Genomic DNA, 241,707 nt, shown 5'->3' on the forward strand with positions numbered 1-241,707 from the left:
TGAGACGGGACTGGTGGATTTATATTCTTGTTGGCAAAAAAAAATCCAGAATTTTTTTTCCTAATGTTTTGACAGACGTACATGTTATCTAAGCACAGAATTAGACAAATTATCTGGAGCAAACTAGAGTTTGAAATCACAGTGCCTTAAATCCTGCAGACAGCAGGACCTTAGTAATCTTGTCGTGCTTTAAGATACTAGAAAACATAAGGAAACTTATAAAGAATCAAATAAACTGCTTTTGTAAAATGGCTTATGAAACTAATTCTTAATATAAAACATTAAAAACGGCAAGCTACAAATAGTTGTGTGAACTGTTATTCCTGCAGGGCAAAGGCACCTTTTGTAACATGTTAAATCACAATATACAGAAATACTTTTAAGTGTATCCACTTAGCTTTGAAGTTTTCCCCCAGTTTATAGTTAGAATGCTATAAGGTTTTGGTTCATTTCACTTACATACTGTATTTGCCACTCAACATTATCTGATCAAAGATAGTTTTTGGACTTCTCCAACCAATTTCATTGCTTCACCAGTGAAAAATGTAACAACTCATGAAGAAATAAAAATCAGCAACTGCCCTCTGACAAAATACCAGAATTATTTTAAAAATATGAAATTGAGTTTGGAAAATCACCATGCCTATGGTAAAGTTTTACTAACAATCTGAAAACTCACATTCCATGGAGTGTAAGAAGTTATTCATGAATCTTATTTTTAGTAAAATTTTAATAAAAGTGATGCTTTTCACATTCTGAAGAGCTAAAAATACAGAAACTTATTTACATTTTATAACAACAAAAATGTACAAATTACTATACAAAATGCATTACCATCTCATGAAAAAGAAGTTTTTGAAAGTTCTAGGAGTTAGGACATTACTAAGTCTGTATTTTCTGAAGAGATACCACTTTAAAGACTAAGTATCCATAACTGAACAGTGATTTTCTTCAGATTAATAAAATATGCTTTCATGACAATTATGACTGTCATTACTTTTAATTTTGGCTGATACAAATATAACCTTGTAATAAAAGCTGCTGAATTTATAATAAGTCAAAGCCAATATATACTCTTTCCCTTGAGGTTTTTGCCACAGAAATTTTCAAAATGAGAAAAGTATAGAAACTTCTTTTTAAGGAAACAAGCCAGGCAAGAAGAATGTAAGCTACCCTTTTATAAACCCCTGTATTTGTACACAATCAGACAGTGCAGATGTTTACAGTTATTTCAAAATTACACATATGGCAATCACTGTATATGCTATCTGATACATGTTTTGGAGTGGAAACATTTCAGCACAAGCTGAACACACAGAATGGCAAATTTCAAGTCACATTTCTAGTTGAAACACGCAAGCACATTCTGATACACAAAAGGAAATCTGACACACTTTTATTTTAGAAAAATATGGGACATCATATTGTACAGATGAAAAATGTAACAGATCAGCTCAGTCAGACCCTTAACTACTGCTTAAATCACTGGAAATAGTCACATCTGTGCGTTTGGGTGCTCAAATTGGAAAAAGATGCTGATTCCCAAACTTAGAGTATGGATGAATAGGATTCTATCAGCACTTCAGATTGGGTGATCACTGCATTACCTGGAGTATGACTTAAATCATATATTGGGTGTAATTCTGATAAAATGCATTTTATTTAACGTATTAAGACTAATGCAAGCCCCTACATTATACCATGACCTTCAAAAGCTGAGAGCTATTTACCGATTTGAAAGCCACCCAAAGGAAGACATCAGTTCACAAAGTATTCTGACATCAATGTACCTACAGTGGTTGTACTGGAAAGTGACTGAAAAATGCTTTGATTTGAATGCTGACAGCTTAAGTGAATGCTCCAGGATCATTCAGTTACTCTTAAATGGCAACTGTGTAAAATCCTATTTCTAACTGAAAGGGAAAAAACCCCCACAACAAACAGTTCAAAGTAATATACAGGAAAACTACTGAAGTGCCCAAACTGTTCTAATATTCATTTGAACCCATGACTCTGAAAAGGTGAAGCATCCTGTTCTCAAACATGTATGGTCCACGGATCTCATGTGAAATCCTTTGTTACTTGCACCCATGAGTGTACTGTATGATTAGTAGAAAATCTTTAGCACACACAAAAAAAATGAAAGATGAAACTTGCAGCAAGAGAGCATGGCAAACCTGAGAGATCTATTAGTGCATAAATCTGCTTAAAAACTAAAAAGATAGAAAGAGAGAGCTAACAAACTACAATAAAGGTTATGTCTTCAAAGCAGTAAGTTATAACAGGGTGGGAAATGTTTAATTTGCACATATGCCTGCAAAGGGGTCACTATCTGAATATAAAGAGTTGGTATTTTTCACAGCATCAGATTTATGGTAAAAAGCCATAAATAGTAGTTTTTAATGTTATGCTTTTCCCACCCTGGCAGAGAATAACATGAATTTAGAAGCACAGTAGAAGTGGAAAACAAAGAAGAGAAGAGATAGAAAGCAGCAGAGAAAGACAGAAAAGGTGAATACAGAGCTACAGAAGTGTTTATTGAGCATGCTACAGAGGTAAGCAGAGTACACACAAAATGAAATTAAACAACCATCAAACCTCCCAACTTTGTTAGAAAATTAATTTTTAATTGTGCCACTTCCAAACTATACTGAATTTTACAATTCTAAAGATGTAAAAACTCAACTAATAGAAAATATACATGACCTTTTTTTTCTACATAGATAACAGAATCTATGAATCTTGAAACTAAGTACATCAATTTCAAAAAGTATTGGTCATTTAAACAGAATCAAGGTAACAGTTCAGACTGTCAGTGAACTGCTTTCAAATTAACTGGATCTGCAGATTCTGAGCCATGTTTATAGTAAAGTCAGATCAATTTCTAAATACAAAATATTTTGAAGAGATTTATTAAAACTGAATATTACAATGCAAGGTAAATTAAGACTAAAGGCACATAAACTTTGGTCCCACCTGGTTGTCAGTTTTAGAAAACTGCCACAAAATTTCCTGCAAGTATCTGCAGCAAACTTTCTTCATCATTGAAAAATACATGCACCATTTCCTGAACTAGCTTGACCAGTCTGTACATGCTCAGAAATCCACAACCATATTCCATATCTTAATTACAAACTAAAGATGGCAATATATATTGAAATGCACGTAAGTCATGTCAACTTCAAAAACATCTACGAAAAATATTCAGCCACAAACAAGACATTACTTAGTGCTGACATTTATATGATACATCCCACAAGAGTGTGTACAAAAAGGTTAAGATTCCACAATGCTTTTCACGTAGGGCTCAAAGTCACAGAAGTCACTTTTTGTCCTTTAAGAAATTAATATTCTGTACCTTTTTAATTTTAACTAATGCCTACATTCATAACTGAATCTAGACCAGAACAATGAAATACAAAAGGCTTTCTTTAAAAAAGAACACATAGCAAAAAGTAGCAAAAATCAAATAAAATCATTTTACTCTTTCAGCATAATGCATTTTATCCAATTAAAAAGGAAATAAGTGATAAGCCAGCAGATAAAGAAATCTATCAAGCAGGAGAAAACAAAAACTTAACCTTTTTACACACCCCTGCCTAAACATATTTAAATTATCATGTAACAAAGTGCCCCAGACAACCAAATTTGCTTTTTACTAGTTATGCAATTCCAGCAGTACTAATTTTCCTTTTTAAGGCACGTACGTCAACTAAGTTGAAAAAATGTCGTATTAACTTGAAATCTTTTAAACAAAACAATGGTTTACCTAAACAACAGTTGAACACTTGAAAAGCAGTTAAGATCACTGCCTTTTTTTAATTATTTTTTTAAAACAATCAAGGAATGGTAACAGCATGAAAAAATAAAAAAAACAGAAGACAAACTCTGGTCCCCACTTTCCTGAACAGTCAAAAGGTGACAACACCAAACAATGCAATACACCTTCATTCTCTATCTGCCTTTTTAAATAGTTGACTTAGAGAAAGAGACTCTCAGATGGTGACTTTCTCCCAGATTGTAATTGTGAAGATCAATCAAAGCCTGAATAGCTTCTTCTACTGTTGACATCTGAAGAAGCGCCATCTTGTGATCTCTTCTGAAACAAAATAATGGAATTAGGAACTTGAACACTACAGGGTTGCTCCTAATGTTTGCAATTTGATATATACTTTTTCTTAAGATGTGCTGCAAAATTCTTTTTTTTTTTAGAGCTATGTGCAGAAAAGGTACTTACTGAAAAAATTTAAATGCTTTCACAGTGCCTCCAGTGTTAGCAAACAATGTGCGTAGATCCTCTTCTGCTACTGATGGTCTACAGAGAGGAAGAAAATCAGCGTAAGTGGGAAATCATTAGTCAGTTCAGAGTGCTGTGATTCACAGAAATATTATCAGATTGCTGACAGTGAACACTTACGGAATATTGGACAGATGAAGTGTTGCAGAAGGAGGAAATATATTTTGGAAGTTTTTGGAACCAGGTTTCTTGAAGCGGTGCAAAGGTGAATTACCAAAATCTTTAGTCAGCCCTTGGTCATCCAGTCCCTCTCGAGGTAGTTGTACTGTCTGATGTTTAGAAAGGGTAACCCGAATGATCTTTCCATACATTTTTTGTCCATTAAGATGGCTCATGGCTGAAAAAGACAAGTTTACTCAACTGACTGCTACTTTTCAATAGCTTGTGGTACATCACACATGCAAAGAAGAAAAGCACTCAAGCAAATCAAAGGGTCAGTGTGCTAAAGGACTAGAATCAAGAACTAGGTCTGCAGACTCTTTGTCAATATTTAATTTTATTCAGGGATCATCATATTTGATTCAGCTGTTGAATCCATTTAGGGTATTCATTTAAGTGCAGACCTTCTGGAACACAACTGCACGCAACAAATTTTGGATCTGGTGGATAACCAAGATAAGAGACAGACTAACAAATATAAACACATTTAGTTCACCTGATCTTACACAGCCTAATTTCCAAGTACTTAGACTAATAGGAATATAAACAGAAAACTAATCTTACCCAGCTGGGACTGGTTTCCATCAGCCATCTGTATAAGAGCACTATCTTTCTTATTGTATAAAATCTTCACACGCTGCACATCACCGTAAACACCTTTTTAAAGTCAAAAGTAACCCAAAAGAAAAAGTTCATTTTAAAGCCAACCACCTAAGTAATATATTTTGACATATCAATGGAACATTCAGACAGCAACAAGATCACTCGCTCAAACTCAACACACTCACAAATGAATAAAGGAGATAAAGATTTTGAATAGTGAATTTTGAAAAGAATAATTTCTGATAAACCCTCAAAGCTATGTGAATGATATAAAATTAAAGACCATGCAAAATATATTAGCATGCATTAAAAGAAAATCTGTGTCTATGGAGAGATTTAAACAGCAAAAGAAAAATAGCAAAAGATTTACTATTCAACTTTAAGCCAAAGTGCTAGCTACAAATAAGAATTAAAGTGAAACAAAAAAAAAAAAAAAACAACCAAACAAAAACCATAAAAACAAAACCAAATCAATAATAAAAGTATAGTGCTAACAATAACATACCGAAGAGGGTAAACAGACTTTGGGGCGTAACCATCTTTAGAAGGAGAGAAGAGCAAGCAGCGTAAGACAAGAAGAGAGAAGAGTCGAGGAAGAGCGGAGATGAACAGATCATCCATAACGAAGGGTGGTTCCCGCAGAATGGTGAGGTGGTCATGGATCATGGTTTCAAGGCGGTTAATTGGGGCAAGTTGGTCCGAGGAACATTTTGTTCAAGCACAGAAGCATGAACATAGGGAATGGAGACAGGGAACGCAGACAAAGACGAGGAGAAGGGTAAGACAGGGAAGGGCACGGGAATTTGGGTAAAGACAAGGAAAGGGAAGTTGAACACACAGGGAAAAGGATGAAATGGGGGAGGGAATACAGCAATGCAGAAGAAAAAAAAATAAGGAAGTGGGGAACAAAAAAAAATAAAATATAGGTCAGTACATAGGAAATGTAGGAATTTGGTCAGAAAATGGTTGGTTTATGTACTGTACGAGAAAAACTGAGTAAAATGTAGTCACCCAAGACAAATATGGGTAAAGTACATTCATATCAAGAGTAAACTACAGCATTTCATCTCAACATGAAAATAAATTAAAAAAAGCATGCAATAGAAATTTAAATTTTAAAACTTTAACTGCGTAAGCATGGCTGGTTATGAAATGCAGGCAAAATATCTTTCAAAATGGCACTCTGATCTGAAACATTTTTACATGCAAGACTGTGGATGACAAAATAGTACTAGATGATAAAAAAAGCTCAATGATTTACAGTGACAGAGGCCAGTTAAAAATGGAACAGCTAGACTGATACAAACTTCCCACATTTCATACCAGCGTTCACAGCCATCAAAATAAAAGTAAAGGACAGTAAAAATGCAAAACTAAATTAATCCCTCTAGATTTCAGAGTTAGCAAGAAAGATACAGTTAAGGTGAAAATGCTTTGCCACCACTTTTTTATTTTTAAGACAAATGAGTAACTGCAAAGAAAAAAAAATTACTAAGAGAGACTGGAAGAGTGCCTCGTCAAGATCTTTGGGAGAACCTTCAAAGAAAAATGTGTTAGAGTAGTTCACATAAATTAAGACTCAAAAATGTGAGATACAAGCATGAAATGAAACAGCAAACAATTAAAAACAAAACAGAAATTCTAGTTTACATGATTACAGTTACAAAGGAAAGAATAGTTGGTATTCAAACATAAAGAAGTTACCAAATTTTTCTTAGAAAAAAAAATGGTAGCTGACTGTCAAAGGATACTTTAGGTTGTTAGCTACCTAGGAACAAAAATGTATTTAACAATGGCTTTAAAATAAACTGGGGATTATTAAAAAAACAGCAAAAATACTTTGAGCTTATAATCCAAATATAAGAGGCCAAATGCAAAGAAATTATAAAATATTGACAAATGAAGTGTGACTAAAGAGGGAGGGAAAGCAAAGTAAAATTATTTCACTTACCTCTTCATTTAAATTGCTAACCAGGAGGACTGTATTGCCACCAGCTGAAACTCCAGGCATTCCCACACGGCCAGCAGCAGCAGCTGCAGCTGCAGCAGCAGCATTTGGAATAGCCAAAGGACTCAGAGCTCCTGGAACAGCTGCAACAGGAAGCCCTAATTTTAAAATAAAGCATATTTTACGAAACACACACAAGTCATTTTTTAAAAAGTTCCTATATCACTACTAGGGCTGTATACACACTCTACACAGCAAACAATACCACTGTAAAGTTATCCAAAGGGTTAAAAAATAGGTTGGTAAATTAACATAAGAGAAATGTAGAAAATTCTTTTCAGATCAAGTCTGCAGAGTTATGAGGTATAAAAAGTACTTTCTATTCAAATAACCATTATTGTGCAGCAAAACTGTTTTCACTGCACTCCAAAATGCTTGAAGTGTCTAGTTTATCAAGATGGTCTAAAGTAAATGTTGATTAAATCAGTAAGAATAAACACTAATTGTGCTTTCTGCATCATTACATCCTTATTTCTCATCATTTGAGAGACATTCCTCACTTCAACTTGGTGCTTGACTAAATCCCCAACTGTGCATTTGTCCATGTGAAAAGGTTTACACACCTCACAAGCTTAGTATGAGGTGGGGAGGCAACCCTCTAAATCCAATATTCAACATGCTCTGTGGCTTTAGTAATCCAGTTCTCTGAAGAAACACGACCCTCAGCTATAGCTTCAGTTGTGCTTCTACGTTTTCTTCTTCAAGGAAACTCAGACCCTGTACGGAAACGCTGATTTTGTCTGCTCATGTCAGCGGGGTATGAGCTGAGTGTGCTACTCCGAGGATCCAGGAAAGGTTCTTGTGATACATTTGCACTATACATGGTTTATACAGGAACAGCTTGATTGTATTTGATCAACATTGCTGTTTGCACATCATGCAGGGTTCAGTAAATGCGCACTATTGAATCAAAACACTTTTCCAGGACAGTATGGCATGACAGATCCCCACCTGAAGGAAATTTTATACTAGGTCAATAGCAATCACTTACATTTTAGAAAATGTCAAGCTACCAGGTCTTACTAGAGCATATCCAGTCTTCTAGTATGTATAGACATTTCCACATAACCTAAGAAACTTTAAGCCAGTCCAGCATTTTCAGGAGTAAAGGAATCTAAAGAAGGCCAGTGCAGTGTTTAAGGTTCTTTCCATAGCTGGGCACAGCACAGCCAAGTAACTCATACTTAAAAAGGCAAAAATTCTTCACAGCATCAGACTCTCCTAAGGACATTCTTTGGTCCCACCAAAGAAATTAAAAACAATTATTTATTAAACATCATTCCTATAAAAGCAATTTCAATTATTGTCCTTCAAAACTGTCAGCAACAATCTCAAAAAAGGGGCACTAGTGGAAAGTGCTAACAAAGAATGTCAGCAATGACAGCAAGGGATAAAGCAGTGTGAGCCCTAAACACAACAGTGAATTTTCCAGCACAACAGTGTATTTGCAGCTGTAATATTAAACAAATATCTAAATTGTGAGTAACGTATATCAATATTTGCTATTTTGAGTAGTTCTTATATAAAATATTTTGTATGTTGTAGTTCAGTATAATACAGCTGTTGATTATCCAAAGCTTTTTTATGTGACATCTGTAACATTTTTAGAGGGGTTGAAGAGGAGGGAGACTATATCTATTGTTTCATATATGAGGTAAAAAACAGAAGAAAAAAAATTGCCTCTGATCATTCATCTGAAACCAGCTCATTTAGTCCACTAGTAATTTCCTCCTTCTTTCAAAAAACATTAACACTCATTGAATATTGTCCAGTTTACAGACTCAAGGATTTCTGAAACCTTATTTTATCACAGGTGAGGATGTAGTAGATAGATGAGTGATGATGCATGCAGGCTAGACCATCTATTTGATTGATATGTTTTTAACTGATTACTTAGCATACATAGATCTCATTTTTTGAAAAGGTCAGACAAATTACAAACCCACAGCAAATAGCTGTGGAACAGAATTCTTGGTCTGCAGTCTCCACTGTACTTTGATTTGCCATTCTGATTATAGCAATGAAAAGCTTTTTAATAAATAAAAATAAGAAGAGTTTCTATTGTGAAAAAGTTACCATGTAACACTGTTTAGGACTTGTATGAAACTATTTAGAAATGCTAGCTATGTTGTCAACATGATCAACTAGTATTAGAAATCTTTGTCATTAGCTTTATTTTAGCTTCCTACAACTACAGATAACAGGCTTTTGTTTTTTTCAAAATATTAATGGAAACATACAAATATTACATATCTTCTTTCTAGCCTTTTGAGGCCTTTTCCCCAATGAAGTTAAAATACAACATATCACATTATTTATTTCCTCTCAGCTTATCCCTTCCTGTGACTTCCAAAATGCAAATCGCTAATGCCATTTTCATAGTAGGCAGATTGAAGTATACTAAAAATATATGATCAACTTCCATGAAAAGCACAGACACTGTAACCATCTTAATGCAGGTAAGTAAAACTGACCAAGAACTGGGTTTATAGACCTGTTATGAACCCTTTTTGTGGCTCTATGTCAAGTAATCACCATCTGCTTGTACTGACTAGTTCCTGTCATGCTTCCTATGGCTTTGGGGGAGACAGCAGCTTAACACCTCTGCTTAACAGCTCACAAAGCTGCAAGAGTTACATCATCAAGTTACATTTACTGAAGTGGAGCATTCACTTCACCCAGAAGGAAACCGAGATATGTCTGGCATGGAATTAGTGCAGATTTAAGCACCAAGACTAACAAGATTTACATCCTGCCACTAAAACTAAAGCCACAAAATTGTGTTGAACCTAAATCTCACTTTTGACATATGGAGTACAGTACACTCTTAGAAAGCCAACAACAAAGTTGCACCCATGCTTTGTACAAGTTTGCAGCAAATAAAAGTGTAACATAAGCAAAAGGAAGAAGTGAGTCCTTAATGCATTTTCTGTCGGCAATCTCATGGTATACATATAAAAGATTGCTACAGCAAGAATTTTTACAGCAATGCCACAGGTCTATCTCATGGTATTCTTTCTGAGCATGCAAAAGAACCTGAAGAACAGCACACCAAACTCCAAATGGAGCTCCACTCTTTCATGGGGAAATATGCCCTCTGAGAATCACATGTGAATAAGGCACAGCCTTTGTGTGTACTTTCCAACAGCAGATATGAAATGTATCCTTCAAATGTGTCCTGACAATTTCAGAAAATTGTCAAATACAGTGCAACATTCAGTAGCCCTAACTACAATATTTACCTCTTCTGGGTTCACATCATTCACTAAGTGCCTTCTATCTTTCATAACAAAGCAGAGGCCCCTCTTTTGTAGAGTAACTCAAACTTACTTCAGTTTGGCCCAGACTGTACAAAAACCCATGAAATCTATGTTGTTCTTATGTTTTCTTCAGAACAAAAATGAGAAATTATCCAAGAAAGCAAAAAAAAAGACTAAGTGCAAAGAACAATGATCACAACATAATAAATCAGCTTGTAAAAAATAATGATTCTATATCTGAGTGCTATTACATTTTAAAGAGTGAAAGGTGCTCTTCCAAAAAAACAATTTGACAGGAGTAGGAGCATGCATTGATTATTTTGGTAATAATCAGAAGATAGATATATCTGTACCTTTTTCAGAGCATTTCAACAACTTCTGATGAACTCAAAGGCTGAGACAGGATATACAGAACTCCTATAACATATCACTAGAAGTGCAACTATAGATTTTTTCTTTTATTCACAAAAACTACAGGTAGCACCAAAGGGTTTGGGTATTTTAAGCAAAGAGCATAATCTTTCCCCTTTGAAGGAAACCAGCAAAATGTTAGTTTCATAATCTGATATTACAAATAACCATTTAGCATGAAGAAATCATGCAAATCATGTCAAGTCTCTCTTACAAATTAGGAGGGAAGGTGGGCAAGGTGGCCACAGACAGGAACACATGAAAGAGGGAAGGACAGACTTTGGGATATAAACTGAACTAACAACTTTTTCTAGTACTTTATGCATTTGTCAATTTGTCATGCAAGTTCTCATTCATTTTTTGCAGTACTTCTAAAGGCAATATAATTATGTTACTACAATTCAGATCACAGTCTAGACTGAACCATGCCTGGGCCTTTGGACACTATTGTAATTTAAGCTGTTAGAAGGATTAATGAATATTTCATGAAGTGGCTGTGCAATACAGAAGAAGAATGTAAACATCATACCTAGAAGAGAGGTCTCCTTGGCAAATGCAGCAGCAATAGCTGGGTCCAGAGTTGGCTGTCCATCGCCAGATGGAAGGTCAGGACGAGTGTAGTCCCTGCTCTTATCGTTGTTGTACTTGACATTCAAATTCACCAATTTGGAAAAATCAATTCGTAGGGTACAGCAAGCATTATAAATATTCTGACCGTCTAAGGCCTGAAAAAAAGATCACAGTTTATTTAAAAGACACAGTAACAGTTGGTTGCACAAGGTTGGGGTTTTTGGTTGTTTTATTTTAAACAAGGTCAGTGTATAGATATTTATCTGTCTTACTGTCTAGCTTAAAACCAATTAAAATGCATTAACCTCTCAACATGATGCCAGGAAGCTCCATGTTCCCTTCTTACCTAGAAACTGTTTTTATGCACTAAAGTGGCAAGGGACATTTTAACACTGTCACAGTTAAAAACTTAAATTTTGTCTGTCGAATACAGCTAATTAACCTGCATTCCATAGCACAGCTTAAAATCAGACATAATGCCAAAGAGATTTCTCAAAAAAAAAAAAAAAAGAACAAAAACAAAAAGTCAAGAATTTTACATGGAATATCAACTGAGAAAAAAAATCTAGACTTAACTGCCATGTTAGACAGCCATCTGTTAAAGCATAATATATACATTATTCCTGCATGCTTCCCTTCTCCCCTTAAAGGCAGTTAGTGCCAAAAATGAGACAAAACCAACTTTAACTGCTAACCTGATGTTCCTAATACTCTTTTTTAGAAATCCTATTTTCACAATTAATTGGTACTTCTAAAAGGACGTATATTAACATGACAACTAGTACTCTATGAAAACACTTTTGTAAAAGAATTCAACATATACACACACACACACATATATATGTGTGTCTCCCTTATCCACCAGGCAAGTCAGTACCTGGATTTGAGTCCATTTACATTTTGGGCATATCCTCCTTTCACTCTAAGTGAAAGGAGGATATGCCCAAAATGTAAATGGGTTCATTCACTACGAGTTGAATATGGGAGAGTTAAAAATACACAAACTTTTGTAATAAAGTCAGTTTAATTCTTAGGGAGTGCTAGGAAGTGACGATGCAGCTCATCTTAAAAATTAGCAAATTAGCATTCAATCAATTAATTATTTAAATATGAAGCTACTATATTTATACATATATGCACTGAAAAAAACCAAAACCAAACAAAGCAAATTTTCAAATACACACATTTGTTTGGACTGAAATGTTAGACTGAAATGTACCACTTCTGGACCTGAGCTAGCTCTTGCAGTGAGCAGGGTTACATCTGCAGCATACCTGCCAACTCATCCAGGTTCTAGTAGGGCTTACTATTTCAAGCTTAGCACTGCACAAACCTTGTGTGCCTGCTGTTTTCATACAGTGATGCATCTGGAAACTGAACATCTTGCAGACACCCCTCTGCTAGGCCTGGGCCAGCAAGGCTGTCCCCACAAAACATTATCTCACCTGACATCTCCAGGGCTCACAAAACCACTTAAAAGAACTACCACCATTAGCAGTCAATGTAAAAGAATGTGTAAGTCAATGTAAATTATTTTGCCATAGCTCAGAAGGTCTTAGAACATATAGAAGAAAAATTTAACTGGAAAATCTAAGCATTGTATCAACAAATAGCAATTAAAGAGAAACTCCTATGCTTGAAATTCAGCTTAAAAATGTTTTATACAACAATTCAAAAGCAAAATTTACTGTCATTATTCATAGAACAAGCTTCATTAATTAAATCTGTATTGTTGGGGTGGTGGTGAGCACCACCATTACAGCATACACCATTTGCTAACTCTTTAATACATGGTGACAAAGCACAATCCAAGACTCCTGTTGGTATTTGGGAAAAGAGTATCACTTGAACACTTACACCTAAAAAAGTTTATATTGAGAATCTACCATCACTTTTAGAAGCCTTCCTACCTTCTAAAATCCACTAAAATATGGATTAGAGGAAGGTGCAAATTATCCAGCCAGAGTTTACTTACTGTCAATACAATGTCACTGCCCAGCAAGGGAACACCCAATCCCATGATGAAGCAAACAGGTGTGAACTCTTGAGACTGAAAGGATGTATTCTTTAGCCTAATCTGAATCATAGGACCCAACAAGATTCATACTTTACCTCTGTGTGGAGTCTGAAGAAATACTGACTCGTGGCTTGCAGAAAGCCTCAAAGTTGATGGAAATATTTCACACTTAAGAAGTAGCAAACCAAGATATATCTGTGTCTGGAGTTTCTAGAGTAGTCAGGGTTTAAAGGGAGCTATACAAGTAACTAAACTTCTACTGAAACAGCAAAAGCTCCTCTTTCTTCCAAAATCAAACTGACCAAAAATACATATAAAAGGTACTGCACAAGAGAAATTTATTGTAGCTGGAGGATAGATGGGCTGAAAGAACATCTTGAGCGAGAAAGGAAGGAGATGCACTCTTAATAAGAACTGCAGTCAAACTCTAGGAAAGGATTCAAGCACAAGAACAAAAAAACAAAAACACTCACCCCAACCATCTCTACCAGCAGCACCAAACACCTCATACACCTAACAATGCAAGAAAGATTCTCGCCAACCAGCATTTTTTTCAAGATTAATTGTTCACATCTAAAGTCACAAATGCGAATGTGTGTCCTGAGCTCTTACTTGTATAGCAAAAGAATGTGCAACAAATCTTTAAACACTATTCCTATCAGACATGCTGAAAAACATGACACCAGCCAATCACTGCTAGTGAATGTACATACAACATCATCTCCAAGAACTCCAGTTACTGCTAAGAAACTTTTCTTTCGTGTATTTATTTCACATGTGATACCACACCACATCACAGACGGGCCAAACCAAGAAGATCAAGAATCATGAGACCTTCTACAAATGTGAGCACCATTCTTCATCTTGCCTGTATCAGCAAACCCAAAAAACTAAATCTAAGATTTTCAGAAGGGTGTTAAGAGCTAAAGGCATAAAAACCCCCCAAACCCAAGGAAGGAAACATTCTCCAAAACATACTCCAGCTCAAGTAAGTACCTCAAGGTAACTGAAGGTTGTACGGTAAGTATCTCTTGGGAAAAATATGTGCCAAGTGCATCCCACAGATCTGTGCATCTGAATGGAGCATAAATTGTGCTCCTTAGAACTAAAGATGTCCAAAAAAGCCTAATACAATAATAGCAGAAAATAGCCCTGCAGCTCAGTATCCTATCTGAAGATGTCCTTCCATTCTGCAATAACTACCTGAAGTTCCTACTACATATTTTAGGGCAATGCAGACTGGCAGAGATCTTTTGCAGACTGCTACCAGCACAGAGCTACCCTGAAGCTGAGAGGCAAAACAACTGGAAAGATGACATGTGCAGTCAAACTTCACTGGAATCTTTGAATCACGTGCAGGCCAAGGAAGGATCAACTGGCACACTGTAACAGAACCTCTAGTGTTATTTTTAACACTGGGTCAAGATGACCTGCATGCACTACATATGAGCCTCAGTTGATTGTCTATAGATGAGTCATTAATGACTGTTAATATCCATGATTTGGCAAGAGTACTTCCAGTACATCTGCATGAAGGCAATGCTCTGAATTAGTCAGCTTCTCAGACAGAATCACCAGCACTCTCATCTCATGGTATACCAGAGTACTGGAGTTCAAATATTTAAATCTGCTGCTTATGCTAAGAGTACTCATCGTTTACAATGAAAATGGGCTATTTTTAATGCTTAGGTATCTCCATATGCATACAGACATCTCCAGACAAAACCTTCATTAGCAGAAGCACAGCAGTTCAATGTGCTGTACTCCTGCCCATTCTCAGTTACATTCTCCACCCTGGCTGGACTGCTGCATTATACAGAACCTGAAGCTCCTGGTTTTCACCCCAGGAACCCATAACGATCCAGCCTGAAGGTGGTGATGAAACAAGTATCAGTGAAGCCACTGTCCTTTTACAGGAAATGAGTTTCTTACAAAACAAGCAGAGGAGGAATGAGGTTTTTCACTAGCTGCTCATTCAAATTGCAAAAGAGATCCCACAGGGCTAGAGGCTTCATATTGCACATTCTTGTCAGTGTCACTATTTTCTCCAAACCTTCAAATGCATAGCATCTCTCCTTGGTACTTACATCACTTGAGTTTTTCAAATTGCTCTTTAACTTCCTTAATAAGTCTTCAATTTCTATTAAGGCCATATTCAGATTTCCTGTGAAGAGGGCCACTGGAAAATTAAATTTCCCCATTATCTTCTACAGTAACTTGGATGGAAAACAAATTGAAAACTTTACTCTTTTACCATGTGTTTGATCTTGAACTCCATGCAACTTAATTGCAGCCACCACATTATCTTGCTTCTACATCCAGATGTATTTAAGCTGAAGAGGTTTTTTCCCCTATCCCCTACCTGACTGCTTCTTTCCTTCAGGTATTTTTGTTCTGGTGGCACTACATGTTTTATCACAGTGGCTTAACTGTAAGAACTGTATTCTATTCTATTTAGTTTGTGAGGCAGTGGGGAAATCAAACCTTCCTTCCAAATTAGCATCCTTTAGTAATTGCACTTGGTACTACTCTTAACATTTTGTATGTTTATGCACAGACTGGTTAAAATATGAAACCATAAACCTAAGACCATTTCATTTTGACAATAAGGCTCCAACATTACTCTGACAATCACAGCACATACAGGAATCACTTATTTAATGAAGTTTTGTCATTCACACACACACTACAAGTGAACAGGCACCCTAATGAAAACATGCAAAACTGGAGAAACAAATACATGCTGGGTTTTTTTAAGACCAATAGAGTCCCGCAAGCTCATATCAGTTTGTCTGAAGTCAAAAACAGCAAGAGATTCTTAGATTCCTTTCACACTTTTACCTACCTCATCCTTCCATTTGTAACTTCTTTATAATATATTCCTAGAATTACACTGATAATTTTCATATCACTACAGTCCATTTTGCAGATGTCATTTTTCCATTACATTTTCTGATAATATAAATGACTCGAAAAATGAGGTCAAAAGCTTAAACATTTGATGTCATACTTTGCATCAGAAAAGCACTTTGAAAGCAGCAGTAACATCTACTACTGAAAAATGGCTTTCCAAACACAAGTGAAGCCTGAATTACAACCTTCTGTAATAAATATATTTATTTAGCATCCAACTCGTTATCAAATATTTCAAATATAAATCTAAATGTCTACAATTGATTTCTGCAGAACTTGTAGGTTATGATGTAGTTTCTGTACCACTAATTTAAACCTGCAAGGTCCATTCCAACTGTACCAATTCTTATGTAGTACAGTGATATATCTGCATCTCTCTTGATTCTGAGGCATAAGCTAATATTTGATATTATTTCAACTCTGAAAAGGACATTCCTAATTTAAATTGTGTTCCAGATCTACAAGTATTTCCAGACTATTTTTCTGGAGTAGATTATCTTAAAGCCACCATAAATCAAGCTGCAAATCATCTCTTCTCTCTTGTTTTCCACAATAGCATGACAACTTACACTCTGTTTTTCGAAAACATGTCCAATTCTTTGTGATCCCCTGTCTTGACCATCTCACAGTTCTGGACTCAATGCTGAGTATTTCATTTGGTGATAGGGACAAAAATGACCACCCTCCACCACTTCACAAAATCTTTATTTCAATATAGTCCTCATTCTTTACAACAGAAAATTAAGACAATTTTTGTCTTTCCTCTAACAAGAGGAAAATTTGCCAACTTAGCCTGAGGTGTGAGCTTTTCAATTTTGTGAAGTTCTCAGCTAGTCTGTCATCTACAGGCAATAAGCACTTTCTATGCTGCCAAGCAACACTTAACCAGCACATCAATTTTAATCAGCCTTCCTCAAACTCAGACTGCATGTGAAGGTTTGAAAATACAAATTAATTCCATTTATCTCTTGAAAATTATAATAATAATAATAAAAATCTCACCTTCCCCTTTGGTTCACCTTTTCTACTGCCACAAATGTGAACATATGCCATTCAATTAATTCAAACCATCTGGTCTAGATGACATGCTGTTGATCTTTGCCATAATTTATCCATAGGCTTTCTCCTGCTATAATGAATAAAACCAGCTACCTGTTCTTGCCTCTCCTACCCAGGATAGGAGAGTTTCCTATGAAACAAAAGCAAGATCCTGCTCACCCATCACTGCTGCAGAGCTTCTTCACAGTCTGGTCACATGAGTAAACTGCACTCTTTCTTCTGGGCATTTATGGTTACAAATAAGTTTAGATTTTCTTTTTTTTTTTTTTTAAGGATACTATAACTAAATACTTGCACAAATCTGTAACTAATCCACAAATCACATTTTTGTATGGATGCTTAAAAGCACCTGCCAACAACAATTCAATAGGGTTACTAAATTTGCTGCTTACAGTGAATTAATTATGCATCACCCTGCCATCCTACATTCTTACTTCTGGTAGACATTTTTACTATTGCAGTCTTGCATATTATTTCACCTCTGTGCAGTCTTACTATGATATTTGTTCATACAAATGTCTGAAATATTTTAGACACAGTATCCACAAACATACTATCATTAAACACTGATTTCACACAGTATAACAACTACTATTTTTTTTAATCTCAGAAGATTCACACACATGGTGGAGGAGTATGACACATTGTTATGGCAGTACTCTGTTACATCAACATTTTACAAATACTGAGAGTTAAGGAAGATCTCTAGCCTTAGAAGAGATCTATACTTACTTGTTTTGCTTGCTGTGCGTTTACTGGATCACCAAACTGCAGTAAAGCTTGAAACTGGTTATTCTTTGTGAATGTGATTATCTTCAATACAGCACCAAATTTAGAGAATATCTGCCAAAAAACATGGTACAGTTTTACACATCTGTTTCTCCCAACCATAGCTCAACCTGCAGTGAAATCTGACTTACCTGATGAAGAACATCCAGGGTTACTGGATAGTACATGTTGTCAATAATTATTCTAAGTACTGGACTCTGAGCTGGAGTCACTGCACTCTCACTAACAGTGGTCCCACTAATGGGAGCGTTTGATGCCTGCACAGCCGTCACTGCCTGAAGAACAGCCTGGGCCCGCTTAAAAAAATGACAGAAAAGAGATTTTCTTAATATTTCAAGATAACAGCTTAAAATTAGTCAGAAATATTAATATAGTTAACTCCAGAAACACAAAATAGTCCACTAATTTAAAACTCAGAACTACAGACATAACACAACGTTAAGTGCAATGCAGTCTGACTCTGTGAGAAGGGCCAACAAAAATGAAAACAGCAATTAATCCTTATGTCACATTAAGGAGGAGCTTCAAAAGGCACCAATATCAATCTTTTCAGTAGAAAGCTTATTGTTCTACTAGTAAGGATAAAGAAAGTGAGGATTTCGTAGGTTTCAAGATTCGTTCCTTTACAGGAAATAAAGCTAAACTAACCCACAAACCAACCAAGGAAAAACCCCAACGCTATGGAAAGCAGAAGTACTTATCTTATGTTCAAAAGGTTGTATCTCAGCTAACATTTCACTGCCATTTTAATTATGTAGAAGGTTCTAATAGGAAGGGAAAATTCTAAACTAACATGTCCAAACCTCTCAGTTTTAACACGATGAAATAATACAAAAGACTAAGAGGTAAACAAACTGGTGCCTGTTATCCACCCTCTTTTGTAAAAAGAAAAACAAAATCCTCTCCATATACGGGGTTTTTTGTTTTTAAACACAAGTAGGATTTTAGAAATTCAAAGGTAACCATGATACCACATAAACACACATCTATGTAACTACTTCCACTGCCAAAACTGACAGTATCAGAAAGATTAGATGTCTTTTTCTGAGAAAGAAAAAGTGCAGAAAAAAGAGGTTCAATTTAATACTTTCATTACAGTCGCCTTATGAAGCAAAACAATACAAAACAAGAGAGACAAGTGAGCATGCCAGGTAAAAATAATAACCATCATATTAATCCATACTGTATATTTTAAAGGTATTAGAGATACTACACCATTTCATGTCTCACAACTTACATGATATTCCTCATACTGAATCAAATCAATGAATAAGGAAAGGGGGGGGAAAAAAAAAGACCTGGTGAACGCCAGTTGGGAAAACAAAATTTACCTCTACATTTAACATTAATTACATTGAAATGTCTTTCAATTACACTTCTTTTCCCTAATGCATGAAACACAACTTTCAAGATAGCCAGATACTCGGCTGAGTTGCATAATTATTTCCTACTCTTTCTATAAGCACATATCAATTAAATATCAGTCCTTACAGTGACTGGAAAAGTTCAAACTGTATAACACAATGAACTACAACTTGCAAAGTCAATTTTAACATATGACCCTTGTCAGCACTGTCTATACGTACTTATACATCATATTTCATTCCATTAAAATTAACCTGAGTACATGAAGGAACACAGGACTAAAAAATGGTAAATATTAAAGTTCTTATGAGTATTTTGTCAAACAAGCTCAAAATAACACCTAGCATCATACCTAAGTAGTCATTTGGGAGGGTGGGTAACCTCTATAAAAATTAATCAAAGTATTCTAAGGAAGGAGACTATTTAGAAAGACCAAAAGAAAAATCAACACTATACTTGATCTGAACCAAAATGTCTTTCAATAGATTACCCTGAAATTGCTTCCAAAGGCAACAGCCATAACTTTACTATTTACATGTCCTAACAGAGGACACAATTAATAGAAATTAATTTGGCACTTACACTGTTTTTTGTATCATCAAAAATGCAACATAAGAAATTAATCTTAAAATAACCATCAGACTTCTGGTAGGTTTAAGTCTCTTATCTCTCTATAGTTTGTATTAATTGGTCACCACATTACTTGTGCCAATTCTTCAATTCTACTAAAAATAGACATATGTATCTGTATTTGTTGTGAAATAGGTCCTGGGGAGGCAAGAGCAAAATGGAGATCAAAATAGTGGTTTTTATTGAGTACATTTGTCTCTAGGGTGATCATTATGGTATTATTCTCCAGAAAAAGCAGATCACAAGCTGAGGTTACCAGTGGTAGTGGAGTGATCATCCAAAGCACTGAAATTTAGACACTGACATTAGCCAACACTAGGGGAATTCAAACTGGCATTGGAATCTCAGGTGTCAGAACAAGGAAGTTAATTCTACCATCCTACAGTCTCTAAGACAAAAACTTTGAAGTTATTTAGAACTTTTAAATAACTATTAAAAACACACTTGAGAACCTTTGCCTCTTGACATCAGGGACACATTAAGAAAATTTATTGTAATGGAAAGATGGCACAGAAAGCAAACACCTTTCAGTGCCACAAAATGGAACAATCATAGGTAAGACCTATGGAGTGTTAGAATGTGGACAAAACCAAATTATTCAAATATGGCACATGAGCCAAGAACACGTGCCATGCCTCATCTTCTACAGTGTCTGCATTTGTGATACTACTGAACAGTAAATATACCTGGTTAAGTGTGTTATCAGTCTTTAGTTCTTTATGATTGGAATACTGGATATAAATGGGTTGGTTACGAAGATGAGGTGTCACAGCAGAGTAGTAATTAACCATAGTGATAGCTGCTTCTTCTGTGGCAAGTTCCAAAAATGCCTGCAATTAAAAGAATTAAAATTTTCAGTATTTACAAAGTAGGTAATCTTCATATTAGATGTACATAAAAAACCAAAGGGTTTGATAACACATTTTAACAAACTGGTATCAGTCTTCAGAAAATGTCATTCTACACATACCAACTTTATTTGCTAAGTTACTTCATCTCCAAAAACTCATCAGTGAAGATGCAAGAATAAATATTTCTCTTCCAACTAACTTTTTGCTTTATGTAGCTGCCAACCACCCCGTTTGCCTCCAAAATTTACTAAAAGATAGTGTAAATTAATTTTAAAAAATAAAGGAACAAAAGCACTTTTTTTCTAGAACACTTACTGCTTTACACTTACTTCAACACCATTTTAACAATATATTTTGAAATCAGACAGTAAGCATATGAAAAAACAAAAAGCATCAAATTACCTGGTTTTTCCCTTTCAGCATCAGGATGTTGGTTACTTTACCAAAAGGTAAACCTAAAGCAATAACTTCTGTTTCTGTCACTTCCCCAGGCAATTTCCTGATATGAAGAACACGAGAAGGAGCCCCATCCATTTTATCATCACCTTTGAATTTCTTGTTGTCATTACCATTGGCTGAAAGACATATTCAGACTCTATTTGAAAAGTTTACTGATATTATTAATGCTTTATTAAAAAATGCTTTTAATTATAAACATGAAATTAATTTTAAGTGAGCCATCTAATTTGGTTTAGGTCCAATTCAAGGCTTCAGAACAAATTCTGCAGAGACAAATGCTAGTTTCATGGAAGGTAGATTGTTCAAGACATAGTCATCTGACAGAGACCTCAGAAAACCCTTTACACCTCAGTTTCAGTAAACCATCTCATATAATAATATGGAATAACTTATTAATCTAACAAGGGCTCACATAAGAACTCCAACATACATTAAAGTAAAAACAGTTAGTGGCTACCTAGAGATCTTTTGAAAGAAGTAAAATAGTGGTGGACCATTAATAGATCCCAAAGTTTTTTTAAGAACTGCTTGCACTATGGAACTGGACACAAAAAGTAGAAAAGTAACAAAGCAAGACAGTAAGCATCATTAATGCTGGGAAAGATCAGAGTGGAGAAAGGGGATGACCCAGAGGACTGACATCACAAAAAGCTGATGAAACCAACAATTTAAGGTAGGAAAATGTCCCTTCTGAACCACGAGCTCACTCATAAAAAAGGAAAAATCAGCTAATAACATGATGCAGCCAACACAGACAGGGATGGGGGAAGATCCAGATACATTTCCCTGAAAGAATCAGGAAAGCATTAGCATCAATGTACAAAACACCAGACAGACTATTTAGATTACTCTCCAGAATTCTTACAAAGAATTACAGCAAAATTCCAACTGGAATTCCTTTTGGTGAATTAACCAGCTAACCAGTTGGATGGAAGAAATCTTGCCTTTGAAAGAAGGCCAGAAAAAAAATATTAACTTAGGTTTAAAATATGTCAGTGGAGTAAACATCAGAGTCAAGAGCTAAAGAACAACACTGTCATAAGATATAATATTAATGAATTAATCAGTGCTGGAAATCAGCATGCACTTAAACATTAGTGAAACAAGTGATAAGACTTCCCTTTCTTCTACCGAAAAAAACGTTTAGATTTATCTAAATACAAAATTCAAAATATCCTATCAGTTAAAACCAGTATGTCTTAGAGGTACATCATGCAGTAACTCCATACCCACACCCTGTACCACTACCATCAACCCTCCTCCAAAAAAATTTCCATGACTAAGCTTTTAGAAAGTTCTTGCACTGAAGAACACGAAGTGTTTTCCACCTTACTACAGCAGACAAACCAATAAAAACTTAACAACATTCAAGACTGGTCAAAATTCAGCCAGCAGTATCTCCAACTGACAATGCTAGAATCCATGCAATAGTAGTTTTTTTTATTTTGGTCTGCTGCAGAGAAAGACAAATTTTGGTGGAACACAGAGGAGTAAAATTTGAAAAAATACACACTGACCTAGGATCTGAAGTCTATACAGGACTCTAACCTGAACCATTTTGGCAAACATGGTGAGACTGAGCTTCCAGGTAGCCAGATTCCACTTGTCAAAATCATACATTATAACACTATCTCAAAGAGATAGACAGCCAAAGTTTGTGTAAAAAAAAGTACTTTTACTTTTCACCTGAAGCCCATCACACAACAGTCTTCTCTAGTTCTTAATTTAAATCTCTACAAAAGTGAAAAAAACCTGAACAGAAGAAAGAAGGTGAACTGTGATAGGCTGGACAATGCATTACAAACATGTTAAAAACAAACTTGCGAAGGGTAAAAGAATTAAGGTGATACTGAGACTACATGTCCAATGCCCTTCATACTTCAGTTTTCTGAATAATTTCAATTCATTAAATTTTCAAAAAATATGAAACATTAGCAATCAGAAATGAAAATGAGAAAGTTTTCAAACTAAAGGATTTTCTGAAATTAAGAAACCGTTTTTTTTTACATCACCAGAAAAATATTCAACATGATGGCTCAGATCAGTTCTGGCAGATTTGAGAAAAGACAAAACAGAAAAGACTGTTTTGTCTTTTGCGTGCTTTTCAACAGACAATTTTAACATATTAACCTTTCCACAGCATAATGTCCAGGAATTTACTTTTTGTTACACTAAAGTTCTTATTTAAATTAGGCTTCAGGTAATCTCACCATTTCTAGTAAAGGTAGCACTGGCCAGTATATAATTATTCACATATATGTATATCAAATGTTCCTCTATTTAACACAGTAATTTATTACTTACTGTATTACCCAATTGATTTTGCATCTATTAGCATTGCTACTAACACTGGCATTTTACACAGTTTTTCAACTTTTGCTGCAGTAAGTTTAAAGAAGAAGCTTAAAAGAAGCATTTTGATGTACTAAATATGTGTATCTTTTCCTAAACAGCAACTAAGAGCTTCAACTTAGTTCACATACACAACCCCCCACACAATTTTATTCCTACATGGTCTTAAACCTCAACTACACTATACTTGTAACTTTTTTTTACTTACTGTAAAAAAAGCTATGTAGACAAATGCCTGGGTAAAAACATTTATGTAAAAGAGCAGATAAATATATTACAGTAATATATACAAAAAATACAGAATTAGGCACAAAAGAACATATGGGAATCAGAAAATGGGGGGTGGAGGGACAGCATGGGAGGACTGGTAACAGGCATTCTCAGTGCTATGGAATTGCCCAAAAATGTTTTTAGCAGTAGGGCAGGTAAACAAGACAAAAGCTGTTTATTACTTATGGGCAAAAGCACCTCTTGTACAATGAAAGCCGAACTGGTACCATTCATTAAAAAATGAAGCCCACCTTCTTAAAGTAAAATTTATGCCAAAATATTTAACAATGGATTTTGGAAGACAGATGAACATGTCAGCTGCTGAATGCAAAGAGAATATGTACTTTTACTACTATTGGTTATCCATTCAGCATCACCTAACAGTAATTTCCTGTTCCAGTAATGAAGTGTTGTATCATACACTAAATATGCATGCACGTACAGAAGTGAACTTTTAAAGACATTCATGGAACAAATTAAATTTAGCTTTCAGGAGAGTTATTGAGAGATTCTGGCACTGTATGACACCTCTCTTACTGCAGTCTCTTATTTGTCATTATAAATGGTACTTCTCAGCTGAAGATGCATCATTCAATTGCACTCGGGAATAGAAAACTACGTTTATGACACAGGAGCACAACTCGTTCAGAGTCATTGAAAGGTGAATTTAACTACTGTTAAAACAACAATCTCATCCTCTAACAGATTTTATTAGCAGAATCAGTGTCCATAAAGGTTAAAAGCCAAGTCCAAGGGGAGCAAGGTACTAGAGGAGTAACATGGTCTTTTGGTAGAAATAGAGTCTATGCCTAAGCAGCAGCAAACCTGAAAGATCCTTCCCTATACAGCACTTAAAACAAAATTGCTGAAACTTGGGGAGAGGCCAAGGGATGTTGGAGGAGACCTCACAACCTGACTAATAACTACTGCTGAAACTGCTGTTAAACTGGAGACTTACTGGCAAGTAGCTATTTCATGATGTAGTCTGGCTTTCACTGGACTTGAAAATCTTGATCCAATTCAAACATTTTGCTGCTAAAACTTTAACAAACATAAATATGCACTGAAAACAGCAGGCTACAATATTTGCATTGAGAGGAAAAGTTTTAAGAAGTACTGGGAGAATGACTAAAACACAGTGTTAGCTCATTTACAAATCAAGTTATAGCTGCAAATGCATAGTTTAAAAAAAATATAAACCGAAAAAAATTAGAAACCTAGTCCTGAATCACAGAAACATTTGGGTTGGAGAAGACCTTGAAGATCAAGCCCAACCATTAACCCTGCACTGCCAAGATCCACTGAGCACAGGAATGGTTCTACTCAATTCAGACTATTGTAAAAACCCATGTTCTGTAACAACCACAGCACTGATCTAAGTCCTCTGCATCTCTCCACCAAGGAGATGAAGAATTCAGTTTCCATGTGACATCAGGCAATTATATCCTAAACAAGATGTCATCTTTACTAATGATATTCAAAGCATTATTCTCACATCCAAATAGTATACTACAATTTAAATATAATTGATACATAAGCCACATCCCTGCTGCATAGAGTTCCTTCAATTCAGCATAGATCAACTTGTTGAAATTGAATGTTTACAGGTTGACAAAGCCTTTAAATGGCCATAATGTGAGCAACTTGGGTCCTGGCATTTTCAGTGAGAAACTCCTATTTTATTAAACAAAGAAATAGGAACCTATATAAAAAAGCAACAAAATGAACAGCAGTATACACAAGGCATATTTTAAGTCCAATTCAAGCTATGAATATTCAATGAAACCCAGCAGTTTTTGCAGAAAAACTGTTCTTTAAGTTCAGCCTAAGTTCTAGCAAAGAAAAAATAGCTTGCTATCTGATAATAACTGATTTTGAAAACATATTTTAATAAAATTTCATCCTAGAGGAGCTTTTCTCTGCACTTTTTAAAAAGAAATATATAAATATGACCTAAGAGTTCTGAGACCTTTATTTTAGATGCATAATTTTTCTGTATCATAAACTTTTTTCATAAGCACACAATCTCCTAATACAGAAATGTAACTCTGTGGGTACAGGTAAAAAAAATTGGATACAATATAAAGTTGCTTTCACCCATTAGTCCCTGAAAAGATGGGAAAAAAAAAGTAAAAATTACCACAAGACAGTGGCTATAAATTCCTGCATATCTGCAGTCGTGAAATAATATATAAATACACACACTTCCTGCAGAAATCACTCTGGTTCACAACTGCCAGTACATACCAACAACCAATTAAAAAAAAAGAGTAACTTTCAGCCTGTACATACTAGAGAAAGCTTAATAGCAGTAGTATTCAGTGCTGTTCTATGCAGAAAGCACTTCTTGCTTTACCTTGGCTAAATATATGTGATTTCAGGTTATCAACTGCAGAACATCAGACACATATCCAGACAGGAAATAAGTGACTAAGAGAAAAGCAATGCAACTTAAGATATCTAGTTTATAAGACAAATAGTAAAATGTTGCACTGGCTACTGAACACAACCATCTGCCTCAACCAATCAGCAACAAACTGCAGGCAATCACAAATTGTGTTATAGAGACCACTGTGGTTTTATTTCTGGCAAGTTCTTTGCTTATAGAAAGTTTTCCTATCTGTACCCTACCCTGATGTGATAGAATGTAGGAAGGGAGCTGACCAGTGACCTCTCCCAGGCTCCCAGAAGCAAATATGCAGGACCTTTGCTTTAGCATGCAAATCATCAAAAGTTCAACCTAAAGATAAAATCTGGAATTCAAAATGTTTGAAAGAACAAGAAAAGGAGATATCCACTCAAAATACAATAAAAATACATAGAATATGAAGTTGTCTGAAGTCCACATTCGTTAACCTTGAAGGTTAGGTTACACTGGTCAGGGTTAATTACGCTTTTGTTAATAGGGTTTTTTTGCTGTTTCTCACAGACATGAGCCATGTGCATACAAAAATCTTGATCAGCCAATATTAAAACTATCTTACACTACAAAGACTATTGCTTAAGAGGAATTTGAGCTTAAATAAGTAAACACAGCAAAATAAAGAAAACTTATACACAGTTTTTAATTGGCACATCTGCACATAGACTGTGCCTGTTTCAAAATGCACTGAGTTCTCTAAGCACTATGATAACACATTTACAGTATGGTATAGTGGCTACAGTTCAATGCTGCAGTCTAACATGAATGCACTTAATTTGGACCTTAAAAATATGTAAAAATACCACAGGCTAGAGTGAAATCCAACTGAAGTAGAACAAGGAGTTACCAAAGCATAGCAATGCAGACAGAAGTTACCCAAATTGATAATAATAGCCACAGTTTATTGCTCCCATCCAGAGATTTTTTATTTTTGTACATTTCTAAATCTGCGTATCTGTAGAAATATGTAAAGTATACAGTATTATTAAATTACAACACCTTCCAGTCACATGTAATGTACTTCTTAAAATCTTTCAAATTATTAGTAATTGTAATCAATTTGAAAACTTCAGAAGTAAATTACCTAAGTTTAGGCATCATTAATTTTAACTAATAACTAATTTTAATTAATGTGCTAGCAAAAATGGCACATCTATGACACATCCATGTTTACTGCCCAAGTTAAATACAGCACTTGAAATATTATTAGTTTATATGCCTCGTGCTAATTATTCTGTTAATACAATGAAGTATACCTACCAAAGTCACTCCTAACATTGCCTGCTAATTAAGTAAAAACAAGATCAACAGTATCATTCAAAGCTCCAGGAGTTTGGTGAGCTCAGCTGCAAAATGATTTTGGAACATTTCTACTCATCTACTTTAAACACACAAATGTGAACAATGAAATTGATGGCAGCCGCAACAAGAAAACCTGCCAATTCTTCTTATCTTTGACAAGCCAATTTTCATAAAACCATCAACATCTTTCACTTTTTATCTACATCCCTTAAAAATTATACCCTTTTTGTATGTGGATTTCAGCAAGGAGTTCACGGCATGAGCATCTCCACACAGATAACTCTTCCTACAACTTCCATTAAGCAATCCTCCATCTTGAGCAGCCAAAGCCTCACACCAAGTTCAGTGAAAGAGTAATGCCTTTTACAGAGGTTACCCCTTTACAGAGGAAACAACTTCTCCAGTTTTTAAGGATGAGGGATTTTTTTCCTTGCATTTAAAATCTGCAGAATAAACAACTATGTACTTACTGAACATACAGCACTGAAAGGTAAAAAAATTATTTATGTACAATCATTTGCAATCTGCCTTACTAATGTCTTCAAAACCATTAGCGATGTCAGAATAAGCAATATGTATTTAAAAATCCCGGTTTCAGCTCTGGTTTCTCAAAATCCTGTTACCAAACCATATTTTAGCTTACTTAAAGAGCCTTTCTAGTCATTGTGCACCAACACAAAAAAAATTAACTCATGGATCTTTATCAGAAGATTATGCTCTCTAAAGAAATCAGAGTCAAGCAAGATAGTGGAAGGAAATAAGAATAGACTTTGACAATACTTTCAAAAAAACCTAAAGAAAAACTAGCAGTAGTTTAAGCAGTAGTAAAAGGCCTGTAGTTCTGAGAACACAACTTTAATATACTCCTGTCAGCTGGTGTTAAAAACATCAGAAACTTACACATGTAACATAAAAAACGAACTTCTTAAGCTTAGATATTTGCTGATCTTGTACTTTACTAGCTGCTCTCCCTTGCTACAAATTCTAATCTAGTGGATGGGATCCTTCACTTAATATTTACAGAATAATATTCTGCCATCCTGTCCAACCTGGTTCAGGAACAAGAATAAATCTTGTATATTTAAATATAAACACTTAACTAATATGAAATTCCTTAACAATGACAGTAATCAAATTCGTCCAAAACAGGGTTCAGAATTAAGAGATAAAAGTCATCTTAATCCAAGTGTAGAATTCTGCTCCTTTACACTCTTAGGACTGCTCTTTTACAAAAAACACAGAAAGTACCTAAAACAGTAACTTCACCTGTAGTGACTGCTGATGTAACCTGCTGTCACCTACACAGTCTGGAGATGGATACAGATGACAAAACTGTTTAGAAAAGGCCCAAGGAACAAGCCTTGCATTTTGAACCATGTCAAACATGCTGGCCTTTTTTAGAGAATTACCATTGGTTCAAACTATCAGTAAGAATGCAAATCAAGCATTTGTTCACCAATTTCACAAGTTTCTTTCACAAAGAAATAGGAAAGGATTCATCTGCAAGACTCCCTATAGGGCAGAGAAACCATTCCTCTTTCATGCCTTTCACTAGGAGAGAAGATTAGAGCAAGAATATTCATAAAAGCATTAAAGTACTAAAAACATTAAAGTACTACAGTATTCTCACTGAATGGCAGCTGAATTAAAAAACAAAACTAACAAACAAAAAAACCCCCAAAAAACAAAAGAAAAACCCCCACAACTCACTAAAGGAACTCTTCCTATGATAAAAAGGTAGGATGTTCATTTTTAAAAAATCATCCCAGTCTCACCCATAATGACACTGTCCTCAGTTCCACCAAAACCCCTCCCTTCCAAGAAAAGGTAGGGTTTTTTTTGATAACTTAGGCATTTTGGTTTAGGTTAATATTTTTATAGCAGAGAGAGAAATGAGGCTGTGATTGACAAGACTTTGTTCAAAGTTTAGGCCTGCTAAGGCACTGCTATTGATAACTGCTTTTTTGACTGTGTACACTTGCACCAATAGAAGGCCCAGAGGATTACAAAGACAAACCACCTCTTTCTTCTGTTCTCCTAGCTACCTACTTAGAAAAATATCACAGAATCAGATATTGGAAATATCACAGTCAGAACCAGAATAGGTTTCTATATTCTCGGGGAAACAATGGCTAAGTCTCATAATAACACCATGACACTTCCCAACCCTAAGAATGAAAGGGCAAGAACAAGTATTAGTTTTACATAGGCAAGTATCTACAACATGTCTCATTTACAAGGGACTTAATAAATGATCACAGGGTCCCTGAAGCCCTAGAAAATTTGGGAAAGATTCATCATCTTGTCTACCGAAAAAAATAATTGTTTAATTGACTAAAGTTTTAAATTCTTCTGAAGAGAAAAAGTAATAGCAGAACTGAAGCAAAAGGAGGACATCGATTCAGATAGAAAGAATACTTGAACTCATTTGGCTTCTGGAAATGGCTACAAAAAAAATAACACAGGCTTCAATTTCACATCTAACTACTTCTGAGGTTACAATCTGAACTTGTAAACTGTGCAAGTCTGGAAAAAAATACTTCCTGGTTCACAGTAAAAAAAAGAGCTATGGGAGGATATATTCAGAAGCTGAACAGAAGATTTATCCTTCTCTACAGGGGGTTTTTGTGCTACTTCAAAAAGACAAGCAGAATGAAATTTGAATACCAAGAAAATGTTTAAAAAATAGAACACCCAAACAAACTAATTCCCTTTTTACAGACTGCTGTAGAGAATGACTTGAATTACAGCACTGCATTCAGACTGTGAGTTTTTGTTTGTTTGGAATTATTTTTCCACCAACCTTCTTTACATATTAATGAATTTATATGAAACTTTTAAGGACAGGCATCTGATACTACAGGAGCCAGATCACTACTCTAACCACTGCTGCTAATGAGATTGTTTCTTGAGTTATGGTTATGGATGTCAAAAAAACCCAAAGAGAGAAACCCCACCCACACCAAGAATACTCCCACACACAACAAACAAACTCCCAAAAATAAAACCCAAACCCTTAATCAGCTGGGAAATAAAAACAAAATGGGAAGCAACATATCTGTTAAATACATCAAACTTCTATCTCACAGATCAACCTAATGGGATCAAAACATGCTTTTCCATTCTCACAATTTTTAAGGAAGAATTTGTATGTAGGGGCTGCTTAGACAAGCTTTCGTATTTCTTGCTTCAAAACCTCAAAATTATAATTCTTATTTCAATTTTTTTTCCTTTACCTCCTTTTTCCTTTCATAAATTAATTTGCATTTAATGTCCTGGAACTAAAAGTTTATCTAAAAATATATTTATAATTTGGTAATGTTTAGGACTGAGTCCTGTCTTAATGTCCTCTGCTGATACCCAAACCCTTGGCACACAACTCTTTCCATAGCTGCTTCTCGTTTAAGTAAAGAAAACTGATGGAGCACTAAATATCCAGGACTGAAGAGGACATCAAGAAAATGAACAAAAGAGGGACCTCTTTCAGAACCAGAAGGAAGTAAGAAAAACAGAGAAGAGACACATATGTTCTGGGGTTCCAAAATGGCTGTGAATGCACTACACTGCATTTCTGACTTACTCCAAAGTAATAACCTCGTCACCTTTGGTGACAGAACTGCCAGTGGAAGTGGCTTTGTTGTGCTGCCACACTCCTCCACTCAACAGCACACTGTGTCTACAGCTGTGCAATCACATGACTGATCAGTAAGCTGCTCTAAGGGAAAACTACTTTATTTTGTTAGAATAGTTTAATGCTGCATTAACTTACTCTGCAAGTGCATGAGCACTCCAACAGAAGAGTGTAGCAGAAATGTGGATTTGGAGGTTTTTCTGCTTGTGCTAAAGATGTAGGATGAGAAAGCACAGAGCCACCCATTCTGGCAAGAGTTGTCACCACAGCACCCTAATGGTAACATGAAATTGCACCCTGAATCCCAACCTCTTACTAACAAATTAAAATGGAAATAGTCTGTTATTAATATCAGTGATTATAATGCTGACCCCATGAATACAGAAAATCAGGCACAGTAGAACAGTGAAACAGGCAAGTGACTGGAAAGTGCAGCAACCCTCTATGTCATGAATTAACTCCTCCACATCTCTAAGGCAAGAGGGAAAAAAAAGAGAAAAAACACACAAAAAATTAATAGTACGGTAGAAAAAGAAAAAAGAGAAAAAGCAAGACCTCTGAAATTAGCTTTCCAAGGGAACTCAATGTACATTCAACATACAGAAGCATCAAGTGCAAAAGAAGGCATTTTAGTGTGTGCCAATTAATGAAAAAACCTTTCTATCTAGCATCACCAGAAAACTGATTCAAGAACAGCCACAGTCACTTTGCTCTGATATTCCACCACTGCAATCTCAAACTGAAGGAGCAAAGTGAAGCTTCCTGCTTGATCAGTGACCCAAAACTCTCTCTTCCTGAATCCACACTGCATTATCAAACTGGCACAGTGGTCTTCCCTGTGACACCCACACTTGTGGATGACCATGAGTAAAGAAGTTGATGTCACACAGGAACTGGGCTCTTTACCTTTGCCTGAGATTTTACTGGGCTGTTTACCTTTGCAGCTGAGAGTCCTTACTTTAAAGGTAGCTGTACAAGACAACTGTGATTTTTCATCCCATCACCCACCAACAATTTTGTGTGCAGACATCTCAAAATTGCCTGTTGATTGTGGGATTATTCTTCTCAGACACCCAAGGTTTGTAGGAAATACAAAGTCACTATATTCTAATATAAGCCAACAGTTTATCCCTCTATAGCACAATGGATTCTCGTTTTGGTGTTCTCCCCTTGTAAACAGGAAATGAGTCCAAGTATAAATGATAGATTTCTCCTTTGAAAGGGCATCACTTACCAGTAACTACCATGCTGCTCATGTTAGAGTTCGGGCTACTGAGTACACTGCCTGAAAGAAGTTCGTCAGATCCTCTCTAAAAAGAAAGAGACAGTAAGAGATTTTTTTTCCTCTATTTTGTGATTTTTAAAGATGATACTTCCTCTTTTCAGATAAGTGCAACAATTTGAAATCTAAGTAAAGCGGAATATTTACATGGCAATCTGAAATGAGAGCAGCTTAAGCACAGTTGTTTAACCCACCACTGAAATAAAGCCACCTCTGGACACGATGAGAACTGCTGAACAATAATTTTGTCCAGCATTTCAAATTAAAATATAATTAAATAAATTTATTCTACTTCAATAACATTTAAATTAATTTAAGTTTTAATATTTTAATACACATATATATTAAACTATTATATCTAGCTGAAACTACAAGGGAAATCTATGCAGAAAGAAATATGGAGTTTAGCTCAATTTTAACACCCCTATTTAAAAACAAATATTTAATGATCACAGGAAATGAAATCAGTTTTCATTTTGGGGACATTCATTTTTTCTGCAAAACACAACTTAGGGCACGGAATTACATCTCCATTGTAGTTCTTAAAACATGAAAAATATAAATTAATGAATGACTTAAAAGTGAGCTGCAAAAATCAGGAGGGTTTATATTAAAACCATACAAGATAACCCTTTCCACAAATGGTAAGATGGGCATTTGACACAGCTGAAGAGGCGCTTCTTTTCACACCTTGTTTCTTTTTTTCTTTTATGCCCCAACCCTCTTCATTCTCAAGACTTCATCCCTCAAAAAGCCTACAAATCCAGGTCACTGCTAAAATGACAATGAGGGGAAAAAAAAAGTTTCCACACATCCTTATTAAAATAAATGTGTTTAATTCTATTGTGGACACTACAAGAGAATCAAGAATAGTTCAGGAATATGTTTTACAGGGCACTTCAATACTTCATAATAAATTCATCTGAGACTATTACCTTCATAGACAGCACAGTTAAAAGACTTATAAAAATCAAACCCTTACCTTTTTCTCATACTGCACTATATTTGTGTCCACACAGAGAACAATATGTTAAAGTTTATATATGTGTACACACATATAGAGCCATTAAAGTTTACTTGGTTTTCAACATCAGCTCTGAAGAATCTCTATACAGTTTACTGAATGCTCTAAGCTTGTAAGGGTACATAGCAAGCAACAAAGCTGTGCCTATCAAATGAGCAAGAGTTTCCTTAAGACTGCATCATTCCTAATACCAAGACCAGATAGAACCATGAGAGGGACTATGTGTTGTTCTTTTCAATGCAAGGATGCATTTCTAAACAGATATAACTAAGAAAAATTTAGCTAGATAGAACTGAGAAGCAATTTATAGGCAAGTTATAGAAATTCTCTGTTTTTCTAACTACATTACTTTCTACTACTGACGTAATATGCAGGTGTAAGTTGAAACAAATATTCTTTCCCTTCCATGTTCTACTTTTTCTAACATAATATTGGCAAGGGTAGAATGCTGCAAAGTTGAAGTTTACTAGCAGCATTAGGTTACTCAGTGGTAAGTGCTTGCAATACCCATCTGGCTTTGCTTGGGAGCCCCTGTCTGCAGCCTGGCCAGCCCAGCTGAACAGGCAGAAGCAGCAGCAGACACTGACTCTGTTCATAGACCAGCTGATTAAGATCATTCACCAGCATTTTTTTCTCTCTTAATACTTAACAGGCATAAATTTGCAATGGTACAGCAATTACTATATAAACAGCTGAAGCAACCCCAGTACCAAATGAATGCTCTTCCCAAAACCTGTAGGAACTTCACAAATCTGAAAAATTTCAGATTTCAATTGCCTCCAGCTTCAGAAAGTTACTTACAACAGCAACTGCTGAATGAAAGAGTGCAAGAATGATTATATAAACTTCTGGTTCCTAGTAAATCTGGCTTTCAAAAAAACTGTTAATTACTTAATCCACAGCAGAAAAATCCAAAAGGAGCACAAATTACTCAGAGTAGATATTCAGTTCCTGTATTTGTGTTTCATGAACAGTTCTCTCTTCATTTACAAACATATCATTTTACATTTCATGAACACCTTCACAATCACAAGACTTTGTCATTGCACTTGGAAGTTTTAACATTTTTGCTTCCAAAGAACAATTAAATGTGAATTTCTTGCGCTGGCCTGTATCATAAAATCTACACTTGTCTTATATGCATAAATTAGTGTTCAAAAGTCTGATTCTTATATGCATAAATTAGTGTTCAAAAGTCTGATTCACATAGGTTCATACATGAAATGTTCTTCCAATTCCCCCATGAAATCACAAATGTATAGCAAACCTCTATAACCCCTGTATGTATTTCCCAAGCTTTTGGTCAAAGAGCTCTCTTACCATGAGAGTAATGATCCTATAGATGTACATGTTCATTTTTCCTAATTGGTTCTTAAGCAGCCTAGATGCTTCTGTACTTCAGTATGTAACTTTAGAATCTGCTCTGCAGCAAAAGACACGATGGACTTGGATACAGAGTGGTAAATTACAAAATCAAAAGCAGTACCTGCCTGGTTTTTGTGATTTACTTCAAAAGGGTTGTCTGAAGATCTTGGTTGGCTAGTAAAGCAAATTCATATAAGCATCTAAAGTAAGCCAATGTGTGCCCTTAGACTGCCACTACTGTGTAACACAATCCCTCCCAAATTACATAGACACAGATACTGATTTTACTTACATTTATTCAGCAGAGATAAGGGTGTATTCAATTTGTGGCTTGGGTGCTTGGTTTTGGCTTTATGTGCATACTCTTTTAGAGGGTGCTAAGCCAAAAAGGACTAACACCATGCTCCATGAGCAAAGCTTTTCATCACTCTGCTATGTCACACAAGAATTTCAAAATCATAAGCAATTTTCCAAGCATCTCAAATATTTAATTAGTCTCAATCACAGAAGTTCTGTTAGTTGAATGGCACAAACCTTTAAACTAAATTAGGTAATTGTATTGAATGTTTCAGAGTTAACGAAACCAAACAGATATTTGAAGAGCACACAGAATCAGACTCAAGGAAGGAAGATCCAACAGCAACATTCACTTAACTCTTTTCCCTGTCTGTGCAAACTGCTGTGTTCTAAAGAATCAAAGCAAGTTTGAGATTGTATAACAGTACTGAAGATCACAAATTCAGAGATGGAAAAAACATTCTCATCTAAGTTATAACAAAAAATAAAAAACCACACTATGATTATATTTCAGCATAAACTGCAAAGGAAAGTTACTGTAAAAGCAACACAGTAGAGACTAATTCAATATCCATTTTAGCATGAGGCAAGGAGATTATTAAGAACAAAATAAGAAGTACAAAATGCTATTATACTATTAATACCTCATCTTCTGACATCTAGGCCTCAACAGCACAAGTCTTTAATGCCATATTTCTATTCCTAGCAGTGTCAAGAAGATAAATCTACATAAATCTTCCAGAAAAACTAACAACTAACTGCTCAGATCAGAGCTATCTATACAATTTCTTTATGAAACCAGCATTTACCAAAATATGAGTATACAAAATAAACAAGGGAATTTCCAGGCTAACATCTTGTAGCAAGCAAACCCTGAATTTGTCACAGTCAAATACTGCCTTTCACTTCAGCCCATGTTATCAGCCCCTTATCACCCCCATAACCCCATGAGAGCATCTCCATGCATGGTGGGAAAACATCATGTTTAATGCATGGTGTCAATCAATGGATTTATGTAAAACTAACATGTAGGACTACTTTAAAAAAGACAAAAAATAAACCAAATCAGACTTTTACTGCATATTTAAGTGAAAATTCAAAGTTATATATACAAAAATTATGTTACATACTGTAAATTAAAGACACCACTTTGATATTTTAGCTAATTTCCCTAAGTGTTCTTACACTGTCACTTCTGCAATTTACAAAATCAATTAAACAAAGAAGAAGCCCCTAGCTCAGCAAATCAATGTCCTAGGTCGTTGCTTTAAGTTACAGCTAACTCAAAATCCTTCACAACACAAGCTGGATTTACATTGCAGAATTTCAGATTTTTTCCCTCCATTAAAGACTATTATAAAGCTTTGTGCTATCACAGGTTTTATTACGTATCTATATAATTTCAGGAAGTCATTACAGCCAATATGCTTCCAAGCTAATTAAAAATATACTATTTAGAAGTCTTTGCAAACTATTTGCCTCATATTCCAGATTAGGCTTTAAATACTTAACACATTCCCCAGCTTTTATTATATCCAAGGGTTTAGTCTTTTATGCGCCAGAATACTTTTTGACAACTGTTTACATCAGAGACACATAGGGTTTTTTCCCCCAGTAATTCAGGGCTATAGAGACTGATCAGAAGTTTTGGCTAAACCTAACCTAGCAGTGTATTACAAACAGCATGCGTAGAAGCACTACAATACTCCTAGAAACAGTAAACAAGTGACTCCTAGAAATAGTTAACTTCTGTTAAAAAGTCAACAGTATCATCTAAAAAAATTTCATAAAATCGCACTAGAAAATAAAATGACAACATGCAAAGATATTGAAAAATACATTTTTTTTTACAAATACTCTCATTTGTGGTGTTTATATTTGCTGATATTAGAAACCTCTCTCAAAACCAGGATGATTCTGCCCTTCCCATTTCCCTCTCTCTGCCTTTCCCCTCAAAGAAAAGATAAGTAAGAGAACTTCAGCTGCACTGCACATTCACCACAGTCATTCTCAGCCTACAGGCATGAATTTCTCAAGGGGTATGACGAGCCAGGAGACAGATCTTGTGATTTAAGGAAATCCAACAGCACTGTAAAACACTTTATTTCTAACAACATCTGGGAGCAATTTAAAAGAAAGAGCCAGAAACCTGATGGCATGGGAGAGGAATAAGCACATGACAGTTTCAACCAAGACATTAAAACATTCTCCTCTAACAGTTACACATTGTAAACACACTGCTTCAATATCTGAAGTAACTTTGGGGATTGGATGTTGGAAACAACAGAAAATACACTTTGAACTCCCAAACACAGCATTTATAAACTTTGTTCAGTTTACATGTGATGGATTAGAATTTAAAAGGATGCTTCATTTCTAACATGATAAATTTTTATATGAAACACTGCATAAATATACCCTCACATAATCTTTTGTCAAGAAAAAACACTTGTTCTGCCTTATGTTCTGCTTATACACACAATTGTCAAAACACATAATCCAAACTACCCTGAGGAATTTGTTACACCTCTCATAAGTACAGGATCACAGAATACCCATGCAGGACAGGATACATATTCAGAAGAAACTCCATGCAGGTTCATAATTATTTTACAAAGCATACAGTTTAATTATAAGCTTGCTGTTACTTCACCAGAACCTTACATGCATGGAGCACACCTACTTGAATCATTTTAAAGACTACTCCATTTATCTATACTGGCATGAAATCAGTTGAGGTCATGAACTCCATGGGTGCTTAATAACTCACTTATACCATCACTTGCTTTTCATTCAGTATTGAGTTCCCAAAAAAGGTTTGTGAATTGGCTACAGTTGCACAAGTATTGCAGTGACAGAAAAATGGAATGCAGCTTGATTTGCTTGTGAAAACATGGCCTGAAGCTCTAGGGAAGGGTATTTGCATATGGTATTAGTGCATGTTGTCAGAGGTGGTGCATGCGATTGCATTTCTCTTTGTATAATCCCTCAATGAAGATGCAAACCTAAGTCTTCTGCTAGACATGAAAACTACATGATTTCAAATTAGTGAAAGATATCAAAATTTATCAAACAGGTATACTAAAACTTCCTTACATACAATGAGTGTACTTACTACAGAGAACCAACTAAGTTTCAACATGTTTCCTTTCTTTCCATTTTCAGCTTTCCTTACTTTTCGCATATATTACAGTGACAGAATGGACATCACAAAAAAAGTACAAAGAAAAAAAGAACTGGAGTCAGATGTTCTGAGAATAAATATGAAAGCCATTTCAAACAGGGTCAATTTACAGAAGTTACTGTTAACAGATATCTTTCATTGTAATAAGTTATTTTTTGTCATTATGGACATGTTCCCCATACCACTGCTGGAAAAACAAATCCAGATGCCACTTCTAAGCTATTGAACATGGTCAGACTTCAGCCTTAATTCACTGCTATAATCCTCCACACTTTTTTGCTGTTTACTGCTGCTAGCACAACTTAAGTATCTTAAATATTATTAAAAACAAAAGTTGTCTAAAAATATTATCACACCTAACACAAGATTAAAACACCTCTAAAATTCACAAACAACCCATTTTTATCATATCACATATTGTCTAGTCTACCAGCAATTATATTAGACATATAAGGTTAATCCAAAACTCTAATACTAACATTTTAAAATACAACAGACTATCACATGGCATTTGTCTGTATGAATAAACTGATTTTTTTCTCCTACCACTCCCTTCTTTTTAAGCAGTCAAAATTACAACAGTGAAGGCAAAAAATTTGAGAGAGTACAAAACTGAAAGGAATAGGCTTGTGAAATAAGTTTAGACTAAATCTTAGAAGTGGGAGTTTATCTTCTGACAACTTGCTAGAATCTGACTTTCAATCCTATTTTCATTATACCATGTACAGCTGAAACAAAGTCACAGCACATCTCCAGTATCTACTTGTTTCCACCATGAACAAATTCTCAGTTATTACTAGCAAAAAAGGTTCAGAATATAGTTTAGTAAGAGAAGACAACACCTCAGAACATGAGTTAAAAAACCAAAGCAGACAACTATTCCAGAGCACTTAAGACTGCTACTTGGTGCCCTCTCCCCTTTCTCCCTCAGTTCCTTTCTCTGCCAGTTCTCAGCTACTGTCCTTCCCCCATACTACCACATTCCTCCATGTTAAGTTTCAGTAACCAGGAAAGAGGGGGACTAGGTGATACTTTCCTGTTTGGAAAACTTAGAAAGTACTGGACGTGTTTCTTAGCATGTTCTATCCATCCCAAACATAACACACACCACCAATTCCCTCACCTCTTAAGCAACAGCTGAATCCCTGACCTTGGGGGGAAGAAGGCCATCCCCACATCTTTAACCATTCCAAAACTCTTCACAGGAATGAGCTCTCTCTCCTGGCTACAACTGGGGCTGTCCATGCTTGGCAGCTGAAGCTTGGCTTTTGGCCAGCATCCACAGCACCGTCAAGAAGGTCAAAAATTTCCCAGATGCTGTGTACCAAATAATGCTCCAGGAAGAAATGGCTGCTTCTGTTCTCCTGTCAGATAGGAGAACGCCTCAGCCACTGTGAAACATGCAATGCACACACACAGAATGAGTCACTCAATTGTTCAAAGCCCATTTACTGCACAGCTACCCATCCCATCCAGGAGAAACATCCATCAGACTGAAGTGGCACACATTGAAACACAGTAGGAGAGATCACCCTCAATATGCACCCAAAGTTCACCTAAGTTATTCCCTACACCTGTGTGACATATATTCCTTATGTTTTCATATCTATCCAGAGTATTTTAATTACTCCATAGGAAAGATACACTAATACTTCATACATCAAATGGCTGAAAAAGGCTCTATCACACCAAGTGCCAATCAGATATCAAGATTAAAGCACTGTAATGTAAAGAGAACACAAGAGAACAATTCAAAGTACAGTTATTAGATGTTGATGCTCAAAACTGTATAACCACAGAGTAACTAAGGACCTGATGTAATAGGAACAGAGCAACCCTAATGTAAGTTTTTAAAGAAGAAAAAGCAAACATTTTATAGAATATGATAAATTTTTGAAATCATGCACAAAGAAACCTGTAAAATGTATAAAATTTCTCCAGGGAACTGAATTTTTTTTAAATTTATGAACTATGTAAATATTACCATTCCTGGAATCCTTAACTCTCCTTTATTCAAGTATACTTTGCACAAACTGCTCATACACAATGCAAGTTCACAAATCAGCATCAGACAGAGAGCTAAAGCTCATTCCTTCTTGCATTATTTTGCAAAACGTAATGTAAGGGGTGAACTGTGTGCAGTGACATTTCCCTGCCTCCATGAATTCTAGGTAAGCAAAACAAGACATTACAGACCAAATCAAGTATGAGTTATCTCATTTGTATTTACAAGATGACTGGGTTGTGACATGTTCTAATGCTTTCAGAAATTAAAGCTCGCTGCTCCTCTGACAGATTTGAGCGAGGAAGCGTGTTCCCACTGCATATTTTGAATTGCACAAATCCTCACATTTATTCTTTGTAAACCAACTTCTCAAGTTGTATTCATCATTTTTTCTAGCTCCATTTTAAGTTTTAAGTTTTGCACTGGTTTCTAGTGTTAATTTCTGGTGACTCAACATGAAGACCAAACATCAGATGAACAAGAATGTTTTAAAACAAATTAAGTATACAATACAAATAAATGGTATAGTTTCAAATTTATCCCTCATTTGTAGGTAACTCTGATTAAAAAACTGTTAATAAAGCATTATAAGGAAGCATTCCTTTTACTTTATACTTGCCTTGACCACATGCAGTCCCCTAAACTACAAAGCCCTCCTTTAATGGAAAGACAATACCCAGACTACAATAATTAACTTCTCTTACTCTTTTATGAATTTTAAAAGTATAACATGTGCATTTTGTTGTTTAAGAGAACAACCAGCTAGATAACAATTAAAATAACTTTTAAATTTGCATTGACACGACTGATGATGATAAAATAAATTTTCCAAACAGAAGAGTCACATGTCACCATCCATTTCTCTGAGTATAACTGAATATATCACAAACATGTTTTGCAAGTGATCAGCATATACACTCTAAGTGAAAAATATCAGAAAGCATCAAGTAAAAGAAACATTCTGGATAAGGCAACTTCTCACAGCTAAATCCCTGCCCACATCCAATGACTATCCAGTCTCAACAAAAGCAGTGTTGGAAGAACATTAAAATTGCTAATGCAACTCCTTGGATTCAAAACTTAATTCTTACACATTCCCACAGCACCCCATGAAAAGAAAACTTCCAAGGGAAGGCCAGATGACTGATCTCAGTTGTTTATATACACTTGACAGGCAAAGCATTCCCCAACTTGAAAACATCAGTCCATCAAGAGCAATGAATAGCCACCATAAGGACAAATGTTCCACATGTCCTTCCACAAAGCACGAGTGAAGCTGGCATTACATCACTATGCACACTCCATTAGACAGAAATCCCATTCTCCATGCTCAGCAGTACCTTGAGATAATTAAAGAAGCTCCAGATTACAATCCAGTCTATTCCTCCCATATTTAATAGCTTTCTTCAGGAAATCATCATCCTTATTTATTTGCACTACTTCCATGCACAGACTGCTTTCTTCCAGAAACCAGACAGCAAGTCCATTTTTACAAGCAAAAACCACAACTTCTTGATACTTCTGAGCTTTTCCTTGTAGTTTCTAATCACTGCCTCCAATACACCTGTCTTGCCTTCTTTCTTACACTCATAATATGACTTCTACAACCAACAGAAGAAAGCAGTTACATCATCTGAAGTATCTTTATTTCATTGTCTGGCTACTATCTTAAAATTTGGTTCTAAAATGGTACTACCCACTTAGACACAGTTTGTAACACTCAAGTTCTCACAGACTGAAGTTGCTCACAGTAAAGAGTAAAAGAGATACTGAATCAATTTACTTCTCCTGAAGTGACAAATGTTAGAATTAAAGATCCAAGTAATATATGGTCTACTTGAAACTACTTCTTCACTAGAAAGAAAAAATCTAATGATTTTAGATTTTTTGCCCTGAAGCTGTGTACATGGAGCACAGTTTGCTGCTGAAATACTTGGAACATCCTCAGGTATCTCTCCAAACTACTAAATACATTGCTATGTTTTAATTAGTTAACACTTTGTCCTCCCAGGCATCAGAGAAATAATCATGTCAGCTCTATTGTGCTTAGCTCCCACTTAATAACCACACTTTACTCATGATTCAGAGATGAGTTTAAGCTTGTCTCCAATAGTGCATGAACACATGGAGCTGGATGGGTCCAGAATCCACATAACTGACTTCTCACAGCCCTTCCTACAAACAAGCTTACCCAGAAACATTACAAAGGTAGGTAGCAGCTGCTGTATCTACAGGCTGACTGCATTATATAAGAACTAGTCCAAATCCAGTAGGACCAATACTGAATCTGAGCAACTGGGCCTTTCTAGACAAAGCTGGGCTTAGCAAGCAGCTGGCACTGATCAGCTCCAGGTGAAAAGGCAGGTACACAGCACAAGCTACAAAGTCTCTGAACAAAGAGTTAACTGTATGCACTAGAAAACTCCCGCTTTTCTGTATGCACTAGAAAACTACCACTGAAATAGAACTGCTCTCATGCATTCATTGAAGTTCTCTTGTCACAAATCCCTTTGCGTAAACATTATTTATCTACTACTACGGAGTACTGATCTAATTCCTGTGATAGATTTGAATAAAAAGCAAAATAAACAGTAAATTAACTGCTATTTAGAAGCCCTTTCCTTCTTATGGAAGTATACTAAATTCACAACTGAACTTGAGAAATAAAAGTTACAGAAAAGCAAACACCCACTTCTGTGTCTACATAAATTCTAGCTCCCATTTTTCTGTCCTCTTATAGATAGTCACTTCTTTTTTAACTTCAGTGGGAACTGTTTTGAAAAAAGGAGGGGGAGGGACAGAGAAAGTATGACTTTTACAGGCCCCATGCAACAATGTGGGAGTGGTGTTTTGAAAAAAAGTATGATAAATCAAGTTTCAAAGTAAGAAGCTGACACCACTGCATTAATCCAGAACCACTGTTTACAGCTCAGTGCCTAGAAAAGTCTTTTGTGTAGAGGCTCCAATTTACCTCTAGGGATTTTTGTTTAATAAAGCATACACGGCTGACTAGATATCAGCTCACAATGACCAGTTAAAATCTTCCAACAGGCAATTACTGATGCCCAAAGTAATTCATTTTGCATCAGCACTCTACCCCCTTATTTGTTAAGTGTACATCCTACCTTCACACCAACGGCAACATCAGTGACAATGCTGCAAAAAAAGAAAAAAAACAAGAACATAAGTCACCCAATTTATCCTCATAAACCAAATATTTCAATGTCTTGTGATGACAAAACTATGAGGAAACCAACAGGCAACAAGTTCCCCAAGTAAGAAACTATGCTCAAAAACATGTAGGACTGGAATGCAAAAGAAACTCTGAAAAGCTACTGAGCTCCCACAGCTTATAGGCCTTTCCAAAAGTACAAAGTTTCAAGTAAATGTTATTCCAATGCAGCACTGCCAGGAAATTTATTTAGGAAACTTGGGTTTCTGGACATGGGATTACAGGGTAGAAATAGAGTAATTTAAAAGTAAGTACAAAACTTCTCACATACCTCTATTAACTAAACAGCTAACTCAGCAACATAGCTGAACCTTTGTTTGACCTACTCTTTGAACAGCAGAAAGCAATCTTTTTTTTTTTAATTAGCTTGGAAAAAACCCCCAACGCATTGGCAGCTACACCTGTATGAAATGTAATGAGGAACACCTATGAAAAACATTGCAACAGGTATGTCAAGGTGCATCTCCTCCTTAGAGGTTGTGACATCACCACTCACAGTGTACACCACAATCCTAAAAGAAACCTCAGTCCATAAACACATACACACAAAAAAGAATATGGGAGAGCATTCCACAAGGCAGTACTCATTCCTAGTTCTCAGACAGGATTTGTAACTCCTACCATTATAACCACAACCATAAAAAGCCTTGGGAAGTCTCACAGTTGAAAGGTTATATATGCTTAAAGCATACCAAAGAGATGGCTTTGTTTGAAGCAGAGTAAACAACCTAATGGGAGAACTGGAAGCTGAAAGCTGTTGTATTTACATTGAAGGCTACAGCCAGCAGCCCCGCTTTCCAGGTGCAACAAAAAGCAGGCCTGGCGTGTGGTGCCTGCCCATCCCAGCCCCTACTGTCCCCTAATACCGACTGCTTCCAACCTTCCCTTCTTTGGTTTTTACAGCTACTCCACTGTATATACAAAGGCATCTCTCCACCTGGAGAGGGGGGGAAGCCGAAGGGCTTATTAGGCAGTTTCTGAAAACAAAAGAGCTCGACATCTGGCTCCTGCTGGCATCGCTCCTCCCCTCCAGCCAGCTCCAAAACAAACCCGAGCCCAGCAACGCGCCCCTCCTCGCCCCCTGGCCAGAGGAGAGATGCCAAAGGCGGGGGGCAGGAGGGAGCGAGAGGCTCTGGGGGGCGAGATGAGGGCAGATCGCCCCTTCTTTACATCGGGACGCGCCGTCTCGGGCACTACACTTAATTAGGGGGCAGCCCGAGGCCCTCGGCGATTTGAACGGGGCACCCTACAGAGGGGCCCGCGTTACGGAGAGGCTGAGCCCGTCCGGCCCGGCTCGCAGCCTGCGTGGGGCCTCAGGCTTCAGCTGTCCCGCGGCGGGAAGCTCCTCGCTCCCCACACCCTTGGAGACGCCCGCCGACAGCCAGCGAGCGCCCGGCGTCGGGACAGGTGCCACCAGCGGCCGGCAGCACAAAGCGCGGCAGTGCGCTCGCTCCCAGCGCCCCGGTGCCCACTCACCCGTCCATCGCCGAGCAGGACAGAGCGCGGGCAGCGGGACAGGAGCCGCGCACGGGGAGCTGAGAGAAAATGGCGGCCTGGCCTGCACGGAAACCGCCGAGCGTTGCCGAGTGCCGGGCTCCGCTCCGCGTCCCCGTCCGCTTCCGCGCACGCGCCGGCAGACCACGCATGCGCCGTGCGCGCCGCTGAAGCTTTTGCCCTCAGCTACCCGGCCCGAGCCGGCCCTTGAGGCGGCGCGAGCTGCCCCGCCCGCGGCGGGAGGCGGGAGCGGCGGCGGAGCTTTCCCCGCCCGGCCCAGGCCCGCCCCGCCGCCGCCATCGCTCCTGCCCCAAAGCCGCGTGCGGAGTGCGCGGGGGGCGGCCGGGGCTCCTCCGCCCATCGGCATTCCCTACAGCCTGCCCGGGCTGAGCCGCCGGACCCCACTTGTTGAAGGGAGAGAGTTCCGGGCTTGGTCCCGGCCCTTCTCCTCAGGGAAAGCGATCAGAGGGACCCGCGCCGCGCTCCAGCCCCAACAGGGAGCCTTGTGCCCGTCGCTCCTACCCTCGACCGCGCTGTCACTTCCCAGAAAACAACCTGTTGACTATATAACAGATCACTAACACTAATAAACATAACAAAGAGGAACGTCCAAAGGAACTACTGCAGTCAGTTGGGCTGTTTCTTCACAGAAATAAGTGTCTCTGTGGTTCTCTGTAAACTGTCATGTCAGGGTACAAAATACGTGGCTATTACGAAATACACATTTTCTCCTCATTACCTTTTGCCAAATCTCAGTGTTTCATCACAAAACTTCAAATGTTCGACACGTTTCTAAGTTTCCTAGAAAAGCTGTTCATGACAAGACCCTGGATTGCATTCAAACAAAAAAAATCAAACTAAAGATTTTATACCTATGAAAGAAAATATGAAATTGTGATCCAAATGTTCCTGTAAGATCCCAAACCCAGAAGAATGTTTCAAAGTATTCAAAACATCTTCTGTGATTTCTGTATTTTGATCTAGCAAAATACCTTTAGAGAAGGTGGCCCATTACCTGATTGCACTTTTTGGAGTCTGTCATCAAAACTATTGCAATGAAGCCTGATAAATAATTTAGGAACTAAAAACTACAAAACTATACACATGTCCATAACTGGAAAATTTTCAGTATGCTTTAATACTCCAGTATCGTTCTCTAGCAGACACCACAAATAACTCATAACTGGATTAACAATTAGGAGTGTGTACAAATTCTCATTCTACTCTGCAACTTTTTGTTGTTCTGTTCTGGAAAAGCCACTCTGATTCTCTGCAGCAGTTTACTGATAATGCTTCCCCTAAATGCCATTATCACGTGGATATCTGCAACTACTTCCTCTTTCAGAAATTGTCTTCAGCACCCATCACTGACCACTAGACTAAATTACTTATGATTCACTTTCTTAGAAAATCCCTCTTAAATATTTGATTTGCTGAGATTGTATCTAAAGCTCATCATGCCACATGCTATCTTTAAGGGTTTTGACTTCTACATTATGTTTTGGTTGGGTTTTTTTCAGTCTATGGTTGTAGCATTCTTTCCTGATTACATGTGATAAAGTACTATGATCATGAGAGAAAGTAACATTGAAGACATCAGAGACATAGGAGTGCATGTAACAATCTCCATAAATCCAGGGCGTATTTATATATTTACTCTCTCTATCTAAGTATAATCCCTGTATATTCTGGCATACTTGCTAGGCTTTGCACCATTGGAGGTTGGGTTTATAATTGGTTGCTCTTGTTTTCCATTGCCTTTTGATGCCATATTGTACTGGGAATTTTTTTGTCTTTTTTCCCCCTTATAAATCTAAATACATCTTATGCATTTTTGTATTGGTAGAGGTATTAATCCTTCCACTTCTTAGCAATTAGAGGAAAATCTGATTTCCATCTCATTTTTCCAACGGCCTAATTTGCTTACCTTCTTTGCCTTTATAGTAATGCCATCTTCAAACCTGGTTTTCTCTTCTGTAATATTTCTTTTTTCTCCTTCTTTCATGACACCTACAAAAATCTAAGTGAGCTAATACTCATTCAGTTTATCCTCTGAGTTAGAAGCTCTTCCACATAAAGGAGGCTGGGGAGTACCTGTTGAATATAGCAGAAAGGACACTGGAATTGAGTCTGCAAATCTGGTTGAAATAATGGATGTGACTTTATACAGCAAAACTCTGGTCCCCCACAAAGCATCAATAAAAGTGATAATCAATCAGGATTTTACCTAGAGCATTTAATTTAAAAAGGGATAAAAAAGATACGAGTATTCAGTGCGTTTCTAATAAAATGCCATGGCACCCTCTTGATCAGTTCATGCAGTGTGGTATTCCACTTTCCTGTTCATGTAGCTTTGCCTTTTTATACTATTAGATCATTTTTAGTACACTTCTGAGTGCCTTGTGAAATGTCTGCCGCATTTGGAACACTGTGATAGCATCATCTGTTTATCTGGTTGTCTGTTTTCTCTGTTGCTAGAGTGTGTTTTTGCTTTGTCTTTCTCATGTTTCAGATAGTCAGAAAGAAATTGTTCCCAAAAAACACCCTCTTGTCCTTAGGAGCTGTCCACTTTCTGCTGAAGTCCTGCATCAGACGTTTGAGAAGGCAGCTGAAATGTCCTGTAAGAGACAGGCATTAAGTAAAATACCTTGAGCAAAGCCCTCCACATTCAGTTGTTACATTACAAAGCACATGGGCTTACATACTCTATCCATTTTATTCTAAGTAAAATTTAAGTGCAGATACTATTATCAGCTGTTCAAAAGTTCCATACCCTTACTGCTGCAACAATATCTTGTTTTCTTAAAGAATTTCCTTTGATCGTTGATACACTTAGATGTTTCACTTTGATCAGTTGTTTCCATTTTATTTCAAGAACAGCTAATAAATAACCATCTGTGTAGTTAAGTAGCAGGGTGAGTAGTTAATGATGTTTGCTTCATGGAAGATTGTAGGAATTAGAAAGCACACAAAGATATTTTCTGCTGTACATTGTCCCAGACTGAGTCTCTGAAGTTGCTGGGGATAAAACAGCATCCGCACTCTCAGAGAACAGCTTGTCCAGAGTTTGCCTGAGCACTTTTTGACATCCCCAGCACTCTAGGGCAACAAGTCTTGCAATTTAGGAAATTAGTGCCTGAAAAATATTTTCTTTTGGTTGTGTCAAGCCCACTGCCTGATAATTTCCTGGGATGTCCACTAGTTCTCATTTTTAAAAAGAAATAGATGGATCATTTTTCCTGTGTACCTATTCTTGCTGTTCTTGAATGCATATACCTCCATCATACTGTCTTCAGTTATCTTTCAGCTGTTCTAGTAAATTTCATGTTTCCTCTATTAAAAGTCATTCCCTGTTTTCAATGATTTGTTTTGGTTTTTAAAATACCTTTCATAATCCTATTCTAGAAGACCATAATGGTTTTCATTATTCAAGTTACACACTCAATGGCTTTATATAGGTGCATAATAAATGCTTTCTGGTTTTATATTATTTTTCTTTCTTATAACACCAATCTCATTTGCATGTTTGAATCCTACTGAGCCATGAGCTGCTGTTTTCACAGAACCCCCCATAACTGAAGCACTCTTTGCTGTGTGAAAGCCATTTATTTAGATTCCAGGATTTTGCACTTATGTTTTGGCTTGTTTTCTCTCTCACATATTACTTCCATTTTTCAGCACAGAATGTAACTTGCCATTTTATCATTCAGTCACACAGCACCATGAGAGCTTTCCACAATTCTTCACGGTCAGCTTTTGTTTTTATTACCATGAATAATTCAGCATCATCAGCAAACTTGGTTGCCTCGATAATCACTCTTTTTTCCAGATCATTTAAGAATATGCTGAACAACACAGGTCCCTGTGGTACACTACCAATGACCTCCCTGTACTGTAACAAAATAGAACATTTTTCTTGTCCTTCATTTAATATCTTTTATTAATCTAGTATTAATAACTAATAATTAACAGTTTAATAATATATCAAAGAATGTACCTGTTAATCTTGTGTCAGCTTAGTTTCTCTCAAGAGCTTTGGGCAGAGAACTTAAGCAAATTCTTTTTTTAAGAAAACATTATCATGTTGTTTCAATCAGACTATGCTAAAACTCATTGACTCCTTCAAAGAATATGATGCTTCTTGCTATTAGAGGCACTTACACAGTAACAACTCTTCATTTGTCCTTATCTCCAAACAGCCCCATCCTTCAGTTTCCCCAAATTGTTAATGGTAGTGTCATTAAATGGTGTTGCTTAGAACAACAGATCCTCAGGATATTATGGGAAAGGTTGATCATTTGGTTTACCAGCCTTTGTTATATTAAACCACATTATTCTATCTTAAGCCAGTCCTTATCATCTTCATAAATTCCCCAGATGCCTTTGAGCGAAGTCCCAACATTTATTAGTAGCTATTCATCTTTTTGTGCTCCTGTAAACAACGTCCTTAATCAACATTTCTTCCCAGCACTCTATGTTGATTTACTTTGTTTTTTAAAATGAAGTTTTGAAGCTATTGTGTAGCTCTTACAAGCACAGTGCCCTAAATAAATGTCTCTTTTTCAAGTTCAAGTCAGAACTTGTCTTGCTGGCCTGAATCCCACAGGCTGGCTCCAGCATTTTATTTCTAGCATCCTTGCTAGAAAGACAGCTTTTCTTGGGCAGGCTGGGAATGTTACTGCTCTCTACCATTTCAAACACTGAAATATGTGGCATAGCTCATCCTGTACTTAAGTGAACATTCATTTGTGTCCAAAGGTCTGCTCATGACAACCAGATTATTATCAGTCTGCCCACTCTTTCTCTGTGGCTTCTAGGATATCCACCTGGAAATTTATTTTCCACACCAAATTCACCTTTTCCTATCACTGTGATTAAAAACATGTACATTTGCTTTCTTCAGGACTGAAGATCACTTTTACTTTTTATTACAAACAATATGTGCCAGCGGTGTTTGCAAACATCTTTCATTCCACAGGGCTTCCTTGGTTTTGAGAGGTGGTGGAGTAAAGATCATGTTGTGGGTCATGTACAGCCATGGCTGCAGCTGTTTTCTGTCAGGGGCAAGAAGTGAAATGAATATTTTCCTTTGGCTTTTTCCTTCTTTTTTTTTTTTCTTTGCCTTTTTTTTTTTTCCCTGAATGCAAAAGTGTCTGTTGATGTTATTAAAAAAAGGGTAGAACTTGTCTGCTTCTTAATCCCAGACCAACATCTGACAGACAACTTTATGTAATACACACAATGCGCCCAGTCTTGTACAAGCTCTGAAGCTGCCTAGTTTTGCAGATATGATAATTATAATTACTAAAATGGTGACCAAAAAAGTAATGGAGAACACATTTTTTTAAAAAAAATAAACACCACCAAGGAAAATATTCCAAATCTCCAACAAAATAGTAGCAAATTAAAGCAATACATTCTCAAACAAAGAAAGAAAACTCATAGCAATTTTAAAGAATATTCTTTGCACAGCTAGACTGAAATGGGACTTTTGCTATTGATTTCAGGAATACCAGAACTTGAACTCTGAACTCAAATAATTTAAAAGGAGTAAAAAGTATCTCACAGTAATTTTTAAAAGGCCATATAAGTGACAGATGAGCTCACCTTTCCACTTTATCCTTTGATGTTAGAAAATGAAATTATTTTTGTACAATTTTTTCCAAAACTGTGCTCTCATAACATCCTATCCTAAGTTCTTCCACATGCTTTTGCACCTTATGTAGGAATGGCATTATGTTCCTGGGTTTTTTGATAGGGATTATTTTATGGACTCCTACAAGACTGTATAAATTATCAAAAAGAATATCACAGAGGAAAAATATTTTCAAGCGGATGCTGTTCATGGTGGTAAAAGGTATTTAAAATGGAAACCTTTTAAGTGATACAGAAAATGTCTTCAAAGAGGACACCCCAGAAATGTGACTATTTTTTTAAAAAATGAAAATCTTCAAAGCAGACACCTCTTTCTGTGAGGAAATCCTCAAAGGGGCATTCCTCCAGAGTGAGAATCTTTGAAAATGAAATCTCTTAAATGATCTGAAAACTTTGAAAGCAATAAACCATTCCTAAAACTGAAAGCAGTATTTCCTTGGGAGAGTATATGGTGTTCCTAAAGAGAGAAATAACTGCACCATTGTTAACTATAGAGCCAAACAATGCTTCTTCTCTTACAAGAGGAATAAGTATTATTTTAAATCCTTATCATCTTCACAAAGTTATTAAAATACATTATGACAATATTTTAAACAATTATTAGTATTGGTGGCAGTATACTCTTTCTCACTGGGCAAGCCATTGCTGACTTAAAAAGAAATCATTAATTTCTGAAGATGTAAGTAAGAAAGTCCATGAAATAGAGCTTATTGGAAGTATTTATGTGAATGATATTCCCATGGAATTCCCTTTCTTCCCCCTTAAAAGACAGGAAATAGCAGCTTTGCAGTATGTTTTTCCACTTAAACACTGTATGATTTTTGGAACCTGGATGATTTCTACAGGATGGAAATGCATATTCAGATGTTTTCCCATCTAGCACATTCCATGGAGTGCTTGCTGGTCAAAAGCTTTTCAGGGAAGTGCTATAGAAGCAAAGCTGTGACAAGCAAAGTAAATAGCCTCTATATAGCTTAGAAAGGAAACAATGAAAAGACAATTTGTTCATTTTGCCACACTGAAACATCATGGCCTTGAAGATGACTGCTGTTAAAGTGTTTCCTTGAGCAATGCAGGGAGGTGGATCTATAGCATCATTTAAGGAGGCTGACTGCTGGGGCACTACACAAGCTGTTGGGCTGTGAGTGAGCTGCAGCTGACCCAAAGCCAACAGCAAGCCAGAATTATTTGCAGGGCAAGGCACTGGACTTTAAAGCATCCTGGGGAGACACAGTATTTTTTAAATTAAGAAATTCAGAAATGAACAGATAAAATACATAATTGCTTTCTTGAGTGGCCACTTTGTCTCTTACCCACGAGACTCATAGAAGCAACATTTTAGTCATCTACTCCTGGTGGAGTGAACCTGCAATAGTACCACCACCTTCATACTGTTCCTACATCAGAAATACTCAACAAGGGACAGTCTCTTCCCCTCTCCTTTATTATCTTTTCATGCTGTCCTCACACACTCTTCACTTCAGGATTTGGGCATCATAAATACCCCTAGGAAAATGTAGCTATGGGGATGCATTGTGACACTCTGGTTTTTAATTGCTTTACTGTACATACTTTTCCCACTGGTCTGTTTGCCTAGCAGCAAATTTAACAGAGATCACTTGAGCATCTTTCTGTATTAAATATTATATATAACATTACTCTTTCAGATCTACTCAGTTGAAATAGTTTTTAGCATATCAATTTCACAGACCTGTGATTTCTGTGAAGTACTGGGAGGTTCAACACAGGAGGCAAATTTGACCCAACTGACACAACCTATACAACAAAGTTATTAAATAGTAGCCTTTAGCGGGGATGGGGGTTTGCATTTTAGAAAAAAAATTAAAATATGACCACAAAAAGTAGAAGTTGTTTTCATGTTAAAAGGTAGATGTGAATAGTGGTTTTGCTTGAAGCAGAAAAGAAATCCAGGTTGCAAGGACCAATTACCATGTTCAGTTGCTGTTAATCTTTTCACTCACTGAATACAGCAGTCACTGCAGCTGGCAATGCTCAGAGAATTTAAGTGAAAGATACAAATACCTTCTGAGACCATTTGAAGATGATCTGCCCAAGTAGCTGCACATAAAAACCTTTCTGCAGCACTGCCTCTCAAAACCAAAACTCCTGACCCAGGCTGCAGGGGTGCCACCAAGCCGGAGCAGCTGCAGGGCCCGGCCCTGTGGCACTGACACAGAGCAGCCCACGCTGGGGACAGCTTAGTGTCCTCCCTGCTGCCACCCTGCAGCCACCACACAGCCCCCAGGGCTGCCACCTGAACTGGGGCACGGGTGAGCTTTTGTGCAGCTAAAACTCTCCCTGCAGTGTAGCCAGAGCCTCACATCAATCCTTGAGAAAACACCAAAGCCCCTTCCCAGCCTCTGCTCAGGCTGGGACCGGTACATGTACTCCCATTCTCCAAATGAGATTCTGGGAGAGGTGCAGCTCTGATCCCTGAATAATTAGAAACTGAGACATCACTATCACAGGTAGAATTAGTGACCTATCAGGCCTTAGGTGGTAAGGTTAAAAACGCACTTTTTTAAAGAAGCAATCCATAAGCTAATTTTTTGCAAGGTTTTTTTTCTATTCCTCATGCACCACAGAAACTTCGTGATATGTTAGCTGTAATTTAAAGTTGACCTGCTACGGCAAACAAAAATCTCACAGATGGTGGAGTATGGACAACAGATCAAGGCACCTCAGTAATTTTCCTTGTCAACCTAACTTTTGTCTTTTCAATTTGGAAATAATAGAAAAATCCCAATGTTTCTGAGGTTACAAATATGCTTCTCTAGACTAAATTATATTTTGCATTAAAAAATTGTAAGTTGCTCTATCAACCATACAAAGCAGATACAGTTTTCTTTCATATGCAGCATGAAGAGTTACAGAAATGTTAAGTGGTAAAAGGCAAAACAACCCACTGGAAATTTGAAAATGGGTGCTGAGTAGAAGAGCTATAGATGAGAGATGGAAGTCAGAAATAATTCTGTTCCTAAATTCATTATGTATCCAGATGGATATTGTTAAAAAAAATCAGTTTGCCATCCCCTAAACTAATTTACTTTATAATTTCAAGAGTAATCTTCTGTGTAGTCTACTGTCCTTTAGGAGTGCTGATGTAGCTGGAGAACAAGAGCAGCTTGTCACACTGCATTACAAACTGTCTGCTTGCAAATTTCAGAGAATTTCTGGCCACTTGTGACATAATATCTCATTAACCTTTTGCAATATCTGAACCCAACAAAGATATCTGCATTTTCAGAATAAACAGCAGCTATCATCTCAACTTCCATCATGAACAGCAGCAACTTTTAACAAATATCATCAGCAGTATGAGATGCCATCCAGTGATAGGCTGATTCCTCGTGGCTTGGACTATAGTAATCATCTTTGTGTCAAAATTACATGTCTGTATTTCTCTACTAATTTCTTAATTCAGCTATCAGTCCAATATTGTGCTTGCTGTCTAATGTGGTGACTTAGCAGATGCAAAATATTATTTTAAAAGGGCAAAATTGATAGCTTACAACCACTGTAGACACAGAGCATGTAAAGTAGAAGCCATCATCCTGTAGTAAGTAATCAAAATACTGCTGCAGCAGTCCTGGTACAGGTTTTCTAGGGGATTGGAGTCAGGGCAGTCATATCCCTCCTGTTTTCTGCACAAGGGCAGGCAGAGCTAAGCCTTGGCCTCAGGGCACAGGAGCTCTCTGACAGGAGCGAGAAGGGATCAAGGCCACTGACACATACAAGTGCTAGACAGGATGAACAGGGTATTTGGAGGCACAAAAGATCTCCCAGCTCCAGCCCAACCTGAGGCAAGGCAGCTCACTCCGATTAAAGGTGTGCATTGCTGAACAAAATATGGCTCTGCCCAAACATGGTTCTGAAAGCTGTAGAGACTCTGCTTACCTATCTTTACAGTCCTTTTTTCAGCTCTGGCTTATTATTTTAGTTCAGGCAGGAATTGCCCTGCACTGATTTTCACTCCTAGTTGCAATCAAAATGTTGCTGTGATAATCCCAAACTTCAAGCTCAGGGACCACTAGACCTAAACTCTAAGAACTCTGGATTCTGATTGTCTAACTTTGCTAAAGGCAAGTTCTTAATAGTAGGGTAACAGCAGTCACTCATGCTGAGTTAAAGGGAAAGATTTAGTACACAACAGCTCTTGTTCAGGCCCCACAGGTTTTTGTTACCAGTAAACAGGGAAGCACCAGGCTGTCATTACAGTGTCCAAGGTGTGCCTACTCCTCAGCTTGCTTCTTACTTGCATCGTGCTTGCTCAGTGCCCTGTTGAAACCACAGTCAGCTGAACAATGCATTAATCGTGCAAAAGGCAAAGCCAACAAAAACTTCAGGACTGATTTTCACAGTCTTCTGTTTTCTTTTTGCTCTATTTCTCTCTTTAAGGACACAAGCAAACCAAGCAGGTTTGACTGAAGTACTATTTTGGAAAGGTTTGCAACAAGTCATGTCAAGTTTTATTAACACATAAGCTTTCATCCAAAGACCACAAATACCTACCAGTATAAATTAAGTCTGACTTGTCCTCTGTAAAACATGTAACAATAATAATAATTATTATTATAATATATTCTTATTGTTGGACAAACTGATTCTTTCAAGTCTCGAGAACAACAGTGCAGTAGCTGAGGAAGAAAAAGAGCTTTAGAGTTGAGTCCAAAATTTCAATGTAACTACAATGTTACCTTCCAAACTGTAATACACACTGTGGAGGTCCTTGGTAACTGGACAGTCATGCCTTTGAATTTCTTATCTGCAACAAGAAAATACCCCATTCAAAAAATTAATTAAAACGCAAATTTTATGGGACTTAAAAAAATTGTATTTTGAATTCCCAAGTATTCAAGAAAATTCTGGTCAGCTACAGGCTCCTTCCCTTGTGGTGATTTTACACTTTATATGACCAGTTTTCAGAAAATAACATAATGATCTCAATGGTCATGGTCAGAAAGATAATTTTTAAATAATTTCAGTCCTGGAAGTACAGTCAGTCTAATGTAATAAGCTGTCTAAGGTGTGTGAGCTGCCTTACTAAACTGATCTGAAACATGAACTTAGCAATACACGAATCAAGATTTTTAACTGAGACTATCAGAGTATCTCTAAAATATAGGACATTAGGTGGAACACCCCAAAATCTATCATCATCCTAAAGTGATCCAAACATCCATCTTTCACACACGGTGCCAATCAAGAGTCAATAAGCCACAAGCATTAATCTCCATTATAGGTTTGTGTAAAGTATGACACATGTGTAGATTCAGTGCAGATTTGGACACTGTCTTACCACAAAAATAAATCACTTCTCAATGGCCAATAGTTTTCAGTTGCCTCATTAAGTACAGGGGATTTTGGTGCCAAGTCTACCAAAGGGAAGTAGGCATCTCAAAAAAAGTAGGGGCCTTTGATCACCCAGAACAACTTTGAAATTGCCTCCTAAATTAGCTGAGAATCAATAACACACGAGGCAAAGAGAGAAGATGTGATGTTGAATGCCCCACTGAGCAATCCACAAGGGAGGGAGGAGGGCAGAAAAGGAAGCTGGGGGTGCCAGCTGGTGGCTCTCTGCAGCCCAGGGTCTCAGGGAAGGCACTGCCTTACAGCGTGGATCCATTAGCCACCCACAGCCTGTCAGCTGCATACAGAGAGGCAGGACAAGCAATTAAATTTGATTTCCAGGCAAGTGTACTTCTCTTTCTGTATTTGCCATCGTAGCTTCTTCTATTTTGGATTTTGTAAAGAAATGCTTCACTTTAACATGGTTTCCGTTAAGGGCAAGATTTCAAGGTTAGTAGATAAATTCACACCATTCCATGTCTGTGGCTGTAATGATCCATAAATCCAGCTTACTGGAACCCTTTTGGAATGTCCACTCTCTGTTTCTCTATGTATTGAAAGCATTCAGCATCTGGTATTGTATTAGCTGCACAATTTAGGCAATGGTGACTCAAGAAATTCCCTTGGATGACCTGTGTGAGCCATGTAGACAGCAGAACACACTGAAAGGAGAGAGAAGAGTGCCAGAAAATAACTACATTCTGGTCTAGTCTCTACATTTGCAATTGTCAATTAATAAAAGCAGGCAGATTTTAATTAAGCTGGAGGTGATGTAGAGGTTTCAGCAAAGCAGCACTGACTCCACAGATCTGGCTGCAGAATTTAAATTGTTTTTAATTCTGGATTTATGGGGCTTTTATTAAATGTCACAAGAGTAAATGTAGTCTGAAGACTGGGAGAGCTGCTCCTACATCCAGGTTTTTACCAAATGCAAAAGTAATTAAACTACGAGGAATTCTAACACAACTTGTAACTGAAAAACATTATACACTGTATTAATTCACCCTTGATTAAATTTCATCAAAAACTAGAAAACTGCACTCCTGAAAAGACCAAGAAGAAAAGCAATTATAGAAGCCTCTCTACGAATCTGTTACATTTATGCAATGGAATTTCTGATCTGATGAGAGGAAAATCTGAGGAACAGAAAGTTTCCCCAGTATTTCTTTCACAACTTAGTAGAGCTGCCAGAAGAAATTCCTGGCGGGTGTAGTGCTGACCACAGCGAGCTGTTAGTCACATACTTGTTCCCTGAGTCACACTCTGAGGCAGCCTGGCTGCCCTGCCTCAGCCTGCATCCATATAAAGAAAGAAGCAGAACTTAAGCACATCATCAATAGCAGCATGACATTAAGAGGGTCAGTCTCTTGCTTGTTGTGCATCACATTCCTCCCAGACAAGCACAGGTTTTTCTTCTCCTCTGGGCAACCTTCATTTATTGTAATATAAATAGAAAAAAAATAGCTTGTATATTCAAATTAATAAGTGTGCATGAATGAGGACTCAGGCAAAAAGCTAAACATTTATTTTGCTTTTTTAATTCCTAGTTTTAAACTCATCAGTGCTGATAGCATAATAGCCAGGATATTAGAAGCCAGTGTCTAGAATATCATTTTTATGTGAGGAAGAAATACATGAAAAATATTTTTTCAAAGTCAAACAAGGCAGTTAGTGACCTGCAAAAAATTAACATATTTACACATAAGTGTAGGTCAAGACTGTATATGACCCATCTTAGCATAGAGACAGCAGCTGAAACGGCAGAGCCAGCACTGTGTGCAGCCCAGGCTCCCCTGCAGAGCCCTCGGCACAGGAAAGGACCAGCCAGGGCTGGAGGGTGAGGTGATTCACCCAGCAAATGGGGACACAGGCGAGCTGGAGCCCTGTGCTCACACTCAGCTCTGAGGAGAGGGTGTCTGGCCAGGAGTAAACAAACTACTTAATTAGTGTTTTCCCCGAACAGAGGAGAACCTCCCACAGCTGCTGTGTGCCCCAGCCCAGGCTGGGAGACGCTGCTTTCCTTCCCTCCTGCTGCTGTTCCTGCTCTGTGACCGGGGCTTTGCACACCGAGCTGTCTTTATTTTAGGTTCATTTACACATTCTGCCAACAGAGATTACCATACCTCTCAACAGGCTGGAACAGGGCATATTACAAGTTTTGTAAATGCAGAAACTGTGATTTACTGGTAGCACGTGCCAGGCTGTGGTACATTTTTTTAAGCATTGTTTATCTCAGCTTTCATAGTACCTGAAAATAAACAATTAATATTTTCCTGTGAACCAAATTAAAGATGTCAAAATTTTAATGACTGTTGGGATGAGCACTTCATTACCAAACCTACAGCCAGTTCACTGAGGACACAGCTTTTTTTGAAGCCTGCTGGAGCTGTGCTGCAGTGCTTGCACTGAGGGATGAAGCTTGCAGACAACTGCTCCTTCCTTTAAGTAGCAGTAACTTTCTCATCTGCCTCAAGCAATTCTTTGGGATGTCACACATCAAAACACAGCTTTTGTTTGTTCATCCTAATAGGTAGCAAAGAGTTCAGAGTTTTTAGGTTCAGAAGCTGATGTAGTCTTGTTTCGACCTTTCTCAACATGCTGAATGCCCTCCAGTGCTCTGCACTGGAGTGTGGCAAGCACAGCAGAATCCCCATCAATCTCATGAAGGGAGGCAGAACAGCTGAGCTGCACCACAGTTTGAGAGCACTGGCCCTATATGTGAAAATCTGATGTTGCAGCCCATTTGCTGCAATGGTGGGTGCCTCAATAGCTGCACTTAACCCTGCTGAATATTCAGCAGCTCTGTGTTCCTCAGCACTACCGATTCACTGACACCATTTAATATCTTTTAATTAAGAGTGAGTGGCAATAACCATATACCTTAACCAAATGTTATCAATAAAAAAATTCTTTTCTTTTCTTTTTTGTTTGGAGTGAGATTGCCATTATCATCCCTATGGCAAAAGTAGCCTGTCTAGCTATTTTATTCTCTGGTTAGGATGTAGATCTTGCCAGAGTGACTGACACATAATGTTACCCTTCCAAGCCTGTCTAGCCAGCAGCCCCTTGGTTCCCCAGGGTAAGAAACTTCAGCTAATGCCAGATGCTAAATCTGTGTCATGAAGCACTACACTGCTTTGTTTTTATTTATAATGCTGCTGTTCTTCCAGCACTTGACAGAGGTACATATCATTAACATCATTTGGTGGCTCAAGGAGTTGAGACAGGGTGAGCTATTGTGACTGGCCCAGCAAAGGGTGTTGGAGAAATGGAGCTTTTCTCATGCCAGCTCAAGCTTCTTGAAGCCAAAATCAAAATCAAGACAAAACATGTTATACTTCCAACTCACCAGGTGATTTTTCAGTACCTGAAACCTCAGGTACTGAGCTACAATAACAAACCTCAGACAGAAGAACAAAATGTAAGGAGGCAAATGCAGAGTATATGAAGTGAAGCAAAATGCAGACAACAAAGAGAATGCTACCACAGACATATAAATTAATTAGGTGATCTCTAGGAAAGGTACTCACATTGTCTGTTTTAGGCAACTTCTGGCAAATTAAGTATGATGAGAATTGTTTCATTCCTCACCTACTGTTGGCCAGTTATCCAAACACTGAAGCATACCCTATACCCTCATCACTAGGTAAAAAGAAATTTTCCCCATTATGGGGAAGACAATTTGGTCATATGACAAGACATACACAAAGTCCCAGTTACATGAACAGGCATGAGATCATCATGCAGTAACACATGGCTTTTTTGCCAGCAGCTCTCAAGAAAGATTAGTTGCTCTGGAAAACCCTGAGGTAGGTTTCCTCTCAGCAGGGAAATCCCTGCTTTTTAAAAGTTATGAGCATAATTTTCCTATCAAACCAGTAGATGGTAATGAAAGGACAATATAATTTGCACATGTAATGCCAGACACTTCAGTATTAACTGCAGAATGCAAAACTCTGGCTTTCTGCTTGCTGTGTAATCCCATAACTCATTCTGATTTACAAACAAGGTAAATCAAAGCTAAGATTTGCAAGGTAAGGTTAAGATATGCTTCATCTGGTGTGCCCTGGCCATTCACACAGCAAACATGGGGGCTCATTTCCACAGCTTTGCTTTCAAGGAAAGAAAATCTCAGCTACAAGCAGAGGAATGAAAATGTGACTCCCCAGGCTCCCACAGGACACAGAGCTGATCTCAGCTGGGCTTCAGCAGGTGAGGCTGTGGTGCCACTGGGCTGCTCTCACTTGTGTCCTGCAGCAAAGAGCACAGGGCCTGAGGACCAGCCCAGAAGAGCCCACCCGGGGCTGACTGAGCGCATGGTGACTCTGGCAGTGGGGCTCAGGCACCCCAGCCACAGAAATCCTGCTGAGCTGTCCACAAAACACAGTTGGCAGTGCAGAGTAGCTGATAGTTACTACTGCAGAGCTGTAGATTGTTGCACGAAGAGAAGCTAAACTTTATGATAAAGCTAACGAAGTACAGTGTGTAAGTTGATTATATCAGCACGGGGAGCACTTCTACACAAATTAATTTAATATTCAAACTCATTAAAAATCTTATTATATAAACCACTTACAGGCTTTATAAACAGATTTTAATATTACTACGAAAAGATCTTGATAAAAAATAATTTGAATGCAAAATGCACCTGTGGACTAAGCTGTTTTTAGTAAAACTAGTTAAATGAAATTTGCTGTCAGCAAACCTCCCTGACAAGTTGTCCTGTCTGAGTTACAAACAGACTTCTTTTGTGTACTTGGACCTTTTTCTAATAGAAGGGGTAGGCCAGAGAATTCAAGCAATGTAGATCATAGTACAAGCACTGGCCATAATTCCCACTCTGAGGACCAAAACATTCCAGAGCAGACTTTACAGTTGATTATAACAAGTGATGGAACTCACGTCTCTATAAATTTCTCTCTCAAGCTATAACAATTCTTTAAGATTGAAAATGAGAAATTATACTGGCTCTTAGGACAAGGGTCTACTCTAATTCTGGTGGAAATGAAGTTTGCATATACACAAAACAGTGTTTGTTATGTTTAGCTACAAATAATTGAGTTGTTTTTATTTTAATTGATTATAATACTGTGATATTGGATGGTGACATACCAGTGAAATTACTCATTAAAAGAATGACCTAAAAGTAGCATGATTCAAATACATAACTGATTTTTAAATGAGGCAATAGACTTACAGTGATTGGTGTATGATTTATTGTGAGATAGAAGGCAGTAAAGGTTTACATTACCTGTATTCTTCACCGACATCATTTGAAGTTGCTATTCAGAGCATGTACATTTTAGAAGCCTATAATATTTGAATCTTATATGACATTTTTATACTTGTGTTTTAAATCATGTGCCCTAACAGGTTCAAGTAGGTAGAATTTTAAATCTATATAAATAACAAAAGTTGTTGTTTTCAATAACACTTAAAACATTAATCTGCAGATCCCTTTTTAAATAAATTTGTAGTGGTTTCTGTGTACAAAATAAATGCAAAAGGTCAGCTTATTATTCCCCAAAACTGCTGTGAAGTCATCAGAGAATTAATTTTGTTATTCTGTTGAAGCTGCATGCAATCACCAAGGTTCATATGGGTGAAGTATTATTAAGTTCTGCTCACTGACACATACTGCAATACACAAAATAAGAGCTAAGGAGTGCAGACCACTGAAATTACTCCTACTTGCAATCAGATTGGTTTTTAAAACAAGCTTTTCAGACACTCTGGCAGCAGCCCTGTAGGTGCAGCTGATGGTCCATTGTGCTCCCAGTTTTTCCTGGTCCCCTCTGCAGAGGCGGCCCTGCAGTGCCGAGGAGCAGCCCAGCCCTGAGCAGTGGGACCCACCTGGGGTTTTACTGGGGGCTGGAGCTCCAGCTGGGCCTGAGACAGGGAAGGAGAACCTGCTCTGACTCCATGGCAGCCAGACTGGCTGGGAAAGGATGGGAAGGGCTGCTGGGGAGCCAGAGCTCCAGGCCCCAGGGAAGGGCAGGCTGGGGATACATCGTTAGTGACACACTTCTCATTATGAAAATGCTGTCCCAGACAGCAAGAGCTGCACAGCTGCCCAGGGCAGTGCACATTCCCCTCAGTAAACCCTGGGCCAAGCCAGACTGGGCTGGACTGGCTGCCCTGATTTTAAACAAACTTTGAAAAGTCAGTATTGTATTCCACACAGCTGTGCTATTTCATCCTCCTCTGGTGCATTGGCTCATGACCCTTTCATTTATCACAGCAATAGGTCTCACATTTACAAGTATGGAGGACTTAAAAAGAAACAGGGTTTTTTTTGTTCTTTTCAATATCTGTTCCATTGATGCTGCCCTTGTGGGCTTTCTGCTGCTGTACCTCACTCCCAATGCAAATGTCATCATCAGGTAAAAATAAACTTTAAGACTACCTAGCAAAGTAGTTTTGTTTGCCTTTGGCAATTTAATATAGCTTCAACATAAAAGTTTGCCCACATGTGGATGAAAAAGCTTCAGTGCATCTGTGTGCACTCTGGAGCTGACTTTTCTCTCCTCTGGGCCCAGGGACTGAACTGATTTAAAGGTGCCAACTCATCTTTTAAGTACATAGCCACAAAGTTCAGCTGAGGCTTTGTGGTTAAATCTTAGCTCAAAAGCCAGAAATCTGAAGTGGCAGCGCTGAGCCTACAGCCAAAGTGCCTTTAGTTCTTTGTATGGACACTGTTGACACAGAGTCCAAGAAAAGATGACAGAGAAAACATAGTTATAATGTAATTATGATCATGCTCCCATGCTTTTTGTAAATGCCTGATATTTAACTAAAATAAATACTCATTTATTGACAGAACTTACTAATATAAGCCAAAGGCAGATTGAAATGTTGAGGGTTTTCAAGCCACAGATGTTAGGTCATCTCAGGAAAACAACAGCAGGTTCTGAGGCACAGTGCTGAACTTTTCCACTGTATCTGCTCTTCCATCAAATAGACTGTCATGACCCCAGTTCTTACTGTGATGTGCCAACAAAACTGGTTTTATATCACCTCTAAGGATTCCATAACAAGATGTTATTCACTGCTAATGTATTTTGGTTCATATAAATTCAGAAAGAGTCTGTGGCAGGTCACAGTGTATCACCCTGTTATTTTTAGTTCATATACATAATTTAACTTATTCATTGATACAAGGGCTCCACAACTGATTCAGGACTGTGACACAGGCTCAAATGAAACCAGTAAAAAAGCTTTAGCATTTCAATCTGTACAAAGTTTGAAGCAAAAAAACTCAGATTCAATTTAGGGGGTGTGAGTTAGAGATGCTTCACCTGCTCCTAATAATGCCACGAGTGCTACATAACAAAATTCATTTGATAAGGATCTCCCAGTTTAATGGTGAGCGTAAATAAAGAATAGTGCTCTGATGATGAAAATTACATGCTTTTTTTAAAATATTGGAGCTACGGTGATCTAACAGAGTGTCTTGAGACAGTTTAAAGATACTGTTTTGATGTAACTTGGCAGGATCACTCAAATCAGTGAGATGAAAAAGGGCTGGCAAATGATCAGAAAACCTTTTGCCTGTTAGAATTCAAAGCTTCCATTTCTCGGTCCTCTGAAAAACAAAGGGTGGGCAGATGGGTTCTGTTTGCTCCTCCTTTAATTCTATCAGTTAAACAGCTAACCAGCAGACTTACAGTTACTGCATCTTGACATGACAGTTAATCTTTACTTCTTTCATGACACTCATATATTAAATATTGGGGATCAGGTTTTATTTACTGCTCTCACTTTCTGTAATCCAATAAAATGAGTCTTCCCAGCTGCCCTCAAAGCAAAGTAAATCTTCTTTGCTAAACCATTTGCAAACAAATCCTCACTGTTCATTGTCACATCTAAGCGAGGAAGTATTTTATATGACCACAGGCAGATTACTGTCAACAGAAAAATCAGATGCTACATCCCAAAATATTTCCAAGCATATTTCCACAGACTAGCATACATAAGCATGATATATTTTGAAGCAGAGTAATCGTAGCATGAAGTCCTACCATCCACTCCATGTAGTGTATTCCATGGATGTGGGTACAATTGTGTGCTAGGGAAGCTACAATATGTAATTAATAATTACCATTTTTGTCTCCTCCTCAAATCACGTTCTTTCCCATGAAATCACAGTTATTTCCTGATCAAGGTACTGCTCTGCTTGAAAAAAGCAAGATGTGAACTATTGTAAACAGAAATGAATAACTGAAAATCTTGCTTTGCATATCTGTAAAGCTCTGAGTTAAAAAGGATCTCAGATCATGCTTCATAAACTTTAATTGAGCTGCCTATATCATGTCTGTGACATAGGAAAAGATTACTTCCTGTGTTTTATAGCTAAATGATAGCAAGACAAATACAGATGCAAATCTTGCCCTCAAGCAAATGGTCACAGAATCTCCTCACTGCCTCACCAAGAGAATACTACTGAGCAAGCAGCACTCTGAATTTATTGTACAGGTAGGAAACAAGAGGAAGGTGCTCTGGCTTCTGCTGCTAAAGAGCAAGGATCTCCTCCAAGGCACGAGAGGAAACAAACAGGAGCCTGGTAAAGCAGGAGGCAGAGTTGGCAGCTGTCCTCCCCTGCACTGTACCTGTTCCCATTGCTGTTCAGGGCATCCTGCAGCCCAGCCTCTGTCACTCTGCGTGGGCAGAGGGCAGGAGACACTCCTGTGAAGCACAGCCACTGCAAACAGAGAGCTCATTTACACAAAACAAGAAGCAGGCAGCACAATTAGCTGCTGGCAGCGGGGAACTTCTCAAATGCACATGAAGTAGAAACCCACTGTCTGTAGTGTAGCAACTGGTCTGAGCTGGGTTCTCTCAGTGGTCACCCTTCTCTCTGCTGCCCAAGACACTGATATCAACCAAGCCCCAATTTCACCTTATCAATACTCCTGCCATTGCCAGGAGGACAGCACCAGACTGGTAACAAACAGGATGCCCAAGTGATCACTTCTTATTCAAATTCCAGTACCACATAAGCCAAGATGAGCAAACAAAGGAATGATTTTGCTCCACAGGATGGCATTAAGTGGTCATAAGAAACAAGTAACAGCCTCACTGAGACAACAGCATTGTTCTATTTAAGTAAAAGAATAAATCTCAAACAGGTATAATCAGGAGTAACAAGACAAGTGCGACAAACAGCAGGGCACAAGGCATTTTACTGGGGAAGGGAAGGGCATGATTTGATTAGTGGTAATTTTTAAGACATATGACTGTTAGTGGGTTTGGCTGCCTCTCATAGAAAGGCATTTAAAATATTTTTACTAAATTAACATTGGTTTTGTTTCCTAGTGAATGCTCTATTTTGTGTTCTGTTTCCAAACATGCAGGGCAACATCCTTGATTCTCCAGCAAATCCTTATTTCTTCTTGGTTAAGCTACCAAAAAACAAAAGGTTCCAATCTCACTAGGAGAAATCATTTGCTTTTGCTGTTCAGCTCACCACAAAGCCATCTCCTGTTCAGGCATTTGTTCCAGACAAGGAAATACCTAATGCAACTGTATTACTTTGAGCCTTTTTGCAGATGTAGATGCTCCTTGAGCTCTGGTGTTCAAACCCTGCCAAGGCACCAATTGGCTTTCTAGGATTCTTGTTCAGCTGTTTATTCTGCCATTTTTGGACAGCAATACTTCTTCAGCAGGAATATTTCTGTGAATAGCCAGAGGAATTTTTTAACTCCAAATAAATAACTTGGAATTTCAGTTTGCCCTGTGTTCTCCAAAGTTCTCCAAGGTCACATCCTGTCAGGTTGGAGCACTATCTTTGACTGAATCCGAAAAAGCAGGAGGCAGGACACTGAATCTGTCTGAAAAAGCAGATCAGGTGTTGTCTCCAAGTCACTCCAATTCATTATGGCAGAAAGATTTCTGACCTGGGGAAACAGGCATTTCTTGTGGCTGCTGAGCTAATTTGCTCAGCATATGCATGATAAGCAGGAAAGCAGATGAACTCTTAAGAAACAAAGATACTTTTTTAATGCAAATGTTTCCAGTAAGTCAGAATAAGGGTAGGGAAATATGGAAAATATAGGCTATATAAGCAGAATTGTTTTTACACAAAGAAACATTTAGTGAGACTTTCCATAAGGCAGCTGCAGCCCTGTCAAGTCAGCAGAATTGTAAAATGACAACATTCAGTGTTTATTGTTTATAATTAGTGACTTATCTCTCCACTTTGACTTCAGTGGCCATATTACTATGTAGGAACCCAGCTTAATTATCCTCATTTATGAATATTTTGAAAACTATCTTCTCCTAGACATTATAATTCAAAATGCCTTTGTGTGTGTGTATGTATATTTAAAGGTGGCGATATTATGGGGAGGATACATAAAATTTAACAATAACAGCCCTTTCCTAAAAGTGTAGCTAAACTTTTTCTGGAATGAAAGTTTCTTGTTCATTATATTTTTAAAGAATAGATTACATTACATTACACAGGTTCTCAGTGATGGGACATGTAGAACTGAGCATGCAACCTTCTGATGGGCTCCAGTAGAAAGCCAAGTTAGCCTGGCAATTAAAGACTACACATGAAGAAACATCTGGACTCTTTGGCTGAGAGAAAGAGCCCAGAAAGTGCTCATGGTTATGGGAAAAGGGCACGTTAGGGTGGGACACCACTTTGAGCTGAGATGGCTCAGCCCCAGAGACAGGGCACGGTGTGTGACACTGCCCAAGGCTGCAGGTCCCATCCCAAGCTGGGAAGCCCAGCTGTGACAAAGGTCTGACACTGCTGCCAGGAGAATACTCAGCAAAACAGCTTTGTTTGATAAAAAGCTCTGCTTTTGAGTCTTTCTTTTTTTTTTTTACTTCAGAATGCTTTAAACCCTAAAATTTAAAAATTCCCTATGAAATGGAACAGCTGGGAGAAATGCTTTGCAACATGAGCAAGCTGTCTTATCTCAACAAAAATGAGCTGTATTCTGGTTTTGACCTTTATAACCTCTGGCCATAGGAAACCATACCATGCTGAGAAAAATGACTTCATAGCTAAAAAGAGAATTAATTTCTCTTCTGAAATATCAAAACAGGTTGAGGATGGGAGGTTTGGTTCTTCTTGTCACTATTTTCTTACCCACCCAGAAGGTCAGGTTCTGACATTAGGAAGTCCTTTCTGGGGTGATGATATTTGGGGCTGGGACTGGAAGGCTTTGCTGGCTGGATGCCTTGTATGGGTGGTGGGACTTGCTGCCATGTACCATGCAGACCTCCCCACCTGACTGAACATCATGGAACAGCTCTGCTCCTTTTCCCTGGGCTTAGTTAGAAAACACCTGAGGTAGTGTGTGATGAAAGGCCATGATCTTGTGACAGATAGATCATTACTGCAGAAACTAATTACCCTTTGCTGATTCCTGAACAATGAGATTAGCATCAATGAGGCTGGGGAAATTTATCTGAATGAAAAGGGACACAAAAGACAAACAATGGAAATTAAATCCCTTGGTTAAACAGAGCAATGAGCCACTCCTGAGGCAGAGTGAAGCCAGGGTGCTTCCCCTGCCTTCCTGTTGCAGGAAGAGCAGGGGAGGAAAGAGTGACAAATACCCTATGGCATGGGTACTGTACAGGCAGGACTCTGAACAGCTGCCCAGACTGGGCAGAGCTGCATCCTGGCCACAGGCATGACTTGGGAACAGCCCAGCAGCTCTGTCTGGGGCACCTTCCCTGGAGCCACACGGGAATAACCAACCTGGCACCTGGGGATCAGCATCTTGCTGTCAGACACCTCACTCGGGCTCCTGCAGCTGCAAGAACTTGAGCATATAACAAATATGCTTATGCTTTATGCTTAAAGATGATTATGTGCCTACAAATTCAGGTCTTAAGACAGAAAAGTGGGGTGACATTTTTAGAAGCGCTCAGCGGTGATAAACTTCGCTTGTATTGAGGTCAATGGGATTTCTTGCTACATGTCTTAAGTGGGAACTGAATTAGGTCAGTGCCAAAGTGCTTTGTAAATCAGACCTGTGTGGTAAGCAAAGAGGTACAATGTTTTCCTTGCCTTTAATGGCAGCTTAGGGACATGTCCTCCAGTGCAGTGCAGTATGAAGTCCCTCTCCATGACAAAGGCACTATTATGTCTGAAACCCCAAGGTAATTGTGGATATGTGTGCAGAAAAACCCTTTTCTATAAAACATGCTTAATAGGTTACAAAATTATGTATTTGAAATTTTAGGATATTATTTGGAAATTTTAGGATATTATTTGGAAATTTTAGGATATTATTTAGAATGTATCTATTTCAGTCTCCCATTTAGAAATTCCCTGCCTAATTAGGAAAAGAGTACACCTGCACTAAGACCAAGAATGAAAAGCCATCTTTCAAGACAGCAGTCCACTTGCACTGGAGAACTATTAACCACTAAAAAGTCAGGAAGGTTTGGAATAGAAAAATTTTCAAATCCTTACCTCGATCAAGAGTGTCCCAGTAATGCTACACCAGAGTAAAGGATGGGAAACAAGAAAAATAATCAGAAAAAAAAAGATTTATGGAAAGATTAGACACACAAGTGTGTGTTGAATATGCATGCACAATTGCATGCTTAATTTGCACACCCAATTATTGCCATTGTGCATAAAATTGAATAATTACCCATGAAAATAAATGATTATGGTTATTTACTTCCATAATTACTTGATTTGCACATACAATCATGGTAATTAGGCACACAAATTAGTCATCACACAATTGCATGCCTAACCTTATTAAGAATGAGAATCAATGCATTTATTTTAAATTGCCTTTGTCCAATTTGTACTATTTCTTTTTTCTAGCTGGATTTGGAAAGGATGTATGTACCAGGGCCAAGCCTCCCAGTGTTCCTCTGTCCTGATGCCACCCTTCAGGCATCAGCAGAGCCCACAGAATGTCCCCATGCCACAACGCTCCCTTCGTGAACAAATCACACAGGAAATGCTATAAAAAGGGGAAAAAAATCAGTCAAAGCATGGCAAGAAATTGAGAATAACACACTTTTCAAGTTGTTACTTTCAATTCAGGAATGCAGTCACTAAAAAAAAGTCTCAGACATTTGAGAGGAAGAAATGGGTCATGGTATAGAGGAAATGAAACTTTAATGATTTTTTTTTTTTTTGGCATTGAATCTTTAAAAAAAATGTAAGTGCTATAATTAGTTAGCAGAATGTGAAAATCTAGAAAAACTATTATGTTCATTTTGTAGGCAAAGCCAGTTAAGATAGAGATGTTAAATGCCCAAGTCTGCATCAGTTCTTTGCTGCACTCACAGAAATAAAATCCAATTTCAGCTTCCAGATTTGTGATTTCACTTATTAGTCTGAATGTCTGCCCCTTGTAGATGTCCTGTCTCCAGGAGCAGTAGGTGAGGATACCTTTATTAACTTTCCTATAAATCACATTTTGCTAGGAAACATAATAAAAGCCTGGGGAATTAGTCAATAAAATAGTGCTGTTTCTCTATCACTTAATAAATGCCTGGGTCCTGTGGTTGGAACTTGGTATGCTCTCTAATTAAAAAGAACAAATATGAGAAAAATACTGGCAACCTGAAATATTGAGCTGTTTCATGTTTGTTATTGGAGCCTTCTTTAGTACAATTTTCTAATAATTGGACCAGATGGACAAGTAAAAAAAAATTAGCATGACAGTTTAAACTGAGTCTATTACTACATAGAAAGGATCATGCCTGACAGATCTGTGAATCTCCCTTCATAAATCAGTAAAAGCCCTACTGCATCTGCATAGAATCTATATTTTTCCCTACCGGTTTTGAGTTAATGCCAAGGTAGTTAATGCTGGAAGAAATATAGGGGTTAAAACATTTTGTCCTTAATGTATCTTCCTTTTTTTTTTTGGTTGTTGTTAATTATGTGCCTTAATTTAGTTCTTGCTTAATGCACTTTAGAATGAATTGTATTTCTTGTAATTGCTTTATTATTACTTGACATTAGACCTTATGTTAAGCAATCAAAATGGTATGGCAGAAAGTGAAGGAGGCAAAATGATCAAGATACAGGGAAGATGAGTTTACATCCTTAAAGCAATCACATGGTCCCCAACTGCCAGAAATGTAACAGGATTTATCTATATTACACCCTGTCAAAGAAAGGAAGGAGGGAAAGGAGGGATCCCTGAGCATGCAGCTGTTTGGTTTGCTGGCTCGGGATGAAGTTTTGCTTTGGGCCATCGGGGTGGGATCTGTTGCCAGGCTGACCCTCTGTGCTGTGCTCTGGAACCCTGGCCTGGGGGAAGGTGTAGCCCTGGCTCAGGAGACTTGGGGAGATGCAAAAGCCCTGTGCTGCTGCATGAGACAATGCGAAGCACCCTCAGAAGGCAGTGGCAAAAGTGCCTTAATAAAACTGGTTAATGCCATTAGACAGGAGCTCTCTTCAAATCCCTTAAAATATTAGGTGTCAAAACATGCCAGAAAAATATAGTACCTTTGCAACACAGGCCCATTAGTATTTTATAGGTAGTAAGAGCTTTAAGACTCCCCCATCTTAAATCCTAGGGAAAGCCATTTAATAGAAATAACTCAGGACTTCCAAAGTAAATGTTAACACCTCTTGCTAGTTTAATTCTTTCACAAGGCTATTTTTATAAATCACAAGTAAATGATGGTTTAGAGTGTCATTGCAACCAGCCTGAAGTTAAGTCATGAAGACAAACCCAACCCCAGGAGATATTTTAACTTTAAACCATTCATTCTGCAGCTCATGGTCCTGCTGTAGGCTGACAGCATACTAATTCCATGTACTGATGAAGTGCTAGTCCCATGCAGAAAAAAGTATTTATTTACATGCATACGGCTATTTAAAAAAAAATAAAATCTGTATATTTCATGATGCTAAGGGGGTATTTGTTTAGTTGATGTAATATTTTCCATAATGATTTCTGATTACCAAAATGCATAGTACAAATGGTAATCAGTGCCCCTTTCAAAGCAAATGCTGCTGCTGAGTACCTCCTATGAGTTTAATCACAGTGTGCAATTCACACCGTAATATGTTATAATTGCTCCCTACAAAGTTGGTCCTGTTTCATTTTAATATCACTGGACTAACTGCTGAAACTCAACATGAGTTCCTCAAATACTGCATTCTTCATTGAGAATTTTACATACATAATTAATCTCAAATAAGGGTACCATAAAAAAGGTGAAGATTTTTAAATAAATGCCCTTTAATAGCTGTAAAATCAGAGGTGGTAGTTTGAAAAGTTCACCCTGTTGGACACTTTACTCTGAGATCCAGTCTGATTGCCATTTCCTTCAGATAATTTTACCTGTTCTTTTGGCAGGGAAAAAGTACATACTGATGCAGAGTTTACCCTTATTTTCATGCACCTACAAATGCCTCTCAGGCCAAGATGAGAACTCTTATGTTACTCTACAAGAACTGTTGAAAGTACCCTGGGCTGTGAGGTGCAGAAGATAGGATGCTGCACAGCATTTGGAGCCAAAGAATCTAAAAGACCAACTGGAGATGGAGCATGCAAGTCACCTGCTGTCAAGTCTGTGCAATCCACCTCTGATTTTTACAGCAATAGTGTTATTTGCATGCTTATGGAGCAAATGGCTACTTTTTCACTACTTTTTACATATTTGTGAGCAAGTCTTTGGACTTTCCTGGATAACTTATGCGCTATTTGGGATATTTGAGCATTCCCCTAATGGTTCCTGTTGGTCAAAGTGCCAGTCAGCTGCCTGCTCTGCCTGACCAGCACCTGGGACACATTTGGGCAGCCAGGGGAGCCCCACTTCATCCCAGCCCAAAGGGAAGCCCTGGCAGGAGCCTTCCATGTCCTCTGGGGCCTGCCCTGGGGAGGCACTGAGGGGTTTAATGAGAGAGCCGGGTGCAGGACGGGTCTAAGCCAGCACAACCTCGCTGTTTGCAACTGGTGGTGTGCTTGCTTTCACTGGGTGAGTGAAAGTTATAACCTGAGGTGGAGGAAATGACAGTGTCCCCATCAAGGTGGGTCACTGGAGCACGACATGTGGGTGGCCTCGTGTGGAACCCAGCGAGCAGAGCCACAGCAGCCTCCAGCAGCCCAGCTCAGGCAGGCAGGGGCAGCACGAGGCTCAGGTCAGCGCTGCTGGAAACACCTCCTGTCCCACTGACACCAGGCCTGCTGCAAGTGACACAACCACTTTGATTACAGCAATTTCATCAAGCAGAGCAGTCGCTGAAATCATGGAGGGAAGCCATGGCCTGGGACTGGAACATCATTTAATAACATTGACAAACTGTTGCCTTGCTTTACGCCTGACCCTGACCTCCCAGAGGGAATTACCAGCCCAGCACCTTCTCTCACAGCAGACACACTGCTGAGGCAGGACTCCCACCTCCTCATTAACTGCAGCTCCTGGTGCTGCTCCTCTAATGAGGGCTCAGGAGCCTGCCAGGCATCCAACGTCGGGCATGAACCCCGAGTGCTTCCAGCCCCTCTTGGCTTCTGGAAGCAGTATTTGGTCCCTTTTTATTGAACACAATGCACAAAGGTGACCTAGCACATGCAGAGAGAACAGGCACAAACCCCCCAAAAATCTTCTAGTAACTAATGTCAACCATGTGTGGCTGATGGTGACTTGTTTGGCCACAGTACTTAGTGGTGGTTAGACAGGATAGCACATCAGAAGAACAGGTGTTATTTTTGTTTGCCTGCTTATTATCTCCATCACTTCCCAAACCCTAAAACCTACACCACCAGGCATTTCTCTGAGCCTGCAGTGTTCAGCTACTAAGAGGCAAAGTGACCAGATGGTGGTGACTGATGGTACCTAAGAGCAGTCCGACCCCAAGGCCAGCCCAGAGTTGTGACACAAGTCCTTGCTACTTGTCCTGTCCCTTGAGATAGTTTCCTTCTGTCAGTTGGTCTCCTCTCTTTTCCTTCTGTCTCTTTTCAGCCACATCTCCTTGTCCTGCAACACTGAGCAACCAAAAAGGACAGTTAAAAGCAACAAACTCAACAGTCCAACACTCATACATTTTTCCTGGGTTTTAGACTAGTGCTAAAAGTATCTGGCTGTTTTTCTTTCTCTCCCTGCACCAGATTTACCCAGGAGACAGCATATTCCTTCTAATATTTTCTGTTTCCTCCCTATCTTCTTTCTGGACTTCTGTTGCATAACACAAAAAAACCCCAACCTCTGCTCCAAACCATTTCATTAGTTAATGCCAACTTAAATAGCACTTGCTAATGTCAAATTCAACTGAGACCACGCCACACCACACAATGAATAGGAAACAAGATAACAATCTATTTTAAAAGTTAAAAATTAATCTTATATGTAAAATATTGTTTACTTTTCCTAACCTTTAACATGAGATGGAAATAATAGCATTTATCAAAAAGGAGATGTGGCACTGCTAAAGGTCACAACTGCCCCTTGACAGTATCATGTTGTAGCATTAATTGCTAGCAGGTTTTTTCCTGGCTGAGCCCCAGCCCTTCCTTGTGCCAGCACACCCCATCCCACCCTGGTGTAAAAGCAGAGTTTAGATTTTCCTTCTTTGGTGGAAGCCACTTTGATGTTTCTGCTGTGCTCAGGGTAGAGGGGCTGTGAGGGACCGAGTAGCACATTAGAAACATGTAAAGAAAGGGCATAAAGACAATGTTTACATAAGCACTGTGACTTTTCATCCTCACTGAATCCTCAAATAACCTGGAACCACACACAAACACATCACTTTTCTGTTTTTAAAAAATTATTAATACATAACTGCACAAATTTAAGACCCAAGGACACTTTCAAATGTGAACTTCATAATGGATCTTCCAAAGCTATTGTAACCATTGTCGGGGAGTATTCACATTTCCAGAAGTAATTAAGAAGTAATTAAGGCAGAAATTCTTGGCTATACCTTGCCAAGGTTTTCTGAAGCTAATTCCCTGAGCTGCATTGTTTGAAAGGGGGCAAAAAACATGAAGAAAACAAAACCAGCAGCGTGAATTGTAATTACTCAAAAGCAGTGCAGAATAAAGCTTCAGTAAATGCCTTCACAGTTGAACTCAACTGTTTAACAAATGAAAACTCTAATTGACAATTCTGTACCAAAGTGTAAATTTGTCAGGGAAGGATATGCAACAAGTTTTTGGGCTTTGTTTCTTTTTCTCCTTGTACATCATAGTGAGTGCTGTTGTGATTTGGATCTATTACTTCTGAATATTGCATGAAGCTGACAAGCACTTGTCATTTAAAGACCACATGGAGGCATTTAGTTTTCCATTTAGACATAATAACACATTATGCAAATTAGCTTGCCAAGGAAAGCTGGAGGCTTACATGAAATAAACTGTCAAACACCAGTTGCTAATAAATGAACATTTCTTTATAGATTGTCTTAATTTGGGCAACTGGAAAATAAGCATGACTGCATGGATAAACTATCTTTCAATATGAAATTCTGTTGATCGTGCAGAGCAGAAATCTTCCCAGAAAATTGATGTTCCTTGCCTCGATTCAGTTAAGCAAACACAAAGAACTTTAAGCAACCCTGTTAAATATTTACACTATATTGTACAAAACAATAAAGGTTTTGAAACTGGCTCCCCACGTTGCAGATGCCGAGGAGAGCTTGGCTGGGGTGAGAGCAGAGTGAGTCCCTTCAGCACTCACCCCACAGCTACTGGGCAATTCCCAGGCTGCTGGCACTGCCTGGCACACCCTGATGGCACAAAATGATGGCACACCCTGCTGCTCACCCCAAAGGGAGCCTTGCAGCCCCACACCACTGCCCAGGGGCAGTTCAAGGGGCACAGCTTCCCCACCTCCTCTGTGCCATATGCAGAGCTCACAAATTCTTGCAAGGAGAACTCAGGCTAACTTGGTCATGGGGCAGCTAAGCAGAGTGTTTAAAATAAACCAAAAGCCAGGCAGGTGGGAGAAGGGAGAGTCCCAGCCTATCACAAGCAGTTAAGTGCATAAGTGGGCATCTCAGAGCCGCTCACATGCGGGGGCATCACAATTAAACACAGGCATCCTAAAACAACTCTCATCAACAAACAGACCCCTATGACAGCAAACCAAAATAATACCAAAAAATAGAGGTTACCAGGATCAAATAAGGGGTTTTGTTCAAGTGAACTGTTTCTTCAAATGGAGCAATAAAAACCAACCCAACCAATCAACACATCACCAAACAAACCAAAATACATCGGTGTTCTACTTGGGCAAATTAAAAGTTTAATGGAGGATGTTGATTCACCAAATCAGTCCATGTAAAAATAGCCTAATTACTCTACATATTTTATATTACTTTGAAGGGAAACTCAAACCAATGTGTAATTCCAATGGTTAATTTACTATGTCATTCCTTGTTTCTAATTTTTATTAACACGAGTCACATACAGTTGTTTCTAAATTGGCATCTTTTCATCCTTAAGGAAACTACACCCTAAAGTAATATTCTGTCAGAAATCTGCTCTTAATTGGACTAATCAAGTAGCATTTCCACATTAGGAAGGATGGATTATAGTTTCATTTACTGAGAAGTTCACATGACAGTTGCAGACATTTATATTTGAGTAGCTGGTTTGGGATCTGTCCAAATCTTTCTCTTTTTGCTTCTTTTTAATTAATATTTCAGGCATACAGGATAGCTTTTTTTTTGGAAACTGAATTGAAGGATTTGATTTGCACCGGGCATTTTGCCATTAGGGGAAAAAATAAAAAATAAATCAAAAACCTAAGAAGGAAGCCATCAAGTTTTGCTTTGTAACTAACCCAAAGTTTTTCTGCATAAGGGAAACTTTACCTGACGAAGTCACACTGTCGCTCCGCCACATAGCTCAGCTGAGGGGACAGTTGACTTGCCAGTTATTTTAAGACAAAATTCAGAAGTTGATGCTTTGTGTGGTCTGAGCAATCCCTCCCTAAAATGACCAAAAGAAGCCATATCCAGAGTCATTTGAAACTGAACACGTACATGTAATTTAAGAGCCTCTGCAAAACCTCTGCCTGTTCAAACCTGACAGCTCAAAACCTGCCAGGAGCCTGTGCAAACCTCACTCTACCTTCTCTCTCCACAGAGCTGTAAGGTTTAAATTTAGTTTTTAATAAAGCCTGTCTCCTGCTTGTGAGTGGAACAAGTGCAGAGCAGCATCCTGGTTTTAGCCAGAATTTACCCCTGTGGTGCGAGAATGAGGAGGTACCTGGTGGAATATGAAGGTTAATTCACAAGAGGTGAGAGCAAGCACTTCCTTGCACAGGGAGCAGCAAGGTGATGGGAGGAGCTGCCACAGGAGCCTGGAGGAGGCCCATGCCAGCAGGTGCAAGAGGGGTTCAAACACATTCATGGACAGCAAGGTCCCTGAACCCGGACAGAAGGTCGTAGCTCACAGAGCACATGGATGTTCAGAAATTAACCAGACTGCCAAATGGAGGGAGGCTCATTCCAGCCTCCTCCTCTGGGCCCCAAGATTTGCTGTACCAGGGTTTCCACACCCACAGGCAGAGCCTGGAGCCCCAGCACACAGCGGGGGCCGCGCTGCCTGTCCAAGCCCAAAGCCAGAAGGGCTGGAATCAAAGCAGCTTGTGAGAGAAGCTCACAGCACTGCTGGGGCTAGGAGTGAAAACAAAACCTGAACCCAGAGTAAACCACTTCCCTAGCACACATTCCCCTGCTCATCTGATCCATGTGACAGCTGATTTCAGACTAGCACCAGTGGCTCCACAACCCTAATCCCCTGCATTGTGTGAATGCTGCAGCATTGCCACAGGCTTAGAGCAGAGCAGCACTAACGCTATCAACACTGATCAGCTGGCAGGAGCACCGTCCCGGCTGTGGGACTGTTTGGGTACAGTCTTAGCACTACTGAACAAAACTGCTTTTGAATTTGGGAATTAGCTGATGCAATGGGGGAAAAAGGCAGAACTACTGACTCTCATCAGTAGATCAGACAAGGGCATCAGGGTGGAATTTTATTAGGTTATTATTGCCTTGCTCTCTTCTTGACACAGTCAATCTTTCTTGCAGGGTTTGCATTAATAAATAATTACCTATGGCAAGAGACTGAGATGCACAAAAGGGCCTTACAAGCGCTCTCATACAGCAGGCAGCCTTTTCAAAAACAAAGATGGAGTTGAAAAGTTTCACTAATCCGAGCCTTGTCATCTACAATGCTGTTGAAATAACCCCCTAAAGCACTGTTAAAAGGCACAAGATCAACACATCAAGCAAGAATTGGCCGACTTGTAGATGATACTGTCTCGACTACAAGGGCATCCCTTTGTAGCAAAGATTAAAGGGAAAGTGCCTTTTCCTGTATGCTGTTGACTTAAACAACTACCATTTAGCAGTTTGACTTTTTTTTTTGTGGTCGAGAATGTATTATTAATGTGCAGTCTTTTAAAGAATGTGCTAAATTCCTCCTGCGTTTAGCACTTACAAAACATACAGAGGGGGAAAAAAACCCGCCGTGGTTTTCACAGTCTAAACAATAACAAAGTGCCTCCAGGATTCATTTTAATGAGAAACGCCAGTGTCCCACCGTGGAAATCTGGAGACGGACAACGCACACCAGCAGATTAATTATCATTTCGGAGGCAGGAACTATGTGAATTTTGTAACAAGGCTTGTAGAAAATAAAAATTCTGTTAATCACTGCGAGATTTGTATTTCCTCAAAGGTACCCTTAACCTATAAATGCATGTGCCACATACATTCAGAAGGAATAGAAAATGAAGGAGCCCTTCCTCTCTCCCCTCCCCAACACTACAAACTAGGAAATTTTCTTCCCTTACAGATAGCCATGGCTTTTTGATTTCTATTTTGGGTTGGTTTTGTTTGTCTGGAGGGTTTTTGTTCTGGGATTTTTAAGTATAAGTTTTTCTGAGCTTAACAGAGGCTTCAGTAAGCAAACAGCACGGCACTCACTAGTCCTCCCCACATCTGCAGGACAGATTCATCACTGCTGGCATGCCATGCAAATGATGGCTTCAGTCCCTGACGGAGCAGTCATTGACTTTCATAAAGGTTTTATGGATTACCGAGTCCAGGGGCGTCTCCCGATACCTTTCCTGGACTTGTGGATAACATTTGCAAGGCAAAGCCCTGGTGCAGAAATTCCCTGCTGGAGAAGGCCCTTCCCTGACTGCAGCAAACCCGGTTGGCAGCTGACACTCAATGGCCTCAGCCTTCAAAACAGGAGGCGATGAGAGATGGGAATTTTAACAATGCAGTGACTTGAGTCATAACCTCACTGAGCGTATTTGATAACTCCAGTCTAATTTCTGGTTGTAATTCAGAGGAGGACTGCATTGTTTTACAAGATAAATGTATTAATCCCTATTCTTCTGTGGTGGGTATCTAGGAGATTAACTGCATTGCTGAGTGTGTGAATTTGTCTGTGACCAAAACCTGACATGAATGCAAACTATATGAATGATTTCTAAGACTCTTTTGTTAAGGAATAATCTCCAGACAGATGTCCATGATAGCTGAGCAGTCAGTTGCCCACTGTATCATTTATTTGGAATTCATATTCCAAATAAAACTGACTTTACTATAATCTGTTTAATTTCTAACTTCTGAATATTTTAGCCAGTCTTATGTTCTAGCCTTCCCTGAATCACAGCAATTGGAGGGCTCAAGCTCACATTCAGGCCTTTAGAAAACTGCACAGATGATGAAATAGGTTTGGTTCAGCCCTTTGAAGAAGACAGTTTGTTTAAAGTAATATTTTGATAGCTTCCTGCAGGAAAACAGCTTTTGTGAAATGGAAACATTTTCCATGTACCAATGACAAGAGTGCAGGAACGTACTTCCTTCTCTTACTGTTTCAAATCCTGACAGTGCTACTGGTCTCACTCTCCCACTGAAATCTTTATCTTGGTCCCCAGCGGTGACACTCTGGCAGGATCCAGGTGCATGCAGGTATGGAGTGCCCAGCAGTTCACTTCTGGCTGCGCAGGATTTGGCAGGGGCACATGTGCAGGAGCTACTGGCACAGAGAAACCTCTCTCCCTTGTTGTCACTGCTTTGTGATCCAGATATTTATGATAATTAACTAATATTAACACCACTAAGAGTAGGGCTTGTTGTGTTGCATACATACCGACTGCAGTATCTACACTGAGCAAGTGCTCTCAACATCCCAATATTACATACAAGGTGACAGTGTCTTTTTTTCCTGGGACTAGAAATACATGATGCTACTGGAGAGTCATTAATTCCTCCCCAAATTATATTTTGCAACTTCTGCATTTTTCATGTATGAGGGCTGATTCTGGTTCTCCTGAACAGATTAGTTACTTATAAGTGTTCAGGTAATCCATGCAAATAGATTGTGGTAAGGTTGTTTATTACATTTTTTTCTGTCCGGCAATGGGTACAGAATGTGATTTCTCATTTCTGAACAAGTTTCACAAGCAAGTGGAAAAAGTGTATAACAATAAGTAATGCATATTTAAATTAAATTTTTGAATCTGTGTTAAAATTTGTGGACCTTTTAGAATAAATGAACAACCCCCGACTACTTTCAGAGAGAACTCTCTCTGCATTTATAATTCAAAGTGCCCTAGCTGTCTCCCAGAGTGGGGTACAGAGAACATTGCATATAGATAACATCTTCTGAGAAGCTGAATATTATTTTCTTTTGAAAAATGAGGGGAACAAAGCCTGCATCCCAAGGTGTCCCTTCCCAGCCTGCCTGGTGTTGCAGAGGCTGAAGCAGAGGAGAAGGCAGAGCAGGGTGCCGTGGGGACCCACCCTGAGTGTCCCTGCACTCCCAGATGCAGCAGCTGCAGCTCCTCTCTCTGTCCTGGGACAGCCTGGCTCCCCATCTCCAGCTGTGCAGGCTGAGGATGCCCCTGTCTCATTGTGTCTCATTGTGTCTCAGGCCCGTGGCTCCCCCTACAATTTCCCCCCCGTGTTTAAGCCTACAGCCAGCTCCGTGGGGAGGAGTGCCCTGCACAGGCAGCAGCACTTTCCCCTCCTTACACCTGGGCATACACGGAGAGCTGCAGCCAGCAGGAGCCCAGGGCACGGCTCACCTGCACAGCACTGCCCTCCTCACACCCAGGAACTGCTCTTGTGTCACAGCACAGAGCCAGCATGGAAAGCTGTCTAACCCAAAGGCTTCTGTGGCACAGGAGCCCTGCTGGGATCCCTGCTCTGGAGCAATGATTTGAACTGCCAGTCCTGTGCCCTGACTGCACTGGGACCAGGCTATTAGCAGAGATCTCCCTCCTCTGCCATCTACTTGACTTTGTAGAACTTCAAATCACTGTAATAAAGCCACAGACATACTTCCCATTCTGGGGAAGTGACCTAAATACTCAACATCCCAGCCTGTCTCCATCTCGGAGTAATTTGCCAAAGGCACAGCTACAGCAGTGGAGAACACAGCAAGCATGTCAGACCTAGCAGCCAGGCTGTCCTCTCCAGACAGGAGTGGCAGGGCTTCAGGGCCCTTCCCCTGAGCACCTGCAATGTCCCATGCATGTGCACAAGGAGCCAAGATGTCTTTTGTAAGAACCAGCAGGACTGAGCTGCTCTCCTTATCCACAGCACACTAACTACCTTCGCAACTGAGCATTTCAGCCAGGAATATTAAAAGCTGCTCTGTTAGAACAAGGAGAACTTAAACAATTGCTATTATTAATTTTGAAATAATTAAGTGAGAAGCCATAAGGCTATCATTTTCTCAGCAGGACCACAAAATCTCTCCGTTCTCTGAAATGTTTTACTGTGCCCATATGTTTGGCTACAGCTGAGTCCGACTATAAAAGTATGACATCTTTTAATTACATTTTAATGAAAGCTGTAACTAATCCAATAGCTCATTTGTTAGTACCTTGTGGGAGAAAGAAAAGCTCAAGAACAATCTCAGAATTCTTGGTTTTGGAGTCTATGGAAAGATGCACGTCAATGGTTATGCCAAGTTCCCAGTAACAGCCCACAGCATTAGAGTCTGCTGGCCAGAGACCACAAACCATGGACACGTAAACAGGGCTGTGCCTTGGTGTGTCTCAGCAGTGCTTGCCTCCATTTGTCAGTTTTCTCAAACACTGAAGGAAGCACAGAGATGCACAAGGGACACAGGGTCCAGGAGCACGTCTGGCTTGAAACTCTGCCCAGTGATTTCCCTGAGCTTTGATTCAGACCTTTACTGAGCCATCTCTGGATGAGTTCTTTCACAATCCCTTCTTCAACCCAGGAGCAGGATCATTTCAGCTATTACACACATTGAAAAAATTGGATTTGAGCCTGCAATAGACATAATTTCCCCCATCTCTGAAAACTGACATCTCTTTTATGTTTTTCATCAATAGACTGACTTTTATATCTTGCCTGCCTGCCCTATAGACAAATACAGTCATAATATTCATAATTGCTGCACATTTCTCTAGAACAAGTGAACTGTATCTTGTGGATTCAGGGTGAGACTTGGAGAGCTCAAGGACAGTCTGGAATTGAATACATCAAGTAGTGGGCTCAGGAAAAAAAAGGGAAAAAAAAGCATGCAATTTCAACTGCTAGTGAAGAAATGTGCTTCAGAAAGGAAATCAAGCCTTTGGTGGGCATAGTTTGGCCCCTAGTGGATAGTAATTCTCATTGTCACATTGACTTGGTAGCCTCTGCTTAAGCAAAAGCCAGGACAGAATAACCCTGGAAACTAAATTACCTCCCAGCTTTGGAGATGAAACTTGCTTCAAGCCAGACCCGGGATGAATTTGCAGTCTAGTGACAGGACTGAAAACTAAACATTTGCCTCCTCAGCAGGATTGCCAATACATTTAAAATTCACATCCAGAAAGTGAATCCTCCTCTTTAGCTTCAAAATATTCATCTGAATGGAAAGGTCAGTGAACATTTTTCTCTTCCCTTGCTAATTGAGAGACATGTCATAGGCTTAATTTGCCAAGTAACCAGGACCTTGTACTTGTCATGTTGAGCAGTAGGCTCCAACAAATACGCCTGATGGACCCACATCCCTGGCATCTCTGGATAGCTGTCATCTTTCACCCCCATGAAAATGATGCAGTTTGCTTGGGATTATAAAAACGTATTGATTTCCAATTTTTACCAGATGTGCTCAAATCCCTTGGGATCAAAGCATTTGTAGATCCCTATCAGTCTTGCAGTGCAGAAACAAAAGTGGCAACATAATTGGCATAGTGGAGCAAAAAGACTCTCCCATTCTGCTTTCAATTTAGGCTCTTACTGCAATTTCTTGACAGTAGATTTCTTCTCAGTGCTAATAGCTTCATATAAGGTTCTCAAAGAAAATATTAAACTTTAAAAAGAAGTACATAAATTTGGGCTTTTTGAACTTAACAACTTCACTCTTAATAGGAATGCTATCTCCAGAGTAGATGGCACTACATAATGTTGGCTTTGTTTGGTTTTGTTTTTCACTAACAATACCAGCTAATGCTTTGTGTGTTCCTGTGCTGCTCAGTCACAATATCTATTGAACATTTGATCAAAGCACTTCGTGGCAGTAAAGCATGCTTGTAACAACTGCATATTTGTAGTATTTAAATATGGCATAGCCTCAAGCTGTTGCAAAAGAGATGTTTGCACAGCCTACTGCAAACCCAAGGTGATGCATGTATAATCTCTCCCTGTAAGGTGAAAAGGGAAAGTGCATCAGCACTATTTCTGTTTAGAACAGCTCTTTCAGCACAGAATTAATTCAGGCCCTCCTCTGTAATACCTGTGCTCCAATCTGAAAATTCTAAGTGCTAACACAGAATAGAAAGCTTAAAATGTGCTGAAATACAGAACAAAGCATTTACAGAGGGAAATGAAAGCAAGTACATTTCTATTTGCAGGCAGAAAGTGGCATGGTGTTTCTTGTTGATGATGTAGGCTCCCCTACATGCAGGGAATGGGTGGGTGGAACAACACTGGGGTTGCTTGCAGGAAGCAAAGCTGTGCTATTTTAACATCTGCAGAGCAACACCATTCCTGATGTGACAGAGCTCCATCAGGAAGCGAGACTCATCGTACCAAGGCACAAGGCAAATAAACACCCATTCAGCTCAGAGGACTTGCAGTTGAGTGTCTCAGAAATGCCTCTGAGGGGCAATCCCTACAGCAGGAATGTCCAAACTGGAGGTGTTGCACCTTGTTTAGCCAGGGAGTATCAAAACCTGACCAACACCTGAAGCAACTGTGTCTGATCAAATCATATTTTGTTAGAAAGCAAACCCATCCAAGCAGACATGCAGGAGATAACTCTTATCTGTTAGAGATGGGGGGAGCACAGGTACCCCTAGAGCTTGCATGGCTCTCCAACAGATATTTCCCTAAGTGGACAGCAAGGCATTTAAAACAAGCATCCAATGTGAATTCCTGGAGACAGATGATTGTAAACTACTCAGAGCTGCATTTAAGTGTTGGAAATACTTATCACCTGTCATGGGCACTGCTAGAACAGCAACAAATTTAAAGTGTATAAATGTATCTGCAACAATGAGAATCATTAAGTAGAATGACCTCAAGATCGAGGCAAAACAAGTTTTCTAAATTGAAATAATTCCTAACACTAGACATGGGAATATAGGAAGAAAAGGAGTTCATACATACAAATCCTTCTACAGACAAGAAATTCTTCAAAGCTTGCTTTCTCTTTGAAACCATATATCTCCTCATGAACCTCGTGCAGCTTAAATGTGACTGAACACTTGGGAAAAAAAGCTGGTCCAAAAATAGTTGCAAGGCTCTTACTGTATTAAAAGAGAAGAGAATAGTAGATAAGCTCATTCAAAATTACCAGGATGCTGAGAAAGAGCTGCAAGCAGAACATGTTCCTTGATTGTTTTATATTTAAAGTTTAACTGAAAAATTACAAGTACAGAAACCTCACTACAGTCACCTTAAAAAGGCATATTTTTAATGACAACTTGATTTACTGCCTTTTTTTTAAGCACTAACATCAGTAATAGAACATAAAGATTGGAGAGGTCTTGATGGCTTCCTAAGCAAGAGCCCTGTGCAACCTACTGAAATGTACAGCACAAATTTTCTCACAGCAAAGCCCATCAGGAACAAAAGACTCAAAGAAAAAGGGTTTACTAAGAATAAAGAAGAAAGGGCTAGTGTTTGAGCGTTTCTCTCTCTCTCTCTTTTTTTTTTTTGTTTTTAAGAATTACTCTGAAATAATTCTAGCCAAAAATCCTGAGAGTAGGAGTGATAACATCCTGAGATAACACCTGGCACCCTGGGTCCTCAAATGGCAGAGAAGTTCAGATTCAGGACTGATAGCAGTAGCTTGGTACGTTTAGCAAAGAGAGTAAGAAGCACAGCATGAAAACCTGAGGAAGATGCCCGTTTTCTAATAAAAAGGAGCAACTCCTTCACTCAAAGCAAGAGGAAAAAAAAGACACAATCACAGAAATAAATGCAGAAATACAAGCTCACAGACTACAGTGTGCAGTCAATTGGGAGACTAAAGGGGACAGTTACAGCATGCTCACCCTGGGCTCAGTTACATTGACATTGTTGGTCAGATGTAAAAGCCACTCTAGCTTCAAACAACTGATGAATTAACAATTCTGTAAAGATCTCATTTAAATGATTGGCTTGAAACCCTCTAAAAACTATTCTCTTGAAAGGCTGTATGTGGAAGATCATCCAAGTCAGAAAAACACTCAAAGGCTCAGCATTCAAAGGTAATTTGATCAAAATATTAAATCATCAGGTGAAGGCACAATGAAACTTGCTTATTACAAAGAGAAGCTACAAATGATTACTTAACAATAGTAAGATTTTAAGAAAATAAATGCTTAGGGCCTACACCAAAAAAAAGCTCTTTGACCTGTCCTGAAAAATAAACCAGTATCACAGCCCCCAGTCTTCACAGGGAAGAGCACCAGAACACATCACCTGCTGAATCCATTGTCGTGCTGTCATCACACAGCACACCGCAGAAGCTCAGTGACATCTCTTACTGATGGATCAAAGATCATCAGGACAACTGAATCATAAAAACAAAACCTCAATAAAAATCAAGCTATCCTGGATTTTTTATTTAAGCAGAGCGAGTCCTTTTAGTTCCTCCCTGCTACAGACAAGAGAGAGGAAGGCACTTCCAGCAGAAGAGTCTAGCAGCAATCCTTGATTCCATCAAGTAACTGCTGCCTTAGAAAATGCAGGTAGTAGACACAAATGTTATTTTAAAACTAACTCTGTGATCACAACACAGCAAAATCAGCAAAGTGCTTGTGTTAAGTGAGGACAATGCCCTACCTAGGAGATGGACTCGGGTTCAAAATTCTTAAAAAGAAAAAACAGAGACTGAATAACCTACCCTGATGCGAGTCATGCCAAATTAGCGACAGCCGTGACACAGCAGTGGAGCCAGCAGCTCACACATCAAATTGAGATGAAAAATCACTGTGATGAATCAGATGGTGGGTAAAGGCTCAGCATGGAGATAGAGCAGGACCTGGGCAATGGCACTGCCTGACATTCAGAGAGGGGAAGCCACAGGAGTTCAGATGAAGCAAAAGGCTAGAGACAGGTAGCAGCAGATTTGCTTTGTCTGCCATTATTCATCTCTCTGAAAAATAAAGAATGAGAGTTTCACCTTAAGAAATCCTATCTACCAGAATAGTCTGTTAGGGCACAACTGTGCCTTAATACTGTAACTTATGTTTTGGGTCAACTTCATTTGAAGCCAAACCTGGAATGAGAACGGAGGATGATGCAGGAATTGTTGCCAGTATCATAAGCTACAGCACAGGCTGGGGTCTCTCAGGACTAGGGGTTTTTACCTTTCTGCATTTCCCTGCACACATTTCTGCATTTTGTTCTCAGACAGGATTCTAATCTGGGAACTTGTGTGTTCAGGTTCCTGCAGCTGGTCATTTTCTCTCAATAGTATAGCTAGGCAGTAAGGAATATTTATTGCAAAAAGCATGACACGATCAGCCCCTTTGGTCAAGAGCTCATCCAACCTCATGCTAAGTGTCCGTAATTGCATAACTGTGTCAATTATGCCACAAGGAGCACTTTGAGCCCTGCTGCAGAAAGGCCAGGGCTGCTCTTGTCTCACCACAACCTCACCTCACCTGCACCTTCATTAGCAGGGGCAAAAAGGGGACAAGAGGAAGGGCTGGTGCTGCCCGGGGAGTCACCAGCGAGGCAGGGGCTCGCAGGCTCTCCCCAGCACACCCTGTGAGCCCCATCTGAACACACCCCAGCCCTTCCTTACAGAGACTGCCTCATCATGTCATTTTCTAGAAACTGAAACCCTTTTTAAAATATACTCAGTTTTCTTCAAGGGTCAGCATACACAGACTGAGCTATCCTTGTTGCATTATTGCTAGTGCAAAGGGAAGGAGATGCAGCACGTGTTTGTGAGTGGAGATAGGCAAAGTGCAACAGAATTACAGGTTATAATTCTAGGCATAACAGTGTAGGACACTGTCAACCTGAAATCTGATTTAAGAAAAAATCCAATTTAAAGCATTTCTAGGTGTTGTGCCTGACTGACTTCAAATGAACTCTTAAAAATCATTTTACAGTCATATTTTCCTCTTCTAAAGATGTTTTCCTGCTCTACTGAGTTAGTACACACACAGGAAAAAAAGAAACTGCTTAGTTAAAAGGATGCTATTGACACTGCACAAAGCACATACATTTTAAGAAGCAGAAGCTCAATACCTTCTACTCTCCTTCAATTACATTTGTATCAGAAATTAAATACAATGTATTTCAGATGGAAGCCAATTTAACGTTGTTTACCCAGCCTATTACATATATTAATGTGCATTTTGACATCTATGTAAGGTATGTATATATGTATAAATACACACATACACTGAACTTGCATGCAAAACCAACACTCTGAAGTGTGTGCTATGTGCTCTTGGTGATATAACCTAAACTTCTGCTCAGCAATAGCAAAGCTCACAGCATTTCATCCTCATTCAAAAAAAAAAAAAAAAAAAATCAGGTAATCTTTCATATCCTTAAATGGTCTTTCTTGAGGTTTAATTTTCAAAACTCAGTGAAATAAATAATGTGCTATAGGAATCAATTCCTACATTTGCTCTCAATTTTGCTCGCCTGTGATAGTCTTCTATTAAAAAGTCTCAGTAGAAGCATTCTAATAAAGCAAAGTTATATGAATTTGGATTGAGATCTTTATGAAGTATAAAAATGATCTCTATGAGAATTTTATCAGTCTAAAGATAGTAGGAGTAAAATTATGGAAATACCTGAAATGCAGTAGATTAGTTATGTCCCATCCCCCTCTACCCTACTAACAAGCATAGGTAGTCAAGACCTTCTCTTTGCAAAAGGTTTTGCCATAAATGTTTCAATTTGATGTTTCAAATCTCTCTTATGCAAAGATGACTCCCATGAAATTAACTCCTTTCTGTTCCCCGCCGCCGTGACAACTCAGGTAATTGCTTTCATGGGGTAAGCAGTACTGAGAGAGCATGACTGCTCCTTTGTGGGAGCTAGCACTTCCCTGTACCTAACTGCAGACCTGAGGTGTGTGCTGACAGCGCTGTGCTCAGGGCAGCAGTGCCAGCAGCACCGTGCCCTGGCACCCTGCACTCAGGGGATGGCAGGGGAGGAGAACATCCTCCCTTGGCCTGGCCCAGCGAGGAGGTGGGCACAGAGCTGCTGCAGGGACCCTGGGCACTCCAGCTCCGCGCCCAGCAGAGCCCCTGGCTGTGGAGGTGCCACTGCTGGCATGGCTGTCCCCAGTCCCGTCCCACCCTGCAAGCCAAACCCCGTGTGTCACACCGAGCAAATGCCCTGACAGCCATGTGAGAGGAGACAATGGACCTGGCAGCACGTGCTACAGGTGACCTGCTATACCCTGGCAACCTGGTACACCCTCCAGATATAAAAAGAAAGAATTTACAACAATGTATTAAAAACACCTTTTGAAAATTAGAACTGCTTTAATACCTCCAAAAAGGAAAAAAAAAAAACAGGTAATGCCAGCTCCAATGTCTCTCCAAATACAGCAATGCTTGGATCATCTTAAAATTAAATACACCTCGATATTTGAACTGCTCAGGCTCCAGAGCCTCAGCCTCTGGCATTTCATAATACTTAGATAATAAACGAACAATCTTCTTTTATAAAAAAAAAGAAAAAGGGATGGGGGTGGGAAGAAGAATGCAGAGGAAATAGTAGCTGTGAAATGGAATCCACAGTTTCAGACACCAGGTCTCATTAATCTTGCTGATGAATAGGACCTTTATAAAAGGAGACCCTGCAGCCGAGAAAATTGAAAGGAAATAGTATGGAAAGTGAAGCAGCAGTTTCTTGTACAAGTTCTTATATGTTTTAAATTAAGTGGCTTTTGTGGAGGCTTGAGTCAGAAAAACAAATCTGAGTAATTCCTTCTTTACAAGAGAAATGCATGTGGATGACACTGATGCTCCTTTTGCTGCAAGCCTTTTCTGGCAAAGAGATTAGATCAAGAATACAGCCAAAAAAGGGATGGAAATGCACTGTTCGGTGATTAGTTTATGACATTCTACCCTATATATAGTGCCTATTTGGCAAACCCTCCTGCAGTTCTGTGTTTTTCATTGCAAGTGGCTTATATCAGTACTGACATCTTGCAGATGTTAGTAGCTTTGATTTTTTTCCCCCATGTTGCAAATGAGTTGGCATGGAAACAACTCTTTTCTGGCAACATGACATATGATTCAAGGCAAAATGCATTTAACACAGATGAATAGTTCAGGAATATGCCTATAACAAAAAGTCATCTTGAAAGCTGCTTTGCATTTGTTGGTGTTTATGACAACTGTTTCAAGACATTCTCAAAAAAAAAAATCAACTGTTTAAGTCTAGGTACCAATGATTAATTTCTCACTGCTTAATGCTACATACTCTACTTCATCCTTGATATATTTGTTTTAATAACAAGAAGAAAACATTAAAAAAAGAAAAACATTTTGAGGGGTTATTTTCCTGTTCTTCTAAATGGCTTTTGCTGTGTTGATTTTTACATTTAGAGACATCTGTGTGAGCCCCAGTTTAACTCTGGGCCTGCCACAGGCATTCAGAGTGTGCTGCTGCTTCCAGGGACTCTTCAGACCCTTTACTGGAGCACCAGTACTGAGGGAGCCCAGCAGTGACTCAGCCCCACTGGCCCTGGGCATTTCCCTGCCTCTGAGCACCAGGACCAGCCCCATGCCCAGAGTGGCACTCGGGTGAGCTCAGCCAGGGGAGAGGGCATCTTCTGGAGGCTGCTCATGGGGGCACGAGCTTGGGCCTCCTACAGGGTTCCTCCCTGGCCACTGCAACTGAAGCAGGTTAGGAAGAAGCAGCAGTTCCCTCCAAGCCTGTCCCTAACAGCTCCAAACTGATCTTGGGCCTTGGCAAAGGTCTGACTATCCTTTTGGTCTTCTAAAAGTATCTTTGGATAAAAGGTGGGGGAAGCTCTCTTTCCAAGAGCAGAACCTGTGCTTCATGTGGCCAGAGCACAGGCAGAAAAGGCCAGGGGAGAAAGCACTGCCAGCCCCTGCTCCCTCCAGCAGACACTGCAGGCATCACTCTGAACAGAGAACCACACTTCCACAAGTTCCAGCACAGCCACAGGCCTGCACAGACACCTGCACAAGTGAGCGAAATGCCATGTGACATGCACAGGGCCACCGTGGGGTGCCATCAAGTGTGCACTGAAATGCAGTGCTCAGGCAAAAGGTTATAGCCAGCAAAGTATAAAAATGGCTGTGAAGGGCAGTACAGGTCCCAATCAACAAAAATCTGGGTGCTTCCTTGTAGTACACGTACATCAGATAGACAGATTTGTTGGGGGAGAAAAAGGGCAATCTTTAAATTGCAAGTAAGAGAGTTTCAAACTCAGAGACAAAGCAGGAGAGCCTACAGCAAGGAAGAAGAGATCTCGCACAGGAAACAAGGCACCAGAAACCTCACGGTTTGCAGTCAATGTTGGACACACAATCAGACCTTCTAGCATTTGTTCAAACCTAATCTGAGGTCCAAACCTTTTGAAATATTATTATTATTACTGGAGAAGTCTGACAAGAACTCACCTCTGTGATTTAGAGGAGTCTGAATTCAATAAAATTAGCATTTAAATGAACCCAATTAAGAAATGCTTCGAACTGAGTCTGCAAGAAGGGAGTATGGGCAACTTGTCTGTTATAAAGCTCTGAAGGGCCACTCCAGCATGAAAAGCAACATCCTTTTGGGTCACTATAACCAGAGCAGAAAACACCAGGTTCTGTGGGTGGAATGCACTACCTGATAGCACAGATAGGCACTTTTTACTTCATTTTCACAAAAACAAACAAAAAGTCTTGCCTTGTCTCAGCATACACCACAGCCTATGTCATAGTTCAGATGGCTACAATATGCAGAATAACATCAAACAATTTCAGAAAGCTTTAAGCATTCAGCCAAACAGAGTAACACCTTACCACAGCAGAAGGTTTCAGGTCTCTGCCCACACACAGTAACATCATGCCACTCCAGAAAGCTTCAAACATCTGCCCTTCTTGCTCTTTTATGCCCTCCTGTTGATGCATTGCACCTGTGTGCCCTCTGTTCCCTTTGGTGGTTGCTCAGTGCCCCTGGGCACTCCCTGGCTCATTGCTGTCAGTGCTGCTCACCTGCTGCTCACAGCTGCACCCACTGGGGATGAGGCTCAGCCACAGCCCCACTCCCAGTTACCACACACTGTGTACCTAATTTTTTTTTTAAATTAAGATTAATTGGCAAAGGTGATATATAAGAAGATGGTGACTGCTGCCTGCACAATATTCATCTGACTTGCCATTTCTGAGCATTCAGGCTAGTTTGCAAAAAGTACACAATAAACATAAATGTCTGCCACGTAACAAAGGTTTCTTGAAGCATTGTTTATGTACTTGGCCTCCATAGTGTGGAACAGCCCAATCATGAGAATAAAAAATCTGAATAGACTCCATTTATTTTACTGGTATTTGAATGCAACTTTTTGACTAATAAATACATCTGTTTTGGATGATAAACTGTCCATTAGAGGAAATTCAGGTGGGTTTATTTTGCGTTCTGTGTTTTGAATAAGCTGCCATTACCTGGTGTTACATTTATTATTTTGTCATTGTTTCTGCCTTCAGCTGAGCAGTACAGAAATAAAATGACAGAGTGAGCTTATAATCACAAGTATTTTAATTTATTAAATAAATGACCTAATTGCTTGCCTGAGATCTATTTTTCTTCTTTCTCTTGACCCTATTGAGAGTTAATCAGTTTCTTGGTGCTAATTAGATGTCAGCATTAGTAGCCTGCTAATACATAAGAGATAATGACACCATCGTGCAAGACACGGTGTCCAACACATGACCCTGTTTCCTTAAATTATGCCCTAAGGATTCATCTGGAAGTCTAAAGGCTGTGTAGTTTTAAAGCAGCAGTTTCTTCTTCTGCTTGTGGATAGTGGTACAAGATTGACAGGCAAGTGGAGAATTAGACAGGAGATATATCTTACCAAGCAGGATGAGGTTTTAACAGGAGTGCTACTGACTCTGTTCTTGTCCCACCTTGTAATTTTAGTCGGCAGTATTTGCTCAGTATGAAAACAATCATACAAAGAAGGCTTAAATAACAATTCTGTATTTCTCTTTTATAGACTAACAAACTGCTGGTAGGTAATTAAGACATACATCTTCCCTTTACAGCTCCATAATCCAACCTGTGTGCTCCAGCACGCTGAGGGAGTAGCAGAGAGCATTTTGCGCAACCAAACCTTCATCTGCAGCTCCAGGAGATGCCAGCACAGCACAGTGAGGTTCCACAGGGGCTGTTGCATCAGCCTGTCTGTGCCAGGCAGATGTGCAAAAGATGCACAGCTGGGGAAGGGAGGCTCTTCACAAGCAGGTGAAAGCTTAAGCTTATGACACAGTTTATCACAGCACTGCTGAGCTGGAAGGGAATTCCTCATTTACAGCCTTATGCAAGCATCCAGCTCTTGGGGCAGGGGCTGGTGTATCTCCAGTGCCACAGGCTGCTCCCCTCAGCTTTCCCAGTGACCCACATCCTCTCCCAGGTGGGCAGAATTAACTCAGAGCTGCAACAAGGCCACATGCATAAGACATGCACTCAGCCTCAGCATGGAAGTGTTTCCCAAGTGCAACAGAAATGTCTTCCAGGAGTGCCCTGGATGAAAAATTCCCAGAGGCCAGCAAGGAAACAGCACCTGTAAAGGCTGAGAGAGGGATCCCAGCCCACAGCACTGCCCCAGCACAGCTGCTCAGGGATGGCAGGAGATCCATGGGCACTGTGAGCAGGGCAGAGGCTCAGCCATGGGGACACAGGGTCAGCTCACAGGCTGGCTGCAGCTCACTTAGCTTTTTGCCAGGGGGGGAAATAAACAGGAAGAAAAGCACTCAATAGCTCTGTTTTATGGAGAACATAATCCAGGTTGCAGTCAGTGCCAAGGCCCAGAACAAGGCCTGCAGCATAACCAGGCTTTGTGTAAAAGTTCCTGTCAGAAGAAGCAACCTCACAGAATTTTGGGGAGTTGTTCTTTTCAGGTCTTCACCTCCACAAAGCCACGTTTGGAGCTTGAATCCTAGTCCAAGGCAGCAAACCCCTGTCAGGAAAAGCCTGCTGCCCTCTGAAACATTCCCCATTGTTCAACAACCACATATGTTATTTAAACAGGCTCCTCTGTCTCTGAAAGTAGACTGAGGGTGAGCAGTAACTTTTGCAGTAAAACATCTACAAATGGTACTCTCTGCTGGAACAGGGTTCCACTGCCCATCCACCCAAGGCATTCAGCATCATGGAGGAAAGCAACTGATCTTAATCCAGTCTCTTGGTGTCAGATGAAAAAATTAACTCATCCTGCAGGATATCCTTTCAAAGAGAGACTAGGATCTCAATCCTTTCTGATATAAATTCAGTGAATAAGCCAGCAATAATACATGCCAGTACAGCACTGTTAATCAGTACTGAAATTTGGAAATCAAGTTTCTGGCTCAACATGAGTTCTTGAAGTGTTAAGCACTTAGACAAAAGTTACCTGCCATCTGTCAGATTCATGATGGCAAAAACCCTCCTGTGAAGAGTTGACCTTAAATGTAAATACATGTAGGGCAGGAAGCAGAGTAGGGGAGAGGCAATGAAATTGCAATCTTTTCATGATGGTTTGCTCTCAAAACACCGTGACCAGCTCTGCACCTGAAAGTCACTAAATGCATTTTCTGTTTGATATTTTTAAGTGCTTTTGTGCCTGGGAAGTGTTAATGGCTCATCCATTAGTTGTGACCCAGACTTTCCAACTTCACCCTGGCTTCATTAGAGCAATTGAGGGGGTTAATGCACTCTACTTTTATCTGGCAGTTAAACCTCCGAGGTTCATTTGTATCAAAGCTGACATACAAAGGAAAGGTCTTCTTTGAAGGCCCATGGACCTACAGAGGAGTCTTTGAACCAGGGACAATTCCCGAGGGGAAGGCTGGAGTAGGAAAGGAAGCCTTGTTTGGTGTGCAGCCAGCAACAGAAACTCCAGAAAGTCACAGCACCTAGCAGGGATCACAGCTGGGAGGAGAGAAATGCTGCCTTACCAGGCTTCTGCAAGAGCCTCCTGAAAAGTTTTGTTTGTCTGGGTTTCACTAACAAATAACTAAAATGTTGTCCCCCTGGCTCAGTGTCAGGTACAGAGTCAGCCTCAGTGCAGGAGGCTGGAAGGAGTGTGGAATTGAGGGGCTGAAATAACTGAGACCCAGGCACTGTGCAGCAGCAGCTCCCAACACTCAGAGCTCATGGCATGGGAACAGGGGACAGGCCAGCACATCAGACTGGAAACTCTGGCAGAGAACCCCTACACCAGCTCCTATTGCCAGGTGAAACTGCTTTACAAATCACAGCATGGTCCTCGGGGAGCAGAATCCTCAGCTTAGCTACGTGGTGAGGCCAAACATGCTCCAGAATGGCCCATTTTCCCTCCAAAATGGGAGGGAAAGAAAAAGAAATAGGTGTCCTGGCTCACTCATGGACATCCCGGGGGTCTGTGCCTACACAAAAAGCCTGCTGCAACAAACCCTCTGCACTACTGGGAGACAGAAATGTGCTGTTGATTACAGGCATTAAGCACGACAAATGCAGCAGTTACCACTTCAAACATCCCCAGGTCCCATCACCCAGCTCCACAGCTGTTTCCATGGGGCACAACAGAAGGGAGTGGGAAGCAGTAATCCGGCCCTTGAGAATGCATCTGGATCCCCAAAACCTTCTGAGTGCAGACAGATATGGGCACAAATCCCAGAACCAAAGGAAGCAAAATGGAAAAAGAGAAAAATAAGGAAGAAGATGGTGGGTTTTTTTTAAACCTTGATCATATGAAAACATGTACCCTCAAACTGGATTTGCTGTAGCTCCTGGAGAAACACATGTGAAATTTATCATGTGAGGGAAAGCACTTTTATGAATAAAAATTGCACTGTTGAACACACTGTCCCCAACAGGCAACACTGAGAACTCTTGCATTTAAAGAAAACAGAATTATGATACCCCAGAGCCCAACAGTAAGTTCAGCAATTAAAGAAGTTGAAGCACAAAGGAACAAAAAGAGAAGGATGAGAGGTGAAGGGCAGCAGTGGACGTGTCTGTGTTCTGCCTTGCGGCATTTCCCTGCGGGCAGCAGAGGCAAGGGCTGGCTCCTGAGCAGCACCCAGGGGTGCCTGGCCTCCAGTCGAGCCCCACTGAGGGTGGGGGGCTCTGTCCTTGTGGGGCAGACAGGAGGGGCACCCTTGGGGTGCCTCGCTGCAGGAGCAAACAGAGCAACACATCCCCATCACAGACCAGGGCCACATCTCCAGCCAGGGACAAGCGCACGGCCACAGCACTGTGGGCTGGCAAGGGTGGTCACATTTCAGCCCTGCATCTCCTCTCACTTCATTCTTACCATGTGCACAACTGTCAAGAGACCTGGACATAACCACAGCGAGCTTTACTACTAATGCATACAAGGGACTGATTTACACATCACAGCAAGCAGTGTAAATATTTGTCAACTTACAGAACAATTTAAAGACTTTAATTCCACTTGTAAAAATAAAGCTAGGAGGATAAGAGTTAGATCATGGCTTGAAGGTGAACATCCCTCCAGAAAGACAGTAAAAAAGTCCACCCACTCTGCCATCTAGGATATTACTTTATAGTTCATTAAGTGAACACTATCCACATTTTTGGGGGTTTAGTGAAAGGCTACTCCCAAAAGGGACCTTCATTCATGGTAACTCAAGGTTCCTTGCTCAGGGGAGATTTCCTTGAAACTGAGAGTCCTGGTCTGACTCCCAACAACTTCCTGGGTGCTTTCATCAGGCACATGCTGCTCCACTAACCTGGCAAGGGACTCTGCAGCAAAATGAGGGAGGGGGTGCGAAACCCAAGCCTGTTCCTCCTACTTAGGGACAAAGTTTATAACTGCAGATGGAAACTTGCTGTTTGATATTGCTAGTGAGATGCCCAAAATGCAGCATTACCCCTGAGTGCATCACAGTATTCAGGACCATGTGCAGCTCTGCTATGAATTATTCTCTGTAAATATCTGCTATATTTAACCAAAAGGAGAACCTGAAATAAAAAGAGAACTGGGCAATATTTGCCAAAAGCCATAGGAAAAAATTGAACCAAAATTATTAAAAAAACCCAACAAACCTAGAGTCAAATAATAATAGATCACTAATTAGCAAACTCTTGTGCTTATTTAGTGACTAGGTGATAAGTTAACCAATATATGCCTGACCTTTTAAAGTCATATTTCCAGCCACGGAAGTCATGGCTATTAACTGCTACCAGGGTGCCATGGGATTTGTGTTCAGAGGCTTCTTTTTCACTTTGTTGTTGTAGCCTCTCATCTTTTACTGACATTACACACCACTCATCACGATCAGTGTCAGAAGCTATAACAGCATCTGTTCCAGTGGCAGCTTCTGCTGGATGAAGAGTCTCCCCCTTTACCTTAAAGAATGTCAATCATTTCTCATTCTCAGCATTCAGACTTGCTCATCAGTGAGTAACAACTTCCAGCTACACCAAACATGATTTTTGAGTAAACACTGGACTAAGATCATTGGAAATGATTGACAGCTTATAAATCACACTTTTCAGAAACCAGTAAGGAAGGGAAAAGACCCTATCCTTTCCTATTTCTAATGTTTCACTGTCATTTGAAACACCTTCTACCCATGGGACAAAAATCTTGATTTGTGGCATGTGAAGGCCTTACAGGAGGCTTTCTGTAGGATACTTTACAGAGGCCCCTGTCTCCTTTCTGCTAGTAGCCCCACTGGAGAAGAAGGGGAGGTAACAGAAGCTAATTAAGGAAAATTAAGATCATTTAACTATCAGACTGGGTGCCTATGTACCCAGTTAAGTTTTCCCCCTGGAATAGCTGAAATTCATTATTCTTAGCATAACTACCCCCTTCCAATCTTTCTGTGGAGTGTTCCCCATAGCCTCAGTCCAAGAGGTGCCCGAGCAACCCCAGGACCCTGTCCTGGCCTGCCCTTCCTTGGCTGCTGAGGAGTGACCAGCAGGGACCCCAGGGTTAGAAGCTGCATGCATTAAAAAGTTACTTCTAAAACCAAACCAAGTGGAACAGATCAATATGGACACAAGAGAACAAGAATCTATAGAAGAGAAAAATGGTGCCAAACTCATTTCCAGGGAGGTGAAACTTGCCTATGAGGGAAGGTGCCTGTTACTCCATGCAAGAAGCAGATGTTGTGCCCTGTCTGGCAGGTTTGCCTGCTGCTCCCATGGCATCGTGTTCCCCTGGAATATGGGCACAGTTTGGGACTGCAGTCCCCCAGCCCTTGGAATGCAAGCACAGCTCAGCTGCACCAGCACTCAGCTGAGGTGCTGGGGCTTTCTCCTAGGAAAGACTATGAACATAAAAATCACAGATCAAAAACCCAAAAATTTCAAGCAATTGCGCAAGGAAAAACAAAGTGTCTAAATTTCTCTGCCTCTTGTGTCTGAACTTTTCACTCAAAAGCTTAGCATTGCTTTTCCAGGTTTTCCTTCAGCTTTATTGGAAGTCAAGAGCTGTTAACTCACAAGCAAGCCTGAAGAAAGACACACTTTCCTAAAGTTGTGTTAAATTTAGAGGCTTCATACACCCTCTTTTGCTCCAGTATGGATTAATCAGGCACTTCCTCAGCAGCTGCCTTTTCCTTCCATTAATTAGCAGCTCATGGTGCCGCCCTGCAGCACATGCTGACACCACCCTGGCAAGGAGGGCCTTGCTCACAGCTCAGTGCCAGCCTGGCGAGGGGAGGAGCAGCTCCAGGAGCCTGCAGGAGCTGGGGCTTCCAGGACAAGGCTTCTAGCTTGGTGTCTCTCATTCCCTCTGATCATCAGGACCCAAGCACCCAGCTCAGGCCAAGAAGCACCCAGCCCAACATCCACAGCCCCAGTGCCAGCAGGCTTCAATGTCACCTCAGGTACAGGAGCTGCACGTTAGAAGCTGCCTCTGCCAGACCTTAGCAGCAAGGTAGCAAAATGGAAAAGAGAACATTTTTGCATGTTCTTCAGAGAAATGTACTTCACGACAATGTTTCCTGTAATAGCCAATTTTTGAAAGCTTCCTGTGCTATGCTCAATGCCTCTTTTCCCTTTTTTAGTATTGAGCTTGTCAAAAACTCTTAGGAGCTATCTTTCTTAAATAATAAAAACTGCTTTTTTTTCTTCATAGCAAAGTATAGGCCTCTTTCAAAACAGAGAGGACTAGAAATCTCCAGAAAGAATTCCTTACATCACCTCCCTCAAGCAAGGCTTCTCTCTGATTCCTTTGCTAACCAGAGGACCATGGCAGAGCTGAACTGTCTTCACTGGAGGTCAGAACCTCTCCAGCTTCTCCTGCATTCCTTATGCTTCAAAACAGAGCAGAGATTTACCCCAGGGTTTTAGACTGGCATAGATGGCAAAGTTTTGGAATGTTTTGAAGGGGAAAGAAATGGATGCTCCCCACAGAGATACTTCTCCATTTCAGCAGAAGCTTTTGAGAATAAAAACCAATGACCCATGTTTGGTTTTTGCTACAATAAAAAGACTGGTTTACCTTTCATTTGCTAAGTACACATAGCTAACTACAGTACTTGCACAGTAAAAAGTATCAATATCAGCCCTTAACACGAGTACTTCCTCACTCCCTGGGCAGGTGCAGCTGCTCCTTCCCAACTCTCTCAGCTCAGAAGGAGCTGCCTGAATTACAAAATCATGTCTTAAAAAAAGTAACCAAACACTTTCCTTGACCTTTTTCACAATCAGAGAGTTTATCACCTCCCCAAATAACAGCATGGGGGGAAGAGGAGGAAGGGGAGGAAGAAGGGATGGGGCAGGAATTCATTATCTCACATGCTCCAGCTATGCATAATCTTTTGCTCTTCCTATACAGATGGCTTCTGGAAACTTTCTCCTCCCCCTTCCACCTTCCTTTTAACAGAGGTCCTAAAATATCTTATTAAGAGTCTGATCACATCTATTGTACCCTTCTCCAGCCAGGGTAAACTTTATTTGTCTTTCCCTGCTTCCAAAAGCCCTTGGGAGGTCTAAGGTCTGGAGAGAGCTGAAGAGAGGGATAGGAAGAAAGGAAGAAAGCCTTATATAAAGTTCTCCTCTTCTGCTTTACAAAAGTCAGAGTTGACACCATAGGAAGAACTTCAATCCATAAAATGGATCAAAAAATCTCCATGTCAAAGCCAACAGATACCATGCAACCTACTGCTACTTCTTGTCATTCCAGAGCAAAATTAAGTGCAGAAAAGGCCCAAGCATCCCCAGACCGAAGCTGAAGACAATGCAAGGCTGGATTTTACTGATAGGTGGATTCAGTGGGTGTTTTCTGTTCTCAAAGCAAAAAGTCTGCATTTTAAAATGCTTCTGCTTTTTAGTGACAACTCAACATTCTGTAAAGGGTTCTGAATGTCAAATGTGGATTGGGCTGAAATCTGAAATTCATTAAAGTGGATGGAAATTCCAAACTACTACTTTTAATTGTGGGTTCAAAGGAGAATGTGGACACTAGGACTTGTCTTCAGGGCTATGACCCAAACTCAGAGAGCTTGGACTTTTGTATTATTTGCCTATTGATCTTTACTGAGCTCTCAAATGCAAATGCTCAATTTATCTTATAGAAGTTGCCAAGGAGCAAACTAACCCTCGGCAGCCTTTCCACAAAATTCACCCAGTCCCACAACTGTAGCTTGTCATGGTTTGTTTGCCTGCATAATGCTCAGTGTTTCCAGCTGAGCCTACGACCAAATGTGCAAAAGTGATGAACATCCCTGTTTCTCGAAGTTTAGCACTGTAATTTTGAAAATCACTGCATACAGAAGTGCTGCTTATAGAGTCTTAGTGGCAAGATTGGGGCTGATACAGACAAGGCTGGCAGAGAGCAACTGTTGTTATCAGTACCTGTGATTTGTTGAATCTCCTAACTAAGCAATTTTGAGAGATGTGAAAAGTGGTATTGCTTGAAACAAGTGGTAGAAAATGATGAAAATGTGAGATAATCTTAAAATAAAAATGGAAAGCAAACTCAAAACCAGAGTAGAATGACAATATATTTTATGAACAAAGACAAGTATCAGCTAGTCAATTCTGGATTGTCTTTTACTTTTTTTTGTTTGTTTGTTTGTTTGTTTGTTTGGATTTTTTTAACTTTCTGCATACCAATACATCACTTTGCACTTCCAAATTCAGAGTTCTGGGGTAGGATCTCCATAAATGGAATTGAAGTTTTACTTCATGAAGGTTTTCCTTTGTCTATTTTCTATTTATGTTTTACCAATATTGTAAAGTATAAAATAAGTCTTTTAGGATAGATTAAACTGCCACCAGAAAAACATATTCAAAGCAAAAAGTAAAATTGGCAAAATTAGTCATTTTCAGTGAAACAGCTTTCCAGGTCAAAGATTACTTGCTGAAGAAACACTAGCTGAAGATGCAGCATTATAAATGGTCTTCTCTCAGCCACTTGTACCAGTGGCCGAATAATTCATTTCTTAGTAAGAAATATGATGGTCTATTAACAGAAAGAAAGATTAGGTGCACATTAATCAAACATTTCAGAGATGTATAAACATGCATACAGCATCTAGGAATATCCCATTACCCTATTTCAGAAGATATATGTAATCAATATTTCAAATATATCTAGTTAGTTTCATATCATTGACTTTTAAATAATCTCCCCCTCCCCGCCTTTGTAAAATAGGCAGAGCTTTCAAAGGCAGCATCAGTAATTTCCTGAAGTGCTGCTTGACCAAAATAAGTATTTAAGCTGGGCTTTCTGTGCTGTTCAAGCAAACCAGGCTGAAGACAAACCCAATGTGATCTCCCACAAACAGGCAGAAACAAACAGATTAACTAACTACTGTTATCAGAGTTCTTTTGGAAGAGCATTGACTTGAAATAGCATTAATTCCTCACCTTTATCTGGCTGAGGGGAGCTTCTAAAACATTGGCTTTCCCTCTGCCCATATGCTAACCATTAAAAAACCATTAAAACACATTGGTGGAAACCAGCCTATTAGAGGCAAAATTTGTTGTTTGTACGGTGGCATTTGCAAACATCAGTGTTTTCACTACTGGTTGCATCAAGTAAATATGTTTTGATTTGGTAACTGCTTGTTTCCAAAAAGAGCTCTAGGTAAAGGGAGAGTCCTTTGGCCCATGGCAACATTTACCTAGTACTCTGTTGACAGTCCCTTTTATTATTCCATGCTTCTTGCAGGAGGAGGACTGATTTAAAATAGAAGACTTCCTCATCTCTGGACATCAATTAATACAAGCACAGTAGTCTCTGAGCTTCAGGATGCATTGCATTCTTTTCATAAAAACTGTAGCCTGAAACTCTATTCTTCCCCCCAAAAAACTCACAAGAAATGGTGCATCTTTCAAGAAGGGCAGTGGAAAGAGTACATAGGGAAAAATACCTGCCTCCAAAATCAATACTCTCAAATCATATCTGATAGCCAGCAGTTGCAATTTTAAAGTAAATCTCCCAGTATGGAACTGTCTCACCAGAGTAAGAGGCTGTTAGTTATTTATTAGTAAATATGGAATCAGAGTTTTCACAGACATGAAAAAAAAAAAGTCTGTGAAGAAATCCAGATGCTATTTCTTGTTGTACTCTAAAAAGTCTGGAGTATGCAGTCTTCCTTTCATTAGCTCTGTACATTTCCTCAGGCTTACACAGCTTGCACTTCAACACCTTTAATATGGTGGCTCTGTGTCGGCGAGCACATTTCTGAGCTCAGTCTGGGAAATGTTCATAGGCATTTGTGTTGGGCTTATTCATAGAGGGATGGCGGGGAGTTGGCTTCATCCAGCCGTGGGAGATTTGACTTCTCTCCATGCAGCTGAAGAAAGGACACAGCCATGAGTCACCTAATTGCCTTAAAGCAAATGTAGATTCCTCCTGACAGCACTTGGATTTTTAAGCTCAGAGTTTACCAATGGGCAGCTTGTGTTTACACAAAAATAGAAAAAGAGAGAAGCAGCTACTTCAGAGGTGGTGAAAATGTTGTAGGTCTCACAGAGAAAGCAGCATGAGCTCTGGAACCTTCCTGTACTTCCTGGGAATAACAGAAATTACAGGACCTTTTGCTGGTGTGGGCTCCCCTAAACAGGCAGGAGAATCTGCCACAGGGCTGGCAGGTTTTGAAAGTTGCTAGAGAAAAGGGGGGAGTGATTTTTTCCTGTGTATTTTCAGGGTCTTAAAGCACTATACAATGTGTGAGGACAGCTGAAAAGGGAGCCCACAACTACAGATGGTCAGAGAAAAGGAGAGTTTCTGGAAAGTCTTCCTGAAGAAACAGACAGGACTTCTATTAGGACTGATGTATGTGTAGATGCCTGTGTGACAGCCTTTGGATCTAGATGAAAGACAGCTTGGAGAATCAGGCAATCCAATTACTTCTCTTAGATGGCCCCAGTAACAAAATGATCCGAATGAGGGACAGAGCGTCACTCTTGAGTGAAAACCATGCAGAAGTTCTAAAAGACTATGAAAAAATAGTCTAGAGCTGCCATAATCCATCACAGCAGAGCTGGAGAGATTTTCATTCTTGGACTTTGAGTCAAGGAACACGCTCATCAGGCAGCAAGGGTTCAGCCAAGAATGTTGTTTTAATAAGCACTGTAAAAGCTAAATCAAAAGAATGAAACATGAACATAATGTTTGCTCTTGAACAGAGACATGCCCATCTACTGAACCAGCTCCTTTTGCAGTGTTTACTCAACACCCAGGGAGCCCCTCTGCCCTTCCCTCCCCAGGCTCTCCCAGGGGAGCAGGGAGCTGTTGGCACAGCTCCCCTGGCAGCACGGCACCACGGCCCCATGCTGCACAGGCTGTGCCACCAGCTCCAGCTGCCACCAGCTCCTGTGGGACCGTGAGGCTGCTGCCAGGGCCCAGCACACCCAGACAGGCACCCACGAGCCCTGCCTACAGTAACACCCTGGACATCACTTCCTCTGCAGACCCACGAGTCTTCCGAGACGAAACAAAAAAGGTGAATTGCACAATCAAGGGTTCCATCTGCACACTGCTTTCCAAAAGCCAGATTCCCCCCTCCTTGCACATGGAGCAGTCACGTGTGTGCCCACAAAGCAAACTGCTGTACGTGGACACTGGTGCCACCATGTAAAATTTAGCTGGGTGACATGTACAGTGTATGTAGTATGGCAGCTGGGCTGGTGCTCCAAAGAATGCCTATCTGACTTTGTGAAACAGGTAACCTTTTGGGATTAAAGGAGTTTTTTGGCCCTTGCAGGTGCAGTCAGTTAATGGTTGCTGTATTTTGCCCATGTATGATCATTACTGCTCACATTAACTCTGAAAGGGCCAATAAACAAGGAAGAATATTCTGAGACTTTCCAGTTGCTAAGGCAATGAATTAATCAGCATGTATGTGTTCAGCAGATTCACATGATCCTGCCAAGGCCTGCAGCTTTAGGTCTCCTGCTATATTTTTGCCAGCATGAGAGAAGGGAGCAGAGGAATTGGCAGGGAATGAAGTGTCAATGGTTAGGGTTGTAATAAAAAATTTGGAAGGAGAAAGCAGCACCTACTGCAACACATTCATGTATTATGTGATGTTATAGCATGCCAACAAAATGAGGCTCTTTGCCACCATTCTGTGCAACAGCTTCATTTAGCCTAATTATTGGGCATAAAATCCCCTTGTCCAGTAAGAGCTGATTTCTCCTCCCAGGGTTGTGAATCCAGGCTGAACAGTATTCCGTGCATTTGATCATATTTACAGACCCTGAACCAACTCTTCAACTGACATGACATTGCTTCACTTAAATCATTAAATTTCTGTCTATCTCAGGAGCTGAGTTCTTTAAAAGCTTGGAGTAAGATGCAAACCAGCCAAGCAGCACCGACACCATTTCCAAACCCAAGAGCATCAGTGCATGCTCTGGAGGGCTGAGGACAGCACAGCATAGCTGATATGCTTAGGTGAACATACACTTTGTAAATGGTTTTGATGCTGATCAGGCAGTCCAATATAGTGGCTATAAAACTATGATCCCTTCTGGCGCATGCAATTAACCAGGAAAACAAAAAACCCCAAAACAAACAAACAAACAAAAAGAAAGGAAAGCCAAACCAAGTTGCCTTTTTTGAGTAAGGAACGTCAAATGAAGTGGTTTGGGTTTTGGGTTCAGGATGAATTCCCTTTTACACACTTAAATACCAGAGATGAGGTCCTACAGTTCTTTAATACAAGTCAGGAGTTAGCCAATAAATCCTATCCCTGTCACTCCCCTCTAGGCCATAGTCATGGGAATATTTAGTGGCCAACATTTGCACTGTTCCCTCCGTGAGCTGCTGTGCTGCTTCCTTTTCTCTTTAACAGACAGAAGCATCACTGTGCACAGGTACCTAGAAGATAATTCCTGAATACTTTTACACATGCAGTTGTTGCATCTGGTGATCCAAGCCCCCTTTTCAGTTTAGAGCCCCTCTGGTTTCCTAAGGAAGCCTATCTGCTCTGTTATCTGAAGTGAAGTGTAGCCTTTAGCTAGGGCCAATGCAACCCCCCACATTCATTGAGGTTTAGCCAAAGCTGAAGAAAAAAGGTGCCTTTAAAAGGTGCCTGACCTTCAGGGTCACTCTGGGGTGAGACAGATCCACTTGAGCCACCACCATAAGCAGGCAGCTGGTAATCACCACATCTGCAGCTCTGGGCCCAGCCCTTACCCCAGACCTTCCAGTCTGGCTTCGTGTGGATGTAAATCTTCTTATCAGTGAAGTGAAGATAATGCCACTTCAGCACACTGTACACTGTAGAAGAATTAAATGGATAAAGTTGATAAAATGTTTTATATATCAGACAAAGTATATATAAGACCTTAACATTCTTACTGAAAGCTCCAGTAGCTGAATATCAGAAAACTAATAGGGAGAAAGGCATTAGAGACCTGGCAGAGAGACTAGGCCTGATCTTAGGCACTAGTGCTCATGGAAAATCAATTTCATCTCAGAGGAAAGCAGCCTTGGGCACCAGGGCTGGGTGTGCAGGGGCACCAGGGCTGGGTGTGCACGGACACCAGGGCTGGGTGTGCAGGGGCACCAGGGCTGGGTGTGCAGGGGCACCATGGCTGGGTGTGCACGGGCACCAGGGCTGGGTGTGCACGGACACCAGGGCTGGGTGTGCAGGGGCACCATGGCTGGGTGTGCACGGACACCAGGGCTGGGTGTGCAGGGGCACCAGGGCTGGGTGTGCACGGACACCAGGGCTGGGTGTGCAGGGGCACCAGGGCTGGGTGTGCACGGGCACCAGGGCTGGGTGTGCAGGGGCACCATGGCTGGGTGTGCACGGACACCATGCCCAGGGCACATGGCCACGCCAGGGGGAGAACACAGACTGTGCTGACCTGTCCTTGCTGTGGCCAGGGTGGCTGCAGCCCCTGTGCCTGGGCACGAGGCCCCAGGGAGCCCGGCCATGGCCAAGGGCGCAGCCCAAGCACTGGGAGCTCCAGGCAGAAGGGCTCGATCCTGTCTCGACATCCCAAGCACAACCACCACATCCAGAGCTGCTCCAGGAGCCTGGGCCACCCCTCCCAGGGCATGGAGCTGCTCAGGAGCCCTGCCTGTGCTAAGGGCAACCCTCAGGGCTGTCACAGCCTCCTTCGAGCCCTGGGGTGATGCAGCCATGCACTGGAGATGTAACTGCTCCAAACATTCCTTTGATTTGAGGGTTATTTTGCTTTTCCTTGTAATTTCTTGATAACAATATAATTGGATGAGTCCTTAAGGCCATTTCATGTACAAGATTTATTGGGAATATTACCTGCATATTTAGAGTTAAGAGGGACAAATATTTTATTTCCTTTTTTTATTGTCCCATTATTTATAGATTCTCTTTGAATCTTGTAAATACATTTTTTCATTTCCCTTCAGAGTTTGTCTTTCTCTTTGGCAAACATTGATTTTTTTTTTCATGTTTTTTCCAGTGAACCTTGAAATTAAAATGTCTTTTTTTGTTTAATTTCTTTTTTTGTAGACTGGACTCATTGTCAGCACAGCAAGAGCAAGGTGCTTTGTTAGATTACTGCTGCTTCAAAGCTGCTGAAAGGAAGAGTTGACCACATTTTATTATTTGTGTGCAGTTCCTTCATCGGTTGCAATTATTCTCTTTCACAGACAAAGCTAATCCCAAGTTCTCAGCATTTGAAGGAAGCATTTTAATTTTTTTAGTGTTTGATAATCAACTTTTACTGACTATACCAGTTTCAAGAATTGTAGAAATATTTGTCCTCTTAGTGGACAAATCACAGCTATATACAAATATAGTAAGGTTTACAGGCAGAGAGAGAGTATATTTTATTGGACCAGCTGAAATAGTTGGGGGGAAAAAAAGGAAAAGCTCTCAGTCACACAAGCCCTCTGAAAGCATTTCTATTTTCTCATCTATATCAACTGTTCTAATAAAAAATACTACTTCTCTCTGCAAACCTTTCCTCTCTCCTATCCTTTTACAGCTACAGCAACAGTATTTCTAGAAAAAAAATAATTGTATTTATATAGCAAAGAAACCGTATCACCCTTTTTCAAGTGTTTTTCATCAAAACTACTGTCTGTTCCCTTTCCTATAATAGAGATTTTATTTTTAAAGTATATTCTTTTTAGAAAATAATAATTTTTATGATAATTACTTGGTCATTGTCATTTTATCTGCTGCAGCAGAAAAATTCTCTATTACAGAGTCTTCACAAAGAATGCTTTTTTCTTTTGCTAAGTAGCCAGGGCACTGTAGGTTGTGAAATTAAAAGCTTAAATTATAGTAGGGTAAAGTGGTTGGACCTAGGAACACAGATACATTTGTATCCTTGGTCAGCCTGGACGCCATCAGAAAGTTCGGAAATTTTTCAAAATATTCAGCTACAATGAAATCCTCCATAAATTAAACAGGTTTTCTTTAGCTTTGTGACCTAGGGTTATACATTATGCTAAGCAAGTAGAACAGTCTCTGTTCAAAGGCTAAAGAGCAGGTAGCAAGTGTTTAAAGCAGCAAGAGTCGTGTTAAAAAAAAAGAGTATTTAAAAGTAGATTGTTCTAGGCGATAATAAACTATGAATTGTAAAAGGTTAATTGACAAAATGATACTCATTTAAGGCCATTTCTGTAATAGCAATCATTGCTGAATTCATAATTCAGGGGTCTTGCTATATTGACAATCACGCTTCCTCAGGAAAACTGCAGTTATTCCCTCGGTCTGTTTAACCTGTGGTAGTTGGTTATGGATTTACAGGCAGACACCGGTACCTGTGCCCACTGTGCTGCTGGCCAGAAAGACAAACAGCATTCTGCACCCGGGGCAGCCCAGGAATGCGAGGGAGATTCCTGCCAGGAGCTGACCTTTGCCTGGCTCCCATCCCAACCCTGCGCTGGCGTGGGCCATGGTAATTACCCTCACTGCACATCTGGCATTCAACGAAGGGCAGCCTTGCCTCAAGGTTGCTTTGCTTAGGTTCAAATCCCATTTTTGCAGAGCCTCTGACCTGCGAATCTGATCTGTTTTCCTCCAAACTGTATTTCTTATTCAATGAGATACTATGTTAGCAGGGAACAAAACAGTAAGATTTTAATAGCAACAAACATTCAGTCAAACTCTTTCCTTGGGCACATTGTCAGAGTGGCAGAGATACCCTCCTCATGACAGAAAAGATTCCTTTATAATTTTTTTCCCCTAAGATATTATGCCAAATGAGAACTATTTTGTTTGTTTACTTTATCAATTTTGTAAAAAGCAGCAGTTCCTCAACAGAAGGACAAATGGAGTCACTGCAATTTTTGTTTTGCAGAAAGGACTTCCCAGGCACTGGCTGCATCAGCAGCTTTTGTGAGCAGAGTGCAGTACCACACACAATCACTTCTATCCACGCCTGCCACAAGCTGTAGCCAAAAAAATGGCACAGGCTTGCTAAGAAGGGGCTATTATAATGTCTCCTTAATTATGATTCATTGCTTCTTTTTTTAACAGTACAAACTTGTCAGCTATAACAAAAGATGTTTAAGAAACAAACCTTGTCAAAATAAATGAATTAAGAGCATTCATCCTTTTCCAGAGTGTGAAGAAGTTTGTAAGGTGATAATGAATTCCGTAATGCATTAGCCACCCTTCTTAAATGTGTGTACCACTTACTCCATAACTTACAAAAGTTTTGTTATTTTCACTGAATCTCCAGTTATGGGCACAAATTAGCAAGATTTGATTGTAATTGGACTTTGAGCAATACAGCTATGATTCTGCCAAGTGCAAGGTGTTTTCTCTGTGCAGAAGCCTGTTAAAGTGGCATGGAATCCACATGAAATCCAAAAGCATGCTCCCATTGCCTTTGCTGTACTTGGCAGAGCCTTGTGCTGCAGAAGGTGTAGAGCATCTTCTGCCTGCCAGGATCCTGCCAGGGCATGATGGGCTGCCCCCCTGCACTGGCAGGGGAATCCACAGTAAGGGGAATCCTGCCTCAGGAGCTGGGGTTAGACCTGATCCCAGGTCAGTGCAGGAGTTCATCTAAACAGGGCCAGGCCATGACTCAGGCTTAGCTTCCAATGACAATTTTGGGTCTTCTTTCCCAAGCCATTGCTTTCTTTACATGTATGGGTGCCCTTCCATAGACCCAAGAAATTCTGTCCAGGCATGACTGAATGTGGGCCCAGCAGTATCACCAATTCCACCCACACACACTGATCTGTGCATGCAGCTCCCTCCTGGCTTTAATCCCTTCCTGAACTGGGCACCAGCACAATCTTCTCATCCCTCTATGAGTCTAACCTTCCAGCTCATTGACTGTTTTCAGAACCAGCTCAGCATCTGCCTAAGACCCATTTCATATCCATGATTTTGTCCCCTCACTGTCACATCCATGACTGTTCACAAGTTTATGGTTCTCTCTATCACTGCACCAATCTCAGTGTTCCTTTCAAATAACAGAGCTGCTGGAGAGAGTCACTGATCTGAGAAATTTTTGTGTGCAGTAAATGAGCACCCAGAACTTCCTCCCTGTAAAAAGAAATCTTTCCAGCAGTGACATGGCATAGCTCATTTAGCATTTCATCAGATTAGCACTCATATTACCTACCACAAAAAATAGATGATGCTGATGATTTCTACTTATCTAAACCAAATGCTCTGAAGAACTGCTCAGATTCCTGAAGTCTCCTATGATTGTGGCATTTGTTTTCCAAAAACCAAAGGCAGCTTCTGCAGACCCCTTGGAGCAGAGACATTACTGTCACATTTGGCTGCCTGGGGTGGCAGGGTTCACTCTCACCATCCTGCTCGGTTCTGGGAAGAGAGGCTGTCTCCCACCTCACCACAACACCACCTCCCTCCTGCTGCATCTTGCACAGAGGCACTAATATCACACTGGATCCAGGCTTCTCCAGCTCCTGGGGACATCAGCTCACAGTCCCAGCCTAAAAGCTCAGGTTGAGGCCTGCCTTGGTGGCTGAGCACACACTTGTTTGAGAGATGCTCTGGAAAACAAGACAAGTTTGCTGTATTCACCATGATAAACCCCACAGAGTTTTTAAGGAGCTGAGCTGTTTTCAATCCAGCTCACACACAGCTACGGACATCTTCAACCCATGTACTTTCTGATTCTGATAGAAATTCTCCCCCCTGCTATTTAGAAACAGACACAGGCACAAGGAGGTCAACACTACTGGGGGTCTGGTTTTAGATTTTTGGCATCAGAAGCATGAATGAACAGGGAAACAAAGACTATAGGAGATGCATGCTGGAGATGTATCAGAGGTACAGAAGAAAAAAGGTTGGACAGATATTCAGGGGAACAGTCTGGGACATTGGCCCTTGCCCTGGCCTCTCAGTGATCCCTGGCAAGATGAAGGAGTACAGCACGCACAAGAAGAGTTTATCCTAGAGCAATACAACTCAGTTATCACTGGAGTGTGTCTGCATCCCAAGGAAATGTACAGAGATTCAGGCTACCCAAAAGGAAGGGAAGTATGTGTATCTGATGGCTCTTTCACAGCCCCACTGGGCTATTCCTGATGCCCTACTGCAATGTGCCATGCAGATGTGTCTCCCTTACCTGCAGTGGGACCAAAGCTTGCAGCAGCAAAGGAGGAGCCTGCAGTCCTCAGTTATGGGGGATGATAGGATGCATAGAGTGTGGAATACTGAAATAGCAAAATGCATTTGGAAGCTGCTAACTTATACAGCAACCATTCCTATCCCCACAGCAGCCAAATGCAAGCAAGTGTAAAAGCAGAATCTCACCAGTCTTATTCATTCACAGGCAGCAGAAACAAAATCTAAGCTTCAAACTCATGATTAAAATAAGGTTCTAGAGTGGCAAGTAGACATGAACACTTGTGCCCAGAAAACAGTAGGCTTCAAACAGTTTCAATACCCATCTCTGTGGGAGATCCAATATGCTGCTGAAAGAACTGTTCATGAAAGTCAAAAATAGTGCCAGCACTGAAACAGTCCAATCTGCAATAATATTTTCTATTAGATATTTCACTGCAACAGCCAGAATTTTAATGAAGCACACGGCAATTTTTACTTAACAATGGAAAAGGGATTTCCTAAAGTTGGGATACGCCATACCTGTTGCCTGGCAAACAGCTCACAGGGTGCAGTTTACCTCATGGGCAGAGGAAGCTGTATCTCCCCAGAGTGGGAGCTCCCCCTTCTGCAGCCTGGCAGGTGCCAGCAGCAAGGACAGGTGGGAAATCAGCCAGGGATGTTCCCTCCATAGTGCTCAGAGCAAGCCCCAGTGCAGGCAGTGACTGCAAACCCCCGTGGGCTCCATCCCTGGGGATTGCTTGTGCCCCAAGGCCAGGACCCACCTCCTGTGTCTGCAGGAGCACAGAGTTTTCCTTCCTGGGCACAGGAAGCATCCCAGCCACAATCTCACTCACTTTTCCAACAAAATACAGTGATCTTCACTAGCAACAGTTGTTTCCAGCTTACCAGAACATTCAATGATAATTGTAGGAGTAAATGTTTGGAGGTTAAGGTGCAGTTTGTAAATGTCCGATATTTATAGTAATGAAAAAAAGTCATGAATTGTCACATTCACCTTAAATGATCCACAGGTAGAAGAGCTTCCACATGAAAAATTAGGCCATACTGACCCATACAAACAAATTCAGTAAGCCACACCAAGCTGCTGAAATCTATTTCAAATACTTCTTTGGAAGCACAGCAAAAAATTAATGACTGTTTAGTTACCTTAGGGTCCATTTCCAATATATCAATCTATCTATCTATCTATCTATCTATCTATCTATCTATCCATCCATCCATCCATCCTGGTGAAATAAGTGCATGTTTTTATTTGCTGGTATAGAGATGGCATGTGTTGCTACTGTGGTTCATCCACAAAAAAACCATTGTTTTTAGTATGAATTAGGTGAGTACTGAAGTGTCTCTGCTGCTCTCAGAGGAAAATTCTCTTCTAGCTACCTTATAAATAAATGTTAGGTCTGGTATTCAACTTAGCAGAAAAACACAGCACAGGAAAAAAAAAAACAGCTCTCAAACATGTTATTTATACACTTTATATACTGACTACAGGAAGAACTGAAATTATTTTCACTAGCAACATATGTGTAATTTAATATCACCAGTGAAAACTAGGAGCTTACTGGCCAGGATAAACTTCAAGCACTTGTAATTTTTCCAGTTTTGAATACAAAAATGGGAGCTAAGCAGAACTGTCCATCTCTGCAGTGATTATAGCAGTATTTTCTAGAGGAAAGAACAGAAAACCAAACCTGTGTGTGAGGAAAAAAAATTAACAGAGAGAAAACAAGCACTCCTCCACTACCCTACCATCAAACTTCTCCTGAATGGATTCATTGCTCAAGCCAGTTGTGAAGCAAACACCATGTGCATAACACATCTGTCAAGGGTTACAGGATACAGTTCATATTTCTTCACCTGCTCTTATTCTGCATAATGCTGTTCCTGGGATCTCACTCCCATCAGCTCCTTCTCTGCTCTGAACAAGGTCGCAATGCTCTGACCCTGCATCCTGCAAAACCAAAAACATCCCCCAGCTTGCTGCTGTATTTTTTCCTTGAAATCGCCAGACTAGGTGAAAGTATTGAGAGTGTGTGACTCCTGATGACCTTTAGAGAAACTTCCCCCACATTGCTGTCTCATGCACTGAAACCAGAGCCATTCCTCCCACCTGACGGATGTTTCCCACTGCAAGCACAGCAGATGCATCCCAGACTGCTGAAGAAAGGACAAGCCTGAAGAGCACAATAAACTTTCACGACATGGCACACATGGGCTCTTCTCTCTGAGCCTGGCAGGCAGGGTACACAGCATGCCAGTGTCCTCATGTGCTTTTGGAAAGCAGTGGAAACAGTAATCCAGCTTTGTTTTCCCTGCATCTCCTGCTCTGAATTTACACCTCATGAGAAAGAAACTGAAGGATTTGTGAAGGGGTCCCCTGTTACCATTTCTCCTATAGGTCATGCAGCACCATGGTTTAGATTGAGGGTCATCAGTGTTGCATGGAATCAGACACAAATGCAGGAGCCAGAGGAGAGAGAGGAAGGATCTGCTGCATAGGCCAAGAGATGCTGGAGAGCAGCAGGAAAGGAACGAGGTTATGGTAATTTAGATCATAAATCAGTGACTAACCCAGAACACAGTTCACCTGCTTCCTGTGCCAGCACAGCCGCTCTCTCCTCCCAGGAACAGGGACAGACACTGCTGTCTGCTTCAGCTGCTCCTCACGGGGCCCTTAAAGGCTGAGTTAATGCTCACTAGTTCATCATACAGCCCTCTACCTTCCTAAAGAGTCATGGGATCCAGTCTGCCAGCAATACATCTGCATAAAACAAAGTTCAGCACTGCTTGTGGTAATAACTACCCTTGCAATCACACAACAACACCAAATGCTGGGTAAGTGAAAGGATAATTCCATAAAAGCCTGTGAGGCAAATACATATTTTCTCATTAGCATTTAGCCATTAGTCTCAGATCTTAACAACTCAAGAAGTCAATGCAGATGGGCCTGAGTGGTATTAGTGCAGTGACCCTGTGCTGGACAGGGTCTGGCTGCTCACGGGTCTCAGCATGTCCTGGAGGCAGCCCATCTGGAAAGGGGAGCTGTGCACCCCTGATCCTGGAACAGGCCACTTCTTAGATGCCACCTTTGCTGTGTTACCTGAGAAATGTGGCAACTCAACCCGACGCTCTGTGTGACATAAGCACACTGGGTCAAGTGATAAGCCAGATATTTCAGTCCCAGCGCATCTCCATTAAAAAAAAAATCCTGTTCATGACTTTACATTCATAAATACTGTCACAATGTCAAGGGATGGGGGGTTTTCATCAATTCATTAGATATGCTCCCATGAATTATTTATATTCAGTGCTAAAAATGGTTCCGAAACATTACAAGAATTCAATATCAGTTTTCACAGTGGGATTTCATCATTTTAGCACTGTAGCATAATAGCCTAATGCAATACTAATACTAATACGATATGGTGCTAATAGGGTACAATGAGAGTTCTCTCTAATATGCAAACATTTCCATGTTGCATTATTATTTCTTTTAAGTTAATATGATATGGTGATAATATGATGAAATGAATTAGTTTCATATCATTGTTTGCATGAGTTGCGCATATTAAAAGAATATTCCCCCCCCCCCCCTTTGAATTCACTTGGAATGAGCTTGAAAATTTACCCTGTAGTTATTCTTATGCTAATGAGGCTGTTTAGTAGGAAACACTCCCGCTGTTGCTTAGCCAGCTGAAGAAAGAATAGGCTCATATCACCTCTTGCTGGAAAAAGAATTTTCCTGGCCTGTTTTGAAAGCCTCTGTCCTAAATATTTGGTTTAACATTTCCCACTGGCTCATAGATTCATTGCATATTTATGCTAAGTTTTCTGGTCAATATTTATCAGGAGCACTTCTACATAAGTGGACATGGCTCCCAGCTCAGCTGCTGTGAGGGGCAAGGCACAGGGAGCCACAGCCAGCTCCTGGGGAGGTGACCACAGAGACAGAGAGAGCCATCGCGGTTTGTGTGGCCCAGGGTGGGTGTATCCTGGGAAGAGAGAGATGGCAAGGCCACACCCAGGCTCCAGGGTCCACCTCAGTACTCTCCTCCAGGTCTTGTGACATTTTGCCAAAGCCTGTGCTGTGTATTCATTGATGCAAGAAACCAAGATGGTGTAAGGGTTTTTCTTCCTACTCCACAAAGCAGAGAATCTACCAGCCTTGGAGAGGAATCCTGTCTGCCCTTCCCAGAAATGAGCTCTGTTCCCTGGCACTTCACACTGATGCAAGGACCCCTTCGTTTCCCAGCTCTGGTAGCAGACCCATGGAAACATCCTACAGATGCTCTGGCATTCTGTGTTGGACACAACCTGCAGGGCTTGGAGCAGCCAAGCAGCCCTGTCCTGACCATTTGCCTTTTGTACTACAACACTTAAATGTGCAAACTGGAATGGCTGTAATGGGACTTCATTTGCCCTTTTCAGAGGGACTCACTGGAGTAATTGTGCTCATTAATAAATGGGCACTGAAATTTTGAGGACTTTTGGGGATGTTCTGGGGCTCCTATACAGGATGATATGGGAGGACATTCTTAAGTAATTCAGCTAACATTAGCCTCTGGTTCTTTTCTTCCTGACTTCCCTATGGAGACAGAGGACAACCCACAAAGTGGTCTGAGAACAACATCCTGATCTGCCCATCCCCAGCTTTAACTTCATGTAGATCCAGTAATTGCCTTCAAATCCCAGCACATCCAGCTTGACTGAATCTGAATTCAGACTCTATGACCATTAATTCACACGAAGTTATGCAAGAAAATCTTACAGGTGAAGTTAACAGTACATGTACGGCACAGAAAACATCCCCAAATGTTACAGAGGTTTAAAATGTCATAAATAACATAGTCCAAAGTTTTTTTTAATTATCAGATTTCCAAAGCTATTTTACATAATTCCCCGTATAATCCAATCTTAAACTCAGAAGACACTAATGCAGATGACATTTCCTCTGTTTTGAATAGGGATTATTTTTTAAGAGGATACAGAACCTGGAAGTATTTCAATAGGTCTGATATTTAAAGCATATTTAATGGCATTTATGTTTTAATCTTCTTACCTACTAAACTTTAAAGAGAGCTGCAAGGAATTCAACAGTGAAAAAAATAATTAGACATTAGTTAGTAACATAAAATGCATAGGCAATGGGTCAGTGGATTCATGAGCAGGATGCAAATAGGAATGGCTCTCAGGGCAACACAGCCCACCATGCTTTCCACGCTCCAGGAGTCACACTGCTCACGTCCTCCCAACATCCTGAAAGTGTCCAACTGCTTATGGACTTTGGCTACACTGGTGGCAACAGGGTGATCTGCAAGTAATGACCCAAATTCACCAGGCTCTTCATAGATGAGCAGATCAGAGGCATCTTTGCCAGGAAGAGAGGACAGAGGCAGATGAATAATTGTCATAACTCTTTCTGTGTTTTCGAGCCTGAACACAACATAGCACCATCCAAGACCTCTTGTGGAAAGACTACTCAGGTTAAGCAAATCTCACAGAAAATTATACAAAGAAAACCCTTGTTGGTCTTCTGAAGTTTGGAGTTTTAGAAAAGAAGTCTTATTCTGATCATACACATTCAGCCCTGCTGCCTTAGGGCTGTTGCAAATCTGGTGGCAATGAGTTACACCTTGTGTTGGTGCTTGTCTCCCTAAACTTTACATGTACTCCTCTGCTGTTTCAGGCCTGAAAGAGCCTGCAGACAACTGCCTGCTTCTTTTTCTTCTCACACTCTGCCTAACCCCAGGAGCAAGGAGCTACTTCGTTAGGAGTAAAGGTATTAATTAGCAGTGAACCTCTTTAACCCACATGCTCTTTCACACAGCTTCATAATGAATTCCAAACAACCCTGAGTTGTAACACGACTACTATTTTCTCATATTAGAGCAGACACTCATTCTCTTGAAATCAGAGGCAGTGGTCTAGCAAACACCTCTTTCCAAGGGGCCCATAGATTGGAGCCACAGACACATTTCAAATATTTGGATGCATACTCATTTCTACATTGAAAGAACTGATTTTGCAAAACCTCCCTGTGTGGCCCAGACAAATTGATGTGATTACTTTTAGCTATCAGTGGGAACAAAAAAGTCTTATGCAACTTAAGCACAATAAGCCAAGCCATTATTCTACCCTGAAAAATCAAAGATTTCTCGGTGTTACCATTACTATTGCTCTGTTACTTGTGGAAAACAATTCCAACTATCAGGAAATAATTATGAACAAAGTCCAGTTAATTATACAAGACATCTAAGCTGCCCTAATTAAGGATTGGGTCAATGCTGTTCACTTGGTAATTTTTTTTTTAATTGTGAATAGATTTAGTAGAAGCCTGGCTGATAAACAAATAATGAGATTGGTGGTCTAGAAGGAATTTGATTAATAAAATTATTCACCAATTATTTATTTCCTCTGGTTTATATCGTTCTTTCTTCTACCTTAGAACAGGAATAGAAGGAGAGGGATTGCACTTATTGGTTTCCATGCCCATGTTCCTTCCTGACAGAAACACCCTACAATCCTGAGGATTAAAGCTTTATTCATGCAACCATGATAAAATGGGGTAACAATTCAAAGCCACCTAAATCTCTGATGCAGTTAAATTCAGGTAAGATTCCTGGATCCATAGAAGCCTTATGGATTTTGCTGCAAGTAGTCACCTTGCATAAATACAATATTTATGGTATTTGTGCTCAACCATGAAAAAATGGTCAGGGCTGGTAAAAACCAAAACAGACAAGCTATAGATCTAGTTCCACAGTTGATATCTCCCCACCATTTCTTCAGGAGAATTCACATAACTCCTGCTGACCTCCAAGGGTTGTGTCCCAAGCCCAGAAACAGGCGAAATGGAGCAGGTGAAATGGACCCCAGCTGCTGTGGCTGCAGAGATCAGCCCCTGAAGGTGCCCAGAGCAAGGAGTGGGCATGGGCAGGGCACTGGGGGAAGGAGAAAGAGCCTCTGGGCTGATTGCCTGGGGCTGAGTCCCAGCAAATCCCTGTGTGCTACCACCACACCAACGATGGATGACTGCAGTTTAAACAGGAAAACAACTTTACATATGTTTTAAACTACAGTCTGCTAGCCTCATATTTTAGTATGAAACTGAAGCAATTTACTTCCTTTTTAATGCATTACAGAAGGAGCTCAAGCATAATGCTTCTACTCTTGTATGATCAATACCTTTAACACATTCATAAATTATTAATATTCTGCTCACAAAATTAACCCCCTCTAAGATGCCTAATTGTTCATTATTCAAAAGAAAAAAACATTTAAGGAAGTAAAATGTTTCTTTGCATTTTTAGACATTTCTACCAGCTTACAATACAGCAGGAAAATTACACTGTTTATTATTCAATGTAGTATATCAATTCCCTTTTTTTCACTAGTTTTCCTTCCTTCTGTGGCACCATAAAGGGACTTGACATATGACTGTTTAATCAGTCAAAAGCCCACACCATGAGGACTGTCTCATTACATTCTTCCTAGAAATTAATCTGTTTTTCAGATGGGAAGGCTTTGGGTAAGAGGAAGGGGCTGAGCTGATGTAGGAGTTGGCATCAGTCAATATTACTCAGGATTGGTCCCTGCAACATTACATAATACCCCAATGCTGTCACCACAGTGCTCCCGCTGACACCTCTGCACCAATGCTGCTGATAAGTATCCTAAAGAGGACATGCATCTTCCTGTTAATTAATAACATGTGCTGTATTCACTTAGCTGCATTTCATCAGCTGAATTATAAAATTAGAAAATAATCTTCCAAAATGTGTCTCATTTTTAAAATTCGCATCTCATTTTCTGAATTAAGAGGAAATACGGAGATCTCAAATCTCTGCCTAGGGATCACAAAACTTCAGTGCAACTCTGAATCTAATTTTCCTTTTCCAAGTGCTACTCTTTGTGTTCTAATACTCTGAATTAGAATATTTAGGCTAAAAATGGAGAGTTACTATCAAACTCTAAGGCCTAAAAATGCTTTTAAAAGTTTCAACTAAGGGAGAGCAAATGTGCTCCCACAGAGGGACCAGTGGCTCAGAGCATTGCTTTGTGTCTTGGAGGCTCAAGGAATACTGCAGGCAGTGGAAGGATTACAGAGCTCTCCATCTTGCACCTCTTGGGGAGCTATACTCATACCCCATTATTCTTGATTAAATGAAAGTGAATTAGTTTGATAAGTGTATTTTAATCTAAAGAAGACGTTAATTATTTGATCAAATATATTCAAGACAAAATTTTTATACCTCTGCTTAACAAACATGAGATAGCATGGCTCATTGTTGGTAAAAACAAAACAAATAAAAGTTCACTTGGTGTTTTACTCAGCTGCTCCAGGACTGAGCAGACCCTGGGCTGATACCAGTGGCTGGGATGTGTTTGTAAGCTGTTTGCACTGCATGAGCAGCAACCTCACTTCCACCCTCATCGAGATGCTAGCTGCAGCTACCCTCATTATAAAGTTTAATGGAACTTCCCATTGAAGTTCCATACCCATGGAACTCAGACTTGGGTATGAAATACAAAATTTCAGCTCTGAAATAATCCCTCCATCAAGTCCATGCCTATGGCCATTGCTGTGAAGAGAGCTTCCAGCCCATGGGTGTTCCAGTCCAACACACTGATCTGGGGGGTTGGGTAGGTTTTGTTTGGGTCCTGCTTGTTTTGTTTTGGTAGTGACTTTTTCAATCAGATGTACCAAAAAGCTTTGAAACCATGAGACCACAAAAGCACTTATGAGACCACAAAAGCACTCCCAGATTTTTCCATTACCAACTATAAGCCAGCCTTAAGGAGATTCTTTGTTTACCTTTCACGGATCCTTTGAGCTTGCCCTTATTTGCTTAGTTTGTGCCAATGCTGGGAAATCTTTGAGCAACATCATTTCAAAGGTTCTCCAGCTCCTTACAATCATTTCCTTAAAAAGCATGAATGTATATCTGAAAACAAACGCTGGATTTCAGCAACCTCTTGTGTAGCCTAGGAAAATAGCAGGAAGAATAACATATAATCAACCAGACTGGCTTCTCCAACTCAAATATGTTACAACCTTCTTCATTAAAAATTTCAATAGATATTGGGATGTTACAGAGTTTAAACATATGCATTTCTTTTCTCAAAGTCTAGAGGCAGAATAAATAGCTGCCAACACAGCCAGAAAGTCCCGGCAGGCTTACAAGCAAGGAACTCTTATCACTAGTGTGAATGCTAAGGAAGTAGCTGCCTTTATACAATTAAAGTTCAAGGTTGCATCTATAATAGGCTTTTCAGCTGTATTTGAAAGTAATTTAAACTGTTACTCACCCATAACCTTGTTATAGATTCATGGTGTTGAGTACGTAAAGCAGAACAGGCTGAAAGGGTTATAATACATTTACTAGAGGAAGAGAGGCTTGTAGCTAGAGAGAATATTGTGCAGGGAGACTACAGAGGTTTGGGAAAGCTACTTTTTGTGAGAGTACATTTCTCTTACAGCATCTGAATTATTCTTAGGAGATAATTTTTTTGAGAGGTAGTCATGGTCATTTACCGGTTCTGTAAAGATATTTCTCTGCCATCCAGCCAAGAAATTAAGTAATTTAGATGTGGTTAGTGCTGAAATGGGTCCTTCTGTTTTGATCCAACTCTAGTAAGGATAGGGGAAAGATTTTCCTTCAGTAATTTCCATAGGTTTAGAGAAAAAAAATTTAAAAAAAAGAAAGAAAGAAAGAAAAACAAACTGTGATTACCAACTGGTGCTCTCCATAACAGCCTCTGGGGCCAGAAATGCAGCAAATTCTTCCAGGCATCTTCAGGAGCTCCTGTGGAACAGTGATATGATTGGAGCTGTTTTCAGTTTGATTACTGGGATGTTGCTCACACTGTTCATCCAATACAAAGCAATGTGGGAGCCCTAAGCATCAAGATCCCACTCAGTTTCAGAAATTACAGAAAAGGAGATAGAAAGCAGCAAAAGCAGAAAGAAAAAAGGAAATGCCAGCAGGCCAGCCTAGTCATTTAGAGTGGCACAAAGAAAACAAGAAAAGAGAAAGAGGGCATTGAATGGGTAATATTAAGTAATGCCATTATGTCCAAATATTTGCAATGTTGGCTTCCATGCACGTGGCCAAGTCATGTTTCCCATTACAGGATAATGGCAGGGCACAACCCCCTGATTCAGCTGCAGTTCATTCTCTTTTCACCACTGAAATACTTCTGTGGCAGTTCTGCAAATTCCACTGTCCAAGTTTTCACACTTCCAGGAGAGGCTGAAATGGCATCCCTTGAAATTCACAAAATGTCATTTTAAAAGTACTCCTCACCCTATGCTGCTCTTTTCATTTAGAGACTCTGAAAACGGATGAAGATATTTAAGATATTTAAATTCCTAAAGGGTTATTCTCATAACATTTTCAAGAAAGTCAAGAATTTCAGAAACTCTGCTACACCTGAGTACACTTTTCACTGTACCCATCACATGGCTTTTAAGCACTTCCAAAGCTCTTGAATACTTTGTTACCACAAGGCTCAGTAAGCCTCCTGTATACTTATCTTTTGAAAATAAGAGGCCAAACCTTTTGAGAGATAATTCTTGCTAAAGAAGCTTCTGTCACACAAATCCTAGACCTGTCAGATGCAGGTTCACCAAGCAGCCCTCGTGGCTGTGTGTACACAAGTGATACACAACATTATCATCAGGATTTGGTATTTGACTGCAGCCCTTGTTGGCCTGTGAATTTCACCACAAAAATCAATTGTTTGGATTGTTGTTTTTTTGTTTTTTTTTTTTTTTAATAGATATGTATGAGGCTACAGGTTCCTGAATTCATAAATTGTAAACTATATTAAATACACTGAAAATTGACTAATGATGACTGCTGCTCTTCTAGGCTAATTTTTCTTCTAAACCATGATATGAAAATTCTGGCTAATGGGCTCATGACAAGACTAAACAGGGGTAATAGCAGACTTAATCAAGAAAACAAATGAGATTCATTAAATGCTGGCACTCAGCAGATAATCTTTGGAGAGTTCTAACCTCAATCTACATGTCCCCATCAAAAATGAAAAAAAAAAAAAAATTTTTCAGCTGACTTTATCTTGGACTGTTAAGCCAATTCAATGGAAATTCATAATGGAAAAACATTAGACATGGTTTTCCTTCCAACTCTTTTTATACTCTATCACAGAAGTCACAGTAAAGCATTAACTAGAATTTTCTTCATGCAGTTGAGAAGACAAATTAGATATAGTTTTCACAACTACCTCTAACAGGTAATTTAAGATAATGTTGCAGTGCTAGAACCATTTCATGGCAAATACTGCTAAGAATACACACACATACATATATATATCTCATACACATACATGTCTTCCATATGTATGTATGATATACAAAGCCTTATCTGTAGATAAGTTGAGCACAAATACACTCACACACCTGCCCTGCATTGTGCACTTTTACAAGCTGAAAGGCTGGAGATGGAAGCCAAATGATACTCCAAATTTCAGAAATACTCTGTCTACAATGAATGAAGCCAATTCCCTAAATATAACCATCTTCAAAATTCAGTTATAATTCTGCAGTTCAGCCACCCATAAAAAGGAAGAAAACTTAAAAGTTGGTTATTCCTCCCCTCTAACAGCTACTATCTTGTTAAAATATGCACAAAATTACCAGATAAATAAGTATCTAAGTATTTCTTTAGCCAATATATTTTCAAAAAAGAAGTAGTAAAGTAACTCCTGAATTGCAAGGAATACATGTCCAGCCATGATCTACTTTGAATTTAAGAGCAAAAAATAATAAATAAGTTTCAGATTTACTTTTTTATTGATTTCTCTTAGAAATGTAAATGCATGTTAAGTACTATCCCTGACAACTATGTAACCTACCTGAGCTCTCTAGGGGCCAAATGAAGACCTCACTAATGCATCAAAGACTTCTTATGGTTGGAGAACATTTGGGATCAGGAACTGGTAAATAAATATATTCAATCTGTTTTGTAATTCCCCTGCTTTGCAATGACACGTTTGTTTTTGCTAGCAGCTCAAGTACCACTGTTAAAATCCAGGATTAGCTATCTTCTCCTTCTGCACTGGCACACAGTTTATTTGCTCTCATTTGGTTCACTATGTTCTGCAAAAGCTTATTTACTCTCACTACCACCTCCTAATTACTTTAGGGAAGTCACATTGTTTTGTCATTATGCTCTTCTAGCTCTGTTCTGAGCAGGACATATTTTCTGTTAAAGTGTCCAAATTCTTTTCAGGTGGCTGCAGCCCTTGCAGCATGTGACCTTACACAGTGTCTAAATTTGCTAAGGCAATTTGAACATTATCAGTCTGCTAATTAATGCCCTATAATAATTCTGACCTTTAAAAATTGTCTTCTAGCACTGCTGTTTCACAGGCCTGCTGTGCATATACTTTTCCTTTTTTGTTTTTTGGTTTTTTTTTTTTTTTTTAATTTTTCCACCCACATCTTCTCAGAGATGTCCCAGCTCACTTAAGTGTTGCTGACAGAGTTGGAAATAGCCCTGCTAAAATTTTGAGGTTTGGTTTGAGGGTTGTTTTTTTTTTTCCCCTCCATTTGCTTTGAAGGCTTGATTATCTCAGCTATTCTTGCAGAAAACATTCAGAAAGAGGAGGTTTTCCATTGTGAGAGTGTGCTGCAAGCTGGCTCCTTGGCAAGCCACATGCACACACAAGCCCTTCCCCTCCAAGTCAGTAGGTCCAAATACATGCAGATCAAGGGCAAAAAGGGGAATGAGCACCTGAAAGCTGTGGGTGAGCAACAGAGAATCTGCGCTTGAGGTCATTTGGTGCACAAGAACTGCTGCTAATACCCCAGCTTTCAGGGATGGCCTCGATGCACAGATTCAGGAGACATTTATGGGACAGAGTGGGTGCTCCAGCTCTGAGAGAACCCTTCTGCTTCTGTGACCATACATGCAATCCTTCTGTGGATTCTGCTCTTGACTATCCCTTCCCTGATGAATATTAACAATATGGGGGTGGCTGCAAAAGATTTATTACTTAAGAATATAATGAGAAACTTTCTTTGCAGTAGAGTTGTTTGGGGGTATACAGATGTGCACCCCACAGCACATGCTCCTGCAATTACAAAGATATCTGATAACACAACCAGCCCTATTAGAAACCTTTGTATGCCTTTGGGATTAATGCAGGAAAGGGAAACAATGTGCCAAGTGAGAAACCACAGTAAGAGCAGTGACTGTGATCCCAGCAGAGGAAAGGCTGTGCTTGCTTATGCCTTACTTCCCTTCCCAACACTCACACTGAAAAAGAGGGTCCAGAATAATAATCTGCCTTTCTTGGCAGGTTTGTAGGCAGCCCAGGGAAACAGAAGCACTAGAAGAGTGAAGGGACTTGCTGAGGGTGGGAAGAGCTCGTGTCTCAGAGCTGAGGGGCGGCAGCAGGCACCAGTGCCACTGTGCCAGAGCTGTGCCCTGTGGCACACCCAGAGAGGAGCCTGGCACGGGGCCTGTCCCAGCAGGGTCAGGACCAGGAACCTGCTAGCAGCCTTCAGGCCCTGTTGTGCCCATCAAACAACATTTCTCCCTATAATCACCAGCTGTGTTGAGGTCTTTCCAGCTGTTCTGGAGCCAAAGCTTTCATATATTGCAGAAAAAGAAGCAGGGGAGACTGGGATAAGGGACAAAGATGCAAGGGAAAATGACTGTTTAAGAAAAAAACCCCAAAATATATATCATCCCACTGATGAAGTTTTGTATGCATTTATGTTGGCAAGGTCACAAACTTGAAAAGAGATGCAAACTTTTTGTTACAAAAGTAATAGCAGAGATTTTTTAAAACCTCCAAAACCACAGTGAGGATTTTCTCAGAGTCCTGCAAAGCCATCCTTTATGAACCCAACATCAGGGGTTTCCTGTTATGCAGTTACAAAAGCAGTGGGGATTTTCAAGGGTTTTGCTTGTCACACCACCAGGATTCAGTGAATTTTCTGAGGCATGCTTTGCAGCTGTCAGATATCTGTATCTCTATGACACAGCACAAAACAGAGAAGAGCTGTCCATAAGAGAGAGCTACAACTGTATTCACCTGAGAACAGAGAGGGCATGTGAACAAAAAGAAAAATATTCCAAAACATTTCACTGGAAAAGACAGCAAAGGATATTGACCTTTCTGTAGTTTCACTAAGGATGTCAACATGTTATCAAAGCTTAAGGAACAGAAACAGTCCCTTCATACTCCCAAGGTATTTCTATGCTTTTGTTACCCATCATGAGCACACTTATCTAAAACCACAATGAATGGGAACATGCATACACATGTCACACATCAAACTTTACCTGGACAGGTTTTCTGGGAGGTTGTAAAGACTTTCTTTCTCCAAAATTCTTTGGTATAGGTGCAAAATGCCTCTATCAGGTAGAGTCAATAAACATCATTATCAAGATATTGTGTAGGCAGAAAAAAATCTTGTCACAGAAACATCAAGATAGGATAGATGGTACTGACAGAGAGACACTGCATTGGCAAAACTGCCTTGGGCTGATTCCAGGAGATACACAAGAGGTATTTTACCCAGTTCCATCAATACACAACACAGCATACTCAGGAGGAAGAACAGAGAGCACTGGCTGTAACACTCAGCCACTGAATGCAATCAGACCTCTGATAATCAGACACTTGTTCTGTTCATTTGCTACAGGAGACAAAGTAAATAAATATGTGAAACTCAAATAACAGAAAAGGTAAAATCAATATGAGAAATACCAGGAACCAAGAAGACAAAAATGCTGAAGTTCTGACCTTGACCAATGTGTCTCCTGCCATGGGCTGCATTTACCAATGAAAAATCTCTGCAGTCACAAATCCCAGACCTTCATCAGACTCTCAGATCCTCTGGTTTCCAGAACATTTCTGTTTTAATCAGTTTGCACTGCAAAGCTGCCTGGCCAGTTGTGAGCCCTTGCTAGCACTCACAACAAGGTGCAACAATGATCAGCCACATGAAGGGGCTCTGCAGTTGCACAAAGCCATTGAGTGGGAACAACAAGAGCACACTCAGCTACCAGGAGTTCCAGCTGTAAGGTGCAAGAGACACACAGGTCAAAAAGAGCCCTGCAAAGTACAGAATGTGCCAAGCTTTGGACTGCTGGCTTCACGGAAGGAAGATGAAGAAGATTTTCTGCACCCCAGGCAAAACCAGCACACAAAGCCCAAGACTGCAGCCAGGCTTGATCATAATTGCTGCTGCTGGCTCTCCATCTACAAACAGGCCACAGATAGTAACACAGATGATTAAGAACAAACACCTAGACTATTCTGGAGAATGAATGTTGATCTCAGAAGCAAAAAGACTTCCTATCTTGCTGCTTTGGAGAAATGTGGGGTATAACATAAAACTGATCCTGCAAAGATTTTTCTGTGAGCAGCTTTGATCTCCTGCATAGGTCTACCACCTACATTAACAGGTGTATTCACAAATACTAACAGTTACCAAACACAACTCCCCCCAAAACATCTAAATGTAGCAAGAAAAAAAAATTCACTATTTGAATCTGAATCTCTCAGTTGGTCTGCAGTGTCTTGGTTTTGGAGGCAGGATTGGAAACCCTACTACATACCACTGAGACACAAGTCAGTGCATGAAATACAGTGGGGTTTGTGGGGGCCACAAAGTGAAGTGTTTAGCCACATTTTTTCCAGACCATGGGAACAGCAGAGTGCTGAAACCATAAGAAAAGGGGACTGCAGCCAAAAAGTTGTCATCTGAAGTCAGGGGTAATCTGCCTGTGCTCCTGTGCCCCTGTGGCAGTGGGGTCCCTGGCTGCTGCTCCCCTCCACACTGGCAGGAGGTGCCCCTTGCCCTCACTGTTCAGCTGTCCTTCAGTGGCAGTGGTAGGTGCTGTGCTCTGCTGCTCTCCAGCAAAGCTTTAGTAAATTATTAATTTTATCTGCCTTCAGTTTTCTACCTTTGGACACCCTGATAGCTTAAATAAGTATATCCCAAGGCTCTCTTCAGAGAGAGAAGGGAGGCTGGAGGGAAGCACAGCTTTGCAAACATTCCCCTGGTTTTCCTGCGTGTTGAAAGGGTGGGGGATGAAGGAGGAGAAAGAGATGAAGTTGTCCTTTGACATTTTACATCCATGCCTTACTGAGATAACCTTTACGGATAATTTTTCCCAGCAGGTGTTAGATATTTCTTGTGAGCATTTAACAGTGAAACATCATTAAGTAATGACTGGCAATAGAAATTTGTTACAAAAATTTTTAGAGGGGTGGAACTAAGACAAATTAACCATAGAATTTTAAATACAAAGACAACAAGTTCTCTTTGTAGTAATCCTATTAGTGTGGGTATCCTTTATAGCATACTTGAAAGCAGATTCACTTGGGCTGAACTTACTGTAATGCATTCAAGATGCCCTTTCTCCAACTTTAAGAGAGAAGCAACTGCAAGCAATTACTATAAAAAATATTTTAAGGATACTGAAACCATTCCTTCCTGTTTCAAAAGATGTTTTTCCAGCAAGATCATTTTTTTTCATCTTTTTTTCATAAATTCAAATAATAGAGCTAATGCTATAATTTCATAAATTCTAGTGTCATGAAGAACAAATACAACTTCTGTATTTTAAAGGTTTACTTGTTGATCTCAGAACATTGCCAGCTCAAAAGTGTTTATGTTTGTGGGAGGGTGTTGTTTGGAGTTTTTTTCAAAAAAATTGTCACCAAAGAGGCAAATTTGCACACACATGGAGCTGCTGAGTTCCTCCCAGAGCAGAGTGGTGGCCCACGCTGCCCTCAGCGTGGCACCCTGAGAGCACAGCAGAGCAGAGCAGCTCTCACAGTCATTACCAGTGAATGGAAACCTGTGCTCTAATAGCTGCAGAGTTTTTCATTTTCTCTGGGGGAAGGCCCAGCCTTGCTCCACACCTGCCCTTCATGGTCACCCCTCACTGCCCAGCTTGTTTTCCTTTCCTTCCTCTTTTGATTGCACTAATGCTTTCTCAGGGTCCTCTTTCCATCCCTCCTGTGCCAGCCTGGCCAGGCCATGTGCTGCCCTGGCATGTCCCCTGTCCTGCTGCCCCTTGAGCAGGAGCTGACTGCCCTGGCAGGGCAGCCTGACCCATCACCAGCTCTCACCGGTGCGAAGTCTGTCAGCACCCTGCAATGCTGTGGAGCTCCTGAGCTGCTGCTGTACAGTGTTTTGTTTTATAATGGCTCCATTTCACACTCCAATGCAGCTGACTTACCCTACTGTATTTCACTCTTCTTAATTAGATTTTGCTCGTTACTCCTGAGCCCCTCCAAAGCCGAAGCAGCACAGAGCCATGGCTGCTCTCTGTGCTAAAGCAGCCCCAGGGGCTGAATCCTGTGCTGCACCCACACAAGCTGGAAGAAAGAAAAGTGTGTTTTATGCCAACCAGAAGGTGTGCAGCCGAGGAGCCTGGTAAAGCAACAGCCAGGGGCACTGGGAAAGGCAAACACTCACTCAGCTGCTGCATCCGTATGTCCCTTGGTCTCCATGCCTGTCCCACATGCCAGGTACCCCACCCTGCCCCTCCACACCCCCTCCCATCTCCTCTTCTGCCTCCTGCTCTCCACTCACTCTGAATATAGGGGAGTATTTTTTAGAGGAGTGAATTATCTGATAGTTATCTCTGACTCCAAGGGCTCTCGGTGCAATATACAGCTCCTGAAGCCCCTGGACTTGCAGGAATTTATAGCAGTAGATTGACAGGAAGTTTTTTCTGCAGGTTGTTTATATTATTGTAAGCTGCTTAGGAGGAAAGCTTTAACAGAACACTAGATAAAAAGAAAATGGGTTTTAAAACCTCCAGTCACTCTTCTTTCTTAACTTGTTCTTGAACAAATAAATGTGAGCCCTGGGAAAATACCTGAAGGCACTTTCACAGGAAACTAGCACAGAACATAGCAGAATGCAATGGGCAAAACATCCTCTGCTCAGCATTTGGCAACAAAAAACCCCACTGAAAACCTGGGGGAAGAGCAGGACCTGGGCAGTGAGGTCAGACTGTGTATGCAGGCACTCGGGTATGTGAATAAATAAATGGGCCTTGCTTTTTCTACCGGTAGGATCCCATATCCTGCAGTATCACGTATCTTAATAGCTATTGATTTCTTTCTATATTCTGCCCACAGGTAGAGCAAAATTTCATTCAAATGAAAAACTCATGAGCATGCTGGCAGTTATCTTGGGTGAAGGAAAGACAAAGGGCTGGGAAACAGAACATTAAACAGAATATTCCTTTTAGCATTACACAGAGGTCCCATTCAGCAAAGAAGGACCCTCAGCAATCCCAACGAAAATTATTTCAGACTAAGGACAGAAATAGAACAGTTGCCTCTCATCTGCAGCAATACTGAACTGACACCTTTTAGGAGACAATTGCACATCTTCCTGTCAGTTAATACGTCCTTATCTGCCCCAAGAGCTTGCCCTGTTGAGAGAAGGGCAGCACAAAAAGAAACAAAATCTCCCAGGTGGTGCCATCTGTCAGCTTGTGCTGATGCCTTCCCCCATCATCCCAGCAGAGGAGGGATTCAGAGCCCAGGGGAGGGGTCTCTCTGACCACCAGTCCAGGAAATCCAATGGAAACCTGGGGGGGGCTGTCAGGACAAAACCAGGATCATTGCTTGGCATTCATGGCAGTCCAAGGAAGCTGAAACCTTCATGTGAAGAGAAATGAGAATCAAGTAGTGACTCAGCCTGTCCCACTGGATGATACCAAAGAATCAAGCAGTCTGAATAAACAATCTCAATCCTGTGGCTCTCAAGTGCTGAACACTGGGGAAAAGCGATTTTCTCTGTCAGCACTGCTGGTTAATAGGGGCAGACCAAACAGGCTTACTTTTAAGTGCCTGTCTTCAGTCTCAAGAACAAAGGTTTTCTCCAGGCAGGGAGAAGATATCAGTTGGTCTAAGTGAAGTCTCAGCAGGAAGTTTCCCTGCAAAATACAGAATTTAAATCATTTATTTGCATTTCTTGTATTTAAACAGGATACTAAGAGTGAGAAAGAAAGAGAAACCTTGCAAGAGCAGTCAGCTTCCTTGGAATTACAAACACAACAGTGAAAGGGCAGCTGAGTTCCTGTGCAAAACATGGTATAAAGCCTGGCAATTCTCAGTGGTAAAAATAACTTAGAGCAAAGTCACAACTCACAAACTGAGCAGCAGCAATTTAGAGTTTACTCAATAAAAGAGTACATTTCTCTAGTATATTCTCTAATATTTTAGCATATTAGTTACTGTGTAAAAGGAGCACAAAATGTACAATGGAGATGGAGATGCAGGGAGCCAAAGAGGGACTTGGGCTGGAAGGGAAAGCTGTTGCAAATGCAAGAGAAGACAAAGCTTTTCATCCTGCTATGCTGCTTGGCCCAGCTGGAGAATTGGAGGTTTGGTATCTGTGGTGTCAAAGCATGTTTTTTAGGTAGAGACAGAAGAGGCTAAGGAGCCACAAGAAAAGGGAAGGGATCCTGTGTTGCTGGAGCTCATTTCTATAGATGTAGCCCACAAATACAGAACTGGAGGTTGGGATTACAGTTCCATGATGATGTAGTTAGCAGGGATAGGTGAACAGATGGGTAAACTACAAAAGTTTTGAATTCTGCAGAAGAGGCAGATAATCCTCAAAGAGCCATTGATCCCTATCATACTGACACCCATCCACTCCAGCTCCATCTCTGAGTCCTGCTGTCAGAGCATGGGAATGAGATCCCTTCCTTCAAAGCAACAGCACAAAAAGGGAATCACTGGTAGGAGGTGAATTGCTGTGTCCTGGGGTGAGTATCTTCTCAGGCACCCTGCAGCCTCCAGGATCAAAGAGGAGGCATCAGGGGAGTCAGTGGCTGTTTTCCCTGGCTTTTCCTTTTGTGCTGTGTGCGAGAACAAACTTCTGACACCTGTACGGGCACAGATGGCTCCATGCTTTCTTCAGCAGGAGCCTGAAGAAGTACCTGAAAATAGACTGACCTTTAGATTATACACAGCCAACCTGCCTGCTCTTTTAGCTGCTGCTGTTGAGTTTTCCCAAGCAATCTCTAAACATAAAATAGGAGTGATTTTAAAAGAAAATGGGTTCATCAGGTCAGTGGTAGTGTAATTCCGGAAAGGGTATGAAAGTGAGGAAGTAATGATAATGCACGAATTGAAGGGCTGATATAATTTGCCACAGCTGCACAGCTGCACTGAGGTAAGAAATTGTAAATAAAACTTCCTGTCTGGCTGGAACATAATGAGTTCTCTACCTTTTAACAGTGCCTGCAAAATAAATTAAAAGAAAACACATACTGCCTTCCTTCACTTGCAGATAGTATCTATTTACTAAGGTAAAAGGAACAGTGACAAAGAATACTGCTTCTGCACAATACTTGCATTGACTCCAAAGTCCTGGCCACTGCCCAGAGATAAAGAAAGTAGGGGGAATGATACTGGCACGGGAATAAAGTGATCTGAAATTTCCACTGACAGTAAAAGAGGGAGAGCAATGGGCAGTGGAGGATTGTCCCTAACCTTCATGTAGGCTTTCTTGTGCTGGAAGGAACAGTGATTCTTCCCTGGGATTTTAGGGAGGGAGAGGACATTTGAAGGCAATGACTGTTTCTGTGAGAGAGGTAGTATTAGTGGTGGTTAACTGCAGCCACTGCTTTTATAACTTCTTAGTGCTTCAGTACAGACACTGCCCTGGCTGCTCTGAAATTTCAGACTGGAGCTGCAAGTGCAGGAAGCCCAAGAACAGGAAGGGAACAGCAGTGCAAAAAGAGTGATGTGAGTAGGACTCCCAGTAAAATGTCCATAGCCAAAAGGGGTGGAGCTGAACAAGCTCACTAAAGGGCACGCAACAGCTCAGTTTCTGAATCCACAATCACTAGACAATACTTCTTGTAAAACTGTGTGAAGATATCCTTTTACCTAGCTGGTGGTTCAGATGTCCCACCAAGTTTCTGTGAACACAGCTATGGCTAAAAGCAAGAAAACAAGGCAAGAAAAAAAGGAAGGAGGAAAGAAAAGACTTTTACCTGCACACAACAGGACTCTGCATAGTCACTTCTCATTCCCTTAAACCTCACCACAGGCAGGGACCCTATGTCAACCGACTGATCAAGGCCTCTGTGAACTATACATTTCCATTTCTTATCTAGAGAACAAAATGGAAACTATGGTAACAGAGAGAGGCCTGATAAAGTCCATCAAAGCCTGAGAAGGAAACTCAGTCTCCCTCTGCCTGGAGCCCGTGACCTCGCTGCTAAGGCTCCCAGGCAGAGGGGCACTCCCTGTGACAGTCTGCTGGGATATAAATAACTCTCACACAGACAAAACCACTGCACAACTGCTGCTGATTCTCACCCGTGCTCTGCTTGGTCTCCTGGCTGGAAGGCATATGCATCCCTCATTCCAGGGTATATCTCTTTAAAGGAAACATCACTTAAGCTCTTATCCAGAAATTGAATAATGAAAAGCATTGGAATTTGGATTGGTAATTTTAGCTCAACCTGCGACATTTATCTTAATCCATATTTATGTAAAACACATCTGGAAATTGTGGCACTGTTGTAATTTATAACTTCATGTAAAATACATTTAAAATACAGAGAACATTTCTGAATATACTGCTTTTATAGACAAACATAATTTCAAATTTTAAAGATTTTCTATCTTCTGAAGAAACAGACAGAAATTTAAAATATAGAATAGGAAACTTTTCTCCTAGAAAGTATAACAGTTTTTTATAATGCACTCAAAGGCAATTTACTTGACATGATTTAAAAAGTGAAGCTCATTTTTACAGTGTATGGGGGTTTTTTGCAGCATGATAGAATACCTGTATGCCTGACAGCACAAAGAATAGCATGTGAAATACCATGTGGATTTAAAGTGACCAAAAGCAGAGGCTAGTTTATAATTATCATTGCTATAGAACACAAATTCTTGTTGGGGAGGCCTGGAGCAAGGTGTCTTGAGCCTCAGAAGAGAAAATAGGTCATTTATGTCAATGAGAAAAGGATGCATCTTGGCTTGCTTTGTTTTCCCACAGCTAGTTACAAACTGCATCCTGAGCCTAAAAGCAGAAAACCTGGTGAGGTCAGCTGTATTTCTGCCATTTGTCTTTCCAGGCTGATTTTAAACTCAGTCTTCAAGTGTTACAAGGAGATTCTTATTACAAAAAAAAGAAAAAAACCAAAACAACAAGAACACAGCATGGCAGAATACTGGAGAAAGAGTGTCCTTCTTCCTAGAGGCAAGGACTGGGCTTGCCTCTAGGATTCATCTGGATCCTGGCTCCTGGGGGAACCATGAGGGAGCAAGCCTGGGACAAAGCCCCTGCCCTCAAGGTTGCAAAAGGTTTGCCCAGCAACAGGGGCTGTAGGACAGAGCCAAGCTGTAAGCACTCACATTTACTCTTTTCAGGTTTCTTCTAAACAAAAGGAGGGTTGGTCATATTGGACAGACTCAACAGCAGGGATTGGCACATCCTGTGGTTATTAATCCATTAAATGGATGTAGAAGCACTAAAAGGAATGGAAACCTAGGTAAAGTAAGACACAGAAACCTGTCTATATTGTACCATTGCCACTAGCTTTGGGAACCTCCAGTGCTCTTACACTCCCATGTGCACTATCAAGGTACCTGGCCTTGCAGCCACTCAGAATGTGTTCAACACTTTGCTTAAGGTGCATCCCATAATACCTCCTGTCTCGTGATGATTTAGGAGCATTTGCAATGGAAAAATGAAAGAAAGTAGTGTTTGAATTGTCTACATAAAAATGCTTAAAAACATACTCCCCCTTTGGTATCAGTTGGGCATATGTGATGAATGTAACAAAGACTGAGAGATACAACTTTCAGTACAAAACTAGCATCGCCTCTTGGAAGATATTCCTAAGTGACAGACTCTGAAATGGAAGAAAAAAAGGAACATTGGAATTATTTAAGAGTAGCAAACAAAATTATAAACAGTGGTTTTGTCATGCATTTGCCATATAGCCACAGCTCTGGAATTTTCAGTGCTAGTGTTGCAGAAAGGAAGTTATTGGCCAGGTGCAATCTGAATTCTATTTTCAAATTATTCCAGAACCTGTCCTCTGGTATGTCAGACAACTAATACACTACTAGATGTCTTTGTCACAGCAGCAGCACAATCAGCCTTTGGCCAGATTTCTTCTCAGAAACTGTCACAGAATTCGCTTCATTCTAGTTACCAGTATCCTAATTCTGGACCTCAGAGGATTTCTAAAACCACAATGCAAAATGAACATATGGATTAATTGCAGAAAGAGTAGATACTATCACTTACCTCTGGAAAATAATCAATATTGCAGAAAAGGCTTGTAAGCAGAATTAAAAGGAGAGGTAATTTTCTTTAATTGGTTTTGAGCTATTACACATTACCAATTTTCGTTAGTACTTTTTGCCTGCCTGGAACATGCATATAAGGGGAGAAAAGGATGTATATAAAACCAGCTCAGAAAGTTCTACCACTTTTAATATGCTGTTCCTTGCCTGCCATTTTAAATTTTTGTGTGTGTAATTTTCAGCTTTCACACATTTTAAAATGATACAGTAGTATATCAGTTATAATTGAGTGGCGATAAAAAATATTATTTCTCTCTTTGCTAGATGTATGGTATGCGTGAGTCAAAGCAAAGATTTGTAGGCTGTGGAGAGATAATTTAAAAGCATAATGGCTGCTAGTGCTTGCTTATGTTACTAACTTTGTTTTCTTTTCCCTTTTTTATATTTGTCATATAATTTTTACTGTGTGTTTTTCTCCTCTGAAAGCATTTCAGAAGACATCATAATCTACCACCTTGTCTTTTAGAAGATCATTAGTCACACAAATTGTCATTTAAGCTGAACTTTACATCTGATAAATTTTCTGTTTCAGCCTGCAAGAAATGAGACTGAAAGTGGAAAGAGTCTTTATCCAAGACCAAGGCCAATTATGAGGGGCACTGCAATGCCTGCCCAGCTGAAAGGATGCTCAAACACACGGGGCCAGGGAGAAGTGTGCATCACAGCCAGGCCATTGTTGCACCCTCCAGTCTAACCTTTGAAAGGCTCCAGTGCCTCATCAAAGCCTATTTTAAAAAAGTAACAGACACATGAACATTTTGAAAAATGAATATTAAGATCTAGAGTGTAAAAGGACAATCTGAGCCTGCAAGAGCAGTGTAGGGACCATCCACCATGCACTGTTGCCTTGATATGCCACTCAACATAGTTAATGATACTTGGATTTTAGAAAACTGAAATGTACACCTGAGGTCTTCAGCTATTATGATATTTTGTAAGAACCTTTCCTACTTTTCTGAAGTGACAGGTTCAGGCACAGACCTGAAATGCAGAGAAGTCAGGCTGCACTATTTCCAGATGTATTATTAACACTCAAGCACAGTCCTCCCAGCCTTACCAACAGAAGTTTCAACTGACAGATTTAGGGGTTGAACAGCCCTTTCACTTTTCCCTTTCTCCTCATCTGACATGACATTGGCCAGCCTACACAGAGCAGCAGAGAGGGAAGGAGCAGCATTAGGCAGAACCTGCTGATGGTTGCCCCTTGCTGCCCACATCCCCCAGGGCACTCCTCATAATCACAGCCACATTCTGCACACAGGTTTGGTGCTGCAACATTATTCTCCATCTACAGAGCTCTGCTTCATGCAGTCTCATCTTCATACTTTGTTACTGAATTTTTCCACATCTGAAGGCTCGCTGTAGGGCAGAGCCATTTTTTGTGGCTGGAAACCTGTTTCACTCAGATTTGTTTCACATCAAGTCTCTTGTGTACAAGTCATAATAAAAAATGTTTGGTGGAAAAGTCATTTATAAACCATAAATAGAACTACTTAGTCCCTGGTTTTATCAGTGCAGACCAACACAGCTCTTAATTGCAAAACTGACCTGGTCCCAAAGCAAAGGCCAGCTGTGTCTAATCATCCAGGGGATGGAGCAGAACACACCGAATAAAGGAAATGGAAAGTAATGCCAAAATGTTTTAAGATGTAAAATGACACAACGTTCAATGAACACTTGCCAACATCATCTCTAATTACTGCAGTGATTAAGTAGTAAAGAATTTGGTCCCAAGGGGATTGCAGTTCTGAAGGAAATACGGTGCCATGTGTTACAGAATTCTTTCTTGCAAATCATTATGGAAATCCTGCTTCCTCTGGTTCTCCTAACAAACTCTTTCTTTGCAAAAACCATGCTTCATTTGTGAAGTGCAGAGGGAGTGTAGCTTGCCTGCTTCTGAAGATTTATGTCTTTATTGCCATGTATTCAACTTGCCTTTTTAAAAAAATCCTTTTATGTCTCTAAAGAAAGAAGCATGGAAAGCATTATGTATTTGCATACTGTAAGGGTTCCTCTCATCCTTGCTGAAGAACAAACAGGGAATAGGGGAGGGCTAGATAAAAGCACCGAGACCTTAACGCAGCATGGCAATGGCCTAACAAACAGCCAGAGAAACTGCAATTAATGCAAGACCAGTTTCAAATCATAGTCCCAGGGGACACCTTAGAAGACCTTATTTAGAAGTACTTTCTTCTTTTTCATAATTCTATTAACCATAAGATCAAAATTTTTTGAGCTTAAAAAAACTGCAAAGCACAACAAAAAAACCCCTCAGGTTGAATAACAAAACCATTTGAATTGATTTTAATTTATGGCTTTAAACTTTCTGTAACTCTGGATCAAAATGTCTATTGTACAAGCAAAATATGTCTCTCACCATAGCATGCTCATGTTTATTGTGTTTTATTCTCTCAGCAGGTGTCCCCAGATGTAGGCTGTGTTGTAGTCTTTTCATTCAGCAAAGGAAGAGGAAAAAATTCCTTATCCTCTTGCAGATCTAGAATAGGAGACAAAGGACAGCAAAGGAATAACCATGGACCTCCTTCTGTTTTGTCCTGATTTTTTTGCATCAGATCCATGTCTCTGCTGTCTACCTACCCTTTGCTATACAGAGTTTCCAAACATGCCATGGCATGTTCCACAAAGAAATATTTAGCTCTCACAAGGCACTTTTATCAGCACATCAAAGCAGCACAATTATCCCCATTTCACTGGTGTGAAAACCAAGACTCAAACATGGTCTGTGCGGAATAGGCATGGCAGGAAATGTGTGCTCACAGGCTATGAGTGCCAAACACACCCTTCTGTCTGCCATGCACAGAGAGAGAGGTCAAGGGAGAGGGGAAGGAGAGAGAGGCACTAGAATATAACAACCTGGGGTTTCAGCTCTCTGTTGTCCTAAGGAGCATATTGAATCAGTTGCAAAATATATAAAAGATCAACTGATCTCACACAGAGGTTTTAGAGAAAAATCTAACACATGGTTAAAGGGCAGTGAGAAATGGAGATCAGCAAGGGCAGCACCCAGCTGTCAGCTGTGCCCCAATAGCCCGGCTGTGCCTGCTGCTGGGATGTGGTCAAATGGATCAGCAGAATGAAAAACAAAACCAGCTACAGTAGTAAATTAAAATGCTTCCTCTTGCTTCTTGGTAGAGATGAGGTTTAGCTGGAAAGACAACAGATGCTCTGAATTTCAGTGTTTAAAATGAGATATTGAGACTCTTCCTTTTTAGCCAAGTTGTTACGAGTATGGGAGAAGATGCTCTTTTTTTTCCTCAGCATTGAATAAGATGTTAAACTTAGTTTTCTAAGCTCGTTTCATGAATCATTCATGATCAAGTACAAATCCTCACAAACTCACAAGCTTCCTGGTCGAGAGCACTGAACCAGCAAGAAGACTGTTTAGGGAGATTTAATGGGGAATGCCAAAACAGTTAAAAATACAACTGGAAGGATCATAAGCAGTAGGTGAATTCATTGGACCAGAACACTTATCTGTTGCTTCAGCCTCATTTGTACTATCAGCAATGCTGATAATAAAAGTGTTGCAGATTTTGCAAAGAACTTCAGATTCTCAAATTCTAATTTTTTTCCTATGCATCTGTAGTTGTTATTTCTGTGAAGGGCATCATGCCATCCTGCAGCACTTGTGACTCACTGAAATTCTTTTTTTGAGACTTAGCAGTATGAAGTTCTAAGTAAGTCATGCAGAGAGAAACACTCATTTTGGATAAAATAGATCAAATTGTGTTTACAGTGACCAAAAAACTTCCAATAAATATTGCCCCCACAAAATCTGACAAGACAACCAAATTTAGAGAGAAATAGATTAGCTGACTGGCAAATGTATTGAAGTGAGACCACATGTTTGGGAAGCACTGAAAGCAGAAGCCTTCATGCAGTTTTTCCTGTCCCCTTTTACACACTCACTCAACTCAGAAGGTGCACATTTCTCTGGCATCTGCTCCCATGACCTTGCTGAAGGAGGACACAAACAGAAGGAGGATGGGTCTAGGACAGGCATGCTAAGGGAAAAGGAAGGTTAAAAGGCCTTTTTTCCTTTTAAAGGAACAAAGAAAGCGTACCCTGCTTGTGATATGTCCAGGTGAGGGTTAGGTTACAACAATGCTGTATCAACAGCACAGCCAACATGGAGAGGACGGTCAGCCTTCAATGCCCCATGGCAAGGAGAGCTGCCTCTCCAGGAAGGGATGCTCTTGCTCTCCTTGCACCAAATTTTCCAGCACTGCCTCCAAACAATAGGTCTGGCTCCTTTTCCTTTTAATCACTACTGCCAGGGGTGGAGGTGGGGACATCACCCATCAGCAAGCATAGTGGTGACGATGATCTGGGAAATGAACACGCACATTCACAGGCTCCTAATTCCGCAGGGCTGGAAACCTCTAGTACCCAAATTCTTCTACATTTATCTAACTTTTGGTTGAACTATCTCCAAACAAGACCAGTGCTTCCTGGCAGCACCATAGCAAGCTCCCAGAGGCACCAGTCTGCAACTACCTGTCAGAATTATGACAAGAGACCAAGAGTGGCAGTCTGCCACCTCTGTCACTCACCAAAAAAGGAGACTGGATAGAGCCTTCAGTCATGATTCTTCAAGTCCTGTAACACCTGCATGATGTTATCAAAACACAGAACTATTGTAATCAGAGACCTCACCTACAGCATTTTCATACAAACTGAGTATACACAAAATGCAATGAGAAACTAATTAGACTCTTCTGCAGCTTGCTAGTTCATATTTTTGTTTGAAACTTAGGTGCAGTGGAAAGACGTGTTAAAAATGCTCATAGGCTAAGCTTGAATTTTTTTAAAGAAAATAACTGTGCTCTTAAAAAAGGCATCAAATTATTCATTTATCTTAAATATCAGCTGTTTCTATTTTCTATTAAAACAGCTCTGGCTTTCTTTTTTACTGCATTAAAGGAAAATCAGGAGGTTTTAATGGGTTAGGCTTACGCTAACACACAAAAAAACCAAAGAATAACATGGTTCCTAAATTGTTCTAAATTGCATTTGAAAAGAAATGTACATAAACTTTCACCTTTTTGAAAGAGTAAAATCTATGTATTGCCTTGAAAAGGGCACTAAATGGCCCCTGCATTTAGAACTGGATGGCAAACTCTTTTACTGCTGTGTCTTGCTGGCCTTTGCTATGGTGTCAAGCATCAGCCTTAGTGGCATTGCAATTTCCCTTCTGGAAAACAAGTTGGTATTTGTGGACCACATTACACTGAATGAAATTTGCAGTCTCTGATGCCTGCTAGTGGGACATTTGTTACATGCTCTGTTTTGAATGTAGTAATACATATTTCAGTGTGGCACTGCTTCTTCTAAAGATTAAAAACCTCTTAGTCCTTTGAGACTTGTGTCAGCATCCGATTTCATGTGCACGGTAATCTTTAAATATTAATGTGGGGCAAGGTCATACTCTCTTTAACCCCCAAAACGGAGTTAGTAAATCATGATCTGGCAGTAAAAATATACAGGGCACATCAGTATTTGTTTAGGGCAAAATCTAAATTTAAATTAAACTAAATTGGCTACTGGTATTTTTATAATCACATATACATAACATCTTATTTGTGGGCGGGGGGGAAGTTTGGATATTCTATGAAGCAGTAGTTGAAATATATTTATCAAGATATTAATAAAATCTCTGCCATTGACAACGGAGAAAGGATGTCTGAAATACCAGTTAGATAAACCTAAAGTGGGAATTCTGAAGCTCTTGAGGCAAATCTGCTGCTGTCAGATCCTCTGTTGACTGCAGCAGAATGAGTCAGTTTACACCAGATGAGCAGAAGCCTTTTGGGCTCTCCTCTAAGCTGAACCACTGATTTATGGCACGACACTGGTAGTCTCTTTGACCCCTTTATATGCCATCCGTCCTGCTAAGGACCAGGGGCGGGTGGAGTGCTGGACCTTCCTGGAAACCAGGTGATAGACCCAAATAGACTTTCCCTAGGCAAAATAAAACATTTCAGAGTTAAATTTCTTGAGAGAGGCTGATGGGTTAGCCCTGTAATTCTCGATACATTACCATTACATGTTTTCCGGAGCTCAGCTCCCACTGCAGCTGAGGTTCATGCCACACATAACTAACCACATTTGTTTTGCTGCCAGGGGACCTCCCTTGCTACAGAGATGGGGAATGGCTTTAGCCTACAAAAGGAGCCAGTTGAACTTTGCAAGGAGTCAGTATTGTGAGCCTGTGACCTTTCATATGAAGTACTTAGAGGGCAATAGAGAGGTAGCAGAGTCTGGGGACAGTGTCTTCACCTAAGCATTGGGAAATAAAGGGAGACAAATAATTTAAATTTTAAAATACCACAAATGCACTTGTTAAATAGACAGTGAATGTGTGATTCTCATTTAGAGCAGAAAACAGAGTAGTTCAGGTTCAGCATTAGTGATTTGAACTACCAAACAGGCAAGATTTTCCTTACAGAAACATCTGAGACAAAAGGTGATCATAAATAATCAGCTGAAGTAGCTCCATTTTGCTCTTTGCTTTGCTTCCTAAAGTTGCCAATTATTTTAAATTATGTATATAAATTTTGTGATGTGGACTGTTATGTCCACTGGGAGATGTGCTCAGGCTTTTAAACCCATTTCCTCTGGCCCTTTTACTTTGGTCTGAGCCCAAAAGTGTTTTATGGGCCTGACTGGTAGAGGTAATGGGAGTCCATGGATGGGGTCATGCAGGCTGCATTACACCAGACACAAGTCAGACACACAGAAGTGTGCAGAACAGACTTGGAGTCTCCAAGGTGCAGCAGAAGCACCAGAGCCTCTAACACTGGGGAGTGATTTAAGCACTGTTTAAATCAGTCTGTGTCACCATTTGGGGCAGGTTCCTCAGCTCAGAAAGGCTGAGCTTCAGCAGGGAAGATTATCCCAGAGCATTACCCTGATTTTATGCTGTAGCTCCAGTCTGGGGTCCATGAATGCTCAGGAATCTGTAGATCCACTCTGAAGGCTCTGCAGAGGTAGGGAGGTATTTTCAGTAGGCTTATGTTTGCAATGCAGATATCCACACTTCCACCAAAATCCACGGATTACAAAGTTTGATTTAAGACTTTGCTCCCATATATAACAATTTGATACTAATACTTTGAAGTCCCCTTTTCACAGATAAATTTTATCAACAGGTTCAGAGCACTTTTCCAGTGCTCACTAAGCAGCCTCTTCTGCTAAAAGCTCACTGGAGCTTTTGTAGTATTTAAAATTGTGTGAAAATTCAATCCTGCCTGATTATCCTGAGGCATTATTCATGTAAATCAGACTCTGAACAGAAAAAGATCTTACTCTAAGGAGGATGCAGAAGCAAAACCACAAGACATTGGGCAATGAGAACACCAAAAAAGAAGCAGATTATTTGACAAAATAAAAGACTGAGGAAGTAGAAGGAGACGGAGGAAAGGCAAGACAGAAAAGAAGCAAATCTAGAAATTAGCCTGTAAGAGTAGACAGTCACATTAATTCTCTCTACACCATCTCGTTTAGCTTGAAACACAGCAAGGACAAGGGCTCCAAACGTTGCCCAGGTGTGGTGGCAGCAGCTGTGAGGTGGCACCTGGCAGCCAACACCCCTTGGTCCCCAGCCAGCCCTGCAGGAACTCTGCACCCGTGTGGCTCCTGAGGCAGGGACCAGACCCTGCAAAATGCCACTCATGTAACTAGCAAAAAAAACAACCAAGAAGTAAGCACAAACAAAAAATGTGACTCAATGAGGTAAGTTCCCTGCTCAGAAAAGGCTCAACTGCCAAACATAAATCCCAAACATATCCTTCAGCACAAACTGTGTAGTCCCTAGAAGGCATGGAGCAGTCAGAGTGGGAGGAAACCTGGAAAAGCCTGGTTTTCAAAGACAGCAGAATAGAGCTTTCAGGGTGCTCATTTCAGCCAAATGAAGGAGCTGCTTCTGCTCTGGCAAATAATTTGATTGTACAGCCCCTTCTAGAGAGTGAACAGAATGTCAGCAGCACAAGGAGTCGCCATTCCCAAGGGCATCAGTCTGATGGCTGCTTCAGTATCCTGGTGTTTTTAGACACACACACACAAAAAATGATCCCTGAGACGTCAGACAGGGCAATGGCCAGGACAGAAAAGAAACTGCAGACAGCCAGTCTGGGGCTGGGATCATCTGCAGAAGTGCTCAGAAGCAAAACCTGCTTTCAGGAGAAGGATTCTGGCTTGTCAAGAGCAGAATTAATGACAAAGAAACAGCAATTAGCATGATTTTAAATATTCCTCTAAAATACGCTATAAATCGTTTTGCCCTTGGGAGAGCCAGAACAAAAGATGAGCATAAAACTGCAGGCAAAATGCAAAAGTCTCCATCTCACTGCGCAGGCAGATGGAGTTATTTAGTAAATCCTCTACAGTCTTCTCTCAGCTATAAGGAAAAGAGGGGGAAAAAAAGCTGCCCAAAGTTTCAGTCAATATTTACCTCTTGGGTTAATAAATTGTGATCCTGACCTCAACAAAAGTCAATATCTTCTGATTATTATACTTAGGCACCTTTTTATTTGTACTCACTCATTGTATAATGAGTCACCCGTTTCCACTGGCAACTTCACTTTCATTTTGAATGTCTGAATTGAACAATCATTTATACTCCAAAGGCATAAGACAAAATTACTATAAACTAGAGCAGTAAAATGTGGACATAGGTTGCTATTTCCAGTGAATGAGCAAGCTTGGGCAGGGGGCGGGCAGAAGGGATCAAGGATTAAGTACAAAAAATAGCTGGTTTAAATCCTCTTTTAAATACCTCTGAGTGACAAGGAGCAGAGAGAGGGAAGCCCTGAACTGTGATATTAAATACAATTAGGCTGCAAGCATGGCAGGAAAGAAAAGGCAACAATCTGGCCTGAATAGTAAACTTATTTTAAGAGAATATTAGTAGGCTTTCTCCCTGAAATAAGCAAAGCAACCCCAGAAAATAAATGCCAAGGGCAACATGTATAAATTCACTCACTTTGCAAGCTAAGGCACAAAGACAGATCTGAACATAAGTCACCACACACTTGCTGCTTCATTAAAGGTGGACTAGGCCAGAACTGGAGGGAGAAAATTCAGGGTGTTATTCTCATAATTATGTAATGTTTTATATAATACCACAGGTGTGCACTGTGCTTTCCTGAAAGAAATCAAAGCACTGCCTCCCCCAGCAAGATCAAGAATCAGCTAGAATCACATTTTGCTCTTCAACTTCTCATTGTTTGAACATCCCCCACTGACTATAATAAAAGCGTTCTTTGGGCTTACAAGGCTTGTGATACTGGAAAGATTTTCACCCACATAACCCACTAATTCCATCTCTTTTTTAAAAAGTAAGTAACTTTACCACTTAAGTTTGTCTGGCTCGACATCATTCTACTATTAATCCCACTCTGGCAAACAGTGGTGAGAGCAGCACATCTCTAGCTTAAACACATTTCTGAAGAGCGAAAAATCAGAAGGAGCAAATTATCATCAGAAGGAGCATATCAGTCATGATCTGGCTATCTCTGTGAACACTAATAAGCTCCATATACATCACCCTAGCATGTTTCTTCTAAAAACCACATTCTAGATAAGCATGGCCCTGTTCTGACACCATATTACCTTGTATTGCAAACAAAAAGTAGTTCAGTATGACCATAGAAGGCAAAGGTGTATTTATGGGAAAATGAGAGCAGAAGCAACATTTTCAAAAAGGAAAAGAAGATGTCATTTTCAGATAGGGCATTCAACCCAATGTTTATTGGCTGAATAGGTATTTTTGTATTATCTCACAATACTGTGCTTAAATAACATATATTCAAAAAGGTGTATCTCATTCAGAAGCAGCAGAGTTTGCCAGCACAAGCTTTAGGAAATGGATGTCATCATAAACAGATTTTCCCTTCAACTTCACAAATCCAGCTTCCAATTCACTTGCTATAAGCACATTTTAAATAGAGACCAGCAAAGATTTTTAGACAGCTCATACACCAAAAAGCAGGTGATTTTCTTAAAAAAATTACATAAAAACTGAATTTAAAAAAATCTCCTCACAAGAAGAAGCCACAAGCCAGAGCCTGACCATGCTGAAGCTCAATATATTACGCATTCATTTTATGCTCACAGATCTACTCCTACTAAATTCAGATGTTTTTCACCATTAACTTACTTGAGATCCTTTATTTCCATCTAATGAGCTTTATCAGCAACTGCCACCATTACCACACTGGTGCCAACAAGCAGACATGCTAATTCATGTGCCATTAAACAGCATGCATATCCATAGGGGAAGGCTGGAAGCTGTCTTGGGAATGGAAATGAATGAAGTTTCAGCAGGTTTGAATAAATCTGTGGGCACTTTGTAGCTATAGAAGATTTTCATCTATAGCCTTTATAATAGCTTAGAAATGGCAACTGATTTAAATGCATCAGCATCTACAGACAGAAACTGCAGTAAGGTGGGCAAGTATAGCCAGATGCTGTGGTTTCTCAAAGCATGCTTCCAGGGACATGCATGCTTTTGAAACAAAAAAAAAATCCTTCATATACTGTAGAGACAGTGTTGAAGTACATTATCTTATAGTGAATGAAAAGCCTCAGAAAAAGCACAAAAATCCATAGATTTGTTTGATGGTGATTGGAGCCCAAGGTACTTTGAGCCAAACTTCTTCATAGCAACCTTCTCTGGCTAAACTCAAACATCAGCTCAAACAGAGAAATTTATTTAATTGTGATGAAATAAGCAAAAATGTCCCAGTCTGCATGTCCATATTGGGTAAGAGTGCAAGCTAAGCTTCTCACTGCTGTTTGGGAGGAAGGCCACTGCGTTGTGTGCCACTACCAGCATCCCCAGCCAGATGCACTCCTGATGCACCATGAGCACAAAGGTCACTCCACATTACAGAGGAATATGTAGCTATGACATATTTAGGGATTACAAAATGGTTTTTCTGTATTTTTACTCTTTGCTACTTAAAGGACAAAAGTCGAAGGCCAAAAGAAATTGTCAGCCTTGTGGAAAGCTAAGGCCTCAGGACACAGTTTTAGTTAGAGAAACAGAGCTTATCTGCCTGCATATTTTAAATGGGGCAAAATTGAGGATGAGACAATTACCTTTCTCTCCTACACATTTCCAGAACAGAAACTGCATAAACAGAGAAAGGAAATAGCATTCAATTCAAAACAAGTCTGTTTTTTTTCTGCAGGTCATTTGGAAATACTGCTCTTGTGGGATGTACACTTCTCAAGGTCTCTTTCACCATACTGAGGTCTGACAGAAGAGCAGATAATTTCCATGATATTTCCATGAAGTTATACAGAGACAGCAGGAGAACTTCTCCAAGAGGGGAAAGGTCCTGGCCATGAGCCGCAGTGCAGTAATTCCCAGCTCGGAATGCCACTGCAAGGGATGCCACCAGGCTGGGAGCACAGAAGGGAACTGAATAGAGGGTCAGCAGCAGGGAGAACCTCCCCAGGCAGCAGAGCAGAGCTGGGACCCAGGGTTTGGCTGGGGTGGTTGCTCCTCTCTGCCCTGTGCAGAAGGAAGAGCAGCATGCTGCCCAGCACGGGCACTGGGCACAGCCAGGGCTCCACTGCCAGCCTGGGGCAGCCCCTGGGCGCTGACACCAGGACACCAAATGGCTCCAGGACAAGGGTGCCAACCTGGGGTTTGTTCTCACATTCACAGCAAGACTGTGCAAAGAGCAGAGAAGATGTTTGATGCATTCATCATAGCCTGTGCTGCTAAAGAGATTCAGTGAGTCTCCTAAATTAGTACAAGTTCCCGAATCCTAGAGAAACATTAGAGGGTCTTGTGAACTAAGGAAGGAGGCAGATGGTTTCTGCAATGGAAAGCAACAAATTATTTTTGTTAGAGGATTTTTGAGTTACTGAAGGATCATTTCTACTGGCAGTCAAGATACTAACAGATATAAATGTTATAAAACTGCAATTCAACATCTATTTCTTCAGTCAGTCACTCACTATACAATGTATGTGATTTTAATTAACAAGTTTAATGTCTTCCCATGGATGGATTTCTCTTTACTTCTATGCTCTGTCTCCTCTTTATTTTTTCAAGCAATAACCTAAAATATAATGTACTGATCAGAGCATAATAGAACGGACTAAAATATAAAAATCATAAAAATCATACTTGTTTACAATACAAGGCATGGATTAATATTAGCAAGTGTTTGAAAGCACTGAAAGAACATTTTCAGCCACCACCTTTATGATCAAGTAAATCCTAGCTTTATGCAGAAAATAATATTCAATAAGGAATACAATCTGAATCTTGAATTATATAAAAATCACAACACGTATTTTCTGTGCTCCTCTAAAATTCAATAAATAGTTCAATAGATCATCTTTATTCCTTTCACCCTTCTGGGGAAAAAATGATTCTTAGCCAAAGAGCTTGCAGGCCAAATTTCAATCTGAAAATAACCTTTATAGCTGAGTTATAAAACAATGAGAATAAGGGTTTATGATGTGAAAGTTGATGCAGGCTTTACTGCTTTGGCATGATTGGTAAAGCTGTATTAAAAATAAATAAATAAAATTTTTAAAAGGCACACACACAAAAAAAAAAAAAAAAAACCAAAAAAAACCCAACCAAAAAAAAAAAAAAAACAAAAAAAACAAAAAATCCCTCACAAACCTCCCTCCAGGCACTTTCCTCCTGTGACTACATAAAAGAACGGTATGCTATCATGGCCGTATAAATCTAAAGCCTTAAACCACTCCACCCTTATTATCTCTTCCAAAAGAAAAATGTTTATAATAATACATATATTGACTTCAGCTTTTTGTTCAATAACAAGATTTACTGCCCCACTCTTCAGTCAATTGTAACCTCTTTGGGTCAACAAATCTCGATACTGATCTCAATAGAAGTCAATACCTGCTTATTACTCACCTCCGCATTTAGACACCTATCACAAATTCACATGGGCATCTTGGAAGCAGGAATTAATACTTTCTGCTTCATTTTAATACAAAATAGACTTATGTGCTTTTCCCACAGTCATTTTTAAAGCCATGAGATGATGCTGTGTTTTTGGAAAACAATATTATACATTAATTTCTGGAACTTAAGAGCTAAAGCTGTTTAGTTTCTCTGATGTTTCTATAAAAATTCACAGACCAACCTTCTTGCAGTTCCTCTTTTTTCCCCACATAAAATGTAAATCATCAATCTGATACTTTGTCCTTACCAAGTGAGAAAGGCAAATAATAGTAAAATTGAAAAGCTAGTTGCAAGTAATAATACACAAAGTAATGTCTCAGAAGTTCAACAGAGAAATGTACTAATCACTTCCTTGGTTGCATTTGTGTAATGCTAACATAAAAAATGAGCCTGAAAATCATTATCATGCCTGCATTTGTATATGAATTCAGCCTGTACTTTCAGAGTCAACCTTTGTATCATCTATTTGGTACCTAAAGTGCCAAACATTTACTATGAAAGGAAAATTGAATCAGATTTTGTGTCTTATACATGAACAGACCAAATGGGTATCTATTTACTCTGCAATCCAAAGGCTTGTATAAGAATCTTATCACAGAGTTGGACAATGAGAAATGCATTTTAATATACTGCCTCATTTGACTTGGTCTTGGAAATTTTGTTTACTTACATCAAGCATGTAAATAGACAGGAATTCATTTTAATTCAGAGTAGAAACTGAGAAAGTAGTGGTACAGAAGTCTTGAACACATGGGGAGGATATGTCAGCAGTTGTGTTCAAAAAAGCCTTCACAAGCGTCTGAAGCACCTGCAAGAAACATCACTGTACTGGTCCTGTCTAGTTGTACATGCAGTACAATACTGCTTGTGTCAAACACAGCAGACAACAGATGGAGCAATGACCCTAACCCTGAATAACAATATTTTGTTCTCTTGTCTTGAAATTTTCATTTCACAACATCACAAATGGCAATGAGAGTATTTATGCTTCAATCGATGGAAGGATGGCAAGGATGGAAGGACAGAAGTAAAATAATAACTAGGAAAACTGTGTGTTGAAGATGTAAATACAAAAAAAATGTTTAAGTTTTCCATTTTAGCTGAGCCAGTGCAATTCACATAACACCATGAAAGGCTGTCTTAATGTTGCATATTCCCATCACTGTCCTATAACATTTGCATTATTTGAGGCTGTGCAATCTGCTATAACTGCTTTCTTGTGTTTGCCCATTAAATCACAGAGTCTGAAAAACTTCCATAAATTGAAAACTAAGATGTGGTTTATGCACAGGAGATCCCATTCTCAATTTATTGACACCAGGTTTGCAAACACCATAGGGATAAAAGTAATGAGAATCATGCTCGGACTTACCCAAGAACTGTATTTGACTAACAAGGTGAGCCAATTCAAACTTAAATAGTTTTTCAGGCTAAACAAAATCAATATTATTTATAGGATATGATAGTAGGTCTAAAACAAACATTTCTAGCTTTTAAAAAAATAGATAAGGCTATATTGATTTACAAAACACAAGGCATTAGGCTGCTCAGATACATGGAACTGTCATGTAAAAGATCTAGGTCAAGAAGCACCAATAAAACTCCCATTCATCTCATTAGCTGAGGAGCACAGTGAAAGGTTAAGCAAGGTTAAAGTGGTCTGTGTAGCATCTGACATTCCTGCAGGATGACAAGCTGCTCTCCACAGCCAGGTTAAATGACCATCTCAGACTGTGCAGGGAAGGCTGTGCACTCACGGCAGGGAGGCACCAGGAGCTACCGTCCCCATCACACCCCATCCCCAACCATGGCCGACCCTCTGCTGAGCCCAGTCCAACAACAGGGCCATCATTTACACCCCCACAGCTGGAGAACTAGATCCATAGCATGTTTTGATCCAAACCACACACGGATATGCACCAGGAGAGAAGGTAAGCCCACCTTCCTCACCCCGTTCTCTCCGCTGTGGATGTCCATGAGGAGGAGGAGCAGTGCAAGTGTGCTGCTGAAGATCAGCCATAGTGGGATGCAGCCAGGAGTTATAGAGAAAAATGGAACCTCTTCCTATGTACCAAGAAGTAGAGCAAAGATCCATCTAATAGGGGGAAAATGCTAAAAGTAAACTGCAGCAGCTTCTACAGAATAGAAGAATCCAGGATTTGAGTTCTCTTCTAGCAAACAGTAAGGATTATATTTATTCAACCTGACTGTAATACATTTCATTCACAAGAACTGATATTAGCAACACCATCTTTAAATTAAAACATTAGTGCATTTTTATGTGGTACTGGGTAGACTGTAATATGAAGAATGAAGGATGTAATACTGTAATATGAAGGATGACAAAAATTAACACAGATGAAGTGCTGGTGGAAACAGAAATTTAACAAACATCAAGTTTCAGAGTAAGAGAATATGAAGGAAAGAGAAAGAAAAATGAAGACTGTGTAAACAAATATATAATAACTATAATATACACTAGTAATATTTGTGTAGCACTAGCTAGATGGGAAAAGGGCAGCAGGAAGATTGGTCTAAAGCCAGAGATATTGTGCCCTGACTGTGGCAAAGACCTTGGAAGATACTCAAAGAGAAGAAATCTCCATGGAGATTCATGAAAGCTGCTCATTATTATTATTTTGCAGACGTATTTATACCCCTGCACAAGCCCTGAAGCCCATTCACATTTCCTGAACATCCTAGAAGGTTAAATCTACTTTAAAGTGGGAAAAGCTGAATACAAGAGGTGGTTTACAATTTTCTGAAGAAGGAGGTGGGCTATGTGCAGAGAAGCCTCACAACACTGCAACTACACCATATTGCTCCCAAATCTGTGAACTCACCTTTTCCAAAAATCTCCTGACAACTTCAAAGTATTGCTTACGTCCTAACCCATCATGTTTCAGGTTTTGATTTCAAATATCTTCCCACTGCATTATTGTCCTAATAAAGGATTCTGGAGGAGTGTCTTTATAGCCCAGAGAGGAAAAGACAGATGAGGGGACAGCAAATACCAAATTGCTTGGGTTTATTCCATGGTAACATATGCACCTAGTTTTCTGAAACAGAGTTCACTTAGTCAGGATATAACCCATGGTCACTATTGGCAAAACCTGAGTTCCCTCATTCACTGACTTCTATAGCTGCCAAATTTACTGGACTGATTACGTCTAGCATTTGAGTTGATGATATTTTAATTGAAAATGTTCAGCTGTATTGAAGATTTTTTACTATTAGCCTTTGAGATGACAAGAGATGATGAGGTTGATAGAGTCACCAATGCAGCCAGTTTTGAAGTGGGGTTTTGACTGTGAGGGTTATCATTATGGGAACCTCTAAAGTTCCTGCAAGTATTACACTAGCAGAAAGTAAAAAGAGTTATTGTGTTATGTATTCTGTTCAAGTTTTTCACTTGGAAATAGTTATGATTGTCATCCTTGGCCAGGTTTAAATTGACATTTTTATCACAACATTCCTGGCATAGTATTGCAAGTTACTTGCTTCTGAGTAGTTATCAGCTGGCAAAAATTTAAAAAGTGGTTGGCTGATTAAAATTATATACCAAGAGCTATACAAGACAACAAATAACAAAAATCAGCCAAAGGCAGCAAGGATTCTTTGAATAAAATTTAGAAAACCTTTAGAGAGAAAGGAAAATTATACATGCAAAAGTCATAAATTGCACCTCTTCATTTAATATTTGATAATCAAAAAGCTAATAATTAAAACTGGGAGGGTTAGGTCGGTCAAGTTTTACAGCTGAGCGCACTCGCTGAGCATGCCCAAATCAACACTTATGAGATTAATTTAAAAGCTCTTCAAATTCTGAATCTCCAAGGTTTATGCTGCCTGTGCATTGTTTGCATAATGCAGTTTTGTACTACTAAAGCACTATAAAGGGATTATTTTCATATCCAGCATATTAAAGGTACAGCACAATTCATAGATACCGTACTGTGCTTATGCCTGAGACAGCAGGTACAGTGTCTCGCCTTCTGATTATCTATGAAGCAAATGCAGAAACATAGATGTTTTTTGGAGAGAGTGTATCCTTAGTAAAATTAATTCCCCAATGGTTTTATTAAAGTCTGCAAATTGCATTATTTTCCCATCATATTTGAAATATTGCACTTCCTTAATGCCTGCTCTAACCCATGGCATGCCATCTTCCCTGGGGTGTCTAGACATGGTGTCTTAGATTTATGTGTATGATCTCAGTGTGTTACAACATCGCTCCTGACTAATGCATTATTACAATACTTACATATATTCCCAAGTGTCACTGTTTTGATTAAAAAATCACCAATCTGCATATGCACACCATCTGTGCTTCAGAGAAGCAAAACATGCAGGATAACATTTGCCTTACTCAAAATGAAATTCAGATACTAATAAAAAACAAATGGGAACCTATTTTTATGTTTTGTTTTGTAAAATAACAAAGAAAATGAATACTGTTTCTGTAAAACAACAGTCCATGCCTCTCACATGTAAAAACATAAGCCTTTTTTCCTCTACACAGCAAGGAGATTTACCTTTAGTAACAACATGCAATTTGCTCTTTTAGAGATAGCAAAAAACATGGGAAGGAAATGTAATGCTGCAATGAATTTTAAAAATCTCAGTTCAGAACAAGGGAGTTTTCAGCAGAAGGGAATGTAGTCAGCAGCAAGTCCTTTCTCAGCTGAAAGCTGCAAGAGTGGTTGTAAAAGATGAATGAGACCCTTGCTTACTGGGGTGAAATGCTTTTAAAGGACAAGAATCTGCTTATCTTTGATTGATTGCTCAGTCTGATACTTTCCTTTATAAAGTTTATTGACTACAAGCCCATAAATCAAAGAAAAACAAATCACAGGTTCAATTTGGGGGGCATTGACGTCCTGCCATCTTGCAGCAATAGCTTAGAAGTCACAGGGCAGGGAGAAGGAATATGGGGAACTCATGGAGACAGAAGTATCTACTGCAGATAAACTATGATTTAAAATTTTGTAAACAATTATTCATTTGTGCCTCATCACATTGTTAAGTCAAAGGAAAAATGCAGACAACCAAGCTACCTAGGTTATTATTTTGAAGTCCTTAAAGGCAGAATTTACAATTAAGAGATGTAATTCTCACTGTGCTCCTGCACGTCTCTCTGGTTCTGTGAGATTACAGTCACATACACACACAGCCCTCACCCACTGTAAGAATGTCACATTTACAATTTAAACTATCAAAGCAAGAATCAGATTTCTTTCAGGGGGGTTTGAAGGCTTGGGAAACTCGAAATCTGTGTATGCAACACCCCATACAGTTGCACGTAAAGAAGGAACCAGCCATAGATCTTGCTCATATGGGGTATACAGTACAATATGACAGCATGATAATACAGATTAATTTGTGACATTGACCTTGACGCACTATTCTATTGTGTATTCTCTTAGAGTCAGCACTCAGGTCACCAGAACATCTGGTGTTTAACACAAAAATCCCATTCTGAAGTGCTAAATGTGTTGAAACAAATGGTACTGTACTATCATTATACAGTGCAACCTCTCTGCTAGGGGTCTAATTTCAAGGCTACCCTGACTGAACTACATTATTATTAGGGGTTTTGTAATTCACATCTTGCCACAGTACACAAAATACCTAATTATCAAAAGTAGCCTTTTAAAACCCGGTTGTGTTCCATGTGACTGGGACTGACTGTCACTTTCTTTCCATTTTATCTTTGGAGACATCTGGAAGGGCTAAGCCTGCGCAGTGCTGAACATCCTGGCCTCGACCCAGCAGAACACTTCAGCATGCTCAGTATGTGTAACATAGCCCCTGTTTTCAGCAAGACACGCTTTTAGGTTACGCATGTGCTAGAGTACCTTGCTGAAGGTATGGACTGGCTTCATCACACTGTTTGGAAGTTACACAGTGCTCAGTATTGCATCCCCACCATCTTACACCCTGTTATGTTCAGCTTGTGCTTGAATCTATCCTAGTGCTCGTCTCTGGGAAAAGCTGATGCAGCCTTTTACAAGGAGGCTGAAGATGTGAGAAATGATTGGTAGCAAGGAGTGGCAGCTTTGTTTTACAGGAGTATTTACATGTTGTTTTACATGAAAAAAAGAGCAAAGGGTGATGACTCTGCCCAGCCTCACCATTCCTCTGACACCACTGCCATCTCTGTGCCTCCTCACCACCGCTGTGCTAGCTCTGCTTCCTGCAGAGATTCTCCATGTAAACAAACATGAAGGCTATTTTTGCAGAATCCTTGGGAATCCCACAAAGCTTCCATGGGAAGGATTAAGCATTTGCAGGGGTCTGATGACCTTTACCTGACCTGAAGCAGATTGCAACGTCAATTAGCATTTCAGCTTTCCCTGTTAGTAAGGATACACACAACCCAAGCTGGGCTCTTCCCACTGTGCTGTGCTTGGGCTGTGAGTCACGGTGCACTGATTCTCCCCCACTTCACAGATCTGCAAATCTACGTCCCAGCAAAACAAGTATAAAATGCTACTACTCTACTTTTTCACCTAATTTTCCCTTGCTCTGCAAGCATGGGCAGAAAGGAAACATACTAGTAGACAAGTACTATGCGTTTGATAATACCAACATTCTTTTAATAAGGTGAAAAAATCCTCGCTGTCAAAAGCATGAAGAATTGCCAGGTATTTAAGAACTAAAACGTGTCAGTCTCAAAGCCTGACAAAGGACCAATACCTTCAGCTGTGGAGGAAAAGGAAGACAGCAAAGGTGAGCATGCAGGCATATTTAAAAGAGCAAGGGATGCACATGCTGAGCCAAGCAAAGACAGGGCAGCAGCAAGAGGCTGAAGGTCATTCAGCACAGGAAAGTATCAGCCCAGAAAACACCTTTGACTCACAGCAGGGCTGGAGAAGGAGGAGAAAGTATCTGTTGTGCTGTGGCTTGAGCCAAGGTGAAGTAATTTCCAGTTGTTTCAAACGAGATTTCTGCCATGAGGTCTCAGCTGATCTCCATGATAAGTTTATATGTGGTTACTGAAAAAAAGAAAAAAGTAAAAAAACCACAAACATGACACCACTCAATGAGAAGGCAGCATTAAGCAATCAGTTGCCAAAGACCTAATCTCATTAACTTCTAAGATTTCAGCATCAGTCTGTAGCTGACAGCTACAGGAGAACTGAGTACAATGAAACATCTTTTAAACATTATTTTTTTCAGGCCATCTTCCTGATCTTTTATACTTGTTTGTTCTGCAGTTTCTTAGAAGTTACAACTGCTGAAGGAAGTAGAGAAAATCCAGAAAAAAAAAAAAATAACCTGCTCTCCTATGCAGCTTCATGCCGCTGGGTCAGTGATCAACAAAGACAAGGTCCTGCTGCAGGGAAGCTAAATGGAGTTCATTATGGACATGAAAGTTAGCAGGGCCAAAAAGGTGAGACCATAGGAAAGAGGATGAAATAAGAGCCTAACAAGTGTGGATTTTACTCCCTCAGTGCAATAAGGATAGCTTTCAACTACCAACTACTCTTAAAAGAAAATCTATCTAGACAATAGTTTAAGATAGCTATTGTCCTATATACCACAATCATTTTGTTTTGCATGTACTCAAGAAAATTGAAATTAAAATGTACTGCTTTAAAAATATTGTGTTGTTCTGCAATGAGAAATCTTTGATTTGAGGATTGAAATTCGGGGTTTGTACTTTTTCCCAGAAAAATTAGGAAAATGGAAGCATTTAAGTGGAGCAGAATGATGCCACTAAACCTGGATGGGGACATCTACCTCAAACCCTCACAAATCTATGAGTTTGTTAGCCATGCTTATTGCTTGAGTTCTTTGGAAATGTCAGTGCTTCCTGGGGGTGCTTCCTGGCAGAAGCAAACTGTCTGGAGAAGGAAACTACAGACAGGTTGCTCCTGTGACACTGAGAGAGCCTGGAACTACAGCCAGCAGACACTGGGGTATGAGCGGATTTTCTTGGCCCTGAAGGCTGTAAGCAATAGCCTGTCTCACTCACAGGTAATTTCTCACCACACACTGCACTGCTGGGCACCTGGGCAACACTAAAAGGATCAGCTCTCACAGGCTGTCATATTTTCTCCCCAGAACTGGCAGTGACTAATCTCTCTTTCAGTACTTCTGCTTTAGGACATTTCTACTTTGATTTTACACTGGTGCTAACCCCATCGTCACTAGAGAACCTGAAGTTTTCTGCTACACCTGCCAACGTCCTGTAGGACCCAAGAGCCCATATGGCTTCACCACAAACCTCCCACAGAGACGTCTGAGTAGGTGGCAGCCAAGTGGAGACATGAGGCACTGGCTACTACAGAAGTTGCTTGGAAATGGGGCTCACCTGCAAAAGGCATGTGATGGGGAGGCCAGAAAATCAAGTACAGCTCCAAATAAGATATCTGATTAACCTCAAGAAATCAGAGTTATGAAAAGTAACAAATGAAAATCTCAATGAACCTTCCGTTCACAACAGATCAAAGGCTCTTGAAGAGGAGTGGGGAGGCAAATACCTTGAACAGAACATGGATTCCAGTAACTTCAGGGTGTAACTGAAAGTTTCAGGGAAACCAGAGGATGAAACGTGCTCCGAGGTTCTTGGTTCCAGCATTGTCTGACACCTAGGAAAGTGTGAAGAAAAAGAAAAGTGGATAAACAGCTGATGCATAGCAATATATTACTTAGTCCCTCTGAGTAACCATGTCAAGGATCTCCGCAGAGATTAGTTCTGCCAATAATTTCACCTGCACACCAATATCTTTTTTATGTCTTTTGTCGTTAGTGTTTTAATGTGGTATAAATTATTAATCATAATTCCACTTTTGCAGGGAGTGGAATTCAGACCTTTTATGAGATATTTAGGGGATGATCTGTTGTCTAAGCAACCCTTAGAATAGGCAGGACAAATCAGATGTAAGAGTAAATTAATGTGGCATTAACTTGTTTCCAACAGCTTGTTAATGGAAACAAATTCAATAAGCATCACATCCAAGAAGGGAGAAACTGCCCCCATTTGTACTGTTGTGCAAAGCAAACCTCAAAATAAAGCAAGAGGATGGACACAAAGAGCTACTTATCATGAGCCCCCCTAAACAACTGCAGTCTCAGCAGAGAAGACAGGGATGAAATAATGCACATCTGAGTAAACTAGGCAAGAATAAAGAGGAGCCAATGGGAAAAAAAATGTAAACTTTTAGTAATCATTAAGAATTTTGATTAAACTTCCTAGGACTTTAGAGCCTCATTGGGGCTGGTACACTAGTGCTCTGTGATTTAAAATTTTTAAGTATTTGGGTGAAAAATCTGTCTTGTAATAGCAAAAAAAAAACCTAAATAAACCCAAATAATACTGAAATAATAGCAAAATAACTACCATGTTGGCATATGGTGATAATCATTTTAAGAATATTGCTAAACCATGTAAGATCTTGAAAATATCATACTTTTAACTTTGCTCCCCACTGTTAGATGCTCTCAGACTTGAAGAGAAAATGAAGAACCTTATTTTGCTCAGATAATAACAGTTATAAAAATAGATTAACTGTCAGTACCATGAATTAGTATCACATAAGTACAGAGGCTCAAATAATATGTTTAGGCCATAGGCAAAGGAGCAAGAACACAAAGCTTATGCTTTGACCTGGGATAGGATACCCACATCACTACTGCAGAAAAATGCGTGCCAAAAATGAGATTTGTATTTAATAATTCTGTATGCTTTTAAAATTTGTATTTTGTTTTGTTCTACATGGAGCCAGTTTTTGACATTAAACCATTACACACTAGCTACAAAAGCTGATGCTCAAGATAAAAATCTACAGCTTTTAGTTCATGCTTTCAAGGTTTTTTTTTCCTTTCCCCTCCTTTTTTTTTTTTCCTTTTTTTTCCCTTTTTTTTTAAAGAACCTCTGAAACTCTAAATGATAACATGTTTCAAGTAGCTGTTCCTTTCCTGGAGTTGAACAAAATTGAAAAGATCAAAGTTAGTGCAATCTTGTTCAAAGGTGAAGAGGTGAAATCTTATGTGTGCTGGAGGATCAGAGCAAAGAAAAATGTACAATGCTTAGTGTGCGACACCTGAAGCCCACTTTCATTAAGGTACCTCATTTTCATCTGAATTCAGAATGTATTTCATTTAATGGTAAAATAAGGAACAGCATAGAATTATCTTGGTTACAAAGAAGAGAAGTCCTTGCTCAACACTAAAAAGTAAACATCACAAATAGGTGAAAATGGTCAAGTTTTTTTAGAATTACTAAGTTCACCACATTAATTTCTGTATTCGTTCTTTAAGCGACATTTATATAATTGAGTAAGATGAAGCCATTACACTCAAAATGTTTCAAGAATCATACCACTGTTGATAGTTTCTGTTGAGTTTCTTGAAAAAAACACTGTGTTTTGAAGAGGGCTGCAGAGAGGGACATCTAAAAAGGGTATGTTTTTTTCCATAAATCTTCATGTGACTGATGTGCCCTGACATAATGCATCACAATGAAATACAGCTGCCAAAAAAGAACTTCAAATTAAGCCCTTTTCTAGAGAAAGAAAAAAAAGTGATAAGAAAATAGGTACCTTTTCAGCAAAAGCTTTTAAAGCTTTAAAAGCATGGCAAGTAAAAAAGTTCTCTCAATTTTGTCTAAGTAACTAGAAGCTAAATGGGGGGAAAAGAGTGTGAAAAATAATGCTCCAGCCTCTGTGAGAATTGGAGACATACTGAACACAAGTCACTGTTACACAGGAGGAAAAGATGATTTTAATGTCCTTGTCCTACCTTGTCATTTTCAAACACATGGAAGATTCACTTTCAAATTATTGGGAAATGTGTCACATTATGCTAATAATGCTAGTCTAAGAATGTTTTTAGCATAAACATGGACTTTGCCATGGCAAAGTGGCCACATTCAGAAGCTGAAGTGAGTCACATTTAAATTGTTTCTTTTTGGCTATGCAGAGTTTCTTTTGCTTTTTGCTATAATTCCTAAATTCCCAAAAGCAATTTGCTGCCCAAAAGCAATAAGCATTATGTAAATATTGTCTGTTACAGGTCAGACCCTGACCTGAAAATCAGGCCTTCTCAGGAGTACTATAAAAGTCTTTCATATGCAGCCCTGATAGGAGCTGACCCACAGAGCCAAAAGCCCCCTTGTCAAGGATTCACTCAGCAAAATCACACCTAAATTCCTGCTTTTGTTCTCTTTCAACATCAACCCTCTTAGAAAATCTTCTAGAAGTCTTGTCTTCCAGAGGTAGGGACAGAAAATGAACTGCTGAAAGCAGAGCATGTTGCAGAGGCTGGGGTGTGCAGACTGGGCATGAACTGAGGTTCAGGGACAGAAGAGACAAAGGTGACCAGACACACTAAGCAAATTTAAGAAAAATCATGCAGGCTACCTCCAGCATCATATTTGTGCACAATTAGAGTGGATGCAGCTGAACCTGACACCAAACTACTGCCTTATACTAGGTGAGAATTTACAGCATCAAGCTTCAAAACCTCCCAGATTAGAAACGTTCTAATTAGAGAGCCATTTCTAATGGTTGTCCTCTTGGCTACATAAACTCCACCACCATCAATCACAAAGAATGATCTAAAACACAGATAAGCAGGTCCCAAAGGGTGGAAACAATATATTAGTTCACACGTGTTAGCACAGGTAGAGTAGAGAAATGAAGCTTTCATCATTTCTTTTCTGCCTTTCAGACCACCATTTCTTATTTCACATTTGGGGTGCAGGAAGAATTAATCTATTGTTGTCCTCTGTTGTCAAACTCCTGCAATTAATCTGAGGAGATAATTGTGAAAGTGCTGCAGGTAGACTAAATCACTTGATGTCAGGGAACCTCTGCACATTTTATAAGCAATGTTACATTGACGTAAAATACACATCACATGCAGCATGCAGTGGCTGACTTGCAAAGAGAGATTGTGCCGACTGTGTGTCTTTATGCTTGAATTTGCTCTTGCATTTTGGTAGCATGTAGACAGCTCTATTCGCTGCTTTGAAAGGGTTGAGCTGGGATTTCAGACTTCTTCTGAAGCACTCCACACAACTGACTTCAGGTATTTCTTTAACCAAGAATTTCTGCAGTGTTCACATGCTTCCAGCAAATGTTCAAAGCTCCCCCACACACCAGTCATGAACATTGTGTTGCCAGCACAAAGATGGGGTTTAGTCCCTGAAGAGCATGCTGCCAGTGCTGTGTTCTGAGGCCCAGCCTCTGCTTCCACAGGACTGTGCCATCCATCCGCACAAGGGAAAACACGCGGCCAGTTGCTGCCTCTGGCGCCCGCGACAGTCTCACAAGGTGGGGTAATAGATCAGGTGTATCAGACTGTTATTGTTCCTGGCTGTATTTGTATTTGTTATGGACTATAAACCCTGATGATCCCATGAAGGGCTGTGACCATGAATCCCAATTGGCTGAGCAGTGCTATTTCATGGAGGGACAAGTCCGGCAGTAATGAATTCAGTCAACATAATGATTTCGGTTTCACTGCACTGCTCTGCTTCCTGGGAATCTGCAGAAGATGAGTGACTGTGTCACAATCATAAATTCAGGCACACACAATGCTGAAACTTCTTATAGAGCTCTAAGTCCCTGTGAAATGTCAGACTAATAAATATGATGATCGTATTTGCTATTTGGAAAAAGTATTAATTAACCTGGAAAAGTTAATAAAAATATATTCCCCAAAATTATGCAGCAGAGAAAATATTTTTTCTTATTCATGGTTATATGAATGCAAAATGCCATGGGTTCTTCATCTTTAATACCTAAGGGATTTTTAAGCATATTGCTTCCATAAAACTTGGTTCATCAGTACAGTACACAGCCCAGATATGCATATTTAATTACTTTGAAAGTAATTTACTTGTACAGATGGTGGCATTAGAAGGTCTTACTTCCATTTAAATTACTTCTATTTGAAAAATAATGTTATTTTGCTATGAATCTTGAGTGAAGAATTCACTCTTATTACAGATAAATAATACTTTTCAATTGTAATTAATCTGTGACTAATCTAATACTGCTCAGATAAACATTTTCTCTCCAGTTTTACAAATCAAAGCATTCTCTTTCCAGAAGGTTGATCTATCAGTATTTTATATCCAAACCTGCAGACTGGGGAGGGGACCCCAATCTGCTCTTGGGGCACATGAATAAAGAGCCACAGAAGAGTTTGTTGAACATCCATGAGACTTCCCAAGGCAGAGATGTTACAAAATTGCTTGCATCTTTCTGTAAGATTAAGCAGGGATTAAAGCAAAAGGGTGCACTTCAGGAAAATACTTACCAGGCATAAGATTTCAGGAAAACAGTGACTCAACGGGCATGTGTGGACTTTGGGGGAAGCTCTAATGGGCAAGGATCCAAAATATTCCGGGCAGCGAGCCCTCACAGCAGTGCAGGTAGCAGGCCCACGCCTTTGCCATTTCTGTACCCCCTGCACCACCCAAACAACAGCAATTCCCAGGAGCAGGCAGGCAGCAGAGGCAGGGAAAGCTAGCAGCATATTGCATTACCTCTTACATGCTTCCTGGGAAATTATGTCTGCTTCTTCAAGTGAGATTGTTTTCTTGAACAGCTCTGTAAAAGGTCTACATGTGTTTGTTAGGCTTTCTTCAGTGAGCCCCCATCTTCATTCAAGCAGTGGCTCTCTCAAAGGGGGCTGATGTGGTTGCCATGGTTAGCATTCATTTTTTATTGAAGACTAAATGACCAGAACCCACATAAAGGGCTCCCAAATGGTCCTAAAATGTGCTCTGCCTTTCCTTTCTGCCATCTCTCTTCAGGACAAAACAATTTTTTGACAGTTGATCTAATTTTGCAGGCTTATCTAGAATAGGCATATTTGTCCCCTCTATCTATGTAACTTTAACATTGTGATCTGGATTTAATGCTGCAAACCCTGTGGACCTACTTCATAGAGCTGGAAAGCACCTAAATTTACCAGAGAGATTTTTGGGGAACTGGAGATGATGGGTGAGCTGAGCCACAGTAAGACTGACATGCTTTTTGTCACTTTAAAATTAGGAAGAAGGGGAAATGTCATAATCTTGACCAGCAATGCTGTACAACCCAAGCTGGACTACACTGCCTGGAGTGCAGAGGTTTTGCCCAGGGAGGGCAACCAGGGTGCCAGAAGAGAGAAAAAGAGCAGGACACATCACTCCATGAATAAATCTGCTCCTGCTTTAGCAAAGGAGCTGTGGTGCTCTGTGTCTGGCATTCAGCTTGCTGACTGCTTTTCTTTTTAATTATCCTAATTAGGAAAAACTTTACCTCCTTTGGTTTTCATATATTTACACTTACACAGAATTTCCAATAGCATCTTTTTCCCAGGAAATCTAAGCACATTTGCTTTCACTGAGTTTAAAATGCATCAAGGTCACATCTTTTCCATTTTGAATTTTTGTTCCTTCAAACTGTCTGTGGCTGCTGCATCTCCAAGCAGATACCCAGCATTCACATTATCCTAGCCACTGCTTCAGACTCCAGCTGCTAGGCTGCACCAAGCTGTGCCCACAGACTTGCACCCTTGCATTCCTGTGCAAGAAATGCTTGGAGCAGGGAAATGCTCCTGGGCTTCTCATTCCCAACCCTTCAGCAATGCTTTGCTCCAGGGGATTTCTCACCAAGTGTTCTTTCTTCAAGGGAACGGATCCCTACTCGTCCTCACCCCTTCCGAGGAAGGATGACCCCACAGACTCCTGCCATCTCACTCCTCCAGCCACACTGGCTATAACCCTTCAAAGACCCCTGCAAGCCATGTGCCAAACCACAGCAGTGGATCCAGGTGTGCCTGGTTAGCAGGTGGTGCTGAACTAGCTGTGGAAGTCAAGGATAGCCTTTGTCCATAGCTAGAGGGAGCAGAGATTGCAAGTGATAGTCCTGTAGAAGTATAGGAATAAAAGAAGGTGAGTCAGGAATTGGGAGAAGATGGGGAGTACATAGATGCAAACTGAAGGATGGCTGTGGCTGAGCTGATCTCAATTACAGTATTTCTCAGTTTAAGTATGCCATTTTAAAGCATGGAAATTCAAGGCTCCAGTTTGTATTTTATGACACAGAGCCAAAAGCCCAAAACAGAAGAAGCATCTTAACAGTTCTGTTCCTTATTTTCATACAAATTCACACACTTGTAGTCATACGCATATAAAGTCAGCCTTAAACACAAGATCCATGGTAGGTTTTTCAACAAAATAATCCTTTAGACACTGATAAATCAAGCAACAATGACACTGGGATATCATAGCATCACTAAAAATGTCACCACAGTTAACAAGCCTGCTTGCTTCAACAAAAAATATTGGTGAATAATCATCCGTCAGTTAGCAACGCTAAAAAAAAACATGCCTGGTGTTCCTTGCCTAAAAATGATGGGAGTGGAAACATTGTTTTCTTGCCAGGTTATTTTCATTTCAGGAAGAGAAATAACCAGGGGAAACATGGAGAGAAGAATAAATAACAAGAAGCAGTATGAGGGGAAGAAATCCTTCATAATTATGCCACTGCCTCTGCCTTTCTCACTATCAGGTTCCTCCCTGTAGCACACTGTGCCAAGGCACTCACACGCTGGGCATCCTCCAGATGAACCAACACAGTGGCACACGGCCTGGAGTGCACATCAGAGGCACAGAGGAGGTGTTTGATACTGTATCCATGAACAAATCGGAGACAAGAGCTTGGTAGGGGGTTTTTTTTGGACGAGGAGGAGTAAAGAAAATAAGATTGTATGCCAGCTTGGGAGGCAAAACATCTCATTATCTTTTTTAAACCTGTATTAACCACAGACTCTGCTCTGCTTCATCCTCTAAGTAGTAAATTTAAACAGCACACATGCAATCTGTAGATTTGCTCCTTTACCCATCACTCAGAAGATATAACATGAAAGACTGTCTGCATTAATCCAGGCTCCTGCATCTGTCCTGATGCTGCACACTGGGGCAGAGGGGCTGAACTGGGGCACTGTGCTGCCTGCAGCACATGGAGGGAGCCCCAGGTGCCGCCAGGCAAGCATGGCCAAGTATCATCATCCCAGCCAAGCACAGAACTCCCTAATATGGGAAAATACTCCATTTTTGGCAATCTCACCATAGTAATTTCTTATTTTACTTTGCAAAGCAAAATCAACTGATTATGTCCACAAGCCACCAGATATGACTACAAGCTATAACCTCCCAGTTGCCTGGCAACTTCCCTGAAACCAACCCACAAAGATCTCACTTTTGTTCGAAAGCATTGGTGATGAAATACAAAACCTTTTTCCAAACTATGCTGATGAAACCTTAACAGCTCTTAAGATAAGTTTTCTCACCAATAAACATCTGCTCAACAGGAGGTGACAGAAAAAGGACTTCTAGGGCCCAGCATCACAAGGTGACACAGAGAGAGAGCTCAAAGGCTCAAGTTCTAGGCCCAGGAACAGAATTAATCTACTGCATGTTCAGCCCCTTCTACCAAACGTTATCAGCACAATTGTGTTCTGCTGGTGAAAAGTGGATGTCAGGCGAAAAACTTGATGGTGTCCCTCACCTTTTAGGAAGCAGAAATAATCCCCATTCATAGGCAGGGCCTTGCCCCCAGCTTCCTTCTAGCTGCAAAGTCTCCCCTGTAAACACTCTTTTTTTCCTCTTCTATTTTTCCTCATCTAAAATAGAAAAACCAGATATGGCAACAATTAATTAAGTAAATAATAAACTTAGTATCAGCCAAGGGAGAAGACAGAAGCTGAGGAGCGGCAGACAAGACACTCCAGTGGAATAAATGAGACTTTTCTGCAATTGAACTGTAGCTCACACAAGATCCTCACAAAGAACCAAAATTACCATGTATCAAATATTCCACTGGTAAAGAGTTTGATCAACAAGACATTTGGCATATAGAATATTATTATTTGCACATATATTGTCACGTGTATCAGAGACAGAAGTTTTTATGCTAAGATGGGTGTGTGGGAGAGCTCCACAGGTGGAATGAATACTTCCAGTTTGCCCTTTGTGGCTCTTGTTTCCCAGTCTACACCCTTGCAGCAACTGAGAGCTTGAAACAAAACCAGAGCCTCCTGCTAGGGTGAAGAGTGAAATGCAAACACTTTCCTATGCCAGACTCTGAAGAACACAACTTAAAGATACTTTCCTTACCTTTCCTTACATGAAAACATTTCCCAGTGCCCCAAATACATATTTTCCCAATTAAAGGCTGACATTAGACTTCAGAGATTGGCTGTGTGTTTTAGGGTATTTAAGGCCTGGGTGGACTTAAACATGGACAGTGAACCAAAACTGATTGACTTCCTGCATCAGACCACTGGTTGAGTGGGACACATCCTTTAGAAAAACACAAAGTTTTGATAGGCATTCCACCAGTCTCAAAAGGCATCCTTTTCTGTGCCTACCTACCTTCACTCTCAAAAACATGTGATGTACTCAAGTTGTAATTTTCCTGATTTTTACCTCAGTTATCTGGGGGGTTTATATGCATTTTGGCTTCATCCTCAGCCATGTTACGAGTCTTCAGGTAGTGGGCATCTTCACTATATCTAGTTATTTATGCATCCAGTTCCTTGCTGTTACTTTATCATATTTTTTACTGCAGATTCAAGTATGTTCTATCTAGTCTCCTCACAGGAAAAATATGCTTTTATTTTTTGAGGGGAGGGGAGTGGGGCGGGTGCGTGGGCTTAGTTAAAAAACTCACTCAAACTCCAACACTGTCAGTGATATGAAAATGAATCGTTAGATATAAGATGTTTTCCCCCTTGTGTTTCTCAAATGATTAAAAGGGCTTACAGCAAGAGAAGGATGCAAATTTCAGGAGGAGTAAATGGCTGCGTGGTTTAGGTAATGGATGTGTTTGGGTATGTGTGCAGGGGGGCACCTGGGGGTGTATTTGCCTTGTTTGGGCGTACATGGGCATTTTGAATGTTATAGTACTATGGACAAACTGTACAAGCCCTAAACAAACTTTGAAAGCTTAAAATGCAGTAAATTATGGGGTCTAGAAAAACAGAAAATAATCAGTAATGGTAACTAAGATTGATTTTATACTTGAATTGAGTGCTCTACCCCAAAGAAGTTTTCACTAAAAAAAATCACCTGATGTTTACTGGATTATTTATTGTACCTTTATCTATATTACAGATGCCCATATAAAAAATGAGCTATTATTTTTAGGTCTTATAAATATATACATTAAATCATGAATCACATACAGGTCTGTATGCAGCACGTCTCTGTGACAGTCACTATTTTTCTTGTACAAAATGTCTGTAAGATGCCTAGCCAGAGACTGCTTCTGCTGGCTAAAAAATAATCAGTTGCAGAAAGCTCAAACTTCTGTCAATTGTATGAAATGAGAAGGCAGAGGGCTATGCCCCTCAGTATTTTTATTACACGGATCAGGAAAGCAAATTTCAAGAATTAACAGTGCAAATTTTTAAATATGCCAGAGCATGGCAATTCTAAGCACTGTTACAAGTTACAGCAAGGGAAAGGTGTTGCTTTCAGATTTGGAAATGCCTGCTACAGTCTAACCTCTTTGTCAACATGTTTGCAGTTTTGCAGCATCCATTTCTAAGTGAATTACCTTATGAAGGAAACCAAAAGGCAGAAAACTAAAGAAATAGGGGTCAAATTCCTTCTGTGAGATCTACCTTGTAAAATTATCCAGAATGTAATAATACCATGTTATTGACTTAAGCATAGTTCCCTGTGACATGCTGCAGCTGACCTGTAATTTTTATCCTACATGTTGCCAGCACTATTAAAATGACACTTGTGAATGTAAATTAAGCTCACAAAGGGGACAGATTGTATGATTCTGGTTTCTCTCAGATGCCTGTAGGCTATCACAGGTTCCATATGTGAAGTAATTATGTTCACTGAAGGAAAGAATAAATGCTGTCAAATTGTGTACTGAGAGAGAAAGCAGCTATTATATTGCAGTAGTCACTGGAGCATTGCTTTAGAAAGTGAAAAGATGTATAAGAAAATAATAAAAAAGAAAAACTGGAGCAGAGCTATATTAAATATAACCTTTAAATGAGAATCTGCTTTTGAATACATATTACACAAAGCTAATATCTCACAAATAAAATCATTTTACCTTTTTAATCACATTTTCTTTCTCACATCTAGAGGGCACAGGGCAGAATATTTATTGGAGGGGTAAAGGACACATGGAGCATCTTTCAGCTTTCTGGGCTTCCTCAGGAAGAAAAGCCCTCCAAGGCCCCAGAGATGCTGTCCCCACTTCCTACCCCACCACAAACCTCCTCCTGTGCAGTGGGCAGCCTTCCTCCCCAGCAGGCAGACGTGTCCCAACCCTGCCTTCCCACTCATCCATCTCTTATGGCCAGCTCCAAACCTCCACCTGCCCCAGGCCCAAGCGAGGGCACTAAGGTGGGGCAGGAGCACTTCTGAAGACACCCTGCTCTGCAGCACCAAACCTTGGCAGCACAGGCTGCAGTAGGCTTGGAGGAGGTGAGCCTTCTATCATGGAAGCCAACACAGCTGCTAAAAGGAAAGGCAATACTCCCATCACCTCCACAGCTGCAGTGTGGTCCTGCTCTCCTGCACCTGGGGAGGTGAGCCTATATTTAGACCAGCGAGGTTATCAGTGAACCAGCACAAGAGGGGAGAGAATATTAAGCTGGGAAAATAGCCTTTTAAAGCCTTTCATTTAGAGGGAACCAAGGACACCAGAAGCAGGGAAAACTGAGTGCTTGTGTGGGTTTGGATTTTCATCCAGAAATGAAACAAGGAAAGAAAGGAGGTTAGGATGCTCTAGAAACAAAACACAAACAGGAAGGCACATTTTCTTACAGGGGTGTAACTATGGATGTAGAGGTCATGAAGGAGCCCAGAACATAGAAAAACAGAAGACCGAATTCTTCCCTATGTTTTTATTGCTTACTAGAGTAGAATCACAAAGTTTGGCACTCTGGAGCTTCCCACGGCAATGGAAAGGGGGAATTTCTGCAGTGTCCCACTAGTGCTAGCTCTGGATCTCTGCAGCCTCAAGCCTAACGGGGTGTAAAAAGTAACCAAGAGTGAATAACTTCCCAACACAGCTGCCCCCCACCCTGCCCAGCCTGTGCTGTTGTTACCTGCACGCCTGTCAGTAACCTGGCTGCCTTACCAGCAGCCCATGCTCAGGCTACAGCTGGCTGCTGTGCAGTGCTGAGGAGCAGAGCTGGCTGCAGATGGTACAGCACAGCTACTGGCAACTCACTGAGCATCCTCTGTGCCCAGAGAGTGGCCTGTCTGTGGCTGAGTTTGTCTGTGCTCACCTGATACCCAAAAGCTGGGATGCCCAGGAGACCAAACCTTTTACACTTCTCTCTGATGTGAAGGCAGCTCTTGGGGATGCAAGGCACCCGATGGTGCAGAGGAGATGCCTGGAAGCTCTCAATTCCTCCTCCCTCTCCCAAAGCCACTATCAGCTCCTGGACAACATGGTATGAAAGCAGTCACACTCAGTCCACAGGGTCCTTTTCTAAACAGGTGATTTTCCTGGTTGTCACCATGAGGTAATTCAGGTAACTAACTTGTATCCAAGGACCTGTCCTGATTCTGGACAATTATTTTACAGGCAAACTGGTGATCTGCCTTGACCAACAGCTCTCCCTGGAGTCCCTGGCCAGGGTTTCACTGCCCATCAAATCCTCATGTTCATGTGAGCAGTAACAAGACATTAGGTAATGGCATGGGTTTGTCTCATCAAAGCCATAGCTTGCAGCAAACCATTCTGTTTGTTTGTACAACATCATTTCTGCTTCAGGGAAATTAGAAAAATTAGAAACTGTGGTGGGGGTTTTTTGGGGTGGTTTTTTTTTGGTTTTTTTTGGGTTTGTTGGTTTTTTGGGGTTTTTTTTTGAGGTTTCTCAGCATAAAAAATCTGACACTCATCTTTTGCAGACTCTCCATGGAATAACTGCATATTGCATTTAGTGGAGTTGTTCAGCGCAGAGAAATACTCTGCACTGAACATTGTGCAATTGCCCTTGTTTGTTTCTGGGCACACACATCTCCATTACTGAAGGAAAGGGTTGCCAGGCTGCCCCACACACTGCCACCATCAGGCACACCACAGCTCACATGTCCCTACCTAAACTCTCTCTACATGTTAAAATATGAGGCTTACACCTGAATTGCCCATCAGGACCATGTGAGCACACCACAGCTCACATGTCCCTACCTAAACTCTCTCTACATGTTAAAATATGAGGCTTACACCTGAATTGCCCATCAGGACCAGGGCCTGGCACATCCTGTCACTGCTCCTCCTCTGTGTGTCCAGGAGCAGGATAACAGCCTGCCCCAGCCCTGCTCTCTGTGTTCATCTTGGCTGAAAGGGCTCCCAAATCATTTGGGTTTCTCTACACCCAGCACTGTGAAGATAGAAAACATGATCCCATCTCCTTATTTTGGTCATTGCTTTTCCACTTCTGTTTCATATCCTGGCCAGCTACCTCACTCATACCAACACCCTCCTCTGCAGCACCCAACCTTGGGGATCCTCAGCAAAACCAGCTAACTGCCTCATTGTCTGAGGCCATCTTGGTGACAAAAGGGCTGCAGCACAGCCCAGAGAAGTGTCCAGATGCAGATATCAATGCAGAGCAAACTCTTCCACCCCATGCACCAGACCCATCTCATGGTTCACTGCTGTGAGTAGTGGAGAAGAGACAAGAGGAGACCTCCCTGAGCAGAGCACAGTTTGAGCACCAGCAGAGGGCTGTGGGAGGAAGTCCCCAGCCATACCCCCAGGACAGTCACCTGTAGGAACAGAGCCCTGTGCCCCTCCATGCTGCCAGCCTGCAGCACAGCTCCCCAAGCCCCCAGCCTTGGGAGACACACATCCTGCCACAGAAACCCTCCCAGGAGAGTTTTCTGGGGAGGGGGTGCTCGTGCACAAATGAACCATCTCATTGTGCAGCCCATTAACACCAGCTGGTCACGGTTGGGTGGGCAGTGCAATGGGCAGACAGACAGCCTGCCTGCTTCCAATTAAACACAGGAGCAGTCACACAACACACTACTGCAACTTCTTCTTGAATAAAAACCCCTTTGAAATCAACTACCATTTCCTAAGCAGCTGAAAACTATTAAACAACTGTTTGCAGAGTAGCTCATGTCATACGTGGGAGGCTGAAATGTAATGTAGAAATGAGAGGGTTTTTTCTGGTTGGCAGCACTGACAGCAGCTATAATGTATGACTCTTTCAGATGCAGCGTGGCAGAAGCAGGGTGAGGATCATCCAGTGCTATTCACTAGAGAAATTGTTACATATAAAGAGAAGGCAGAATCAAGGATCTCAGGATCGTGGCAGGAAGGAGGGGCAGGGAGGAAAAGAAGGAAAGATGTGGTTTGCTTTTGCAGTTTTAATAAGGATTTGTGGGGTAATGTTGTGTAAAGGTAATACAGCTGGATCTTTAATAATAATAACTAGAACCAACTCTCCATGTTAACTGACCTTTAAATATTATTGTCCCATTCAGTTTACCAAAAAGACATTCACTTCATGAAAGATGTTACTCAACTCTGTATAAAGATCCAATAGGCTAAAATATGCTAAACTGACATTTAGAATTATCTCATAACACTTTTTTATGATAACTCGTATTCTCCCCATGTGACTTGAATGTGAGGGTTTGGGTTCTTTTTTCTGAAGTATTTTGAAACCATTTCAAATAATAGGCAGATACTGCCTGGACATTCAGGCTGTCTGTAATGATAGTAGGACCTTTCTCAACAGCTGAATAATTACTTCCTTATTATGCTCAAGGCAAGTTGAAATCACATGCCCTGCTCAAGATTGAAACCTCCATCACACAGGTAAAGGAAGCATTCAGCCTGACATTTTACATGCGTAACTGCCTTTTCTACAATAATGAAAGCATCTATGGTGTCTTGCCCTGATAATCTGTGAAATCAAGACAATTGGGAGCACCAGAAGAAGACCCACACTTTGTTGGGAGGGAAAGGCAGATGTATTGATTCTGCCTATGTTGCAGCCATTTCCCAGGTCCTGTTTCAGACACAGCCGTGCAGAATCTGGCCACTGCTTAGGGCAGCACCATGTCCTGTGTGCTGGAGCCCTGGCTGCTGCCCCAGGGGCTGTGTGTGCAGCCCTGTGCCCTGACACCCCGCCTGCTGCCCCAGATCCACAGCACGCACAGCAGCTCAGCACTCCTCCCCTTCCAGCTCTGATTTTCCTACACTGGTGAGACAATTCTGGCCTCCAGGTCCTCTGTCCCCTGCCACATACTCCAAGCACACCTCCAAATGTATTGGGCATCATAACCCCTGTTTGAGAAAACAAGAAACAAACATTTCTCATTTCTTCTTGTTCCTGTCATGCATAAGAGAAAGAAGTTCAAGTTCTGACACCCTTAAACCTGACAGGAAGCAGGAGTCACCAAGCAACAATAAAGACATAAGCCATCCTTGATTTTTCTAAATTCTGGATTTTCTTACCCTGCATTTTCCACTCCAGGAACTTTCCTCCCCTGGTTACCACACATTTATAGCTCAGCTACCTCAGGATCTGGTGGGAAATGGGACCTTTTCCCCAGGAATCCTTCAGTGCCAAGAGGAGGGAAAATCAGCAGATTACCAGTGTGCCAAGAATGTGGCTAAGTAAAGACATGGTAAAGTAACACATGATAGTAAACACCATCCAGCAATCCACTTGGAATTCGTGGTTATGGTATTTCATAATGCAAGAAGGAGGACTGGTCATTAATGGGACAAAAGACTGCTAAATGATTAAAAGGAACACATACACCATTAGCAAAGAGCTGAAATGGAAGCTACTAAGAAAACCAATGCCTTATGAGAATTTTAGTATTCTGTAATTTCAGCAAAAGAAGCAAAGATAGAAGAGACAAATTATGTCATAAGTGGAAGAAGGTTAATTTCTTTAAGCAAAATGTGTAATATTTTCTAAAAACACATTATAGATACATAGATACAATGTTCATAGGATGTGTTTTGGCGAGCTCTTCCTTCACAGTATTTTAAACATTAGCAATTAAAGGAGACAGACCTGATTTTTACTTTGATACTGCAGTTCATTTCAATTAAGCTAGCAGCAAAGTACATGCAAAATCTAAACAGAAGACTTCAATAAAATGCTTGAGATAACCATAGCATATCTAGCTCATGTAGGGTTCCACTGTGGAAATACACATTATTTATCATTTTGCATCTTCCAATGAATTTTAAAAAGAGTATTATCTCTTTTCTTATTTCAATATTTGTTTAGTGAGTACTGGTAAGTTCTAGGTCAGATATTTTGCACTAAACAACAACAACAACAACTAATTATCTTAGAAATCGACAGTGATAAGAAAACTGCACAGTAAATATGTCATAACCAGGCAACAGCAGAAGGTAAGTTTTTATTTCATTTGCTGTGGATTGCACAAGTTGGTAAATGTTTTCTGGCAGGTGTCCTTCAAATTCCAAAAATAATGCATCTATTTTCTGGCATTATCTCAATTTCTATTATATTTGTTGATATCTTTGCAGTGAAACCATATTGTTATTAAGGTTATCATTACAATAGAAAATTGTATTGGCTTTTAAAAGCCTGTTCTATTTTATGTGTATATAAATAGGAACATTATGATCACACATGATTCCCATTTGTCCTTGCTATACTCTTGACATTGCTGTAAATGTAAGCAGAGCACAAAGCCCTTACCAGGGCTTAAAATATTGCCCCTTTGATTGGCTGTACAGAAATCAGTTTTGCTTTTGTCATGCAAAATCTGACCCTGATGGTTATACACTCCAAAAGATACAAGCTCTAGGTTTTCTTTACCTTTGACCACCAAGGTGGGTCTCTGTGTGTCTCTATTTGTACAGTGTGGCAACAGCAAGCACCCAATATGTGCCAGAGGACTGATTTTTGAGGATTTTGAAGTCCAAGGGCAGTGAGGTGACCAGTCCCAGGTGCACAGTGAGGAAAAGCAAGGGGTGCTGTCACCCCCAGGGGGTCCCTGAAGGGATGTGTGACACCCCAGGCTCTCAGAGTGTGCAAGCTGTGCTGTGATTTCTGGAAGCGCAATGCAGAAACCCACTGTGGGCACTGATGTGCCTCTCCAGCAACAGGAGCAGCCTAGATTTACATCCTTAAAGACAACCCAGCCCAGACTTCTACCTGTGCCCAAGAGCATGGACCAAGCCAGGGCTGGGCAAAGGAGGCCAGACATGGTGGAGTAAGAGTGACTACACCCTGAAACAGAGATAAGGCCCTTGGGCAGGATGAAAAATCTCCAAAAATCATAAGCAAGGAGTTTTGTTAATGAAAGTAATTAATTCCATGACTGCTGAGAAATCAGACAAGTTCAGATCATTTCCCGTCACCTGATGACCAGCTAACGGCTGTGAATATTGAGAGCAATTATTTTTTTTTTCCCAGATAAGATGCAATTTAATTTCAGCATCTTGAAATGTTTTACAGAGTGCAGTTGTGTCTCCTCCTTGCTGACACAACACCCAGTAGTTCAGAGAACACTAGGGCATGTGATTACAGGGCAGATCCCAGTCAGATACACCATATAATTAGGGCTGATGTATGGTGTGCTATGCCCTGAGAAAACCAAGAGTCTGGTCTAAAAAGTTCTCTGAATTGGGGTAATTACAATATTAATCACAATCCATTGAACTAAAGTGGAATTAAATACAAATTTTCTGTTTATATAGTAAAAGCTGAATAACAATAAGTTAGCAACAGCATTTTGGTCTGGTTTAACTGCCTAACATCTGGAGAACATTATTACAGAGTCATCAGCCATTTGGCCAGTGCCCAATATGAAAGCAGTTCTACCCTTTTTTCTCTAAACATCAGCACAGCCTCACCAGAACACACATATTTCTCTTTTCTCAAAATAGTCTCTTAAATAATTTCAAATATTGTAGATTTTAGATGGGGTAAGCCACTTGTTTCTGTTTAGAAAGCAAACAAAATTGGATCAAAATAAGAGAGCAATTTTAAATATCTAATTTAAGCAAGGATTGTGCTGCTTATGAGAGCCTGTGGTAAAGGCAGTTGTTCCAGCTATTTAAACAATATGATTACATGGCATTTCACAGGATGGAAGAGACAGATTACCAGAAAGTTGAAAACTGTGTGCCCTTGTTCCTATATAAATATGTACACATAACATATCACTCGTTACTACCAAATTTATATGAAGTATAATTTGGTCTTTATTACAGTTGCTGAGCTTGAAAAGAACCTCTTTACTTATGAAGAATCCCTTTTTTTTTCTATAGTAATGAAAAAACACAGTTGTCAGCACAATATCCTGACATTCAGGATGCCAGCCTGTCTATACCAGAGTCAGATGTGAAAATAAATAGATATTAAACTGTCAGTCAATGAAATTACAAAGTCAAGAGCAGCTCTAGCTGCGATTCTCTGCGTTCTGTTTGATGGACACAGGTGTTTAAGTGTTATGAAATCCAGCAGAGCCTCAGAGTGAATAATGCCCCTTCCAGCAGTTCTGTCCTAGCCAAAAGAGCTGCAGCGAGCTCCCCTCTCACCCTGAGGCCGCTAAGCAGTCAATGTGCCCTAAGAAAGGGGACAGAAAGGCCTCCCACATTTAGCAGAGCTAAAGCCCAAGAACTCTTACAGTCTGTGTTACAGCATACATTGAGGAATTGAAGCTACACTTCTCTCAAACTGGGAAGGTTAGTCCCACTGGCTTTGCATACAAATCTAAGGCAGATGCCCAAAATCCACATCATTTATTTATTATTCATAAGGCACTTAAAGTCAATCATCTGTCACTAATAAACATTAACACTATTAAAAATTAATGATCATCCTACAGCATGCTGAGACAGATTCTTCTTTCTGTTTGATGAGTATTGGAGCAAAGTACATTGCTTTCATTTACTGACTCTGAAAGTGTTTATGCTTTGTATAATGCTGCTACTTCAGCTGCTCCTCTGAACACCAGTGACCCCTTTCTCTTGGAATGCCAAGAAATTATCAGTCTCGTGAGAGAAGCTTGAAAGGATGGTTTTAGCTACAAATATGTATTTGCAGGGAGGAAAAATAAATCCTGGATTCAAGGTTGTCACACATAGCACAAGTCTTTGTGATGACAGGGCTTTTTTGTCTCCCTTTCCACTTTCTGCTGAACAGTGAGGCGTCTGTGATGGGGGGCACGTGTCCCTGTGTTCCCCACTGTACAGGAGGGTCCTGTGCTCAGGCAATACACCACAAGTGGACAATGAGGCTGGAAATAACAGCTCTTACAAGACTACCTGAGAGTCTCACAAGCTGGAACAAGAAAAGGCTTCCTGAAGAGCAACTAAAAAAGCTAACTTCACCAAAGGTCCACACAGTGTCGCAGGGCACTTTCTTCTCTTAGTGGGTGGGAGGCAAAGCCCACTGCTAAAGAGGAAGAAACAGCTTGCACCTTAACCCTCAAAAGGACATTCCCTCTAAAAGTAAAAATGATACTAAACCCTTCATCTTTTGTGTTCACATTTTCAAATATAAATCTTGGGGAATCCCTTTATGCATTGCTGTCTTCACAGGCAGAACTCATAACTCAGCACTGTTTCCTAACATATGCTCATCATGTTTTGCCCTGCTACTTATTTTAGCAATTATATAATTGTGGAAGTCTGTAACTATATTATAGGTAATCACTTGATACACAGTTGAATCTCTTGAAATCCAGTTAAATAAATCTAACCAAACCTGCATTGAAGGCCAGCTGAGAAGCAGAAGAGAGACAATACAATTGTGTGCATCAAATCAAAGTTTCTGTGAGTTATATCAAACCTCAAAAAACAAGCTAAACTTTAGGTCTCAGTGCTAGTGATATACTGGGAAAACTTGCCAAGATAGAAGATATATTAATCTTCCTCTTGCAATTTACAGTCTAATATTTCAGTGCCAAACCATTTTTCATAGAAAAACAGTGACTGTTGTGAAATAGAAAGAGCCTTGTAGAATTAAGTGACTGCAATCATGCTGGGTTTTTTTCCTTACTGATGTTTCACATGAAATAACCAATGAGGATTTGCAAAGAACAGCTATCAGAGCTAGAAATGTACTGACCAATTGGAAAAACATGATGCCACAGGACTGCTCCCTCTGCTGAGGACTGAGAAGGGCTTGTGTTCCATACATTTTACATTGCTGGTAGTTACTGCCATTACAAGTGATGCTTGGGGCCTATAGAAAAACAAAGCCATAATATCGCCTTTCAGGGAGCAGAAAGTCAGGAAAAAATGAGAACTCCCTGCAATGTCCCCAACAAGATCCAAAGAAAAGCCTTTTCAGGTACTGCAGGGCATCAGCGTCTCACACACCATTTTTACACTTGCACATCTCCCACCTTTTGCAGGGCCACACAAAGGTGGGCAGCACTGTGAGTCATGACTAGGGAACTGAGACCTGGTCCTGCAATCACTGTGCCCAATATGAAAGCAGTTTTACCCTTTTTTCTCTAAAGATCAGCCCCAAAGAACCTCTAATTTAGCAGTTTTGAACAGAATTAGGATACACAGCCTTCTAAAGCTCAGCCTTAAGACTGTTCTGAACAATACTTTTTTAGTCATGCCACTTTGTCCTGCTGCCTGCTCTCCACTGACAGCAGACTTCTTCATAATTTGTCTAATTTTTATGTGAGAATTCATGCACTGGCAAGACAAGTTACTCTTATAAACAGAACTGGAATTACAGTCAAGAAGAAGAAATATTAAAGCATCATTATTTAAACATAAAAATGCAATGAAACAGTTAACCTTTCCCTAAGGTGAAAGTGTTTATTGCTAAGTTTTTGCAGCACAATTACATTCAAACAGACAAATACTGGCTGAAAATAAAGCTTTTTTTTTTTTTTTTTTTAATCTACCTAGGAGAAATGGAAAAACATCTTGAAAGCAAGCTGCCTTATATAAAATACTTAACTAAAAGCTTTATTATTAAAAATACTAGAATTTTAAGGATAACTTTGAGAGAGCCAGTCAGCTAAAATACAGTGCCTTATCTGCTCTTCTTAAACATAAACCATAGCATTGTAGACTGGCTTGGGTTGGAAAGGATCCTAGAGATCATTTAGTTCCAAGGCCCCTGCCCTGGCCAGAGAACCTTGCACTAGACCAGGTTCCTCCAAGTCCTGTCCAACCTGGCCTTGAACACTTCCATGGATGGGGCATCCACAGCTCCTCTGGGCAACCTGTTGCAGTGTCCCACCAGCCTCACAGTAAACAATTTCCTCCTGATCCCTGATCTAAACCTATCTCCTTTCAGTTTAAAGCAATTACACCTTGTCCTATCACTACATGCCCTTGTAAAATACCTTGCACTGACTTTCTGCAGCGTGTAAGCTGTAATTTATATTCACTTCTAATACAAAATCTGATGGTTTTTTACATTATGCTGTGCAAGCCCCATTTCCATAGATTTGTTGCAGTTGTCACAACACAGACACGCCATAGCCCCAGACAAATCCACGGGGTGGTTCACGCCTCTTCCTGCTGCCACTGGGGGCACCTGCCTGACAAAGAGCTGCTCCCTTTCAGACAGGGCATTCCTGGCACTGGCCTTTGGAACACTGTCAGCAGAGGTGCTGGGTGAGGAGATGTGTCCCTGGGACACGCAGTCTGGCAGGCTGCTCACAGCCCCTCCTTTCCAGCCTGCCCTCACTGCAGGGTGTCAGCCCCTCAAGATGGGTCTCTCTCAGCTGCTCTGCCTGTTCTCCCCCGCTCTGTTTTCAGTCAGGTCCCTCAGGTGTCCCCTTCCACCCACCTGAGAAGACACACACCTCTTTGCTTCCCCAGACAAAGTGGTGCCACCCCCAGGGCCCATCTGGAGACCCATCAGAGGCCACACAGATTATAGATAGCCAGGGCCTCTGGCACAAGGGACACAGCCAGGAGCCCAGAGCATTGCAGCAGGAGGGAGGGCAGCCCATACTGGGCCCCCAGTAACAGCAACACTTCAGCACCAGTATTTATAAACACAACTGAGGGCTGCTGTCTCTCTCATATGATTGCTGGACCACAAACTATGGGCCATCTGCCTGCAGACTATTATCACAATCTGTGAACAATTAGAGACAGGATATTTCATTTCAGAAAATAGCAAAGTTAACAAAAAGGCACAGAAAAAAGCTAGAAAACAATCAAAAAGCAAGCAACAAAACAGCAGTCTGCCACTGCACAGAGCCACATTTGCCAGCCCTTGAACCCCCCAGCTCCTGGACCACAACCACATCAGTTGACTCAGAGGAGGGATGACTTCTGCTGCTGCTGAGAGGGTGCCAGCAGCAGCTCTCCTCCTGCAAATACCTGGCCCTGCTCTCTGAGACCTGAGAGCACCATAACCCTGTCTGTGAGACCAGCTCACCACATGCAGGAGGCATGAGAGCAGCCATAGTCCACATGGCATCATGTCCCTTTCCCAGCTGTCAGGTGAGCTTGTACCAGAACTGCCAGGCCTTCTGCACTCTCCTCATCCTGGTCTTGCTTCATGACCCTTGGATCTGAGCCTCTCTACCTAGAGCCCACCCTTTGACTCAGGCCAGATGGGAGTCAGACCAAGCAGGCTCTGTACCTTGGCACCCCTGGGATGTCCCCATTGCTCAGGCAATGGCTGCTTTCAGGAGAAACCTGCCTGGAAATGCCATGTGCTTCCTTCACTGTTGGTCAGGGCCCACCTGATAGGAATTCTAAGCACTTAATGGCCCGAGGAGAACAGGAAGCAACTGACTGCTGCTCAGCCTGAGTTCTGCAAGGGTGAGATGAGAGGCTGCCACCCCAGCCAAGGGATAATCACAGTTCAGCTGGTGTGTGCTCCTGGCTGGGGCTGGGGATCTGCACCTCTACAGACCTGACACCACTGGATTCCTGATTCCCCAGGGATCTGTGTCATGTTTCAGGTGGGAGTCTCCCAGGATGCCCCAAGAGACACTGCTAGATTGGAAGGGGAATCTGTGCAGGTGCTGGGGAGGCAGCATAGGATGGCACTGCCAGGCTGAGCAGGCACAATCCAGCAGAGAAGGCTTAAAGAGCAACAAAACCCACACACATGCACAGACTCTGCATCAGCCTTCAGTGTAGTCTGAGCAATTAGTGACTTCTTACAAGAGGAAAATGATAAAGAAAGTAAAAATCCAACTGCCTTAAAACAACAGATACTCCCAATTCATTTCTAATTTATGCATTCTTGTCATATGAAAGCCACTTGCTTAAGCTGCTTTTCTATCTATTTGCAGTCTATTCAGACACACAATGCTCAGTGGGGGTCTGTCTCCATGATTCATTGGCTCAGATTTCCTATAGAGTTTACATGATGTCTACTAAGCCCCATACAGTTTTGTATCCATTATAACCAGGGACAAGCAAGCAGGGCTCAGGAGGCTGAGCATCCATCTAAGAATAGCTTCCTGTCTTCCAGCTCTCTTCACAACAAATGAACAATGGTTACATTTTACGGGCTAGCATTGCGTGGTGAGGGGAAATTAGAGGAACTTGTCCGAGTTAAATAAGGGAAGAAGCATTTAGAGTGAAGCTCCTTAAATGAACAGGTCAATAACTAGTTTACTGAGACCAAAGCACATAGCTAATGAGAGAATAAAGAATTATTCTTGTCAAGAGAGAAAAAGATGCTACCCTGGTTTTGTGCTAAATAATTACATTCATTATGTTTAAGACAGCCTTGCAAGTGGTCTTCTGCAGTAGTAAATTCATTAGCAAAGCTAATAGGCAAACTACTATTGGGGCAAATCTAAACAATTGCAGTAGGATGGATGGCAAAGATGGGGAAAGGTAGTATGAGAGCTAAGAGCCAAAGTTAGCTTTAAGTATAATTGAATTTATCTTCTCATCAACTTTAAGACCTCCTTCTGGGCTTGAAACAAGGAGAGAAAAAGGCGTTGAAATGAAAGGATATTCACTTGATTCGATTTGTTGCTAGCTTTTCCAGCTTACCAAGCTGTCTAAACTGACCTCTTGACACATGACCACAATTATAAATCCAACAAAAATTAAAACGTTAACTAAATTGGCTCAATGCTTCCAAGTGACAAAATATCTCAAATGTGTCAGAAAGCTACCTCCCCAGCAGACACGCTAAAAAAATAACCAGGCTTTGAATTTCCCAAGAACTTCATGAAACTTAGCTGGGCAGCAGGAATGTTGGGTCGTCTTCTTTAATCATGCCCTGCCTAGATTGTACCACAAGAGCTTCACAGACACAAACACAGCACACTGAGGTGAGCCTGGTAAATATTAGAACTCAATGGAGCTGGTCTGTGGAGCCCAGCAGTGAGACCTGCAGGACAGAGCAGGTCACTGCCACCGGGCACCGCAGGTCTGGCACTCCCATGCCTGGGCAGGGCTCCGGGGCTGCTCTCACCCACACCCCAAGGCTCTCAGCAATGCAGGCAGCTCCTGCCACCGTGCTCAGGACAGGACAGAGCTTCAGCTGACAAGGTACAAAGGATTTTTTTTCTTTTTTAAATGTTGAAACAGCTTTTACTTCATTAAAAGTGAGATTCCGAAGTGAGATTTTTTTTCCTAAAAATAGCTTTACAACTAAGAAATGAAAATGTGTCATGATTGAAAAAAACACGTACTAAAAAACCTGGGAAAGAAATCATCAAATATTTAAGCTTTTTTTTTTTCAATGTAGAATATAAATAATATTTTTTTAATTTTGTAAAAGTCTTATTAAACTGCCTGATTAAGGTTCATCTGGGTTGGATTCAGTTTTTTCACTCAACCAAAAAGCTTTTATACATCATATCTGTCTAGCTGTTTCAAATGGACACTCAGGGTATTGGCTAAGGGCATCAAAAAAGTAGCATTTCAGTAATTGGATTTTGGAAAGACAGAAAAAAAAAAGTAATTGCAATGAAGCCCATAGCTGAAAGAAAAGAGAAGGAAAAAAATCTTCTTTGCCAAGTGGAAATGGGAATAAATGTCTTAGGTTACTGCTGCATCCTGAAAAGCCAGAATAAGCCTGAGGCTTCCCAGCAAACCTAGTTCAGAAACATCCTCAGCTGATCTCTCATTTCTTCTAGGTAGTTGCCTTATCCAGAAAAGTTAAAAATTCAGAATCTAACTCTCTGTGAGAAATTGGGAAGACCGATACTTTGTACATGTGAAGAAGGATATGCAGAGAATTCTTTGCCTACACTAAACACTGGGGAATCACCACCTTTGTCGTTTTAGGGAGAGGCTGGCCAGAGCATCCACCCCAACAGCAGGTCTGGTCTGCATGGGCTGTGACACAAAAGGCTGCTGGAGATCACAGGGCACAACACCTCTGTGCATCACCAGAGGAGAATCTATCTTCATCCTTCTCTCACCACCTTCTTTCATGCATCCACAGCCTTCAAAAGATGAAAAAAAAAAAAAAATCTGAGCTATCTAGATAGTGACAAAGCTTTCTTCTTAAAGAATTTTTAATTAATAATTTCCACAGGGAAGATGAAAACAAGAAGATAACTGTTATGAATTTGGGAAAGGTGGCAAAGGGGTGTTTTATTGAGGACAGGCTTAAGCACAGGCTGGGGAGAAGTTGGCACTTTGTTCTCTCAAAGGTAAAGACTACACCTAGTTTCCTCACTAGGTTTTTGACAGTTATTAACTAATAAAAACACATTATGCAATCTTTACATTTAGAGACTCAAAACATTCAGTTTTGGTCAGAAAAGTGACTATGAAAGTGTCATCTTGTTTCTGCACTCATCTGCCTCCTTAAGTCCTTGCTCTCTTGTCAAAATATATCCACTTTACTCACTAATGTTAATGGGAGCTCTATATGCCAAGCACAGAACATTGGCCTCTTAAGCTTTACCTATTTGCCTGCTAATAAAGCACACTTTTATCCCAATAAGCAAGGGAAAGCCAGCACGGGTGCACCACAGTAATATGCATTATACACTGCCTCATGCTGTGCTACCACTGGTGAAGCTGTATTCTCATTCCAGAACTTGTACATTTGGTGAAGGTTAGTGATGAAGTACAGCACAGGTCATAAACAACTGAGCTTCATTTTCCACAACTAGACAGAGCAGCAGGCGCTTAGGAAAAAAATTATACTAGCTTGTAAATGGAACAATTTAACATGGAAGTAACTGATGGCAAATAAACACAGAATGCCAAGGCATCTTATCTGTCACTTAGTTGTACTCTGTTCTTTATATTTCTTTAGAAATCAAATCTATAAACTAGAATTTATTCAATGTTACTGAAGAAATCACTTTCGAATGTGAAATATGCTCCTAAGAAGGAAGAACACTGTGCTTTTTCCTGACAAAAACCTTTTCTACAGGCAGTGCAACGACAAGGTCTGAATAGCACAGCCATGGCTAAGATTTTCCAGCCAGGTGCTGGAAACACTCTGCACTGTCATCATTTTACAAAGTAATCTGCATGGTGAAACCTTCTCAAAACAGCAGAGCTTAAATTATATGAATGGCAAAATATTTCCTTGTCTTGTTTCTTCAGTTACCTCCCAAGTGCAGAGGTTCTTTCTCCAAATGTGTGATGCTTTCAACATGCTCTTGACCAAGTGCCTCTTTTTTAAATGACACAAACATTCTTGTTACCTACTGCAGCTAGTGGTACTTGAACCCAGTCTCTTCTAGAAGCTAAGGCTTTATTTTCTGACTTCCTGCAGCAAAAAAATATTCACTGCTTATGGACTCCCACTGACAGGTCAATGCAATCTCAGTGTTGTATCAGCAGCAGATTTGAGTCTTTTTGAATAGATGGCCATAGAAATCTATGTGGAATTCTGGGAAGCACCGAGTCCAAACAAAATCAAGTTGAAACTGAAGGAACAATTGAAAAGACACATTTTTACATTAAGTGTGATTTCTGGGAAGGATAACAGCATCTAGGGAGGCTGCATCATCTCCACTCTGGAAGGTTCACTACAGCAGACCAGACAAACTGAGTAACTGGGTCTGGCCTCATGGCTGGCCCTGCTTTCAGAAGGAGGTCAGACCTACTCTCCCAGCCAAGGAAGGACTATGTGGAGGGGAAATGTGTTTCTGCTTGGGGTGGGGGAATGATTCCCCCCTGACTTACCTTGCCTTCCCAGGTACCCTTAACCTCATACCTCAAAATAAGTATGAGGCCTTGATATCTGAGAAGCAGCAAAATAAGGACTGGGGAAATGTGTACATGGACGAAGGCTCTTGCAAGATGGAGGTGTCACCTAGGGCTGGGCAGCCTACCTCCTGCATCAAAACTTCCTCCATGAAGAAAAAAAGAAAGGTAGTAGCCATTGGTGACTTGCCTTTTGAGGGGAATGGAGGGCCCAACCACCTACCAGACCCAACTCATAGGGAGCTGCTTTTTCTCCCTGGGGCCCACACAAGAGATGTCACCCAGGACCTTCCCAGCCTGCTAGGGCCCATCAAGTGTTACCGTGCACTGGATTTCCAGGTAGGCAGTGGCAAGGTCCCAACAAGAAGGTTGCAAACAATCAGGAGGGATCTCAGGGCCTTAGGTCAACAGGTCAAGGGATCGGGAGTGCAAGCTGGTTCATTTCTGTCCCTGTAGTTGCAGAGAGCGATGGAGCAAGAGAGACACGGAGCTTCTGGAGTATGTCTGGCAGAGGCTGACAAAGATGATGGAGGGACTGGAGCAAATTACAAGGAAAGACTGAGGGAGCTGGGGCTGTTCAGCTGAGAAGAGAAAACTGAGAGGGAATCATATCCCTCTCTCTCTGTTTCTGAAGGGAGGTGTCAGAGGATGGACCAGGTTCTGCTCAGGGGTGCTGAGCAAGAGGACAAGAGGCCATGGGCAGAAACAGACATACAGGAAGTTCCACCTAAATAGGGAGAACTTCTTTACTGTGAGGGTGACCAAGCACTGGAACAGATTGCCTTCTAGTCTCTCCCACTGGAGAAATTCCAGAACTCTCTGAATGGAATCCTGCACAGTGTGCTCTACAATGATTATGTCTGAGCAGGGAGGTTGGACCAGGCACTGCAGTCCTTTCTAACCTTACCCATTCTGTGATTCTGTGTGACATGAGGTCTCACTCAAAATCATACCACCATCTACAGCCAGCCACAAGGCAAAAGAGATTCTCACTGCCCCTTCTCTGATCGCATGGCATTTTGGTGCACCCACAGACCTCTTGCTAATCCCTCCCTAAACACTGTTCTTACCAATCAGACAAAATCCCACACACTCTTTTGTTTCTTCCTACAGGCTCTTTCCTAGGAGCCTGTAGGTACAAACCTACAAGCCTTAGAGAGCCTCACTGGTGTTTCTCAGTGGTCTGTCAGAACAGAGACTGATCTGCAGGAGCAGCAACAAACACCTCTGATATTCATTTCCAACCATTCAGATTAGCATTCTGCATTCAGTGCTATTTATATCCTCTAACTTCTTGATACCTATGGCTCAGTGAATGTGTCCTAAACCTCTCCCTGGTTTATGAGCGTGAATTTTGTTTTTATGTTTACTGACTGCTAATGAGGCATCTCCCTGCATTAAACCTGCATAAAACTAGGTACCTACTGTAAAACACTCCTTCCCTTTTTGCTTTTTGTCAATTACAAAGGGAATTACAATCTGGCAACAATTGATAATGGCCATGAAGAGATGCTCACTATTCTCTGGATGTTTCAGAGTTAATTTAGTTGCAGCAAATGGTCAAAACATGGCCCAGTACAAGAAAGAAACCCCTCTTGGTCAAATCAAACCATTAAGAACCCTTGAAATCAGGATGGAGCTGGACTTAGCAGATCTGAGCAAAGTGCCATGAAGCACCAGTGCCCAGACATGCCATGGCATTGCCACTACTCATCATCCCCTCTACACTGTTTCCAGTTTCTGAGTGCACCATGTGAAAGAAGAGCAAGCATAGAAACCCTTGCCGGTTTGCAGTGCCTCCAGTTAAAGCTTTGCCACTTAGCCAATGCAAAATAAAATGAAAAGCTCCCCAGACATACCTCAGTTGATTCAATTCTTCTTTGGAAGCTGAGGAGACAGAGTTAGATCATTCACACATTTTCCTACGTGCAGAGCCAAGCTGTGGGCTTGGAGGAGATACAAGGCCCAGGGAAGGAGCTCTCATTCCTTCTAACTCTGCCATGAGGGTGAAAAAACCAAACTACAGTTCAGATTTCCACTACTGCAGGTCTGTGGAAAGAGCAAAACAGCAAATGAGTTTTGACATAACAACCCTAAACAGGTGATGGAAAAGCTGGCTAGCACATCTGTGGCTGAATGCAGTTATTTTGTTTAATGTAAAAAATTCTACTACAATTGTATATGATCTATATTCTTGGCCTTTAAATCAAGGGTAATCCACAGCTTTTGAGGTTTCAGTTTATCCTTAAACAATATAAATGGCTGTCCACAGCAGACACAGCTGTGTAAGAGGGGAGAACATTGAAAATTTGAGGAAGAACATCTCCATCTAACTGCCTGCAACTGAGAAATCAGCTTCTTCCCAAGAGGAAAAAAAAGGTTGACATTAATTAGGTGATTGCTTAACAATGAACTCAAAGTTTTTATTGTGAAAGATTATTTTATTGTGAAATATATGCACATCTCCACCTTGGCAGAATCTGATAGAAGATGAAGGAGAATGCAGTACATACCGTCAAATGGATGACAACTTCATATAACTTCTTCTGAGAGAAAGCAGCCTGTTGTTTACTGCATTTATCGACAATCTGTGAAAGTAGACCAGGAATCAGTCTAATTACCAGAGTGCCAGTTGTGCTTGTTAACACCAGCTTTGTGACCAAATGTTATTCCACAGTTGTCACATCACAAGAAGGTTTCATTACTAACATAATAGTGAACAAGATCACATGCCTGGCTATTGATTGATCTGCCACACAAAGGAAGGACATTTGTTGTCTCTATTATAACCAGTTACATCTGTGTCTGCCTGTATAATATGCACAGGAATGTATCACAAGCAGTTGCTGCAGTGTTTCTTAATTTCTGCCTGTTACTCCCATTAACAGCCCACTAGGATTTGCAGACTTTACCAATAGAGAAGAAATGACCTTGCCATAATTTGTCTTTCACAATCTTCAAAAAATTGTTTCCATCAACCTTCCTGCAGTCCTACCAGGATTGAGACTTACTCAACATTTGCATTATAAATGTATTATTTCTGCCAAATCAAAAGCTATTTTAATTCTTTCTGCACACAATTGGGTAACACAGCGGGAACAGCAGAAATATTCATTGTTACTGCAGTTGAATGGCTCTGAAAGAACTATATCTTAGACCAGAGAAATGCTCTGCTAACAAGCACTCTAGACAAAATGAACTAAGACTGACCCTCAGAGCATCAAGATATTGCTTGACTGACCAGTCATAAATGCAAACAACATCTTTCAGGCCTGTTGCTGATATGAGAAGTGAACAGCCTTGTTTATTTTTCTATGAACTCAATAAATATTACAATACAAAAGTGGATTTGTTTATCATTGTGAGCCTACAGAAAAACAAGCATGCCTCATCATCTTATCTGATGATGAATGATTTATCAGGCAGAACATGAATCTGCTTCTGAGTCTATTTTCCTGTTTATGCTTGTTGAGCAGATACAATTTAATGAAGAATATAAAGTACTTAAAATCTGTCTACCATTAATAGTTTAATTAAACTGACATGTACTTCAAAAACAGAGAGACAGAAAACATTAATTTTGGTTATAAAGGGCATGGCATTATTAAAGTGCAATTAAAAACAACTTTCACTTACAATTAATAGCTAAAACAATTTAATTATTTAACATCTAATTGTCAGTTCTGGCTAACCTAGCCACCCCAAGATAGGTGTGTTCTTTGGGCCTCATGTGAAGTATGTTACATGGCCAGGCCCAATCACAAGATAACAAGTTGCTCCTGAGCAATATCTCACTACAAATGCCCTGACAAAGACCTCACTGTGCCAGGGGTGGCAGAGGGGCCTCCCATGTCCTTGAGGATCCAGTTCCCACAGGACCCCCCCTGAGCCCCTCCACTGGGGCAGGTAACAGCCTCAGCTGGGGCTGGAGCAAAGCCCAGGGCATGACTGGTGAGCCAGCTCCTGGTGTTGTGATCATTTTCCCTGGGAAAAGCACTCTGCCAGGACCCTTGGACATACTGAAGAACCTGTTTTCTTCCTAAACTTCATGTCTCATACCTCTCTCCTTCTGTCCCACTTGATTGAAATTGATCAACTGGCTCAGCAATTATTTGATGGAGGACACTGAAAAAGAGGAGCAAAGAAAAGCAGCTCACACACACAGGTCTCATTTTGCTTGGAAACAGGACAAAAAACCCCTCTCCTCCCAATTTCAAAGTTAAAACCCAAAGATGCAACGTGAGAGTCTGCCAAAGAATTCGTTTAAGATGACTTAAGATGACTTCTCAGGAGCATGAATCCTTCTTGAACAGAGTAGCAGTGGAAATGTCCCTGAAATTCAACCTACATTTTTTTAAGAACATAGCAACAAACAAGTTTAGAAATTCCATCTGAATTTTAGGTTTGGAAGAAAATACAGACTTAAAACACAGGACTACTCTGAAAACATGAATTCTGTTCAACAAATAATTTCAGTACTTGCAGAGATATATTGAGAAGTCAGATTTTTGGTGCTTTCCATCAAAAGTGAGACGGAGCTGTCCCTCATAGCCAGGCTCCCCACTGCAGAGACATCATCTGTGAATGGAGTGACTGTGCCTGGGTTACACCACTAGCCAGGCACAGGCCACCAGGCATCTGAGATTTCTGGTACATTTGGGAGAAAGTCTGGTCTCAAGGATTTTCTTTAGAAATACTATTTAATTAAACAATTCCCAAGAAACATAGTCCTAATCACAGTTAAAGAAAAACAGCTGCTAGTTTTTTCATGTGGGCAGCATGTCATGGCAAGATCCAGGGCTCTCAGCAGAACTTCACAGGTCTCAAAAGTCTACTCCTACAAGGAAACGTGAGAATTAATATCCTACCAAGCCCAGCTATCCTTGAACACAGCCTGAAGCAGATGTTATTTCAGGACTATTTCACTACTTCCTATAACTTTTATTTACTCATTTCCTTATAAGCTGAGGTGTGGGGAGTGGCTGCAACTGCTCCCATAAACCCAAAAGACACAGTCCTCTCTTACCTCCTCACGTGGAAAGGAGGGAAAAGCCCAACAACATAATGTAAATATTCACTAAAGGTTTTCTTTGTGCCTTTTTCCCAATCCAGAGAGTGCCATCACCTTTGTCACACCACCTGATGGTTTCTGACTCTCTTCTGAAGCCTGGGAAAAGGAGAAATCCTTCTGCCCAGGCTGCAGGTGGCTGAGCCAAACTGGAGCCTCTGTGATTGAGCAGAGACATGTGCCCAGCCCGTGTCTGCCTTGCAGGGACAGATTTCACATCTGGGCTGACACCAGGGCTCCAAACCTTTACTGTGCTGCAAAGAGGGCACCTGGGCTTCCTTAGAAGAAGCTGGTTGAGGAAAATGTGGGTTTATCCATGATTCCATAGAAGAAGCTGGTTGAGGAAAATGTGGGTTTATCCATGATTCCATAGAAGAAGCTGGTTGAGGAAAATGTGGGTTTATCCATGATTCCATAGACAGCATTTCACTGACAAAAATACTTTTTCACTGCACCTGTAAGCAATATATAAAAAATTATAATAAAATTAATGAGTACAAAAGAATATATTCCTGCACTTCAGTTTCTCCATGGAAAAAATATTTTTCTTGATTTTAATCTCTCTTAAATTTAACACTTAAATTTCTCTGCGGAGAAATTTAAAAGAAGAGTGAAATGGCAAAGAGTGGGATTTAGTAGGATCATTAAAAAATAAAGCATAAACAGTGTCACTCTTTACCTTTTCTCCTCTAAAGAGCATTATAATAATCCATTTATTTTCAATGCAGCCATTAAGGCAGGCACCTTCTCTTAAAAACACCTGCACTGACACATCTTAGGGTTTGAATTCAGTTAAGTTATTCTCAAAAGAGTAAATAGAATCATAGATGGTCAGAGTTAAGGCACTTCAACTGACCAGAAGAAATTATTATGAGAATGGGTGTTCATTTGAAGGTCTTGTGAGGAATTCAGCCAGTGAAGCACTGAGGAGTATCTGCTGGGCAGGTACCAGATACCCTCACTGCAGAGTGGTGAGCTGCCTTGCCACTGAGCAAAGCACAGGGAGCAGCTGAAGCCTTTGAAGGGGTTTGGCTCTGCCAAACCACATTAAACCTTTGTTCACACTCTTTTCAAGACCTGTAACTAAGATTTAATTGCAGTCTAATACAGACCACCAGAGCAGTCAGAGTAGAGGATAAAGTAAATGAAGAGATATGAACAGCTTATACAGCATTGCATATAAGCCAGAAGTGAAATCCCTTGTGCCTGGACCAAGTTTCTGTGCTTGCATGGGGATTTCTACCAGATTGCTACAACCACACCAGTAATCAGATGTTTGCATATAGAGAACAAAACACCAGGCAATTACTGAGCTGTGTTTTATTCACAGTTTATTCACTGTTATGTGACTGATGCAGCCTGAAAAGACAAGCATCTTATGAAATACTGCATTCAGTGACCATGAGTTTCAATGTTTTCTTTGAAGACAGATCATTGTCTATCATTTCATACTTTTCAAGTCTATATATCAAGCCTTACCCTATTAAGAAGTGTTTTTTTTAGATTTCCTGCATTTTTTTGCAATTTTTTTTGTGCAAAAAACACCTTCAAATACTATAATCTTTTCATCAAGGCTTTGTCCCACATAAAATGCAGGTAAAGTATGTCTAAAGCATTCCTGACATATAACTAGTAGGAAAAAACCTACCAAAATGTATGGCTGTCTAGGTGGCTTTACAAATGAAATCAAGGCATTAGACATAGACTTTGTTATTATTTTGTTTAAATTAAGCTTGAAATGCCATGTAACTGAAATAAAAATCAGAAGCAGAACAGGGAATAGTTTGGTTTCTGAATACTAAATGCAATCAAAAGGTAATGGTACTTAGAGATTTTTCACATACAAACAGATTTATGAAACTGATAAAAATCATTTGCTCATTGAAATTCAGGAATCTGGTGGCTTCTTCTGTGAATAGTCAAATAAGTTAACTCGGGCAGCTTCTCTGTTTCAGTACTACAGACATACAGAATTTATATTTTAAAGGGTACTTTTTAAAAAGCAAGTAACTTTACCATTAATGTAATTTAAGATAATGGCACAAACTATAGTATTAAAAAGGAATCAAGTTCAGTGTTCACAATTGAAAAAAATGGGAAGTCAGCAATTCTCATTTTGTTGCTAATAAACTCTACTTTCACATTTGCATACAGAAGAATTTATTCACGAACCCTGAAGACAGGAGCCATTTACTTTAACATTTTTTTTTTTATATATTTCTATTTCATGATTTTATGAAAATGTTTCTATTAATTTGAAGTTCCTAAAGAGCTTCTTTCAGTTCAGAAAAATCTTTCCGTTGTTTTTCAGCATCTCTCATTACTTTAAGTAATCTGCAGCCTCAGTAAGAGCAGAAAGTTTATTGACTCAGAATTTTCTTGTGATAGCTTTTCAAAACTTAGTATTTAAATGAGTTTATATATTAAGCAAAGCAGCAAAAATGTACTGAAAATTTTAGAGGCCCTAGGGCCTTCTCAAAATGCATGAGGTCTCTTCCCTGCTTTGGAGTCTCAAGAATGCTAAATAAGGAGAGAAAAAAAATCCTTATTTCAGAAGAAGAAAAAAAAAATCCAAACCAAAACTAAATACCACCCTTAAAATATGAGATCACGTCAAAACTGTTTCAACTACTCATGGCTGTGGGTTTATATTCATGTTCTGCTTGCCAATATTTTGGGTAGGATTCTGAAGCTGCACTTTGATCCTTTAAGGACCTCCTATCCCCTGGGCTCAAGTTTGATTCAGTATCGGAAGTGCCAGAACAATCTTTGAGCAATCTGGATGAAATTCCTCAAGAGCAGCTTTTCCTGCAATATTTTAAACCAATCTGAATTGAGAAAAGCAGGGACAAAATAAAAAAGATAAACACAGAAATCAGACAGAGTAAAACCTGGAAGGGGAATGTGGAAAGCAGAATGGGAGCTAGGAAATACACATTTGTGGAAGGACTAGGGAACCAAATGGAAAAACTGAGAGAAACATTTGCAAAAAAAAAAACTGAGGAGCAGAAGGCTGACAGAGGAGGCAAAATCTGTGAGGGGGAATAGTGAAGAGGGGTAACAAACAAGCACAGAAAGGAACCAAAAAATACCACTGAAAGAGGTGAATGAAGGACAAAGGGCAGAGAGACAATAACCAACTGCATGAAACAAAAACATCAGGGAAGAGAGACAGTAAGGAAGGTAAACTGGAAACAAATCCAAAAGGCAAAAATTTTACAGAGTGAAAGCTGAACCTATAAAGCTTCATTAAGTTTTCAGGAAATTAGTTTTGAGCAAAGTCCAAGCAACACAACGATGGAAGCATATTCATTTCTTTGCCTTCTCAATCTGCCTTCAGGTTAACAAAGCAAACCCAAAAAATAAACATCCAACCTAATGGAACTGGTAAGGGGGACAAGGTATAGCAGCTCCTGCCTTCTCCCTGTGAACAATGCAATCTGCTCCTTTCGTGCCCTGCTTTCAGAACAGCAGGAATAAACAGGCAAAACATAATTTACAGCCTTGGTTTATCTATATCCACAGCCTGTCTGCTGGTTCAAACCCAGCAGAATGTGTATGTGTGCATTCAGAGAGATGGCTGTCATTAGCCCAACCACGTTAACCAAGGTATAAAAGGCAGGACCAGATCAGTAATAAAGTTTACACTTCATTATGGATGTCAAAATCCTTGCTGATTTTTTTTTCACTGCAAGAATCTAGCTTATTAAATTTCACAAGCAAAACCATCTCTGAGTGAGCATTCAGGAATCAGTTACTTGGAAGCCTTCAGGATTAAAATCTAAAACCAGATATTTCCTTAATAAATTTACAGAATTAGAACAACTGGACATATTAACATACGTCTCTGTTTTCATGGCTGTAAAATTATTGGATTCTTGTCTCATCAAATTTACATTGTAGAATCTGAATATAGTATGATTAGACATTATTTTAACAACTACATTACAATACAATTTAAAATAAAATGGCCCTTTATATCACACTAATATCAGTGTTTTAAATAACAAAGGGGACTTTTTTTAAAAAATAAAGGAAAGGATTAGCATTTAGTTTCAATCAGTATAAGCAATGCTGTACCAGTTGGTGTCTCAAAGATTCAGAATTTTATTAATATTCCAGAGATGCATTTGTGTTGCCTCTGGGTACACTGAAAAGCCACTTAAACTGCACTTAAAGCAGCACTACAGGATCAAATTGATGTGCATCAACCATTTACAATAAAACTTGATTATTATAAAGGCATACATATTTGCATAATTACATGTTTGATTTTTTGATAATGCAGCATACACTACAAAATGTTGCTTCATGTAGAAAGGCATCGTCAAAAAGCACCATCTGCTGTAGTGTTTAATGCACTGCAATGTTTGAAAAATCCTGAAGGTAGATTGATGCAAATCAAAGGAGAAAAGCAAAGGAGTTTTGCTAGAACAAGGGGCTCAGGGAGGGAGGAGGGGACTCACTACAGAACAGTGTGGACCTTTTGTTAGGCTGTCATCTGTTTCTCTCTGGCTATTTTTAAATAAAATTTTCAGGGGACAAAGGTAAAAGACAACAGAGCAGCACATCCTACAGTCCACAGAACACAGGATTCCTAACTTGAGAGCATTTGGCATAAACACATTTTTAATGTTTTTACTAAAAAAAAACCAAAAAAATCAGTAGTGTTTGCAATGAAGGAATTATAATGGAAAAGAAAGCAAACTTAACAAGAATTAATCTTTTCAAAGGAATCTCTATTAAGCATCACAATAGCTCAAAAGGCATAGAACTTGGAAGTAAGAATATCTTCATATTTTCTCAATTCAAAACAAGAAGCCACCCGATCTTCAGTAATATCTGACCATGTCTGAGCAGCCCCAACAGAAGCCCAATGGGTTCAGTAAGTCGGATGCTAAGATTGCAGAAGTGAACGTGCATTTTTGATTACACAAAAAAGCAAGCATTTCTAGACTGAGCACTGTTAGCCCAGGGTTCTTGTATCCTAAAAATATGCATCATTTTGATTAGCACTACATGTCTATCATTTCAATACCTGAGGCTTTTTTTCAAAGTGGATTTTGAGACAAGACATTAATCAAATGTAGTTGTAACTGTTTGTAATAATATTCTGCCATCCTGAGGAGTTTTGTGCATGCATCCAGAATGCACACACAGAGAGAAAAGAGTCATCTGTGGCTTTTTCCAAGTCTGTTGCTACCTCTGAGCTATGCTGTAAACATTTTTGGACAATGTGCTGAGCAGTAAAGCACAGCACTGAGCCAAGACACGGCAGATCTGGCAGGGAAGTCAATAGGCATGTACTAGCCTGTTGCTTCCCAGTAGGAGCTCATTCCTTCACAAATTGGCCTTTGGTAAGCAGTGTGATTCATTGCTCAGGGACTGGATTACAAGCTGGAAACCAGCTGACAGAACTTGGGCAACTCATTTCACATCTCCGTGCTATCCATTTTCCTTCCTCCTGTTTTTCACATCACATTAGTTAAAAATTATAAAACTCTTCAGGGCAAGAAGGACTTTTTCATAATACAAGTTTCCAGCATGTTGGGTATTAAACAAGCTTTTATCTCTGTGGGGACCTCAAGGTGTACCAGGATACAAACAACAGTTGGATTATATGCTATATGTGGGATAAATACCAAGTCAATTAAAAAGCATCTTTAACAACACAATCTGACTATAGAGTCTAGCAGTCAAGAACAGCATCTGGCTCCAAGATGTATTCTACAGTCCATGACACCAAAGAGCTTCAGAAACAGATGAAATTTTGTCCAGACACCTGAAGGAAAAATGTGGTTGTGTATGTGTGAATGCAAATATCTCAAAACCTTCTGTGCCCAAACCACAACAGCTTGCATGTAGATTCATTGAAACCAAAGGGATGGCCACAGAACTGGAAGCCCTAAAACTGCATTGCTGGCCTGTTAGGCTACGCTACATCTGGACTATAATAAATTTACATTCCCACCAAGAAAACAGCCACTGTTTTGTAGTTATGAGACAGATTTTGTTTCACACTATGTCAGAATGGGCTTGAGTCCCCTGCTATGCATTAGATAATTAAACATCCAGGTTTCTTACCCTAACTTATCAGGTACAATTATAGTTTGGCATCAGGGATGCTGAACACCCACACTGTCATTGACTTAGATCAGCACTGTGAAATCCAATGCTTCTAAAAAATCAAATCTTTTGCAGAAAATCATTTCCATATGAAATCTTTTTTTAAAATAATAAACATATGGTTCTGTGTACATAGTTCATGAAAAACTCAGAAACATTTATCTTTTGGTATTTTCCCCATGCCAATCATTTACTGGGTTGAACTGGACTGCACTTTGATGCAGTGCCATTTCCTCTGCCTGCACTTGAAGCAGAAACTGAATGGTTTCTTGCTCATCAGGTACCTGTACTGAAAAGATAATGTCATATTTATAATATAGTATTGAAAATAGCCCCAAACTACAACAAAGCCTCAAAGGCATCTGTATTTCTTTCCCACTAAAGTCGCTATGTGAATTTGGTCATAGCACCCAAAAATGAAACAAAACCAGCCAGGCAGAGACAAACCTTTAGAAACAATGAGTTTCCCTTTTGTGCCTTAATATTCTGCTCTTGGTGAGCTTCTCTGACAAAGTCTGCACTAATCGTTGCTGGAATCAGCACAGCAGAGGCTGCTAAGCAAAGGCTTTTTCTCCACCTCTCTGCACTAGGCAGACAGGGTTTTCATTACATATATCATTTTCAACTTGTTGCAGTGATTCCACAAAGACAGGAGGATTTAGACAGCTAATGAATGGGGGTGGGGAGCAGGCTGGAGTTGGAGCTTCAGTGCTAATGTTTAAGGCTAGATACTATGACTGGCTTCACACACAGGGCACTGCCACTGATTTTATTTTCATTGCATGGCACTGACAGACTTTGACAGCCAAATAACTCATCTCTAGTTAATTACTCAAAGTTGGGGAGTGGGATTTTTTTTTTTTTAATATTTATTGCTACAGGAGTTAGGGCAAGGCTTGTTGGTCATTGCCTTGCACTGGTTATTATGGTGCTGCAATGACAGCAAAATTATTTATCTTTTTGTTGCTAATTAAGAACAGAAGTGAAGAATAGGTTTAGTCTGAATATACTATAGGATCTAGGGACCATTTACTACATCATAATGAGATGCAAGAGATGCTGTATAACTCAGTACACCTACAAGTCTCTTACTGCTTTATTATTAGGAAAAAAAAATCATCTTGCAACTTAACTGACACAAACTTACCATCTTATAAATAAGATAAACATGAATGAGAAAATCAACATTCCCCTCCTTCTCCCCACGTGAGAAGATATACCCCTTTCCAAGCTCCCTTCCAGCACAGAATACTCTGTTTCACCAATTTCAGTACCCTTGCTACTGTTCAGCACTTTGGTCTAACTCACCTTCTGCAGACATGTCATCAATATTGCCTGCCACCTGGGAGAACAGACTATACTGATTACAAAATACAGGTTCTATAAATCTGATTATTTTAATGATAAAACAGGATATTTTAGGCTTTCTTCTCCCTGAAGAACAAAGAACAATTGCAGATTGATTGTAAACCAATTAAGGGCCTTAGAGCTATAAGTTGTGAATATAATTTCTTTCTCCTAGGGGAACAAAATAAATAAACAAAAATTCTAGTTCCTACCTCTCTGCATAATAACTTATGCTTTGAAGCTGTTAATTCAGATCTAAGTGTTGAATTATGACTTCAACTTTCTCAAGCCATAGTTATCACCAGATCCTACTCAGCTGCCTCTTTCAATGACCAACATTCACTGACACGTCAGACAGAGAGGGAAGAAAGTGGTGAACGTCACAGAACACAGGCATATGGCCAAGCACAAGCAGTTTTGATCTTTAGGGGATGTTATTCTCTGCAACACTTCACAGAAATTAAATAAACACTAGTTGTAGAAAGTGATCCCACTTCAATGCCAACTCCCTCCTTAAATGCAGAATGTTGGACGCTTGAGGAGCCCCAGGGTATGGTACAGCCTTTGAGAAGGTATTCTCCAGACTGACCACAGCAATCTACTCCCATCATGGCAGGTCACCACCGTCCTCAGAGCTGAATGGAAACTACAAGGGTTATTTAATACCCTTTATCTTACATTTAAGGCTATTCCCTGCAACTATATCCTGCTGCCAATGCTCAGTTAATAGGCTCCTGTAGTGAATAACATCATGTGTTCTGTCAATTATTCATAATGAGACAAGAGTTTTCACATCAGAATGCCAACTTGTAATGTGATGAGCCTGTATTGCACAAGTGTATCAAAGCTCAGTCTCATAACATCACTAGTTTACTAAGTGAACTTTGAACAGGATTTATTCCCCAGTCTGTTCAGTCCTAATTTTCACGAATTTTGAAAATAGAAAATGTCTTCTCCGTGGCAACATTTTTAGATTATGGTTTGTATTTCAGATGCTTGATTTACTGCTACATTGCATTTATTCTAACACATCATTGATTCCCTGTCTCATACATCATATTTAGTTACTTTTTTATTGTATAATTTCTAGGTGACAGTGGCTATCCAGGACAGAAACAGCTGATGGATCTAATTTGATTTTGCCCTTCTACCAGCAGAAGCTCACTTACTAGTTCACTTATTCAGAATTCATTGATCACTCTAAGGTCTTCTGGGATTGTGAAATCTCATTCTCGGTGTCTTTTCCAATTGTCAAAGCACAGACTCAATACCACATCTGACATCCTTGCAGCCTGCCTAGTTCTGCAAAACACAGCAGTCAACCACGGGGTTATAGTCAATGATGGGACTCTCACAAAGGATGACATGGCTAAATCTTACTGACTTCAGACATGCCAAAAAGGTATATCTTTCTGAAAGGTGGGTTTGTTGATGATAAGCAAGGGGCAGCTCAGTGACAGCCATATCTTTAACAAGGAATAGGAAGAGCTGGGAAAGGATGATTAGAGCCAGAAAAGTCAGATAGTAAAAGACGGAGAAAATGCAGAAGGAGTTTTCACAAAGATCCATAGGTCTAAAAGCAAATAAATTGCACTACTTAGTGTAGGAAGATGATTGAATTTCTCTATCTGTGGGTTACAAGTCCCAGCTAAAACAGAAGGCAGTGTCCTGTGCACAAGCCATTCAGTTCAGTGGCAAGCCTCATGGAGGGGACTGTCAGAACAAGAACCACTCTCAAAGTGGATGTAAACACCTTCTGGTCACTAAATGCACACAAAGAGGCAAAATGAGGTTTCTGAAACGTCAACAAATGCTTATGTTCAGTAAGGCTCATCCTGAGTTTTTGAGAGCAGATAAGGTGGAAAAGAAAGATATTGGGAAGTAGATGACATTTAAAAGAAGCAGTATTAAAGTCCTCCATTACAAGAATAAAGACAACTATTTTGTCAACAGCAAACACATTTATCTTCATCTGGGAGAAACATGTGATACTTCCTCTTACCTGAGGGAATTCTAAACCATTCACCTACTGCAGAATTTTGCAAACATTCATCAATATTTAGGTTACCAGTTTTGGAACCAATGCATTACCAAATATGAGTTTCTTTCACAGTAACAAACATTATAATCAGAACAGACACTCTTTAATCACAGATTGTTTTCTGAACATATTTGCCAGTCTCATTTCAAACTGTTTGAGCACCTGAGCTTTCATTACTCCTCTCTGGAAAGTATTCACTATCCTAAATGCAGCCAGCTATGCTGAGTAACTTTGCTCTGATAGACATTGTTCATTTTCTCCTTTTTTCACTCATCCTTTGGAGGCCGTGAAAATGTTTTTCTCCCTGTTTGCTTAAAATCCTTCCACAAAAATCAGCTGCTCCATCTTCTTGTCATAAACTTGTTTATATTCAAATAGGCACCAGTGTTGCTGTGCCCCATCAAGAGACTTGGTCAATAGTTCCAAAAACACAGAAGACACAGGGGAAAACGATGGGGAATTACATTCCCAGTAAAACAGTATTTAAAATCCCTTAGTTGGCTTGCAGACTATGATACTTTCATTTAGAAATACTGGTTTATTTCAAATGGAATTTTACTCAAACAGAATGAAAGCATAGCTTCTGAGGCTAGAGCTGAAGCCTAGGAACAGAGGGGGAGTGATCCCATACTTAACATCACCACTCAGAGCTGTGATCACTCTCTATTTTGCTCCAAACACACTGTGCAGCCTTAGTCAAGTTGCTTAGGGGTTTTTTGTGGCTTAATCCTCCATCTTTGAGATAACTATGACTTAGACTCCCTATCTCATAGGCACACAGTGAGGATGAATGCATTAAAAAAAGAATTAATATATCACAATATAGTGATAGGAGTTCAATAACCTGCATACAGAGTAATTTATCTTTTTGTCTCCTGGATCAAGTACAGTTTCTAGGTACGTGCAACAATAAAAACCTAATCTATTAATATATAAGGAAACCAAGCAATCTTCATCCCTACATTCCTGTATACGAAACCATGAACAGAAACACAATATAGACGGGAAATGCTGGGGTAGAAAAGAACAGAATTTCTTCCTTAATTACAATGGGCTTAAGACAAGGACAGGAAACACAAGCTAGACATAAAGAAATCTGTTTGTTCCAACAGCATAAACAAGAGACACAACAAAACCAAAAAAATGTACAACAAATTCATATATAAAGTATATATGTCAAGTATTTAGACACATTTGAAAAAAGACACTCCTTACTGCTATCTTGTGTAAGGAATACACTGTAATTTAGTAGTATATGAATTATATACTGTTCCCAGGGTGAAACCTCTGTATTTCTTGCTCCAAACTACTCTGCCTATAAAATAGCTTTATTAGAGTTTAGCAATGTTAAGGAAAAAAGTAAAGGTAATGTCTACAGCTCCCACTAAAAACCAGATCGTACATTTTACAGTGATTATAGTGCATACTATAAAAAATGAGTTTTCACCAAATATTCAAAATTATAGATTTATTCAAAAATCAAACTAGTGAATTGTGCAGATTATATAGCCAATAAAATATTTATTGTTGCACAATGTATATTGTTAACTGTGTTGACTACTTTTCACCAAGGTGCCAGAGAAATGAAAAATTAACCAGTGCAGAATATAAAATACAGGGGGGTTGAGTCCGAGAGCTAGTTCATGAGCATACAAAACAGATTGTATTCAGAGCTGTAATATAGAAATTCTTCAGTGAAGAAGACACCAGAGCTGAATACCTGACAGCAGAACAAAACAGAGAACAGCATTAAAGCCTTGTAGTTGAGGTGCTGCATGCAAATGCAGGGAGAGCTGAATTAATAACGTTGAAGGTCTAGCTAACGTAGATAGTGGCTGTGTCAATGAATGTTTTAATGACATCTTACTAGTTTTAAGGACTAAGAAGTGCATACATGCAGCCTGATGGAATTCTGGAAGTACAGTGAACATGTGGTTTAAAAATCTCTTTGGGTTTATGAAAACAAGTAAATATTTTAATATCCTCCTTTTCTGCAACTTCATAAACTGATCTATGAAAATCACACATGTGGTTTGAGGTGCATATTCTTGTTTTCAGCATTAACCATAACCACTACCAATGAATTTCCTATTGTCTACCATTTATTCTTTTACAAAATTTACATGAATATTCACTTAAATGTCAGCTTCAGGGCACCAAATGTTGATCACGCTATGAAAGGAAAATTTTAATAAAACCCAACAATTTTAAAGTATCCTCTAGATATTTTGAACCTTAATGCTGTGACTTCAAATGTACCTTCCTGTCCTGTTGATTTTGAGATGACTTACACAACTTCCTAATGGAAGACAAGGATAAGAGGTAGGCTGGCAGCACCAGACAGGGTAGGACTCAGGCTGTTGCTCCAGCCATGCTGCACAGAAAGGCTCTTCTGACTTGACCTCGCCATTCACAAATTACAGTGGGTAAAAAAACCAAATACACCAATACCCTGGAGTGAGGACTTTCATCCTTGCCATTGGTCTCTCTATTTCAGCTTTTCCTCTTCCAGCCTTTAGCACAGACCACACCAAGTGTGGAAGTGCAATTGCGCACTCAGAGTGAGCAAGTCCCAGCCTGACAAAGTGCTGACAAAACAACATTTAAGCTCAACCTTACTCTGTAGCTGTGGCCCAGTTGGACCCACACTCTTGCCTGTCCTCTTCCACCAGAGCAGATTCCTCATGCTGGGGGTAGGGACACTCCTTCCTCTGTGGGAGAAAGCCCAGGCTGCTGGGATAGCAAAAATATGTTCTGCCTCATTCTCCATAGCCCTCCTCATCCTCAAAGCACCATGGTGCTGACAACTGGCCAGGAAAAGCAGCTGCCTCTTAGGGTTCAGAATTTAAAGAGAACTGTCTTTCTCCTCTCATCCCAACTGGTCACACTCCTTGATACTGAATGACATTGAAGGCAAAATAGTTGACAATGAAAAACTTTGCTGAATATTTCAGAATTAGCTATCCCAAATAAACGAGTCCCTAGGCTACCCTAGCCCATGTCAAAAGAAAAACTATACAACGACATTTCAGAACGCCCTTGGAGACGTGTGCTGGCTTTCTCAGGCCAGGCAAACAGCAGCCACAGGTCCTGCTTTTTGAAGAGGAGGAAAAAACCAGCTAGAATTAATTGAAAAATGCAGGTTAGATGTTCTCTTAGGATCTTATAGATCCTGTATTTTTAATTGTTGGTTCTGTCAGCATTTGGCACCTGCACATTTTTAAAATCTTTTTGATTTACACTGAAGCAGTTGGATTGTGCCATCAGACAGCATGAACTCAGTGAGAAACACTGCCATTCTCTGTGTGCTCGTGGTGTGAGGCTGGAGAGGGGAGCACGTGTATGCTTGGAGGACAGAAACCCATTCCAGCACCTTTCTGCTCAGGCAGACTAAACCATGTACCTACACAAGACCAGGGCCAAAGCCAAAAATCTGGGTGCCTAAAACCAGGTTCCTAAAATTAATGCTTTAGATGCCCAAAAAACAATCTCTTGCGAAATTTAAACAATGAAGATGCTCTTTTGAGAGCAGTCAAAGCTTCAGTATTTCTGAATCCACTTTGGTACCTAAGTCCAGGTCCTCATTTTAAGAAATCCTGGACTAGAACCCACCACACCTTGATATTTAAATGCACTACAGAGCAGAAAAAGCTGAACAGGTCTGGACAACCTGCACAAATGGGCAGGCAGCAGCCAGGCAGAGCAGTCGTTCCACCCCGCTGACTTACTGCTGTGGAAGGAACCTGACTGCTGAGGATAAAGACAGGCAAGGCACAGAAAATTTGCAGCTTTTTACACACACTAAGGAAAAGGATTAAAAACACCATATAGAACAAAGATTCACAATAGATCAGCCACAGAACTCTGTGGAAGGAACAAAGGTTTCATAAAAGAATAAATGAAAAAAAAAATTTCCAGAAACTATAGGCAGCCCTAGAGACTTTTAAGTATTAGTCAGAGCAAAGGCTGCCAGATGCTTCCAGAGTCCTGACTGCTCACTGGGGAGCTTAGGCCTTTCCAACGGGGCGAGGCAGGTCAGCTGGAGACTAAAGGGTACAGAGCTCCCCAGAGAAAGACTTTTTTGTTATGTTTGGGTTTAAGTGTGTTTCCTTCACAAGACATGGTCTGAGGCTCCATTATGTTTTCTACTTTTATTATGAGGAAAAGAGTGACACTTTTTCTTTCTTTTGGGGAAGCACAAGCCCTTGCTTGAAGAGTTTTGCAAAAACCTAATGTCAAGCTAACAGTGGCCAGCTCATGTTAACAAACAACACTGCAAGTTTTGTCCTTAACAAACTAACTCAGGCTATCCAGCCAGAAGAGCTTTCATTCCCATCCCCCATAGATTCTTGCTTTTGCCCCACTCATTTCCCAAAGTAAATGAAACAGCTAAATTTTTCTCTTCTTTTTCACCTTTCCTTTAGATTCTTTATAGCTTAGATTTTGCAATCTGAATATTAAAGCTTATTTCCCATTTCCATACAAAAGCAGAGTAAGGCAGAGCTCTTGTGCAATAGACAGACACAATAGACACTGTATAATAAATGCCTTTATCGTGCCTTCCTTACCTCTAGCACAGTTCTTTCCCAGCCACAAGAAGTTCTAAGCAGGCATCACCTGCTCATCCCCATGACACTCCTGCAGCCAAGGGAGATGAGCTGCTCACAGTAAAAAGTGCTTTGGGAACATGATACAATTTCACTTGTCTATGTTTTTCAGTCTCTCATGGAATGATAACAGACAAAAGTTTCCCAAATAATAAATAACCAAAACAACATTTGAAGTGAAATTCTCATACTTACTTAGGACTGCTTGTTTGAAGCAACAGCAGTGGTTGTGTAGGCAGTGCACAGACTCAAGAATTGGATGTGATTGGCAACCAGAAAAACAGTTCACTTTTTGACCATCTATTCTCCAGGGAGCACTAGGAGAAGATGACAGAGATCTGTGGAAAAGAGAAGTTCATTACTTTAAAGCCTAAGCAAAAAAAACCAGGAACATGTAACGAAATGCAAAGCCAGAAGGTGAGGCTGCCTTTCATTAGAAAAAGGCCCACCACTGCAAAAACAACCCTTATCTTCATGGGAATGCAGCCTATTTTCAACTACTATCAAATATTTCAGAATTTCTTGTCCTAAACCAATTATTTTTAATTTTATTAAATAATGACAGTACAATAACATGAATACTTCTTACCCTTTTAAGTTTATCTGATGAGATGGCCATATATAATATACACTGAAGAACCTCAACTGTTGGCTTTACAAGCTCTTGCTCTTTAGTTAATCCCAGGACCTCAGTTCAGGGTACTGTAGTCTTCATTCATTCACTTTAATTCTATTTCATATGAAGACAACATAACTCTTAGGTGAATTTTCATGGTGAATTGCAATGTGATTGCTATATTTAGGGTCTTGTTGAGATAGAAAAGTTTTTCATAGTGATATGTGTTAACATACATATTTCACTCCTTTTTCTAGAAAGGGATGGTGATATACATATATAAACATGTATAAATCTATATACTTCTATATTTTAAAAAAAAATAAAGTAAGAACTTCATTAAGGGCAATGATTCATTTGCACCTCAAGAGTCTAACAAACGTCGCACCAGGATGTGCCATCCATGCCCAGGACAGGGCACAAAATAAAAACAAAGGATGATCAAATTAACAAAACTGAAGAATAACTCAACGGGAGGCAGATGAATCTCATTTTTTTTTCCTGTAAGATAGATTGCTTTTCTTTTCATACCTCTGACTCAAAAGAGGTGACTTCAGGTATCTAGTTAAACTTAGAAGAGAAAAAAATGGCACATTGTTGTCAGAGGTAGCTAAGGTTTAGATACAAAATACTGAACCTGATACAACTAGATGATAATACTCTAAAAGTATGGACTTTTAACAGGGTGAATTACTACAATGAGGTATTTTCCTGCAATTTAGAGAAGCTCTAACTAAATTTTCCACAGAACATATATATGAAAATATACAAATGCATATGCTGACACCATCTGAAGTGAGCAGCTCCAAGCCCTCTCCCTAGAGCCTCCTCCACACCAGATGACACGAGTTCCCTCTCACTGTGAGGTATCCTCGTGCCTTCCCTTTTCCCAAGGGCACCTGTCACTCCCCAGCCTCACTGTGGAACTGGAGGCTCAGCACACGGGTCCAAGGACAGCTCCCCCAGTCCGGGGTGGGTGCTGGCCATGGTGCCAGACTGCCCCATCCAGGGCCAGCAGCACTCATGCACTTGCTTGGTTTTTCTGCCACTCTATAGGCACATGCAGGAAAGTTTCAGACTGGATGACCTGATATTTGCAGCTGCTTGTTAATAATCAAATAAAAATTGAGTGCATGGGAATAAATAAACACATATGTGCTCAGTGTAGATCCTGATCGCACATACTACACACTCTGATATCAATTGGAAAGGAGCCACCATTTACCTGTGGTTCTAAGACCAAGTACTGCCATTGCCTAGTACAGTAGAATGAAACTGTTCTGAGACACAAGACAGATGGGATAGGAAGATGTGAAGTGCTACAAATAAAACCTAAAACTGAACTTTTAAATATTCATTCTAAACTATAAAGAGATCTGTGGCTTTTGTGTGCTACAGATGGCTTGGAAATGCAGTGCAAACAAAGGACCAATTTCTGAATACTCATAGCTGCTCTACTATAATAGCTGGAGACCCAAAACTCCAGGGGTTTGAGATGATTCAACTAGATCCTCTTACCTGCCAAATTTCATCAAAGCAACATTGCTTTTAACATCTTATAAGGGATGAAAGAAATATGAATAGTGTGGGTTTTTTTAATGAAACACGGACTGCTTAAGCTCGAACAAAAAATTACAATATGAATGGAATGTGCAAGGTAAAGGGAAAACCATCATTTTATTATACATACTTAAAGCATCTTATAAGATGAAATCTGTACTTTTTATAGATTGAAAGATTAAATAGAAATATTTCCTAGATTTAGATAAATGAAGGAAACAAAATCAAAAATAAGCATAATAAAAATCCCTGCCAGTCACAGTCAATGAGAAACTGCTGACTGATTGCCAAGTATGGCCTTATGTTTAAACCTAGGAAAGACACATGTGTTTCTTTGTAAGGTAGTGGGGCATGACCTCATCAATCAGAGATTATTCTCTGCATAATAGTTTATAGAAAGAAACCACTAATGCCAGCTCCTCATCTGCCTTCCAGATAGAGGCCAGCTGATATGAATACAACGGGAAGGGGACTCAGCCCAAGCAGCACTGCTGCAAAGACCATACACTGTTGCATGGATGAGGCAGTAAATTAGCACTTCCCGATGCTGTTAGCTGCTAGCAAAGATTATAAAGTCTTTGGCTCTAGAGAGAGGACACCCTCACACCTTTTGCATGTATCTGAGCTTCTATAAGAATGGAACTGGACAAGAAAATCCAAAAGAAAGATGGAGGCTCTGTGGAGGAGCCACAGAACACCCAAGAGGGAGAGAGGATCCCTGAGCTGCCAACAGTCCTCCAGACAGAGAAGCCACAGAAACAAACGTGCAGCACTGAATCACAGCTAGAAGCCAGGATTATGGGTAATTATGATGTGCCACTGCCAGCTGAAGGGAGAGAAAGTGCAGGAATAAGAGGAAAAGGCATGAAGGTCTTGATGAAAATGTAACCATCCTGTAATGACAGTGAGAGCCAAGAGACAATTGCAGTCTGATACCAAGTGATGGGGGAAAGATGACAAGCAGGTTATGTTATCTGTGAAATCAAGGGAATGAGCCAAGAGGGACAGGCAGAGGGAGGCAGCCTGGACAGTAAGAGCTGTTGGGGAAGGCATGGTTGAACTACTGCTGCATTTGCCAAGGTTAGAGAAAAGGGTTCTGTCAAAAATCAAGTTAAGATGATGAGAGTTGGGCTACAGGTTTTAACCGCTTCTAGAAAAGACAGGAGAAGTGGCCACTTATGGCAGGGAACCAGCCTGCTGCTTTGAGGAACAGCCCAAGTAACAGGTGTGAACTGGAAACTTGAAACCTTGCTGCAGAGACACAGGATCCTTTACTGCTGGCAGGAGGAGCGGAAGGAGGACTTGGCAAAACTGGAGGAAGCAGGCCAGAGGACCAGGGCCTCCCTTTCAACCATGTTTGTCTGGTGCTGGATCTGCATCCATCAGAGTGCAAGCAGGGATTGCAGTCTGACAGTCTGGCTTGGCTTCTGTTCACAACCAAGACAAAAAAGTGGCAGATCAACTGAGGGGAAAGGGCAGGATCCTCTGGCAGAAAATACAGCTTTTCCAATGACCTTGCTGTCCTTTTGAGAGTAACTGCTTTTCAGGACAGTGTGTCCCAACAGGACATTTAAATGCCTTCAGCACATTACAGTACTCAGAGATAAAACTGAACAACTTTTCATGAAATCTGCCTGCAATGAAAACATCTTTATTGCCCTGGGCTAATGTGTAAGTTAGCGAGGGATTATAGTTCAGCTTCTGTAGCCATTTTATGTAATAGGAAAAAAAATCCATAGGGACCTCATCTGTTGGTCCTCTATAATACAAAAAGAAGTGTTAAGCTGCATTTAATCATGGTAATAGGCTATCAGTTATTTTCCTAAACCTTCACACTCACTGCTGTCATTCTAGGCAGAGCCAATCAACCTGACTTAATCATCTTCTTGTGGCTTGCTCCACCGTGCCCCCTCCTTTTGAACATATATAAACTCTAATTATTTTTTAATCCTTTACTAAAACACTGGCAAAATGAGTGCTCCCCTTCCAGCATACAGATGTGGAAGTTTCCAGGCTCAGGAGCTGCAGTACTCCAGGGCCTGTTCCCTTGGGGCTGTGTGTCACCGGCAGGGCTTGGCAGAGGGCACTGCTGCCTCTCCAGGAGCACTCCTCCCCTGCCTTCTCCTGCTCCTCTTCTATAATGACAGCAAGAATTACAGTGAGGTTATATTTGCATGTTGTAAGGCCACAGTGACTGCTGCTAAAATAACATAAACCTAACCCTGAGGTGAGTTTGCTTGTCCACAAAGGGATGCATTTGAATGCTTACCCAAACTGCCAGCCCCCTTCCAGGATATGGTTTCCTCATGGACAGCTTGATCTGCACCTCCCAAATGCCTTCTTCTGGGCTGTCTCTACCCTTCTCATCTGATGGAAATGGGGTTCCCCTCTGACTTCCCTCTAGTGTACTCTCATCTGCAGCCTAAATGTACATATGCAGGTTTCCTTGTGCTATGCATTACAAAGAGAAAATACTCCAAAATCAGAAGACTAGCTTTAAAATTATAAGTTGATTTCAGTGATCACAAATACAGTTCACATTGCAGTTCTGGCTCTGTTCACCTCTGCTGCAAAAAGGGGAAGTCTAGCTCTTCATAAAACACCAAGTGTTCAGTGAGACCCAGAGTGAAGGAGGAGTTATTCTTGTTGGTCTGTTGCCTTCTCTAAAGTCTATAATAAAGCAATTCATGCATAGATATCACAAGAGGCAGCAGGGCTGTCACTACCAGTTTGCTGCCTAATGCCCCAGGTTTGCAGTAGCACAGCTGTGTCCCCTGTCACCTCCTGCAGGGGCAGGCTGGGACCAGGGATCCCACAGGGACAGGTGCTGTCCCATGTCTCTGCCTTCTCCCAAGACAGAAGTGGAACATGCACTCTGTGCTCTTAGCATCTGTTGATAATTGGGAGCTGTCCCACAGTGCCCAAGCAGCAGATTCACACACAGTGGCTGGTTCATACCACACTCACAGACCAACCTCTGTTCCTACAGCAAGCAGTTCGTGAACCAGATCCCAGAGTTGTCCTAATGCAGTTGACTGAGCAGAACCTGTAATTCTGAAGAACTCTTGGGCTCTCTCCAAATCCTATTGTTATATAAAGTCAGGCAATATCATTCCTTTACCTCTCAACCAGAAGATGAGGCCACCAGCATCTCACTGTTCCTCCAGCTATACTACATATGAAGTTTCCACTTGTGTCACGAAAATAAACAAACCAGAGGAAACTCACTCTGCCTACTTTAATGTCCCAATTCCCCAGCCTATGAAAGACTATCCACATTGCAGTGTGTTTCTGTCCAAGCCTTAATGGTTAACCCTCCCCCAGGAATCACTTGTTATTGGGGAAAGAAGCGCTGAAAAACCAAACCTCTTGCTGCAGTTGTTTATAGAACAGATCACCAATTCTGGGAGATCAATGGGATAAACATGGCCCAAACTGTTTCCTGCATAATCATAGTAAACTTACAACGATGCTCTTATAAAATGTACTTTAATTGGAGTAGCTTACTTTTTAATTTGCAATTTTAAATGTGAGCATGTTATAACTTGTAGATGAACATTTCTATAAAGATAATTACATATGGCAAGACAGAAAAACTTTTTAAAACATTTTCTCTTGAATGTGTGCCTGAATTCATTTACAACTGTTGCTGCTTTAAACATTTCAGGCAGAATAAGTGGATGGCACTAAACAGCTTAGCTGCAATTATTATGGAATGTCTGAGGTATAATTTCCCCTGCGGTTTTGTTAGGCGTGCAAAATTCATAATTCTGATTTGTGGCAGGTACTTATTACCCATCGCAGGTGGAGATATGCAAATATTATTCTAGTAGGGTTGAACAGTCTTTATTTCTGTATTCAGCTATTAACGAGATTTGTGAGTCTGGTACTCTGGGGCCATTTAATTAATTAGATGGTACAGATAAAATATAAATTGTTTGGTAGGCTACACAATTCCAGTTCTAGAAGATGTAAAATATGGCTAAATGAACTTAGTATGGACTGATTTATTGTTTCATGTATGGCAGAGGGTAAAGGAAAATTCTGCCTCTTACTTTTGCCTATATAATCCTGTACATAATCCTTGCAGTCAAGCATTGTGAGAAAGGGATGTTATGTATTTGTCATTATTATTAAGAATGTCTATCAGTTATCCTCTTTATAAAAAACTGCTGGCATGCATCAAGCAAGCTTTAAAAAAGGCATGTTCTTTTATGGAAGCCAATATGTGCATGTTTCAGAATAAGCACGTATTTCCAAGACATTCAGATTTGGTAGGATAATATTGTCTCAAGGTCTGACACTTCTATTTTAAATAAATCGTTTCCATGGGATAGATAAGCTAAAATTGCTAGGGGGAATGCAGAAGGAAGCTACAGCAGTATGTTAGCATCTAGAATTTCAAAGAATGCCATTAAATGGTTAATTCACATATTTCTTTTGCTAAATTATGATCTCTCTACTCCTCCAGAAGGTTTCTGGATAATTTTGAATACAGGAGTTGGAGTTAAAAAAACCACAACATGCTTTTATTCCCCAAACTGATAGCTATAATGGCCACTATAAAAGAAACAGCATTTACCAGGAGTTACAGCAAAGTACATGGTGAGACATTCACCCTCCCCTCATATGGAGGAAATAAAATGCACAAGGCATGAGACCGGAAATTGTTAGCAAACTGTTGGCATTTAAAGACAGGCATTGACCATTATATTAGTTTTAAATTGCAGGAAAATACTACACTATACAATTACAGTACTATAAACATTGAATGAAAACCAGTTAGTTTTGCTAAAGTAGGAGTATAAACAGCAGTCACTCTTATTGGTTTATTGAACATATTTTGGGGCCCATTCCAGCTGTCTTTATTAGCTCTAATGCAAATGATTTTGCACTGCTATTTTGCCAAGCTCTGGTAGCTGTACTGCTGCAAACAGAGCCTGCTGCTTTGTGTCTGCTGGAGACTTACTGACAAATATGATAAAGGATACACAAAATCAGTAACAATAGAGAACTGGCACCATACAGGAAAAGGAAAACTAACAGAGGGAAATTATACCGTAGGGGTAGGAGCTGGTACGGTTTTGTGCATGTAAATCAAAAGCATACAAGTTTAAAACCAGATACATAGCAAGAGTTTCTCTGGTCACTCCCCAGCAGGGTGGGCAGAGCTGGTCATGGCCCTGCTGCTGCATCCCCTGGGACCTGTCCACCTGCCTGGAAGGGTGAAAGATGCAGGGCTGACAGACCCCACCAAGGACTGGGGCTAGGCAAGAACAGGAACAGTCTCATGGAGAAGGGAGCAGGCTGGACCAGGACAAGTGTCTGAGAGGGAGGAGAGCTTCTGGCATGGGAGAAGGTCTGCAAAGACATAAGGACTGCATTTTACCCAAAGAAAGAGCTTCTGACTTTGGAGGCATTCTGCACAGGAGAGGTACAAACTCCTCTGAATAGAGCTAGGGAATGACTGAGGAATATGGCTGCAGAAATAAGTGTAAGGTAGAAAGTAAAGCAAATTAAAAGGAGAAGGCATTGATTGGGATCTGAGGAAAAGGGCCAGTCATATTTTGTGGGTGAACAGAATTGATCATGTCAGATATTTACTGTGGCTCAATTTTTAGTAAGAAGCATCAATTGACTACGTGGTGAGAAATTCCCTGAAGCAGAGGAGGCTTCAAAACCAGGATAATGTGTGGGGGAAAGAGCTGTGGGCAACTGAGTCTGAAAATGGGATTTCCAGCCCAGGAGAGCAGAGGGTGTTTTCATTACAGCACCAGCACAGGTAACAAAACATTGGATTGTCAGCTGAGAAACTTGAGGAATCTGAGTGCTGGTGCAATGGCAGTGCAAGAGCTATACCTTCATGGTGCACTTGTGGGAACACTCAACTGAATATTGTGATATATTGTGAACATATCACAATATTCAATTTCTAAACAAACCCTGCCAGCAAGCATCAGAGACTGAGTGAATAGCTTGTGGGGACAAACAGAGCAGTAGTACTGTGACCAGAACTAGAGAAAATCTCAAGGAGGAAAACATATTTTTAGTTAAATACAGAACAATATAAGTGACAGTGATATCTATGGAAATGTTTTAATAGAAAAACAATAAATACTTATGGTGTTCAGATACAATGAGGCCAAGATACCTGCAGGCTTTAGATAAAATGCAGCAACAAATCAAACTCATTTCAATCTCACCTCTCATAGCAGTTGCAGAACATGGACTGTGCCTCCTCCACATAATGGCAAACTGTTTAGGAAAAAAATTAAGTCTAGATTTCCACAGAATAAATACACCAGAATAATATTCTGCATTTCAATTCCTTAAATTGGATAAACAATACCCCACGGGTAGAATCTTTAAAAGACCATTCCTGCAGAAGATGAAATCTAGAAAACAGTTTTAATTAAATCTTTCCAATGACTTCATAAAAACCCAGGCACAGCAGCAGTGCTGTGTGCAGTACCTCCACAGCAGGTCTGAGCTGTACAGTCCAAAATGAAGGAGGAGTTCCAGTATTACCTTTTTTTTCTTTCTGCTAGGCATGCACACAGAAACACATCATTAACTCAAAACCAATGCACAAATGAGAGATGCAATCAGAGAATTACATCTGTTCATGGCAGCACAGAGAGCAGCGCCATGGGCCAAGGGCAGTTGCTGAGCTGTTGAGGGGAGCAGTGCTGCATCAGGTGTTGGATGCCTCTCAATCCAGAGGGAACTGCTGCCTGCTGGTGGGTGATTAGCACCAGCATTTTTTCAGAATAATGTAAGTAAGGAATGTTTTAGGTGGCACAATAACATCTACCAGGCATAGTATTTGCAGAGGGATAATGGAACATAAAGGCCTGTGTGAAGAACCTCTGCTCCACCCAAAGACACTGCTGGGCAAGCATCACTCTCCTACAGCAAACACTCCTCAGCACCAGGAGCCCCTGGATGAGCCCAAACCTGCATGCAGAGAACCATGTGGTCAGCTGGGAGGAGCCACAGGCACTTGGAGCCATGTTCCTGTTGGGCAGCAAGGCAGGAGCAGGAGGGTGAGACCCACAGAGTGCCTACAGGGTCAGAGACACACAGCACAGCAGCACGAAGGTGCTCAGGATGAACAGCACTCCTTGCTTAGAGTTCAGCTGAAAACATAACCCCTCTCCTCCCCCCAGAACATTACCACAGAATTTCTGCACCCCTGTCATACCCACAAAACACTGGCAATCACAACAGGCTGGGTAAGGGCTGACTGGTCATTCTGAGAGCACTGGAAATTAGCCTAAAGCTCTGTGCCATATGTATGGATGATGAGCTAAACCAAGAGCAGAGGATGTACTTGAGAAGAAAACAACAAACAATGAAACATTACCTTGGAGGAAAAATCTGATAAGCAGCCTAAACCAAAACAGTGCCCAGCCCCATCAAACCACAAGTTTGTTGACGATTCCCTGCCTCCTGTTATAACAGCTATGTTTATTCACATATTGTGCTTTTTAAGCTGTACATTCAGCCAGTACAGCTCAGTGAAGCTCCCCTGCCACCACAGTACTGTAAGGCTGCAAACATGACTTCAGCAAGGTAAGATCAATTTACACACACTAAAAAAGCATTCAAAAATTAATGCAACTAATCTCCTTGTTTCACTTGACAGGAGGTAAATTATTGATCTTTGCAATATGAAAGCACCAGAAAGAACAAACTCAGAATGGCACACTTTCATGTGCACCCTTGCCTCCTCTTGTCAAACTTAAAACAGTCATATCCAGAAAGAGCTGCAGGGAGATTTGAGAAACACATGTTCCCCCTGTACAATTTAATCATGGTGTGAGCAAAAGGCAGATGCTCCAAGAAGCCTGTGGTTGTATAAACAAGAAAAAGCATAACCTGAACCCATGGCACAAACCCAGCCTCACAGAAATACACGCAGAAGACTGGCAGTTTAGGCTTTTGGAGTATTTTCTTAGTCTTTAATACACAATTGAGGATGTACAGCTCTGCAGCCTGGTACAGGCCCTGATACATCACCCATGCTTCTCACTCAAGGGACAAGTCTGTTTTATTAACCAAACTTCCTTTTTCCCCATTTTCCCCCCTCTCCTGGCAGCTCTCTACACTGCAACATAAAGCAGAGCTCCTACAACGGCACTGACAGGCTGACACTCTGTGGAGCGAAAGCCTCCTGCACAGCAGCCGTCCCCCTCACACCTACCTGCTTTCTTCCACATAACCACCCCAAAAATGTGACATGAGAATTTCCATCCCCAATAGGCAATATATAAGAGAGGATCACAAAATATCCCTACTAAGAGTCCCCAGTATTTTCCCTACTTCTTCACTGTCATCATTGTGGAAAAAGGAGCAATTCCTCCTGGACAGGTCATTGCCCCTAGACCCTAAACACACAGCATTACATCAGGCTACAGAAAGTGCTGTGATACAGGTTAACATCTGCTGATATTAGCTGAAATTTTGTTACTCTTCCATTCTGTATACCATGTACACTGATTCATTATACGGATGAAACAGATTGAACGGTCTGAGCACAGAAAAGGTTTTCATTGAAGACACTGAAATTATATTTTTCTTTTTTAATTTTGTCTATTTTTTAAGCCTGAAAATTCTAGGTCACATCTAACCTTTTTGTCTAACACAGCACTGTGGCTTTCCAATGTATTTCAGTAGGAGTCTCACAGCTTCCACCAGGTACATCCCACTCTTCACAAAGCTTCTAACAGCAGGAGAAGTGTTCCCAAATTTTGTGTCAAACTGCAGTTGTATTTAGCATGGCATATTCAACTGCATCTCCCAAAAATTATCCTACTCTCTTTGCTGGAAAGCTTTTGGCCCTACCCTGTAAGGAGAAAGGTTATCCTGCATATTCTGGCTTTGAGCAAAGTTTAAGCACTGGAGAACCCCAGTGTATTGCTATGACAAGATCCTTTTTCAAAATGCATTCAAGAGTGAATTTTGCATTCTGCTGAAACATGGCACATCACAGAGCACAGACACAATTTCATGGGCAAACCATACCACTGAGGACTTGGCTTAATATTTATCCTAATAATTTCCTGTATTTTCTCTCACTCTTGTCTCATCTCAGATGATGAATAATTTCTCTCCAGTTTCCAGTTCTATAGATCTGGTATAATTTTAATCAAGTTATTTTTTCTGCTGTTTTCTGTAGTACTGCTTTCTCCCCCTGCCTTTTCACCTTCCTTTCAAAGACTGGAAATGAGTGAGATGAAAGTTAATGGTCCTCTACTTACCCTGGTACTTCTGCTAGCTTTTAACTTCAATACTGGTGGTAGTTCACATCTAACCACTACACCATTACTGCCTATTTTGCCTTCAACATGCTCATATTAAACTGCAAAGACGGCTCTAAAATGAGTTCTGCTCTAAGCATCCTTAGAATGTCATGCTAGTGACATTCCCCCTTTGTTTTAGGAGAATTTATAGCAGCATGGTTCATTATTATTCTGTCAGCTCATCCCTTAGCAAAAGTTTCACTGTAGCCCCACTGGAAAGACTAATATATATATATATATATATATTTTTTTTTATACTGTGTTTATGTATTTACAGGAGGAATACTATAGGCCACCAATTTTTTATTCTTCTCTTGTTTTGCAGCATATTAAAGTTCTTTCTTCTTTAATCTTGATTGTGTTACTTGATTATCCCCTTTTCCTGGTATAATCACAATCCTTCCCATCTCAATTTCCCTTTACCCTCTGCTTCTTGTTACTATAGCAGTATTCACTCCTGTGAACTAGAGAGATGGAAACAGATGAAAGATAGACTTCTGTTTCATTCATTTTTCTTATTATTTTATCAGAAGCTTATAATTTTCTCCAAAAATTGAGGTGTCACAGAGTACTGTCAAAGGCTGAGTAGTTTATCACATTTTCCCCTCGATGCATTACAATTCACTTGCATGCTGTCTACTTTAAGCACTTCTTAAGTATTTTTTTCTATGTTCTCAACATCATCATGAAATGACAGCAGCATCTTCAGCAGACAGGTTATCTCAGCAGCCAGTGGTTTGCACTCTCTGTGCAGCTCTGTATCAGTGATGTCCTGTGTTGTACATCCCATCCCAACCTGGATGTGCCGCACTGAGCCTCGCTGCAGTGCACAAAATCATGGAGAAGGGTAATTCCTTTTGGGAACGCCCCCTTGTTTCTCTACAGTCAGTGAGTGCAGCAGTGCGGGTGCAGCATTTCAGCCACTGGGCACTCTGCCACAGAAGCAGCAGGAAGAGTCTCTTGCTCCAGACCATTCAAATCACTGCATTCCCACCACTGATGCTGTAAGCGCAGCTTCGGTGCGCTGCACTCTGCTGCAAGCACAGGGTGGGAAAATGCACCTCAACCATGTGCCCAGCAGGGATTTGTTGATTGCTATTTGCAGCAAAAAGCTGTTATTTGCTTCAGCAATCAACCACAAATTAGCATGGTCACATCATAGGCAAACTCTTGCTTACCCAAAGGTTTTACATCCTTTCTGAAAGGGAAATGGCTCCACAAATGCTATTGTCCTGCTGCCCCCCAGGTACCCTTCAGACTACAGTTCATTTTAGCCAAGTGTCTTTCTGCTGGCAAGAACAAGGAAAGAAGAAAAGAATTAACAATAAGATCATATGACTATGTCCAATGATTTAGAGTTTATATTAAATCCTCAGTAGCATTAGAATCACTGTAGCTTCTGCAGTATACATATACATGCAGGTTACCACAGACAATCCTGAATAGTACCTCTATCTAATAAAAGTTTGATATACATTGTAGTTAGCCTTAGTATGGTAATTTAACGTGTAAAAGTTCAGAACTTGTGCTCTAGGAATTATATGAAAGTGCAAGTAACCAACTTGAAAGCACTGAAAGATTTCATAATTGTTTCTAGTATCCATAAGAGATGGCAAAAGAAAAGATTGCCAGGGGGAAGGCTCTCCTCATGCTTCCATTAGTTTCAGAGAACTAATATTCCAGCTCTGAGTTCCACAGAACTCAGACAAATTAATTTTGGTGTTGGTGCAAAGGGTTTGGCTTTAGAGGCTTTCTATATGGAAATGCAGGTTTTGCTCACTACAGCACTAATGAGAAGTAGAAAATTCAATAATGCATAGGTGCAATTGGGCAAAATAGTTCATTTTAGTGCCTTCTGCATGGTACAAAAAAACTCATTCTTTGCTAATCAAATACAAAAAGTAAATCTTTTGTGGTGGACTCAGGGCTACTGTCAACAGGGGAGAAGAGACCTGCCATGGCAGCTGCATGTGGGGAGATGCTGCATCCTGGCAGGGACTGGAAGCACCAACTGTAGAGCTCCATCTGATGGAAACCCTCATGGAATGTCTTTAAAACCTTCACACAGGAAGGCAAGCAGGTAATACAGGTAGCTTTGCTTATGCACTTTTCAAGGGTTTGCTGCACCAATTCCACAGAGGTTTTACTACACACAAAGACTACTTTGTGTGTAATGGTAAGAATATCCATATAAAAGCAGGTCAACCAGCAGTTGGAGGACAGCTTGATGAATTACAGAAGGTTTTATGACCTCTTTTTAATTTGATTTTTTATTTCTAAAGAAGAATTTTCTGGTGTGACAAGTACAAGCCAACTATTAACTATTAAACAAAGGGGAGAATATTTTGGTTAACAGTCTTTTAGTCTCTTTTTGAATGTCAGCACATGTCCCCCTGGCAGATTCCATAAATTCAAGAGCTACCAGATGGCTGTGTAACAGCGATGCCCAAAATACACTCTAGAAATTAGAGAATCACAACAGAAGACAATGAGTGGGTCGCTAAGAAACAGGAACAACATCTACTCTCAGTCATCACTTCCATTAGGTGGACAGAGCAATTTAAAACAGTGCCAGGAATGGCACATCTCCCACCTAGAGGAGAGTGGAGCACAGCCTGCCCCAGTGCGATGCAACACAGCAGCACACTGCAGATACAGCTTGAAATGTATATATTTTAGAAAAGTCGATTTTAAAATCAAGGTAGTGGAAGTGAATAGAAAATGACAAGAATAATTTTCTTGCAGCATTTGCCTCTGGGAATGATTTATCTCCACACACAATGCTCATCTGAGTTTTGAAACTTCTACACAGGATTTTTCTTTTTTTTTTTTTTAACTAGGCATTTTACATATCCCCTTTTCCAAATCTATACTCAGTTTCTTTTATGATTATAGGGTTTGGGGATTTTTATTTTTTTCTATATTCAGTTACTTTCCCACTTAAAAGCAGTGTTACAAGAAGTGTCCTCAGTTACAGGTGTGCAATTCAGTCATCAGGGATATGTAGATAAAAATTATTCACAGTTTCAATTTCCCCCCATCTAGTTAGTAGCTGCTGCACAAATTCTTGCCTGACAGTGGTATTTTTATGAAAACCTAACTCCTATCGACAAGACGTCATTGATTTAGGAAGCATGGTCTAAGTGAATATTTATATTCTGAATTTCTGAGAAAAGAAAATGTTACCCAGGAAAAACATAGACGCTCGCATGAAGCATTCTCTGCAAGAGGGCAGCAGAACACGACTTCAGTCAGACACCACAGCTTTTACATAAAAGAATTTCAGAGGTGCGAACAGCAGGGCACTGAGTGCTGAGAGAGGCAGGGATCTGGGGCTGCTCTCTGCGAATAGGACAGTGCTACAGGCTGGAGCCTTCACGGTGCACAAGCACATGTTTACAGGAAGATCTCGGGCTTGTAAACAGCAGGGCTTTAAGCAAGCAGAGAAGAGTTCGTGTTCCTGAGAAGAGAATGCAGCACAAAATGTCCTGCTTCTTCACAGAGTCACCCCGCTTGCAGCTGTCTAAAATTGGAGACACAGCCATTGTTCCAATGGATAATCAGGGCTAAGAGCTTTTTCAGGGCATCTCTTGACAGCCTGAGGGTTGGTACAATTCAGCATGTCAGTTTAGCTGCACTGAAAATCTGAAAAGGCCAAATTACAGGGGTTTTTTTCTGTACTGCATTACGAAGATACAAACAATATCAACAGGATTAATTTGATGATGAGATTAAAAACACGTTAATGCCTTTTAATGAGATCAATTGTGTTCCAAAAAAAAATGGAACTATATGAGGAGGGAGTATGGGGAGCTGGTTTAATGTGAGTGCAAAATTTGGTGCCCATGAAAGATTTCTTGGTAAATTTTTAAAATTCCCTTTAATCTCCACACAGTAGAGCCTGGAAGTCCATTAGGGAAAAAATTGCAGTATTCCAGTTTTGAAATTAGAAGGCACCACAGTAAATAATGTTCCTTCATCAGTGTCTGACAGGCAATTTACAGTAATCCCACATTTCTGAAGAAACAATGCTGAGAGAGCAACACCAGAAATAAGCACACTGAGGCAGAGCCCCTGCTAATGGCAGGTACCTGCTGAAGTTCTAGAAATGTGCCCAGCACGGCACAGTTCCACTTTGCTTGAATTCACCAGAAATGGCTCTGCCTCCACTTGGCTATCCAAGACACTGTCTCCAGAAAGAAAAATGGATTATTACAGAAGACACCACAGCAAAATGGTTCCAACCTAAAGAAACAAAACTGTGCAACCTAGGTTCAATAACAAAGAGGGAAAATAGTACTTGTTAAGCATGCCTCATAATCCTCAAAGTAATCATTAAGTATCACAAATTATTTAACAGCTTTCTAAATTTAATTACATAAGGTCTTCCCACAAAAATCCATGCCTTTGCAGTCCAAATCTGAATATGACATTCCAACAATGTATCAACTAGCCAAAAAAATTACGTTAAAAAGTATAGGCAAGCCAGAGCCATTTTTGTTCTCTATAGCAGTATTTTTTCTTTTCTCAGTACAACACAAGGTCTGCTGTCCATGTTATCATGAACACACTGGTTCAAAGTTTCACAAATGTTGATTCAAAGTTCAAGTAAGCACATCCTGTTCTGTAAGATTTCAGATGATTACAACATTCAGAGTTTATTTTTCTCAGAATCCACTGAGTGCCCCCTCCACACCAAGGAACCTCAGAGGACCGCATAATTGAGATAATAGGCTTTCTAGCACACTCACCACTCTGCAAATATATGAGTATGATTTTTTTACTGCTATGACAAGGTTAATTTTTTCACACTGACTTCTAAACTTGCAATTTGACTGTGAACTGACATTTTAATAAGGACCTAACTGCATACCCCGCTCACCAACACGTGTTCACATGTCCTACAGGTAGCAGAGCCTGGTGCACCAACACATTCCAGATTAACTGTCTGAATATACTGACTCAGCTGCACTGCAGCCGCCTTACCCTTAGCAGCAGCCATCATCTCTAAAAGAAGTCTGACTGCTATGGACAAATGCCACAGGAGATGCTGCAGCACCTTCTCCCTCTACTTCAAGAGCCCAAGGAAGCTGCCTAGTCAAGCAGAAATGCAGCTGGCATCAAAGGCAGCTCTCTGCAGAGCACCAGCAGAGCCCGTGCAGCTCCCCAGCCCTGCAGAGCAGCAGCTGCACCCTCCCGTCCGTGCTGCCACCAGCTCAGTGCCCAGCAGCACGCACAGCGCTCCAGGAGCCATCCTGCCAAAAGCATGGTCTGTCATCTTCCTTTCTTTCTACACCACCATAAAGTGCCTGTGCACATGGGGAGGAACAGAAAATTATTCCCCTCAAGTGCCTGGGTGGGAAGAAGACGTTGTTCCATGGCCTCAGCTCTCCGTTTTATAGCTGTCTTCAAATTACTGGTTTTTAGGTAATCTCCTTCATTTCTACCAAACACATCCCACGCCATTTTTATAGCCTATACTCCTCTCCTCATTCCTATACCATTCCCTATCCTGGCTACAACTGTACCAGTGTGGTATTTTGCATCATTTTAATGCTGTATTTCTTTCTAACTATCTTGGATGCCTCCTTCTTACTGCTTAGGACTGCTCCAGCCTGATGAAGGCAAACAGGATTACTCAGGATAATTAACATTTCTATAGGGCACTGACAATTGCACACAGATTTGAAACCCAGGATACAAAAGAGCAACATCAATTACAATGCTAGGAGGATTCTCATTCATTATCGTGTTTACTTGCAAACACAAAATTAGTGATGCCTGGATTAAGATTAGAAACAGCATAAACTACTATCAGCCAAAAAAAATCCTTTCAAGCGTATTTTACACAACACATGCAGTACCTCTTAAGATATGAAAAATGATGCTATCAAAGACACTCTAATGGAGGGAATCTTTTTCTCTAAGAGTAGAAATATATAGAGAGAATCGAGAAAAAGTTTATGATAATTTATTTAGATTTCTTGCTAGTAATATACGCTCTAAAAGAAGAGGCATAAAAAGCTGTAAACCAAGATATAATAGTTAAATAAAACTGCAAATTTCAACTTCATAATTTTAAATATTAAAAAAGAAGTAAAAAATGGATCATAAACACAGTTTCTCTTGTTTAATAAAACTGTTTCTGAATTACAAAATTACACTTAATTGTTAGAAGCCAATTTAAAAGATAATTTTGCCATATGCCAGAGGTCATGAGATGCAGCTAGTATATAAAAGACATCAAAGTTGTACTTCAGCCCTACAAAGGATAGTTTTTTCTTGGTCAAAAACCTGAAGGCGGTTGTAAGAAAAAATCCCCTATGATAATTAGTAGCATTTAGTAAGTCAGAACCAACAGGAGCCAAGTAAATTCTTTAAACAGAATTCAACCATCTTTGGAGTCACAACCACCCAACTCTAAGTCCCAGGGAAGACCCATTTACTCACTCTGAAACAGCTCTCATAACCCAGACAAATTCTTGGCTGTTGCAGACTCCTGTCCTGCCTGTCCTGGTTTCACCTACAACCAAGGCTGAAAACAAATACATCAATTTTTATCCTTCATACAGAATAATCAGAACCATCAAAGTCTTTCTTCACTTACAAAGTCAATCCAAGGTACAAGATCCAGCTCTTTACAGCTCTTACAGCCTGAGACCATGATGTCCTTCGGTTTCCAAGATTGAGGGGATAAAAAGTCAAACCAAAATCAAAACCAACAAGCCATTATTTTTTCTCAGTTTTTTTTTTTTTTTTGTGTCCCTGAAAATGCAAACCTGCTTGTCTCCTGATCTAAGTCTATGCAAAACCAAAAACACCAGGTCTCCAGCCTTTGCTAGGGGTCATTGACTTGCCTGTATTCATGATGTAAGTAATAACTTCTGCTTTACTATATTACACTAAACATCACAAAAGTGTGACAGAGACAGTGAATTCAATAAATACAAGGAAAGCTATAAAGGGTCTCTGCACATAAAACAGACTTTGGTTTATCAGGCTAACAAGGACCTACTCAAAGCCTCCAGAGAGTGGTTGTACAAGGGTGCCCCAAATTCTGGTCCCCCAAATGCTGGCAACAAGGCTGCAAAACACTTTGAGAGGTACTGTTTTTACAGTATGATCCTAAATTACTTTCCTCATTTTAGGACAACAACAAGAGTAACAAAAGTCATTCACCAGACTAATTTTCAAGACAAAAGGAAACAACCTAATATTTTGGTTTTGGACTTACATTTAGGTGATAACAGAAACCAAGTTCTTTCTCACCTCTTCTTGTTTACAGTCTCATAAACTGGGATACCACACTACCAGTGTCACGCAGGATGTCATTTTTTCTCTTGGCAAGTAAACATGTGAAAGAAAAGGCATTGCATTTGTAATGATAGTAACAGAGCTCGATAATGTAGTTTTTACCAGGTTCCAAAAGGACAGCTTCAGGTTTCTGATATACAGTACAATGTCTTTAAGATCCATGTGCATTTTTCCACCCCGCTGAGCACAGTTTAAAATGCAGAAGCAGCATATTTCAGTATTAGACTATTTCACAGTGCACATGAGTTCAAAACAGAAGAAATAACATTAAAAGCAGTGAAATCAATCAAATGAATTAGCTGAAAAATAAAACTAGGGCATAAAACAACAGTAGGCCCAGGAATAGACAGGCTGTCTCCTCTTTTACTCTTGGGAGAGATTTCTTTTAGTATGGCTTCAGTCACTCGCCCTGACATTTCCTGGGACTCCCCAGAGCCCCTTGCAAAGCTGGGTCAGGATTGAGCACTGAAGTTAGAAGATGCTTCTTAGCATTTACTTAGCAGTTAACAAGGGAAAACAGCCACCTTCTTAAAGCACAGGGTATCTGCATTTTGTGCAAATTTTCCTAATCTTTCATCTAATATATAACTAATTTTCAAGTCCTTTTGGCATTTTTTTTAATCTCAAGACAACATTCCATCAGGACTAGCTCTCATCCTTGATTCTTCCAGACTTCAGTGTTTCTCCTCTCCAGCATGCTGCCAGTACCAGACTGCTGCTTGGCTCCTGCTCCTAACTCGGTTCCCTTGATTTGAAATAATTTCTCCCTTTCTCCTCAGATATTATCTGCAATGATTGATGGTCAGGAGCTGCTCTGCTCCTGCAGCAACTGGCAGCAGGCAGGGGGAGATAGGGCTGCTGCAGAGTCCCCAGCCTGAGGTTTCACCTGAAACCCAACACCAGGAGCAGTGATAGCCAGACCTTGAAGACAAGCAGCAAGGGATGTCTGCTGGCAGATCTCCATTTAAAAGCAAATTCACAGTGTGAAATTGGAGAGCTCCTTCCAGGCATAAGGAAAGTTTAGGGGTTTCCCCCAGTTCACCAGGGTGCACACCCCATGGGTGGGGTGAAGTGTGAATCAGAAATACATATCATGTTTGCAAAATTTTATAGCAAAATACAGAGCATGTCACAAAAGGAAAGAAAAATGAGAAAAGAAGTTATGCTTAAAGGCAGTCCTAAAGGGAGCAAATTTCTGGTTTTTTGTAGGAGGAATGAAAGGTTATTGCTCCTACATGACAAGAATAGCATTTTTTACATTCCCCTTTCCAATAACAGCAGCTAAATTCTCATAGGATTCAATGTTTACGCTCACAAAAATCAATTTTTCCCTTTTATTAAAAAATTATGTACAGTAAATTGCCACTACAACACAATCTACATTGTTTAACATACCCTGCTTTGATTTACTGTTCCATTCATAATCTGCTGATGATTAAGCTTCTCCGAAACAATCCACTAGCCTAAGTGATATCAAGTTGTTTGTTTTTAATCTGCTGAAAATCATCCTGTAGACAGATGCATTATTGAAGAATTACATTTTAATTTATTTTCACGCAGTGCCTGTGATGGGCATTTGGATTAACAGAGTACAATAATGCTTCTTTATGCCTGTTTCTATTCAAATCAGAAATTACCTGCACACACTGTCTCTGATGGTGGTCAAAAACTGTACAAAGAACTGAGAATAGTGCTTCTTAATATCACACAGCCCTGCTGCTCATCAATGAGTCTTTTTCTGTTCTAATGCTTTTGTCATGTATATGAAAGTCATTATGTAGTTTAGAAAACAGGAGATGAAGTGAAAGAGGAAGATCAGGGACCTGGGATGCATTAATATTCTACCAGCGTCAAAGATATTTCCCTCGAGGGGCTCCTACAGGCCACACTGTTATTACAGTGCCTATCCATTATCTTGTGCTGTACTTGGTATTAAGACAATAATGGAGAGAATAGGATTATGTGCAGATGATAGGAAATGCGAAGGCAATTCAGCAAGATAGGAAATGAATGGAGACATGATTCTTTCCTCGAAGCTGGGAATGGTTTAGCATAGGGTAAGGGAGAAGATAAATGAAGCAAAATGAAATCTTTACAGGTTAGCTGGGGTAAACTGAGTGTTTACATAGAATCCGATGAGTTTAACCTTTTTGATACAGAATATCACAGCATCTTCCTTTAATGCAGCAGTGTATATGCCTTCAGAGGTCTGGTTTGATCTAAAAACTCACTCAACACACAGGGGGAAATGACTGGTATTAATTTGATAGAGCAGTCTTATGTAATGGAGAACCATTTAATTTGCTCCAATAAAGGAAAAATTCTGAACCCCCCCTCCAGATTTCTGTATTTAAACTACAAGCTTGAAAAATTCTGCCCACTAAACAAACAGACAGAAAATAAATAAATACTTTTTTAAAAGCAATAAAGTAGGATCTAGCATAACCAAGTGAAATGTTGATCCCACACTGAAGAGCTCACATTCTCCTTTACTATTGCACACCATTCCATTTCACAAGACAGAGTCCGTGGCTATTAGCAAGTCACAAAGGCTAATAATTTTAGGAGGCCAGCAATGCATTATGATAGTGATAAACAAAGACAGGACCAGATTGTGTCATTTACAGACATTTCTGTGGCTTATGTCTGTCATATTTTTTTTAATTAGGATAAATCACACACACACAATTTGCAATAACAGCTCAACAGCCAAAAGAGATCATTTTTGCTCCCTAAAGCACAACTATAATTTTATTCCTTTTAGCAGCATTTGAAGGCTTTCCTTCTGTTAGGTTAAAGCCCAGCAAAGCAGATCAGCAGTGCGACCACCTAAGAGAAGGCAGCCCTCAGAGGGGTAAGGCAGCCATGGCTGCCCTCACTGGCACAGCGAATGCATGGTGCAGTGCTTGTCACAGGGCTGGGATGCCACCTTGCACGAGCCAAGCCAACCGAGGGTCCCCACTAACACTGCCAAGGGACAAGACGTGCCCATGCATTCAGCAGAGCTCCCCACACAGACCAGCCACGCTGGAATTGCCTTGCCAAGCAGGGCTGGCCCTGCATCAGGCCCAGGGCCCGGCAGCGTGGCTCCATGCTGCTCTCTGCTGCTGCCTCCCGCTCAGCGCCTCTCGCTCCTCCCTTTGTCTCAGCCCTGCTGTCTGCCCATGGCCACTCCAACACTGGCTTTCCTTGGCTGGTGCTGTGATGTAGTGATTGCAGTTGCCATTCCAGCTCCACACCTGATGGCCCCCTGGCTCTCTGGCCGTCCCTACCGGTGACCGCCATCTGCCAGGCACAGCTCTTACACCGCTCTGACCCCACAGCAAGGCTTCTTTCCTGGGCCCTCTGTCACGATAAGATTTTTTCCTCACTACAGAGCCTTCCTGTGCTTCACACTGTCAGGCCAGACCCCAAGCAGACAAGAAAAAGTCTTTATGCCCCAGAAGCACACGCCTGTGCTTCTGCACTACATTGGCCATTACCTGGGCAATGGCAGAACAGTTGTATTTAAAAAACCCTGATTTCTGAGCTTTCCAACACATCCTACACTTCTTCCTAACATACTGTGCAAGGAGGCAAAGCCATCAGCAAAGCAATGAGGGAACCAGGGCCTCGTTACAGCCCCTGGGCGGGCAGGGGCAGGGTGGCAGGCTCAGCGAGGAGAGCAGGCTGGCTCAGAGCAGCAATGGAAACTGCAGCAGCCCAGTAAAACCAGAGCACACCTGATGCAAGGCTCTGCATCCCAGCCCAGCCAAGCTGGGGCTATGCCTCCCTGCCAGCTGCACCCAGACCCAGCACTGCTCAACCCCTATGGCTCCAGCAGTGCAGGAACTGGGGCAGAGAGCTGCTGTGCAGATCCTGGAACGAGAAAAAAGCCTAGAAAACACTAACTTTTAGTACTGACCCACAGATGACCGGTAGCCCAGAGGAAACCCTCAAACACCAAATAGCTCAGGGCTCCATAGCAATGGGCTGAGATAGCAAAACTTCCCAGCTCAAAGCAAGGAAGTCACCTTGTACCAATGACATTTATTTTACACTTTTGTCCATTTCCCCAGTATCAATATGTGTGAAGTTCAGTCCCTCCATACCTGTGTTTCACCCTGCTGTTCAGTGGGACCAGCATGAGCTGAAAGCCAAGCATTCGCAATGCAGCTAGGAATGAGGACAAGGTTTCCCCAGTGCCTTAAATCATCCATCCTCATCAGCTTTTAGTGACAAGAAGCATTTCTGTGAAAAGCAAGAATGAGCAAATTTGGGGAATTAGGAACATACTTGGTAATTTTACACAACAGCCACCAATATGGGGAGATGTGAAGCAGCATGAGCAGAGCTAGGTGTCAGGATTGCCTTTTGCACAGGCAGGTGGGGACTGTGCTGCATGGCTTGGGGCTCTCTGCTCACCAGCTCCTACCAGACACCACTACACTCCAACCATACTGCTAGAAAACTCACTAAGAAAGCTGTCTAATGAAGAGTAACAGTCAAAACAATGTCGTGTGGCTGGCCAGTTACTTAAAGAGTGTTTATAACCACATTTTAATGCGTCTTAACATAATGAACCATTATTTATATAAATGTTTAATTGTGTTTTGAATTAAGTATCAATTCAGACTATCCCATAACGTATTACAGCAATGAGAAATCACAATTCATTATCTTGTCACCTTTTAATCTTAGAAAATTTTTCTAGCTTTTATAGTAGCAGAAAGAGTTAACAAGAACAGCCAATTTAATTAATCTGCTCTACTTACTTTGTACACTGCCATTTCTTTCTCAGTTGAGTACAAGCGAACTACACATTTGCACTAGAAATTACAAGTAAGTGAAGCAAATACCTTCATGAGTCATAAACTTTACCAATCTCTTACATCAATGTCTCTTGTCAGAAGTTAAAGGCAACCAATTGATAAAGTCACTTTCAAAAAAATATGGATGGATTGAGCTCATTCCAAGCTACCAGTTTCAGCAGGTTAAAGTCTGACTGCTCTGAATGACCCAGAAGGTTGCCCTAGCATGGGCTCAGACCCACTCTTAGTTTGCTGCATCATATTTTATTGTCTGGTTTAAGAAACAGCTTAGGGATTTTTCACCTGGCAAGGCTGACTAGCTAGAATAGCCTAGAGAACAGTAAGGGGAAACCCACTCCTCCAGATATTTCCACCCAAAGGCTCAGAGCTGTGCAAAGGATACCACAGTCAACTTCCCACGAGCAAATCATGCCCATGAATAGAAATGCAGGGGGTGGTCTGTGCCCCACACTACATCCAAATGCAAAAACATGTCTATAAAGGCAAAGCCACAATTCTCATAACTGGTGATCTTGGGGATGGCCATGGACATGGCCCTGCTCTACTCCTCTCTGCTCCCATCTCCCTGCAGGTGACACATCAGCAGGGTAAGGGCTGGGCACCAGCACTGCACAGACTGTCCCCATCCACCCTGCATGCCTTTTGGGCTCTCTGGGACACTGCCGGCACTGTCACAGTGGGACTCCTGCCCCAGCTGGAGTTGGGGTCCCCATATCTGAACAGGACTTTTCTGTTCCTCACAGCCCACTAAAAATATGGCCAAAGTGTTCAAGAACTTCCCTGATGGGACTTCTGGATCACTCAGACCAGCATCAGGCTGGAAAATCTTGGCAATCCTTCTGTTTCATTCTTAAGACCAATGCATGTTCAAAATCAGTGGAATGGGGTCAAGGAAGTAGTTTAATGTTTAAAACTATAATTCAATAGCTACAATTTTTTGCTATAAGGAAACTCCAGGCTTAAAGACGTTGTTTTCCTGCTTGCTGCCCCCAAGGAACAAAAATGCAGGCTAGACAGTCAAGGTTTATGGAGAGAAGTAATATCTTTTATGAGACCGACTATTAGAGTTGGGGGGAAAATACACAAGCAAAGCAGCCATTCTTTACGTCTGAAACAGAGGTTTCAATCTGCAGCAAAAGCATGTTGGAGAGTTGTGGTCTGGGTTGAAGTTATTATATGATCAATTAGACATTATGAGAGAAAAGGACAATTAGCACCTCTGGAGCAGCAAATGGACACAGCACAGGGAGCCATGCCAGAGTCACTCACTCCCGTGGGACAGCAATGAGAGAAACAGAGATAGCTGGACAAAAGTGAAAAGTAAAAAGCTAACAGAAAGGGAATGAAAATTACAAAATTACATGGTCCCTGCTTTTTAGTATTTCCTAGAATGGGGACTTTTTGTTTGCAGGTTTCCTCTTCAGCTTGTTTTGTAAATATGATTTGAAAATCAGAACCTCATAAAAGATGGTTTTTCTGAAAAACAATGTTCAGTCTCTGATAATGGTGTTTCTACACCTTCTTGAATGCCTGAAGGATTTTGTTTTGGTGTACAGGGCTCAACGAATCTCACACCATTTCCATGGACGTACCTGGTGCACTGACTGAAGCCTACTACAATACTGGTACCTACGTGAGTGTGTCCATTGCATGGAAAAATAAACTGGACTACAGAAAGACAAAACAGTACCACTACACAGATTGGAACTGTGTGGTTATAAGAAAAATATCAAACTAATAGAAAGCCTTTTTTTGTCTTCTTCTTGGCTTAGCTTTCATGGATTGACTCAATTAGAAATAATTTACCTATAACCTGCAGATTAGCTTTTCTCCTTTCCCTAATGCATTTAAAATTATTGTGGATACCACAATAATACCACAACATTCTCTGGAGGAAGGACAAAATTGCTTAGAAACTCACAGAGCAGGCAATAAAATTATTATATCAGATTACAGAAACTTTACCAAGTCTAACCTAAGGTAAGGATCCAAACTTGTTTTGTTTGATCCGGTGGACATTAAATGCCACCTTTCGGCTGACCTTAGTGACTTCCAGCTCAGAACTGCCACCTCATTAAGGCGATCCCAGCATTTCCATGCTTGTAGCTGCTGTGGGCAGAGTTGTCCATAACAAATGACCTCTCCCTGTACCAGCTACTTTACCTATCAGATACATTCAAAGAGAATTACAGGCTGCATTTATTAAAACAGCTAACAAGGACAACAAAGAAGGCATAACATGGGAGACAGAGTACGATTTACCAGAAACACACTGGCACGTGGTTTAATTTCTGCTCAAACTGTGAGGAGCTGCTGGCTGCAATGCTCAGTGAGATCCATCTCCTTCCACAGCAAGCACCCAGGATACTGGTGGCTCCCAGACCTGCCCAGAGACAGTTCTGGCATTAATACCTCTGTTCTCCACTCTCCTAATCACTTAAGGCTCAGTCACCCTTGTCCACCAAGATTTCAAGGAGAATGGTATTGGAGATCTAAAATCAGGCTGTATTTTGGTTGACATAACTTACCCTCCTCAGAAGACAACATTTTCCCTGGCAGGTGATAAGCACCACCTCCCACGTTCTACTGTGGATGCTGCTAATTAAACCACGGTGAAATTTAGATAATTAGCAACCTTTTTAAAAACAGAACATTACTCATTTCAAACCTTCATCCAGACAAAATTATATTTAAGACATTTAAAAAATCTTCTATTTTTCATGCTGTCAAAATTATTATTCTGTTCTAATAGTAAGAAAAGGGAAAAAATAAACAATAAACAGGACAAATCATACAGGAACCCAAAAGCAGGGCAAGCATTCATCATCAGTGCTGGTATTTGCATTATTTGACAAAGTGAATACCACAAAGAAGTATGTTCAAATTGCCCTAGTGAAGACAGTCCCTTAGATGATAATGATATGGCTTTTTTTTTACATTCTAAAAACAAAACTAGATTTTTAAAACTAATTCAATGCCTGTATAGCTCTGGTGGGTGCTCTTTTTAACTTTTGCAACGTGTTACATTATCCACATTTGGTATGCAGTGAATTATTATATTTCTTTATTATTATAGTTAAGCACACATTGCTGGTGTTTCTGTAAAAGGAGATTCGGTTATATTTAAGATTGATATGGAGGCAAATCTATCCTACAGGAAATACTGCACATCCATCAAATCCTTCCATTACTCTGCTGGCTGAAACTTCTGCCCACAGACACATGTAAGGGGACTGACCTACCCACCCACCCATTCCCCAATATTTATAATATTGTTCAAAACAATGGCCATAAGTAATATACCAAAAAATTATTCCCTTTTTCCTCCTTGGTTGCAGTCATAACTGTCTATCTACCCCATGTCCTTCCCATCCTTCCTTGGCATGTTCAGCAGGGCTATTGGAAAGGATGCAAGCAGGGCAGGGTTGCCAAAGCTGCTGTCCTGAGGGATCCCAGTTGACCCTTTCCCATTACACTGCAATTCATTTGGGACCTGGGGTGTGTGGTTGCAAGTTTTGCCCTCTGCTGCCTACAGTCCTCGAGCACCCCTAATTACTGTTAGTTAGGGGTCCTCCCCCTTCTACACACCCCTAATCACACTTCTGCCTCCTCAGCCTGGGACCTCTGCAGGGGTTAACTGACAAATTTTACAGGAAAGCCAGCTTTTATTGTAGTGGCAATTACAGAAAGAGAAAAAGCAATTTAGTCTTTTATGTGGTTCACAGTTTCACTAATGCCATAGACTTTTAACTGAGTTGAGTTGTTATGCATTAAGTCACAAAAGCATGGTACACAAACACTGCTAAAATAAAAAATAACATAAGACACAGCAAACTTGAACTCCTGAAACAGAGGCTTAAATCCTCAAATACTAATAATGCTTTTATATAACAACTTTGTTAGTGCCCTCAGCTTCAAGCCAAAGTCACTATAAAGTAAACTACTCAAAACAAGTCTGCAGAAGAAAAAGGGTTTTAAAAATCTGCAAAGAATTCCTTACCCCTCTGGTGGTGTAGTTTTCCTAGTGCTTTCTGCATCCCTTGTCATGTGATGAAAACAGGAACCTGGATAAAAGGCAACATGGCCAGTTGAATCAGTTGAGCTGGAACAAGGATTCTCATCGCCATAGGATATCCCTGGTGTATTCTGTTCACTTCAGGGCTGAAATCTGTGCAGAAGAGTTTCATAATCTTTAGTTCTGATGACACCATACAGCATTGCATGTCTCCATCTCTGTCTTGTCCAGTTCACCCAACTTGATGACCCAACTTGACAGCTGATGCCAACTGTCTGGCATGAAAAATGTCATTCTCTCAAAGAAAACTGCTTCAAGGACTGGAAAAATGTCTAGTCAATGCTTTCTCCTCCCCATCAGGTATAGGACTGAACCTCTCCACACAAAACGAGAGGTGTTTCCAGCACCTCTGCTGATTTTACAACCATGTGAGGCAAAGTTCCTCCAAAGTATCGAATCCTTTTATCTTTGGCCTGCAAAACAGCACAGAGGATGGACTGAGATAAAATAATCACATGAATTATTTTGTTGAGCCTCAGCTTTAAATTCCAGAATTTGTAATTATGTCTGAGGAGTCACTGGCATTGCAGTATCCAGCATGCAAACAGATGTCAACCACTTACACTGAGGCTTTTGGATTATTTCTGGGTAGCCCAGTCACAAATAAAGAACTACCTTTGTTATCCTTTGGCATGAGAATGAATATGAATCCCTTAACAAAGCAGTTCCCACTTATCACTTAACATGGTTACACTAAAACCCATATCAGATTAAGGATATGACTACGTGACTATCCTTTAAATAAGCTAGCACTAGATATCTACGTCTGTAGTTTTTCCACAAAGGAACATCCAGGGAAGTTAAGATAAACCAACTAAACCCATGATGATAATGCATGTAAGTCAAAATGCATTAAATCCCTCTGTGGATATTCTCACTGAGAGGTAAAGTAGTCTGACTTTACTGTAAAGAGGATTAAGCTACCATGAACCACAGCCATTTTCCTTTTGAATTAGATCATCCACAGAGGAGCTTAAAGCACTGTAGGCTTGGTGCACTTGCTTGACATATATCCTTAATTTATCTGAATTTTCCTATGAATGGAACAAGCCTTAATTAAACAAAAGGCTCCTTTACTGAATTTCTGCTGACGTTAAACCACATTAATAGTTTACTTGGTTTACAAATGTCCTATATAAAACAGCTAAAGTTGTTTTACAAACAGCAAAACCAGAGGCACCCTTTTATAATACAGAGGAAAATGCCAACAGCAGGTGTGGAACCTGAGACACCTGACAGGATCACCAACTGCAGTGCTCATCCTAAGCTGTTGCTAATCTTGAAAAGCAAACAAAGAATCAAAACTTGATTTCAGTATTACAGTCCATCTGGAACTGTCTTATTAAAGATGAAAAGACAGACAAGGCATTCTCACGGGACAAATTTGGGATGGAAGGCATTTTTGTCCTCCTGAGCTGGGCTGGCACAGCACTGGAGTACCCACCTCACTCACCTGAGGTGCCCTGATTCCAGCTGGGAGAGAGTTAATTTTCTTCCAAGTACGTACAGTGCAGTGTTCCGGATTTAGTATGAGAACACTGCTGGTGGCACACGAATGTTTTAGTTGTTACTACAGTGCTTACTGTAAATGAAGGCTTTTTCAGTTTCCCATGCTCTGCCAGCAAACAGGTGCACAAGAGAATGGGAGGGAGCACAGCTGACCCCAGCTGGCCAGAGGGACATTCCCAACATGGAATGTCATGCTCAGTAAATAAACTGAGGGGAGTTGGCCAAGAGCTGCTGATCACTGCCTGGGGATGGGCTGGGCATCAGTCACACAGTGGTGAACTGAACAGTTCTATTGTGCATCACTCGTGTTTCTTTAGACCCCTCTCTTTTTCCTATTATTACTATTTTTTAAATTTATTTAAATTATTAAACTTTTCTTATCTCAACCCATGAGGTTTACCTTTTTCCAGATTTCCCTCCCCATCCCAGTAGGTATTAAGTGGTACTTACCTGCTGTCTGCAGTTAAATCATGACAAAAAGATACATTTTTAGAGGGTAAATCAGATACACACTGAAATTTATCCATCCCACACTCACAGATTAAATGCTAACTAATGAGCAAGGAAGAGCAAACACTTCCACAGTCTGATACTGACTCTGATGTTAGTTTATCTGAATGATAAATTTTACACTTGACTAAAATGAAATTGATGCAATTCACATTTCTGAGTATTGGCAGGTAATTGAGATGTGGCAAATAAAAAATTTGAAGAAAATAAAGCAAAAACACATTAAACAAAGATTCCTCTTGATTGCTAAAAGATGGTTTGGCTCCAAATGTGCTAGGGAACAGAGAGCTCTAACTAAAATACATAGAAAAAGGCAATAATTCTCCAAATACTGTCTTTATTCAGTTTTCTCCACAGCATATACCTGCAACATAGATTTTGTGCTAACCTATCTATTGCTATCTCCTTTGGATCTGAGATATTAACATTGATAGAGGGAAAGTTTAAAAGAAATCTAACACAGAGATGTTGAGCTTCATTTTTTTTTTAGTCTTTGTTAATTCTTGACCTTCCCCAGAAAGAATGAGAAGGAACCTGCCTACCCAAAGAGGCAGCAGCTGCCAGAGGTACTGCTGGTCTCACACCTGCAATCCATATGCCAGCTACAGCAACACCTCTGCACACCTGGTGCAGAAGCAGCCGCTCTGCTGCCAGTGATCCTGCAGAAGAGCTTTAGAAAATTCTTTTGCTTTGACTCCAAGCAGGTTACATTTGTCTCTGCCGTGCATCTCCAAATAACCAGCATCAAGACTAGGTTTATGTAAACTAAGCTGTTATACCACTTAGATGAAAACTTGGAATAGTTTCTCTATTCTGTGGTGATCTACATCAGATTAAAAAAGAGATCTGAGAAGAGAGTCTGGCAATAAAAAAAAATAGGTGAAAGACTATCTGTTTGTCATGAAATAGAGAATATTTCTATCTCACATGTGCTAGTAAAATCTTTTAAATTTGTTAAATCATCCCCTATAAGAAAGACATCACTTTTCTTATAGATCTGTTTCATCAATGCACAAGCCAGCCAGAAAGAGGACCCCTACAACTCCCATAAATATAAGATCCTTCATACTATCTTATAACACAGATTTTTAATTGGTTTTTATAGCAGAAGTCTGAGAATTACAGCATGGACTACATTAAATCATTATTATTCACTATGGAAAAGATTTATTTAATCTCTAGCTGAAAAATTCTTTGTGCAAGGAGTTTGGAGAGCACACTGTCATGCTTACACTCCCTGCTCTGTTGCTCTGTGCTTCTACCTGAGGTGGCTTAGCCCTCCTTGCATGCCCATGGAGCCCCTGTGTGCCACCCTGCAGCCCTGACCCTGAGGGACCGTGCCAGAGCTCTGCCCAGGAGAGGATGGCTCCCTTGCCAGGCTGTCCCTGCTGCTGGGAACACTGCGAGCCACCAGGGTCCCCATTCCCTTGATCTGCCACTGTCACTGCTCACTGGGGTATGCTATCAACAGGGACAAGCTAAAATATTCACCCTCAAGTGGCAAATTGTACACATGCCAGGTACTTCTGTCTGGCACAGTTTGAATCTTCTGCCTCACAGGAAAACACTACTTGGGGGCAAATGTGGCTGCAAGGGACCAGTCATTTAATGCATATTTCTCCTGCAAAACTTTCTTCAGCATCTGCACTGCTCTATGATTATCTGAATGCTATTCAATCTACCTCTAACTTGAGTTACATAAGTATATTTGCATCTATATTGTAAGCATTATACTAAATGAGATGGGACTGCCTATGTAATCATGCCATGACTTTCCCTTAGGGAAACCTGGTAAAATTATGTTCTATTACATTTGTAAAATACTACCCATTAAAAGCAGGAATAAAACTTTTATGTTCATGTGAAACAAAGCACAAAAGATTCTCCGCCCTTTAACTTGTATCAATTTCGATATGAAAGAAGCATTTTCCAGGCAAGAAGGGAATCTGAATTTGACTTCACTATTACGTGCTTTTGGCTTTGATTGTTTGACAGTTAAACCTCTTACCAAAATTCTGTCCTTTTTTCTTATTTTAGCATTATGAAACAAAAGAGAAGAAAACCAGTTCATCTGTCTTGAAGAGAACAGACAACTTTGGAACAAATTTTCTTGGGGACTTCTTATTTGTTATTGTATATGCCACAGAAGGGAACAACTGTTTCTACTGTGCTATTCAGGATCTTTTACTCTTGCTGCTGGTCAATTCATTGTTTTAATTCGTTGATGCTCTGGCAAACTTTCAAGTAGGTCATGGGAGAATTTTAAAAATGAAGCATCCATTTAGAAGTCACAGAGTGGTGATATATATACAGAGCTTCAATTTAAACCATTATTGCATACCATCCTTTTCCTTTTGTAATAATCTATTAAATGCTTTCAAGTATGGAGAAGGAATAGCAACCTGTAGATCTGAATGGAGCCCAGATGACCCATAAAATACATCCTGCCTCACTGCCTGACTAGTTCCAGCTCTCATCTCTAATGGTTACTATTGTTATTCTACCATTCAGACAACCACACGCATCAATTATACATTCTTCTGGGTCACAAATCCATTTTCTCAGGCAACATTTTTGTCTTAATGCATGACGCTTCCTTTTCAACCTGTGACCAAAGATGAAGGTCTCAATATTAAAAAGATATTTCTTTTTCTTAAATTATGTTGATAATCGGAAGAACAGCTTCATGGAAATCAGAAGGTGCAGCTTTTTGAACTATTTGGAAGAGTGTGTTTAGACCATGTATTGTCCCTTTATTACAGCAAATGTATTAGGCAGTACTTTGTGCTTTAGGTGAACATTTTTTCTTTTGTTCTATTGGTGCCTGGCAGCACAGCTATAATTAAATGTCCCCTGCCTTCTCTATTTTATGACACTTACAATTCAGTCATCTTAACTGGACTCTTCCTAAGCATATAAACGGCTGGCTCAAGAAGCAAAACTTTTCTCAGTGAAGCAAACTGAAAACCTTTCACAGTGCATTATCTCAGTGACTTCTTTGGAGTCTTTGGCTTATATTTGCCTTTTTAAAAGTGATTATGATGACAAAAGTTTCAGATAACTATCTGAAGAAAGTCTAAGACAGGTCTCCAAATTAATTTTTTTTTTGAATATACTATTCTCACAAACAAACCACTCATTATTTCCAAAGGGGCAAAGCAATTTCAATTTCATGGTTGACAAAATAAATAGGGGAGAGTAACACACCGCTTCTAAGGGTTTCTTGCACATCATGCAAGAAGTATTTTCTTGCAAGTATATTCTTAAAACTCAAAGTGAGAAATTCAGGGTAAGAGTCCTGAAGCCTCCTCAGCAAGATGCGAAGCCCAGGCCTCATCTTTGTCAGCCACAGGAGCCAGCAGCACCCCAGCAGCAGCAGGGCCTCACCTGCAGTCCCAGGGGCTGGAGGAACACACCCAGCGCCCACCACCACTCACTGCAGTGCAGAGCACCTGCCTCAAGGAGGCTGCTTCTAGCTACGGGATGATAACACCAGAGACACCATCAGTTCAACCCAACAGGCTCAAGACCAAGTCAGTGCAACAACCCCTGCAGCAAAACTGTTGTATTTTCATCATTTCCAAGCTCTAGTCTGAGCAGTACAGAGCCTGCTTTGCTGGCTACAAGATTAGGCTTCTCTCCTGTAGGCACACTGGGCACCAGAACAAAATCATGCTATGTTTAAGTCATGCAAACTGACCTACTGAGAGTGGATATTTGAGATAGATAGTGAATCTTGTAGCTGAATAAGTAACTCACAACCAAGGAAAGCATCCATTCAGTAGCAGACACAAGCACCTGACAACTACAGAGAAACAAAAAGTGCTTCATTTGTATATAGACGTACACACAAACATTCATGTTCATATAAATGCACTTTTGAGTACACACACACATCAGCAGGCACAAACCTAAACAGAACCCTGCTAACTGGCTTTTTGCTTACTGCTGCCTCCATCCATGAGCTGCTTTCTCAGGATAGTACTGCAGTCAGAGCCTTGTGTATAACCATAACCATAGCAGGCTGATCCTGAAGCATTCTCATCATATGCTCAATCCCTGCTGCCATCCTCATTGGGCAGGTCCAGCTGAATTGCCCAATAAAAAGCAGCTCTTACCTTTGGAGACCTATGGTCAGGGGTGTGACATCATCAGGCAAATCCTTTAAAAAGTATTTTCATGTTCGCTTCATTCTTTCTGGGGCATAAGTTGGGGTAGGGGAATAATTTCCAAAGCTGTCTTAAAAAACCTTGTCCTTTTCAAGCCTAAACAGAGGCACGGGATGAGTTATCTTAACTCACTTGTCTTCTTGTCCTGGTTTCTCTTTCCCCTGGATCAACCAAAGAAGTCACATCTCTCTAAGGATATCAATGTAGAGAGTTTCCAAGGGGTTTTACTCCATGTTCAAACATGTACTGTTTTCAGGAAAGCCAGTGCTCAGCATTCAGGATCTGCATTTTCTTCAAAATTCAAGAAAGGGTCTTCAGGTGCTAGGGAACATGAAAGGATGGCAATGGAGCTGATCTCAGCCACTTAATAACCACACCAGGAGGACCATATTAATTCCTAGTCTCTGGCCCCTGTCACCACTCTGTACTTTAACTCATCCCACATCAAGATCATTTTTAAAGAAAACCCTTGGTTTACCCTGGTGAGGAGAGAGGCAGCCTTACAGGGGAGCTGAGGTTGAAGGGATGGCCAAAACTATGCATTCCTGCATTTCACATGGTCACAGCCTTTGGGTCTTTAAAGCAGCCAGTGGGAACCATTTAGCTGAATCCTGTTCAGATCTAGGAAAAGTAACATATAAATGTTATTTTAACATATAGGTTTTTGGTTGGCTGGTTTATTTGTTTGTTTGTGAAGGCAAGGGGGTGTGCTAGGTTTAACTTTATTATAACTAAGTCTATATAAATGCAAATACTGTTTTCATAGATATAATTTCATAAAGCAAAACTACCCACAATCTTTAGCAGTGAAATTCAAGTGGCAACTGTGACAAGTAAAGAAAAATGAATGCAGTTAACTTCAGCCATTCCTGCTCATCTGAAAGCTTGTGTCAGTTCCTAAATAAGCTTTTCATTTCCCCTATTCAGTCTGCTGATCTTTGTTGATTTACAGCATGAATGAGCATGGCACATTGCAACTTGTAGAGTATATTTTTCCTAAATAATAAAACATTTATTGCAGACCCATCAAGCCTGCTAGTAGCTTTGAGTTATTATTGCAATGAAGTATCATGTTAACAACTCATTTACATTGTTGCAGAAGACTCTGGGTTAACATTATTTGTAATTTAATCCCATTCATGAGAGAGGACTCCCAAAAATATATCTAGAGCTGATAAATTACAATTTGATGGTATTTTTCTAATCAACTGTTTTTCAAGATGAAGCTGCCTTCATCAAGTCCATCCCACCCCTCACTTTCCCTGTGGAGCAATGGCAGCTGAGCAAACCATTTCCACATGGTGTTCTCGGCAAGCTCCAGCCTCAGGCTCTTCCTCTGTCAAAACAAGAAGAAAGTATATTTAGTGGAGAGCTACAAAGATCTTATCGCTTTGGGAAGAAAATAATTTGTTGGGCAGAGAGTGAGGTCTGTATTCTGGTGGCTCTTTGAAGGGTCTGACTACAGCGTCACCATTGGCCTGGGGTGGGTGCCAGCTTCCAGCTGAGGAGGCACAGGAGCACAGGCTGCCAGTGTGTGCTGGGCAGCAGCCCCCGAGGGCAGGGCAGTGCCCAACACTGCCACTCAGCCCAGCTGCACAGGCCAGAGAGAACAGAGGCTTCTGCCAGAGCACTCACACATTTTGGATGATATAATAACAATAACTGTGATAATGATGGCAATAATAATAACAATAATAAATTATTAACAAATTTTAAAAATCCCCCAGGATGTACATAATTCTCTACGTACCAATCAGAAATTATCTTTTTAGTCAGAGATTAGAATCAGTGTAACACTTCTTTCCAACAGATTCCCCTTGGCATGGATGATGCACTGCAAAACCCATTTTTACATGAGTCCTGCAGCAAATGCCTGAGGCCACAGTGAGGCCAGAGTCAACACAGCAGAGGGAAGGACACGATGTCCAGCACACAGGGACATGCCGTGACAGCCTCTGGAGATGGTGGCACAAGGCACACAGTGAACAGCAGGGCAGTCTCTGCAGTTCCCTGCTGCTCTGCCATGCTCAGCTGTGAACCAGTGCTGCAGCACTGTGCTCAGACCAGCACAGTGTGCTCAGAGCAGGCTGAGCCACCCCAAATCTGATGGGTATGGACTCATGGGAACATGCTGTATGATACCCTGTGTCACGGATACCCAGGCTATGACCACTTCTGCATTGTTATACTCCTGTTTTGACAAATACCTGCGGTCAAACAAGTTACTGCTCCTGGTGCCTTGTGGGCTTGGGATTTATTTATAAGACCCCAAAAATAATTTTCAACAGTATTGTTTCTACTTCCTAACACTTAGCGCTACTTATGAGAAGTACATTCTTTCCTGAATATAACTTAATTTTGCATCCAATAAATCCAAATTCTTCTTGCACAATCTTCCATTTCTATCTAATAAGTTGGGAGAGACAACATCACTAACTTCTTTAACTCTCTTGGGTACAGTCAGAGTACCCAAAATTTCACCAAATTTTGACCAAGTCCTGCCTAAGAAATAGTTTTTACTACATCATCAGGTACCCAGTCCATTCCTGAGATCATTCATTAATAATTTGATTCCCTCAGTCTTTTTTTTAAAGACATTTCAAGCGAACTTCTTAGCATGCTAAAGTTTTCTGTCATTTTCTAAGTCCCTGAAACTGCTTATAGTAGAGGGCAGAATATTATTTCTCATCTATTAGTTTCATTTGCAAAAACATTGTGTTTAGTTGGGTTTTTCTTTCCCTAGTACTCCAGGTAGAATATTGACTTGATTAACTTGAAAGAGCCTCCTACTTCAGTTCCATTTCAGTCTCCTTCCAGGGGCTGACTCTAAACCCGAAAATGCACTATTTCCCCCAAAACTGAACAAGCCAGAGACTCTGTCCTACCACCAGATTCCTGATTTAATCCAGCACCAGGAGCCAGATGTCCCAGGCACAGGTGACACTTCCAATACACGTGTACCTGCTCTCCTAACAGGCATCAGTGAGAGCAAGGCCAGCAGAAAGCAGAAACCATGTGGCAAAAACTGTTAAATCTGTTAAATTTCCCATTAGTTAGAGAAATATTCCTACATGCAAAATCACATTGCTCTTACTCAGCTAAAGTTGCATGGGTAAAAAATACAACCATAAAACCCACATGCTACCACCTTATGGTACTAAGTAATGGTAATCTGACATAATTTCAATGTCCCTATCACATCAATATGCTTATTCTGCTTTATTTCAAATAAATTACCTATTTTAAAAAAATATTTGAACCATAAGGCACAAATAAGTGAGCATTATTGTTTGCTGGTTGACTAGATAAGGAGTTAAACATCTAGAGGTGAAGTGGAGGACAATTAATGTACTACCCTGCTTAATTATCACACAAGGCCCACTTCTCAGGGAATTTGAGCTATTATGATCTACTCCTACAAATAAATGAGAATTTTAGCTCTCAGAGGGTAATGCAATAGTTTTGGAAATAATCTTTTTATGAGATTGTGGCTTTATCAGTTATGTTTCAGAGTCAGTATAAACACTTTGTATCATAGGAGAACAATTTCAGACTGGCTTGTAATTTTAATTTCTGTACCCATATTCTTTTATTTCACTTTTCCTATGCTCTTATTCTAGAAAGAAAAGAAAAAATTAATTTGCATCCTTACATCTTTTCACAAAACACTATCATAACAAATATTCAAATAAAAATAGAAATCATGATTCAAGCAATACAAATTATGTATAAATTGGTTTCCAAAACAACTGAACACCCAGAAAAAGCAGTCCTGATGATGCTCAGTGGTATCCATACACTGGAGGGTAACTCAATCACAGCATCAAATACAAAGAAAGAGGAATATTTCTTTCAGAATTTCATCTGATGTTGTAAGATATTTGTTTTTATTCCATGTTATATAAAAATATTCTTTATGGAACATTTAGTCTCAAATTCTTTGAAATTTTATCAGCAGAACTGCTGAGCTACTATAAAGCTGCCCAGTTTCAGAGTTTCATATTCACCTTTCCAGCAGACAGAACAAACCTAAACATACACAAATTTAAAAGCAGCTTGACCACAAAAGAAAGCTTTAGGAGACCCAAATAGTGGACCATATGTGATATCAAATGGGCAAGCCATTAGCATCAGCTGTGAACATATTGTACCAACTGGGAATGAAAATAAAACATTCAACTACCAACTGTTATAATCTGTAAATAGTCAAACCAATTCCTCTGGGTTCCAAAAATATATGAATAGGGTGACTCATTGGGTCCCCATTGTCCTGTTCAAAGGTAATGCAGCAGATTTGCTCCTAGGGAAAAAAACCAAAAAAAAGAAAAACACAGAAACTGTGGTTAGTGAGATCTGATATTAGCAACAATTTGTATATTAAAAGACTCTTGGGCTTTTTGAAACTATATCTAAATGTTTCACATTAGGGATAAAAAAATATTCTTTTGAAGCAACTTTTCTCTGTACAATGCAAAACATTAAAAAATACCTCCATTGCAAATTATGTTGAGAAACTGGCAGAATACTAGAAAATTTATAGAGGGCACCAAACTACTGAGAATTCATTGTACAGCTGGCAAGAGCACTCTTACCTACTAGTTGCTTCGCATTTAATAATGCATGTTATGAACAGATGGATAGAATGTCAATAAGGCTCTCTGTATCATCAGTGGTAATGAAATAGTGGACTTTGAATGCTTAATAGCACAGAAAACAAAAAGCCTAGAGGAAATTTGTCAATGTCATGCATGCAATACTTCAGCAGTGCTTTAACACTGTTAGTGTGAGGCCATATGTTTCTTCTAACAGAATCTACTGGAGCTGGGTGCCAAAAAAAGTTTGACACATTTTTTTTAACTCCTACAACATGTTAAGAGCAAATACCCTGTGAATCAGTCAGGCAGAGTAGTCAGCAGAAGTGCAATATCATTACTCTTTTTTACTCTTTTCTCAATGAAAAGAAGTTATGGGAAACTTACTAGCAAACATTGTTCTTTATACCTGCTTCAGAAATACATTTGAGAGTAATCTCTTGCAATTAAATATGGAAATAAAGGCAGTAGATCTTGTTGTCAAGAGCTGAAGATGTGAATTTAGAAAATACTGCAAGTAAAGAAGAAAATATACATAGCAGCACCTAGACATCAGACACATAAAAAGGAATAAAAGAGAAAATTGTTTGGAAAATAATCTTAGTCAAAATTCAGCTAAAATAAAAATTTTCAGTAAAAATTCCTTGGAACAGTCAGAATGAGTAGATAGCAGCAAGTGGCCATTCTGAGATGCAGACCTGGGAATATGTGGGAATAAGCCCACCAGGCACAGGCTTTCTCTGTAAAATGGGTGGACAAACAGCAGCCTGGCAGGTAGCACCTACAAAGGCTGCAAAGGCACCTGGAGTGGTGTTTCCAACCTGCACACTTTTCAGGCAAGCTGTCCTCAGTATTTCAGGAAGTGTCAGACAGCTGTGGCAGGTAAGCCTCTGTGAAACACCGAGATCTCAAGTTCCACAGTACAGCTGGAATCCCAAGCATGAGAAGTCAGCAGAAATCAATGCAAGTTTAACTATTGATTCTGGGAGAACAATTAGACAAGCAATGAGTCTCTAACAGTTTGAAAACTCCTCAGGAAAGGCTCAAGTACTCTGAGCAGAAAACCAATTCTTTCTGCCTTGTGACTCAGTCCTAAGTGACCAAACTCTCCATCCATGCCCTCCTTCCCCACATTGTCTCCTCAAAACCTTCCTGGGCTGCTCCAGTGCTACACAGTCATGATGCTCTGAGGTTCACACCATGCTTGTCAGCCAGGACACCCCAAAGTGTCCCTATTGATTTCAAAGCCACCACACAAGGCCACTGTGGGATGGGATCTCTACCACCACTGAACTCAGCTGTATAAACATTCCTTGTGTTCAAAAGTAATTAGAGAAGTTTGACAGACTAACACCATTCCTTAGAAAACAAGCTAGAAATGACAGCCAAAAGATGTGTAAAGCCGTTTCAATTTCTTCCCCTTTCCTGCAAACCAGAACACTGATAACTGATAACAACAACAAAAAAAATTGCATTAAAAAGAAAGTTATTTTTTCCAGCTGCGTGCAGTTTTTTGGTCTGTATAGCATCTGTACCCACTAGCATGAAGCAGGAGACTGCAGCTACTTCCTTGCAGAGAAGCAGAGCCTGTCTCTCAGTGCCGGGAATGCACTGGCTTGCCTGGGCCCTCAGCTGGCACAGGCTGGATCCCTTCCTGCAAGCCTGAACTATGCAAACACAGGACTGGCCCACACAAGTAAGCCCCCTGACAACTTGTTACAGTTCTCTGCATTTCCCTGCAATAACATATTTCAATTTCTCCTAAAATTCAAGCCAGGACTTCCAAATCAGACCTCAAATTAAGGAGAGCATCACCCTCCTTTCTCTTGCTTTCTGTTTCCTGGGAGGTATTCTGAGTTCTGACCTCAACAGTTTCACCTAACAAGAATGAAGTGAATTTTGTGCAAGCTGCAGAAGTACAAAGGCAAAGCATTATGCAGGTTTTCTGTGAAGCAGAGCAGCAAGAGGTGAGAAATTTAGAATCAAGTAGCAGTTGGGGATCCTCACTCACAACTGCAAGAAGAGCTGTGCATTGACAATCAGAAAAGCAAAGGGACTTATCTCAAATCACTGATGAAAATGGTCTGCTTATCAGATTTCTCATAGTTGGAATCTCCTGTGTTCTTTGGACCCTGAGAAAGAGAACATTAAGAAAATGTTGTGGTGAGCATCTGACTTGTATGGTTTGAATGTAAATGTAGTTCTCGGTTTAGAAGGTCTTAGGTGGGTTTTTCAAAATCAAAAAGATATTGATAAACTGAAGAAATTTTCTTAAGGGAAAAAAAATCTATAAATATTTAAACGTGTAAAAGCTATCAAGTAAAAAGGACATAACTAGAAATAATAGAAAGAAAAAGCTTAAGCTCAGCAGAGTATCAGGATAGTCTTCCTGACAGCAAGATGTATCAGCCTGTGAAATAGTCTCCCAAGGAGAGATATGGAAGTTTTCACTTGAGATTTTAAAAACTAAAGTTGACATAACATTAAAAAATGTTCTCAATGAAATAATTCTACACTGGCAAAAAAGCAGACAGGATGATCTATTATGTCTTTTCTAAGTTTTGTCAGGCTTTGATGCTTTAGGAACCTATCTTGAACAGCCAAAGGTTATCAGAAAGGAGCTTCTTCAATTAATATGATGAACAACAAGATTACAAAGGTGATCACTGTGGAAGCCTATTATAAAGCATCTCTCTAAATACTAAAAAGGAGATGCTTTTCAGACATTGGAAGTATTACTCCAGACTTGACAAATATAACCTCAATCCACTTGCCTTCAAATATATGCTTAGTTTTAAGTATGTCCTTATTTCCCATTA

General features: G+C 40.3%; 1 protein-coding gene and 3 long non-coding RNA genes across 16 annotated transcripts; all 4 read right to left on the bottom strand.

The window, feature by feature from the left end:
* Positions 1-712: 712 nt before the first annotated feature.
* Positions 713-154,710, bottom strand: PTBP2 (polypyrimidine tract binding protein 2). 9 transcript variants are annotated; one of them, XM_054285552.1, is made up of 15 exons: positions 154,641-154,710; positions 153,014-153,149; positions 111,374-111,476; positions 32,603-32,678; positions 21,335-21,507; positions 20,768-20,911; positions 18,218-18,382; positions 18,030-18,140; positions 11,268-11,463; positions 7,011-7,165; positions 5,565-5,598; positions 5,021-5,113; positions 4,418-4,634; positions 4,238-4,315; positions 713-4,099 (listed from the first exon to the last, which is right to left on the bottom strand). In XM_054285552.1, the coding sequence occupies exons 4-15, from the start codon at positions 32,622-32,624 to the stop codon at positions 3,967-3,969; spliced, it is 1,521 nt and encodes a 506-aa protein (XP_054141527.1). In that variant the 5' UTR covers positions 32,625-32,678; positions 111,374-111,476; positions 153,014-153,149; positions 154,641-154,710; the 3' UTR covers positions 713-3,966. The 9 variants fall into 9 exon arrangements, with proteins under 9 accessions (XP_054141527.1, XP_054141528.1, XP_054141526.1 ...); XM_054285553.1 differs by lacking the exons at positions 111,374-111,476; positions 153,014-153,149; positions 154,641-154,710 and adding exons at positions 43,651-43,681; positions 47,179-47,345; XM_054285551.1 differs by lacking the exons at positions 111,374-111,476; positions 153,014-153,149; positions 154,641-154,710 and adding exons at positions 43,651-43,681; positions 45,234-45,382 and having other exon boundaries at positions 713-4,096; positions 7,011-7,150.
* Positions 154,711-162,719: 8,009 nt separating this feature from the next.
* LOC128942889 (uncharacterized) lies at positions 162,720-186,629 on the bottom strand. Of its 2 annotated transcripts, none has more exons than XR_008483651.1 (5): positions 186,364-186,629; positions 185,259-185,363; positions 183,752-183,826; positions 183,098-183,287; positions 162,720-162,783 (listed from the first exon to the last, which is right to left on the bottom strand). It is a non-coding gene; the product is annotated as an uncharacterized LOC128942889 (long non-coding RNA). The 2 variants fall into 2 exon arrangements; XR_008483650.1 differs by lacking the exon at positions 162,720-162,783 and adding an exon at positions 179,371-179,512.
* A 42-nt stretch (positions 186,630-186,671) lies between these two features.
* On the bottom strand, positions 186,672-201,228 carry LOC128942890 (uncharacterized). The gene is made up of 3 exons (XR_008483652.1): positions 201,017-201,228; positions 200,623-200,765; positions 186,672-186,761 (listed from the first exon to the last, which is right to left on the bottom strand). It is a non-coding gene; the product is annotated as an uncharacterized LOC128942890 (long non-coding RNA).
* A 32,856-nt stretch (positions 201,229-234,084) lies between these two features.
* LOC128943325 (uncharacterized) lies at positions 234,085-239,352 on the bottom strand. Of its 4 annotated transcripts, XR_008483687.1 has the most exons (6): positions 239,276-239,352; positions 238,480-238,596; positions 235,586-235,632; positions 234,775-234,917; positions 234,429-234,587; positions 234,085-234,255 (listed from the first exon to the last, which is right to left on the bottom strand). It is a non-coding gene; the product is annotated as an uncharacterized LOC128943325 (long non-coding RNA). The 4 variants fall into 4 exon arrangements; XR_008483689.1 differs by having other exon boundaries at positions 238,484-239,352; XR_008483686.1 differs by having other exon boundaries at positions 238,480-239,352.
* Between the last annotated feature and the right edge of the window lie 2,355 nt (positions 239,353-241,707).

This window comes from Melozone crissalis, unplaced genomic scaffold (assembly GCF_028551555.1).
Source record: "Melozone crissalis strain CALT ecotype California unplaced genomic scaffold, PUWL_Pcris_2 ptg000045l_1, whole genome shotgun sequence".
NCBI lineage: Eukaryota > Metazoa > Chordata > Aves > Passeriformes > Passerellidae > Melozone > Melozone crissalis.

Excerpts from the sequence above, each read along its gene's own strand:
- PTBP2 (XM_054285547.1), bottom strand. Across the intron at positions 5,114-5,564 it reads AAGTCTGTTTACCCTCTTCG|GTGTTTACGGTGATGTGCAG; the intron begins GTATGTTATTGT and ends GACTTTAAAAAG. Across the intron at positions 4,635-5,020 it reads TGGAAACCAGTCCCAGCTGG|CCATGAGCCATCTTAATGGA; the intron begins GTAAGATTAGTT and ends TGTCTTTTTCAG.